Source organism: Anolis sagrei, chromosome 4, assembly GCF_037176765.1.
Source record: "Anolis sagrei isolate rAnoSag1 chromosome 4, rAnoSag1.mat, whole genome shotgun sequence".
Lineage (NCBI taxonomy): Eukaryota > Metazoa > Chordata > Lepidosauria > Squamata > Dactyloidae > Anolis > Anolis sagrei.
In genome coordinates, this window is record NC_090024.1 from 122,517,541 (window position 1) to 122,749,425 (window position 231,885).

At 42.7% G+C, this 231,885-nt stretch overlaps 2 protein-coding genes across 3 annotated transcripts; one reads left to right on the top strand and one right to left on the bottom strand.

Annotated features, from left to right (window-relative positions):
- Positions 1 to 3,631: 3,631 nt before the first annotated feature.
- Positions 3,632 to 95,448, bottom strand: SMG7 (SMG7 nonsense mediated mRNA decay factor). 2 transcript variants are annotated; one of them, XM_060774496.2, is made up of 23 exons: positions 95,040 to 95,448; positions 67,632 to 67,663; positions 66,738 to 66,855; positions 62,477 to 62,609; positions 61,789 to 61,960; positions 60,978 to 61,049; positions 55,705 to 55,855; positions 54,000 to 54,135; positions 52,173 to 52,335; positions 50,352 to 50,508; positions 43,496 to 43,566; positions 43,109 to 43,169; positions 40,669 to 40,788; positions 37,909 to 38,341; positions 30,595 to 30,739; positions 27,730 to 28,121; positions 25,249 to 25,623; positions 19,655 to 19,804; positions 14,075 to 14,155; positions 10,884 to 11,040; positions 9,859 to 10,029; positions 9,629 to 9,777; positions 3,632 to 5,840 (listed from the first exon to the last, which is right to left on the bottom strand). In XM_060774496.2, the coding sequence occupies exons 1-23, from the start codon at positions 95,066 to 95,068 to the stop codon at positions 5,727 to 5,729; spliced, it is 3,582 nt and encodes a 1,193-aa protein (XP_060630479.1). In that variant the 5' UTR covers positions 95,069 to 95,448; the 3' UTR covers positions 3,632 to 5,726. The 2 variants fall into 2 exon arrangements, with proteins under 2 accessions (XP_060630479.1, XP_060630480.1); XM_060774497.2 differs by lacking the exon at positions 19,655 to 19,804 and having other exon boundaries at positions 95,040 to 95,447.
- A 29,401-nt stretch (positions 95,449 to 124,849) lies between these two features.
- Positions 124,850 to 229,849, top strand: NMNAT2 (nicotinamide nucleotide adenylyltransferase 2). Its single transcript, XM_060774489.2, has 11 exons — positions 124,850 to 125,086; positions 177,205 to 177,293; positions 180,425 to 180,492; positions 193,973 to 194,051; positions 204,457 to 204,583; positions 210,579 to 210,659; positions 211,702 to 211,746; positions 215,851 to 215,927; positions 223,039 to 223,140; positions 225,612 to 225,679; positions 228,982 to 229,849. The coding sequence occupies exons 1-11, from the start codon at positions 125,002 to 125,004 to the stop codon at positions 229,082 to 229,084; spliced, it is 924 nt and encodes a 307-aa protein (XP_060630472.1). The 5' UTR covers positions 124,850 to 125,001; the 3' UTR covers positions 229,085 to 229,849.
- Positions 229,850 to 231,885: the final 2,036 nt, after the last annotated feature.

Consider the following 231,885-nt stretch of genomic DNA (forward strand, 5'->3'; position numbering starts at 1 on the left):
AGTAACATACGCTGAATTATTTTTGACTTCTCCAGTGTTTTATCCCATCTTCTGCTTTAATAATCAGAATTTACTCCTCATGCCTGCACAGCATCGTCTGTAGGGCGGAAAGAGTTCCCTCGCACCCCACACCACAACATCTTGAGACTATCCATGCATTAGAAAAGCTAGATTGTTCTCTATTTGTGGAGTATTCAATCTCCCCAAAAACTGAAGAAAAATGAGTTATACATAGCAGCACATTGCTAGGAGTAGAATATTATAAAAACGTATTAAATCACTTTAGTACAGGGTTTGGAAAATTGCATTTTATAACCAACTAGCTGTCCCCTGCCACGTGTGGCTGTGGCCCAGTCTGGTGATCTGGAAAATAAAGTAACGAGAAACTGTTGGTTTCTAATATATGTAATTTCTTTATGCTTGTGGGTACAGTATTTCTTGCTGTTTCTTTGTCAAGTGTTGATGTGGAGATTGTCTGGTTTGCCCACCATGTAACATGCAACATAACATTGCCCTTCTTTAAGGGTCCCTTTCAAATCTATGATACTATATCTCTGCATGTGTGAATCATAACTATGGCTAGATGGCTCTTTGTCATTAGGACTTTTATTACGTTTTCTTGCCCTGGTGAAGGGAGTTGGATTGGATGGCCCTTAGTATGTTGGTCCTGGGGGTTCTGTGGGGGAAGTTTGCCCCGATTCTGTCGTTCATGCGGTTCAGAATGCTCTTTGATTGTAGGTGCACTGTGAATCCCTACAACTCCCAATTTTCAAGGTCTATTTTCCCCAAACTGCACCAGTATTCACATTTGGGTAAATTGAGGATTCGTGCCAAGTTTGGTCCAGGTCCATCATTGTTTGAGTCCACAGTGCTCTCTGGATGTAGGTGAACTACAACGCCCAAACTCAATGCCCACCAAACCCTTACAGTATTTTCTGTTGGTCATGGGAGTTCTGTGTGCCAAGTTTGGTTCAATTCCATCGTTGGTGGAGTTCAGTTTAAAGAAACCATTTCTTAAGATTGTGCTTCAGTAACAAAATACGCTTGTGTACCTCATAGAAGTCAGTTGTATGTTTCAAAGACCTTAATAAACTTATTCTCTAGTTCACTGTTTAAACTGCCTCAGTCTTGATTAATTATATAAGATAAGTTCCAGTCATTTTCACCATCTTTACAATTCAGTCACTTGTAAGGAGTCAAATAGAAGGAGCTGGTGTATAAGAAGATTTACCTCAAGTATAACAACAAAACAATTTCTCAAACCCAAGTTTGAGTGGTGGCAGCAACCCTACCATTACACACTCACGTTTCCACAACACACTATGAAGTGCTTCGTGACAGGATTGTGTTAGTGTTCAGCCAGAACCTAAATAAGTAACCTGTACCCTGATCTTTCAAAGTGGTGGTCAGCTGTGAGATGTTTAACCGCTGAAGGAACATGTGTGGGTGTGTGTGTGTGTCTGAGGGGATCTGTTAGTGGAATATTAGTCCAGGATCCTCTTAAGTCTTTATAGTGACCGTGTGTGGCCATATTCTTATTACATTGGTGTGTCTTAAAACTATTACATGGGTGTCAAGAGCATTGCAGCGCACCCAAATACCTGGGAGTCACTCTGGACCGTGCTCTGACCTACAAGAAGCACTGCCTGAACATCAAACAAAAGGTGGGTACTAGAAACAATATCATACGAAAGCTGACTGGCACAACCTGGGGATCACAACCAGATACAGTGAAGACATCTGACCTTGTGCTGTGCTACTCTGCTGCTGAGTATGCATGCCCAGTGTGGAACACATCTCACCACACTAAAACAGTGGATGTGGCTCTGAATGAGACATGCTGCATTATCACGAGGTGTCTGCGCCCTACACCACTGGAGAAATTAAACTGCTTAGCCGGTATTGCACCACCTGACATCCACCGGGAAGTAGCAGCCAATAGTGAAAGGACCAAGGCAGAGACATCTCCAGCTCATCCCCTGTTTATCTGCCAGCACATCAATGACTTAAATCTAGAAATAGTTTTCTAAGATCTACAGAGACACTCTCTGGAACACCTCAGCAAGCGAGAGTCCAAAAGTGGCAGGCTCAAACCCAGCACTTCAACCAATGGCTGATACCAAAGGAGAGACTCCCTCCTGGGCACACAAAAGACTGGGAGACTTGGAAGGCACTGAACAGACTGCGCTCTGGCACCACGAGATGCAGAGTCAACCTTGAGAAATGGGGCTACAAAGTGGAATCCTTGACATGCGAATGTGGAGAAGAGCAAACCACTGACCACCTGCTGCAATGCAACCTGAGCCCTGCTACATGCACAATGGAGGACCTTCTTGCAGCAACACTGGAAGCACTCCAAGTGGCCAGATACTGGTCAAAGGACATTTAACCAACTACCAAACTCACAAGTTTTGTATTTGTCTGTTTGTTTGCTTTGTTCTGTTAGAAATGTAATATAATGGACTGGTTGCTCTGACACGACAAATACAATTAAAAAATGGGTGTCAGGGACAAGATCTGTGAAAGACCTATTCAGTAATTTCGTTATATTAGTGAAAGCAGGTGGGATCAGGTCTCAGTGGTGGCCGGGAGAGCTTTTGCACAATTAAAACTTGTGCGCCAGCTGCGCCCGTACCTTGGGAAGTCGGATCTGGCCACGGTGGTCCACGCTCTTGTTACATCCCGATTAGATTACTGCAACGCACTCTACGTGGGGTTGCCTTTGAAGACTGCTCGGAAACTCCAACTAGTCCAGCGAGAGGCAGCCAGATTGCTCACCGGGGCGTCATACAGGGAGCATACCACCCCCCTGTTGTGTCGGCTCCACTGGCTGCCAATCCAGTTCCGAGCACAATTCAAGGTGCTGGTTTTTACCTATAAAACCCTATACGGTTCCGGCCCAGTGTATCTGTCCGAACGGATCTCCCTCTACGTCCCACCCCGGAGCCTAAGATCTTCTGGGGAGGTCCTGCTCTCGACCCCGCCTCTATCACAGGTGAGATTGGCGGGGACGGGGAGCAGGGCCTTCTCGGTGGTGGCCCCCCGCCTATGGAATTCTCTCCCCGGGGAAATCAGATCTGCAACTACGCTCCTTTCTTTCAGGAAAAAACTAAAAACATGGATCTGGGACAAGGCATTTGGACAAGCCGGTAAATAAAGAAGAACTCCATTGATGGCTAGGAAATGACTAACGGATTGGCTATGTGGAACTCTGGAAACGGAACGCTGATTACAAGAATGACTTTTATATGACGTTTTTATATGATGTTTATACAATGTCTTAGGTACCAGTGCTGATGTTTTATTGTGATAATCGTTTTAATTACATTTTGTATATCGTTCTTTTATATTTGTGTATACTATGTATTATTATGTATAGGCATCGAATTCTGCCTTTTTTGTAAGCCGCCCTGAGTCCCCCTCCGGGGGTTGAGAAGGGCGGGGTAAAAGCACCAGTAATAAATAATAAATAAATAAAATTTACCCCCTGACTGAGTTAAAAGACCCTGAATGCCCACGTAAATTCCTTTATAAGGGGTCACGGCGTTAGGAAGGTTGAGAACCACTGGTGTGTTCAATAATTTCATTAATGGGTAGCACTGTGATTAAAGAAGATGTTACTACACAAGGCTGGCTGTAGAGAACATGGTTTAATTAAAGGCAAAAGCTGAGTTCAGCAGCTGCAGGTCTCGCACAGACAGACAAAAACACAAAAGAAGCTTACGACACAAACCAGTTTTCTCTGCTGGAGGTTCCTCTTCCCTTGAGGCTCCTGACACAGTGGGGTGGGGATATATGGGGGAAAGAAGGAACCTTGCCCCCAAAGATTCTTAAAAAGAAAACATTCCAAAACACCAGATTTCTCATGCAGAAATGGGAGCCTACGGGCTGGGACTCTGGCCCTGCTGAGAGTGAGATGGTGAACCTGGTCAGGTTGTCGAGGGTGCAAGAATCAGTGGCATTTCAAACACTGGAATGTTGCAGCTGCTTAGATGCACAGCTCAAATACACAAACCGGGAGAAGGGGGTGGGATGGAAGCAGAAGCACGGGAGGGGGGGGGGGGTCTCAGCTTAACGTTACAACCAGGGCAGGGACTTCATCCTTGAGAGTTTTCCTCCATTTCTTTCCAAGAGGGGAAGGGGTTATAGCAGCAACACTGCTAGCACGGGGAGGCATATGGGGTCCAATTCCTATCCTAGAGAGCGAGGGGACACTATGCATACAACTTCCCTTTATATCAAGTCTTTTTGGGGCTGCTCCCCAACTCCAGTGCCCCTTGCAGACCCTGGATGTGCTTTGCTCTGCAGCGTACAGATCCTGAACTGACGCACACACACGCACACCCCTACAACTGCAGCAGTTTGGAACATTTAGATTGTTTCCAGAGCTACCCAGAAACAAAAAAAAGAAATGCTGTCCTTTTGTCCTATGCAAGAAGAAGAAGAAGAGTTGTGGTCTTCTTCTGCTCAATAAATACTAAGCAGAACCCTTGACCCTCTTCTGTGCCCTCGCAGGAGCAAGTGGGACTGTTGGCTTCTGTGCATGGGTTCCACATCATATGTCCTTGGTTGCCTTGAACTTCCATTCCAGCACTGGAACCCTGTGCCTACAGGTCTGTGCGAGTTTGTGGAGTGGGCACACACCTAGGAGGGGAGGGGAGGCAAGGATTGCACACATCATCCTGGCTAGAGAAACTCCTTTGCCCCCCATTATCCTGCTAGAACTCTGTGGGATGCTGCATATGATGAACAGTACGACTAGCGACCAGCAAAGTGAGAGGAAGGAAGAAAAAGGGGGTGGAGGAAGGGGGAAAGACACAGAAAGCTTCTACCTACCTACATAAAGGAGTCAGGCTGTGAATGCACAAACCAGCTTGCCATTTTATGAGGCTGGTCACTACGCTATCATAAAATGTACAGGAATCTGAAACCATTTAACTTAAAACCCCACAGTAGTGGCTTGCGTGCTCCGCAGTGGCCACCACGCTTCAGAACTCGAAACACGAACCCATTCAGGGTTCTCCAGAGATCGCCTTCGAGGAAAAGGTGGAAGTGGTGCTAGAGGGCCCGGACTCTCCTTCATCAAAACTCCTGATCCAACCTGGAAGAGAAAAAAAACTCGCCCTCCCACCCAACCTACCATCACCCACCTCTGGCTGGACCAGCAACTGGAGGGGTCGCTACACACTGACTACAAAGCACATCTGTGTATGGAAGAATTCAGTGTGACCTTACTACTGAGAGAGTAACAATTAGAAATTTAGATGTTGAGGAATAAATTTCAACTACATTCTCAGTCAGCAAAGCTATCGGTAATAGATTCCTATTGGTTTCTCCAAAACTGAGGAGAAGGATCGAGAAGTTCTCAGTGGCTTCTCCCGTCTGCTCTTCATTCTCGGCTTTTTGTTTTCCCACGTGGCTGGGGACATGCACGATGGAGAAGGTGAGAGGCGGTGATGCCGGGTTACCGTGAGACAAACAACAGTCCCTCTCTGCCTCCAGAGGGCCCTGGAGGGGTGGGAGAGTTCCTGGTGTTGGTTTTCCATTGCACTGCAGACATTTTCGTGCACACTCAGTGGGTTGGTGGAGCACTTACGCCCTCCTGACGGCAAGGAACAGAAGAGAGGGCTGCCACGCACACAGGACTGAGTGAGACAGTCCTGCAAACCCAACATGCCATGATGTATGGAGCTTTCGGTTGCAAAGGTTGCCATCCTCTTTCATTCTCAGTGTGGTGGATTCATGGCACCTTGCCCGCGTTGCTGCTTCTGCTTCTGCTGCATCAACAGCTGCTCCAGGGCAGAAGGTCCAGGATGCATCATGGAACTGGACCAGATAGACTAAAAATAAGAACAGCAGCGTGTAAGGTGATGGTACAAACAGAAATAGAAAATCAATAGTGAGTCCTCTTCACCTCAAACATCTAAACAGCTAATAATAATAATAATAATAATAATAATAATAATAATAATAATAATTATAAATAATAATAATAATAATAATAATAATAATAATTATTATTATTTATACCCCGCTAACATCTCCCGAAGGACTCGGTGCGGCTTACAAGAGGCCGAGGCCCAACATAAGAAAAAACATCAGCATAACAAATACAACAATAAATAAACTCATAAAACAAGCAGTAAACATCAAAACAATAGCAATTAACATTAGACGATAACACCATGACACATTTAAAACTAAGGCCGGGCCAATGTAATAATTAATTTTTAAAAAAATGCTGGCCATGACAGGTGAAATGGATAGGTTTTTGGAGATAAGTGCAATGTGCAGACAATCTTAAATCTCTAATAGTTATTCTTATTGTCGTGTCAGGAGCAACCTGCGAAACTACAAGTCGCTTCTGGTGTGAGAGAATTGGCCGTCTGCAAGGATGTTGCCCAGGGGACACACAGATGATTTTGATGTTTTATCATCCTTGTGGGAGGCTTCTCTCATGTCCCCGTATGAGGAGCTGGATCTGACAGAGGGAGCTCATCCGCCTCTCCCCGGATTTGAACCTGTGACCGGGGGCTCTCTAATAAAGTGCAATTGGGACATGATGTTTGGAGTTTCCTATTCTGGGAAGGCACACTGGAACAACAACGTCTTGAAGCTCTTCCTAAAGACTGCCAACGTTGGGGCTTGTCTGATGTCCTTGGGGAGAGAGTTCCAGAGTAGGGGGGCCACCACGGAGAAGGCCCTGTCCCTCGTCCCCACCAATCGCACATGCGACGCAGGTGGGATCGTGAGCAGGGCCTCTCCAGATGAACGGAGGGATCGTGTGGGTTCATATACGGAGATGCGGTCATGCAGGTAGGCGGGTCTCAAACCGTTTAGGGCTTTGTAGGTGAGCACCTGCACCTTGAATTGGGACCGGAAAATGAATGGCAGCCAATGGAGCTCCTTAAACAGGAGGGTTGACCTCTCTCTGTAAGGAGCACCAGTTAACAACCTGGCCGCCCGTGAGATCATCTGAAATTTCCGGGCCGTTTTCAAGGGCAGCCCCACGTAGAGTGCATTGCAGTAATCCAGTCTAGAAGTGACTAAGGCATGGACCACCTTGGCCAGATCCGCCTTCCCCCCTCACTATTCTATTCTATAAAGTAAGAACCACACAATTAAACATAAAATAACACTTTCAAGCCAGGAACAGTTTTCCCCCTCAAATTTTGTTACACAGTGTTATGATTAAGACAGTGAATTGATGGGCACAGCCTGTGTACTTGGTCCTTCAGACTTCTCTTAGCTTAAGATCAATCTCCTTAAAACCAGTTGCCAGTCAAAGTAATCACATTTTAAAGCAAGTAAAATAATATCCTTAAAAGAGGAGGTCAGTGAATTTAAGTTATCTGTGCTACAAAAGCCTATGTCACAGTATTGAATGATTAGACCACATTATGGGATATTGAATTTAAACCTGTAGTTAGTCTCACCCAATATGTTTCCTCAACATGTCCACACTATGCAGTAGAGGGCTTTGCTATAACAACTAATAGCAAAATACAATTTATTTATTATTTATTTCTTGCACTTCTACCCCACTCTTCTCAACCCCTGAGGGGGGACTCAGGGCGGCTTACAAAAAGGCACAATTCGATGCCGGCACAACAATGAAGTAAAAAGTAAAACATATAAACAGTAATTAAAACAATTAAAACAATCCATTATACATCACAATCCCTAAAAACAATCTAGTGCTCAACGTTTACCAGCTCAGAGTCCGTAAATTCATATTCCACATTGTCCAATCCATCAATTCTAGCATCGCTTGTGCCTTATCTATCCGCCAGATTACCTGAAGGCCTGGTCCCAAATCCATGTTTTTAATTTCCTTCTAAAGGAGAGGAGGGATGTCGATGACCTAATGTCCCCAAGGAGTGAGTTCCACAGGTGAGGGGCCACCACCGAGAAGGCCCTGCTCCTCGTCCCCGCAAATCTCACTTGTGATAGAGGTGGGGCCGAGAGCAGTGCCTCCCCGGAAGATCTTAAACTCCGAGGTGGGATGTAGAAGGAGATGCGTTCGGACAGATACGCTGGGCCAGAACCGTATAGGGTTTTGTAGGTCAAAACCAGCACTTTGAATTGTGCTCGGAATTGGATCGGCAGCCAGTGGAGCTGACACAACAGGGGGGTGGTATGCTCCCTGTATGATGCTTCGGTGAGTGATCTGGCTGCCGCCCGCTGGAGTAATTGAAGTTTCCGAATAGTCTTCAAAGGCAATCCCACATAGAGTGTGTTGCAGTAATCTATTTGGGATGTAACGAGAGCGTGGACCACTGTGGCCAGATCAGACTTCCCAAGGTGTCAATAAAGCTATTCTATTCTATTCTATTTTCTATTCTATTCTATAAACCAGGGGTCTGCCACCTTTTTAAACAGAGGGCCAGGTCACAGTCCCTCAAACCGTTGAAGGGCTGGATTATAATTTGAAAAAAGCATGAATGAATTCCTATGCGTACTGCACATATCTTATTTGTAGTGCAAAAACCGCACTTAAAAACAATACAACAATTAAAATGAAGAATAATTTTAACAAATATAAACTTATTAGTATTTCAATGGGAAGTGTGGGACTGCTTTTGGCTGATGAGATAGGGTTGTTGTTGTTGTGTGCTTTCAAGTCATTTCAGACTTAGGTTGAGCCTGAGCAAGGGCCGGGTAAATGACCTTGGAGGGCCGTATCCGGCCCTTGGTCCTTAGTTTGAGGACCCCTTCTAGATCAGTGGTTTCCAAACTTTGGTCCTCTGTGTGCTTTGAACTTCAACTCCAAGAAACTCTGGACAGCTTGTCCCATGGTCAGAAATCCTGAAGACCAAAGGTGGATATCACTTTTCTAGAGCAGGGCTTCTTAAACATTTTCCATTCACAAACCCTTTCTTTTTATATGACCCCAGGTATATAGTTATATAAAATAGGTATAAAAATCAATTAATACTAAATCAGTATTTCCAAGGCTTGATAAACAGGCTGATTGTCCTTTTTGTGGAGTAAAGCTGAAGAATCTTTCGCAAGTCCACTGTAAAACACTGATTTGAGGGGCTTTCAGAAACTTTTTACTGTTCCCAAATCTTTCATGACCCCAGCAATGAGCTAAGGAGGTCAGGACGCAGAGTTCAACAACAGTGTTCTAGATCAGGGGTCCTCAAACTTTTTAAATAGGGCCAGGGCCTGTTGGAGGGCCGGATTATAATTTGAAAAAAGCACGAATGAATTCCCATGCACACTGCACATATCTTATTTGTAGTGAAAAAAACACTTAAATACAATACAATAATTTAAATGAAGAACAATTTTAACAAATATAAACTTATTAGTATTTCAATGGGAAGCGTGGGCCTGCTGTTGGCTGATGAGATCTGATTGTTGACGTTGTTGTGTGCTTCCAAGTAATTTCAGACTTAGGTTGACCCTGAGTGAATGCCGGGTAATTGACCTTGGAGGGCTGTGTCTGGCCCTCGGGCCTTAGTTTGAGGACCTCTGTTCTAGATGATTTATTTATTTTATTTATTTACTTTATTTACATACCGCTTTTCTCAGCCCTCAGGCTGATCAATGTCCAGCTACATCAATTTTCCATATGACATACTGATTGCTTTTTTCTCTTGTGCCCCAATACTCATCCTACCTTCAGGCTTTCCATAAGAACAGCTGATGAATCCTCTAAAGATGGACCATGAGCTGACCAGGTGCCACTGGGAGTGCTGGTCGGATGCCAGCTACTCTCTGAAGAGGAAGACGCTGCTGGGAGATAGTCCAACCCAAATCCTCCCATGGCTGAAAGAGAGAAAGGGCAACAAGTCAGTGATGCAAAAAACCATTTGAACAATACCTGGTGCAATTACCCCTTCTGCTCACCTGGCTTATCTGTCTTCCATCGATCTGCCACCCTTCGATCCCTGTTGTCAGGTGTCCCAATGGGTCCAAAATTGGAGAATGGAACAGAATTGTGGTTGTGAGTGGGAGGCGAGCTTGGCAAGCTGCTTGGGTTAGAGGAATGAGGAGACTGGCTAGCTGGTGTCGAATGATCTGGCAGGTAGAATTTTAGAGAACAAAAGTCAACAATCTATCTCCTTAATGTGTAAAAACAACAAACAAAAATCAAACAAAAAAGCAACAGAACAGCTAACCAAATCCAAGTGGCAAGGAAGGGCAGGGCAGGATAGTATATTTATGGGCTCTTTGAATTGACAATGATAGGCTGCTTCCTTGTAACTCAGTGCTTCTCAACCTGTAGGTCCTCAGGTGTTTTGGCCTACAAGTCCTAGAAATCTCAGGCAGTTTACCAGCTGTTAGGATTTCCGGGAGTTGAAGGCCAAAACATCTGGGGACCCAAAGGTTGACAACCACTGATGTAATTGGTAATGAACTCAAATAGTAATTTGTATGCTCAAACAAAAATGTTTCACATTTTGGGGACTTTACAGAATTAGTACTAAAACATGGTACTTATATAATGCACCCCCCCCCCCCAAATTAACTAATGCCATTCCACTAATGTTCTTTTTGAGGATGGTCACAAGTAAGAAGTTAGCATCTTTAGTCATTTAGTCACCGGGATTGTGGCGCAGCTGGCTGGGTGTCAGCTGCTTTAAGATCACTACTGACCAAAAGGTCATGAGTTCGAAGCCAGCCCGGGGCGGAGCGAGCTTCCGGCCAATTGTGTAGCTTGTTGTCGACCTTTACAACCCGAAAGACAGTTGCTTCTGTCAAGTAGGAAATTTAATGAAGTATTGAAGCAGCTCTAGAACATGGTGTTCATGTGCTACACAAGTAAATTCGGAGGATGCTCTGTGTTACCATAACAACCATGAACTATGGAACAATGTTTGCATGGCGCCAGTGTATAGGTGAGGTTATATCTAGTGTGGAACAAGTATTACCTGAGCTGGCTGGAAGAGATGGAGACCATGGAGTACCTTCAAAGAGAGAATAAAGCGAAGTCTCCTGGTGGCTCACTGAAGGAGTAACTTCTGTTTTTGTGCTGGCATTTAGGTTTTTTCCATAAACCTCATTGAACATGCTGTTTGGATATCTTTCCTGCAAGAGACAGAGAAGTTACACAGAGATGTTAGACCTAATAATAATAATAATTTATTTATTATTTACTTTATTTATATACCGCTTTTCTCAACCCTCAGGCGACTCAATTATTATTCTTATTCTTATTGTTATTATTATTTAAACTTTATTTATACCCCGCTCCATCTCCCCCAGGGGGACTCGGTGCGGGTTACATGAGGCCACGCCCATCAATACAATACAACAATATAACACAAAAACACAGTAGAACCAAGAAAAATACATAAAATGCAAAATCAAAATAATATATGACACAACAATATAAAATCAAGCATTAAAAACACAAAAGGCAGGGCCAGATTCAAGGATAATTTTTTTTTAAAAAAATTTAAAACACTGGGAGATAGGACAATGTATATTAGAAGGAGGAGGCTCCGGGAATGAGGAAGGATTTCATTGCACAAACCAGGTTTTCAAATTCCTCCTGAAGACTTTCAGTGTGGGGGCTTGGCTAATATCTCTGGGGAGTGAGTTCCAGAGCCGGGGGGCCACCGCAGAAAAGGCCCTCTCTCTCGTCCCCGCAAGTCGCACTTGCGATGCGGGCGGGAGCGAAAGGTGGGCCATTTTGGAAGATCGAAGGGATCGTGTGGGTTCGTAGATGGAAATACCGTCGCGCAGGTAGGAGGGTCCCTAACCGTTCAGGGCTTTGTAAGGCAAGACCTGCACCTTGAATTGGGCCCGGTAGATAAACGGCAGCCAGTGGAGCTCCTTAAACAGGAGAGTTGAACGCTCTCTGTAATTCGCTCCAGTTAATAGTCTGGCTGCCACCCTTTGGACCAATTGGAGTTTCCGGGCCATCTTCAAGGGCAGCCCCACGTAGAGAGCATTGTAATAGTCCAATCTAGAGGTAACTAAGGCGTGGACCACCGTGGCCAAATCTGACCTACTCCAACGCACCACTTCACTGGTGGCTGAAATCATTTTGCTTGTGTTGCATCTGTCAAGTAGGAAAATAAGGTACCACCTTAAAGTGTGGGGAGGCTAAATTAACTGATTTATGAGGCCATAAAGAAGACTCCAGTAAAGCATTTCAGCGGGAAAGCATGCGGGGAATGCGGAAGTGCTTCATCAGCGTCGTAGATGGACGATGAAAGTGACAGCTCCCCTGGCGGCCAGAAAAAGTTAAATAGCTTCTGTGTATGTCTGTATATGTTTGTACGTCAAAAATTGGCATTGAATGTTTGCCATATACGTGTACACTGTAATCTGCCCTGAGTCCCTGCGGGGTGAGAAGGGCGGAATATAAAAGCTGTAAATAAATAATAAATAATAATTGTGGTTTTTTTCGGGCTATATGGCCATGTTCTAGAGGCATTTCTCCTGACGTTTCGCCTGCATCTATGGCAAGCATCCTCTTGCCATATAGCCCGAAAAAACCCACAAGAACCTAGTGATTCCAGCCATGAAAGCCTTCGACAATACAATAATAATTGTGTCCATATACTCTCAGTAGCCGAAGTGAGAAACATTTCAGTTGGCAAGCAAATCCAAGTTTCAGCAATAGTGTCTAAATCCACACACATGCAGGGAAGTATAGGGAATGGGCTTCTATAAAAGCATGTAGCTCTTTTTTACGTATACTAGTTTCTTAAATGTTAATTCGCCTGTCAGAAGTTAAGACAGGAAGACAGCACATAAATTATAATCTCAATTAAATGAACTGATAAGTGCGTGCAGCACTGTGGCATTTGAAAGTTCCTCTTCACAAATACTAGAATTAGAACACACAGTTCAACATGCATTAACTAACCTTCTGAAGGTGAGGTGACACAAGCAACAGAAAAACCCAATGTGATCGGCAGATGAGACAAATATAAGCCAGAGTATATCATGTGAAGGACCAGATGCAGGGCTTTTTCTATTTCTGCCCCTGCCTTGTGGAATTCCTTGCTGCCCTACATGAGAGCCATGCGTGACTTAGGGCCTTTTACTCTCGCACTTAAGACCTGGCTTTTTACTAGAGCATTCGATCTCTGTTGATTTTTAATTTTCGTATGTATGTATTTTATCTTTTATAATTTAGCTGTAAATCGCCTAGAGCATTCTCGGATGGAGGGCGATTAATAAGTTATTAAATGATGATGATGATGATGATGAAGGCAGCGAAAACAAAAACTTCAGCTGTTTTGCACATAAAGATTTAATGTGTCACATATTTGAGCCTAGGACCATCTGCATTATGCAGATGCTGTTGATGCTGCTGCACCAAAAAGCAACTCACCACTCAGAATCACACCTCTAGACTGAAGCAAGTCAAGACATACACAAGTATGTCTTGACTTGCTTGGAGGCCCTGCTCTCGCTCCTGTCAACAGCACAGATGCGTCCGGTGGGGAGGAGAGACAGGGCCTTCTCGACTGTGGCCCCCGCCTATGGAACACACTCCCAAATGAGGTAAGATCCGCTCCCTCCCTCCTGGCTTTTAGAAAAAAAAACTAAAATCATGGTTTTGGGACCAGGCCTTTGGGCAGTAGAAGTAAATGCAGCATTTTGGAAAGACGATAACTGGAACGGTGATTCGACGGACGAGACTGTTTTATCGTTTTAATGATTGTTTTATTTCTCATGGATGTATTTTTTAATTTAATTTATGTCTAATTGAAGTTTATAATTGTAATTGTTTGTACTGGCATTGAATTTTTGCCATTACTTATGTGTAAACCGCTTTGAGTCCCCCTCGGGTTGAGAAAAGCGATATATAAATACTGTAAATAAATAAATAAATAAATTCCTTTTTTATAGACTTTCATGAGAAGTATGTGTCATAAAAAAGGAAGATATGACTGATGGTCCCATCCATCAGAAAAAGATTTAATATGCAATATAGTAATATATACTGATATTGTACTATGGTAGTAATATAATATATTGTATGAAAATATATATTGTAAGCCACTCTGAGTCCCCTTCGGGGTGAGAAGGGCGGCATATAAATGCCGCAAATAAATAAATAAATAAATAAATATTTAAAAGATGCCTTCAGTTAAATTACCTGATTAAGAGAGAAGCCCGTGAGGGACAGGAAAGACGGTGATTGAGACATCAGATCTGATGGTTTATCTAGCAGTGATTTCTTCAGCAAATCAGAGAAGGAAGGGAAAGATAGCATTAGACACTATAATTCATTAAAAATTGAGACGGCTCTTCTGTACTCCTAACTGTCACAAGAGTATTTAAAAAGTGTATATGAGTTGAAAATAAATGACCCTTCATTATAAAATACAGATATTAAGCTTGCAGAATTTACACATATCATTCGGTTCTTCTTCCCAGAAATGTGGCAACTTCTGAATATTGGCTGGGTGGGCAATGCAGAATTTCAAAATTCTGAACTATTCGTCAAACCATCACAAGGAAAAGGAGCAATCCACACACTGCTTAGAATTCAAGGCAGAAAAGAATCCAATAAATAAATAAACCCTCTCGGTGCAAGTCGTTTTACTGTCTTCCCAAATCTCAACTTGTATATCCATTTCATCTTCCTGGCAATCAAAGACATTAAATCAAATGCTGCTTGCAATATCTTATTTTTTTAAAAAGGAAACTAATTTCATCTCATTTTAATGACCATGACAGCAATAACAGTCACAATAACCAAAACAGATACCGTATATTCTGGTGTATAAGACTACTTTTTAATCGAAAAAAATCTTCTCAAAAGTCAGGGGTCGTCTTATACGTGGGGTTGTCTTATAGGCGGGAGTAGTCTTATACACGGGAGTAGTCTCATACACTGGGGACGTCTTATAGAGCGGGTGCTGAAACTTCCAATCGGTTTGGAGAATCTGTGGTTGCTGCATATTGTGGGGGAAGCTCAAAAATGGCAGTGGCCATGTCCCTGCCGTATGCAGCGACTGTATGAAAGCATTAAGGGTGACGCTGTACAAGTATGGTAGAAGAAAATCCACTCATCAGGATTCGTGGACTTAATGTGGTCCTGATGGTGAGGTGAAGGGGCGCCTCACCGGGAAGGTGTAAGTGAGGGGCGGAGCAAGCTGCAGGATTCCGGGGTGCCCGGGGTATGGAAAAAAGAGATAGAGTGGCTCTGGGCTCAGACAAATACACCTCTTTTACCTGTCTGGCCCGCCCTTGTATCCTCTTACCGTCCCTCCTCCTCTGCCTCTCAGATCTCACTCCTGAAGACTGCAGTGAAGTGGTGCAGATGCGCATGTGTGAGATCTGAGAGGCAGAGAAGGAGGTACAGTAATAGGAAAATTACCATATTGGGCCCAGACAAACACACCTCTTTTACCTGTCTGGCCCGCCCTTGTATCCTAATACCGTACCTCCTCCTCTGCCTCTCAGATCTCGCTCCTGAAGACTGCAGTGAAACGGTGCAGATGTGCATGTGTGAGATCTGAGAGGCAGAGAAGGAGGTACAGTAATAGGAAAATTACCATATTGAAAATAAAATCTGATGCTTTTTAAATTTTTATTTGGTGTGTGTTGGAAGAGGGGTAGTCTTATACGGCGAGTATATCCCAAACTCTATATTTTAACTGGAAAAGTTGGGGATCGTCTTATACCCCCAGTCGTCTTATATGCCGGAATATACGGTATTCATCTATACAATTTCACTTATAACTTTGCATTAATTGTCCCATCAACGAGGCAACAAAACAAACTTGGTTGGATCTAGACTTGCATAGAATAACAACTCTGTGAACCACTATAGCTGAAAGATTCTCTGCCAATTCCCCTTAGTCAGGTTTCCTTTATCTGTCCCAAAACCATTCTACTCAGAATCATATGTAAGCTAATGCTGGGGAAATTAAGAGGAAATGAAAAATCTGTGCCACAACCCTTTCCTCCAGCTGTGAGGCTCTGTGCTTCCAGTTTCCTTTGCAAACAAAAGGAGTTCATCTGTTTGCATTGGGTCAACTCTAGAGCTAATACATCACTGTAACCTCATGCTTTCTTTATATATACAACATGCTATATGCTGGATTTATTGAAAGCCAGAGGCATGCTTAAGTCCAACAAAGGAGATTCCATCTGAACATTAGGAAGAACTTCCTGACTGTGAAAGCTGTTCAGCAGTGGAACTCTCTGCCCCAGAGTGTGGTGGAGGCTCCTTCTTTGGAAGCTTTTAAACAGAGGCTGGATGGCCATCTGTTGGAGGTGCTTTGAATGAATTTTCCTTAGGCATGCTTAGTTAATTTAAATAAGGCAGCCAAAAGCTCTGAATTGTTGTTAAAGATATGTATGGCAGCCATAAGACTCAAAAGAAGTCTCTTCGGTTCCAAAAACACAGCAGCATCACATCACTGGTAACAAGGACTGGTGCAGAGCAGCTCATGGGATTTGGCCATCCTCTTAGAAGTACATTTCAAGCCATCTCCCAATGAGAGCTGTAATATTTAAATTCACAATTCCATAGACGTATTGACTTCTTGTTTCTGATAAATTACTGTACTACCTAGCTCATGTTAGCTTTTCCAACAACCTGTGATAAACCCTAGCCTCCAGGTTAAAGGTAAAGGTTGTCCCTTGACATTAAGTCCAGTCATGTCTGACTCTGGGGTGTGGTACTCATCTCCATTTCTAAGCCGAAGTGCCGGCGTTGTCCATAGACACCTCCAAGGTCATGTGGCCAACATGACTGCATGGAGCGCCGTTACCTTCCCACCTATTGATCTACTCACATTTGCATGTTTTCGAACTGCTAGGTTGGCAGAAGCTGGGGCTGACAGCGGAAGCTCACGCCGCTCCCCGGAATTGAACCTGCAACCTTTCGGTCAACAAGCTCAGCAGCTCAGCGCTTTAACCCACTGTGCCATACAATGCACAAATACCATACAGAGCACAATTTCAGTATCTGTTTTTCAGACACAGAACTTTCTCTTTTAGGTGGAGTCATCACACCAAAATGGAAGGCGCTGAAGAGACTGCGCTCTGGCACCACAAGATGCAGAGCCAACCTTCAGAAATGGGGCTACAAAGTGGAATCCTCGACATGCGAGTGTGAAGAGGAGCAAACCACTGACCACGTGCTGCAATGCAACCTGAGCCCTGCCACATGCACAATGGAGGACCTTCTTGCAGCAACACCAGAAGCACTCCAAGTGGCCAGATACTGGTCAAAGGACATTTAATCAACTACCAAACTCACAAATTTTGTATTTTGTCTGTTTGTTTGCTTTGTTCTGTTAGAAATGTAATATAATTTGACTGGTTGACCTGACACGACAAATAAAATCACACCAAAATGAATTCCTTTTTTGGAAGGCACATTTATCAATAACAAATCATTTGTCAAGTGGAGAAAAGCATATGCTTGAGTACCAGACAATGGGGACGGGAAAATTTGGGTTACCAGAGGCATCTGGTGGTTGGTAGCTGCAGAGAAGACTATGTGCATCCTTCATCTGATCCAGAAAGGCAGTTGTTGGGACAGGAAGAGGTGTTTTCACAAACATCTCAGGCATCCCCAGGGGACTGAGTGGATTATCTGTGCAGATGCTACAAGGTAATGCTCAAGCAACTTGTAGTTTACTCAACAAGGGGATCTAAAGATGGCATGTATGCAATCTGTATTGGATATTCTATGCCTATTAAAACAGCTTCATTGGCTGCCGATAAGTTGCCGAGCCAAATTCAAGGTGCAGGTCATGACCTATAAAGCCCTAAACGGTTCGGGCCCCACCTATCTCCGTGAACGCATCTCCTTCTATAAACTCTTAAGATCTTCCGGGGAGGCCCTCCTCTCGGTCCCACTACCGTCTCAAGCGCGGTTGGTGGGGATGAGAGAGAGGGCCTTCTCAGTGGTGGGCCCCCACTCTGGAACGCCCTTCCAAGGGAAATAAGACAGGCCCCATCCCTCCCCTCCTTTCGTAAGAGCTTGAAGCCCTGGTGGTTTCAACAAGCCTTTGAAAATGGCCAGTTCTAACTCAGCCCTATACATTGCCAAATACGGCCTTATTCTTCCTACCAATTACCCAGATCATTTCCTCTAATCGGCGCCGGAATGAACAGCCACAGACCCGTACCTAATATTATTGTTGCCTGCCATAGCATTGCACTTAATTCCCGGGCCCCCTAAAATTTTTGGGCTTGCACAAATCTTGGCCCGGCCTTGTAAATTTCTAAATTGCCTTGAACAGGCAGGATTACTTTTAATATTGGCACCCTACCTATCTGATGAGGCTCTGGCAACAGTCATCCATGCCATGGTCACGTCTAGGTTGGACTATTGCAATGCCTTGTATGTTGGCCTTCCGATGTCTACAACCCGAAAGCTCCGTATTGTTCAGAATGTGGCAGCCAGGCTACTCAGAAGAACACCCATGAAATGCCACCAGTGTTGCAGCATTTGTGTTGGCTTCCAACTGATTACTGTGGTCTATATAAGATGCTAGTTCTGACCTTTAAAGTTCTTTACGGCCAGGGTCCATCGTATCTTAGGGACCGTCTCTCATTCTCCCATCATCGGAGGTAGAAACGACCATCCCAACATGACTTACTCTATATACCGGGCCCTAGAGAATTGCACTTGGAAAGGACCAGACGCAGAGCTTTTTCTATTTCTGCCCCTGCCTTATGGAATTCCTTGCTGCCCTATATGAGAGCCATTTGTGAGTTAGGGCTTTTTACCCTAGCACTTAAGACCTGGCTTTTTACTAGAGCTTTTGATCTGTGTTAATTTTATCAATATCTGTATGTATGTATTTTTATCCTTTACAATTTAGCTAGTAAATCGCCTAGAGCATCTTGGATGGAGGGCGATTAATAAGTAATTAAATGATGATGATGAATATATGTGTGTTATGGCGGCAATTTTTATGCATATTTTGTTTTGTTAATCTTATGGTTATGTTGTTTTTACTTTGTATGCTCTGTGATTTTTACCTGGAAACTGCTCTGAGTCCCCTCGGGGAGATAGAGCGGTATATACATTTTTATTTTAATTTTATTATTTTTCTATACCTATGATGTGAGGTGTACAAGAATATCACTTCACATTATCAAAATTCACTAAGCATGTGCAAAACTAAAAATTCTGTTCTCTTTCCCGACCTTTGAACTTTTAAGAGGCTAGAGGACATAAAGCTTAAGTTCTCAGAAAGCAAGAAATAAGATTTTGGGTCACCTATGTTCTGACTTTGAGACTGTGCCCACATGGCAGAAATCTGTTCAGCTGCAACAGCACACCAACTCTATAGCTGTATTTTGCCAGCAGCTACATCCTCCTCACACTTACCATGCTGTGAACCATGAAAGGTAAAGATGACTCATTTGTGGAGGTGAGGGGGTATGGGGAACAACACATGTTAACGGAGGGGGGCATCATAATGGTAATCTTTCCAGAGCTTTTAAGGACTCAAGCATTGGGTCAGAAAACAACCTAGGATCAATGGAGTACTATAACCGCATTAAATCTATTTCTTTCCCTCTAGCAGAGCACCATTATCCTGACCCTATAAGCTCTTCCTCTATTGCAATTCCCCCCCAAAAAGGTTTAGCAAGGAACGTGGATTTAGCATATCCTATTGACCTTGCAGAAAAACAAATAAACAAAAAAAGATATGCCAAAATTAGAGTGAGAAGCAGCAGAATTAAGTCAAATACATACAAAGAGGCTTCGTCCAGGAAGAGAGGCGAGAGGCCCCAGCAGAGCTGGGTAAAGATCAGGAGGATTAGAGAAAATCAGCTCTTCCTCCTCCTCCAAGGCAGCCAGACTCTTTAACAGGTCCGGAGGAAGCAGAGGGGAGCTCTTGGGGTCCTAGTGACAGAAAGGAGCACAGTGAGATGCAGCAAGGAAAGAAGAGAAAGCAAGAAAACCAGTTGGTACAAGCAAGGAGGCTGCAGGAACAGCAGGGTGCTCAAAGAAGCAAAAGGAACGCAAGGCAGGCTAATTTGCAAGGGAAGAGAGTGCAAGGAGAGATATGCCAGCATGCAAAAGCGGCACACAAAGGTAAAGAAGCAGGGGGAAGAAATAAAAGCAAACGCGGGAAAGAGAAAAAGAGTGGAGTCAAACAAACTTAGCATGTTCTTTTGTACTCTAGGAACCATTCTTCCTCCCCATTAAGTTGGAATTTATTGAAGGCAAAAACTATCGATCTACACTTACAGATCTCTGCCACCCGTCATAATAAACAAGAGATAATGAATGCATTTTGTCATTCAATTGGTAAATAGCAGACAGAATCATGGCATGTGTCTATGTAGTCTTAAGATATTCCTACCATGACAATTCATTTAGTCTTATGATTATCGCTAGATGAATTACTAACATCATTTGCATGGAATCTGAACATTTTAAACATCATATAGACTTCCAACATTTTTCGAAATTGTGCAGAATGCTAGCTTGAACAGAATTGGACCTTTTGATCTGTTTAGATACCTCTCTTCCTTCTTCTTGACTCACCCACATCCTTGCTACTTTTTAAACTGCTACCCACTTCTTGTTGTTCATCCGTTCAGTTGTTTCCGACTCTTCGTGACCTCATGGACCAGCCCACGCCAGAGCTCCCTGTCGGCCGTCACCTCCCCCAGCTCTTTCAAGGTCAAACCAGTCACTTCAAGCATACCATCCAACCAGATTTTTCTCACTTCCTGTTGCTGTTCATTCATTCAGTCGTTTCTGACTCTTCGTGACTTCATGGAGCTGTCCACGTCAGAGCTCCCTGTCGGTTGTCACCACCCCCAGCTCCTTCAAGGTCAATCCAGTCACTTAAAGGATACCATCCATCCATCTTGCCCTTGGTTAGCCCCTCTTTCTTTTTCCTTCCATTTTCCCCACCATAATTGTCTTCTCTAAGCTTTCCTTTCTACTCATGATGTGGCCAAAGTACTTCATCTTTGCCTCTACTATCCTTCCCTCCAATGAGCAGTTGGGCTTTATTTCCTGAAGTATGGACTGGTTGGATCTTCTCGCAGTCCCAGGCACTCTCAGAACTTTCCTCCAGCATCACAGTTCAAAAGCATCTATCTTCCTTTGCTCAGCCTTCCCTATGGTCTAACTCTCACATTCATAGGTTACTAAGGGGAATACCATTACTTTAACTATGCGGATCTTTGTTGCCAGTGTGATGTGTCTACCCTTCACTATTTTATCAAGATTGGTCATTGCTCTCCTCTCAAGAAGTAAGTGTCTCCTGATTTCCTGGCTGCAGTCTGTGTCTGCAGTAATCTTTGCACCTAGAAATACAAAGTCTGTCACTGCCTCCACATTTTCTCCCTCTATTTTCCAGTTGTCAATCATTCTTGTTGCCATAATCTTGTTTGTTTTTTTTAAATGTTAAGCTGCAACTCAGTTTTTGCGCCTTCTTTTTTCACCTTGATTAGAAGGCTCCTCAGTTTCTTCTTGCTTTCGGCCATCAAAGTGGTGTCATTTGCATATCTAAGGTTGTTAATGTTTCTTCCAGCAACTTTTACCCCCGCCTTGCATTCATCAAGCCCCGCACGTCGCATGATGTGTTCCGCATACAAGTTTAATAGGTTGAGTGAGAGTATATAACCCTGCCGTACGCCTTTACCAATCTTGAACCAGTCTGTTGTTCCATGGTCAATTCTTACTGTTGCTACTTGGTCCTTATACAGATTCCTCAGGAGAGAGACAAGGTGATTTGGTATCCCCATACCACCAAGAACTTGCCACAATTTATTATGATCCACACAGTCAAAGCTTTAGAATAGTCAATAAAACAGAAATAGATGTTTTTTTCTGAAACTCCCTGCCTTTCTCCATTATCCAGTGGATATTGGCAATTTGGTCTCTCCTTCCTCTGCCTTTTCTAAACCCAGCTTGTGCATCTGGCAACTCTCGCTCCATGTATTGCTGGAGTCTTCCTTGCAGGATCTTGAGTATTACCTTACTGGAATGAGAAATAAGGGCCACTGTACGAAAGTTTGAGCATTCTTTAGCATTTCCCTTTTTTGGTATGGGGATATAAGTTGATTTTTTTCCAGTTTGATTGCCATTCTTGTGTTTTCCATATTTGCTGGCATATGGCATGCATCACCTTGACAACATCATCTTTCAAGATTTTACCCACTAGCTGGCAATATACTTTTATGCCTCTTTTACAGACTTGTCTGCAAAACCTGAAATAAGGTCCACACTAATGGTTGGTGAAGCTAACATAAAATACATACGATATTGTTTCACCTCCCTCCTCAAGAATAACCCAGAGAAACCAGATCTCTTTGGGCTCTAGAGCAGAAATCTTTTAAAACCTCCTAGCAGACACTTGTAGGCAAGTATCAAAGAAGAAAACAAAATATGATTGACAAAATAAATCTGTTTCCTTACAACTACTTACAGACAGTAACTGAATTTCTGGTTTGCTCTACAAGTACAAGAAACAGATTAAGTGCTATGCTGAACTACAAGTGGCAACTCACTTGGCAAGGCAATACCAGAGCAAAAGATCAGTAAAAAGACAAACAAGCAAGAAAGCTGTTTCTATCTCTTGCTATCAAGCGGGATCACTTATCTGGACTATTTTTACAGCCAGCTTCAGGCAGAATGGAGGGCCCAGTGTGCTGAGTGATGCAAATGATCTGAACTGAGCATTTATGAAGAACTTGATGTTAAATTGCTGTTGTTTTTAATGGGTGTGTGCTTTGATCTCTTCTATTGAGACCCCAAACAAGCACAAGCTGCTTCAGTATTAGGCCAAAGCCATTCCTCACTTCTTCTTTTTTTAACATTTTCTATAACAAGATCCAAGCTATATTCTTCCATCTCTGATCTGCAATGTAGAGGGGCAGATATATGGTAGAGAAGGTAGGTGCATCTGTCCTATCCAACCTCTTTCAATAGAAGCTTCACTCATCTCCTAAGAATCCTAGCAACCTTTTTCAGATATCTACTAAGCAACATTGAGTCACATCTTCCATCTGTGTGGGAGTTTTTCCTTTACCAGCACAGACAGACTGTATTCAACATCACACTTCAGGATTGTCTAACAACTTACTGACTTCTGCAGGCAAGCTGTGATAAAACTTGAGAGCCCCTCTATATTGATATAGAACATTATAGAAACAGAAATTAGGCTCAAAACAAAGCTTTATATCTTCCACAAAACAGTGATTTCTTTACTCTTGTTAAGATGACATACTATGCATTCTATTCTAGTCAAAGGGAGATAAGGATTGGGGAAGCAGGAGACTGTAACAAAGATTTAAAAGCCCATTGATGGCTTCACACATTAAACAGCAAAAAAGCAGTATTTGTAGATGATATGCTAATTTCTTCTTTAAAAACATATGCCATACATCTAAACATGCATGCACTCACATCCAGAATGTCTTTTCTGAAGACATTTTGGGAAACAAAAGAGGAGATTGCCATGGCTGCAGTTAGGGAATACAGGATGCAGTTGGGGTCTTATCAGCTGAGGGAATGCCCACTACCTAGACCAGGCAAACTTTGGCCCTCTAGGCATTTTGGACTTCAATCCTAGAAATTCCAGCCAGTTTACCAGTTGTTGAGAATTGTGGAAGTTGAAGTCTAAACACCTGGATGGCCAAAGTTTACCCATGCCTGATCTAGACCAAGTCTTCTTAAACTGTGGACCCTGACTCCAAATGGGGTCCCCTTAGCTCAATGTTGGGGTCACAATTTTTTTTCTGAACATCACCTAGTGGATGTTTTAGGGGTCCTCAAACTTTTTAAACAGAGTGCCAGGTCATAATCTCTCAAACTGTTGGAGGGCCAGATTATAATTTGAAAAAAAACAAAACATGAATTAATTCCTATGCACACTGCACATATCTTACTAGTAGTGCAAAAAACACTTAAAAACAATAAAATAATTAAAATAAAGGACAATTTTAACAAATATAAACTTACTAGTATTTCAATAGGAAATGTGGGCCTGCCTTCAGCTGATGAGATAGGATTGTTGTTGTTGTGTGCTTTCAAGTCATTTCAGACTTAAGTGGACCCTGAGTGAGATGACCTTGGAGGGCCGTATCTGGCCCTCGACCTTTGTTTGAGGACCCGTTTTAGACATTTACATGACTGTGTTGCGCAGTGTTTACAGTGGATTCTGCAGAAGTTCTGTTTAGCAAGCCATGAAAATGCTGATTTGTTATCAGTAAACATATGTTTTATACCGATTTTATATACTTATATATCTAGGGTTGAATAACCATTTATTGTGCCAAAAAGGGTTCCGAGAGGAAAAGTTTAAGAAGCTCTGAGCTAGAAAATGCAGGGGCTTTCCTGTCCACAACACCACCTCTTCAATTTGCAGTCACACAGACAAGTTGTGTTGCAGTTGCCTCAAATTATCAGAAAGGGGACGGGGGCTTGTAACGTTTGCTGGTTTGTTTTTGGCTCATTCTTAGCAGAAGCAATATTGCTAAAAGAAGCCAATCTCTTTGGGTTTTGATTTTTTTTTATTTAAAGGGATGTAGGTCTTTAGGATATACAGGGTGAGGCAGCATAACTTCCTTTTTTCAAAACTTAATAAAAACCCATTGTATGAATCAGAATTTTTTTATAATGTAGGTGCATACCTAAAGTTTTGTTTTACGTAGTTTTGAAGATCAAATTAGGTAGGTGACGTCCCCCATTCTCCATATATTGAGTAAACTGATTTCTGGCGTTTGCCATGACTCTTGCCAGCATTGCAGGAGTTATGTTGGCAATTTCTTCCTGGATGTTGGTCTTCAAATCTTGTAGGTTCACATAAACACAGGATTTTAAAAAACCCCATAGAAAAAAATCACAAGGGGCCAAATCTGGAGAGTGGGCTGGCCACTCCAAATTCACTCGAAAAGTAGGCCTCAATGGCAAAAGCATGCCCCTCACTGTTCCAACGCATGATGGCGACTGAACTGTGTCAGGACAAAACTTTATACTCCCACCTCTCAAACGAGACCACTAGTGCTCCACTATGTCTTCAACCGACTGAATGGCGCGCATTTAAAAAAAGGAAGTTATGCTGCCTCACCCTGTATATGTAGTACTACAGACCATTTAACTGTTTATAACAACGGCTTTTGGGTAGACCCACGAAGAGGGAAAAGTATGTACTTCTTATTCATGACGCTTGAGATAGGGTTGGAAAATGGATGACCCATGCACCAGGACTAATTTCCCCCCCTTCCTCCATGTCACCACAAACTGATCCATTTTAAGTGAGCTTTGGGGACAGAGGAGTCAATCTATCCTTTGCCTGAGGCTCACCAGCTAAAAAAACTATTTACCTCAAAACCCATCCGAGACACTGGATCCTGCTCTGGGCGGAAGACTCCTTGCTGACGTTTCCCTCTGCGGTCCATGTTTGCTTGTTGCTGTGCCATCAGAACACGGTTATCAGCCATGCCATAGGTGTCCCAGTAAAATTCCGGCACCTTAACCTCTGAGGGATTCTGGTTATATGGCTCCATGGGGAAAGGCTTCATTTTCTTCTCCAGAGGCTGCTGCTGTTGCAGGAGGGGGGGCTGCAATGACTGTTCAAACAGTTTGAGGGGATCCTGGCCCTGAAGATAGTAGGGCTGCTTCACAGGCATGATCTTCCCCAATGGGCCTTGGACCTGAGGAGGGTTCCAGAGCTGCTTGGAGGAGTCGGCCTGGGAATACTAAGAACAGAGACAGCAGTTGTTCAATACATCAAACTGGGAAACCCGAGAAAGTGGCTCATTCAGGTTTCCAACAATGAAGACAAGCACAGGAAAGAGGGCACACATATTTCCTGCCAAAATAGGCTATGGTTTTGTTCTTCTACATCAGAGCTGACCAAATGAGGGAACATTCCTTAGGCAGTCAAGAACAGAAAACGGTTCTGGCCCAACTTACCTGTCCAAACGAATCTCCCCTTATGAACCTTCGAGGACTTTAAGATTGTCTGGAGAGGCCCTGCTCTCGGTCCCGCCATCATCACAAGCATGGCTGGCGGGGATGAGAGACAGGGCCTTCTCAGTGGTGGCCCCTCGGCTATGGAACGCCCTTCCTAAGGAGATCAGATCGGTTTCTTCGCTTCTAGCATTTTGGAAGAACCTTAAGACATGGCTATTTGAGCAGGCATTTGTGAATACTAAATAACGGACATAAGAACGGAACAACTACATGACGGACTGGACATTGCTTTAATGAGTATTTATTGAATTATGTTTTATTATAGTGTTATGATTTTATTGATGTTGATGTTTTATATTGTAATTGTGTTCTTGGTGGCATTGAAAACCGCTTCGAGTAGCCGGAAGGCTGAGAGGGGTGGTATACAAATATACTAAATAAATAAATAAATAAAAGTACTATTTTGCTGTTCCTAAGATAAGAATGCATGCTGCATCCTGCATGTAGCAACTCATGTAAGAATATTTGGCCAAGATAACATATTCTGCTGTAGTCTTGTTGGAGCTTCCAATATATGACTTTCTTTCTGAATTCAAAGTTCTTAAGACCTTACAATCACAAGAAAATCAAGAAGAAATGTTTTAGACAGAAGAAGATGAATGGCAGGAACATTTGTTATGACACAATGTGAAAACCTACCCAAATTCCTATATGAATGCAAGTTGTAAACTAATAATAGGCTAACATGTGTATAGTGCTTTCAAGGACTCCAACTGCTTGGAGGTCCTCATACTTTTTAAACAGACGGCCAGGTCACAGTCCCTCAAACTGTTGGAGGGCCGGATTATAATTTGAAAAAAAATGAATGAATTCCTATGGACACTGCACATATTTGTAGTGCAAAAACACTTTAAAACAGTACAATATTAAAATGAAGAACGATTTTAACAAATATAAACTTATTAGTATTTCAATGGAGCTCCGGTGGTGCAGTGGGTTAAACCCCTGTGCCAGCAGGACTGAAGACCAACAGGTCGCAGGTTCGAATCCGGGGGGAGGTGGATTAGCTCCTTCTATCAGCTCCAGCTCCTCATGTGGGGACATGAGAGAAGCCTCCCACAAGGATGATAAAAACAAATTCATCCAGGCGTCCCCTGGGCAATGTCCTTGCAGACGGCCAATTCTCTCACATCAGAAGCAACTTGCAATTTCTCAAGTTGCTCCTAACACGACAAAAAAAAGTATTTCAATGGGAAGTGTGGGCCTGCTTTTGGCCAATGAGATAGGATTGTTGTTGTTGTTGTTGTGTTCTTTCAAAGTCGTTTCAGACTTAGGTTGACCCTGAGCGAGGGCCGGGTAAATGACCTTGGAGGGCCGTATTCGGCTCCCGGGCCTTAGTTTGAGGACCCCTGAAATAAATTGTCCAGCTATAATCTTTATTACCGTCAGCTAAAGAAAGTTAGTGACACTAAAAAGTTTGAAGAAACCTAACATAAAACAGGCTGGCTATTGCAGACTGAAAGAAGCTTCTGCTAAAGCGAAGGTGAATGTAAACATTTAAAACCACTATTGTCTCAAGGGACATACACTTGATTAATAGCAGGATATATCATAGTTATAAGATAAGGGGAGAGAAACTATGTTCCCACTTTGGCAATATTCCAATTAGTGTCTCCTCCAACCTACTAGTTTGCTCCTTTTGTCTATTTCTGACTGTAACTTTCCACTGTATTCTAGCACCCCTGCAGAAAAGCCAAAGTGGACCAAATCTGAGGAGAAAATCAATACTTCCTAGATCAGCGCTCCAATTAATGTCCATGGTATCCTAATCCAGACTTTGGACCTCCTATTACATCCTGTCCTTTGAAGGTACAGCCTCTGAAGCTTACCTGCTGGAATCCCGAGTGGTGCGGAGGGCTCTTCCCTAAAGTCGGCACAGCTTTTGTAGGGGACTGTTGTTGCTGCTGCTGCTGTGCCAGAGCCTGAACCTGCAACTGGCTTGCAGACTGTGCTGTTGCCTGAGCTGGTAACGATGCAAGGGACTGCTGAGAAGGGGATGGCGTCTGCTGAAGCCCCTGGTTCATAGGGCCTGGTCCTGAGGGCCGCTGCTGGCTATAAGGAATGTGGGATTGCTTCCCAGCTTGCACCTGGTTTCCTGCAGGTGAATGAGCTGCAGGCTGAAGAAAGGTTCCTGGGACAGAAACGCCACCTGGGAAGGTGTATCCTGAACTCATCGAGAAAGCAACAGGAGGGGGGATGACATAGGCAGGGGGTGGGAAGCCTACAGAAATAAACAAAAGAGTCCACGTTAAGACAGGTGATATACTTAAAAAGCCTTGTATATACAGCTCCCGCCTCTTCTCCAGGATTACTTTAGCCCCCTCTCCTAGTCTATTATTTAAAGCAGAAATGGGCAAGAGTGGTCCTCCAAATGTTTAAAAACTTCATTCCTTTAACTGTTTGCTGTTTTGGCTTTGGCTGATGTGAACTGGAGGCCAAAACATCTGGAGGATTTCAATTGCGTAACTTATGCTTTTAGGAATTTCAATCTGCAGAACAAAGAAGATCCCATATTCAAATGCAGGCTGTTTTTATACTTATTTTCTGGAGACAGGAAGAAAAATCTCTGTGCCTATACAAGCACATGTGCAAGCATGCAGCTCTACATAACCTGCTCCTATTTTTATCTCATTAAAGTCTTTTTATCCTACATGTGGCCCGCCCACTGCTATCGTGATTGTGTTTATTGGAATGTTATTTTGTTACTGTGTTTATACTTTTTCTTCTATGTAATTTTGATTATGTTGATTAAGTTGCTTGTTGTTTATGTTTTGGTTTTATTTTGCTGTAACGTGTTGTCCGGGCTTGGCCCCATGTAAGCCATTCCGAGTCCCCATTGGGGAGATGCTGGTGGGGTATAAATAAATATTATTATTTGTCAGGTTTTACAATGTATTGTAATGTAATATAGCTGAGTCATGCACTGCTAATAGGCTTCTATTGGAAATGCTGAGTCATGCATTAACTGTATATAGGGAATCATTTGGGGAATGTGTTCTGGCCTGGTCCAGGTGATTGTGAATGATGCAATCCTGGGTCTGAGTTAAGTTAATGAGTCGGGAACCAATCAGTGATTGCTATGTGTAATTGTATAGAATTGTATATAAGGAAGTCATGTAGAGTGTATACTCTCTCCTTGTGCTGTGATGCTGTTCGTCGAAGGCTCTATGTAATGGATTAAAAGAACCAGTCTGCTAAAACAAGATATAACTGTGTGCTGTGGTAAGTTTGTAATGTCATCTAGACTGGGGGGAAAACAATAGTAAAACTGACAATGGCCGGGCATGTGCTCAAGTGTCTGTAAAAGAGTTCCAGAGTGACTGCAGTTTGTGAGAGAAGTTGGCTGAAAATACTGTGCAGGAAGAAGCTACTGGAAAGCGCTGAAGTTGTGCAACTGATCTGCTGCTGAATTGTGAAATTAATCTCAACATTATTATTATTATTATTATTATTATTATTATTATTATTACTCCACTTTCCTCTTGGGGACAATTCTGGGACAGAGAGGTGTACCACATTCTAGCAGGTCTTTGGTGATTACTTCTGTCATTTCCATGGAATTTTTAAACATAATCTTGTTTGCATATTTCTATTTTGAACACCAAAAATTGGTCTCTGTACTTGGAAATGTGTACACTTTGTGGCAATAGAATTATTTCTCCATTACAGCACCGGGACTGTGGCGCAGCTGTCTGAGTGTCAGCTGCATTAAGATCTCTTCTAACCACAAGGTCATGAGTTTGAAGCAAGCCTGGGTCAGAGTGAGCTTCCGATTAATTGTGTAGCTTGTTGTTGACCTTTGCAACCCGAAAGACAGTTGCATCTGTCAAGTAGGAAAATTAGGTACCACCTATGTGTGGGGAGGCTAATTTAACAAAATTTACAAGGCCATAAAAAAGACTCCACAAAGCACTCCAGCAAAAGCATGAGGGGAATGCGAAAGTACTTCGTCAGTGTCGCAGATGGACGATCAAAGCTGAAAGCGGCAGCTCCCCTGGCAGCCAGAAAAGTTAAATAGCTTCTGACTGTTTGTCTATATCTGTTGTGTGTCTTTGACATTGAATGTTTGCCATATATGTGTACATTGTAATCTGCCCTGAGTCCTGTGGGGTGAGAAGGGCGGAATATAAATACTGTAAATAATAAATAAAAAAATAAAGGTATTATATGTGAGATGGGCTTCTTGTTCAGCACTTGCAAAAGAAATAGTTCTTCAGTTTTCATTCAGATATTTAAAAAGGGATCAAGTCTACACTTGCTGTCTTGATTTTTAGGCTTGTTTCTGGGGTCCTTTGGGTGCTGATTCAGAAAATTGCATTGGATATACTGCATCAGTTGTAGTTTCTTAGATATGGTTATTGTGGTTTTCTTTAGGTGAGCAGATAAAGACTGGTAGATGGCAAATATTCTGTATCTCAAAATCTAGAGCCGATAGGGGAAAAATAGTGCCATTTTTTGGAATCAGCAGGTCAAATACACCCAGAAACAGGGCAAACATTTGAGGCACCAAAATGTGCATTGACTAGTGTTCTGCACTGTACAAGAATGCCACTCAGGTTCCAGTTTCAGAAAAGGTGAACACTCCTTTATGAAGTCTATGTTGTCTTCCTTCACATGAAAGCAGAAGGCATTGTTGCACTGCGGTCATGTTTACTATAGCCAACTTTAATCGTAGGTCAGCACATGATTTTTACCTGGCCTGCTGGGAAGCGGAGGGAAAGCTCCTGGGTGGTGGATGGGGATGAACTGGGAGTTGCTCGCTTGGTTGGGAGACTGAGTCACTGGTGTTTTCCTGGCTTCAGACACTGGAGTCTTCCTCAGCTCTGTCTGGGATTTGACCTAGGAAGGCAAGCCATTCAAAGTATTAATACTTGGACACAGCATATTATTCGAGAACACAGAAATGCTGGATCCTCCAACAACCACCAAGCCATTGAAATCCACAAGAACGTGGACAATTTCAACAGAAAGAAGGAAACCATGAAAATGAACAAAATCTGGCTACCAGTATTAAAAAACTCTTAAAATTACAACAGCACAACAACAGAAAGTAAACAATCAGACACATCTAATCACCTCTCAACAAAAGATTGCTCCAGGCACTGCCAGGCAATCAAATGCTAATCAAGGTGGTCAGTTGAAACATTCACACCTAGCTCCAGCAGACAAGAGTCGTTTGTCTCACCCTGGTCATTCCACAGATATATAAACCCTTTTTCCTAGTTCCAGCAGACCTCACTACCTCTGAGGATGCTTGCCATAGATCCAGGCGAAACGTCAGGAGAAATGCCTCTAGAACATGGCCATATAGCCCGAAAAAACCTACAAAAACCCAGTGATTCCGGCCACGAAAGCCTTTGACAATATATTAATGCTAAGTTTATTGCTTAGCATACTTTACCACAGCTTCCTAATATGACAAGTTTGACGGCAAGTTGTATCCCATATCTTTACTATTAAGAGCTACCTCATCAGTAACAGAGGGACAGAACTTGGAAACTTCCATTATTAGAACAATTTACACATTTTTGAAAATTGTATAAAATATTGGGGAGAATATATTGCAAAGACTATATAACAATTTATTGTGTATATACATCATTTGAACCTTCCATTCTAATCACTGCCCCCTACATTTGTTGTTTTGAATAAATTAATCCTAGGAATTTAATCTTGCTTCATTTTCTGATCCTTTCCAACCATCACAGCAATAATAATAGGATCCATTGTCTAGAACAGGGGTCCTCAAACTTTTTAAACAGAGGGCCAGATCACAATCTCTCAAACTATTGGAGGGCTAGATTATAATTTGAGAAAAAAATGAATTAATTCGTATGCAAATAATATCTTATTTGTAGTGCAAAAAACATTTAAAAACAATAAAATAATTAAAATGAAGAACAATTTTAACAAATATAAACTTATTAGTATTTCAGTGGGAAGTGTGAGCCTGCTTTTGGCTGATGAGATAGGATTGTTGTTGTTGTTGTTGTTGTTGTTGTTGTTGTTGTTGTGTGCTTTCAGGTCGTTTAAGACTTAGGTTGACTCTGAGTGAGGGCAGGGTTGTATCCGGCCCCTGGGCCTTAGTTTGAGGACCCCTGGTCTAGAAGAATAGTTTGATGATTACGGAAGACAGATATCTACAAATGGCTGGCCAATACTACAAAATTCTCAACATTTTGCTCTGCAGATATTTTGGATTTTTACTACCAGAATCCCTGGGCATGGGTAATCCACAAGCTGAAGTCAAATCATGTCTGCAGCAGAATTGAGAACTGGAGCAGTGGGCAGAGATACATTTAAAATGATTAAAATAAGCTTTAAAAATCATGTGTTCTAGCATTGTATTGTCGAAGGCTTTCATGGCTGGAATCACTCAGTTCTTGTGGGTTTTTTCGGGCTATATGGCCATGTTCTAGAAGTGTTCTAGCATTTCTTACTATTTCTTACTATTGGCTATTTTTGATATCTAAAGGGCTGCATGATTTCCATCTCTATTTTAAAACTGAATAATCCTGAGATGCACATTCCTTTGGTATCATTGGTATTCATGCCAAGTTTTCAGAGAGTGTGTAGTGATAATCCTTAGGCAACCCAAGGTTCAAAGTGGCAGAATACATCAAAATTAAAGGATAGATCTCCGTCTGAAGCTTTTGGAAGTCTGTACAGGGTGGCAATGGCTCTGTCAACAAAACCTCTGGAGAAAATGGATATGCCAGTATAGGTGGAGAACCCCCCATCCCAGATGTTTGACATCAGCTCTCACAAGCCTCATCCAACATGGCTAAAAGGGATAATGTGGTTGGTGAGGGAAAGCGTTCTCGTATGTGATCTAGGGAAAAGCTAGTGTTCCCCAGTATTAGGTTCTTGTAGGTTTTTTCGGGCTATAGGGCCATGTTCTAGAGGCATTTCTCCTGACGTTTCGCCTGCATCTATGGCAAGCATCCTCACTACCTCTGAGGATGCTTGCCATAGATGCAGGCGAAACGTCAGGAGAAATGCCTCTAGAACATGGCCCTATAGCCTGAAAAAACCTACAAGAACCTAGTGATTCCAGCCATGAAAGCCTTTGACAATACATTCCCCAGTATTATTTCAGTTGCCCTCCCTCTTCTACATCAATTCTTGATTCAGGGCTTCTCTCTGCTTCCTCTCCCTCCTTCGTTCAGAAGGCAGCAGCCCACTCTTATTTTTTTAATTTTATTTATAAATTTATCATACAAAATGTATAAGCATACATTCTTCCCTCTTTTTACAACATCTTAGACAGAAGAGTACGTCATATTATATACCAGGGGTCCTCAAACTAAGGCCCGGGGCCCGGATATGGCCCTCCAAGGTCATTTACCCGGCCCTCACTTAGGGTCATCCTAAGTCTGAAATTAGTTTTGGTAATATCTTCATTTTAACTAATGCTGTCAGCCCACTCTTTAAAAGAAATCCTGCTCAAAGAGTTCAGAGACTCTGGAGAATAAATAACTACATGGGACTATCTAGCAAATCTCTGGAAACGACGCTTGCAGTTTCCTCTTAGAAGGGAAGATCTGGCACTCAGTGGCTCAAGATGGTACTGCATATCACAGATTTTAATTAAACTACCTAAAATGGTGAGGACCACTTTTCTAGAGTGAGGCAGTGCATTATAAGTAAATTGCTTATGATCAACATTGTTCAATGCAGTTCTTTGTGGATCTCTCTTTATCTCAGTCCAACGGGCAGCAGCCAGGATGTTAACCGGGGCTCCTTACAGAGAGATGTCAACTCTCCTGTTCAAGGAGCTCCACTGGCTGCCGTTTATTTTCCGAGCCCAATTTAAGGTGTAGGTGCTTACCTACAAAGCCCTGAACGGTTTGGGACCACCCTACCTGCGTGACCGCATCTCCGTCTACGAACCCACGCGCTCACTTCATTCATCTGGAGAGGCCCTGCTCGTGATCCCGCCCGCGTCGCAAGCGCGCTTGGTGGGGACTCGAGACAGGGCCTTCTCTGTGGTGGCCCCCCGACTCTGGAACGCCCTCCCAAGAGATCTTAGACAGGCCCCTACACTGGCAGTCTTCAGAAAGAACTTGAAGACCTGGCTTTTTCCGATGTGCCTTCTCAGATTAGGAACCTCCAATACCAAGTCCTAGAAGCACTTTAGTAGAACTAAGATTACTGCACACTGCACACTGCACTTACTTATAATCCTACATACTTCCTGCCACATCAGCACTTTTAATTTTGTACCCATTACTATGGCCCGGCCCAGTTTTATAGTGTCTCGATGTATTGTTTATTGTTTGTTGTTTATTCTGCTTAACTGTTTTTAATTTGCTTTAGGTATTGTATTGTTGTATTGTGTTTTGAGGCCTTGGCCTATGTAAGCCGCATCGAGTCCTTCGGGAGATGCTAACGGGGTACAAATAAAGTTATAATAATAATACTGACCTTTGCAGGCGCAATTATTGAGGTCAAGGGAGAGGGCCTTCTCGGTGGTGGCCCTCTCCCTCCATCGAGACTTTGGAACTCATTTCCCAAAGACATCAGGCATGCCCCATCTCTGGCAGTCTTTAGGAGCCTGAAAACATGGCTGTTCCAGTGGGCCTTCCCAGAATAAGGAAAATTCCCAGCAATATGTCCTCAGAATGCACTTTACTACTGGTTTAGGATTGACTGCACTTCCTCATCTCTCCTTTAAAACCCTATACCAGATATATCCTACTTTGTTCATGCCTAGCGTTTATTTTTTAATTTTTAAACTATTACATTTGGCCCAGCCAAACAGAGGATGCCCCCAGAATACCTTATTGAGCATGCACGACAGCAAGAAATGAGAAAAGGAGAACGCAAATAAGCTTGTCTCACCAGCTTATTTATTAACAAAGTAAAGATCAATCTTTAAAAAAGGGGAAGCTTGTGAAAAAAACAGTCATTCCCTGGATGAATTTTGAAAGGATGTTGATAGGTCTCTAAAATGCTGAAAACACTTATTTTTTATGCAAAGTGTACCTGACCCAGTTTTATTTTATATGTGTACAGGCAGCCTCCAAGTTACAAACAAGATAGGTTCTATGGGTTTGTTCTGAAGTTAAATTTGTCTGCAAGTCAGAACAGGTACATTTTAAGTGTAATTCCAGACAAAAATATACATACTTTAGCTTTGGACAGCTTGTTTTGCTGTCTGTGCCCCTGTTCAGAACATTTCACGTCACTTTCTGTTCCTGTGAGAAATGCATTTTGAAAAAAATTGACTTGTTGTGGAAACAAGGATTGGTGATAAAGCTTCAACTGGGCCACCTTTTCCCCATGAGAACTATTTCAGGAGTGTATTTCCCTTCCGAGGGCTAGATTTTTCTCACTTCCTGTTGTTGTTCGTTCGTTCAGTCGTTTCTGACTCTCTGTGACTTCATGGAGCAGTCCACGCCAGAGCTCCCTGTCGGTCGTCACCACCCCCAGCTCCTTCAAGGTCATTCCAGTCACTTCAAGGATACCATCCATCCATCTTGCCCTTGTTTGGCCCCTCTTTCTTTTTCCTTCCATTTTCCCCAGCATAATTGTCTTCTCTAAACTTTCCTTTCTTCTCATGATGTGGCCAAAGTACTTCATCTTGGCCTCTACTATCCTTCCCTCCAATGAGCAGTCAGGCTTTATTTCTTGAAGTATGGACTGGTTGGATCTTCTCGCTGTCCAAGGCACTCTCAGCACTTTCCTCCAACACCATAGTTCAAAAGCATCTATCTTTCTTTGCTCAGCCTTCCCTATGGTCAACTTCCTGTTGTCTCACCCCAATTCTTAACTATGAGTCATTTAGAAGGCTGATGTTTGTAATTCGTGGACTGCCTGTATATTGTTAGTTTTGAAAAAATTAGTTGCTGAAATATATTGAACCGCTCATCCTTTTTGTAGTGCATGAATTTAGTCCTATTCTTTTTGCCCGTTAAAAAGTGATCCCCAGAAGCATATCTATTTTGTAAAAAAAAGTATACTTAGTTTCCCATTGAAATCAGCTTGCCCAAGTCTTGCAAAACAAAGTATAAAAAATATATATAGACAGTATACTCCATTTTAATAACACACTGACCTACTTGTAATCTCCATACAGTTCACAAACTAACTAAGAAGTCAGTTCTTGTGGGTTTTTTCAGGCTATATGGCCATGTTCTGGAGGCATTTCTCCTGACGTTTCGCCTGCATCTATGGCAGGCATCCTCAGAGGTGAGGTCACCTCTGAGGATGCCTGCCATAGATGAAGGCAAAACGTCAGGAGAAATGCCTCTAGAATATGGCCATATAGCCCGAAAAAACCCACAAGAACTGAGTGATTCCGGCCATGAAAGCCTTCGACAGTACATTAACTAAGAAGTATTTGTGAGCTCCAGCCCTGCAAGTCAATTCACAAAGCAAGACAATCATGGCCCATATAAACATCCCACCAATGGCTAGAACCTGATCAAATTCACCACCCTGCTTGGAGATAATTAATTGCTGCTTCATATGAGCTGTCATGGGACTATTTACAAGCCTGCTTAATTTCCATGTGTCTACTTCTATCCCCATTTGAACAAGCTTCAATAGCCCAGTTTGGTGCTGAGGAGGGAGGGATATAGGTAAATTAATGACTAAGATGAAGGGTTAGAAGGCATGATCATCAAGTTTGCAGATGACACCAAATTGGGAGGGATAACCAATACTCCAGAGGACAGGAGCAGGATTCAAAATGATCTTCACTTTATTTCTTAGTCGCTCTCCACCAATGTGCTCCGAGCGACTTACAATTTAAAATAGCATTTACACAATATAAAAACATTCCACATAAATCTTGACAGGTTAGAGAGATGGGCCAAAACTCACAAAATGAAGTTCAACAGGGACAAATGCAGGATACTCCACTTTGGCAGGAAAAATGAAATGCAAAGATACAGAATGGGGGACAATGCCTGGCTCGAGAGCAGTACGTGTGAAAAAGATCTTGGAGTCCTCGTGGACAACAAGTTAAACATGAGCCAACAATGTAATGTGGCGGCAAAAAAAGCCAATGGGATTTTGGCCTGCATCAATAGGAGCAAAGTGTCTAGATCTAGGGAAGTCATGCTACCCCTCTATTCCGCTTTGGTTAGACCACACCTGGAATATTGTGTCCAATTCTGGGCACCACAATTGAAGAGAGATATTGACAAGCTGGAATGTGTCCAGAGGAGGGCGACTAAAATGATCAAGGGTCTGGAGAACAAGCCCTATGAGGAGCGGCTTAAGGAGCTGGGCATGTTTAGCCTAAAGAAGAGAAGGCTGTGAGAGACATGATTTATTTATTTTTGTCGTGTCAGGAGTGACTCCTGGTGTGAGAGAATTGGCTGTCTGCAAGGACGTTGCCCAGGGGATGCCTGGATGATTTGATGTTTTTATCATCCTTGTGGGAGGCTTCTCTCATGTCCCCGCATGAGGAGCTGGAGCTAATAGAGGGAGCTCATCCGCCTCTCCCGGGATTTGAACCTGCGACCTGTCGGTCTTCAGTCCTGCCGGCACCCACTGTGCCACCGGGGGCTCCTATCATTATTCTATCATTATAGGTAATAGGTAAGCACATTTACATTGAAGGAGGTTAGAATAATGGTTGAATCAGAGTTGGGCTGTCTTATCTTAAATTACAGTTTTGTGTAAATACTCAAAAACATTTAACCTACTGACGATTACCAGTAGCAGCTACATTTCTCACCCTTGGCTTATACTCGAGTAAATACGTTTTTTCCAGTTTTTTGTGGTAAAATTAGGTCCCTCGGCTTATATTCAGGTCGGCTTATACTCACGTATATACGGATAATTTGAGCTGTTATTCAGTAATAACTGGGGATCGAAACTGGGTAAAACTAAAGAGCACCACTATGATGAAAAAACATAATTGAGTCTCCGTATCCATGGATGCTCGGTCCACAGATCCAACAGCCATCTGAAGGCAACCATAAGGCTGATGAAGCCTTCAATGAAAGTAAGTTCGACACCCCTTTTTTAGATAATGTATTACAAAGCCTTACCTGCACTGCTACATTTTGCTTCCCTGCTTCCTGCATCTTTTCCATGCCACATTTCTTGATTTCATTCTTTCTCTTGTTGTTGTTGTCCTTCTTCCCATCATTTTTATTGGCTGTTATTCCTTTGTTATAGTCTCTCCTTTCCCTACCCACTTCCTTATTGAGATAGCTTCGGCTTGGCTCTCTGTTTACTTCTCGTGGTTTAATGTTCTCTTTGAATGTCACCATTGGCTTATCTCCGGAGTCACAGCTGTTGCTCAGGTTTCGACCTGTCGACAACACTGATTTAAGTCCTGGGCTTCCATCCACAAACTGTGGTTCTGACGCTTCGTGCAAAACATGACTCTGTTTGGCTTCACTATGTTCCTCAAGCAGCAATTCTGGGATCTCTGTCAAAAATAGGAGCTTCCCAATCTCGTTTTCACACTGGATGAGCCTTTATGAGAAAGACAAAAAGGAAATCATCTCATATTACTGATCAAATTATCAGGATCAATCAAAACCAGAAAGGAACATTCAGCTATTATTTAATGCAACCATACTATGCTTTATAGCTTTAAAATCAAATGATACATCAATGAAAATAAACCAGTCCTAGTCCTGAGTCTCACATTCCTAAAAAAAATAACACAAAGAGAAAAATGAAGCAGGGTGGGGACAAGATACAGGGAAATCAAACATGTAGGTCTGTGGTGGTCAGTGGGTTGTTGTATTTTTTTTCGGGCTATATGGCCATGTTCTAGAGGCATTCTCTTCTGACATTTCGCCTGCATCTATGGCAAGCATCCTCAGAGGTAGTGAGGTCTGTTGGAACTAGGAAAATGGGTATATATATCTGTGGAATGACCAGGGTGAGACAAAGAACTCTTGTCTGCTGGAGCTAGGTGTAATTGTTTCAACTGAGCACCTTGATTAGCATTTGATGGCCTTGCAGTGCCTGGGGCAATCTTTTGTTGAGAGGTGATTAGATGTCCCTGATTGTTTCCTCTCTGTTGTTTTGCTGTTGTAATTTTAGAGTTTTTTTTTAAATATTGGTAGCCAGATTTTGTTCATTTTCATGGTTTTTTACTCCTTTCTGTTGAAATTGTTCACATGCTTGTGTATTTCAATGGCTTCTCTGTGTAGTCTGACATGGTGGTTGTTGGAGTGCTCCAGCATTTCTGTGTTCTCAAATATTATGCTGTGTCCAGTTTGGTTCATCAGGTGCTCTGCTATGGCTGACTTCTCTGGTTGAAGTAGTCTGCAGTGCCTTTCATGTTCCTTGATTCGTGTTTGGGTAATGCTGCGTTTGGTGGTCCCTATGTAGACTTGTCCACAGCTGCATGGTATACGGTAGACTCCTGCAGAAGTGAGAGGATCCCTCTTGTCCTTTGCTGAATGTAGCATTTGTTGGATAGTTTGTATGTTGTGTTTCCTCATCAGCTTCCCCTTTGCGGTCAGTGGTTCCCTTGATGTATGGCAAGAACACTTTTCCTCTGGGTGGATCTTTGTCTTTACTCTCGTGGCTTGTTCTCAGTCTTGCAGCTCTTCTGATGTCTGAGGTGGAGTATCCACTGGCCTATAGAGCCCAGTTTAGGTGGCTTAGTTCATCTTGGAGGAGATGGGGTTCGCAGATTCTTTTTGCACGGTCTGCCAAGGCTTTAATTGTGCTTCTTTTTTTACTAGGGTGATGGTTGGAGTTTTTATGAAGATATCTATCTGTGAGTGTGGATTTTCTGTAAACAGTGTGACCCAACTGTTGATCTGGTTTGGGGATGACTAGGACATCTAGAAAAGGCAGTCTTCCTTCATTTTCTTTTTCCATGGTGAACTGGATGTTTGGGTGGATGCTGTTAAGATGGTCCAGGAACCTGTTTAGTTCTTCTTCTCTGTGGCTCCAAATGTTGAAAGTGTCATCCACATATCTGAACCATATAGTGGACTTTTTTTGTTGCTGTTTCCAGGGCTTGTTTTTCAAAGTGTTCCATGTAGAAATTAGCTATGACTGGGCTGAGAGGGCTCCCCATAGCTACTCCATCTTTCTGTGGTGGTCATTTCTGTGGATCTGAAAGTGAGGCCAAGCCAGAGATGACCACAGTGGAAACAATTTTTACCAAGAAAGGAGCACAGGCCACACTTCGCAGGTAGTAACTCTGTTTATTCATGTCTGCTTCCTTCACATACTTGAAAATGTTCAAATTAAGTTGCTGATACTAGCTTAAAAGAACCAATGTAAAGTATAGCCCTACTAAATCAATCAATACTGCCTTAAATGTTGAAAAAGCTGCCCACATCCTTTTAAAATCGTATTACTTTATTATAGAAATTTTAGTGATTGCCTAGTATAACTAGTACTCTCTCACATACTGACTTATACAGTGTTATATATAGCATTTAATCGCTTATCATAACATTTAGCATTGACCATGTTGCCCATACTGTACTCCATTTGATTTCCATGTTAAAAACAAAATATAAAATGTGTGTACACATTGAAGGTTTACCATATAGGCACAGTCTTCCTTTTGGACTAAACCAGAGAAATGTGCTGCCATGAACGATAATCTGAGCAAATGTTTTGTCAATTTGGTTTCCATCAGATTATAAATATATGTCACATCTGTGACAAATAAAAATGCTGCCTAACATATTTTATCACATTACTGCATAGAAGCTTTCCATTAAATGTCTCTAAAAATGTTCAACACCTGCTCAACACTGAATGACAAAAGGAAATATCATATGGAGAAGGGTAACGCATGAAACCAGCAGTCGTGCATATACCTGGGCTGGTTGTCGGCAATCCATTTGCCAGTGAAGATCAGGCGCTGTTGCCGTATACGTCGATGTTGCCCTTCTTTGTCCCCAGTAATTCCCTGATGGCCTTTGGAGAAATCTAAGTTCCTACACATTGAAATAAACAGAGACAGAGAGCTAAACAGAGATTGAGCTATAAATTAGACATATACATGAGGCAGTAGAAGTTCATACAGTTAATCTTTGTAAAAGCCTTTTTAGTATGTTTTTATATATACAAAATTAGAAAGCTATTTTAAGATGATTTTCCTGTAGTATTCTATATAAATAAAAATGTAATGTTCATTTGTGGGATTAACATAACTCAAAAACCACTGGACGAATTGACACCAAATTTGGACACAATATACCTACTAACCCAAGGACTGACCATCACTAAAAAAAATTGGGAGTTGTAGTTGCTGCGATTTATAATTAACCTACAATCAAAGAGCATTCTGAACTCCACCCATGATGGAATGGAACCAAACGTGGAACACAGAATTCCCACGACCAACAGAAAATTCTGGAAGGGTTTAGTAGGCATTGACCTTGAATTTGGGAGTTGTAGTACACATACATCCAGAGAGCACTGTGGACTCAAACAATGATGGATCTGGACCAAACTTGGCACGAATATTCCATATGTCCAACTAGGAACACAGATGGAACTTGGGGGAAATAGACCATGACGTTTGGGAGTTGTAGTTACTGGGATTTATAGTTCACCTACAATCAAAGAGCATTCTGAAACTCACGAACAATAGAATTGGGGCAAACTTCCCACACAGAACCTCTATGTCCAATACTTAACGCCATCCGGTCCAACTCCCTTCACCAGGGCAAGAAAACGTAATCAAATACTGTTTACCCACAAGCATAAAGAAATTACATATTAGAAACCAACACTTTCTCGTTACTTAGTTTTCCAGATCATCAGACTGGGCCAAAGCAACGCATGGCAGGGGAGAGCTAGTACACAGATAAATGTCCATACAATATACTAGCGGTACCTGCCACGCATTGCTGTGGCCAACCTTCCCTCTTTCACTCCTTCCTTCACTCCCTCTTTCCTTCCTTCCCGTCTTTTCTTCTCTTCTTTCTTCCTTCTCTATTACCTTCCTTCCCACTTTTTATTTCTCTTCTGCTCTCTTTTCTTCCTTCTCTCTTTCCTTCTTTCCTTTCCTCCCTCTTTCTCTACATCTTCCCCCCTTCCTTCGCTCCCTCTTTCCTTCCTTCTTTCCCTTTTTTCTTTCCTTCTCTCCTTCCTTCCTTCTCTAACTTTCCTTCCTTCCCCCTTTTTCTTTTCCTTCCTTCCTTTCTTTCCTTTCTTCCTTCTCTACCTCTTTCCTTCCTTTTCTTTTTGCCTCTATGCTTCCCTCTCCCTTTCCTTCTTTCTTTCCTTCCCTCCCTCTTTCTTTGTTTGTTTCTTTGTTTGTTTCTTTCTTTCTTTTCTCCCCTTCCCTCCTCTTTCTTCCTTTTTTCTGTATTGTCATTTAGCTTTTGGGGGCTTTTTAAGTCCCTTCTACTGTGTTTTTCTGTGTTTCTATGAGTGAATGACATACATTGGGTTGTTAGGTGTATCGTGTCCAAATTTGGTGTCAATTCCCCCAGTGGTTTTCGAGTTCTGTTAATCCCACAAACGAACATTACATTTTTATTTATATAGATTTGTATAGGAACAAAATACAAAACCATGTGCCTACTTTCAAACTATAAGCCAACTGGGGTATGGACTGTTCCTTACATTCATGTACACAGACAAAAAAAAACTATAGACTAAAACAATAGCACTGCAAGGAGCTTCCATTCCAATTTCCATGTAATTATGCTGCGAACAGTAGTGGAAGATAACATCCTGTCCTTGGGTTCTACCGAAGGACAGCCCAGGAGTGAGCCTCTGACTTCTCAAGGAGTCTGGAAAGTTTTGCATATATTCAAAAAAAGGATGTGTTTGGCATTGCACAACTGAACACAGAACAAGGTAGAGTGTCCGTAATTTCAGAGGCAAAGTACTATCTGAAAAAGCCTCCCCCACAAAAAAAAAACCTAAAAAAAGAGACTCCAAATGGCTCACAATAAAACTAATACGATACAATGTAAAACATAAAAATGTACAAACATTAACATAGAATTAAGCTAATAAAACAAAAATGTTGCCTAAGATATTTATCACATTACTGCATAGCAGCTTTCTTTTAAATATCTCTAAAATTTATATTTAAAAATATTAAAGTAGATATGAGGCTGAGAATATCTATGATTCTATAATTCAAACTACGATCATAAAAGTTTTAAGAGGAATGATAAAGAAAAAGAAAGTAACACAACAGAAGTATTGAAGGAGATGGCAAGACATAGTCTTTGTGATGACATCATTCAAAATCATCATGGACTAAATTAGTTGTTGAAACCAATAATCACTCACCTGAAGGAAGGTCTCAAAGCTAGGAATCCCTGCAACTCAAACTCCTCTGGAAGAGGTGTGGCTAGCAGGCAATCAAAGAAAGAGATGAATAACTGTGTAAGACTGGATTAATCAACAAATCTAATTCACTACCAAATGGGGATCTAATCAGAATTAAGCAATTTCTAATTCTATTAATTTATATCCCAGAATTATGCATATTGACAACTTATATCAATGGAACACATAGATTAAGATTTATGTCATAAATATAAGTTACATAAATGGATTTTAATGAAAAACAGCATAAAATATCATCTCAGTATAAAACTAAAATGGCAATGCACTTCTGCCAGTGATAATCTTCATTCACACACATCTTCCAAACGGGTAAGAAAGGAGTCTTACCATTAGGGCAGGAAAGGTCTTCCTCTTGGGGCTGGAAACTGTTCAGAAGAGAAATCAGCCAAGGCCAAATGCTGCAAGGCAATAAGAACTTTTACGTCTATGCAATAGTTTGCCAGACTATGTACCTGAACATCCTCCATTCTCTGTCTAAGTAATCTTCCAATTCCTCTTTCAAAACTATATATTAGCAATATGAGTGTTTGAAAAAGAGAGTATAGGACCCATGGTGCTGCACATCATTTCTTCTCAATAGAGTTTCTGTTTCCTTTTGTGCTTCAATTCATTGTGTGTTCCCAATGTTATATTTTGATAATTGAAATATTTAATTCTATTAAAGTATGTATATTTTGCCGTTTTTAATTATGTATTTTGAGAGCCATGAGCTGCTTTGAATCACAGAATCATAGAGCTGGAATAGACTGCATGGGCCACCTAGTGCAACCCCTGCCATGCAGGAAAAGCACAATCAAAGCACCCTGACAGATGGCCATCCAGCCTCTGTTTAAAGCCTCTAAGGAAGGAGCTTCCACCAGACTCTGAGGCAGAGAGTTCCACTGCTGAACAGCTCTTACAATCAGGAAGTTCTTCCTAATGTTGAGGTGGAATCTCCTTTCCTCTAATTTGCACTCATTGCTCTGGTTCTTAGACTCTAGGGCAGGAGAAAACAAGCCTGCTCCCTCTTCCTTTTGTCATTAAGTGTGCCTTCCCAGAATAAGGAAAACTCTAAGTAATATGCCCTCAAAATGCACTTTAGCACTGATTTAGGACTGACTGCGTTCCCTCATCTCTCTTTGAAAACCCTATACCAGTTATATCCTACCTTGTTCATGCCCAGCATTTTTTTTCATTTTATTTTTTAAATTTCAAACTATTACATTTGGCCTGGCCATAGGTTTTTAAATGCTCGTGTGTTACTATTTATTGTTTATTTTTGTTAATGTGATTTATATTAATTGTATTGTATTGATTATTTTTGTTATTGCTTTTGTTTACTGATGTACTGCGGGCTTGGACTCATGTAAGCCGCACCGAGTCCCTTGGGGGAGATGGTAGCGGGATATAAATAAAGTTTTATTAATTATTATTATTATTATTATTATTATTATTACTCTTTCACAAATTAAAACATGGCTATTAGAGAATCATAGAAATCCTAGAGTTGGAAGAAACCTCATGGGCCATCCAGTCCAACCCCCTGCCAAGAAGCAGGAATATTACATTCAAGTCACCCCTGTCAGATGGCCATCCAGCCTCTGTTTAAAAGCTTCCAAAGAAGGAGCCTCCACCACACTCCAGGGCAGAGAGTTCAACTGCTGAACAGCTCTCACAGTCAGGAAGTTCTTCCTCATGTTCAGATGGAATCTCCTCTCTTGTAGTTTGAAGCCATTGTTCTGCGTCCTAGTCTCCAAGGAAGCAGAAAATAAGCTTGCTCCCTCCTCCCTGTGGCTTCCTCTCACATATTTATACATGGCTATCATATCTCCTCTCAGCCTTCTCTTCTTCAGGCTAAACATGCCCAGCTCCTTAAGCCGCTCCTCATAGGGCTTGTTCTCCAGACTCTTGATCATTTTAGTTGCCCTCCTCTGGACACATTCCAGCTTGTCAATATCTCTCTTGAATTGTGGTGCCCAGAATTGGACACAATATTCCAGGTGTGGTCTAACCAAAGCGGAATAGAGGGGTAGCATGACTTCCCTAGATCTAGACACTATGCTCCTATTGATGCAGGCCAAAATCCCATTGGCTTTTTTGCTGCCACATCACATTGTTGGCTCATGTCTCCTCTCAACCTTCTCTTCTGCAGGCTAAACAAACCCAGTCCTAGAAGGAAATAGCGCAGCAGTAACAACAACAACAGTGCACTTATTATAGACTTATAGTAGCAGTCTACTACTACTTCTTGTTTCACCTAGGCTTTCTTTTGTACCAATATCTGCAGTGAGAATGACACATAGATGAATACTGTCTTTCTTTCTTTCTGAACTGAGGCAGCTAATTACATTCCCCAGAAAATCAGCCATGTCACTGTAGATAAATATAGGGTAGCCCAGAAGGAAGTCCAGGGGAATCCCTGGGAATTCTCAGCTCTGTCCAGTCATTTAGATTGTCAATGGTTTGGATATGCAGCATTTCATTTCCTGTTTGTTTGTTTTAATTAAAAGTAATTGGCATGTCTAGATCCTTTGTGGCAAAAGATCTCTTCCAGATGACAGAGGGTCCAGACTAAATGCAAAAAAAACACCATGGCAGCAACGTTCTTTTCCAATTTATACCACAACTATCATCCTTCTCTATTCTGCCCAAAAAAAGGGAAGGAAGAGAAGTACTGCATTGTTTTATGGATCTTATAACTGTGGGTGAAACAATTAAAAATGTGCTGCCTGCTATTTTGTTTCTATGTGTAAGAAGGGAAGTATAGGAACAACATCTGTTGACATCCTTATTTGACTCATAACAGGCAAGCGACATACTAAAAATTTATTAAAGGTGTTCCAATGTTGTCTAGAATCACATAAAGAACAGATTCTAACTCAAAATCTATTGCATAGACCACTGAAGTCATGAAGACTGTTGATGTAGGCAAATAACTTTATTACATTGTTCAGAAAGAAAGGGATTAGGTCAGCAGGCTGGAAGAATGCCTGCTATGAATTCCTGATACAGAAAACCATCATTTTTAAAGCTAGTTTGTGATAATTACATTAATGAGAAAGAAACCGATGTGGTACATGTGAAGAAAAGTGTTGCAAGATAGGTAAGTAGAAGGAACACTGCTTTTCAAGGCTGAATGGCATAGAAACCCAGCCTGAGGCAGACTCCTAAAGAGTTGGCAGCAATTTCTGCCAGACCATATGGCTTTAGGTCATGTAGCATCCTGAAACAGGAAGTGTCTTATTGATAGTAATCTCTATCTGCAAGTTGATAGTGTTCACACTGTTCAACAGCACTGAAAGCCATTTCAATTCTCAAATTAAGAGAAAATCTGGCTTTAGAAATTTACTTCTACATGTTGTAAAAGTCCAGATGAGAAGAACCTGTAGCAGTAGCTAATTTTTTGCACATTTTAATAGTCCATGGGTTAAATATTGACAAAAGTTCTACTGGACAGCCTAGAGATGCTGGAGAGGACATTTCGATAGGGTTGAGGCAGAGCATATAGTTGTGCTGGTTGGCTTAAAGATTCCTACAGAGATGTCCTCTCGGGTAAAAGAATAGTGAGTTTTTATCTCGCCCGAGTTTTTAATTAGTTTTTCTTTCAATCATTACATGTAGCCCGCCCATTGTCACTGTGTTTGTGCTTATTATAATGTTATATTGTTATGCATTCACATGTTTTATGTAAATATGATGTTGTTGTTTATTGTTTGCGTTTTAGGTTTGCGTTTTCGGTTTTACTCTGTTGTAATTTGTGGTTTGGGCTGGGCCTCATGTAAGCCGCTCCGAGCCCCCATCAGGGAGATGGTGGCGGAGTATAAATAAATTTATTATTATTATATTATTATTTTCAATTCCCACCCATGTGGACAGTGGAGCAATTGAAATGAGAACCACTCCTTCTGAAATACACAATAGCTCTGAATTATGGGGCTGCTCTTCCATTGAAACTCCCAGGGCATTTACCAATTTTTGCTAATGGCAGGGTAAAACCAGGGCCACTTCTACAGCAGCCATATAATGTAGATTCAAACTGCATTATATGGCAATGTAGATGGGGCCCACGTTAACTGGTTTTGCTCTGTATTACAACAGAAGTCCCCGGACAATGTCTGGATGTCCAAGAGCAACTTTGATTTTATACTTTGTTATGGGATTTGTTGTAATTTGATGTATGTTTGTAAGGCATTGAACGTTGCCACTATTTCTGTCTAAACCACTTTAAGTCCCCCCCAGGGGTGAGAAAAGCTGTATATAAATACAGTAAATAAATAAATAAAAATAATACTGAACAGTAATGCATATTCAAAAAAGAGGGGCATGTTTTCAAAATCATTACAGATTCTAGCTGATCACAGGACAATTGTGAAATTTGTGTCCAAAAGGTACCAAATTAAAAAAAACGTGGCAGCAGATTATTGGCCAGGAATAGCTTATGTACAGATCAAAATTATCAAAATGTATTGAGTATTGGCCTTGGAAAAATACATTTTATAGCAAAAGAATGCATATGCTCATCACATATTTTGATCCCTGTAAAATGTTTTCTGACGGATTTGGTACCTTCTGGAAGCAGATGCCACAGTTATAGAGAGCTGCAAAGTACAAGAGCACCAAACATTAGGAAATAAGCTCCCATTTTCATTTATACAGAAAATCACATGCCTCAGAACTTGTAGTCAGTAGCTAAAGGACTAATTCCATGGTATTCCCTTTAACATTTTATTTATCTTGACGACAAGAAAAAACACAACACTCTTTTTGCCAAGGGCTTTGGATGAACCTCTCATGCTGGTAAAGCCACACATAATTTTGGAACAAGTTATAATCTAGTCACCAAAGCCCAGTTTTAACTTCTAGCCATGAACCACACTAGTGCTTCAGTAAGCACAAGAAAAAGTAGAACACATAGAACTTAATTCTTATATTTTTTTATGTTTAACTGCAACCCAACTTTTGCACTTTCTTTTTTTCACCTTGATTAGAAGGCTCCTCAGCTCCTCCTCGCTTTCAGCCATCAAAGTTGTATCATCTGCATATCTAAGATTGTTAATGTTTCTTCCAGCAATTTTAACCCCAGCCTTGCATTTCTCAAGCCCCGCACATCGCATGATGTGTTCTGCATACAAGTTGAATAGGCTGGGTGAGAGTATACAACCCTGCCGTACGCCTTTCCCAATGGAAACCCATTAGGCATTTATTTTTGGTGAATTGTGCTTCACCACAATATAAAAGGCTTTAAAGCAGTGTTTCTCAAACTCTGCTTCTCCGGGTGATTTGGATTTTAGCTCACACAAATCCTATCATCTGGTAAACTGGCTGGGATTTCTGGGAGCTGAAGTCCAAAACACCTGGAGGAGCACAATTTGAGAAACACTGGCTTAAAGTATGCTGATCTTAGAATGTAAACCGCCTTCTAAACTGAAGGTACACACATTGTCCCAACCTTCTTGAAAAAGAGAAGGTCTGGAGAACAAATTTCAAGAAAGAGGCAAAGCAGAAGAGCTAATTATTTCAGTTGGGGATCAAGTGATAAACCACATTTAAATCCCAGAACTGCACCAGTCACTCATCTTTCAGAGAGATTCTAGTGGGGATATCCTGCTATGCCCCCAAAACATCAATTCAGTACCGAACAGTGAGAAAACACAAGACAGTGTGTATCATTTTCTGATCTGAGAGCAGCAGACTGGAAGCAACGAGAGACGAGGGTGGCCACACCAATGGCATGACTTTTGTCGTGGGTCTAACTTTAAAATAGGAAGAGCAGTTTTGATGGGCCCACCCCCACCCCCCACAATACTACATCCATGATATGCTACCAACATTCCATGGCAAGGTAGAGAAATGCTTTAACTAAAGCAGGCAAATCTTGTTTTTCACTATCAAATTGTAGCAGAACAGCTCATCTGCAAGGTAGCTACAAATATAATTGCTATTTACCTAGCATTTTGAAAAATACAATGCGATTCATGCTGATTCAGTAATCATTGCAAAATTGGAATTATAATACTGGGGTGCAGATAAGCAAAAGTGGTTTGCCACTTCCATAACTTTTATAGCACGATTTGAATGTGAACAAGATACTTCCTATGCATTGTACTGTATTAACGTTCATTCTGATGTCCGATGTTTACCACAAATAGAGAAGCATCCCGAGCTCTGAAGATCACCTGGGAAGGAATCCTACTGGAGCATTGCAGCACACCCAAATACCTGGGGGTCACTCTGGACCGTGCTCTGACCTACAAGAAGCACTGCCTGAACATCAAGCAAAAAGTGGGTGCTAGAAACAATATCATACGAAAGCTGACTGGCACAACCTGGGGATCACAACCAGATACAGTGAAGACATCTGCCCTTGCGCTGTGCTACTCTGCTGTTGAGTATGCATGCCCAGTGTGGAACACATCTCACCACACTAAAAAGGTACAGTGGATGTGGCTCTTAATGAGACATGCCGCAGTATTACAGGGTGTCTGCGCCCTACACCACTGGAGAAATTACACTACTTAGCCGGTATTGCACCACCTGACATCCACCGGGAAGTAGCAGCCAATAGTGAAAGGACCAAGGCAGAGACATCTCCAGTTCATCCCTTGTTTGGGTATCAGCCAGCACGTCAACGACTTAAATCCAGACATAGTTTTCTAAGATCTACAGAGACACTCGCTGAAACACCTCAGCAAGCGAGAGTCCAAAAGTGGCAGGCTCAAACCCAGAACCTCAACCAATGGCTGATACCAAATGAGAAACTCCCCCCTGGGCACACAGAGGACTGGGCGACTTGGAAGGAGCTGAACAGACTGCGTTCTGGCACCACAAGATGCAGAGCCAACCTTCAGAAATGGGGCTACAAAGTGGAATCCTCGACATGCGAGTGCGGAGAGGAGCAAACCACTGACCACTTGCTACAATGCAACTTGAGCCCTGCCACATCCACGATGGAGGACCTTCTTGCGGCAACACCAGAAGCATTCCAAGTGGCCAGATACTGGTCAAAGGACATTTAATCAACTACCAAACTCACACATTTTGTATTTTCTCTGCTTGTTTGCTTTGTTCTGTTAGAAATGTAATATAATTGACTGGCTGCCCTGACACGAGAAATAAATAAAAAAACCCACAAATTCTTAATTAGTAACTATATAAATTCAAGCAACTGATAAATAAGACAAAAATATGAAAATGCAAGACTCACTATTGTCTTTCATCAACAACAGTCTCCTGAAATACGCTGGGTCTAAGTTTAAGCCAATCCATTGAGACTTTGAGTGCAGGAAGGGGATACGAACCCCAAGACTCTTCCTGGTAATCATTCTGGAGTGGACACTTGCACAAGATTCCAAGAAAAGTCACTAGGAAAAACAGAAATATTACAGACTTTTATGAAGATCAGCTATTCTGAAATTTGGATATGAGAAAGAAGATGTTGGCAGCAGATGGCAAAGGTAAATAGCATCATATCTTCACTTATAAAACAAAAGGTTATTAGCCCTATCTAGTGTGTAGAAATCAAATTAAATGATGGGAGCATGGCTATCTGTATCGGCCTCATTCCTAATTCTCATCTTTCCATATGTTGGAAAGGGAAAGTTTACACTGAGTTTACTCTACTAATGTTCTCAATTAATTGTTTTCAGCAGCCTTCTGGTTACAAATGTTCTCTTCTCAATATGTGAAAGGGACTAAAGCAGTGCTTCTCAACCTGGGGATTGGGACCGCTGGGGGGGGGGGGTCACAAGGGGGTGTCAGAAGGGTCGCTGAAAACCATCATATAACATAGTATTTTCTGTTGGTCATGGAGGTTCTGTATGGGAAGCTTGGCCCAATTATATCGTTGGTAGGGGTCAGAATGCTCTTTGACTGTAGGTGAACTATAAATCCCAGCAACAACGACTCCCAAATGTTGAGGTCTTTTCCCCCCCAAACTCCACCAGTGTTCACAATTGGGCATATTGAGTACTCGAGCCAAGTTTGATCCAGACCTATTACTGTCTGAGTCCACAGTGCTTTCTGGATGTAGGTAAACTACAACTCCAAAACTCAAGGCCAATGCCCACCAGACCCTTCCAGTATTTTCTGTTGGTCATGGGAGTTCTGTGTGCCAAGTTTGGTTCAATTCCATCACTGGTGGAGTTCAGAATGCTCTTTTATTGTAGGTGAATTATAAATCCCAACCACTACAACTCTCAAATGACAAAATCAATCTGCCCCCTCCAACCCCACCAGAATTCAAATTTGGGCGCATTGGGTATTTGTGCCAAATTTGGCCCACTGAATCAAAATACATCCTGCATATTGGATATTTACATTACAATTCATAACAGTAGCAAAATAACAGTTATGAAGTAACAACAAAAATAATTTTATGGTTGGGGGTCACCACAACATGAGAAACTGGATTAAGGGATCGCAGCATAGGAAGGTTGAGAAACAATCGACTAAAGGACAGTAAAAGAGGGCTTGCTGTCCATGGGCTAGAACAGGGTGAGCAGACTTCAGGTTGTGATAGGAATGCACTAACCAACACTGGCTGTGTTGGTTAGGGCTCCTGGGGCTTGCAAGCCAACATCTAAAGTACTATATGATTTCTACCTTCATTTTAAAGTATATAATCCAAGCCTTTCCCACTTCATAACAGTACTAACAAACCCATGAGGAAGGGGCAGAGACTGGATTTTTTTTTTATTATTCACGCCACTATGAGAGGATGATCTCAGCAATAGTTAACATTTTCTTGGAGCAAGTTCTAGAAACAATAGAAAGCATTCTAGGTACAACTAATGTACAACTTCTTCCTCTTTCTCATGCAATGCTGAATATTTGAGCTGGAAAATTCTGTCGCTGTCAGTGCTGTCTCTTCATTCAAATTGGTTGAGAGAGCAGTCATCCTTCTTTTGCAGCATTCAAGAAATTTGCTAGGAGTCAACCTACAATATTTTGCCTACTACTGGTCTAGAATCTCATCTCACTGTTCAGCAAACCTAGCTATAAAGCCTGCAGCAGTTTCCATACTTACTGAAGAGTGCCAGCAACTGTGTCCAGCAGAGCTGTTCATCCTGACTGTAACTGTGCTGCTCAGTCTCATTGCTGAAGTCTCGTAAATGGTGTAGCTGAAATAGGTTGATGACGGTAATGTGGACGAGTTGCTGAGAATTAAAGGTTTTTTGGAACAGCAGCCTCTGCAATTAAAAAATAAATAAAAATGTACTGCAATTATATGTGTTTGGAACTTGGGGACTGCCTGTAGTAGTATTTGTGCGAGCTTCATTTTTAAAAATACAGAACCCTCTTTCCTATTTGGGTTTTTATGCTTTATGCTTCATTTAATATTTATTAGTTACATTTATTACATTGCCTTTATACACAATATTAGTGCGCAAGCAAAAAGGTATATTTTTGTGCAAGCAAAGATAGCCAGATTCCAAAAGGAATTAACAAGAGCAAATCAGATTGAAACAGCACTAGTAACAAAATTTCAACTCCCATCAGGTTTAATAAAATTTACAATAGGATACTGTTAGCAGAAGGAAATCTTAGGATGACTCTTACTGGTTTTCCCAGATAAGAAATTTTACAATGTAGGTTCCAACACAGAGAATACAGAGCAACCCTACTATCTATAGGTGATACATTCCTAAATGCACCACAGAAACAGGAAACTATGAACATTAGTGAACAAAGTTGAAATTAACTAGTATTACTAGAAGGTATCCTCCCTAGGAATTTGCTAAATGTTCCAGGTTGACTCGATGATGATGATGATGATGATAATAATAATAAACCTTTATTTATAACCCGCTACCATCTCCCGAAGGACTCAGTGCGGTGTACAAGAGGCCGAGACCCAATACATCAATAAACAACAACAACACATCAATAAATAACTCAAGCAATAGACATTGACAATGACAACACGACGCAATTAAAATCAGTTAGGGCCAGATGATGATGATGATGATGATGATGATAAACTTCATTTATAACCTCTGGTGGAGACATACTATAAAACTGTAGAATCTAGAAAATTTCTAGAGAGGAAGCATTTTGTGAGATGTGGGTAAGTGAAACTACAGATACTGGGCTCATGGGTATGGGAGTGGAACTACATTTTTCTCTATGTCACAATATTATTTCAATAAAAAGAGACGGAAGAAGGCATCTTCAATCTATATAAATAAAAATGTAATGTTCATTTGTGTGATTAATGTAACTCAAAAACCATTGGACGAATTGACACCAAATTTGTACACAATACACCTATCAGGCCAACGAATGACCATCACTCATAACAACATTGAAAAACCCAGCAGATAAGACTATAAAAGCAAAAAAAAAAATCACAACGCATGTGCAAAATCACATATATACACACATATATGCATATACACAAACACAAAACACATATACACAGAAAGGAGAAAGGAAAGAAGGAGAGAAGGAGGGAAAGGAGAGAAGGAAGGAAAGAAAGGTAGAGAAGGAAGGAGAGAAGGAAATAAAAAAGTGAAAGGAAGGAAGGAAAGAGAGGGGAGAAAGGAGAGAAGGAACAAAAGAAAGAGAGAAAGAAGGGAGGGAGGAAAGAGACAAGGAAGCGAGGAAAGAAACAGGTAGAGAAGGAAGAAAGAAGAAGGGAAAGAAAAAGAGGGAGTGAGGGAAGGAGAGAAAGAAAGAAGGAGAGAAAGAAGGAGGAAAGGTTGGCCACAGCAACTCGTGGCGGGTACAGCTAGTAGATATCAAGATGACATGGATGGTGTTGATGAACATAATAAGGATCTCCAAACGCACAGGGAACCAAATATAAATTCTCACACTAACTAATGTGAGCTCAGCAATTTGCAGAACTAACCTTGAACTGCTCCTCTAATTTCTCACGAAGAGGATTCAGTTTCTCCAAGTTCTTACTCAGAAACACATGGCCATGGAATTTTATAAATGCCTTAATAAAATCAGATACACCCCACTGAGTCTTCACCTCATCACGACTGTAATCAGAAGATAAAAATTGTATTTCAGTCTTTGTAAATACAGATAAGAAAAAGGGGAAAATATTTTCTTCACTGCTCGGGTTGCTTTACAGGAATTTATATGAACTTTTCTCATTACATGAAACAGAACAGATAGTTGTGGCTAGCAGCGCTTCCCAAGACAATTGCATTGGAGATAAAAGCAATAATAACGTTCAGCCCTTCTCAGATTAAAAGGATTGTATCATTCATAGCAAAGGCTTTAACATCAAGGCATACAACATCATAAAGAAAAAATACTGGCTAGTGCCAAAAATAGATGTGGGCTCCATGCAGCAGAAAGTGCATTGCATTAAAAATCCTTATGCATTTAAACAAATAAGAACATTTACATGGCACATACATTTGTTAAAAGACCAATAGGATTAGTGCTCATAATCTATTTTCTCCACTAAAATCATTTTCAGTAGCACTGAAATCATATAAAATTGGCTTAGGCTCAAGAAAGTTAGTCAGCCATTTTTGTGTGGATCATTTAAAGCAAAACTGATTAGAATGCAAACCCAAAGTTCTCTTATTCTGGTTACATGTCTTTATATGTAGATATATAATTAGTAAGCGACTGTGAAAGGACTATATACTGTACAAACATACACTAAGCACACTCCTAAAAATGATTGCCCAAAAATAAGTTACTGGTACATGGAAATCAACAATAATTTTCATGTCAATAGCGCATTTACAATCACAGACAAAAATGAACATTTTGATGTATGTCTAAATATAATGAGAAATCGGAGATGTGGGCGTGGGAAAGATCTGATCATTTGAGGGGCCACCAGCCCTTTAGATTTCTTGCATTCTAAAAGAAGTGAAATGTTTCTCCTAATGCTTCATTATCAGCACAAGATCTAATCTAAAATATGTTTCACCTTTTGCGTTTGGCCCTGTGCATCAAACTGAATTCCGCCCATGGGCCAAATTTGCATTAGGAGCCTATGTAAGAGGGGAAAGGAAATAAAAATCAATTACCTGCAACTCATGTTCATGTTGAGAATATATGTGTGTGTTTTGATTAAGTGTATTGTAGTTTTCAAAATTAGTGATTGTGTGCGTAGAAATGTGATGCTTTGTAATGCAATGTTCCGGAGATGTAATTCCTGTGTGGAAAGGGTTAACTGTATCATGAAGGGGGAGTCATAAATCTCAGTGCGGAAATTGCTGCGTTGCCTCGTACGTCATCACGTCACTGTGGAATATCAGGAGATGCCTGCTTCTAGATTACAACGAAAAGCCGAACCATGTAGCCGCTCGAGATGTTTTCTTGTTCTCCTTAGCTTCTAGTGTAAATATTATTTTTTAGTTTTGTGTTTAAATAAAGTAGGTTTTTAGACAAGAAGATGTGTTTCAGTGCCTTGTGTGTGCTGAGATCGTCGCCATTCCATTGACAGTTCATTCAGAAGCACTTATATAAAGAGACATATGTGTATACTGCAGCTTGGGGGGGGGGGGGGCAGAGCGGTAAGAGGGCCTCACATTGTAAATCTTACGAATGACCACACACAGCCGAGAAGGGATCTTCCTTACCTTTCCAGTGCTTTAGAAAGTGCTTTTTGTAGGTTAGTAGAAGCCGCTGGGAAAGGGAATTTCACAGCAATGCTTCTGCAGTAGTAGAAAATTGTGGTCAGGTGATCTCCTTTGGAAGATGCTAAAATGGCCAGCTGATTGTAAGGCTGACCTAAAAAAAGAATGGAAAAGAAAATAGTTTCTCAGGGAGCTCAGAAGTGGGGAATCAAGTGGTACTCAAAATGTTGCTAGATTGTAACTCCCCTCACCATTGGCAATCCTAGCTAGGGCTGAAGGCAATGCACCCCAAAAATATTGTACAATGTCACATTCCCCATGTTTGTTCTATAAGTACAATCCAGTTGTCTTGCTGTGTTTTAGTTAAAATTTATAGTTGCTTATCTATATTTTAAAAACTGGCATGTTACTTTAAATCTACTGTATTTCTTCAATCCTAAGGCACACTTTTTAATCTATACTAGCGGTCCCCTGCCACGCGTTGCTGTGGCCCAGTCTGGTGATCTGGAAAATAAAGTAATGAGAAAGTGTTGGTTTCTAATATATGTAATGTCTTTCTGCTTGTGTGCAAACAGTATTTCTTGCTGTTTCTTTGCCAGTGTTGATGTGGAGAGTGTCTGGTTTGCCTACTCGGGAACATGCAACATATCATTGTTCTTTTTTAGGCGTCCCTTTGATACTGCATCTGTCATATACATATATGTGTGATTGTGACTGGATGGATGGCCCTTTGTCAGGAGGGCTTTGATTATGTTTTCTTGCCCTGGTGGAGGGAGTTGGACTGGATCGTCTTAAGGCAGCATTTCTCAACCTGGGAAGTCAAGACCCCGGGGGGGGGGGGGGGGGTCACCAGGGAAGTGTCAGAAGGGTCACCAAAGACCACCAGAAAACACAGTATTTTCTTTTGGTCATGGGGTTCTGTGTGGGAAGTTTGCTCCAATTCTGTCCTTAGTGGGGTCCAGAATGCTCCTTGATTGTAGGTGAACTATAAATCCCAGTACCTACAACTCCCAAATGTCAAGGTCTATTTCCCTCAAACTCCACCTCTGTTTATATTTGGGCATATTGAGTATCCGTGCCAAGTTTGGTCCAGATCCATCATTGAGTCCACAGTGCTCTCTAGCTATATGTGAACTACAACTCCAAAACTCAAGGTCAATGCCCACCAAACCCTTCTAGTGTTTTCTGTTGGTCAGGGGAGTTCTGTGTGCCAAGTTTGGTTCAATTCCATCATTGAGCATGCCTGCCTGGCTGAGTCCTGCTGTTGCTGCTGAGGAAGCTTCCCGCAAGCTCTCCCTCTCTCCTCTTCCGCTTCCCCCTCCTCTTCTTACTTCCTAAATCTTTGAGGTGAGGCCACTTGCTGCTGCTGACGCATCCCACAAGCTCTCCTTCGCTCTACTTCTCCTCCTCTTCCCCCTCTTTCCTCCTTCCTAAATGTTACGAGCTCTCCCTCCCTACGCCTACGCTTCCCGGCCTAACCGTCTGCACCACAGGCCATGGTTCCCAGCGCGGAGAACCAGCTGGTCCCCAAAGAGGTGAGCGGGACCGAAAGGTGCTTGGAGGCGGAGGGGACAGGGTCGGGAGGGCGAGGGCCTGCTCACCTCTGGAGAGATGACTGGCCATGACCATCCAAATATGGTAGGAATTTATTTCACTACTGCAGTGATAGGTCTTGTCTCCAGGCTTGGGGGGGGGGGGGCTGCTAACAGGGGCTCATAGAAAAAGAGAAGAGAGTTTGGTATTCTTAAAAAAAAAAAAAGCCTGTAGATTTATTTGAGTGCAGTAGGAGAAAAGAAGGCCAGATGGAACTATCTGGAGAAACAGGGATTTCTAAAAGAGGGAAGAAATATATAGATGGTTTTTTATCAACAACTAAATTGCGTTTTATTATTTTACTAGCCGTCCCCTGCCACGCGTTACTGTAGCCCACATAGGGGTTCTGTGGCCCAATTCTATCTTTGGTGGGGTTCAGAATGCTCTGTGATTGTAGGTGAACTATAAATCCTAACAACTACAACTTCCAAATGTCAAGATTCTATTTTCCCCAAACTCCACCAGTGTTCACATTTGGGAATATTGAGTATCCTTGTAGAGTTTGCTCCAGATCTATCATTGTTTGAGTCCAAAGTGATCTCTGGATGTAGGTGAACAACAACTCCAAAACCAAGGACACTGCCCACCAAACCCTTCCAGTATTTTCTGCTGGTCATGGGAGAACTGTGTGCCAAGTTTAGTTCAATTCCATCGTTAGTGGGGTTCAGAATGCTCTTTGATTGTAGGTGAACTATAAGTCCCAGCAACTACAACTCCCAAATGACAAAATCGTAATTTTTGAGTGATGGTCACTTCTTGTGTTGTGAGACGTTTTGTTGCCAAATTTGGTGTGATTTCGTTCATTGGTTCTTTTGTTTTTAAGGTACTCATTACGCACAGAGCATTTATATATATATATATATATAGATAAACATCTCTAAAAATGTGGCATATCCCAGGTGTATCTGATGTATTTTTGTTGTTGGTGGTGGTGGTACTGAAATTAGGGTACGTTTTACAATTTTCAATGACAGTCATTCCCATGAAGACTCTCAAGGGAAGAAGAAGACTGAAGGCATGCTAATCCCAAACTATGAAGGACCTGAAAAGGAACCACCAGCCTGTTGAACATGGGGCAGACGGGAGTGGTACTGTATATTTTTCTATGTCGCTATATTCTTTCCAAAAAGAAAAAGAAAAAAGAGAGAGAGATGGAAGAAGGCATCTTCAATCAATATTAAGATGACTTGTCTGATGTGATGAACATAACAAGGATCTCATAATATAACTATTATTAGATTGCTCTTTTTGACACAAACATGGCTTCCATTTTTTCAAAATGCTCAGCACTACATTTAAGAAATCTAATTACAGGGAGAAAGAGAGAACGTAGACTGAAACAGTCTATGCTCTACAGAGGTTGAGACAATCGGGATATAAAAGTTTTAAATAAATAAATAAATAAATTTAAAGCATTAAACAAACATAACCTATCATCAACAGAGTTGGCTATTTTACAATTTATTGGAAAACAACAAAAAGACGTTTAAATAAAGTATCAGTAGGTACAGTGTGCCCTCACTGTTTCGTGGTTCACTTTTCATGGACTCGCTGTTTCACGGGTTTTTAAAAAATAAATATGAATTTATTGGGGGTGAGTCAGGGAAAGAGGAGGAGGAAAGGAGGTCGCCACCGAGATCAAGTGAAGCATGCTGCCGCCTCCTTCCTACTCTGGCAGCTCCTTGGGCTGCTGTTGCTGAAAATCTGCAATGTAGGGATGTCTGGGGCACCCTCCACTCCTCTTCCTCTGAGGCGAGGCTGCTGAGGAAAGGCCAGGCCTGGCCCGCAGGCAGGCAGGAAGGGAATGAGCATGCCTGCCTGGCTGAGTCCTGCTGTTGCTGCTGAGGAAGCTTCCCGCAAGCTCTCCCTCTCTCCTCTTCCGCTTCCCCCTCCTCTTCTTACTTCCTAAATCTTTGAGGTGAGGCCACTTGCTGCTGCTGACGCATCCCACAAGCTCTCCTTCGCTCTACTTCTCCTCCTCTTCCCCCTCTTTCCTCCTTCCTAAATGTTACGAGCTCTCCCTCCCTACGCCTACGCTTCCCGGCCTAACCGTCTGCACCACAGGCCATGGTTCCCAGCGCGGAGAACCAGCTGGTCCCCAAAGAGGTGAGCGGGACCGAAAGGTGCTTGGAGGCGGAGGGGACAGGGTCGGGAGGGCGAGGGCCTGCTCACCTCTGGAGAGATGACTGGCCATGACCATCCAAATATGGTAGGAATTTATTTCACTACTGCAGTGATAGGTCTTGTCTCCAGGCTTGGGGGGGGGGGGGCTGCTAACAGGGGCTCATAGAAAAAGAGAAGAGAGTTTGGTATTCTTAAAAAAAAAAAAAGCCTGTAGATTTATTTGAGTGCAGTAGGAGAAAAGAAGGCCAGATGGAACTATCTGGAGAAACAGGGATTTCTAAAAGAGGGAAGAAATATATAGATGGTTTTTTATCAACAACTAAATTGCGTTTTATTATTTTACTAGCCGTCCCCTGCCACGCGTTACTGTAGCCCACATAGGGGTTCTGTGGCCCAATTCTATCTTTGGTGGGGTTCAGAATGCTCTGTGATTGTAGGTGAACTATAAATCCTAACAACTACAACTTCCAAATGTCAAGATTCTATTTTCCCCAAACTCCACCAGTGTTCACATTTGGGAATATTGAGTATCCTTGTAGAGTTTGCTCCAGATCTATCATTGTTTGAGTCCAAAGTGATCTCTGGATGTAGGTGAACAACAACTCCAAAACCAAGGACACTGCCCACCAAACCCTTCCAGTATTTTCTGCTGGTCATGGGAGAACTGTGTGCCAAGTTTAGTTCAATTCCATCGTTAGTGGGGTTCAGAATGCTCTTTGATTGTAGGTGAACTATAAGTCCCAGCAACTACAACTCCCAAATGACAAAAGCATTTTTTTTGAGTGAAGGACATACATTGGGTTGTTAGGTGTCTGGTGTCCAAATTTAGTGTCAATTCCCCCAGTGGTTTTTTAGTTCTGTGAATATCACAAACGAACATTAAATTTTTATTTATATAGACTTAAGTCACCATGAGTGAGTCTTATAGATCTTAAACTGAAAGTCCTGAATCCAAGTGCAGTCCCTTTCACTCAGTGTTGGGCTCCCAAAAAAATCTGGCAACAGTAAAAGGTTTCTGAATGCCACCTATTTACACAAATCTGTTAGCAACAATATGCTGTCTATGGGGGTTGTTTTAGCAAGCATTATGTAGGTTACTGATGACGTGGAGACTAATTGTTTGAAAAAAACATGAACCAATTTCTATGTACACTACTCATATCTTATTTGTAGTGCAAAAACAACCCCTATGAAAGTACAATACAATATTCAAAATTAATATCAATTTTAACTAACAAAAACGTACCAGTATTTAAATGGTTGTTGTTATGTGTCTTCAATTCATTTCAGACCTAGGACGACCTTAAGGCTAAAGTTTAGAGAAGATGGTGGGTAAATGACCTTGGAGGGCCGCATCTGGCCTGTGGGCCTTAGTTTGGGGACACCTGGTCTTAATAATATAAAATCTTCAGCAATACTGTTCTTGTATAATCACTTTGGTTATACCCAAGGTTTTCAAGAGCTTAAAGCTGGAATCCTGAATATGTAAAGCCCACCGAGGTATTGGAATTTGTTACCAAAGATGTAATGAACTTGATCAAAAACTATCAAATGCTTACCATTAGAGGGGACAAGCTGAGCTGCATGTCTGTAGTAGGACTCAGCCTGGCTGGTCTGATTTCTGTAGCGAGCTGAAACAAGGATTAAAAATGTTAACATCATATGATCTCCTAGCCAACCTGTAAAATTATTTCTAAATTAACTACATTTTTGGGTTCTATAGAAAGTAACAGTACACAGAAAATCTTGCTATTGTAAACCTAGAGAGTTTGAGCTTCATAAAGAAAGCCTTTTAATGACACTCTAGAGCTTGACAGTTGACACAATCTATTCATGTTGCTTAATGAGAAGACCAGCTCCAGATCAATGGTCCAGAATTTCTATCAATCACAAGGGTTTAAAAAAAATTACTAACCTTATCTGGCACAAGGAGAGAAATATACACTGTACATGACTTCCTTATATACAATTCTATACAATTACACATAGCAATTTCTGATTGGTTCCCAACTCATTAACTTAACTCAGACCCAGGATTACATCATTCACAATCACCTGGACTAGGCCAGAACACATTCTCCAAATGATTCCCTATATACAGTTAATGCATGACGCAGCATTTCCAAAAGTCGCCTGAGGGCTGAGAAAAGCAGTATATAAATAAAGTAAATAAATATTGTCCATTGTCAAGAGACCATAAAAGTATTACCTTTCATGGCTTACTACTGTTCATAATGGCTAGTATATGACAATCTTCCCCACCCCCTTTAATGCCACATGTTATATACACACATAACTCATGCAAGTTATGATAAACAGAGCTTTTTCTACTACTACTACTACACTACTACTACGACGACTATTACTCACCAATGTCTCCAAGGTGGACAAGGCAATGCTGGCATATATACGAGCAGGAGCTAGATTGTGGCTTCACAATGGCGCTGGTGTGCGTCTGTTTATTGCTGATAATTCCCAGTTGGGAAGACTTTACACGACAGGGTAAATCTACATTAAACACCGTACACAGCTCCTGCAGTAGCTGCAATTAAAAATGACCAAATTTGATAGCTTTATCGGATAATACAGCCAGTTATCTAAGACTCATATTCTCAATGAAGCCCTGAAAGTACTGTTCAACTTTTAGAGTTCAACTACTTTCCCTGATTATTATAGTCACCTTCTCTCCACCACCTATCCTTTTAGCTTGTAAATCGCCTAGAGCATCTTGGATGGAGGGCGATTAATAAGTAATTAAATGATGATGATGATCATCATCATCATCATCCAACTGAAGAGCTTCTACAGATCAAAAGTTCATAAAAATGTAATGGGGGCACATTTAATAATTCTAGACTAATTTCATCTTTCCACACATAAAATTAAGGAAGGGGCTTTAGCTCAATTGTAGAGCCTATGCTGTTGGATTAAAGTCCCATGTTCCAAACAGAGCAGTTCTAGTTCAGAAAATCTCAGTTGGCAGAATTGAAATTAATTTGGTGTCAAATGAGCTATGTGATTTTCATGCTCCACAGTCATAATTTTGTCCCTATCTTACCTGTGTGTAGAAGCCACTAGCTGCTTCTAAGAACAAAGAGAGATTTGCTTGAACCTCACTCCGATTTGGATTTGATCGGTTTTTTGCTTGACCCTGTAGAGTTGTGATCTGATTCTTAAAGGCATGATTCCACCTAGAGAAAGAAAGTATTTTCACATAGTTATATGTGATATAAAACTAATTTGTTGAAGGACGCTGGACTCAGTAAAACTGAAAATTGTCTTTTAAAAAACAGAGTTAAGTATCACAAGTCTTCAGTCTTATGATTTTATGTGCAACTTTTAATTATTATTCTTTATATATTTAAAACATTTATTTTCCGCCCTTCTCACCCCGAAGGGACACAGGGCGGAGCGCAGCATATACACAGCAAACATTCAACACAGATCTACATACAATACATAAACATTAAAAAAACATTTATCAAAATATTAAAATACACCATTTAAAACCGTCCTAGTCATCCGTGTCAAGTCTAATTGGCCTGGTCATCTTTCCTATTGCCGCTTTATTGCCCTGTCCCGAAACCTTGATATTGTTTTTATTGCTTTTGTGGTGTTTTATATTGTTTATTGTTTTAATCTGTATTATGTTTTTATATGTACTGATTTGTTGGAAACCGCCTTGATTTGCCGATTGGCTGAGAAAGGCAGTATACAAAAACAGTAAATAAGTTTTTACCATCCTTCTAAAGGACAGGAGAGAGGGGGCCGACCTGATCTCACCAGGAAGGGAGTTCCATAGCCAGGGAGCAATCACCGAGAAGGCCCTGTCTCTCATCCCCACCAATTGTGCCTGTGACAATGGCGGGAAGGAAAGCAGGGCCTCCCCAGAGGATCTTAATCTCCACGATGGTTCATAGGGGGAGATGCGTTTGGACAGGTAATTTGGGCCGGGGCTGTTTAGGGCTTTATTGGCCAAAGCCGGCACTTTTAAGGGGGGGGGGAACACCCCTATACAATGGTATGTATGTGCTAATGAAATGACATGTTTCCCACTTTTTTCACTTACAATTTATTTTTAAAGTATTGAGAATGTCTCTCCTAGAATTCACCTAGTTAGTACTGAATGTTAATAGTACTAAGCAACACTGTTCACAATATAAATGCTTTGACTATTATAGAGATTATGTTGTGGGTTTAACTACACACAAATAGAGAAGGAGAGTGTGTGTGTGTCAGGGACCTTCCAGACAGAACCTATATCCCAGGATCTAATCCTAGGTTTTCTGTTAAACCCAGATTATCTGGCATATAATCCAGTTTAAAGAAGAAAACCTGGGCTCAGATCCTGGGATATAGGGTCTGTCTGGAAGGGCACTCAGTTACTGTTGAATTCCACCCATCTTGTTAAAGAACAAGAAGTCCAAGTTAGGCATCATACATATTGTATTACACATAAACATGCACTCGAGAGAGCGCATGTTGTCAATTAGAGATCCCTTAATGCTAGAACTAAATCTACCAGTTATCAATAACCACTGTAGACAAAGCCCAGGGTGAAAGGCATCCAGGATAATTGGGGATTTAGAACCTGATCCATCACTCTAAACTTGGTTTTTAAAGTGCCTCCAAGCAGATGTAACTGCTGATGACGTTTCTAAAGTGTCTACAGATGGGATTCAACATAGGGGAATGAACCCATAGTTCCATTTGCATCCCTCTGATAAGGATCTTAGCACAGGATATAAATACTTTCTGCAAAATACATTGCCAATTTCCCACCTTCTAGCTGTTCCACCCAGAAGGAGAATAATTATTTTGCTAGTACCCTAATACAATCCAGTGTTTGAAATACTTCCACATCAAATACATCACCTGAAAGCAGAAATCAGGAAAATGTGGTCTGTCAGAATTATCCATATTTACTGAAGTCTAATGACCCATCGAATCTAATGCGCATCTCAAATGTCAAAACTCTGAAACCCCAAAAAGTATTTGCTGCCGAATGTAATGTGCAGTGGCAAAAAGGGAACTCTTTGTAATATGCCAAAAAAAGTGCACATTACTGTTGTTATGTGCTTAGGATTCCTTCGTTATAAACATTTCTGTTAGAACAACAAAAACTTCAAAAAGTGGAAAGGAAAACCATTTTGCATGTCTTATGTTGCAGAATGAATCCACTTTAATTGCCTTGGTTCAATGCTATGGAATCTGGGGACTGTAGTCTGAAACTACTTGAAAGCACACAACAACAACAACAATCCTATCTCATCAGCCAAAAGCAGGCCCATACATCCCACTGAAATACTAATAAGCTTATATTTATTATACTTGTTCTTGATTTTAATTATTGTACTGTTTTAAAGTGTTTTTTTGCACGACAAATAAGATATGTGCAGTGTGCATAGGAATTCATTTATGGTTTTTTTTCAAATTGTAATCTGGCCCTCCAACAGTTTGAGGGACTGTGACCTGGCCCTCTGTTTAAAAAGTTTGTGGACCCCTGCACTAGGGGCACACAACCTCCTAGGGAGGGCATTCCAAAGCTGGGGGGCCACCACCAAGAAGGCCCTCTCTCTAGTCCCGTCCCCCCCACTAACCACACTTGTGACGGTGGAGGGACCACAAGGAGGGCCTCCCCGACAAATCTTAAGGTTCGAGCAGGAACATGGGGGGACATGGTCACAAAGATAGGCAGGGCCCGAGCCATTCAGGGCTTTGTAAGTTTTGAGCCTTTTCTGCCAAAGAATGCTGGAGCCTCGCCAAACTACAATCCCAGGATCGCGTAGCATTGAGCCTAGGCCATTTAATTAGAGATGATGTCCATCAAGAGGAGCTCCAAGTGCACCTCAAGCACCTTCCCCTTTTGCTGGAAATGTAATGTGCATCCCAATTTTGGCAAGGTCATTTAGACAACAAAGGTGAGCATTAGATTAAGAGTAAATACAGTAATTCATATCATAGACCAAGGTGTTCACTGTGACTTGGCCCTCTGTTTAAAAAGTTTGTGGACCCCTGCACTAGGGGCACACAACCTCCCTAGTGAGGATGCATTAAGAATGAAGACTTGAAGTATTACCTAAACTAAGATTTTACAGTCTCTCAGCAATAATAATAATAATTCCCTTAATAGTTTCAAATGCTCTTTTGTGCATCTCTTCCGGGTTAGCAATAATAATAATCATCATCATCATAATCATCGTCATCATCATCATCATCATCATCATTTATACCCCGCCACCATCTCCCCCAACGGGGGACTCAGAGCGGCTTACATGAGGCCAAACCTGAACAACAAATTACAATACGATACAAATTGCAGTAAAATAAACAACATAACAATAAAGTATAAAACATCAAAGCATATAAACAGTATACACAAACCATAGAAACCAAAACATAATGACAGAGAGTAAACGGCATGTACATAAAATGATTTAAAAACTCAGCAATACCCAGATCTAAAATATATATGTTTTCAAATTCAACAAAACCTAAAAGACATTTCTGATCCTAATGTTTTCCTCACTTCAGCTAGAATACTGGGATACTAGAGAGCAGTAACACTTAGAAAACATTCATAAATGAGTATGAAGACTGTGTGACAAGCAACCCTACAGAGCAGAATGACCACTTTTAGGACAACCCTGCCAGAATATCATACGGTAGAAATAACCTGTTGGAAGCTCTTACTCTTTTACAGCCCTATCTCCCACTGACTTAAAAAAGCTTCATATATAAGCATTCCATCTAAATAAAAAAAAAACTCTTTGACTTTAATCTTAGGCATTGGTGACATATTATTGCTGGCTAACTTTATTATGAAAAAGAAACAAAATAATTAAAAAACATAGGTCACAAACTACATTGCATGTCACAAAATTTAGTGTTCTTAAATCCTTTCAAATTAAACTTTCAGAACCTATAGATTTTCAAAACACACACATTTTAGAAAGTAAATGGCACTGGGTTCCGTCTCAAAACTTCGGCATGTAGCCGAAGGGGGGGGGGGGGGCTTGAGGGGCTTCAGCCCCCCCCCCCCCCCCCCAAATTCTCATGGTGGTTCGCGAAAAGGACTTACTGGTGCATTATTTAAACTGTTATGTTTATTCATATCATGATCTGATCACCATACTCAATATATCCCATATGCATGGGGGTATTGGGGTAATGATACAAAAGGTTTGCTAGGCTAAACCCTCTTTCACTCAGACTCAGCCCCCCCCCCCCGAAACTCCCCCCTGTAAAAAATTCACACCCCCCCCCCCCCGAAATGAAATCCTGGCCACGGGCCTGCGTGTCTTAATTAAATTACTTACAAATCTTGTTCCACTTTCTTATCCAATGCATACTCCAAATCCGTTACAAGCATTTTCTGGTATAAGTCCTGTAAAGCCTGTCGGGATGTCCAAGCTTCAGCTGGTCCCAGCTTCGAATCTGGGTAATGAGAAGAACAAGGATTCATTATGCAAGTCAATTTTATCCATTCCTTAACAAAAGAGTCAGTAAGATACTAAACTTTCATCATATCATCAGAAACGGCTATAGATAAAAACAGTACTGTACAAGGCCTGTATTCCCACAGAATCCCTGAAACAGTGGATAATAGCAACCACTATATTTTGACTGTACTAGGGCCAGAAGCATACTATGGAAATATGTTGCAGGACCTAGAGAGGCCCACAAATTTTGGCTGGGGTGGCGGGTGGGGATAATTTTTGGAGCCAGAGATGTGAAGCTGTAGATAGGGTTCATATTGTAGTCTCAAGTAGGAAATTCAGACTGACAAAAATATGGAAGAGTAATGTATCAATGTGTGGTCTGTCATCAGGATAATATATTACCCTTACTCCAAACTTTTGAGATACAATTCTGTGAGTTAGATTAGTACTTCTTTAGAGTGGAGGAGCTGGAGATGAAGATTCCAGGGGAAGGAAACTAGTAGTAGTGGGAAAAGAATTAGCTTGAAGAGTAATAACACTAGTACATGCACAGAAGTCTACAATTTTACTGGCCTACTGACTTAGCCAAAATTGTTCAGTGAATAACCCACTTGTCATCCAATCTAGATAGTACCCAGCCATCTCTACCACTTGATCATGGAGAAGAAGGATGGCTAGTCACTGCATTCATAAGTCGAGAGTGCCTCCTCATAAGCTACCTTAGCATGTGTTAAGAACAGACCATCTATGGTTCTGTCAGCTTTGAATTACCTGTCATATCAGCCTTCAGGACTTCTGCCTGCCTGTAGGTAGAAAACAGAAGAATTCACATTAGAACAATGAATAAAATGGTTACTGCTTTAACCTCTTGATTCTTATAGAATAAATGCAGTTTATTTGAATTTCAATCTGCAGGTGTATCTCAATTCTACGATAATTCTTAAGGAAAAGTCTCCACTAAATATTTTCTAAACCTTTTCAGGGGAATAAATTGATGGTTAAGCTCACACATACATAATAATTACCAAAGCGGGATGCCTTGAGTGACTTAACCACAGCACTCATCAACTATAAGCTAATTATGCAAAATCCAAAATATTCCTAAATCCAGTACTGTCCACATGGGTGGCTGAGATAGTAACACCTTGACTTTCTGACATTCAATGCATAAAAACTTTATTTCATGCACAAAATTATTTAAAATATTTTGTATAAAATACCTTTGATACGTGTGAAAAAAGGGATTTTTTCGACTTGGATCTTATATTCAAAATAACTCTATGCATATGTAAATATAGTCAGTATTCTACAGTCACTGGGATTAGAGCATTGGGCCCGCGTGAAAACAAAAAACCATAAATAAAGACACTGGGGTTTTTTTTTTCCATTTCAGAGAACATCTCTCTTAGAAATTCTCTGATTTTCCAGCATGATTCTATGGCTGAATTGCACTAGAAGCTGGCCTTAGAATTGCACTGGATGATCTAGAGATTCTTTAAAAAAAGGCGGACCTCTGTGCCAGAGAATTCAAGACTATTTGAATTGTGTGTGTGTGTGTGTGTAGAGAGAGAGAGAGAGAGAGAGTCATTTCTTCATTTCATAGAATCATAGAATCAAAGAGTTGGAAGAGACCTCATGGGCCATCCAGTCCAACCCCCTGCCAAGAAGCAGGAATACTGCATTCAAATCACCCCTGACAGATGGCCATCCAGCCTCTGTTTAAAAGTTTCCAAAGAAGGAGCCTCCACCACACTCCGGGGCAGAGAGTTCCACTGCTGAACGGCTCTCACAGTCAGGAAGTTCTTCCTCATGTTCAGATGGAATTTCCTTTCTTGTAGTTTGAAGCCATTGTTTCGCGTAACGAAATAACGGAAAGACCCAAAACATAAAATCTTTGCAACAATTTACTTCAAGGTTTCTCTCTGATAACCATTTACAATTAAGAACACTGAATAACCAAAACTGCTTCATTCATTTCCATTTCTCTCATGGCATAAATCAAAATACAACACCTCTATACCCCGAGCAAACACTGAACAAATAAATAAGTTTTAAAAAAAAACCCTCTCTACTGCTAATATGAAATGTTTTTCCTGTGTGCCTTCAAGTCATTTCCAATCCTAAAAAAAGGTAATGGTAGTCCCCTGACATTAAGTCCAGTCATGTCTGACTCTGGGGTGTGGTGCTCATCTCCATTTCTAAGCCGAAGAGCCAGCGTTGTCCGTAGACACCTCCAAAGTCATGTGGCCGGCATGACTGCATGGAGTGCCGTTACCTTCCCGCCGGAGCGGTACCTATTAATCTTCTCACATTTGCATGCTTTCGAACTGCTAGGTTGGCAGAAGCTAGGGCTGACAGCGGAAGCTCACGCCGCTCTCCGGAATTGAACCTGCGACCTTTCGATCAACAAGCTCAGCAGCTCAGTGCTTTAACCCACTGCGCCAACGGGGGCTCCAATCCTAAGGCAACCCTATTACAGGGTTTTCCTCGCAAGATTTGTCTTCCTCAGAGATTGAGTGTGACCTGCCTAAGGTTACCCAGTGATTTTCAATGCTCTAACCACTACAATACACTGGCTCTCGTACAATATGGTAGTCTTATAAATGGCACAACTCAGTTCATGATTAGAAAACCTTCAAATCCAGGGTAACTTTGAACCACCCTGAAACTGATATATGTTGTAAACACAGGGGGGGGGGGGGGAACCAAGATGTCATGAAAATAAAGGAAATATTAAGTATATTATCATCCATATAAAGGAGGAACACAATATTCACATCACTGAATAACTGCATACAAGGCAGTTGTTGTTCAAGCAGCACTCAATGCAATAGTCCCCATTCAGCAATTCTAGGCTTTCTGTGCTACATCTTCTGTTGACTTAACATTTTTCAAAGGAGCGGCTTACCAACAAGCACAGCAAGATGTCTTATTTCAGGTGATATGAAAAGCCAACTGCTATCTATTTCCTCTGTTGTGTATGGATTTGTATTAAGGAAGCACTTGTAGGAGTTTCTGCCTCAGGTGCCAAAATAACCATCATTTATTTGGGTTGTTGTAGGTTTTTTCAGGTTATATGGCCATGTTCTAGAAGCATTCTCTCCTGACGTTTTGCCTGCATCTATGCCAAGCATCCTCAGAGGTAGGATGCTTTCCATTACTCTAAAATTACAACAGCAAAACAACAGAGAGGAAACAATAAGGGACTGCTAATCACCTCTCAACAAAAGATTATTCCAGGCACTAACAAGCCATCAAATGCTAATCAAGGTGGTCAGTTGAAAACATTCACACCTAGCTCCAACAGACAAGAGTTCTTTGTCCCGCCCTGGTCATTCCACAGATATATAAACCCATTTTCCTAGTTCCAACAGACCTCATTACCTCTGAGGATGCCTGCCCATAGATGCAGGCGAAACGTCAGGAGATAATTCCTCTAGAACATGGAAATATAGCCCGAAAAAACCTACAACAACCCAGTGATTCCGGCCATGAAAGCCTTCGACAATACATCATTTATTTATTTGGAATATTCATATCCTGCCTTTCTCTGCAACACAGACCAAAGGTGGCTTACAAACACGATACAAAGATTAAAATCCTTCAGTCAGGAGAACAAAAGAGATAAAACCATGATAAATCAACAATCAATAAAATCCCACATTTCAGCTAAAACCAATACTTTTTTCCCATGTATCCCTCCTCCATAAAATCCCCAATTCCTGCTATGGCTCAATTAAAGACCTTTTTAAATAAGAAGGCCACATGACCTTGGAGGTGTCTACGGACAACGCTGGCTCTTCTGCTTAGAAATGGAGATGAGCACCACACCCCAGAGTCAGACATGACTGGACTTAATGTCAGGGGACAACCTTTACAACCTAAATAAGAAAGTCTTTACCTCCTTCCTAAAGCTGAGCAAAGATGGAGGAGCCCTAGTTCTTCAGGGAGGGAGTTCCAGAGGGCTGGGGCTGCACCCAAGAAGGAGCCTTCTCTAGTTATCCATAAACACATACTGGCGGAGGCTCGTGTATTGATTCAAATTTCCCTGCTAAATTCGTGCCCTGGTATGTATCAGAGTACATGGTGCTTCAGATAGGCTGGACTGAAGCTGTACAGGGCTATATAGGTAATTACCAGCACCTTGAATTGGGTCCGGAATAAGACAGGCAACCAATGGAAGTCCGGAATAAGACAGGCAACCAGGATAAGCGTAGTACGCTCACTGAAATTACCACCCGTTAGAAGTCTGGCTGCTGCTCTTTGAATGAACTACAATTTTTAAACACTCTTCAAGGGCAGACCTACGTAGAGCATGTTGCAATAGTCCAATCTGGACATAACTAATGCCTGCATCACTGAGGCCAGGTCCAGAGTCTCCAGAAACTGGTGAAGTTGGCACACAAGCTTTAGTTGTGTGAAGGCCAACCTAGTCACTGCTGTGACCTGGACTTCCAGTTTTAAAGCCGAGTTTAAACTGCGCAACTGACATTTCAGGGAGAGTGCAACTCCATCCAGCTTGGGTTGAAATGCCATTCCCAAATCCCTCCTCCGAGACACCAGTAGTACCTCCATCTTTTCTGGATTGATCTTCAAGTTGTTTACCCTCATCCAGTTCATCACCGTGAAGTCAATAGGAACTTTAGGAGGGTCTTCCCCAGGAGGAGGGACCCTGAGACCCCACCAAAGAGGGATTGCTACTTTGGCGAGCTAGGAGAAGCCTGATTTCAGAAATTTTTATTTCTTTAAAAATTCAAAAGAAACCTCACCAAAGTTGAAGAAGCGGTACCGAGGTGTTTTTATTAGCGATTCAGCTGAAAAGGATGCAATGTAGCAATCATTCGCCTACAGAGCATGTGGTTACAGAGATCAGAGGCATTTTATAGGAAATACAAGCTTAGAAGTTTCAAAATTCCCGCCCTCCGCCCTCCTCCCGGCTCGAAGGGGATTGGCTGACGCGATAAGAAGCTGGGAGGAGGCACGGCCGCCTTCCCTGCGCCACAGCCAATCACAGAGCTTCTCCGCTGTGCAGGAGCCTATCAGGATGCTCCTACCGCCTCAGCGCTCTGGCGAATCAGGAGAGGGGAGGCTGGACGAAGAAGAAAAAAATGGACTGATGAATGGATTATAGGATTTCATGCCTTGGGGTTCTTGAGTCTGAGAAACCGGCCTGCAAAAGATGCCCAGTCTATTATCTTTTGATGGGTCTATGATAAGCGTTGATTGCTTAGGAAGTACTGTGTATATAACCTTGTTATTCTGAGACAAGGCCTGTGTTATAGAAAGACCACTTTAAAAAGGGAAGCTGCCAGCAAAGAACTCAAGTGCTCAGCTTCAACATGATATAATTCATTACAGGATCAGCATGTCTGAACAACTCGAACAGCAATGTGATGTACACTTACTCAGGAGTAATTCAAAGGACTGAGATTGCAAATTACTAGGCCTATTAAAATGGAAATACTGCTACTCTCAAAGAGTTATATTTTAATTAGCACATTTAGTGAAAGGATGAAATATTTTGTAATAAACAATATCCTCCCACATACATTTAAGGACTTTCTTAAAATTACAGGCCACATATATTTTAGCTAGAGGAGTAAACATGGCAAGAGAACCTGGTATTGTTTTGCTTCATCAAATGTAATCTCTCTTTTGCATATAATTTTGCAAAGACAATATTCAAAACACAGCCAAAAATATCATGCTATGTTTGTCCACTTTCCCTAAAAATAGTCTTAACCTTGAAACACAAACACCTGCTATTCAAAGCTCCTGCCCAAGCCTTGCTTCCTGACAGCTGGTACCTTCACCCCCAACAGACTCTCTCCAATCCCTATTCTTTATTTTATCAGTTCCTCTCAAATTAACACTACTTGAAAAGTCTCTCTCAAAAGAATAAAACTAATGAGTTATCCATTGCCATTCTTTGATATTTAAGAAAGAATATTAAGAAAACAGAAGCGCCTTAGTGGTCAATGTGGAAACACGAGGTCTATAGTAATTTATGCTTTGAAATACTTCTATGCTTTTTTACTGCACCACTAAACTGAACAAGCATGCTAACTAAGTCAAAAGGATTTAGTATGTGATACAGGCATTAAAGACTGCCCAACATGTAAGAAACTTATATGTAGAAGGTCCCACATTCATTCCTGGGATCCCAAGTTAACAAGGGATCATAGACCAAGCTATACACAAGACCTTTGAATGAGACCTTGTAGAGCTGCATTCAGGTTTTGTTTTTGTTTTGTTTTTCATGTCAGGAGCAATTTGAGAAACTGCAAGTTGCTTCTGGTGTGAGAGAATTTACCTTCTGCGAGGATGTTGCCCAGGGGATGTCCAGATGTTTTGATGTTTTACTATCCTTGTGAGAGGCTTCTCTCATGTCTACATATGGGGAGGTAGAGCTGACAGAGAGAGCTCAACCCACTCTTCCCGGATTTGAACTGCTGACCTGACGGTCAGTGGTTCATGCTAGCACAAGGGTTTAACCCACTGCGTCACTGGGTATTCCTTGCATTCAGTTAAGAATAGATAAAACCTGCATACACAGACAATTAGTCTGCCCTCCTGTAAGGCAGTTTTGGATAATGCACTATGAAATAAATATATATTGTCCTTCTCCAAGGGTTCATGCAATACACATATGCAACAGTGACAACAGTTAAAGTAGTTGATGTTCAAAATGTACCACACCATATTTAAAGTATTCATTTAACATTTATATCTACACAACAGTGCACCTAAATAGGTTATCAACTGTTGTCATGCTAAAACAAATAATTATGCTTGAATTTGTAAAGATAATGTCTTATGACATTGTATTGTAACTGTTGCTCATATTTATATAATAGCTGTTGGAATCTGTCCTTGTGGTAAAATACATAAATCCCTCAAATCAATCAAGTGAAAATAAAATCTAAGTATGAATTGGTATACAGAGGGAACTACTTTTATGCATAGCTATTATGTGTTGTTGAAGGCTTTCATGGCCAGAATCATTGGGTTGTTATAGGTTCTTCAATCTGTATGGCCACGAATGCTTCTAGAACATGGCAATATAGCCCAAAGATCCTACAACAACCCACAGCTATTATGTTTGGATTCCAAATGTTTGGATAGTCATTTCCTGTGCAGAAGGGCAGAACATCCCTGATGTGGATTGGTCCACTTATCTGCAGGCTGAAACATGTAAAACCTTTTGGGGTTGTCCAGTAGTCTGCATTATCCTAGTATTCAGGCCAGTTCCATGCCACCTTGATGCTCTGGTGCCAAAGATCAGATTTCTTTATATAAAAAAGGAATTGATGCTTGTGTCGCAGTGACTGTGGTCTTCTTTTATTTAGGAATAAAAGTAACAATCTCATAGGCAGGACATTTTTTTTTCCTTGTGAAAGTGATGTAACATTGTAGATGCATTGGGTGGGAAGGCTGGTGCTCAAGACAGATCAAGTATGTGCCTGACAAAGACCCCCTCAGTCAAGGTGAACATGTCTAATTTGTATTATCTAATGATGGTGGATGGAGATTTCCAAATAGCTACCCTGCATAATTTTGCCAATGGAGCATTGGTTGTCAAGGCAGCTGAGATCACTGTGATCCTCAGTGTCAGGAAGCAGAATCCCTATGAACTTGTTGCAAGTGCTAATGCACTGTCGAGCCATCTACTCAGAGAAAATGAGGGCAACTCCTTCCTGGTGGAAAATGTGGTTGTAGGAATGAAGGGAGTCCATGCACTTCAGACTGATCATCTTCTTCAGGGTACACTTTGATGATGTGCTCTACATCCAGTGTGTACCAGATATTCTCCGGAGGCTTGGAAGGCCTGGGACAAAAGGATGACAACACAATCCCTTGCTCATGATGGACAGTTTACCTTCAGGATGAAGGCAGCTGTGAGTCCTAAAACCACTGCATCAGATCTGGTGATGTACGGCTCCTCTTGTGAAGACAGATCCCCAATTTCAAAACTCTATGTGCTGACATAATTGCTGTTAACAGGAGAGTATTCTAGGTGTCAAGCTTCAGTTTTCCTTCTCTGATGAGTTTGAATAGAGGTGATATGAAAACACTGAGGATGGTGTGGAAATGCAAAGGCAGAAATCTGTGGAGCATTGAAAGCATCATTCTGTGGGTGAGATGAAATCTTGATCCCTTCTTGTGATGAAAGGAAGGAAATTATTATGGCAATCTGTCACTTAATAGTGTCAGGTGTGAAACCTCTGTCCATCTCTCTTGAAGAAACTCAAGGGGCAGAGGAACAGACCCTGAACCAGGTTTTTCTCCCCATCTCACAAGGATTTGAATATTATAAAGGTATCTGTACACAAAAGATCTTATAGTATCTTTGAAATTAAGAAAAAGTTAGTAGCAATTCTTTTTCTCAGTCTCAAACATGGCTAAAAATCCCTTAACACATATCCTGTTTTCAATTACGTAAGTATAACACATTTTCTATGTATGGTTGTGAAAGCTGGACAGTGAAAAAAACCTGACAGGAAGACAATCAACTTGTTTGAAATGTGGTGCTGGAGAAGAGTTCTGACACCTTGGGCTGCTAAAGAAAACAAATTACTCACAACGTGTCATAGAGCAAATCAAGCCTGAACTTTCATTAGAAGCAAAGATGACTAAACTGAGGCTATTGTACTTTGGATTCATCATGAGATTATATGACTCACTTGAAAAGGCAATAATGCTTGGTAATTCAGAAGGCAATACTCAAAGAGGAAGGCTGTATTACAGGTTGTAGTGAATTGCTACTCTATGTTAAAGTTTTGGTGTATAGCTCTATGTTTACATATGGCAGATAGGGAAGAATAGGCACAGACAGGGTAGCAACAGCAGAGATAGGATTCATTTGCATATGTGAAGCCGATTGGTCACATGCAGATTAGTGTAGGCCCAGGATTTGAAAAGGCTGCTAAGCCAAAATGACAGTTGAGGAGAGCAGAGCTGAACATTCCAAAGGGGCGGAGCCAAGGTTCTGAAAGAGGTAGTTAGAGTGAGGGAGTTTGAAAATGACAGTTAGAAATCTGTGTGTGAAGAGGAGAGTTGGTTTTTGAGTGCCTGATAGAAATAAGCAGTTATGAAGATGTGTTAAAGACTTCTGATATAGAGAAGCAGTTAGTTAAATAGAGCTCAAGTTTTAAGAAACATAAAGAAGGCTAGTGTTGCCTTAGTTCAGAATATAATTCAGCCAAGAGTGTGTAAAGCAAGTAACATGTTTGTGAATGTGAAACATTGATAGTTTATTCAGAAAAGTTAAGCAAGTAAATGATACTGACTGTAAGCCTCAAGATTGCAACAAAACACAAATGTAACCACAAGCGTTGGAGCCAGAAGTTATAAATAAACTGTTACTTTGTTATACACAAGAGTGTTTCATTGCCTGTGATATAAAGTACAAAGGTTTAACAGCACACAGAACATCCCAGCCAATATAAAAAAAGAAACTGAATCAGTATAAGGCAGCAAAGAGGACTTTAATAAGGAAATAGTCTCTCTCCCTCGCCTCACAGGTATACCGATTCAATAAAGGAAGTCATGCCCCTGAATTTTCAAGACCTAATCATGGCAGTGGTGGGCATAGCTCTTAGAGGTCTCTCATTCAGTGTCATAAGTCAAGATTAACTTAATGGCAGACAGCAGCCAATATATTTTCTGCTGTACTCCTAGGTTAGGCACAATGCTATTAGTTATGAACAGAGAAAATGAATTACACAAAGTACTGAAATCCTGACAAGAAATTCTAGTAAACTTACTGTCTTTATAGAGCCTACATCAACTGTCCACACACCATAATGAATAACAAGTGACTTTCATTGTCTCTCGGTGATTCAACATTATCAGGAAGGTAAGTCAGAAGAAAAGTACATTGTTGATGTACTTCACAATCTCAAAGCATATAAAAAGCTATGAAAGTGCACATTTAAAGTCCAAGCCATCAACAATCGCATGCAAACATGACATGACCTTAGGCATGAAGCTCTAGATTGGAGTTGCAGCATATGTCAGAAATAGTATCAGGGTTTTTGCATTTACAATACCATGCAGACAAATACTTGAGCATGTCCTATTTTCCCCATGATATATTTCGAGAGACATTCCATAGATTTCAGAAATGAAAATCAAGCATGGATGGCAAACTTCGATTAATGGGGCAATAGCATGATCATATTTCTTTGAGCAGAAAAACACACAATGTCGAACTTATTTATTTATTTATTTATTTACTTCATTTGTATACCGCTCTCTCTCAGCCTGTAGGCGACTCAGAGCGGTTTACAACCAAATCAGTATACAAAGTGCACAACATTAGCATTTAAAACAGTAACCATGGCAACTACATCAATATAACAATACATTAATATAACATCAATACATCCATATAACTAATCCATCATGTCTCATCAGTAAAGTCATAATCCGATTTCCTTGTCCATTATTCCATGTTCCAATAATCAATCAATTAATTACACTGCTTAATTAAATGCCTGTTCAAAGAGCCAGGTCTTCACTCTTCTCCTGAATGCCAGTAGGGAGGGGGCCGATCTAATGTCTGCGGGAAGGGCGTTCCACAGCCGAGGGGCCACCACTGAGAAGGCCCTGTCTCTCGTCCCCGCCAGCCGTGCTTGTGAGGCTGGCGGGATCGAGAACAGGGCCTCCCCGGAAGATCTTAATGTCCTAACTGGTTCATAGGGGGTGATGCGTTCGGACAGATAGGTCGGGCCAGAACCGTTTAGGGCTTTAAAGGCTAAAGCCAGCACTTTGAATTGTGCCCGGTAGCAGATTGGCAGCCAGTGAAGCTGGCGCAACAGAGGAGTGGTGTGCTCCCTGAGTGCCGCTCCTGTTAACAGCCTGGCTGCCGATCGTTGGACCATTTGTAGCTTCCGAGCAGTCTTCAGAGGCAACCCCACGTAGAGAGCGTTGCAGTAGTCTATACGGGATGTAACCAGTGCGTGGACTACCGTGGCCAAGTCAGACTGAACTTGGCATTAAGAACCAAAGATGTCATTTCTCCATTACAAAAAAATAGTCAAGGAAAAAGCACTAGGTAGAGATACGCCACTTGTAATCTTTTTACTATTCAGTGTCTCTCCAGATGTATTCATCTGGTCAATAATAGGAAGTAGCTGGGGACAGATGCCAGCCGCTTATCTCCTGCAAATCAGTTGAAGGAGCTATGATTTGAAGACCTATGATTATCACTGAAAATATACATTATCTCTGTAGAGTCAGTAAGGCAATAGACTAGAAGGATCCAAGATATCATCCATAGCCAGGCCTGTAGCGAGGGGGTGGTTTTAAGGGTTCAAACTCCCCCCGAAATGTTTCAGATTTTTTTTAAAAACCTGGTTTACTCATGAATTTTAACTGGTTAACCAAATCCCCATGCTAAGTCTATGAGATGCAAAAAATTAAGAGTCCTTCCAGAACTGTAAGTACTATCTCAAGCAAATATTGACAATTTATTCACACTGTCATTACTTGCAGCAATAGCTGATGTAGTGAAGCAACCAAGTTGTGTGTGTGTGTGTTGAATGCTCTCATTAAGGAGGCCAGACTTGGTGGAGGTGATTGACAGGGGTGGAGCTGCAGGCTATGGAAGGTTGCTCTGCCCCCTTCTGTGCTCTTTGCTTCAGCGTGAGCTAGGAGGCAGGTTTCAACTCCACCCCACCCCCAAATTTTCAACCCTCCCCAAAATTTTCACCCCCCCCCCCAAATTGTCAACCCTCCCCGAATTTTTTTCTGGCTACGGCCCTGTCCATAGCTGAATGCAAATCTTTCGGTTTGCAGTAGGAATAGGGATCCCACTGAGACTTCCAGATATTCTTAGAGTCCTGTTCCCAGTATTTCTCCTCACTTGCCATGCCAATTAAGAGTTTACAGGAGATCAAGTCCATCAACAACTAGTGGACCACAGATAATTCAACCTGGATGTATAGGATGCACATTCAAAGTCTGATTTTAGATTCTGTCTCTGGAGACAGGACATCCACACAATGTTGCAAGTAATAGACCTGTGTAACAAAACAGCTGATTATAATGTATGTTTTGAATGTGTTTATTGATGTTGGGATATAACTGCAGGCCAGCTTATGTATCGCCTGAGCTGAGACATTGCCATAGCGATGGAACCAACTGTTAGAATGTATCCAAGTAAGGGAAGTCAAAGGGGTGGAGCTAACTGCCACTTGGCAGGAGTAGGCATTTTAAAAAGTGTGTTTCTTTTGGTGAGTCTTTGGTGAGGAAGCCAAAGAAGAAAGTGGTTCTGGTGTGTTGAGAAACCGAACCAAGGGATTTAAGTCTTCAGTCTGTGTGTTTACAGAGTCTATTGGATCTGTCGGAATTAGTAATTAGCTCGTGAGCTAAGGGGAAAAGAAACCCCAGTAGAAATCCATAACTTCAGTGAGGATAGCTGATGGGAGAAAAAGGCAAGTCAGTGCCTTGAAGTGTCAATAAAAAAAAGAAAGATACTTTGTAGAGAAATAAGTTTAAAACCAGTCTGGTGGAAGTAGAAGCCATTGTTGTTGTTCATTCGTTCAGTCGTCTCCGACTCTTCGTGACCTCATGGACCAGTGCACGCCAGAGCTCCCTGTCGGCCGTCACCACCCCCAGCTCCTTCAAGGTCAGTCTAGTCACTTCAAGGATGCCATCCATCCACCTTGCCCTTGGTCAGCCCCTCTTCCTTTTTCCTTCCACTTTCCCCAGCATAATTGTCTTCTCTAGGCTTTGCTGTCTCCTCATGATGTGGCCAAAGTACTTCAACTTTGTCTCTAGTATCCTTCCCTCCAGTGAGCAGCCGGGCTTTATTTCCTGGAGGATGGACTGGTTGGATCTTCTCGCAGTCCAAGGCACTCTCAGCACTTTCCTCCAACACCACAGCTCAAAAGTAGAAGCCATACTGAGAGTTATATTGGAAGCTGTTTATATTGGAAGCTGTTTAAAGTCAACTGTAGCAACATTTAAAGGAATGTTGTACAGCTGTGAATCCTTAAATGAACATTTCCTTGATCAGTTCTTTATAATTAAGACTCATGTCTATTTATTAAGAAGATTTACCTCAGAAGAAGGCGGTTGAAGATATTGGAAGAAAGGATTCTGGTTGGGATAATGAGTTACTCCTTTTTAAAAGTGCCTCAAGTAAAAACATTTTAAATGTCAAGCCTCAGCTACACGCACCACCACTACTTTAGTCTCCTCATTGCCCTGGTATATTTATGTGTGTGTGTGTGTGTCATTTGTCGTGTTTTACAACCTGCAACTAGATGTTCATTGTAATTATTAGTGCAAATTCACACATTAAATTATGACTTGCACATATTAACCACTAAGGTCAAATACATGACATGTAAATTCAGATGCTATGATCCCAAGTTTATACAAGCACTAATGAAGATAAAGGAATTTCTTACAGACTAAAATGAAAACAGGGGAAACAGATGAGGCATGCATCTACTGTAAGCTTTTTTCTGAAACATTAAATGGCATGTGATCTTCAGCATTAAAAAGGATGAACAGAAGAAGTAAAAAAGCAATGAATTTCCATGATATAAGAAAGGTTTCATCCTACAAATGCACTCAAAATTCTATAATGAATACCCTGAGAATAGATTTCATTTCTTAGTACAGTAACATGCCCCTCCAATCAATGAAACCCAGGTTTAGGCTTCCACTCAAACAAGGAAGGATGCGCTTGATTAGTTGCGACAATATTGCAATGGAACAAAAAAATGGAAAATTAACATGTTTCTGCCTCAGCTATAGACAAAACACACATTTTAAAAGACCTGTGTATTTTCATACATGTTTTTTTGTAATTAGTATTATGGCAGCTGCAGAATCTTATTAAGGAAAGTTGTGTAAAATTGCCTTTGAAAACCACTGGGACAGCAGGACTCAGCCATAGATCTTCTGCTGTGTGCAGCAAATCCCCTTTAATTAGGGCTACCTTGCTGAATGCCTGGGGACAGCCAACAACCTATGAAGCCTTGATTTCTCAGCACATATTTTCTAGAGCTTCTGTACTCTTTGACTACAATCCTTAAACTCATCAGGAAAGAAAGACATCTCTGTTACTCTCTGGAAGCACCAAGATACCCCTATTTTTCTACCCCCATAAAAACAGTGATTTGTTGCTCTGGAGACTAGGAAATGGAGCAATTGATTCAAATTGCAGGGGAAAAGATGTCACCTAAACATTAGGAAGAGCTGTGGAATATGCTGCTTTGGAGGTTGATGGAGTCTCCCTCTCTGGAAGTTTCCAAACAGAGAAACAGGGGTGTTTTGATTGTGTGTTCCTGGATGATAGAATAGGGTTTGACTGGATAGGTCTTTGGGGTCTCTCCCAACTCTAGGATTCCGTGATTCTATGACTGTATCATACAATCATCATCATCATCATCATCATCATCATCATCATCATCATCATATTTAATTACTTATTAATTGCCCTCCATCCGAGAATGCTCTAGGCAATTTACAGCTAAATTGTAAAAGATAAAATACATACAAACAAATTAAAAATTAACAGAAATCGAATGTTCTAGTAAAAAGCCAGGTCTTAAGTGCTAGAGTAAAAGGCCCTAAGTCACGCATGGCTCTCATATAGGGCGGCAAGGAATTCCACAAGGCAGGGGCAGAAATAGAAAAAGGCCTGCGTCTGGTGCTTTCTAAGTGCACTTCCCTAGGACCTGGTATATTGAGTAAATCGAGTTGGGCTGGTCATTGCGACCTCCGATGATGGGAGAAGGAGAGGAGGTCCCTAAGGTACGATGGACCCTGGCCGTAAAGGTCAGAACTAACATCTTATACAGGCCACAGTACTCAGTTGGAAGCCAATGTAAATGTTGCGGCACTGGTGTTATATGGCATTTCATGGGCGTTCTTGTGAGTAACCTGGCTGCCGCATTCTGAACACTACGGAGCTTTCAGGTCGTAGACATCGGAAGGCCCACATACAGGGCGTTGCAATAGTCCAGCCTAGACGTAACCGTGGCATGGATGACAGTTGCCAGAGCCTCATCAGATAGGTAAGGTGCCAGTTGCCTCGCTTGTTGTAGATGGAAAAAGACCTGTTTGCTGGCAGCAGCGACCTGAGCTTCCATTGTCAGCTGTGAATCCAGGATGACACCTAAGCTCTTAACAGTGGTCGATGGAGATAGGGCGGCACCATCGAAGGTGGGTAACGGATGAGTCAGACCTGCCGGGCGGCCATGCCAGATAATCTAAGTCTTCAATGGCACAGAAATTTCAGAAAATAATTTGCTGAGTGAGGAAGATATATCAAAATAGTTTCCTTTACGAACATTACAAAAATAACACCAGTTGCCACGCAATATGTAGCCAAAGACTATAAACCAGACTAAATGACTGAATGCTAGTCACAAGAATGTTTTTTAGAAAACAACAGACATAGCATACTTAAATGTTTGGACTAAGAAAAAGATCAAATCTATCTATTCTGCTTTTGCCCTTAATATGCTTTGGTAGCACATCTGCTATGAGTGATGAACATGAAGCTTAACAACAGAGAGGGTGAAAAGACAGAAAGAATAGAAATGTAAGGTACATGCAAATCTCAGAGAAGTTGGTGGACACACTACCACCAAATGGTAGACATAACTTTGGGTCACAAACTGACACAGAGAAATCTAGAAATTTCCTTGGAAGTCTACAATGGATTGGCTGGCTAATTCAGGAATGGCAGTCGAGCTTCTTCAAATGACAACTGGCCAAATACCCATCTAAACATTCTATATACACTCAAAGCACACAAAGCAGTAGTGAGGCCCAAAACGTGATGAATATTACAGCTGATTATTCCTTGCCCACGAATTACTTTTAATGTATGTTTGTGTGTGTGTATAATTATCTGCTAGAAAGAGATATGCCAACTCAACATACAAAAACCATTTCAAACTAACATCAAGAAACTAGATGTAGGAAATACAGAGACGTTTGTTCTACTTTCTCCTGGTGCTAGATTTGTCCATAGGAAAGTACTTTTTAAGTGACAAAGATTAGCAAAAACTAGCTGAAGTCAAATAAGAGTTTTAAGACAGAAATCTTCCACATGTCTGGCTATTAACCTCACCACAGTTTAGCAGGGCAAATAACTATACTTAAATGCTGGAAAACCTATATGTGCAAATTTAACCAGCCATTCTTATATGAAAACAGGGAACACACAAAAAAATAGCTTTGCTTTATAAGGTTTGTTGTTGTCATAGTTATGTGCCTGCAAGTCATTTCCAACTTACATATCAGGGGCTGAGAGTGACTTGCCCAAGGTCATCCAGTGGGTTTTCATGGCCAAGCATCTTCAAAGCATAGCCCAATGTTTCATATGAACTGGGGGGAAATGAAGCCTGTCTGAACTCCTAAAAGTTATGTTTTTGAAAAATGTGTTGTATATATAACATTTTGATTTCATTCATTAGGCTTCAAATATACATTTGAAATATACATTGGTGTCACAAGTGGATGGTGAAGCAACAGCTCCCCCAGTGGCCAGAATTCACGCATACCCTCTTGAAGCTGGAAAGTTAAATATCCTCTGTGTGTCTGTTTATATATATGTTGTGTGTCTATGGCATTGAATGTTTGCCATGTATATGTGCATTGTGATGTGTCCTGAGTCCCCTGTGGAGTGAGAAGGGCAGTATATAAATACTGCAAATAAATAAATAAATGAGTTAATACTGGATTTCACCCTGAAACAGGCTCAAATGAGGAAGTTGATGATGGGATAGATCCTCCCCACACTGGTGCCATTCAAATGCATTGGTGGGAACATGTAGTCCAGTGGTTCTTAACCTGTGGGTCCCCAGGTGTTTTGGTCTACAACTCCCAGAAATCCCAGCCAGTTTACCAGCGGTTAGGATTTCTGGGAGTTGAAGGCAAAAACATCTGGGGACCCACAGGTTGAGAACCACTGATGTAGTCCAATACATCTGGAGAATGCAATGTTGATTAGTTTAAGCTAGTTTATCTTCCTTCCTCACTCCCCAATTCATTTTTTCTATTCTCCATGGAAATGTTTTTAAATCATTTGGAGGAATGATATATATGGAAAAAGTTCAGGTTGTTTTGAAAATGCTAAGGAAGACCTTATAAAGTACTACTCTTGTTATCTGAGGAATCATCCAAATAAGCAGCTTCTTCGGAAACAGAGAAAATAAACCCATGCAACTACAAAAACAAAAATATAGATTTATTCAGTGAAAGCATTTTCAACAAGATCCCATAGAGATCTTATTGAGTACAGTACTGTACTGAGTCAGTCATGAGAACTGTTTAGAACCAGTCATCAGTCTGCTCTTCCTTACAGAATGTTCTGATAAGGCAACTAAGCAGCAGCAGCAGCCACCCCCCCACCTCCCGCATCTGTGCTGCTTCTCCTGCTGCCTTCCAGGATTCATTTAAAGGTCCTAAATAGGTCCTAAAAGGCCTTAGATTATCTCAACACAGCACATATTGCCTCTCATGCTCACTCAAAACTTCCAGGATCAATAAAAATTGCCATCTTGAGGCTGTCGTCTATGTACTAAACTTGGATTGTAAAGGCACGTAGAGAAGCAGTCGAAAGAGCATTTTCATAATTATTTTAATTTTTTACACCTGGCACTCCAAACCCATGAAATTCTGTATCCATAGCTCCCTTCCCCCCCCCCCCCCCCAGCAAATCTTAAATTGTCATTTTACATAAGGGGCATCATTTTACTACGTCACACTATATAATTGGACTTGAGAATCCATGGATTTTGGTATTTTGTCCTGGGACGAAACCTCAGTGGATACTAAAAGTTTACTGTACATACTACCCCCCCCCCCCCAGAACTGTTTTTTTTTTCTACAAATGATTTACAAAGTCCTAAACGGTTCGGGCCCCACCTATCTCCATGATCGCACCTCCTTCTATAAACCGGCACGAACTCCAAGATCTTAAGGGGAGGCCCTCCTCTCGGTCCCACCTCCGTCACAAGCACGGTTGGTGAGGAGGAGAGAGGACCTTCTCGGTGGTGGCCCCCCGCCTCTGGAACACCCTTCCAAGGGAAATAAGACAGGCCCCATCCCTCCCCTCCTTTCGTAAGAACTTGAAAACATGGTGGTTTCAACAAGCCTTTGACAATGACCAGTTCTAACTCAGTCTTACACATTGTTGAATACAGCCTTATTCTTCCTACCAATTACCCAGATCATTTCCTCTAATTGGCCTCGAAATGAACCCGTACCTAATATTATTGTTGCCTGCCATAGCATTGCACTTAATTTCCGGGGGCCCTAAAATTTTTGGGCTTGCACAACTCTTGGCCCGGCCTTGTAAATTTTTAAATTGCCTTGAACAGGCAGGATTAGTTTTAATATATGAGTGTTATGGCGACAATTTTTATGCTTATATTGTTTTGTTAATCTTATGGTTATGTTGTTTTACTTTGTATGTGATTTTTACCTGGGAACCGCTATCAGTCCCCTCGGGGAGACAGAGCAGTATATAAATAAAGTTATTATTATCATTATTATTATTATTAAGAAAATGATACAACAAACGTAATCAATGAAAACTGAATTAAAAGCATAGCCACTGAAAATAGCCAGTTAGACAAATCCTACCAAACTGAAGAAATACTCTTCAGGGCCAACACAAATTGTGGCAATTATTGCAAAGACGAACCACTGTCTACATTGCAGCAGAGGATTCCTCTGCTGCCAGTCAGGAGTGACTTGAGAAATTGCAAGTTGCTTCTGGTGTGAGAGAATTGGCGTCTGCAAGGACGATGCCCAGGGGACATCCAGATGTTCTGATGTTTTATCATCCTTGTGAGAGGCTTCTCTCATGTCCCCATATGGGAAGCTGGAGCTGATAGAGGAAGCTCATCCGTACTCTCCTCAGATTCGAACCTCCGACCTGTCAGTCTCCTGTCCTGCCAGCCCAAGGGGTTAACCCACTGTGCTACAAGGGACTCTGCTAGCAGCAGGTGCATATTTTACATGAAAGACCTCAGCAAAGTTTGATTTAAGTAAAATACAAGAAAAAGGAAAAAGAGCCTGTAACACCAGAGCAGAAAGGCGAGAGTCTGTTGAACTCTACAACTCCTGTTAACCACCAAAATAATGGACAATGGAGCAATGGTATGTATAAGGGATACGTACATGTATATGTATGCAGATGACGTCCAAATCTGTCACTCCTTCCCACCCGTTACTAAGGAGGCTGTTCAGACATTGAACCGGTGCTTGGCCACTTTGTCGGACTGGATGAGAGTTAACAAATTGAAATTGAATCCAGACAAGACAGAGGTCCTCCTAGTCAGTTGAAAGGCTGAACAGGGCATAGGGTTACAGCCTGTGTTGGATGGGGTTACACCCTGAAGATGCAGGTTCGCAGCTTGGGAGTGATCCTGGATTCAACACTGAGCCTGGAACCCCAGGTTTCAGCGGGGCCAGGGGAGCTTTTGCACAGTTAAAGCTTGTGCGTCAGCTGCGCCCGTATCTTGGGAAGTCAGATCTGGCAACAGTGGTCCACGCTCTTGTTACATCCCGAATAGATTACTGCAACGCACTCTATGTGGGGCTTCCTTTGAAGACTGTTTGGAAATTTCAACTAGTCCAATGGGCTGCAACCAGATTACTAACCGGAGCAACATACAGGGAGCACACCACCCCCTTGTTGTGTCAGCTCCACTGGCTGCCGATCCACTTGTGAATTAAATTCAAAGTTTTGACCTATAAAGCTCTATATGGTTCTGGCCCAGCTTACTTGTCTGAATGCATCTCCCACTATATCCTGCCTTGCAGTTTAAGGTCATCCGGGGAGACCCTGCTCTCGCTCCCACCACAAATACATATGGCAGGGATGTGAAACAGGGCCTTCTCGGCTGTAGCCCCCCGCCTGTGGATCTCGCTTCCCAATGAGGTAAGATCGGCTTCATCCCTCCTGTCTTTTAAGAAGAAATTAAAGTCGTGGTTCTGGGACAAGGCTTTTGGACAGCAGTTATAAATAGTATTTTGGATATCAAATTTGACTGGAATGGTGATACAATGGTTAATACTGTTTTTATTGGGTTGTTGTAGGTTTTTTCGGGCTATATGGCCATGGTCTAGAGGCATTCTCTCCTGACGTTTCGCCTGCATCTATGGCAAGCATCCTCATAGGTAGTGAGCATCCTCACTACCTCTGAGGATGCTTGCCATAGATGCAGGCGAAACATCAGGAGAGACTGCCTCTAGACCATGGCCATATAGCCCGAAAAAACCTACAACAACCCAGTGATTCTGGCCATGAAAGCCTTCGACAATACAGTTTTTATTGTTTTAATTAATGTTCTATTTATTATTTTAATTGTTATTGTATTGCTTTGTTATATTTAATGGCATCAAATTGTGCCAAATGTAAGCCGTCCTGAGTCCCCCTTCGGGGGTTGAGAAGGACGGGATAGAAATGCTGGAAATAAATAAATAAATATTCAGTTCAAGAACATCCAGAGGGCTATTACTTTACTCCAAGAGGTTAAAATCAGCATCTTTAACTGAAGTCAGAAGGAGAAAATGCAACTAATGAAAAAAGTCCATGTATTTCTATCTCCTGTCACTTAACAAGAGACATGCTGCAGTTCTGTGCACAAGCAGTACCTTCTGAACTAACTTCAAAGGCAGATTAACATAAAGAACAATCCAAGAGTCAAACAAATGTTTTTATGGATTCAATCTTGTTGTTCATCTTCATACTTCTGAAAGCACCTTCCAAATAGGGTATGGGTATTAATTAAGACAGGAGATTTAGTTAATGAGATATAGGTCTGGGCATCTCCTTGGAGTGATGAGACCCAGCTCCTAATTCTGGAAATAACATACACTGACCACTCAGGTCTAAAACGACAATGGTAAGAGAATCGTAGAAACAGAGTTGGAAGAGACTGCATGGGCTATCTGTTCCAACCCTTGCCATACAGGAACAGAACAATCAAAGAACCCCCAACAGATGGCCATCTAACCTCTATTTAAAAGTCTTCAGAGAAGGCAGCAAGTTCCGCTGCTGAACAGCTCTTACAGTCAGTAAGTTCTTCCTAATGTTCAGGTGGAATCTCCTTTCTTGTAATTTGAACCCATTGCTCTGAGTCCTAGTTTCCAGGGCAACAGAAGCAAGCCTGCTATCTCTTCTTATGACATTTATTTATTTATTTACTTCATTTATATACCACTTTTCTCAGCCCTCAGGCGACTCAAAGCGGTTAACAGCAGCAAAATTCAATGCTAAACATCATAAAACAATTAAGGGACAGTTAAAACAATAGCATCATCAACAATTAAACATCAATATAACAGATCATTAGCGTTTCATCAGTAGAATCAGAATCCAATCTCATCATCCGTTATTCCGTGTTCCTATATTCACATATTTATATATGGCTATAATGTCTCCTCTAAACATACATGCCTCATAGGGCATGGTCTACAGACCTTTGATCATTTTAGTCACCCTCTTCTGGACACCTTCCAGCTTCTCACTATCTCTCTTGAATTCTGGTGCCTAGAGTTGGACAGAGTATCCAGATGAGGTCTGACCAACGCAGAATAAGGGGTGCCATTACTTCCCTCAATCTAGACCAGTGGTTCTCAACCTGTGGCTGTTTCAGCCTACAATTCCCAGAAATCCCAGTCAGGTTACCACTTGTTAGGATTTCTGGGAGTTGAAGGCCAAAACATCTGGGGACTCACAGGTTGAGAACCACTGATCTAGACACTATACTCATTCAGATGCAGCCCAAAATCCCATTGGCTTTTTTACCTGCAGCATCACATTGTTGGCTCATGTTCAACTTGTTGTTCACAAAGACTCCCAAGATATTTTTCCCATGTACTGTTGCCGAGCCAGGTGTCACCCATTCTGTTCAAGTCCCACATTTGAAGCCTATAAGTGCCCATATATTTTTAGGACAAGGCAGCTAACAGACTGTGAATGCTTTATAATACGTTTTTCCAAAAAGAAAAACTCTGATTTTATAGAAGATATAGGCACTAAAAATGAAACCTGACAACAGAGATTCATCAAAGAGTCTAGCATTGTAAGGAAAAGAAATCTCAAGTTAAAAAGATGACATAAGAAGGAATATTCTAACTACATTATCATATTGGTAGGATAATCATTAAGAGCCCTCATGTAGAGGCTTTCATGCCAAACACAAGGAAATGAAGAAGCAGTCGTTTTGTAGGACTCAACCTTCATTAGTGGTCCTAAGAGCAAAATACATCATCTTTATACACTATCACAGTAGGGCAACATAATCTTTTTAAAGTATTCAACACCTAGCAATATCATAGATAAATTGAAATGTATTAGTAGTATCTGAAGTTTTTCTAACTACAGATGCAAACCCCTTTTTCTCTTTACTTATGGCTGAGTTGTTCAGCGACTTCAAGTTATATTTGAAGTCCAGTGTGCACAACTCAAGTGAATGGATGCCCCATCGTTATTACTTTCTCTACTACCCTGGTTTTATTTTTTAAAGAAGTTCTATCATTTATTTAAAACAAATTACTGAAAAAAATCAGTGCTAAAGCATCTTATGCAGAGATGCTTATGACACAAAATTCATTGCAATGATATATTTCATTTACACCCTGGGTTGAATGCTGATGCCATTTAACAACATGAAGCAGATCTACATAGCACAATAGTCAAACTCAGGAAGAAACACAAGTGGAAAATGTATCTATGAATGAAAAGTTGTCATGCTCAGCCTCATTGGCCAGTATACCTCTGAGTGATTAAAGGTCCTTCACTTCACTTCCTTAACAGCCAATTCTTCTCCACGATGTAGGCTTCCTATTTGCTCATCCAACCATCCTCTCCACCATCGACCATGAAATGAAATGACCCTTCCACAAATCCTGTCTCCTTTCAAATCAGCTGTAAATGTTTAAGATACCACTGAAGAACTACCCAGTCAATTTTAACTTGTAAATTTAAATCTGCATTTTATTAGTGAGTTTCAACTTGTATTTTAAATCTGTGTATCTTGTTAGATGCATTTCAATAGGCTTGTGTTTTATCTCTCTGTTTTAACCATGTTTTAGCCAGTTTCTAAAGTATTTTTAATACAGTGCTTCTGACAGAAAATAAACCATGTTGTGCCCCATCTCAAACAGCAAGGGGTAGTGGGTAGTAAATGTGTTGTTGTTGTTGTGATTCCAAGGGTCCCTGGATGAAGCAGATAATCTAGATCCATTACAGTATGGTTTCAGGCCTGGTTATGGGACAGAGGCAGCTCTGGTCGCCTTGGTAGATTTTTTTTGTCGTATCAGAAACTGCAAGTCGCTTCTGGTGTGAGAGAATTGGTCGTCTGCAAGGACGTTGCCCAGGGGACGCCCGGATGTTTTGATATTTTATCTTCCTTGTGGGAAGCTTCTCTTATGTCCCCACATGAGGAGCTGGAGCTGACAGAGGGAGCTCATCCGCGCTCTCCCCTGATTCGAACCTGTGACCTGTCGGTCTTCAGTCCTGCCGGCACAGGAGTTTAACCCACTGCGCCACCGGGGAACTTGATAGATTACTTTTGTAGAGAACTAGACACGGGAGTGTGTTCCTGTTGGTTCTTCTGGACCTTTCAGCGGCTCATCCATGGTGGGATGGGGGGAAGGGGGCGCTGGGAGTTTTAATTATATTTATCATATTTTAATCTATTTTCACACACTGTACTATTTAATTGTTTTTTTAAACTTTTGTACTGCACTTTTTTAATTTGCCTGAAGTGTGGGATTATTAGCCGCCTTAAGTTCCCATGGGGCAACAGGCAAGGTATATCTTCGATATTTATAATAAAAGTGAATGCATGTATATATGTGCGTGATGACATTTGCAGCTGATTTCCTACTGTCTCCCATTTCTAAAAACCACAACCTCCAGCACCAACAATAGATCTGGACCACACTTGGCACACAGAAACCCTATGACCAACAGAAAATACTGGAGGGGTTCACCCTGCATTCAGAGAGCTCTGAATGCAGTGTAGACTGATATGGACCACCCTTGAGTAACAGAACAGAACATACTGGAGGGATTTGAGAGGGATCGGCCTACACAGAATCATAGAATCCTTTAGTTCAGTGGTTCTCAACCTGGGGTCCCCAGATGTTTTTGGCCTTCAACTCCCAGAAATCCTAACAGCTGGTCAACTGGCTGGGATTTCTGGGAGTTGAGGGTCCCCCTCAATCTGGGGACCCCAGGTTGAGAAACACTGCTTTAGTTGAAAGAGATCTGGTGGGCCTTTCAGTCCAACCCCCCTGCCAAGAAGCAGGAAACTCACATTCAAAGCATGATGTAAATTGTAGTCCACTCACTTCTGTATAAATTTTCTTAATGGGTCCATTCATAAAATCCCAAAATGATCATCTTTTCTATTAAATAGTGTTACAAATTATGAAATATCAAACCTGGGCATTGCTGGGTAGCTCAGCTAGTAATAATAATTGTGATTGTTATTATTTCCTCAGCACATTCATTGAGCAGACTTTTCAGATGTCATAGCCTCGGGGTTCTGGGGGGGGGGGGGGGGGGAGGCACTTACATCCCTTATTGTTCTCCCGGACATGAGCACAGGTACAAAGCACAACGGCGAGATGGGTCCACTGCTCACCCCATGTTCCATGCAAGACTTCCCAGGCCCCTTCTAGACTGCTATATAAAATAATCATAATCATAATGTTGTTTTAGCCTGCCGCCTGAAGGACAGCAGGGAGGGGGCCTTCCTGGCTTCCCTGGGAAGAAGGAAGTTCCAGAGCTGAGGGGCAGCCACCAAGAAGGAAGGCCTGCTTTCTTGTTCCCACCAATTGAACTTGAGATGGAGGTGGGACCAAGAGAAGGTCTCTCCTGAAGATCTCAGGGCCTGGGCAGGTTCGTTACAAGGGGATGCAGTTGGCCAAATAGCCTGGACCTGAACCGTCTAGTGCTTTCAAGGTCATAACCAGCACTTTGAATTGTGCTCGGTTACAGGCTGACAGCCAATGGAGAGGCTGCAACAGGGCGGTTGTCCACTCCATGAAGTCAGCCCCAGTGAGAAACTGAGCTGCAGCTCTTTGGACCATCTGAAGTTTCCGAGCACTTTTCAGAGATAGCCCCATGTAGAGCACGTTGAATTAATCCAGGAGGAATGTAACTAAGGCATGGATCACTAAGGCCAGATCTTGGCTTCTAAAGAAAATCATTCTATTAGTATTATGTTTATTTATATCCCACTTTTTCTTTCCATATGGAGACTCAAAGTAGTTCACCATAAAAACATTGCAATACAACTTAAAATATACAAATATTAAAACAGTATTAAACATCATTAATAATAAAAGCAATTCAAGATAAAACCATAAAGCATATAAAACCACAGCATCCCCTGACTAGATATTAAACACCTTCGCCTTTAAATGTGGTGTTTGAATAAAAAGGTTTTAGCCTGCCCCTGGAAAGCCATCAGGGAGGGGGCCTTTCTGGCTTCCCTGAGAAGAAGGGAGTTCCAGAGTTGAGGGGCAGCCACTGAGAAAGCCCGCTTTCTTGTTCCCACCAACCGGGCTTGAGATAGAAGTGGGACCCAGAGAAGGGCCTCTCCTGAAGATCGTTGGGCACAGGCAGGTTCATGCAAGATGTGGTCAGCCAAATAGCCTGGGCCTGAACCGTCTAGGTCAGGGGTCCTCAAACTTTTTAAACAGAGGTCACAGTCCCTCAAACTGTTGGGAGGGCCGGATTATAATTTGAAAAAAAAAAATGAATTGATTCCTATGCACACTGCACATATCTTATTTGTAGTGCAAAAACCATTTAAAAACAATACAATAATTAAAATGAAGAACAATTTTAACAAATATAAATTTATTAGTATTTCAAGTGTGGGTCTGCTTTCAGCTGATGAGATAGGATTGTTGTTGCTACTGTTGTTATGTGCTTTCAAGTAATTACAGACTTAGGTTGACCCTAAGCGAGGGCTGGGTAAATGACCTTGGAGGGCCGTATCCGGCCCCCAGGCCTTAGTTTGAGGACCCCTGGTCTACACAGCTACTTACACACCTACCTACAGGTAGGTTTTTTGCACCTACCTCCAAAAAACCTCTACATACCTCCTGTCAAGTTCAGCACTTTTAAATTTTATCCATTACATTTGGCCTGGCCTTTAGGTTTTAAATGCGTCATGGTGTCATTGTTTTTAGTGTTTTATTTATTTATTATTTATTTATTTACTTTATTTCTATACCTCTTTTCTCAGCCCTCAGGCGACTCAAACCGGTGAACAACATCGGTACAAAATATCACAAAACAAGTATAGGGCAATTAAAAACAATTATCACATAAATCATTAACATCAGTATAACAATCATTAGCGCCTCAACGGTAAAATCAGAATCCAGTCTCGTCATCCATTATTCCGTATTCCTATGTTCAATTACACTGTTTAATCAAATGCTTGTTAGAACAGCCAGGTCTTCACTTTCCTCCGAAACGCCACCAGGGAGGGAGCCGATCTGATATCTGTAGGAAGGGCGTTCCACAGCCGAGGGGCCACCACTGAGAAGACCTTGTCTCTTGTCCCCACCAAGCGTGCCTGTGATGCAGGCGAGACAGAGAGCAGGGCCTCCCCAGATGATCTTAGTATCCTAGTCGGTTCATAGGAGGAGATGCGTTCGGACAGGTAAGTCGGGCCAGAACCGTTTAGGGCTTTATAGGCTAAAGCCAGCACTGGTAGCCAGTGGAGCTGGTGCAACAGATGAGTAGTATGCTCCCTGAGTGCCGCTCCTGTTAGCAACCTGGCTGCCGAGCGCTGGACCATTTGAAGCTTCCGAGCAGTCTTCAAAGGCAACCCCACGTAGAGAGCGTTGCAGTAGTCTATGCGGGATGTAACCAGAGCGTGGACTACCGTGGCCAAGTCAGATTTGTTTTTGCTTGATGTTTTATTATTTGCTTATGAGTTTTACTGTTACTGTTCAAGGAGCTCCACTGGCTGCCGTTTATTTTCCAAGCCCAATTCAAGGTGCAGGTGCTTACCTACAAAGCCCTAAACGGTTTGAGACCATCCTACCTGATTGACCGCATCTCCGTTTATGAACCCACGCGCTCGCTTCGTTCATCCGGAGAGGCCCTGCTCGCGATTCCGCCTGCATCGCAGGCGCGTCTGGTGGGGATGTGAGACAGGGCCTTTTCTGTGGTGGCCCCCCAACTCTGGAACACCCTCCCCAAAGATATTAGACAGGCCCCTACGTTGGCAGTCTTTAGAAAGAACTTGAAGACCTGGCTGTTCCAATGTGCCTTTCCAGAATAGGAAACTCCAACAAGTCCCAGAAGCACTTTAGTAGAAAGTAAGATTGCTGGCACACTGCACCTACCCTAAAATCCCATATACCACCTGTCACATCAGCACTCTTAATCTGTACCCATTACTCTGGCCCGGCCCAGTTTTATTGTGTCTTGGTGTACTGTTTATTGCTTTGTTGTTTTTAATATTGCTTTAATTGTTTTTGATTTGCTTTAAGTTGTGTATTGTTGTGTTATGTTTTGAGGCCTTGGCTTTTGTAAGCCGCATGGAGTCCTTCGGGAGATGCTAGCGGGGTACAAATAAAGTAATAATAATAATAATAATTGTATGTTGTTGCCTTGGCCTTTGTAAGCCGCATCAAGTCCTTCGGGAGATTTTGCGAGATATAAATAAAGTTAATAATAATAATAATAATCCCTGAGGCCCCTTCCACACAACCCACATTGAGCTGGATTGTATGGCAGTGTGGACTCAGATAATCCAGTTCAAAGCAGATATTGTGGCTTTATCTGCCTTGAAATGCTGGGTTATATGGCCGCGTGGAAAGGGCCTAGGTGGAAAGCGGCGTGCGGGTTCACCTGACGGGTGTGATGCCCCATCTGCACGCGGGTTTCCCCTTCTTTGGGCTTTTGAGCCGAGGCGGGAGAGCATCCCCCGCACACATTGGAGGAGCCCTGCCTCCACGCTGCTGCTTCTTCTTCCTCTTCCCCTCGCGTTGCCACCCCCTTCTTCATCACCACCTGGCAGCATCCCTCGCCGCCTAGGCCTTTCCTCTCCTTGGGCTTAAAGGAGGACACAAAGGGGGGCCATAACTCCAACAGAGAGGCCCCCTCCTCTCTCTCTCTCTCTCTCTCAGCCCACCCCGTTCCTTCCTCACCGGAGATACTGAGCGCAAAGCAAGCTCATCCTCCGCCGCCGCTGTGGCTCGCCGCCCGCCGTCCTCACTGGCCCAGCGCCGGAGCCTCACAGCTCGGGCCTCTCCGGTGCCCAGGAGCCCGTGCCGCCGCCCCAGCAGCCGCCGCCGCTCCCTCCGGCCGCCGCCATCTTCCCGCGTCGAGCCCAGGCTCTTCCTGAAGGAGGCGGAGGGAAGGAAGGAAGGAGGGAGGGAAGAGGGAAGACCGCTCTGCGCCTGCCTCAGGAACACAACTCTCGCGAGACCCGCTCCAGCCACTGCTACTCCTACCGCCGCCTCCTCTGGCTCACGGCGTCCGCGGCCAGAAGCCGGGCGAGCTTCCCCGTCCGCGACCGCCTCCCCACCATTCAGCGCTCACTTCCGGACGCGGCCCCAAGCCCGACGGGACACACTTCCGCCCTGGTGCCACCGCCAACCTCTTCCCTCGCCCGCTCGCGCCCTGAAAGCCCAGGTTCCTATTGGCTGCGCGGGTGTCCTAGCAACCGGTAGTGCGTGGGAGGGAGGAAGGAAAGGAAGGAAGGAAGGAATCGCGGTGTGAGTGGTCGCCACGGCAACCGCGGCCTCGGCTTGGTCCCCTCCTGCTCTCCCTTCCCTCGCCTCAGCTTGACCCACCGCAGCCTTGGCCTGACACCTGTGTAGGCCGCTCTCACCTGCAGCCAAAGGGCAAGCTTCCCAGGGCCAGATATTCCAGTTCAAAGCAGAAAATGTGGGGTTTTATTTAGCCTTAGGGCTCTTCCACACAGCCCTATATCCCAGAATATCAAGGCAGAAAAATCCCACAATATCTGCTTTGAAGGGAGTTATCTGAGTCCACATTCAGATGATGTGGGATTTTCTGCCCTATATTCTGGGTTATAGGGCTGTGGAAGGGCCCTGAGTGTGTTCACAGATAGCCCAGGGTCCTTGTTGTTGTTCATTCGTTCAGTCGTTTCCGACTCTTCATGACTTCATAGAATCACAGAATCCTAGAGTTGGAAGAGACCTCATGGACCATTCAGTCCAACCCCCTGCCAAGAAGCAGGAATGTTGCATTCAAATCACCCCTGACAGATGGCCATCCAGCCTCTGTTTAAAAGCTTCCAAAGAAGGAGCCTCCACCACACTCCGGGGCAGAGAGTTCCACTGCTGAACAGCTCTCACAGCTAAGAAGTTCTTCCTCATGTTTATTTTATGTATTTATTTATTATTCGAACTTATATGCGGCCACTCCCCTGGGGCTCAGAGAGGGCCATCCAGCCTCTGTTTAAAAACTTCCAAAGAAGGAACCTCCACCACACTCCGGGGCAGAGAGTTCCACTGCTGAACGGCTCTCACAGCTAAGAAGTTCTTCCTCATGTTTATTTTATGTATTTATTTGTTATTCGAACTTATATGCGGCCACTCCCCTGGGGCTCAGAGAGGGCCATCCAGCCTCTGTTTAAAAGCTTCCAAAGAAGGAACCTCCACCACACTCCGGGGCAGAGAGTTCCACTGCTGAACGGCTCTCACAGCTAAGAAGTTCTTCCTCATGTTTATTTTATGTATTTATTTGTTATTCGAACTTATATGCGGCCACTCCCCTGGGGCTCAGAGAGGGCCATCCAGCCTCTGTTTAAAAGCTTCCAAAGAAGGAGCCTCCACCACACTCCGGGGCAGAGAGTTCCACTGCTGAACGGCTCTCACAGCTAAGAGGTTCTTCCTCATGTTTATTTTATGTATTTATTTATTTTTCGAACTTATATGCGGCCACTCCCCTGGGGCTCAGAGTGGCTTACAAGAATGGCTAAAAATCTAACACAATTTAAAAACAATTTAAAACAATTTAAAAACAGCAATATCACAAATCAAAGGCCTGTCGAAACAGGTATGTCTTACATGCCCTGCGGAAAGCTGATAAGTCCCGCAAGGCACGGACTTCAGGTGGCAGAGTATTCCAGAGTGATGGTGCCACTGCTGTGAAGGCTCTGCGTCTGGTTGCTGTTAGACACAAGGTCTTGACACTGGGAATTTCCAACAGATCTTGGTCCTCAGAACGGAGGGATCTCTGGGGTTGGTAGGGGGTGAGGCGGTCCCTCAGGTACATCGGCCCCAGACCATGCAAGGCCTTAAAGGTGAGTACCATCACTTTGAAAGTGATCCGGTGCTCAATTGGTAACCAATGCAGCTGTAGTAAGATTGGTGTTATGTGGCATCTCGTCGGAATTCCCGCAAGAAGCCGAGCAGCTGCATTTTGTACCAACTTGAGCTTCCGGATCACCGACAGAGGAAGGCCAATGTAGAGGGTGTTACAGTAGTCCAGTCTTGAGATGACCGTAGCCTGGATCACCGTAGCTAGGTCGTCCCTGGACAGGTAGGGGGCCAGCCGTCTAGCCTGCCGCAGATGAAAAAGGGCGGTTCTGCTCACGGCGGAGACCTGGGCCTCCATCGTCAGCAGAGGGTCCAAAAGGACTCCCAGACTTTTTACCAATGGTGACGGGATTAGCGCCTCGCCATCGAGGGTAGGCAGCTGGACATCCCCAATGTCCGGTTGACCCAGCCATAGGATCTCCGTCTTTGCTTTGTTCAGATGGAATCTCCTCTCTTGTAGTTTGAAGCCATTGTTCCGCGTCCTAGTCTCCAGGGAAACAGAAACCAAGCTTGCTCCCTCCTCCCTGTGGCTTCCTCTCACATATTTATACATGGCTATCATATCCCCTCTCAGCCTTCTCTTCTTCAGGCTAAACATGCCCAGCTCCTTAAGCTGCTCCTCATAGGGCTTGTCCTCCAGACCCTTGATCATTTTAGTCGCCCTCTTCTGGACACATTCCAGCTTGTCAATATCTTTCTTCAATTGTGGTGCCCAGAATTGGACACAATATTCCAGGTGTGGTCTAACCAAAGCAGAATAGAGGGGTAGCATGACTTCCCTAGATCTAGACACTATGCTCCTATGGATGCAGGCCAAAATCCCATTGGCTTTTTTGCCGCCACATCACATTGTTGGCTCATGTTTAACTTGTTGTCCACAAGGACTCCAAGATCTTTTTCACACGTACTGCTCTCGAGCCATCATTGTCCCCCATTCTGTATCTTTGCATTTCGTTTTTTTCTGCCTAAATGGAGTATCTTGCATTTGTCCCTGTTGAACTTTATTTTGTTCATGGACCAGTCCACACCAGAGCTCCCTGTTGGTCGTAACCACCACCAGCTCCTTTAAGGTGAATCCAGTCACTTCAAGGATACCATCCATTCATCTTGCCCTTGGTCGGCCCCTCTTCCTTTTTCCTTCAATTTTCCCCAGCATCATTGTCTTCTCTAAGCTTTCCTTTCTTCTCATGATGTGGCCAAAGTACTTCATCTTTGCCTCTACTATCCTTCCCTCCAATGAGCAGTCGGGCTTTATTTCTTGAAGTATGGACTGGTTGGATCTTCTGGCAGTCCAAGGCACTCTCAGAACTTCCCTCCAACACCACAGTTCAAAAGCATCTATCTTCCTTCCCTCAGCCTTCCCTTTGGTCCAGCTCTCACATGTGTAGATGACTATGGGGAATACCATTGCTTCAACTATGCGGATCTTTGTTGCCAGTGTGATGTCTCTACTCTTCACTATTTTATCGAGATTGGTCATTGTTCTCCTCCCAAGAAGTAAGAGTCTTCTGATTTCCTGGCTACGGTCTGCGTCTTCAGTAATCTTTGCACCTAGAAATACAAAGTCTGTCACAGCCTCCACGTTTTCTCTCTCTATTTTCCAGTTGTCAATCAGTCCGGTTGCCATAATCTTGTTTTTTTTTATGCTTAACTGCAACCCAGCTTTTGCGCTTTCTTCTTTCACCTTGACTAAAAGGCCACACAGCCCTATATACCAGAATATCAAGGCAGAAAATCCCATAATATCTGATTTGAACTGGGTTATCTGAGTCCACACTCAGATAATGTGGGATTTTCTGCCTTGATATTCTGGGATGTAAGATCATCTGGAGAGGCCCTGCTCTCGGCCCTACCAACATAGCAAACATGATTGGTGGGGACAAGGGACAGGGCCTTCTCATTAGTGGCCCCCGCCTGTGGAACGCTCTTCCCAGAGACACTTATGACAATGATTTGACCCGGACTGGATTTTAGACTCTGATTTTAATAGGCATGTGTTAATCAATTATTTTGTTTATTGTTTTAATATTTTAATATATTGTTGATTGTTTTATTATGATGGTATTTGTGAGGCCGCCCTGAGTTCCCCTCTTAGGGGTGAGAAGGGTGGGGAATAAATGTAGGAAATAAATAAATGTAGGGCTGTGTGGTAGGGGCCCTGAGTGTGTTCACAGATAACCCAGGGTCCTTCCACACAGGCCTATATCCCAGAATATCAAGGCAGAAAATCCCACAATACCTGCTTTGAACTGGGTTATCAGAGTCCACACTTGATATCTGAGTCGCAGCCTTGATATTCTGGGATATAGGCCTGTGTGGAAGGGCCCGAGTGTGGACTCGGATAACCCCGTTCAAAGCAGATATTGTGGGATTTTCTGCCTTGATATTCTGGGATACAGAGCTGTGTAGAAGGACCCAGAGAGAGATTTATTTGCCCAAGGTAAACTTCAGTAAACTTTCATGGCTGAGCAGGCATTCAAACTCTTATCTCCAGAATTGTAATCAGATGCTCAAATCTGTACACCAGGCATCCTCTAACTGCGGCTTTCCAGCAGTTTGGTCCTTCACCTCCCAGAATTCCTGACAATTGAACAAGCTCATTGGGGCTTTTGGGAGTTGGAGACCCAAACAGCTGGAGGGCCGCAGTTTGAAGATGCCTGCCCAATACCATACTCGCTCTCTGTTTTGTATATTCTGTTTGTACTCTGATTTAATCAATATTCTTAGTACTTCTAGAGCACATCCTGGCATGGTTCTGGATTCATGCCATGTTAATGAAGTGCAGAAGGAGGCCAAAAAGCAGTCAATACATTTTCTTCTACAGTCAGGAAATATTTCCTGCTGCATCATGGTTTTGATATAAGGCAGCATCTTGGTATTAAGACATTTTCCCTGAGAATGATTTGACACCAAAAGAAAATCCATACATCACTTCCAAGCCCTTCATCACAAATGGGGATCATTTTGCATGCATGTATCTAATGTGGCCAAGTTCTTAGTGGGATGGGCATACCAAGCCACCTTGTCTCTCTCCTGAGGAATCTGTACAAGGACCAAGTAGCAACAGTCAGAACTGACCACGGAACAACAGACTGGTTCAAGATTGGGAAAGGCGTACGGCAAGGCTGCATACTCTCACCCAACCTTTTTAACTTGTATGCAGAACACATCATGCGATGTGCGGGCCTGGATGAATGCAAAGCTGGGGTGAAAATTGCTGGAAGAAACATTAACAACCTCAGATATGCAGATGACACCACTCTGATGGCCGAAAGCGAGGAGGAGCTGAGGAGCCTTCTAATCAAGGTGAAAGAAGAAAGCGCAAAAGCCGGGTTGCAGCTAAACGTCAAAAAAACCAAGATTATGGCAACAAGAATGATTGACAACTGGAAAATAGAGGGAGAAACCGTGGAGGCCGTGACAGACTTTGTATTTCTAGGTGCAAAGATTACTGCAGATGCAGACTGTAGCCAGGAAATCAGAAGACGCTTACTTCTTGGGAGGAGAGCAATGTCCAGTCTCGATAAAATAGTGAAGAGTAGAGACATCAGACTGGCAACAAAGATCCGCCTAGTCAAAGCCATGGTATTCCCTGTAGTCACCTACGGATGTGAGAGCTGGACCTTAGGGAAGGCTGAGCGAAGGAAGATAGATGCTTTTGAGCTGTGGTGTTGGAGGAAAGTGCTGAGAGTGCCTTGGACTGCGAGAAGATCCAACCAGTCCATCCTCCAGGAAATAAAGCCCGACTGCTCACTGGAGGGAAAGATACTAGAGACAAAGTTGAAGTACTTTGGCCACATCATGAGGAGACAGGAAAGCCTAGAGAAGACAATCATGCTGGGGAAAGTGGAAGGCAAAAGGAAGAGGGGCCGACCAAGGACAAGATGGATGGATGGCATCCTTGAAGTGACTGGACTGACCTTGAAGGAGCTGGGGGTGGTAACGGCCGACAGGGAGCTCTGGCGTAGGCTGGTCCATGAGGTCACGAAGAGTCGGAGACGACTAAACGAATGAACAACAACAACATCTAATGTGGCAAGCATTTTCATATAAATATCAAAGTTTATTTAAATGAAGTGTAGGTCCCCCAACAGAAATGATCTTCTGACATTCCTCTTGCAAGGACAAGAAAGATCCAACATAATCAGAGTAAGCCTTTTTATTCTGAAAGCTATCAAGAAAAGAGCACATTTCCTGAGAAAGAACCAGGAAAATAAGATTCCGATTGTAAATAGGTCAGCTGCTGTCCTCTCCTTTTTTTTCCTTGTATTTTATTCATGTTGTATTTTGAAATGGTCATATGACTAGTGAAATAAATAAATAATTATTAAATGAAGTGGGAAAATTTGGAACTAGATGTTTGTTACACGCCTGATTTCTGGGATGAGCAAGATTTATTCAGAAAAAATACCCTTTCCTTTCCTCAGTGGGTTTTCATTGGCTTGGATTTGTACCTGAGAGTCGTGATCCAATACTCAATCCAATACATCACACTGGCTCTCAGGGAGGAGTTTAGGACTACAGAAATCACATTGGCTCATCCAAAGTGACTGAGATGGGTCTTTAAAGACAGCCCCTACGTTGGCAGTCTTTAGGAAGAGCTTGAAGACCTGGCTATTCCGGTGTGCCTTTCCGGAATATGAAAACCCCAGCAACACGTCCCAAAAGCACTTCATTAGAGATTAAGATTGTCCGCACATTGCACCTATCCAAAAATACTTATATATCACTCAGCATACTCAGCACTTTTTAATCTGTGCCCATTACATTTGCCCGGCCTAGTTTTTGTATCACGGTGTGTTGTTGTATTGTTTACTGTTATTGCTTTAATGTTTTTGTTTTGCTTTTGGTTTATATGTAATTGTTATATTACCTCACCATCCAATTGCCATCTGTGTCTCTGCTGCCTTTTTCCAAATACCATTATTTTTTATTTTGTCTTATTGATGATTAGAGAGCTATTCTGGCAATAGGAGACAATGGTTAGATACGGGAGATTTAACAGCATCCCTTATAATGAACGGAGTTGCATCTGCAGGGCACCTGAAATTGAGGATATAGCACACATATTGTTTGATTGCAAATTGTATCAAAAGGTGAGAGACTTCCACCTTGGTCCATATATCAAACGGACAATGTATTGGGATTCTCACATCAGAACAACATATTTTATGTGTGGCCAAGACCCAAAAATAACATATAAAACAGCTCTGTACTTAAGCAAAACAATACGTCTGAGAACCACATATGTAGGGCTGATTGGGGTAAATTGTAGGGGTGATAATGAAATATGATGTATATACTCAGCTTGATCAGTTTATCAGTTTTATCATGTCTTATCATATGTATTTACTGTATTATTGTAAGTGTCTTATTTTAACTTTCTACGTGGAGTGTGATCAGGTCTTGTCAGGCCTTGTTCTGTTTCTTATTGTGATATGGCCTAAGGGCTAATCAATAAAATTACTACTTACTACTAATTGTTATATTGTTGTTTTATTGTGGCCTTGGCCTTTGTAAGTCGCATCAAGTCCTTTGGGAGATGCTAGCGGGGTACAAATAATAATAATAATAATAATAATAATAATAATAATAATAATTTAGTTTGGTTCCCAAAGCCTTGGTGTGTGGCCTTGGGCAAGTCACTCTGGCAGGCAGGCGGGCAGGCACATGTTAATCCAGATGGTGTTACAGAGAAAGACCACAGTGTTTCTCCACAGTTTCAGACAAATTGTTTCCCCAGGTGAACTGGGAGATGCTGGAAGTTGAACCTGGGACCTTCTGTTGTAAGGAGAACTTAGGGAATGATGCAGTTACACAGTATGTTTTTAACTATGCTTATACTAAGTGATGAATAGGAAAATTGTATTAATCAGTATTAAAAAACTACCAAAATACAGTTATTTTCTTACTGCTATTATAACTATGTAATAATCCTCTTTGCACTATATAATAAATGGATATAAACGTGATGGAACAATTAATGTCACATAGATTTTGTAAGAGTAGACAGCGATCTAATCAAACCATTATATTCAAAGAGAATAATCAGTGCTGCTTCATTATCCATGTGGGGGCCACAAGGGGGTGCTAGATAGAGAAGAGTAGTCCATTTTAGGCGGGAAGGGGGGTTTGAAGGATTAAAACCATTTTCCTATTATTCCCCCCACCCATGTCGCTAATGGAAACAACACTCGTTTATGAAATGGGAAGTGGGGAGAGGGAATAACCAGCAAAAATGGGGAAAATTGTTTTCTTTCTTCAACCCTCTCCACCACAAAATGGACTATCCATCTCTGTCTATCGCCCCCTTGTGGCCTCTGCCCAGGTAATAAAACTATACCGAATAATCATATGATGATAATATTATAAGACATTGTTTCAAAGCAGTTGCATTTCATTTCCCCCCTGTGGTTTCGCATCGAGAAAACCTATGAATAGCCTCGTAACATAACCTCCTGCTCCTATTTTATCTCATTATAGTTTGTTAACTGTTTTTATCCTGAATATGTGGCCTGCCCATTGTCATCACTACCGTGATTGTGTTTATTGGAATGTTCATTTTATGATTCTTTTCCCCTTTTAATGTCATTTTGATAATGTTATTGTTGTCTGTTGTTTATGCTTTGATTTTATTGCTGTAATATGTTGTCCAGGCTTGGCCCCATGAAAGCCGCTTCAAGTCCCCATTGGGGAGATGGTGGCGGGGCATAAATAAAGTTTATTATTATTCTATTTTTATTAACATGATACCAGTGTTGACAGTGGTGCAATAACTCACTAACACTACTGCAGCAAGAATCCATGTTTTGTTATGGGTATCCCTTGTGTACACTTCACATTCTTGTTCCCAAGTTATGACCATTCAACTTCCAATGAGTAGATAGAGATGAGTAGATGGAGAGGACCCCTAGCTCTATAGTCATTACTTCCCCCTTTGGGTTGTTGTCGGTTTTCCGGGCTTTATGGCCATGTTCTAGAGGCATTTTCTCCTGACGTTTCGCCTGCATCTATGGCAAGCATCCTCAGAGGTAGTGAGGTCTGTTGGAAGAAGGAAAATGGGTTTATTTATCTGTGGAAAGACCAGGGTGGGAGGCTTCGACAATACTTCCCCCTTTTATTGTGATATCATGAGATGTATTCAAATTTTCAATGTCGCCTGTATGAACTCCTGGGACAGGCAGCAACATGTTTAGTACTGCTTTGAGTCCCCCCAGGGGTGAGAAAGGCAGTATATAAATACTGTAAATAAATAAATAGGACTGCAACATACACAAACACTCCCCAAACACATACTATTTCCCTTCCTTTTTTCAAAATTCACTTCCCCAATAAAGTCTAACTGAATACATCCTCAGACTATGTATCCTAAAATATACTTTGCAACTAGGAGATAAGTTTCAATGAATATAGAAAACATAACTTAGTAGGATTGAACTGTTGATATGTTGATGTTATGTTTGCTTACAATTGTACCTGCACAGCGGCACAGACTTGAATCCATTTATTTTGGATGTAAACCATGGATGGAGGCCACTATAATCCAAATTTGCGTAAGATTCAGAGTTGCTTGTACACATGTACAAAACATATCCAATATGAAGTGGTCGGAAAACATGTGCCTTTTTTCAGATAATAGAGATTGATTGGCTCTTGAACTTTTTGAAATAGTATATCTTCATAAAATAGGCTGCAGTCTATACAGAGAACCACTCAACAGTGCCTGACAGTTAGATGCTTTGTACCAGAAGATTATCCGTCCCATCCCTGAATCCAATCAATTTAACACAGTTGGGGGATTTAGGTTAGTGCGTTCCACTGATTTGTCCTCTTCCTGCCTCCATTTCCTCAGCAGCAGTATATCTCATTTACAGAAGAGAGAGAGAAAATACCCTGCTTAGTTTTCAGAGAGAAAATGGCTGTTCTTGTTTTATGCTTGTTTTTCATAACAATCAAGATTGCAGTTTTAAAAAGGAATCTGAATCACTGTTAAGGTTAAAATGGAGGTCTTTGTGTTTAGCCCAGGAAAAGGAATAAGAAGAGGTGCACTGGACCAGACTAAAAGCCCATCTAGTCTAAGAGTAGTCAAATATTGGCAGCCCAAAAGTAGGACAAAGGGTCAAAAGCACCGTCCTATTCTTTCTCATCAGTAACATATATAGACAAGCATACAGCTTCTAATGTTGCAGAGCATATATCCATGTACACATACATCCACCTAATGATGTGTCAGCTCCACTGGCTGCCGGTTCAGTTCCGAGCACAATTCAAGGTGCTGGTTTTGACCTACAAAACCCTTTACGGTTCCGGTCCAGTGTATCTGTCCGAACGTATCTTCCTCTATGTCCCACCCCGGAAATTGAGATCATCTGGAGAGGCCCTGCTCTCGACCCCATCGCTATCACAAGTGAGGCTGGTGGGGACGAGGAGCAGGGCCTTCTCAGTGGTGGCTCCTCAACTGTGGAACTCACTCCCGGGGGAAATTAGGGCATCAACATCCCTCCTCTCCTTCAGGAGGAAGGTAAAGACGTGGTTGTGGGACCAGGCCTTTGGGCAATCTGACAACTAAATATGGACAACCAGATGGATAGGACTGAAAGGACTGACAATTGTGGAATTGGAATTTGAACTATGAGTTTTGAAACGCTGACCATCAATGAGGAGAAATGGTTTGTATTGGTTTTATTGCTTTTATTGGTTTTATGGTTGTTTTTGCCTTACAATAATTATTGTTTTCTGTTAATTGATGTTATTGCTAGAATTGCTGTTTTCTGTTAACTGATGTTATTTGTCTTATTGCTGTTATGTGATGCGGGCATCGAATTGTGCCTTGCTTTTGTAAGCCGCCCTGAGTCTCCTCCGGGGTGAGAAGGGCGGGGTAGAAGCAACCGAAATAAATAAATAAATAAATAAATAAATAAATAAATAAAATAGCACTACCTTTTTATTTACTTTGAATCTCCCACCATTCAACTTCTGTAGATGATTCTCGGTTCTAGTTTTATAAGAGGGAGAAGAAAATATCTCTGAGCCCTTCCACAAAAGATTCCCCCAGGCACTAACAAGTCACACCAAAAAACTGCCAGACAATAATAATAATAATAATAAACTTTATTTATACCCTGCCACCCTGCCACCATCTCCCCCAACAAGGACTCGTAGCGGCTTACATGGGGCCAAGCCCGAATTACAATACAAAAAAGTACAAGAGTCCTTTGTCCCGCCCTAGACATTCCACAGATATATAAACATAATGTTCCTAGTTCCAACAGACATCACAACCTCTGAGGATGCTTGCCACAGATGCAGGTGAAACGTCAGGAGAGAATGCTTCTAGAACATAGCCATATAGCCTGAAAAACCTACAACAACCTAGTGATTCCAGCCATAAAAGCCTTCGACAATAAAAAGAGTTGAATATTTCATTCAGATTATTTTGAATAGAAAATCGAGCTATAAATATCATAAACAGTCTCCAGGTGAAAAGATGTCATGCTTTTAGCAGTCACTTGAGTTCATTCATAGAAGAAAAAAGTCTGTTAAGAATCTGGGCTAAACATTCCAAGGAACACTGCTAGAACTTGAATATACGTTAGCTTTAATATTGCCCAGTGAGCTCATATTTTAATAAGACTCTTTGTGTGCTGTCGCGCACTGGGCCTGTAAAGAATTTCCTTTAGAACAGGACATGCAACCTTTGCCCAGCGGGAAGCCAGGGGGCTCAAAGAGAAGTTCTCGGAGGTTTTCCACCACAAATAGTCTTTAGATGGCTTGTGAAGTATAACAAAGTCCTTTATTAATGAACAAACAAACAGAAACTCCTCTTGTCTTCAGAAAGTTAAACAAATGATTCCAGGCTTTTGTGCAACTGGTAGCTTCCTAAACTTGCCCACAAAGGACAGGCAACTGTCTTCAATAACTTCTTCTTTACTTTAAAGGAAAGTCCCCTTTTTAACTTGTCCCAGGCTGACTGTAATCTAACCCTTACTGATGTGGGCTCCGCTACTGGGTCGAACTGCTTCTCAAACGCCGAGTGGACCTACTAGTAAAGGCTTAGATGTTCTCCAGCTGGAGTTCTTTGGTCTTTATGGCTGTTTCCCTGGAAATCTTTGGAGACTCTTAAGACTGTTTTCCCCCGGAAAGTCTTAAGGATTGAAGCTTTTGTACAGGGGAAGCTTGCACATGTCCTGTACATTAGCTTTCCTTGCTGAGACTAACTAAATTGCCCTGAGCAAGGGGCAGGACCAAAGCTTAACGATGATGGACAGGTGACTTGCCCTATGACTGCAACCAAAGGAAGCCACCTATCTGCAGAGTCCCTGAAACCTAGGACTGCAGGCCCATAGCCAGGATTTTGTTTCGGGGGGGGGGGGGCTGAGTTTGGTTCGGCGAATTAGGAGCCAAGGGACATGGCATTAGTCAGGACCAAAGTGTGACACAAAAATGAAACAAGAAATGCGGAGGCAGGATTAAGAAGCAACCCTGAGAGGTCAAGAGTGAAGGACACATCAGGAGAAATGAGTCAAGACTGAAGGACAAACCAAGCTAGTGCTCAGGAACACCTTGTGGTTCAAGGAAAGTTGAATCATAATCATAAAATGAACCCCTTTTATCAAACTTCCTGTCCCAGAGAACTTAGAATCATAGTATCATAGAGTTGGAAGAGAACTCATGGGCCATCCAGTCCTTACTTACTTAGGTGATCCCTCATTTTCCGAGGAGGAGTGTCTTCTAGTATTCTTGTGGGCCCGTATGTGGCTGTGGAGCCCTATTCTTGCTCTGCATCTTCTTCCGCAGTGAGGGCATTGGTTTCCAGGTGGAAGGCGGTCTCGGTCAGGGTTGGCTTGACGCGCCTTCCTCTTGGCACGCTTCTCCCTTTCGTCCTCCATTCGTGCCTCTTCAAATTCTGCAGCACTGCTGGTCACAGCTGACCTCCAGCTGGAATAGTCAAGGGCCAGGGCTTCCCAGTTCTCAGTGTCTATGCTGGAGTTTTTAAGGTTGGATTTAAATCTCTTTTCCTGCCCACCAACATTCCATTTTCCATTCTTGAGTTCGGAATAGAGCAACTGCTTTGGGAGACGGTGGTCGGGCATCCGGACAATGTGGCCAGTCCAGTGGAATGGATGGCGGAGGACCGTCGCTTCAATACTGGTGGTCTTTGCTTTTTCCAGCATGCTGACGTTTGTGTCCTTGTCTCCCCAAGAGATTTGCAGGATTTTCCGGAGGCAGCGCTGATGGAATCGTTCCAGGAGTTGCATGTGACATCTGTAGACAGTCCACATTTCACAGGCATATAGCAGGGTTGGGAGGACAATAGCTCTATAGACAAGCACCTTGGTATCCCTACGGATGTCCTGGTCCTCAAACACTCTCTGCTTCATTCGGAAAAATGCTGCGCTCGCAGAGCTCAGGCGGTGTTGTATTTTGGTGGAGAGGTGGCTGCCAAGGTAGCAGAAATGATCAACATTTTCTAATGTTACACCATTAAGCTTTATCACTGGCATTGGAGAGGGGTTGGCTGGTGTCTGCTGGAACAGCACCTTGGTTTTTTCGATGTTCAATGACAGGCCGAGCTTCTCGTATGCTTCTGCGAAGGTGTTTAGAGTGGCTTGTAGATCTTCTTCTGAATGCGCACAGATGACGTTGTCATCAGCATACTGGAGTTCTATAACAGATGTTGTTGTAACCTTGGTTTTGGCTTTCAGTCTGCTGAGGTTGAATAGCTTGTAGATCTTCAGATAGATGATTCCGATTCTGTCTGATAGATAATTTCCACTCCGGTGGGAAGCTTCCCATCAACAAGGTGAAGTATCATAGCGATGAAGATGGAGAATAAAATTGGGGCAATAACACATCCCTGTTTGACACCGGATTCCACTTTAAATGAGTCACTTTGGGAGCCATTGCTGTCCAAAACTGTTGCCATCCAACCCCCTGCCAAGAAGCAGGAAAATTGCATTCGAAAGCACCCCCAACAGATGGCCATCCAGCCTCTGTTTAAAACTTTACAGAGAAGGAGGAGCCTCCACCACACTCCGGGGCAGAGAGTTCCACTGCTGAATGGCTTTCACAGTTAGGAAGTTCTTCCTAATGTTCAGATGGAATCTCCTCTCTTGTAGTTTGAAGCCATTGTTCCTTGTCCTAATCTCCATGGAAGCAGTAAACAAGCTTGCTCCCTCCTCCCTATGACTTCCTCTCACATATTTATACATGGCTATCATATCTCCTCTCAGCCTTCTCTTCTTCAGGCTAAACATGCCCAGTTCTTTAAGCCGCTCCTTATAGGGCTTGTTCTCCAGACCCTTGATCATTTTAGTCGGCCTCCTCTGGACACATTGCAGCTTGTCAATATCTCTCTTCAATTGTGGTGCCCAGAATTGGACACAATATTCCACATGTGATCTGACCAAGGCAGAAGAGAGGGGTAAGAATGACTTGCCTGGATCTAGACACTAGACTCCTATTGATGCAGGCCAAAATCCCATTGGCTTTTTTGCCACTGCATCACATTTTTAGCTTAATAGAATTAAATAGAAAAGTGTTTTTGTATGGGGTGCGTGAAACAGCAGAAATCCATCCTGTTTTCATTCTGTTTTTGGGAAGATTCTGGAAGATTAGGAGGGGAGCTGTTTGGATTCATAATTTGTAATTCAGGATCTGGAGTTCCATTTCTGTTTTGAAATCTTCCCAAAAACAAACCAAAATTTGAAACAAAAATACAACAAAACCAAAATAGATTTCTGCCATTTTGCACACTTCTAAGTGCTTCCGAAAATTATTCATTCGGGCTTTCCTAAAACTTGTTGCAAATAAGGTGCTCTATGGCTTGAAAACTGACAACTTAGTTGACATTAATGAAATGTGTTGCCCATTTTACATTTAAGAAGTCCTGTAACCTGATGCAGAGAAATGATGGGATTTGGGTTTGGACAAACAATAATACCCTGAGACTAAAGCCCTGTCAGGTGTTACTAAAGTACTCCATATGCCAAGGAGAAAGCCTGCCAAATCAGGTTTGCTCTCTCCCCTCCTGGTGGTGACTTTCCACACACAAAATTGATGTGTCTGAATAGGACTAAAGGATCTAACGTCCCTACTAATACTGATTTGGAAAGATTTCTCAATACAGGGAGGGCTAAGGATTCTTAGCCCTGGGTTGTTGTAGGTTTTTTCGGGCTATATAGCCATGGTCTAGAGGCATTCTCTCCTGACGTTTCGCCTGCATTTATGGCAAGCATCCTCAGAGGTAGTGAGGGGTAGTGATTCTTAGCCCTGTTATATTATTGCACATTATTCAGTGCCTCAATATTTGCAGTTGCACCACATAAAGCCAAAGACTCCAACTTTGGGTCCTATAAGCCTCTAACACTCCAGTAAAGGATTGCTGCCTTGGCGAGGCACTGGAGCTTGAGCACCTCAATGATGCCAAGAGCGAAACCGTGAAGGGACACTCAAGACAGGACAGTCATGGCAGAGAGGTCAGACCAAGCGTGATCCCTGGGGAAGGTAATGGCAACCCACCCCAGTATTCTTGCCAAGAAAACTAAATGGATCAGAACAACCAGAGATGATATTATTATTATTATTATTATTATTATTATTATTATTATTATTATCTTTATTTGTACCCTGCTAACATCTCCCAAAGGACTCGGTGCAGCTTAAAAAGGCCAAGGCCCTCAATAAAACAACAGAATAACAAATACAACAATAAAAGCAAACCAATAAACATTAAAGCAATAACACTAAACATTACACAATAACATCATGACACATTTAAAAACTAAATGTAATGAATAAAATTAAAAGTGCTGGACATGATAGGTGAAATGTAAGGATTTTAGGGTAGGTGCGATGTGCAGGCAATCTTAACTCTCTGGTAAAGTGCGTTTGGGACATGATGCTTGGAGTTTCCTATTCTGGGAAGGCACACTGGAACAGCCAGGTCTTCAAGCTCTTCCTAAAGACTGCCAATATTGGGGCTTGTCTGATGTCCTTGTGGAGAGAGTTCCCGAGTCGGGGGGCTACCACAGAGAAGGTCCTGTCCCTCGTCCCCACCAAATGCGCTTGCGAAACAGGTGGAATCGTGAGCAGGGCCTCTCCAGGTTCATGTGGGTTCATATACGGAGATGCGATCATGCAGGTAGGCGGGTCCCAAACAGTTTAGGGCTTTGTAGGTGACCACCTGCACCTTGAATTGGGACTGGAAAATGAATGGGAGCCAATGGAGCTCCTTAAACAGTAGGGTTGACCTCTCTGTAAGGATCATCAGTTATGGGTTGTTGTAGGTTTTTTTGGGCTATATGGCCATGTTCTAGAGGCATTCTCTCCTGATGTTTTGCCTGCATCTATGGCAAGCATCCTCAGAGGTAGTGAGGTGAGGTACCTCACTACCTCTGAGGATGCTTGCCATAGATGCAGGCGAAACGTCAGCAGAGAATGCCTCTAGAACATGGCCATATAGCCCAAAAAAGGTAGTGAGGTGGGGTACCTCACTACCTCTGAGGATGCTTGCCATAGATGCAGGCGAAACGTCAGTAGAGAATGCCTCTAGAACATGGCCATATGTTCAGAACATCGCCTGCATCTATGCCAAGCATCCTCAGAGGTAGTGAGGTACCTCACCTGGAACAGCCAGGTCTTCAAGCTCCGAGGATGCTTGCCATAGATGCAGGCGAAACGTCAGGAGAGAATGCCTCTAGAACATGGCCATATGTTCAGAACATCGCCTGCATCTATGGCAAGCATCCTCAGAGGTAGTGAGGTACCTCACCTTACTACCTCTGAGGATGCTTGCCATAGATGCAGGCGAAACGTCAGGAGAGAATGCCTCTAGAACATGGCCATATAGCCCCCCCCAAAAAAAACAAAACCCCTACAACAACCCAGTGATTCTGGTCATGAAAGGCTTCGACAATGAACCAGAGATATGTTGGTATGCCACGAAGAGTTGGAAACGACTGAACGAATGAACAACAACAACTAACTCAAGAGTCCTCTGTAATGAAAATGTGCATGGACTTTAAAAAATAATGTTTTTATCCTCAACACTGTGTACCTGGGGGGAGAAGATCTATGATGCAACCCCGAAGCGGTAACAATATTGTCTTGCCTGGGTTAAATCTTTCACTGCTTTGCTCTCCTGCCATTCCAGGAAACTTTTGTCGCAGCTGGCATTTTATGGTGACATTGATCTGCTTGGCCCTTTAACTGAAGAAAAGCTTATCAAATAACAAGCTGAAAGTAAACCCCAAATTCAGTCTTTTGAGAAAGCAGAATGGATTTGGTTGATTCAGGATGAAAGCCATAAAGAGAAAATACATCAATAGCTCCATACAGACCTTTATTGGTCTCAGTGTCCAGGGAGAGGGGATGTGAAATTTTAAAAAAGGAAGACAAGAAGACAGTAGTGTTAAGAAAAGAGGAGGAAGAGGCGGCCTTGTATTACAAGCATGATGAGATCTATACTTAAATACCTTTCTAAGAATAGATACCGTATATACTCAAGTATAAGCCGACCCGAATATAAGCTGAGGCACCTAATTTTACCACAAAAAACCCGGGAAAATGGATTGACTCAAGTATAAGTCAATGGTGGGAAATGCAGCAGCTATTGGCAAATTTCAAAATAAAAATAGATACAAATATAATTTCTTTAATTGAAGGTAATGGCAACCCAGGAGCCCCCGGTGGCGCAGTGGGTTAAAGCACTGAGCTGCTGAGCTTGTTGATCGAAAGGTCGCAGGTTCGATTCCGGGGAGCGGCGTAAGCTTCCGCTGTCAGCCCTAGCTTCTGCCAACCTAGCAGTTCGAAAACATGCAAATGTGAGTAGATCAATAGGTACCACTCCGGTGGGAAGGTAACGGCACTCCATGCAGTCATGCCGGCCACATGATCTTGGAGGTGTCTACGGACAACGCTGGCTCTTCAGCTTAGAAATGGAGATGAGCACCACACCCCAGAGTCAGACATGACTGGACTTAATGTCAGGGGACTACCTAAAGGCAACCTACCCCAGTACTCTTGCCAAGAAAACTAAATGGATCAGAACAACCAGAGATATGGGTTGTTGTAGATTTTTTCGGGTTATATGTCCATGTTCTAGAGGCATTCTCTCCTGACATTTCCCCTGCATCTATGGCAAGCATCCTCAGAGGTAGTGAGGTACCTCACCTCACTACCTCTGAGGATGCTTGCCATAGATGCAGGCAAAACGTCAGGAGAGAATGCCTCTAGACCATGGCCATATAGCCCGAAAAAACCTACAACAACCCAGTGATTCCGGCCATGAAAGCCTTCGACAATAAGATGATTGCTTTTTAATTTAAAATTAATTTAATTTTAATTAAAACGGGAATATGTAAACAAACAAACTTTTGGAAAATATGGGGAAAATGTATTATGTATTTAATGAGGGAAAGGGGTATAAGCCAGCAAGAGAAACAATGGTATTTTGGAATGATGAAACAACATGAGTTGGTTGGTCCTGGTGAAGGGGGCACAAACTAAGGGTAAGGGGAAGAGGGGAAAAAACGGTATAATAATTATTATAAAGAAATACAATATGTATAACCGGATAAAAGGTGTGTGATAGAGTCATATGTAGCATAAGTTGTAATGGAAATTTAAAAATAATGATAAGAAATATGATTAAATATGTTTTTTATGTTTATTTACTGTTAGATTGTATATAATATGACATACTCTTTTGCCTAAGATACTGTAAAAAGAGAGAAGAATGTATGCTTATACATTTTGTTGGACAAATTTATAAATAAAATCTTTTTTTAAAAAAAGATAAGACTGCTCAACTCGGATTAAATCATTCTGACCTTCTTCAATGTAAATGGGCTTGTGTATCCTTCCAATAAAAATAAATAGATTAAAATAATAAAGGTAATAATAATAATAGAGTAATATAATGGAAATGTAATATTAACAAAAATAATAAATAGAGTAAAATAATAAATGCAATAATAACAACAATAAAAAAGTAAAATAATAAATGTAATAATAATAATGCATTTATTATGTATTTATAACAGAGTAAAATAATAAATAACCTTGACACCGAGGGGGACTTTTTCAGGCTAAAAAAGGTCTGAAAAACTAGGCTTATACTCGAGTATATACAGTACTTGCAAACCAATTCTTGGTTTAAAATTTTTAAAAAAGGGTGTTAAAGAAAGATCTGGATGGCAAATTATGTATGGCTGTGAATGAGAGAGAGATGGATACAGCAGATGCTTTTCAAGACAGAGATATATATTTATGTTAGGAAAATCGTGGCAATGGGAGGCTGCTGACTACAGCTTGGCATATGGAGGTTGCCTCTTGTCTTTTAGGCGTGCAAACGTGCTTTGTTTTTGGTCTTCACAAAACTGCCCTTTTATTTAAACACACTGATATCTATGTATGTCAGGGGTCCTCAAACTAAGGCCCGGGGGAGGGATACAGCCCTCCAAGGTCATTTACCCGGCCCTCACTCAGGGTCAACCTATGTCTGAAATGGCTTGAAAGCACACAACAACAACAACAGTCCTATCTCATCAGCCAAAAGCAGGCCCACACTTATTTATTTATTATTATTTATTTAGAGTATTTGTATACCGCTTTTCTCACCCCAAGGGGGACTCAAAGCGGTTTACACATAAGTAATGGCAAAATTCAATGCCAGTGCAAACAATTACAATTATATACTACAATTAGACATAAATCAAATTAAAACAATACATCCATAAGCAATAAAACTATCATTAAAACAATAAAACAGTCTCGTCCGTCGAATCGCCGTTCCAGTCATTGTCTTTCCGAAATGCTGCATACATTTACTTCTACTGCCCAAAGGCCTGGTCCCAAAACTGTGATGTTAATTTTTTTCTAAAAAGCCAGGAGGGAGGGAGCGGATCTTACCTCATTTGGGAGTGTGTTCCATAGGCGGGGGGCCACAGCCGAGAAGGCCCTGTCTCTCATCCCCACCAGGCGCATCTGTGCTGTTGACGGGAGCGAGAGCAGGGCCTCCCTGGATGATCTTAGATTACGAGGTGGGACATAGGGGTGGATATGTTCGGACAAGTAAACTGAGCCAGAACCGTATAGAGCTTTATAGGTCAAAACCAGCACTTTGAATTGGGCTCGGAGATGGACCGGCAGCCAGGGGCGCTGGCATAGCAGGGGATTTAATAAGTTTATATTTTAACAAATATAAACGTATTAGTATTTCCCATTGAAATTCTAATAAGTTTATATTTGTCAAAATTGTTCTTCATTTTAATTATTGTATTGTTTTTAAGGGTTTTTTTTGCACTATTATTTATTATTATTATTTATTTGCTTTATTAGGCGACTCAATGCGGTTTACACAATGTAAATTATCACAACAATAACAGTTAAAACACATCATACACAATAACAAAATACACAATTATTATCAATACATGATGCCTCGATAACAAAGCAAAATCCATTCTCGTAATCCTTGAGCCATTCCTATGTTCAATTATACCGTCTTCCTATGTTCACTTGCACTGATCAGCCAAACGCTTGCTCAAAGAGCCAGGTCTTAACCTTCTTCCGAAACGCCAGCAGCGAAGGGGCCTGTCTGATGTCAATGGGTAGGGCATTCCATAGCCGAGGGGCCACCACCGAGAAGGCCCTGTCTCTCGTCCCCGCCAACCGTGCCTGTGACGCAGGCGGGACCGAGAGCAGGGCCTCCCCGGAAGATCTTAGTGTCCACTACAAATAAGATATGTACAGTGTGCATAGAAATTCATTTTTTTTCTTCAAATTATAATCCAGCCCTTCAACAGTTTGAGGGACTGTAGCCTGGCCCTCTGTTTAAAAAGTTTGAGGATCCCTGATGTATGTGGTGACTATAATAAGTAACACAAGTACAAGGGGTATTTTTTAAGTAAGTTTATTTATTTATTTATTTGATGCACTTATTAACCGCCATTCTCAGCCCTTACGGGCGACTCATGGCGGTGTACAGTACACATAAAAAGACAGTTACAAAGGCCAGTATCAACAACATATAACTATACGACAAATACAAACTACATAAAAATCCGCTTCGTCTCTTAGTAGAATCATAGCCAGTCTCATCTTCCTTATACCATTCCAGTTCTCATTACCGTAATGTTGTTGCTTAGCACTTAATTAAATGCCCTCTCGAACAGCCAGGTCTTAAGGCTTTTTCGAAAGGACATGAGGGAGGGCGCCTGTCTGATGTGTGCTGGGAGAGTGTTCCACAGCCGGGGGGCCACCACCGAGAAGGCCCTCTCCCTCGTCCCCGCCAGCCGTGCCTGTGATGCAGGCGGGATCGAGAGAAGGGCCTCCCCAGACGATCTCAAGGTCCTCGTGGGCTCGTAGGCCAAGATGCGGTCAGAAAGGTATTTTGGGCCGGAACCGTTTAGGGCTTTGTAGGCCAAGACCAGCACCTTGAATTGGGTCCGGTAGCAAATCGGCAGCCAGTGGAGCTGGGACAACAAGGGCGTTGTGTGCTCCCTGCTACCCGCTCCAGTTAGTAACATGGCTGCCGCACGCTGGACCAGCTGAAGCTTCCGGGCCGTCTTCAAGGGCAGCCCCACGTAGAGAGCGTTGCAGTAATCCAGGCGGGATGTGACAAGAGCGTGTACCACCGTGGCCAAGTCAGACTTCCCGAGATACGGGCGCAGCTGGCGCACGAGCCTAAGCTGTGCAAATGCTCCCCTGGTCACCGCTGAAACCTGGGGGTCCAGGCTCAACGATGAGTCCAGGGTCACACCCAAGCTGCGAACCTGCGCCTTCAAGGGGAGTGCGACCCCGTCCAGCACAGGCTGTAACCCTATATCCCGTTCGGCCTTGCGACTGACCAGGAGTACCTCTGTCTTGTCTGGATTTAGTTTCAGTTTGTTCGCCCTCATCCAGACCGTTACAGCGGCCAGGCACCGGTTCAGGACCTCGACAGCCTCCTTAGTAGCAGGTGGGAAGGAGTGACAGAGTTGGACATCATCTGCGTACAGATGACACCGCACCCCGAAACTCCGGATGATCTCACCCAGCGGCTTCATGTAGATGTTAAACAGCATGGGGGACAGTATGGAACCCTGTGGCACCCCACAAGTCAACGGTTGTGGTGCGGAACAGGAGTCCCCCAATAACACCTTCTGGGTGCGGCCCTCCAGAAATGACCGGAGCCACTGCAAAGCAATGCCCCCAAGACCCATTTCCGCAAGGCGCCCCAGAAGGATACCGTGGTCGATGGTATCGAAGGCCGCTGAGAGGTCCAGGAGCACCAACAGGGACACACTCCCCCTGTCTAGCTCCCGGCGCAGATCATCCACTAAGGCGACCAAGACCGTCTCGGTACCATGCCCCGGTCTGAAACCAGACTGTGCCGGATCCAGATAATCCGTGTCTCTCAAGAATACCTGGAGTTGTGAGGCCACCACGCTTTCCATGACTTTGCCCAAAAAGGGGAGATTGGAAACAGGCCGAAAGTTGTCCAATTTAGTGGGGTCCAGTGATGGCTTCTTCAACAGCGGCTTTATAATAGCCTGTTTTAGGCTCGCTGGAATCTTGCCTTCCCGAAGGGAGGCATTCACCACCACTGTTACCCACTCGGCCAATCCCCCTCTGGCCTCTCTCAGAAGCCAGGATGGGCAGGGGTCTAGGATGGACGTGGTGGGCCTCATTCCTCCAAGTATCTTGTCCACATCTTCGGGTTTCACAAACTGAAAAGAATCCAACAAAATAGGACAAGCAGGTGCTCTCGTTACATCCACAGAGTCTGCATCTAACGCGGCGTCCAGCCCAGAACGGATCAAGGCGACTTTGTCTGCGAAGAACCGAGCAAATGCTTCACAGCGCGCGGCCGAATTGTCAGGGCTCCCACCTGCAGAGGCGGGAGTTAAAAGACCTCTGACAATCCGAAACAGCTCCGCCGGACGGTTCTTTGCAGACGCAATAGTGGCCGCAAAGAAAGTTTTCTTTGCGGTCTTTATTGCCGCGGCATATGCCCTAAGAAAGGACACAAACCGTGCTCGGTTTGACTCGCTCGGTTCCGAACGCCACACGCTCTCTAGTTCCCTCTTCCTTCGCTTCATAGCTGCCAGCTCCTCAGTAAACCAAGGGGCTGGTTTAGCTCGGCTACTTGAGAGGGAAGTTCCGGAGCAATCATGTCAATAGCCCTGGTCATCTCCCCATTCCAGAGAGCCACCAAGGCTTCGACATGGTCACCTACCGAGGTGGCGGGAAAATCCCCAAGAGCCATCAGGAAGCCATTCGGATCCATCAGTCTCCTGGGGCGGACCATCTTAATGGATCCTCCACCTTTGCAGAGGTTAGGGGGCGCAGTGAGCCTAAATCTGATCAGGAAGTGGTCGGTCCATGGCAACGGAGAGATGGACAACTCCTCCACACCGCCACCCTGTTCCCATCCCTGGCAGAAAACCAAATCCAATGTGTGTCCAGCACAGTGGGTGGGGCCAGATATTTGTTGGGACAGCCCCATGGTTGCCATGGCAGACATGAAGTCCTGAGCCGCGCCTGTGAGGGTCGTCTCGGCATGGACGTTGAAGTCTCCCAGCACAAGAAGCCGTTGAGACTTCAATGCCAGGCTCGAGACCACCCCCGCTAGCTCAGGTAGGGAGACTGTAGTGCAGCGAGGTGGACGGTACACTACTAGAATCCCTATACTGTCCCGGTCACCCACCCTCAGGTAGACGCTTTCGAAATTTGCGGTCTGCGGGATGGGGCACCTGGTCAGATGGATGGAATCCCTATAGACCACTGCGACCCCGCCTCCCCGCCCTCCGGATCTAGGTTGGTGCTGCACGGAGAAACCCGGAGGACAAAGCTGGGTCAGATTTACTCCTCCAGCTTCATCCAACCAGGTCTCCGTGATGGTCCATTTTGTTGTAAATACTAGTAGTTCGTGTGCATACCTCAACGAGCATGTGCGTCGTGTACCGGCATGCCTCGGGAACAACTGTGCTCAGGTCGCCCTTCTTTGATTACAGATGATTTGGTGGCTTCAGTTGAAGCGAGGATTCGTGAGAACAGGCGCTTCACAATAACAGGTCGCTGAAAACGAATTTCCTTACGTGTCGAGATCAGTGCTTTACAACACTGTTTCTGAACACCAAAAGTTTAGGAAACTGTGCTCCTGTTGGGTCCCAAAACTCCTAACAGAGGACCACAAAAACCAAAGATTTGAGTGTGCGATCAAATCAAATAGTCTGAAATCAAAGAAGGGCAACCGGAGCGGTCCTCATCATGGACGTTGTCACGGCCATCATTGAATTGTCGTACCCACTTACGCACTTTGCTTTCACTCAGAACAGTATCACCGTACACTTCACAAATCTGTCGATGAATTTCTGCAGCAGGCAGGTTCCTTGCTGACAAAAACCGTATCACTGAGCGAACCTCACATGCGGAGGGTGAGTTGATAGTCTTAAATATTTTTCAAGCACAGAACAGAACCGTAGAGGTTAGCTACAGAGCAGAAACTGAGCACAGTTTTTCCCGAGGCATGCCGGTACACGACGCATGCACTCGTTGCGGTATGCGCCCGAACTACTAATGTCTACAATAAAACAGACCATACTTTAAAAATACCCCTCGTAGCAGCCCTGCCCTGAAAAGCTTATGGTTGAAAGAAATGGGAAGAATCAGGGACAGTCAGGGATGTTTTTCCATTTGACCATAGATTCCTAGAATCCTAGATCATAGAGTTGGAAGAGACCTCATGGGCCATCCAGTCCAACCCCCCTGCCAAGAAACAGGAATACTGTATTCAAAGCACCCCTGACAGATGGCCATCTAGGCTCTGTTTAAAAGCTTCCAAAGGAGGAGCCTCCACCACACTCTGGGGCAGAGAGTTCCACTGCTGAACGGCTCTCACAGTCAGGAAATTCTTCCTAATGTTGAGATGGAATCTCCTTTCTTGTAGTTTGAAGACATTGTTCCGCGTCCTAGTCTCCAGGGCAGCAGAAAACAAGCTTGCTCCCTCCTCCCTGTGACTTCCTCTCACATATTTATACATGGCTATCATATCTCCTCTCAGCCTTCTCTTCTTCAGGCTAGACATGCCCAGCTCTTTAAGCCGCTCCTCATAGGGCTTGTTCTCCAGACCCCTGATCATTTTAGTCGCCCTCCTCTGGACACTTTCCAACCTAATTAAGATAATTTTACCATCTAAATTCAAAAATCCCCAAATGCTGGAAATAATAATAATAATAAAAAACAACCATAAATTTGAAAGCTATCACAAGATTGGAAACTGCCACGAATGAGAAAATGACAGATTTTTCAATGGAGAACTAGTGGAAATGTGTATGGGATCTTTGGTTGATGGAAAAACCTCTGGGCACCATAAAAAAAAAACAGCAGTGGGTTAAAACATGGTTCTGTTTGCGGAAGCAGCTTCCCCTTATGGGCTATGTTAATACACACTTGCAAAAGCATTCACCTCCTTCACAGCATAAGCCAATGTTAGAATTTAGGTTGGTTTGGTTTAATAGTGCCAATAGAAATTTCAGGGAATAGCTGTGTTTCCCCAGGTCTTCAGGTTGGGAGGGAAATATAAAGATGAGCAATGGGTTAATGGAGAAGGAGGAGAGAGTGTGATTTCCATGTCTAAAGTGGCTTTAAAGCTTAGGAACCCATCTCCATCCATTCCCAGCATAAGCCCTGGGAAAACCTGTCATGTATGATGTATGCTGTAGGAGAAGCCATAAGAGGGAAGAGCAGCAAAAAGTGTAATTGCTGGGTACCTTCGGCTGCCTCCATGGCAAGTTTTTCTGTCCCCTGATTTGAGTTGCCACATTTTGGCCAGGTTTTAGCGGTATTCTGGTTCCTTTGTGCTTGTTTCCATAAACAGGTGGATCAAAAGTGTTTCCTGCTTTCCACCCAACAATTAGAATCATCTATATAAATAAAAATGTAATGTTCATTTGTGGGATTAACAGAACTCAAAAACCACTGGAGGAATTGACACCAATTTTGGACACAAGACACCTAACAACCCAATGTATGTCCTTCACTCAAAAAAATTGATTTCATCATTTGAGAGTTGTAGTTGCTGGGATTTAGAGTTCACCTACAATCAAAGAGCATTCTGAACTCCACCAACGATGGAATTGAACCAAACTTGGCACACAGTACTCCCATGACCAACAGACAACACTAGAAGGGTTTGGTGAGCATTGACCTTGAGTTTGGGAGTTGTAGTTCACCTTCATCCAGAGATCACTGTGGACTCAAACAATGATGGATCTGGACCAAACTTGGCACAAGTACTCAATACGCCCAAATATGAACACAGATGGAGTTTGGGGAAAACAAACCTTGACATTTGTGAGCTGTAGTCACTGGGATTTATAGTTCACCTACAATCAAAGAGCATTCTGAACCTCACCAACAACAGAATTGGGGCAAACGTCCCACACAGAACCCCCATGACCAACAGAAAATAAGGCCATCCATCTGCAGGAGTCTACCGTGTACCATGCAGCTGTGGACAAGTCTACATAGGGACCACCAAACGCAGCGCCCAGACACGAATCAAGGAACATGAATGGCACTGCAGACTACTTCAACCAGAGAAGTCAGCCATAGCAGAGCACCTGATGAACCAACCTGGACACAGCATATTATTTGAGAACACAGAAGTGCTGGACCACTTGCACAACCACCATGTCAGACTACACAGAGAAGCCATTGAAATCCACAAGCATGTGGACAATTTCAACAGAAAGGAAGAAACCATGAAAATGAACAAAATCTGGCTACCAGTATTAAAAAAACTCAAAAATTACAGCAGCAAAACAACAGAGGGGAAACAAACAGGCACATCAAACCACTCTCAACAAAAGATTCCCCCCAGGCGCTACCAAGCCATTGAATGCAAATCAAGGTGATCAGCTGAAACATTCACAGCTAGCCCCAGCAAACAAATGTCCTTTGTCCCACCCTGGTCATTCCACAGATATATAAACCAATTTTTCCTACTTCCAACAGACCTCACTACCTCTGAGGATGCTTGCCATTGATGCAGGCGAAACGTCAGGAGAAAAATTGCCTCCAGAACATGGCCATATAGCCCGGAAAAACCTACAACAACCGAAAGCCATCCAGTCCAACTCCCTTGTGTCTTGTGTCCAAATTTGGTGTCAATTCCCCCAGTGGTTTTTGAGTTCTGATGGTAGCACGAACTAACATTACATTTTTATTTATATAGAAGATAGATGGGTGTTTCTTTCTTGCTATAGATAGGGATACAGACAGGGTTGGGGTTGCCATCTCTGCTGTACCTTTGTATCTGTGTTTATATATTTCTATAGTTGGGGATATAGAGAGAGATGGGGTGGATCCCAGGATGCAGGCAGGTGTAGCTCTGCTGGGACATCCTTCTGTACCCATCCTTGGTCAGCTGAGATTGCTATTTATTTATTTATTTATTTATTTATCGTGTCAGTGCAACCAGTCGATTATATTACATTTCTAACAGAACAAAGCAAAAAGAACAGACAAAATACAGAATTGTGAGTTTGGTAGTTGATTAAATGTCCTTTGACCAGTATCTGGCCACTTGGAGTGCTTCTGGTGTTGCTGCAAGAAGGTCCTCCATTGTGCATGTGGCAGGGCTCAGGGTGCATTGCAGCAGGTGGTCAGTGGTTTGTTCTTCTCCACACTCACATGCCGAGGATTCCACTTTGTTCCTGAAGGTTGGCTCTGCATCTCGTGGTGCCAGAGCGCAGTCTGTTCAGCGCCTTCCAAGTCGCCCAGTCTTCTGTGTGGCCAGTGGGGAGTCTCTCCTTTGGTATCAGCCATTGCTTGAGGTTCTGGGTTTGAGCCTGCCACTTTTGGACTCTTGCTTGCTGAGGCGTTCCAGCGAGTGTCTCTGTAGATCTTAGAAAACTATGTCTGGATTTAAGTCGTTGACGTGCTGGCTGATACCCAAACAGGTGATGAGCTGGAGATGTCATTGCCTTGGTCCTTTCACTATTGGCTGCCACTTCCCGGCGGATGTCAGGTGGTGCAATACCGGCTAAGCAGTGTAATTTCTCCAGTGGTGTAGGGCGCAGACACCCCGTGATAATGCGGCATGTCTCATTAAGAGCCACATCCACTGTTTTAGTGTGGTGAGATGTGTTCCACACTGGGCATACATACTCAGCAGCAGAATAGCACAGCGCAAGGGCAGATGTCTTCACTGTGTCTGGTTGTGTTCCCCAGGTTGTGCCAGTCAGCTTTCGTATGATATTGTTTCTAGCACCCACTTTTTGCTTGATGTTTGGGCAGTGCTTCTTCTAGGTGAGAGCACGGTCCAGAGTGACTCCCAGGTACTTGGGTGTGTTGCAATGCTCCAGTGGGATTCCTTCCCAGGTAATCCTCAGAGCTCGGGGTGCTTGTCTGTTCTTGAGATGAAAGGCACATGTCTGTGTTTTAGATGGTTTGGGGATTGCTGAGATTGCTGAAGCCTTGAGAAGAGGCGGGTAAGTAATGATGATGATGCCCACCCGGAGTCCCTGTTAGTGAGCAACCCAGAGGGTGCTCACCAATGCTTCCTCTTCATCTTGGAAAGAAGTGACGAGTGGAGTGCCGCAGGGTTCCGTCCTGGGCCCGGTCCTGTTCAACATCTTTATTAATGACTTAGATGACGGACTAGAAGGCATGATCATCAAGTTTGCAGACGACACCAAATTGGGAGGGATAGCTAATACTCCAGAGGACAGCAGCAGGATTCAAAATGATCTTAACAGATTAGAGAGATGAGCCAAAACTAACAAAATGAAGTTCAATGGGGACAAATGCAAGATACTCCACTTTGGCAGGAAAAACGAAATGCAAAGATACAGAATGGGGGACAATGCCTGGCTCGAGAGCAGTACGTGTGAAAAAATCTTGGAGTCCTCGTGGACAACAAGTTAAACATGAGCCAACAATGTGATGTGGTGGCAAAAAAAGCCAATGGGATTTTGGCGTGCATCAATAGGAGTCTAGTGACTAGATCCAGGGAAGTCATGCTACCGCTCTATTCTGCTCTGGTTAGACCACACCTGGAATATTGTGTCCAATTCTGGGCATCACAATTCAAGAGAGATATTGACAAGCTGGAATGTGTCCAGAGGAGGGCGACTAAAATGATCAAGGGTCTGGAGAACAAGCCCTATGAGGAGCGGCTTAAGGAGCTGGGCATGTTTAGCCTGAAGAAGAGAAGGCTGAGAGGAGATATGATAGCCATGTATAAATATGTGAGAGGAAGTCACAGGGAGGAGGGAGCAAGCTTGTTTTCTGCTTCCTTGGAGACTAGGACGTGGAACAATGGCTTCAAACTACAAGAGAGGAGATTCCATCTGAACATGAGGAAGAACTTCCTGACTGTGAGAGCCGTTCAGCAGTGGAACTCTCTGCCCCGGAGTGTGGTGGAGGCTCCTTCTTTGGAAGCTTTTAAGCAGAGGCTGGATGGCCATCTGTCAGGGGTGATTTGAATGCAATATTCCTGCTTCTTGGCAGAATGGGGTTGGATTGGATGGCCCATGAGGTCTCTTCCAACTCTTTGATTCTATGATTCTATGAATATAACCCTCCCCTCTGTTTTTCCCTTCCTGGCAATGAAGGCGTTAAAGAGGGGGGGGGGGGTGTTAGGGAGCCAGTGACGTCATTGGCGTCCTCGCCCCCTCCCTCCCTCTCTCCCTCCCTCTTTCTGCAGGCGCACCGAGAAACACACACAAAAAGAAGCAAGGCGCGCCGGAGAGCTTCCCAGAAAGCGCTCCGACAAAGACCCCCCCCCCCAAACCTATCGACACCCGCCTTTTCAGGGAAAGGAGCCATGACAGAGACCACCAAGACCCACGTCATCCTGCTGGCCTGCGGCAGCTTCAACCCAGTCACCAAGGGCCACATCCAGATGTTTGGTGAGTCCACCGCCCATAAGGATGGAAGGAGAGGAAAGGATGGGAAAGAAAGGATCGGAAAGGCCAAGGGATAGAAGAGAGGAGTGATTGATGGGGGCGTGGGGGGGGGGGGAGAGGAGAGGCCTGGATCGCTGCAGCAGGGAGGAAGGGTTTGGCGCGGAGCCATCGCGGGACAAGGAAAAGGGCAGAGAGAACCTCAAGAGGGAGGGGTGCTTGTGATGTTTCAGGCGGGGAGGGCTACCTTGGAGGAGGAAGAGGGATGAAAATGGCAGCAGAAGGAAGCTGCAGCAGAAGGGATGCCAGCCTGTGTAGTGGAGGGCATCTGGAAGAGGGTGGCAGCCTTCCCCTTGGGGAGAGGTTGGCCCATTGGCTACTGGAATCAGGAATGGCTTGCTTGGGCAATGGAGAGGCCCACCTTCATTATTACTGTACTAGCCATCCCCTGCCATGCGTTGCTGTGGTTATGGGGGTTCTGTGTGGGAGGTTTGGCCCAATTCTATCATTGGTGGAGTTCAGAATGCTCTGTGATTGTAAGTGAACTATAAATACCAGCAACTACAACTCCCAAATGTCAAGATTCTATTTTCCCCAAACTCCACCAGTGTTCTCATTTGGGCATATTGAGTATTCGTGTAGAGTTTGGTCCAGATCCATCAGTGTTTGAGTCCACAATGCTCAATTCTATCATTGGTGGGGTTCAGAATGCTCTTTGACTGTAGGTGAACTACAAATCCCAGCAACTACAACTCCCAAATGCCAAGATTCTATTTTCCCCAAACTGCACCAGTGTTCACATTTGGGCACATTGAGTATTCGTGTAGAGTTTGGTCCAGATCCATCAGTGTTTGAGTCCACAGTGCTCAATTCTATCATTGGTGGGGTTCAGAATGCTCTGTGATTGTACGTGAACTATAAATCCCAGCAACTACAACTCCCAAATGCCAAGATTCTATTTTCCCCAAACTCCACCAGTGTTCTCATTTGGGCATATTGAGTATTCGTGTAGAGTTTGGTCCAGATCCATCAGTATTTGAGTCCACAGTGCTCAATTCTATCATTGGTGGGGTTCAGAATGCTCTTTGACTGTAGGTGAACTACAAATCCCAGCAACTACAACTCCCAAATGCCAAGATTCTATTTTCCCCAAACTCCACCAGTGTTCACATTTGGACATATTGAGTATTTGTGTAGAGTTTGGTCCAGATCCATCAGTGTTTGAGTCCACAGTGGTCTCTGGATGTAGGGGAACTACAACTCCAAAACCAAAGGACACTGCCCATCAAACACCTCCAGTATTTTCTGTTGGTCAAGGGAGAACTGTGTGCAAGTTTGGTTCAATTCTATCCTTGGTGGGCTTCAGAATGCTCTTTGACTGTAGGTGAACTACAAATCCCAGCAACTACAACTCCCAAATGCCAAGATTCTATTTTCCCCAAACTCCACCAGTGTTCACATTTGGACATATTGAGTATTTGTGTAGAGTTTGGTCCAGATCCATCAGTATTTGAGTCCACAGTGCTCAATTCTATCATTGGTGGGGTTCAGAATGCTCTTTGACTGTAGGTGAACTACAAATCCCAGCAACTACAACTCCCAAATGCCAAGATTCTATTTTCCCCAAACTCCACCAGTGTTCACATTTGGACATATTGAGTATTTGTGTAGAGTTTGGTCCAGATCCATCAGTGTTTGAGTCCACAGTGATCTTTGGATGTAGGAAAACGACAACTCCAAAACCAAAGGACAGTGCCCACCAAACCCTTTCAGTATTTTCTGTTGGTCATGGGAGAACTGTGTGCAAGTTTGGTTCAATTCTATCATTGATGGGGTTCAAAATGCTTTTTAATTGTAGGTGAACTATAATTCCCAGCAACTACAACTCCCAAATGGAAAAAGCAATTTTTTTGAGTGAAGGGCATACATTTGGTTGTTAGGTGTCTTGTGTCCAAGTGGTTTTTGAGTTCTGTTAATATCACAAACGAACATTACATTTTTATTTATATAGATTGTCAAAGGCTTTCCTGGTCATTCCACAGACATATAAACCATTTTTCCTAGTTCCAACAGACCTCACTACCTCTGAGGATGCTTGCCATAGATGCAGGTGAAACGTCAGGAGGGAATGCCTTAAGACCATGGCCATATAGCCCAAAAAACCTACAACAAAGAATTATTTATTTATTTATTTATTTATCATGTCAGGAGCAACCAGACAGTTGTATTACATTTTTAACAAAACAAACAAACAAACAAACAAACAAACAAACAGACAAAACACAAAGTTTGCAAGCTTGGTAGTTGATTAAATGTCCTTTGACCAGTAGCTGACCACTTGGAGTGTCTCTGGTGTTACTATAAGAAAATGCGTGCAGCAGGGCTCAGGTTGCATTGCAGCAGGTGGTCAGTGGTTTGCTCTTCTCCACACTCGCATGTCGTGGATTCCACTTTGTAGCCCCATTTCTTAAGGTTGGTTCTGCATCTCGTGGTGCCAGAGCGCAGTCTGTTCAGCGCCTTCCAAGTCGCCCAGTCCTCTGTGTGCCCAGGAGGGAGTCTCTCATTTGGTATCAGCCATTGATTGAGGTTCTGGGTTTGAGCCTGCCACTTTTGGACTCTCGCTTGCTGAGGTGTTCCAGCGAGTGTCTCTGTAGATCTTAGAAAACTATTTCTTGATTTAAGTTGTCAACGTGTTGGCGGATACCCAAACAAGGGATGAGCTGGAGATGTCACTGCCTTGGTCCTTTCACTATTGGCTGCTACTTCCCAGTGGATGTCAGGTGGTGCTAGACAGTATAATTTTTTAGAGGAGGTGGTTGTACTGATTAGGATGTGTCTTACAATCATTGGCATCTTACAATTGAAAATATATATGGTAGTAACATCGTGATTCTACTAATAACTACCTGTGCACATGTATCTTTGGCGTCTGTAGGAAATGATCGTCCTGATGGCTGTTTGCATGCTTTCACTTGGCAGGAAGTGTTAGCGTGTTTGCTGTCCACAGCTGTAGGTGCTGAAATGGCTTTGTGGTTGACAATAGGAAATGAGTAGTCTCCTTCACTTCACAGCCTGTTTGTTGCTACAATTCATTTGCCTTTGTAACTTTTCTACTGTGCAGTTGTGGCAGATGCTTAAGTTAAGCATCTCATTCATTGAGAAATCCATGAGACAAAAATAGGAAAGACAAATTTTAAAAAAAGGAAATAAGAGGAAGGGGACCCAATTGCGTGACTACAAAAACAACAGAGACAGCAAAGATTCCTAGGGGAGAATGTCTTGCTGCTCTCCTTTATTTTCACTTTCTAAATACAGCCCAGCTGCTTGGAAAAACAATCCTGTTGGTAGGATTCCTTTGGTATCTTTGAACACAGCCAGAGACGAAATTCTGCACCCGTTTGCTAGATGGAGAAAGGCACAGAATGATAAATAATGCACAAGTTTTGCATGTTAAAAATTGATTTATGTTTGCTCCTGAGGGCCAGTCCGCATCTTTCCTTACAATAAAAGGCCTGGACATGTGTCTTCAGTCCTGGAAACAGCCTCTATTTCTCAAGGACTGTCTGCCAACAATAGCTTCAAACTACAAGAAAGGAGATTCCATCTGAACATTAGGAAGAACTTACTGACTGTGAGAGCTGTTCAGCAGTGGAACTCTCTGCCCTGGAGTGTGGTGGAGGCTCCTTCTTTGGAAGCTTTTAAACAGAGGCTGGATGGCCATCTGTTGGGAGTGCTTTGAATGCAATTTTCCTGCTTCTTGGCAGGGGGTTGGATTGGAACTTGTTTTCTTCTGCTCTGGAGACTAGGACACGGAACAATGGCTTCAAACTACAAGAAACTACAAGAAAGGAAATTCCATCTGAACATTAGGAAGAACTTCCTGACTGTGAGAGCTGTTCAGCAGTGGAACTCTCTGCCCTGGAGTGTGGTAGAGGCTCCTTCTTTGGAAGCTCTTAAACAGAGGCTGGATGGTCCTCTGTTGGGGGTGCTTTGAATGCAATTTTCCTGCTTCTTGGCAGGGGGTTGGAGGGATGGCCCATGAGGTCTCTTCCAACCCTATGATTCTATGATTCTATGATGCTACAGGACTGACTCAGATCTGGGGTTTTCTCTACTGCCTAGATCCCCAAAGTAAGTCCCGCAGGCTGGATGCGGACCTCCAATATTATTTACTAAACCCATGTCTTAAACATTAGGGTTGCACTAAGTCTGGAAAAACCTGAAGGCACACAACAACAACAATCCCAATTAACAACAAAAATTCCACAATCCCAACAAAAATTCCACAAACGCCAAAAGCAACAGCCGAAACCAGAACTGGATACATCACGGACCATCATCAACCTGACAGACAGACAACTCTCTGAAGACCAAGTATCCATACTAGCGAAAGGAGGAAACTTTGCTTTAACCGCCACCAGGATCCCAGTAGAAAACATCATTGTCAATGTTGAATCAGCAATTTATCGCCTCCCCGAGGAGGAAGCAGAAGAAGTACGAGCAGAAACAGCAAGGATCCTGAAAAAGGCAAAACTTCCCTCCAGTAACATCACTAGGAAGGAAAGACAAGCCATCAGAGAACTGAATTCAGATCCTGATACCCTCATTATGCCAGCAGACAAGGGGAATGCCACAGTAATCATGCATACAGAACAATACAAGGAGAAGATCAGAAAACTCCTGGACCCTACTATATACAAAAAACTGAAGCAAGACCCAACTGCCAAAATAACCAGGAAAACCAACACTCTGATTAAGAACTCCTCAATAAACTTTGACATATGACAACAGCTATGTAAATTGGAAGCCCATCCACCCAGGACTCCCAAAAATCCATAAGGACTCCACACCACTCAGACCCATCGTGAGTGCCATTGGATCCCCCACATAAGACCTAGCAAAATTTCTTGCTGCACAGTTACAAAGCCATATTGAGCTCACTACACACTACATCAAGGACTCAGCCCACTTCATAGAAAAAATCAGCAATCTCAAGCTAAATACCAACGACAAACTGATCAGCTTCGATGTGGTATCTCTATTTACCATGGTCCCGGTAGCAGACACCATGGCACTCATCAACCAGAGGTTCCCAGAAGACATCACAGCTCTGTTTCACCATTGCCTCACCACCAGTTACTTTCAGTGGGACAATGAATTCTACGAACAGAAAGATGGAGTAGCTATGGGGAGCCCTCTCAGCCCGGTCATAGCTAACTTCTACATGGAACACTTTGAAGAACAAGCCCTGGAGACAGCAACCAAAAAGCCCACGATATGGTTCAGATATATGGATGACACCTTCACCATTTGGAGCCATGGAGAAGAAGAACTCAACAGGTTCCTGGACCATCTTAACAGCATCCACCCAAAAATCCAGTTCACCATGGAAAAAGAAAATGAAGGAAGATGTCCTAGTCATCCGCAAACCAGGTCAACAATTGGGTCACACCGTCTACAGAAAACCCCCACACACAGATAGATATCTAGATAAAAACTCCAACCATCACCCAAGTCAAAAAAGAAGCACCATTAAAGCCTTGGCAGACCGTGCAAAAAGAATCTGCGAACCCCACCTCCTCCAAGATGAACTGAACCACCTCAACTGGGCTCTCCAGGCCAATGGAGACTCCACCTCAGACATCAAGACCAAGAACAAACCACGAGAGTAAAGATGAAGATCCACCCAGAGTAAAAGTGTTCCTGCCATACATCAAGGGAACCACTGACCGCATAGGGAAGCTGATGAGGAAACACAACATACAAACAATCTACAAACCCACCAAGAAAATCCAACAAATGCTACGTTCAGCAAAGGACAAGAGGGATCCTCTCACCTCTGCAGGAGTCTACCGTATACCATGCAGCTGTGGACAAGTCTACATAGGGACCACCAAACGCAGCATTGCCCAAACACAAATCAAGGAACATGAAAGGCACTGCAGACTACTTCAACCAGAGAAGTCAGCCATAGCAGAGCACCTGATGAGCCAGCCTGGACACAGCATATTATATGAGAACACAGAAATGCTGGACCACACCAACAACCACCATGTCAGACTACACAGAGAAGCCATTGAAATCCACAAGCATGTGGACAATTTCATCAGAAAGGAAGAGACCATGAAAATGAACAAAATCTGGCTACCAGTATTAAAAAACTCTAAAATTACAACAGCAAAACAACAGAGAGGAAACAACCAGGCACAGATTAACACCTCCCAGCAAGAGATTTTCCCAGGCTCAGGCAGGCCTTCAAATGCTAATGAAGGTGATCAGCTGAAACATTCACACCTAACTGCAGCAGGGAAGAGCTCCTTGCCCCACCCCAGCCATTCCACAGATATATAAACCCATTGTCCTAATTCCAACAGACCTCACTACCTCTGAGGATGCTTGCCATAGATGCAGGCGAAACGTCAGGAGAAATGCCTCTAGAACATGGCTCTATAGCCCGAAAAAACCCACAAGAACCTAATCCCAATTAACTTGACAAGCCATGTATAAATATGTGAGAGGAGGTCATGCTGCCCTGGAGACTAGGACGCAGAACAATGGCTTCAAACTACAGGGAAGGAAATTCTACTTGAACATTAGGAAGAACTTCCTGACAGTGAGGGCCGTTCAGCAGTGGAACAAGTCTACATAGGGACCACCAAACGCAGCATTGCCCAAACACAAATCAAGGAACATGAAAGGCACTGCAGACTACTTCAGCCAGAGAAGTCAGCCATAGCAGAGCACCTGATGAACCAACCTGGACACAGCAAATTATTTGAGAACACAGAAATGCTGGACCACTCTCACAACCACCATGTCAGACTATACAGAGAAGCCATTGAAATCCACAAGCATGTGGACAATTTCAACAGAAAGGAGGAAACCATGAAAATGAACAAAATCTGGCTACCAGTATAAAAAAACTCTTAAAAATACAACAGCAAAACAACAGAGGGAAAACAATCAGGGACATCTAATCACCTCTCAACAAAAGATTGCCCCAGGCACTACCAGGCCATCAAATGCTAATCAAGGTGGTCAGTTGAAACATTCACACCTAGCTCAAGCAGACAAGAGTTCTTTGCCCCACCCTGGTCATTCCACAGATATATAAACCCATTTTCCTAGTTCCAACAAACCTCACTACCTCTGAGGATGCTTGCCATAGATGCAGGCAAAATGTCAGGAGAGAATGCCTCTAGAACATGGCCATATAGCCTGAAAAAACCTACAACAATCTCTTTTGAATTGGGGGAGGAGGCAGCTATTCAGAAAACAAAGATACTCTTAATTTCATAATGAGTATCATATTTATTTATTTCTCATTCCTTGCCTAAACATCTCATTATACTTTGTTTTCTTTTCCCCTTTCTGATTTTGTTGCTTCTATTATAATCAGAACAGTGGTTGAAGAGTGCCCCCCAGATGTTGTTGGACTGGAATGTAGAATGTGTCCAGAGGAGGGCGACTAAAATGATCAAGGGTCTGGAGAACAAGCCCTATAAGGAGCAGCTTAAGGAGCTGGGCATGTTTAGCCTGAAGAAGAGAAGGCTGAGAGGAGATATGATAGCCATGTATAAATATGTGAGAGGAAGCCACAGGAAGGAGGGAGCAATCTTGTTTTCTGCTTCCTTGGAGACTAGGACACGAAACAACGGCTTCAAACTACAAGAGAGGAGATTCCATCTGAACATGAGGAAGAACTTCCTGACTGTGAGAGCCGTTCAGCAGTGGAACTCTCTGCCCCGGAGTGTGGTGGAGGCTCCTTCTTTGGAAGTTTTTAAACAGAGGCTGGATGGCCATCTGTCAGGGGTGCTTTGAATGCAATATTCTTGCTTCTTGGCAGGGGGTTGGACTGGATGGCCCATGAGGTCTCTTCCAACTCTTTGATTCTTTGATTATATGATTCTATGACTGCAGTTCCAAGCATTCCTCACTATTGGCTAGGCTGCGTCAGGCTCCTGGGAGTTTCAGTTCAAAAACATTGAGAGCCACGTGTTTTCAGCCCTGGTACAAATAGTTCGCTTTTTAGGGCGGATATGCCTTATTTTAAGTTGTTCATGTGATTATTCCCTGAAGAGCAAGGAAAACTGACAGTGCAGTATAAAAATACTGACAATGGAGGACAGAATATGCCTTAGAGTTGATTGCAATGCTCATTCTCATAGGCATGAAGATTTGAACTTCTGTTTGTCAAGTATCAGTAATATACTAAATTGTGCTTACAAACCAAGACCGTGACTTAGCTAAATATAGTGCCATATATATTAGTGGGAATAATACACCCACATCAAGGAGGTGCTACATTAAATAGCTCTTAGATGCATATATCATGAGATATTTATATTGTCTTGGTCTGCCATTGTTTTGTTGTCTTAAACTAGGTAGCTTTTTAGAATGAAGAGATGATGGAATACTTAATTTTCAATGTGAATGTCACGTTAGATTTGTGAGAATTAGATAATTCGAGATTGATTGGCCTATAGGGCTAGTGAGAAAACTAATAAAACCTCAATTTCAAAACAAACTAAGTAATTAAATGTATTGTCAAAGGCCTTCATGGCCAGAATCACTGGGTTGTTGTAGGTTTTTTCGGGCTGTATGGCCATGGTCTAGAGGCATTCTCTCCTGACGTTTCGCCTGCATCTATGGCAAGCATCCTCAGAGGTAGTGAGGTCTGTTGGAACTAGGAAAAAGGGTTTATATATCTGTGGAATGACCAGGGTGAGACAAAGGACTCTTGTCAGCTGGAGCTAGGTGTGAATGTTTCAACTGACCACCTTGATTATCATACAATGAGCTGACTGTGCCTGGAGCAAACTTTTGTTGAGAGGTAACTAGATGTCCCTGCCTGCTTCCTCTCTGTTGTTGTGCTGTTGCAATTTTAGAGTTTTTTAATACTGGTAGCCAGATTTTGTTTATTTCCATGGTTTCCTCCTTTCTGTTGAACACAACAACAGAGAGGAAGCAGGCAGGGACATCTAATTACCTCTCAACAAAAGTTTGCTCCAGGCACAGTCAGCCTATTGTATGCTAATCAAGGTGGTCAGTTGAAACATTCACACCTAGCTCCAACAGACAAGAGTCCTTTGTCTCACCCTGGTCATTCCATAGATATATAAACCCTTTTTCCTAGTTCCAACAGACCTCACTACCTCTGACGATGCTTGCCATAGATGCAGGTGAAACGTCAGGAGAGAATGCCTCTAGACCATGGCCATACAGCCCGAAAAAAACCTACAACAACCCAAACTAAGTTATTCTTCTGTCCTACATTCAATGCAAACATTTAAGTATCCGGCTATCTATCCATCTGGAAGCACTGCTGTTAATACTGAATACTGCTGTTTAGAGGATGCTGTGCCATAAATCTGCTGGCTCATGCTTTCCAATGTCATCCAGTTCTGACTTTTCTTTTTGCTTCTCCAAATCGAGTCAGGAATAAAAACGAAGCTTCATCCCATTTGTAACCCTTGCATGGCATATACTTCCTGCCAGGCCCATCTGAGATCTTTTCATTGCTTGGCGGTTGTAAATTTGAATAAAAATAGCACAGTTTTAATTTGAGAATTTCTTGAATTAAGCTTTCTCACATTTCCTCACTGAGTCTGGTCCACTTCCTACATTTCAGGATATAGGCCAAGATTAAGGATCTCCATTATGGTGCTGACTGGTGCCTTACAGATCAGGAAAATGCCAAAGGAAGTATGATGTTAATAAATCATTGACTTGGGTACAATTGGAGATGTTAACCAATCAGGGGAGAGATAATACTAAACTCAACAAAAACAACAACAATTTTCTTGATTAGCCAGTTGGCCTTATAAAAAACAGATGGTGCAGACACAACATACAACATACATCTAGTCTTCTTAAAATACAATACAAATATACAGGTAGCCATAGATACATATAATATTAAATTCGGATATGCTGTAGCAAACATATACATGCACCCTGATGAAAAGGGTCTGCTCTAGGTAAAGACTTATATGGCTCTCATTAGTGGTGTGTGTAGAGCTTTATCTATGCTGATGATCATGCCATTACTGCTCAAGCAGGGAGCTTTGAGATAGTTGAACAGAAGCTCTCCGAAGCTCTAGGTGCCCTTACTGCCTATTACAGGGAAAACCAGCTTATCCCTAATCCATCTAAAACACAGACATGTGCCTTTCACCTTAAGAATAGACAAGCATCCCGAGCTCTGAAGATCACCTGGGAAGGAATCCCACTGGATCATTGCAGCGCACCCAAATACCTAGGAGTCACTCTGGACCGTGCTCTGACCTACAAGAAGCACTGCCTGAACATCAAGCAAAAAGTGGATGCTAGAAACAATATCATACGAAAGCTGACTGGTACAACCTGGGGATCACAACCAGACACAGTGAAGACATCTGCCCTTGCACTATGCTACTCTGCTGCTGAGTATGCATGCCCAGTGTGGAACACATCTCACCACACTAAAACAGTGGATGTGGCTCTTAATGAGACATGTCGCATTATCACGGGGTGTCTACGCCCTACACCACTGGAGAAATTACACTGTTTAGCTGGTATTGCACCACCAGACATCCGCCGGGAAGTTGCAGCCAATAGTGAAAGGTGTGAATGTTTCAACTGATCGCCTTCATTAGCATTTGAAGGCCTGCCTGAGCCTGGGAAAATCTCTTGCTGGGAGGTGTTAATCTGTGCCTGGTTGTTTCCTCTCTGTTTTTTTTTTTTTTTGCTTGCTGTTGTAATTTTAGAGTTTTTCAATACTGGTAGCCAGATTTTGCTCATTTTCATGGTCTCTTCCTTTCTGTTGAAATTGTCCACATGCTTGTGGATTTCAATGGCCTCTCTGTGTAGTCTGACATGGTGGCCGTTGGTGTGGTCCAGCATTTCTGTGTTCTCAAATAATATGCTGTGTCCAGGCTGGTTCTTCAGGTGCTCTGCTATGGCTGACTTCTCTGGTTGAAGTAGTCTGCAGAGCCTTTCATGTTCCTTGATGCGTGTCTGGGCGCTGCGTTTGGTGGCAGCGTTTATTATTATTATTATTATTATTATTATTAAACTTTATTTGTACCCCGCTAGCATCTCCCGAAGGACTTGATGCTGCTTACAAAGGCCAAGGCCTCAACACACAATATAACAATACAAAACCCAAGGCAAATTAAAAACAATTAAATCTTAGATCTTCTGGGAGGCCCTCCTCTCGGTCCCACTACTGTCGCAAGCGCGGTTGATGGAGACAAGAGAGAGGGCCTTCTCAGTGGTGGCCCCCCACCTCTGGAACACCCTTCCAAGGGAAATAAGACAGGCTCCATCCCTCCCCTCCTTTCGTAAGAGCTTGAAGACCTGATGGTTTCAACAAGCCTTTGAAAATGACCAGTTCTAACTCAGCCCTACACATTGTCGAAAGCGGCCTTATTCTTCCTAAAAATTACCCAGTTTCTTTCCTCTAATCGGCCCCGGAATGAACAGCCACAGACCCGTACCTAATATTATTTTTGCCTACCATAGCATTGCACTTAATTCCCGGGCCCCCTAGAATTTTTGGGCTTGCACAAATCTTGGCCCAGCCTTTTAAATTTTTAATTGCCTTGAACAAGTAGGATTACTTTTAATATATGTGTGTTATGGCGACAATTTTTATGCTTATATTTTGTTTTGTTAATCTTATGGTTATGTAGTTTTTACTTTGTATGTTTTGTGATGTTACCTGGGAACCGCTCTGAGTCCCCTCGGGAAGATGGAGCGGTATATAAATAAAGTTATTATTGTATTGTCGAAGGCTTTCATGGCCGGAATCACTAGGTTCTTGTGGGTTTTTTCGGGCTATAGGGCCATGTTCTAGAGGCATTTCTCCTGACATTTCGCCTGCATCTATGGCAAGCATCCTCAGAGGTAGTGAGGTCTGTTGGAATTAGGACAATGGGTTTATATATCTGTGGAATGGCTGGAGATGCTTGCCATAGACACAGGCGAAACGTCAGGAGAAATGCCTCTAGAATATGGCCCTATAGCCCAAAAAACCCCACAAGAACCTAAAGTTGTTGTTGTTGTTGTTGTTATTATTATTATTATTATTATTATTATTATTATTATTATTCTGCTACTGCAGGAAAGACTAGAGATGAAATTAACTTGAAACAAATGATATTGCTCAGTCACAGGCTCCTTCTCAGGCTGTTGCACTCAGCATAGATTCATTAAGAAACATGGCAGTGAAAAATAATTTAAATGTGTATGATTCTGTAGAATTGACTTTTAGCTGCAGGACACTTAATTATAGATCACAGACTAGTTAAAAGGACTTTAAGGAGTCGTTTGCATTTCCATGTAAAACAATTAAATACTAGTCACTTGGTGCTGATTCACACACCCATATTCGTCATCAGTTTCTTTATTGGTTATTATTTAGTCCACTCTTAGGCTGAAGAGGTTCCCAAAATAGCTTGCCTATTGCAGTCAATAAAACAGCCCCTGTCATTTACAATGCAGCAAGTCGAAATGAAAATGGGTTAAGGAGTAAAGGTGATTGTGGCGCAGCTGGCTGAGTATCAGCTGCATTAAGATCACTCTGACCAAAAGGTCATGAGTTCGAAGCCAGCCCGGGTTGGAGTGGGTTTCCAACCAATTGTGTGTAGCCTGTTGTCGACCTTTGCAACCCGAAAGACAGTTGCATCTGTCAAGTAAGAAAATTAGGTACCACTTTAAAGTGTGGGGAGGCAAAATTAACTGATTTATGAGGCCATAAAGAAAACTCCAGCAAAGCATTCCAGCGGGGAAGCTTGCGGGGAATGCGGAAGTGCTTCATCAGCGTTGCAGATGGACGATGAAAGCGACAGCTCCCCTGGCGGCCAGAAAAAGTTAAATAGCCACTGTGTATGTCTGTATATGTTTGTATGTCAAAAATTGGCATTGAATATTTGCCATATATGTAATCCGCCCTGAGTCCCCTGAGGGGTGAGAAGGGCAGAATATAAAAGCTGTAAATAAATAAATAGATAATAAGGAAATGCAGAAATCTAGTCTTAATGCTACACCATCGTTCATATATTGGCTATTTGCGGAAAGTTCAGAGAGAAGATAAACAAGATGGAGCTGGCATCTCCCCAGACCTGATGTAACACCATGCCTCCTTTCTTTGTTGTAGACTGCTACAATCTTTATTTATTGATGTTCATTTTAAAATCAAATTCAAAATTTGTATGGAGAATGCGGTATAAATCTATATATTTATCAGTGTCAATCACCAGTGTTCAAGATGAGCTCGGTTTACATTCAGTAAAGTAATGATAATGGAGTGACATTCCAACTGTTATGTTAATACAAGGATTGAATGAAAAGTAATGGCTCCACTTTCATAACTCCTCAACAGATGGCAGTACTGGTATGCAGCAGATACTGGCTTGTTGAGTAGACTCTCCTCTACAGTTCCATTTTGGTGGGAAGCCTTAGCATTGAATGGTTGTGTTGTTAAAGTGTGAAGTATGGAACCCTGCACTGACAGTTGGTCAATGCAACTTAAGCAACGTGATAGCAGAAGGTGTCATCCCAAAGGAGATTAATCAGAGAATGCAAGCTGTTTATGGTGATTGTGTTGATGTGAGTACTGTGCATCATTGGGCAAGTTTCAGGCAGCAGCATCCTGGGTACCCATCATGCACAGATTTTCCGATAGCCAAGCAAAGCAATAATGTGACCCACACGCCCTTGTGAAATGCTGATTATGCTTGAAATTTCTCTCTAGTGATACAACGATTGTTCTGAATCAATCTGTCAAACTTTTGCATGTGAAACCCGGTGGTTGCTGCCACAGGACATCCAACTCTTTGTTTGTCACGCAAGTGAGATGTTCCCACCTCAACATTTTTAAATTTATTCACCCAGCAATGCACAGTACTCACATCAACACAATCACCATAAACAGCATTCACCTTCTGCTGTCAAGAATTCGGTGACTGCACATTGCTTAAGTCTCATTGACCGACCGTCTGCGCAAGGTTCCATATTTCGCACTTTAACAACACAGCCATTCAATGCTAAGACTTCCCGCCAAAATGGAACTATAGAGGAGAATCTACTGAACAACCCAGTACCAGCCGCATACCAGTACTGCCATCTGTTGACGTTCTGTCGCGCGCTGGGCCTGTAAAGAATTTCCTTTAGAACAGGATGTGCAACCTTTGCCCAGCGGGAAGCCCAAAGAGAAGTTCTCAGAGGTTTTCCACCACAAATGATCTTTAGATGGCTTGTGAAGTATAACAAAGTCCTTTATTAATGAACAATCAAACAGAAACTTCTCCTTTCTTCAGTAAAGATAAACAAATGATTCTAGGCTTTTATGCAACTGGTAGCTTCCTAATCTTGCCCATGAAGGACAGGCAACTGTCTTCAATAACTTCTTCTTTACTTTAAAGGAAAGTCCCCTGTTTAACTTCTCCCAGGCTGACTATAATCTAACCCTTACTGATGTGGGCTCCGTTACCAGGTCGAACTGCTTCTCGAACACCGAGTGGTCCTACCAGTAAAGGCTTAGATGTTCTCCAGCTGGAGTTCTTTGGTCTTTAGGGCTGTTTCCCTGGAAATCTTTGGAGACTCTTAAGACTGTTCTCCCCCGGAAGTTCTTGGATGCTCTTAAGACTGTTTCCCCCCGGAAAGTCTTAAGGGTTGAAGTTTTTGTACAAGGGAAGCTTGCACACGTCCTGTACATTAGCTTTCCTTGCTGAGACTAACTAAAAATGGCTCCCTTCCCTTCCCAATTGCCCTGAGCAAGGGGTGGGACCAAAACTTAACAATGATGGACAGAAAGCCTGGCCTATGACTGCAACCAAAGGAAGCCACCTATCTGCAGAGTCCCTGAAACCTAGGACTGCAAACAAACATTTAATACAAATCAAATAAAGTTGGAGCTCCTGGTACACCCGTACCAGCACAGTTGAGGAGGTAAGAAGGTGGAGGCATTACTTTTCATTCAACCCTCATATGTGTGATGGATATTTTTAGTTGTGTAATGATAGAAAGGAAGGACTGAACAAGCATGTCTGAATGAGCTCTTGATGGCTGCAGGTTCAGGTGATGATTAACATGGTTTTTTTGCTTTGTTGTTCTTGTGTTGCTGCTCTGATGCTGGATTTCTTGTTCTGTTTTTCTGTACTTCAATGATCCGATTAAAATTGAGTTTGACTTGTCATATGATGTATGATATCCACTACTATGAGGGCCTATTGGGGCAAAAGATAAGGTATACAGTACATTGAATCATACAAAGGCTCACACGGTCAGTGACTCCCTAAGATGCAAATGCTTTGACTTGAGAATTATTTTTGAGCCTCCAAGGAGAGGGCCAGGCCCGTAGCCAGGATTTTGATTCGGGGGGGGGGGCTGAGTTTGGTTCGGGGGGGGGCTGAGTCTGAGTGAATGAGGGTCTACCCCAGCAAACCTTTTGTATCCTTACCCCAATCCCCCCATGCATATGGGATATATTGAGCATGGTGATCAGATCACGATATGAATAAACATAACAGTTGAAATAATGTACCAGTAAGGCCTTTTCGCGGACCACCATGAAAATTTCGGAGGGGGGGGGCTGAAGCCCTTCAAGCCCCCCTCCCCCCGGCTACATGCCTGGAGAGGGCTGGGATAGTTGTGTAGCTTCCTGTCAATGAAACATGAACATTACAGAGTTATTTCACAGGGCCATCCATACAACTCATGTAGTGAAATCAGCCTAATCACTTATTGTGTATGGACTGGCAACATGCTACAATGCTTGTTGCTATGCATTGCAAAGAAGGTGTATCGTGGTGAGCAAGATTGCTCACCATTGCTGATGTTGAATCAGAGAAACCCTCAGTAAAATTCTAAGCAGTGCCAAGTTTCCTTTGACTCAAGCTTGATTCATGTTGATGAGAAAACGGTGCCTCCTACTCATTGTTGCATCTCTAGTGATGTAATTCTGATGCATCATCTACCAAACACCTCTCTCAGTAAAGATGCATTAAGTACAAATGAAGTAACTGATATCTTGCTGGAATTCATGACCTCCAAAATATGCAACCTGTGAGAGCAGCATCATTTATTTATTTATGGCATTTATATGCCGCCCTTCTCACCCCGAAGGGGACTCAGAGCGGCTTACAATATATATTTTCATACAATATATTATATTATTAGCATAGTACAATATCAGTATATATTACTATATTCCACTATACCATTATATTGTAATATAATTAGTAATATTACATGTAATGTAAATATATAATTATAATTATAATATTGAATTATTATTACTAGTATTAAATTGTATTACATTATAATATTATAAATATTATATGCATATACAATATACTATATTATATTATTAGTAAAGTATTAGTATATTCAAATGAGCAGTAGGACTAGTCCTGGTCTGAATATGACCCATCTAGCCATTTCCTCCAGACAAGAGTTGCCTGGGATTGTGTTCTTCTTTAATTGAGAACAAATCTATCTTTAAGTGATTTCTTTTTGCTTCACATAAAAGACAAAATGTAAATTAATCAATCTCCTCCTCCTTGTTCTCAAATTCCCACTTCCTGCTCCAAAATACAAAATATTAAGTCTTTCAAGCAGAATACATATTTTCTTTGTTCCATAAATAAGCAAATCCATCTGTTGGCCCTCAGCCTAAACATACAACAGATTTTATTTTTATTCTGTTTACTCGCCGTCATTTTTGGGGAAGATACTGTATATACACGAGTATAAGTCTAGTTTTTCATCCCTTTTTTAGGCTGAAAAAGTCCTGCTCAGCTTATACTTGAGTCAAGGTTATTTATTATTTTACTTTATTATTATTATTATTATTATTATTATTATTATTTCATTTATTATTTTATTCTATTTATTATTATTACATTTATCATTTCACTCTATTATTTATACATTGTGTTATGTGTTAAATGATTTGATACGGCCAATAGGCCAATCAATAAAACGTATCTATCTGTTATTTATACATGTATTATTTTACTGTATAATTGTTGTTAATGGAGCCCCCGGTGGCGCAGTGGGTTAAAGCACTGAGCTGTTGAGCTTGTTGATCGAAAGGTCGCAGGTTCGATTCCGGGGAGCAGCGTGAGCTTCCGCTGTCAGCCCTAGCTTCTGCCAACCTAGCAGTTTGAAAACATGCAAATGTGAGTAGATCAATAGGTACCGCTCCGGCGGGAAGGTAACGGCGCGCCATGCAGTCATGCCGGCCACATGACCTTGGAGGTGTCTACGGACAACGCTGGCTCTTCGGCTTAGAAATGGAGATGAGCACCACACCCCAGAGTCAGACATGACTGGACTTAATGTCAGGGGACTACCTATACCTTTTAATTGTTGTTATTCATTATTTTACTCTTCTTATTATTATTACATTTGTTATGTTGCTCTCTTTATTATTATTGGAAGGATACGTAAGCACATTTACATTGAAGAAGGTAAATAATTATTTAATCAGATTTGGACAGTCTTATCTTAACTTACCATTTTTGTAAATATTCCAAAATATATAACCTACTGATTCCTCAATTAATGTAATTAATAATAATAATAATAATAATAAACCTTTATTTATACCCCGCTAACATCTCCCGAAGGACTTGGTGCGGCTTACAAGAGGTCGAGGCCCAACACATCAAAAAAACAGCATAACAAATACAACAATAAATAAACTCATAAAACAAGCAATAAACATCAAAACAATAGCAATAAACATCAGACAATAACACCATGGCGCATTTAAAACTAAGGCCGGGCCAAATGTAATGATTAAGGTGAAATGGATAGGTTTTTGGAGATAGGTGCGGTGTGCAGACAATCTTAAATCTCTAATAAAGTGCATTTGGGACATGATGCTTGGAGTTTCCTATTCTGTGAAGGCACACTGGAACAACCACGTCTTCAAGCTCTTCCTAAAGACTGCCAATGTTGGGGCTTGTCTGATGTCCTTGGGGAGAGAGTTCCAGAGTTGGGGGGCCACCACAGAGAAGGCCCTGTTCCTCATCCCCACCAATCGTGGTTGCAACACAGGTGGGATTGTGAGCAGGGCCTCTCCAGATGATCAGAGAGATCGTGTGGGTTCATATACGGAGATACGGTCACGGAGATGCGGTATCTATTTTTATTTTGCAATTTACAAGTAGCTGCTGCATTTCCCACCCTCGGCTTATACTCAAGTCAATCGTTTTCTCAGTTTTTGTGGTAAAATTAGGTGCCTCAGCTTATAGTTGTGTCGGCTTATACTCGAGTATATACGGTAATTACATTCAGAAGCTTGCAGTATTTTAAATGATGAGCTGGTCCAGTGAAATAGAGCATTATACATTATACACCGAGATTGTGAAGCAGCTAGCTGAGTGTCAGCTGCATTAAGATCACTCTGACCAAAATGTCATGAGTTCAAAGCTAGCCCAGGTTGGAGTGGGTTTCCAACCAATTGTGTGTAACCTGTTGTCGACCTTTGCAACCCGAAAGACAGTTGCATCTGTCAAGTAGGAAAATAAGGTACCACCTTAAAGTGTGGGGAGGCAAAAGGGTTACACACTCCTCACCCTTCAAATCATACAACAGATTATTTATTTATTTATTTATTTACAGCCTTTATATTCCGCCCTTCTCACCTCACAGGGGACTCAGGGCGGATTATAGTATACACATATATGGCAAACATTCAATGCCAATTTTTGACATACAAACATATACAAACATACACAGAGGCTATTTAACTTTTTTCTGGCCAATGTCGCTTTCATCGTCCATCTGCGACGCTGATGAAGCACTTCCGCATTCCCCGCATGCTTCCCCACTGGAATGCTTTGCTGGAGTCTTCTTTATGGCCTCATAAATCAGTTAATTTAACCTCCCCACACTTTAAGGTGGTACCTTATTTTCCTACTTGATAGATGCAACTGTCTTTCGGGTTGCAAAGGTCGACAACAGGCTACACACAATTGGTTGGAAACCCACTCCAACCCGGGCTGGCTTCGAACTCATGACCTTTTTGGTCAGAGTGATCTTAATGCAGGTGACACTCAGCTAGCTGCTTCACAATCCTGGTGCTGAGGTTAGTTGGACTTCAGTGTATACAGAAATAGAGTCATACCCATGGTAACTTATGGTCAAAAGGAAACAAATCAGCTTCTCCAAAGGCTTCCTTTTCTCGTTGCCTGGAAACGGGTCTCTCACCATGGGGTACCATCTGCCTAGCACAGCTATTTACAAGCCTGCTGTGTCACATTTGCAAGCTAAGGCTATTGTGTTGTTATCCAATTGCTAAGGGCCATGACTGAAAAGAGGATGTCATGGCTTTTCGCCTTTATAAGACACTAGCTGTGCCCTGCCACGCGTTGCTGTGGCCTATAGTAAAACTTATCAAAGTTGAGGTAGATATCTGGACTATTATGAAAGAGAGGTACCTACTAGGCCTGGGTAACAACGGAAAAATTTGTTTCTAAAATCGATTTGTATTTGGGGGGGGGGGTTGTTTCGATATTTAAAATAATTACAAAATTTTCCTTTTAAAAAGTTCGATATTTACGAAATTTCGTAAATGGTAAAAAAATTAACGAATCGATTTCCAAAACAATAACGAATCGATTCGTTAATGGCGGACGCGACCGCGAAATACGCTAAAAAACCTCCAAAACCTTCTGAAGCTTCCCTCTCCCTCTGTTGTTGACTGTTGGTGTGATATTATAATTTTTTTTCACTAATTAAACCATAAAACTGGCCCAGACATGTGGAAATAATAACGAAACGACCTCAAAACAACAACGAAACGAATACAATATCGAAATACGAAGCATTTACAAAACGTTTTTGAAAATTCGTTTTTTTTAATAATTGCTCCAGAATGGTTCGTTATCGTTTTGTAATTGAAAAAATTAACGAATTATTAACGAATTACGAATTAACGAAAGGAAACCGCCCAGCCCTAGTACCTACCTATTCCTTCCCCCATTTCCTCCCCCTTTCTCTCCTTTCTTCCTTCTCTACCTCTTTCTTTCTTTCCTTCTTTCACTACTTGGTTTCATCCTTCTCTCTTTCCTTCATTCCCTCCCCCTTTCTTCCTTTGCCTTTCTTCCCTCCCTGTTTGCTTCCTTCTTTCTCTTTTTATTTCCTTTTATTTCACCACCATCATAACAATAACAATAATGTAATGCATTGCCTCTGGGACCTGACACCTCTCCCATTCCCCAGAGGAACAATAGCATAATAATCATAGAAATAACAACCTTTACCCGCCACGCGTTGCTGTAACCTACCTCCCCTCTTTCTCTCCTTCTTTCCCTCCTTCCTTCCTTCCCTCCCATCTTTCCTTCTCCTCTTCCTTCTCTATCTCTTTCCTTCTTTCCCCCTTTTTCTTTCTCTTCTGGTCTCTTTTCTTCTTTCTCTCTTTCCTTCTTTCCTTCCCTCCCTCTTTCTCTACATCTTCCCCCTTCCTTCACTCCCTCTTTCCTTCCTTCATTCCCTTTTTTCTTTCCTTCTCTCCTTCCTTCCTTCCCCCTTTTTCTTTCTCTTCTGGTCTCTTTTCTTCCTTCTCTCTTTCCTTCTTTCCTTCACTCCCTCTTTCTCTACATCTTCCCCCTTCCTTCACTCCCTCTTTCCTTCCTTCGTTCCCTTTTTTCTTTCCTTCTCTCCTTCCTTCCTTCCCCCTTTTTCTTTCTCTTCTGGTCTCTTTTCTTCCTTCTCTCTTTCCTTCTTTCCTTCACTCCCTCTTTCTCTACATCTTCCCCCTTCCTTCACTCCCTCTTTCCTTCCTTCATTCCCTTTTTTCTTCTCTCCTTCCTTCCCTCCCCCTTTTTCTTTCTCTTCTGGTCTCTTTTCTTCCTTCTCTCTTTCCTTCTTTCCTTCACTCCCTCATTCTCTACATCTTCGCCCTTCCTTCACTCCCTCTTTTCTTCCTTCTCCCTTTTTCTTTCTCTTCTGCTGTCTCTCTTTTCTTTCCTTCCATATTTCCTTTTCTTTCCTTTTCTTCTTCCTTCTTTCTCTAACTTTCCTTCCTTCCCCCTTTTTCTTTACCTCCCTTTCTCTTTCTTCCTTCTTTCCTTCCTTCCCGTCTTTCCTGGATTTTGACAGGGCGGGAAGGAGCGGGGTGGGGTTTGGAGGTGGTGTGAAGTAAAAGGAGGTAAGATTGGGGCGGGGGAGTAATGGAGCGTGGGGTTGCGTGTGTGTGTGCGGCGGTGGGGGAAGTGGGGTTGCTTGTGTGTATGCGGCAGCGGGGGGAGTGATGGAGCATGGGTTTGCGTGTGTGTGTGCGGCGGCGGGGGGAGTGATGGAGCGTGGGGTTGCGTGTGTGTGTGCGGCGGCGGGGGGAGTGATGGAGCGTGGGGTTGTGTGTGTGTGTGCGGCAGGGGGTGTGTATGTGCGGGAAGCGGCGCGGTGGGGCTTGGAGTGGGCATGGCTTCCGCAGGGGGAACGTTGGCCGGAAGGCCGTGTGCGCGCGCCAGGGAACTTGCGGCTGGGCGCCAATGCGCATGCTCAGTTTTGCCGTTTTGTGAGTGTGTTGTTGTGTTGTTTTTCATTTTGAGTAGATATGTTTGTACCTTGTGGGTTGTGTTATGGGCATGGGAATTTTGGTTAAGTTTTGTTGGGGGGTTTTTGAGTTTTGTGGCTCCGTTGGATGCCCCTAACAAATTTATATATATAGATTCCAGGCAAAATCTCACATTATAAACAATCGGGAAATCTTGATTTTGCACCTTGAAAATCCAAATTCTGCATGTCACCTTCAGGTAAATAATCAGAAATATATTTATTTGCTTGAATTATTTTTGTTTTCTTCTGAATGTGAAGTGACAATGAGCACCTCACCTATGTTTACCTCCAAAGAGGTAAATGTAGGAAAATAGGTGACCCCAATAAATAGATGGAAATATATATCATCGTGTCATCATGTTTTTTTTATGGAGCCCCCAGTGGCGCAGTGGGTTAAACCCCTGTGCTGGCAGCACTGAAGACCGACAGGTCACAGGTTTGAATCTGGGGAGAGGTGGATGAGCTCCCTCTATCAGCTCCAGCTCCTCATGCGGGGACATGAGAGAAGCCTTCCACAAGGATGATAAAAACATCAATAGGAGCATAGTGTCTAGATCTAGGGAAGTAATGCTACCCCTCTATTCTGCTTTGGTTAGACCACACCTGGAATATTGTGTCCAATTCTGGGCACCACAATTCAAGAGAGATGTTGAGAAGTTGGAATGTGTCCAGAGGAGAGCGACTAAAATGATAAAAGGTCTGGAGAACAAGCCCTATGAGGAGTGGCTTAAGGAGCTGGGCATGTTTAGCCTGAAGAAGAGAAGAATGAGAGGGGATATGATAGCCATGTATAAATATGTGAGAGGAAGCCACAGGGAGGAGGGAGCAAGCTTATTTTCTGCTTCCTTGGAGACTAGGATGCGGAACAATGGCTTCAAACTACAAGAGAGGAGATTCCGTCTGAACATGAGGAAGAACTTCCTGACTGTGAGAGCCGTTCAGCAGTGGAACTCTCTGCCCCGGAGTGTGGTGGAGGATCCTTCTTTGGAAGCTTTTAAACAGAGGCTGGATGGCCATCTGTCAGGGGTGATTTGAATGCAATATTCCTGCTTCTTGGCAAGGGGTTGGACTGGATGGCCCATGAGGTCTCTTCCAACTCTTTGATTCTATGATTCTATGATCAATTCATCCGGGTGTCCCCTGGGCAATGTCCTTGCAGACGGCCAATTCTCTCACACCAGAAGCGACTTGCAGTTTCTCAAGTTGCTCCTGACACGACAGGACACGACACGATGGGAAGGATATTAGAGGCAAAAATGAAGTACTTTGGCCACATAATGAGAAGACAGGAAAGCTTGGAGAAGATAATGATGCTGGGGGAAATGGAAGGAAAAAGGAAGAGGGGCTGACCAACAGCAAGATGGATGGATGGGATCCTTGAAGTGACTGGATTGACCTTGAAGGCCCTAGTGGGGTGGTGACGGCCAGAGATGGCCCTAGGTAATTTTCAACGGTAAGCAAACAGTATTTTGGTGCCCCCCCCCCCCACCAATCATTGATATATATTTTCTGTTGGTCATGGGAGTTCTGTGTGCCATATTTGGTTCAATTCCATCATTGGTGGAGTTCAGAATGCTCTTTGATTGTAGGTTAACGATACATCCCAGTAACTACACTTGCCGCACTTGCTCCCTTGCCTGGCCCGCTTTGGGTCCGAAGGCATGCCTGAAGACCCCGGCGTGTGCACCAAAAGTCACCTCTTCTCCTGACTTTCTCCTCAGCCATTGGGACCGAGAGAGAGAGAGAGAGAGAGAGAGAGGTGGAGATGCCCACCTTTCCTGAAGGTAGGCGCAAAAACAAAGGAGGGAGCGGAGGTGGGAGATACCTCCAGCCGGAGGGTCTCTCTCTCTCTCTCTCTCTTGGTCCCAATGGCTGAAGAGAAAGTAAGCAGAAGAGGCGACTTTTGGTGCGCACGCTGGAGTCTTCAGACACGCTTCCGGACCCGAAGCGGGCCAGGCGTGGCGGCTCCGCCCCTTGGACCACCCGCGGATTGGGGAGAGGAGAGGAGAGGAGGCGGGTGGAACGCCGGGGGATCGGGAAAGGGAGCCGTTCATGGGGAAGGGATCAAACGCGGAAAACGATTGAGTGCCGGCTCTGCTCGCGCACCTGGTGGCCGGGTGGAGCAGGAACGAGAGGGGCTAGGCGAGGCTCAAGGGCCCGGCCCCTTTGGAAAGAGGATTGCCCGGCAGCGAGGCAAGAAAGCCGAGGCTCCCCCCGGACTGCTAGGGCTGTTGTGAGCTGAGGGGGCGCTCCTCAAGTGGCAGTCGAGGGGCATTTACAGAGGCGCCTCTGCGCCCCTGGCAAAAAAAGTGTTCTGCGACCGCTTACTTCGCGTAATGGACGAGCTGCCCCTGGTGACGGCCGACAGGGAGCTCTGGCATGGGCTGGTCCATGAGGTCACAAAGAGTCGGAAGAGACTGAACAAATGAACAACAACATGAAAGCTTATGCCACAGTGTCTTTCCCCCAGTATCAAAAGTGCTACCAGATGCCTTTGTAGACTGATATTCCTGACTAATATGGCTATGTCTTTAAATTTACAAATATGTCAAATGAGATTTTCGAGAAGCTGAATTCTGTCATCCAGTATGCATGCTATTCTTGTAAAAAAATTACGTTTCCTGCCTCTGATCTGGGTCTAACTAAACACCCAATCACAAACAAGATATCAAGTGGTTGATGGGGTTGTGAGCACAATGAATTGCACAATTCAATTTTTCCTGCCACGGAAGATTGAAGAATGCAGCAGAATCCTAAGAAGCACAAAAATGAGTCTTTTCAAGCAGAAGTGTGCCTTGATTTGCCATTTTGCAGCACCCTAAAGAGAGGAACCTGTATGCTTCTGATTGAAGTTCCACTTCCTACTAATATAAGTAAAAGCTTTTCTAAGAATTTACTTTTTACCATTAAAAAACAGCTTTGAATGTCAAGCTTCTGCAGATTCTCTTGACAAAGCACAATCTTTGCCTCTATTTTTTTAAGATTTTGCTAAAGCAGTAGCAAACAGAAAAACCAATGGAGAGGTGCTGAATTCACTTAGAAAAATGGTTGAGCATTCTCATTACATGTCCTCTCATCCCCCAATTTAATACAATATTGGGGGGGGGGGGGTTAGATGAAAAGGAACAATTTAATGGAAGATGGTCATATGGAGATATTTTATTTGAATTGTACCACTTGGCTTTTTTGTATGATAGAATTAAACATCACTCGGGCACAATTATTTTGCTGCAAATATATGAAAATACTAGCAGTCCCCAGCTACGCGTTGCTGTGGCCCAGTCTGGTGATCTGGAAAATAAAGTAATGAGAAAGTGTCGGTTTCTAATCTATGTAATGTCTTTCTGCTTGTGGGTAAACAGTCTTTCTTGCTGTTTCTTTGTCAGTGTTGATGTGGAGATTGTCTGGTTTGCCTACTTTGGAACATGCAACATATAATTGTCCTTCTTTAGGGGTCCCTTTCAAATCTATATCTCTCTCTGTGTGAATCATATCTATCTATCTATCTATCTATCTATCTATCTATATCTATGAGTGGATTGCTCTTTGTCAGGAGGGCTTTGATTATGTTTTCTTGCCCTGGTGAAGGATGTTGGACTGGATGGCCATAAGTATTTTCTGTTAGTCATGGGGGGTTCTGTGTGAGAGGTTGAAGCCAATTCTATCGTTGGTGGGGTTCAGAATGCTTTTTGATTGTAAGTGAACTATAAATCCCAGGAACTACAAATCCCAAATGTCAAGATCTATTTCCCCTAAACTCTATCTGTGTTCATATTTGGGCATATGGAGTATTAGTGCCAAGTTTGGTCCAGATCCATCATTGTTTGAGTCCACAGTGCTCTCTGGATGTAGGTGAACTACAACTCCCAAACTCAAGGTCAATGCCCACCAAACCCTTCTAGTGTTTTCTATTGGTCATGGTTCCAAAATTGATTTAATTCAATAATTGGTGGAGTTCAGAATGCTCTTTGATTGGAGGTGTACTATAAATCCCAGCAACTACAACTCCCAAATGACAAAATCATTTTTTTGAGTGAAGCACATACATTGGGTTGTTAGGTATATTGTGTCCAAATTTGGTGTTAATTTGTCCAGTGGTTTTTGAGTTATGTTAATCCCACAAACGAACATGACATTTTTATTTATATACTAGCCGTCCCCTGGCACACATTGCTGTGGCCCACATGGGGGTTCTGTGTGGGAGGTTTGGCCCAATTCTATCATTGGTGGGGTTCGGAATGCTCTGTGACTGAACTGTAAACCCCAGCAACTACAACTCCCTAATGTCAAGATTCTATTTTCCCCAAACTCCAGCAGTGTTTACATTTGGGCATATTGAGTATCTGTGCCAAGTTTGGTCCATATCGATCATTGTTTGGGTCCATAGTGGTCTCTGGATGTAGGTGAATTACAACTCCCAAAGTCAAGGTCAATGCCCACCAAACCCTTCCAGTATTTTCTGTTGGTCTTGCGAGAACTGTGTGCCAAGTTTGGTTCAATTCCATTGTTGGTGTGGTTCAGAATGTTCTTTGATTGTAAGTGAACTATAAATCCCAGCAACTACAACTCCCAAATGACAAAATCAATTTTTTTAGTGAAGGACATGCATTGGGTTGTTAGGTATATTGTGTCCAAATTTGGTGCCAATTTATCCAGGGGTTTTTGAGTTCTGGGAATACCACAAACGAACATTACATTTTTATTTATATAGATAGATGAGGGATGGGAAAACAAACTGTTATGTATCAGGCTCATTCACAGTATTCAAGATCATGACCGTTCTGACCGTTAGGTTGCCAGTCATGGAAGCAATAAGTAACAGTGCCATTCTATTCTCAGAAGACTGGCTCACTGGGTTGAATGGGACTTATACTTTCAGGGATAATCAAACTACAAGAGAGGAGATTCCATCTGAACATGAGGAAGAACTTCCTGACTGTGAGAGCCATTCAGCAGTGGAACTCTCTGCCCCGGAGTGTGGTGGAGGCTCCTTCCTTGGAAGCTTTTAAGCAGAGGCTGGATGGCCATCTGTCAGGGGTGATTTGAATGCAATATTCCTGCTTCTTGGCAGGGGGTTGGACTGGATGGCCCATGAGGTCTCTTCCAACTCTTTGATTCTATGATTCTATGATTCTATGATTTGTGGGCTAAATTGCAGCTAAAAGATTTAATTGCTTGGTTGTTGTAGGTTTTTCCGGGCTATATGGCCATATTCTGGAGGCATTTTCTCATGACGTTTCGCCTGCATCTATGGCAAGCATCCTCAGAGGTAGTGAGGTCTGTTGGAAATAGGAAAATGGGTTTATATATCTGTGGAATGACCAGGGTGGGACAAAAGACTTTTGTCTGCTGGAGCTAGGTGTGAATGTTTCAACTGAAAATGCCTCCAGAACATGGCCATATAGCCCGGAAAAACCTACAACAACCCAGTGATTCCGGCCATGAAAGCCTTCGACAATACATTTAATTGCTTTATCAGCCTTTAGAATTTCACAGTATTCATTGTGAATACAGGTGGTCAGGGCAATGCATAGTAGGTTCTAGCCCAACTTACCTGTCTGAACGCATCTCCCCTTACGAACCGTTGAGGACTTTTAAGATCATCTGCGGAGGCCCTACTGTCGGTCCTGTCTTCGTCACAAGTACGTCTGGCAGGGACGAGAGAAAAGGCCTTCTCAGTGGTGGCCCCTCGGTTGTGGAATGCCCTCCCTAGGGAGATCAGATTGGCTTCTTCACTCCTAACAGTTTGGGAAAAACTCAAAACTGCCTCAAATTGCCAGAAGGCTGAGAGGAGCGGTATACAAATACAGTAAATAAATAAATAGTGACAGGCAACAGACTTGCCCTGCTGCCCGATGATTTGCCACGCCGCTCTATGGGTCCCTTCATTGTCCACTTCATCAAGGACCTCAATGCGATAATGTCCTCTGTGTTTGGAAATAGAGGAGTGAAGCAGTGTGGGATAAAGTCCTAAATAGAATGACTGCACCTATGTAAATGAAAACAAAGACTATTGCAGTCAATGAGATTTATTTCTGATTTGTAATTATAGACAGTTGTTGATAGATCGAAATTCTATTTACTTATGTTGGAATAAACTCAGCTGGACTTAGTGAGACATCTGAGTAGAAATGCATTGATTCAGGTCATTAATTAACATTTTTGAACGAGGTCCTGGCCTTTTAATATGAGCTGGCTTATTCTCTTTCCTTTTACCATCACTTCAATTTATTGTATGCATTTAATGCATGTAAGACACTAAATAGTGACAGGTTACAAGAGGCCATGAGGACTAGTACACTCTTAACACAGATTATGGTAGCAAATCAGACTAAAATCTGCTGCCCCGGATGTGTCTCTGCCAAATTCCACTGAGTAATTTGTTATCTGTGTCTAAAATCCGTTTTAGAAGCCATGTCACTCCCGGGTCAAATGGCAGTGAATGAATTCTCTCAATCCTCTGCTGAAATTCTTAAATACAATAATCTCAATATATTAAAAGCAATCAGTGGCTAACATCTGGTGTTCTAGGAGCCCTCGGAGGTGCAGTGGGTTAAACCCCTGTGCCAGCAGGACTGAAGACCGACAGGTTGCAGGTTCGAATCCGGGGAGAGCTCGGATGAGCTCCCTCTATCAGCTCCAGCTCCTCATGCGAGGACATGAGAGAAGCCTCCCACAAGGATGATAAAAACATCAAATCATCCGGGCATCCCCTGGGCAACGTCCTTGCAGATGGCCAATTCTCTCACACCAGAAGCGACTTGCAGTTTCTCAGGTCGCTCCTGACACAACAAAATAATAATAATAATAATAATAATAATAATAATAATAATAATCTGGTGTTCTCAAGAATTTTAGTAGCCTGCCATGAGGTTAACTTTCATTGTTGTAGTTATATCCTGATGTCCCTTGCATTCTGTCCATGATTTCAGTAGTGAGAAGTAACATCAAACCATTTCACCTGAAGCAATTTCTTTTATATTCTAGAGAGTTTTGGAAGTTTTCAAAAGTAACTTACCATATATTCTCGAATATAAGCCAACCTGAACAGCCTAGATGATCTACGGATGGAACAAATCAAGAACTTTGGTCCAAAAGCAAGGTGCTGGTTGCTGGAGCTGATGAACAACTGCACTGCATCCTGTCAGATCCCCAAAATCTGGAGGAAAGCAAGAGTCATCGCCATCTTGAAGCCAGGCAAAGACCGTAATGACCCAAAAAGCTACAGACCAATCTCTCTGCTGTGCCACCTCTACAAAGTTCTGGAGAGACGTATTTGCATAGAATTACAGAAAAAATAGACCCTTGTCTGATCTCACAGCAAGCTGGCTTCAGAAAAGGCAAAAGCTGCACATCGCCAGTGTTGAACCCGACTCAGCACATAGAAGATGGCTTTGAAAGGCAGCAGATCACAGGAGCTGTCTTCATAGACCTGTCAGCAGCCTATAATACTGTGAACCACCACCTCCTCCTGAGAAAAATGTATAATATCACAAAGAACTACCACCTCACCTGCCTCATAGGAAACCTGCTACAAAACAGGAGCTTTTTTGTTGAGTTCCAGGGCCAGAGAAGCAGATGGCGGAAACAGAAGAACGGCCTGCCCAAATGACATTCAATCAACTACCAAACTCACAAATTTTGTATTTTGTCTGTTTGTTTGCTTTGTTCTGTTAGAAATGTAATATAATTGATTGGTTGCCCTGACACGACAAATAAATAAATAAATACCATTTAAACAAAACCTATGAATACAAAGGAGATATACAGATCTCCCAAGGGATCATACCTCATAGTTTCTCAAACTCCCTTTAATGCAGGGATGGGGGAACATGTGCCTCTCCAGATGTTAGCCTACAATCCCTCCCTCTTTGTGGTTGAAGTGAGCTAGAGTCCAACAATATCAGAAAGATCTCAGCTTTCCGACACTAGTTTAAATGATGCTCCTGATCTGTAGCTCTAGGTAGGAACTTGGAAGTGCTAGGTACGGACTTGGGGATATCTGGGTTCTCATTCCCACTGGTCCATGGAACACATAGAGTGGTCTTGGACATTACTTTTTTTCTGCCTATCCTACTTCAGAGGGCTCTTGTGAAGAGGAGAGAGGAGAACTCTGTAGGCTACCTTGAGCAGATGAGAGGACAAGCAGGATATAGATCAGATCAAATAAATATGACAATTACAACTTGCTGTATAGTAAGACCTGCTTTCTACATTTTGCCCTTTCTCCTTTGGGATGGAAAATGCAAGGACCCCTTTGTCCTCTCGGGGAAGCCATTTGATCACCCTGGAAAAGAGTTGTCCTCATCTAGGCTTTCTTACCCAAGGCTATAATTTAACGGGCAGGAAGTGCTGACTCGCTAAATGGAGAGCAAAATCAGCATTAGTTCTGGAGAGGAATCAAAGCCCTGAAGCAAAGTGCACATTTGTATTTGCTCTGTGAAGTCTTTCCAAAAGCAATATTATGAAAACCATTTAACTTATACGTTGGGACAGCTGCATAGATGTGTCCTTAATTAGGAGTTTGGAAAAGTCACAGAAGGTGGCCTGTGCTTTTAACTGGACTATAGCCATTTTAAATGTTGGGCTTATTGTGATTGTGTGGTTGGATCCTCTGACAAAAAGACATTGAAAGGAAATGTTCAACAAAGACCCTTTGTCCTTATTATTCAAAACAATGTTTAGTCTTTGAAGCCTCCAAAATACTCATAATAAGGAAAGAATGTAATTACTTCTGTAATGCCTTCCACAATGCTATCTTACTAGAAGGATGGGACAACTCAGAAGTTGGCGGAAATATCAAGTTAAGACACAATTACAGCTGTTTAAGGAGCTCCACTGGCTGCCATTCATTTTCCGGTCCCAATTCAAGGTGCAGGTTCTTACCTACAAAGCCCTGAATGGTTTGGGACCCGCCTACCTGCGTGATCGCATCTCTGTGTACGAACCCACACTATCGCTTCGATCATCCGGAGAGGCCCTGCTCGCGCTCCCACCTGTATCGCAGGCACGATTGGTGGGGACGAGGGAGAGGGCCTTCTCGGTGGTGGCCCCTCGACTCTGGAACTCGCTTCCCAGGGACATCAGGCATGCCCCAACTCTGGCAGTCTTTAGGAGGAGCCTGAAAACGTGGTTGTACCTTCCCAGAATAAGGAAATACCCTCAGCAATATGTCCCTAAATGCACTTTATCACTGATTTAGGATTCTCTGCGTGCCCCATCTCTATCTAAAAACTCTATCCCAGTTATATCCTACCTTGTCCATGTCCAGCATTATTTTAAATTTTAAATTATTGCATTTGGCCCAGCAATAGGTTTTAAATCTTGTTGTTATTGTTACTGTCTATTGTTTACTTCTGTTTATGAGATTTATTTTAACTGTTGTATTGATTGTTTTCTTATTCCTTTTACTGTTGATGTACTTTGGGCTCGGCCTCATGTAAGCTGCATCGAGTCCCTTGGGGAGATGGTAGTGGGGTATAAATAAAGTTATTATTATTATTATTATTATTATTATTATTATTATTATTATTATTATTTATCCTATAGAACAGAATGACTGTTTTTCAGCACTGTTAATCCCACCAAAGTCCCATTAAGTGAATATAAAATATTAAATAAGCAGAGATTGGCTTGAAGTCACAATTCTGAAATGACAGACAGGCCTTATTTATTTATTTACAGTATTTATATTCCGCCCTTCTCACCCCACAGGGGACTCAGGGCGGATTACAATGTACACATATATGGCAAACATTCAATGCCAAGACACAACAGATATAGACAATCAGTCAGAGCTATTTAACTTTTTCTGGCCACCAGGGGAGCTGTCGCTTTCATCGTCCATCTGAGACACTGATGAAGTACTTCCGCATTCCCCGCATGCTTTGCTGGAGTGCTTTGCTGGATGAAGGGAGACAATGCATTCTGGAGTGGATTATGGAGTTTTAATGTCCTTAGGCTTATCGAGGCTGGGGATTGGTCTTCCAGAGAAGCCACTTTATTGTCCTGAGATGGGTCTGTGATAAGCATTGATGGCTTAATCCAAGTTTTCCTCTTACAATCAGATAGGGCACAAAGGGGAAACTTTTGTGAATGTCCTTAGTGAAAAGATTTGAAAGAAAAACGGCTTGGAGGAAAAGAGGACTTTCCTAAGGTCATATTCCCCCCATTGTTGTATCATTAAAAAATCTGCCAGACAGGAACCCTTAAGATGACCCAACTCCGAAGTCAAAAGGATTTCCTTGATTATGGTCCATGCAAAGAATGTCCAAAGATAAGGGTCTTTTCATGATTGCTGATTGCTTTTCCAGAGGCAGGGCAGCTTCCTTGTAGATTTCCCCCAAGGAGAGGGGAAGGGAGCAAAAGGGTCAAGGCAAGGTCAAATACATGAAGGGAAATTTAGAAACACAGGAGAAAATATGAAAATATAGAAGTAATAATACAGAGAGTAAACCCAACTACCTTCCCCCAGTGTCCATAGTTCATATTATTCATACAAAGGTCCATAAAGGGAAATATCCATGAGAGGGAAAGAAAGTCCCTTGTTTGTGAGATGGGGGACTATCAGGAGCCCAGGTGTGCCTCAGATGGAAAAATTCAAATACTTTCATGGCATGATTTTCAGTAATAAATTGGTTACCTTCTGCTGTAAACATATGAAAATAGGGAACAAAGCCTTGATTAAACGATACACATCAAACTGACCAAGGCTTAACCCTTATTATCCAGTCTGGTGTCCTTGCCCTTAGCAAACTATAAGTTACTATCTCTAATGGGGTGGGGGGGGGTCATGTTCAACTTGAATAGAAATAAGTTCTTCTGTCTTGGTGAGCTTTTTGCAAACTTCAAAAGCTACTAGAGCAAACAAACAACCAAAACTCAAATTATAGAAAGTGGGATTTTTAAAATGATATTTGTTTATGTAAAGATGTACCACCTTTTAGCATCTAAAATAGGGTTCAGAAGGTTTATTGATTATGGCTTGTCCAAAACAGGCTGTAATGGTTTGTGTGACTAAGCTGTGGCTGCTGAGACGTGATGGCTGCTGCGAAAAGACCTGCCACTGCAAATAAAATCAGCGAGCAGTGTTTTCTAAATAGGCAGCCAAGCATTTCTCTAATATCTCACCTCACCCCACTCGCTGCTGTCACCCTAAAGCCATGGGACAGCAAAGAGCACCAGGCTTGTCGCTCACAGTGAGAAATCTTTGGGCAGTTATGACAGCTCTGCAATTAAATGTCCCCAAACTGAGCTTTCCCTCTGGCCCCAAGGGCAACCATTGCAGAGAGATAGTTGCCATGATTTTAACAACAGTTTTGTGTTGCTGTAATGGAAGAAAAGATAGCTAAGAGGAGAGTCATCTCCTCAGATTCTAGGAGGAGATGACTCTCTAAAGTTGTGGTAGAATAAGGAGGGGTTTCTCTGCACCCCACTTCTGTCCCCTAGTACCCATAGTACCACCTAATTGAGCCCCTTTTCTTGTTCCTTTTGCTATGAAACAAAGAGTTGGAATAAAGAGTGGGGTGGGGGCTGATTTATAAGAGCTGTTGGACCTCATAATAATAATAATAATAATAATAATAATAATAATAATAATAATCTTTATTTATATACCACTCCATCTCCCTGAGGGGACTCAGAGCGGTTCCCAGGTATCACTGGAATGTAGACATCGAGGGCTATAACCTCTTTCACAGAAACCGAACAAAAGGGAGAGGAGGCAGAGTAGCCTTATATGTCAAAAACTGTTATGCTGCAGAAGAGATGCAAGACAGCAATCCGGGAAACCAGCTTGAAAGCATCTGGATAAGAATCAAGGGAATTGGGACTCAAAAAGATGTCGTTGTAGGCGTCTACTATAGACCTCCAAGCCAGGAGGAAGAACTAGATGAAGTCTTCTGCCAACAGTTGACCAAACAGGCACAGAAAAGAAATGTAGTAGTCATGGGCGATTTCAACTATCTCGATATTTGCTGGAAAACAAACTCGGCCAAGAGTACAAGGTCCAACAAATTACTTGCTTGCCTTGCAAACAATTTCATGGTCCAGAAGGTAGAAGAGGCAACAAGGGGGTTGGCTACTCTTGATCTCATCCTAACAAATGCGGAGGACTTGATCGATGCAGTTGAAGTGGTCGGATCTATAGGGGCAAGTGACCATTTGATGCACTTATTAACCACCATTCTCAGCCCATAAGGGCGACCATGTGCTCCTGAAATTGCTCCTGTACAAAAGAATGTGCTCCTGTACAAAGGAAGGCCGAAACTAAGACAAGTCAAACCCGCATTTTGGACTTTAGGAGAGCTGATTTCCAAAAAATGAAGGAAACACTGAGCAGCATTCCGTGGACACAGATACTAAAAGACAAGGGAGTTACGAATGGATGGGAATTTCTCAAGAGTGAAATACTCAAGGCGCAATTGCAAACAGTGCCAACAAAGAGAAAAAATAGGGCAAGTGCAAAGAAGCCAGAATGGATGTCCAAAGAACTTCTAACTGTGCTAAGGCACAAAAGAGACATGCACAAGAAGTGGAAAAAGGGAGAAATCACCAAAGAAGAATTCAAACAAATAGCCAACACCTGTAGGGAAAAGGTCCCCAAGGCTAAAGCACAAAATGAGCTCAGGCTTGCCAGGGACATTAAAAACAACAAAAAGGGCTTCTTTTCTTATGTCAGTAGAAAAAAGGAAAAACAAGGAGGCGATAGGGCCTCTATGAGGAGAAGATGGGGCAATGCTGACAGGGGATAGGGAAAAGGCAGAACTACTTAATGTCTTCTTTGCCTCGGTCTTCTCACAAAAAGAAAGTCATCTTCAACCTCAGCAAGATGGAGTGGATGAGGGATTAGAGGACATCCAACCCCAAATTGGGAAACAGGTCATCCAGGAATACCTGACCGCTCTAAATGAGTTCAAGTCCCCAGGGCCAGATCAACTACACCCCAGAGTATTGAAGGAACTAGCGGAAGTCATTTCGGAACCATTGGCAATAATCTTTGAGAGTTCTTGGAGAACGGGAGAAGTTCCAGCAGATTGGAGGAGGGCCAATGTGGTCCCAATCTTCAAGAAGGGAAAAAAGGATGACCCAAACAATTACTGTCTAGTCAGCCTCACGCTGATACCAGGCAAGATTTTGGAAAAGATTGTTAAGGAAGTGGTCTGCAAACACTTAGAAACAAATGCGGTCATTGCTAATAGTCAACATGGATTTATCAAAGACAAGTCATGCCAGACTAATCTGATCTCTTTTTTCGATAGAGTTACAAGCTGGGTAGATGTGGGGAATGCCGTGGATGTAGCGTACCTGGATTTCAGTAAGGCTTTCAACAAGGTCCCCCATGACCTTCTGGCAAGGAAACTAGTCCAATGTGGGCTAGGCAAAACTATGGTGAGGTGGATCTGTAATTGGTTAAATGGACAAACCCAGAGGGTGCTCACCAATGCTTCCTCTTCATCCTGGAAAGAAGTGACTGCCGCAGGGTTCTGTCCTGAGCCCGGTCCTGTTCAACATCTCTATTAATGACTTAGATGAAGGGCTAGAAGGCAGGATCATCAAGTTTACAGACAACACCAAATTGTGAGGAATAGCCAATACTCCAGAGGACAGGAGCAGGATTCAAAACGATCTTGACAGATTAGAGAGATGGGCCAAAACTAACAAATTGAAGTTCAACAGGGACAAATGCAAGATACTCCACTTAGGCAGAAAAAATGAAATGCAAAGATACAGAATGGGGGACAATGCCTGGCTCGAGAGCAGTACGTGTGAAAAAGATCTTGGAGTCTTGGATTCCAAAACATCTGGATGCTGGATTACATATTTATTTATTTATTTACTATATTTATCCCCACCCTTCTCACCCCATAGGGAACTCAAGGTGGCTTACATATATAGTCAGCAATTTGATGCCATATGAACATACATAGTAAAATAAACATATACATTAAAACAATAATTAAAACCTAATGTGCCACTTTTGCTTTAGATCATTCTCTTATTTATTTATTTTTCTTTCCGTTGTGAATATTATAGACCAAGGGTTCTCAAACTAAGGGCCGGGGGCCGGATATGGCGCTCCAAGTTCTTTTACCTGGTCCTCACTCAGGGTCAACCGAAGTTTTAAATGACTTGAAAGCACACAACAACAACAACAACCTTATCTAATCAGCCAAAAGCAGGTCCACTCTTCCCATTGAAATACTAATAAGTTTATATTTGTTCCGTCTCCCAGGAGCCTGACTTGCCTTACTTTATAGTTGCTTGAGGTTGCTTCCTCTTGCATTTTCTCCCAGGGCTGCTGCATCTTTGCAAGAGTCCTAAAAGCTAATAGTATCAGAGTCTGCAGGCCTCTTTGCAACTATTGGCTTAGAGAGCAGCTCCTTGAGTTTAGGCACCGCCTTTTCTCCCAGGGAAAGATCTCCATTTTAGATTCTCCCCTGCCTTTTCAGTTTGAGGATAGACTTCAGGCGTGCTGATGGCTAAGCAGTTAGCTCTGGGGAAACCATTGCAAAAAATACTCTTTAGATAAGTATTAAGCTAAACTGAGTAAGCTATATTGAGATAATATAGATAGTATATTGTGTTTTGAGCTGTTTTTGAGATATTATAGACAGATAAGCTTAGTTGAGAAGATTAAGCTATATAGTTATAGAGAGAGAGTCGTGACTGCTTTGTCTCCAGGACTGATCTTAAGTTATAGATAGGGAAAAAACCTGCCTTTTTCTAAACCACAACAGCTTTAGGTTAGGGTGTTAAGATTCCAGAATCTTATCTGTCATCTGGAGAAAGGGTTGCCTCTGTAACTATAGAAAAGAAAGAATATTTTTGTAACTTCATCTATTGATTGTTTGTTTGCAACTTTGATTATCTGTGATGAACCGTGTCAAGTCTTCAAGGACTTTGAATAAATAAATATTCTTTTTGATGTTTAAAACCAGTACCAGTCTCAGTTGCTTAGTATCTTAAGTTTTCAAGATAGACAACTGCAGTTTGCTCAGCTATAGAAGCACGTCGCAGTTTTATTTTTCATAGCATCTGGGCGAACGGCACAATATTTGTTAAAAGTGTTCTTCATTTTAACTATTGTATTGTTTTAAGTGGGTTTTTTTGCACTACAAATAACATATGTTCAGTGTGCATAGAAATTCATTCATGTTTTTTTTTTCCAAATTATAATTTGGCCCTTCAACATTTTGAGGGACTGTGACCTGACCCTGATCCCTGGTATAGACCTTTTCCTTAGTGCAGGGAGAGATGGGCAATAACTGCATCATCATCATCATCATCATCATCATCATCATCATCATCATCATCATCGTTCCTTGTGTGAAGATGACTCCACAGACCCACATACAACACCCCCCCCCCCCCCGGGCCGCTGCTGTTTCCAAATGCTCATTTAAGCTTTCAATTGCAAAGCAGAACGTGAGTTTCAGTCTGGCAAACCTGTCCACAAGAGCCTAAATGAGGTGGACAATAGGAGCATTTTAAAATTCATTCTCGTCTTGTTTCTAAGACAACCAGGGGAAATTCACAATGATGCATTATTCACTGGAATCATTTGGCATTTCTCACTGATTTTTAAAGCCAGCTCTGCCTTCCATCAAAATTAAATGCTACATACAAATCCAGATTCCAATACTTTCCCCAAATTTCCAGACAAGATCAAAGTAGTTGGGAGTAATTATTACCCTAACACAAGACTGTGAGGCCTCGGGATCATTATTAGAATCTCAGCAGCATTAAAATATTTCACTTGTTCATCTCATCCCAATGATCTCAGCCTTTCCTGTCTGACCACCTTTCCTCCATTCCTTTCTTCACTTTACCTAGAGATACCATCAGTGTTAGTGAAGAGACTCAAGAGTGCTTACATCTGGAGTTGGGATGGCTTAAAATGTTTTCATGCCTGAGGCATAGGACAAAATGGTACACACCTTCTCTATTTCATATACAATAGTAAGCTAGACTAGCCACTAAATTTTGCTTCAGGCCTGAGGTCAGGACAATGTTCTCCTACACAGTTGAGAGTAAGTATCCTCCAATGGTGAAAGAGCCAGGAGGCTCTGGAAGAATGGCTGAAGCTGGGGACCAGGGCCACTATCATCCTGCATCTCCTATCTGTGGCAACTGCCTGCCAACTGCGACCGTACGTCGTAAAGGCTGATCTGGCCGGGGTGGTCCATGCCTTGGTCACCTCTAGATTGGACTACTGTAATGCGCTCTACGTGGGGCTGCCCTTGAAAACGGCTCGGAAATTTCAGTTAGTCCAACGGGCGGTGGCCAGGATGTTAACTGGTGCTCCTTACAGAGGGAGGTCAACCCTCCTGGTTAAGGAGCTCCACTGGCTGTCGTTCATTTTCCGGTCCCAATTCAAGGTGCAGGTGCTCACCTACAAAGCCCTAAACGGTTTGGGACCTGCCTACCTGCGTGACCACATCTCCGTTTATTAACCCGCATGCTCCCTTCGTCCATCCGAAGAGACCCTGCTCATGATCCCACCTGCGTTGCAAGTGCGGTTGGTGGGGACGAGGGACAGGGCCTTCTCTGTGGTAACCCCCCGACTCTGGAACACCCTCCCCAAGGACATCAGACAAGCCCCTACATTGGCAGTCTTTAGGAAGAGCTTGAAGACCTGGCTATTCCGGTGTGCCTTTCCAGAATAGGATACTCCAGCAACATGTCCCAGAAGCACTTTATTAGAGATTAAGATTGTCCGCACATTGCATCTATCCAAAAATCCTTATATCTCACATAGCATACTCAGCACTTTTTAATCTGTACCCATTACATTTGGCCCGGCCTAATTTTTATTGTGTTACGGTGTACTGTTTTTATTGCTTATTGTTATTGCTTTAATATTTTGATTTGCTTTTGGTCTATGTGTATTTGTTATATTGTTGTTCTATCGAGGCCTTGGCCTTTGTAAGCTGCATCGAGTCCTTCGGGAGATGCTAGCGGGGTACAAATAAAGATAATAATAATAATAATAATAATAATAATAATAATATAATAATAATAATAATAATAATAATAATAATATAGTGAGGACTGTCAAGATAGGGTTAGCTTTGCACTAGAGATTTTTCTGTAAGTTGCCCAAAGACCATAGTGTGCAGTACCTTTTGGGAGGACCTATTTTGTTTTAGACCCCAAATAATGGATTGATTCCCATTCTGTCAACTTCTATTCTATGTTTTGTAGGACTGACTAGAATTTTAAAGTCTTTCTTTTATCAAAATCTGCTAATAAAAATATCTATTGTAGTCTTATTTTTGATGCTCTCCAGATAGCTATTGAAGAGGTCCCAATTTGTTATTTTTAAAGTATTCCCGGTATCCCTTTTCAGCAAAAAAGACAATTCATCCATATCTTTTATCTCTCTCATTTTATCTAACCACCCATCAATGGGCGGATTTAATTCTTGTTTCTATTCTCTCGCGAAAACAATTCTGGCGGCAGTCAGAATATATGTAAAGAGTTTGTCTTCTTCTTCATTTAACTGTAAATCTAAATCTGTGAATCCTAAAAGATAATATTCTGGTTTTTTTGAAAAGTTTCTCTTTAAAAAAAAATTGTGTCTCTTCGTGAATGTTTGACCAGTAAATTGATGCTGTTTTGCAAGACCACCACATATGGTAAAATGATCCAACTTGATCGTGACATTTCCAGCATTTATCAGATACTGTTTTGTACATTTTGGCTAATTGTTTCGGTGTAGTGTTCCATCTGTGGAACATTTTCAACCAATTCTCCTTTAGATCCATAGCATAAGTATATTTCAGTTTTTTGTTCCACATTTGTTCCCATTCTTTCATTTGAATTGGTCTTCTTAAATTCTGTGCTAATATTTCAATGGGAAGTGTAGGCCTGCTTTCGGTTGATGTGATAGTCAAATTAATTAAGATTGTTGTTCTTGTGTGCCTTCAAATTGTTTCCAACTTAGGGCAACCCTAAGTTGAAGGTTTAAGGCAGGGGCCGGGTAAATGACCTTGTATTTCATTCTGGTAAGGCTTTGGAGGGGTCCTTCCTGGTTCATATTTTGGTGGTTCGTCTGCCGAATCCTCAAAATTATCTGAAATTTGAATTGACCTCTGGAATTTTGCACACCCCTACTTGAGAAGTATAATAACTGCAGGTCCTCAGAGAATGAATGGTTGTAAGAATACTCATAATTAATTTGCTCACTTAACACATTTACTACTCAGAGGAAGTGCCATCGCTAGCAGGAGAAGGACACTGTATCTCAGAGGTTTGGAATCTGTCTCTTTAGAAGGTGATAAACTATTCCTTGGCTACACTGGGTAGGGTTGGTGGATTCATGGGTTATTCAGCTCCTCTATATCTATTTTTATCTCATTCCAGAGAATCCTGAGACAGGGATACTGATTATTTGACGTTTGTCTTTCTCAACTTTAACTAGTGTCATCTTGCAACTTGATTCTAAGGAAATCTGAGGCTGAAGTGCAGTAGGAGCCTATTATCGAAGAGTGTCAAAATGCCAGGAGTGATCTACTGCTTTTCTTTCAACAATGTGAATTAATTTCCATGGCAACTGCAGACCTATTCATAGATACTGGTTTTTGTGCTGAATGTCCATCCACAGTGAGCACCAGCTCTCTCTCTCTTTCTCTCTCTCTCTCTCATACACTTTAAAGGCAGTTCTGACAGCGTTGGTTGCATTAATAGATTTTAAGATGCAGGGTCCTTATTTCCAATCATTACCAGAAGTAGTGAAATTAGTTTGACTTTTATGTGACCTACTACATAGCAGTGGGTGACTCCTGTGTGCAGGAATTGTCCTTTGAAAGCACTCTTTCTTCCCTATCACTGCCTTATTATGGGGCAGAGGCAGAATTCAAGTCCAGTAGCACTGTCCTCCCTGCTGTCGACTTCAGGCTCCACATCTCTTGGGGGCAGAGGAGTATCCCCTAAGACAGTGTTTCTCAACCTGGGGGTCGGGACCCCTGGAGGGGTCGCCAGGAGGTGCCAGAGGGGTCACCAAAGACCATCAGAGTATCAAAGTATTTTCTGTTGGTCACAGGGATTCTGTGTGGGAGGTTTGGCCCAATTCTATCATTGGTGGGGTTCAGAATGCTTTTTGATTGTAGGTGAACTATAAATCCCAGAAACTACAACTCCCAAATGTCAAGGCCTATTTTCCCCACACTCCACCAGTGTTCACATTTAGCATACTGAGTATTCATGCCAAGTTTGGTCCAGATGCATCATTGTTTGAGTCCATAGTGCTCTCTGTAGGTGAACTACAACTCCCAAACTCAAGGTCAATGCCCACCAAACCCTTCCAGTGTTTTCTGTTGGTTGTGGGCATTCTGTGTGCCAAGTTTGGTTCAATTCCATCGTTGGTGGAGTTCAGAATACTCTTTGATTGTAGGTGAACCATAAATCCCATAAAACTACAACTCCCAAATTATGTTTCATAACAGGAGCAAAATTACAGTTATGAAGTAGCAAAAGAATGTTATGGTTGGGGGTCACCACAACATGAGGAACTGTATTAAGGGGTCGCGGCATTAGGAAGGTTGAGAAACACTGCCCTAAGAAAAGGAGATCGTAATTTCAGTCCCTGAGGCTCACGGGAATCTTCTGACTTTCAAATTAGCTGTGCCAGTTGACACCCATGACAAGGTTTCACCCATTTTTGACACCTCCCCTTTCTCCAGTCATTTTCTTATGATTGACAGAAGCTATCAATCTTTTTCATGGTACAGGATACCAAAAACTAAAAATGTTGGGCTAGTGAGGGAGCCCTGAGCAAATCTGCATAAAATGTAGCTAGCAGACCTCCATTCAGTATCAGAGAAGGTAAAATGAAATGGATGGGGTGAACATAACGATACAGAGGTGAGATTTCCATTGCAGTTTTGAAATTATATGTTGACATTTCACTCAGGTTCCCAGTGGGTTTCATGCCTGAAATGGAACTATATTCTGCATTGGCAAAAGTATATTCCCTAATAGGATTGCCAGATTGATAGATGGAGGCAGCTCCTTTGCCTCTAATGGTTATTGAGAAGAAGGTATTTCAGCTGATGTTGCTTATCATGCAACCAGGGCCGTAGCCAGAAAAAAAATTCGGGGAGGGTTGACAATTTTGAGGGGGGGGGGGTTCAAAATTTGGGGGGGGGGTTTGAAAATTTCGGGGGGGGGGAGGTTTGAAAATTGGGGGGGGGGTGAAACCTGCCTCCTAGCTCACGCTGAAGCAAAGAGCACAGCAGGGGGCAGAGCAACCTTCAATAGCCTGCAGCTCCACCCCTGTCAACCACCTCCACCAAGTCTGGCCTCCTTAATGAGAGCATTCAACACACACACACCCAACTTGGTTGCTTCACTACATCGGCTATTGCTGCAAGTAATGACAGTGTGAATAAATTGTCAATATTTGCTTGAGATAGTGCTTACAGTTCTGGAGGGACTCTTAATTTTTTGCATCTCATAGACTTAGCATGGGGATTTGGTTAACCAGTTAAAATTCATGAGTAAACCAGGTTTTTTTTAAAAAAATCTGAAACATTTCGGGGGGGATTGAACCCCTAAAACCACCCCGTCGCTACAGGCCTGATGCAACTACATAACAAGCAATACCTTGCTGAAATATATGCTTATGTATAATCGTGGATGGAACAGGAATTGTCTCCAGTGTTCAATCTGGTGAACCTGTTCCAAAATTCAAGGCAATATATCTGGTGAACCTGTTCCAAAATTCAAGGCAATATATCATTTCAGTATGAGAAGAGAGAGTGTGCTTTTGTGTCATGTTGCCAAGGCTCAGCCTTATTCAGGTAGAGATGAACCAAACTCCCAGTTTGTGTTAAACAATTTAATTAAAACAGCACTTACTTCCTGGCTGTTTTAACAGTCCAAAATATAAAACATAAAGATAACACTCAGCCACAGAATATAAAACAAAAATAGCAAACACTGTTGCAGGTTCAAGATAACTTCGTAGTCAAAAGGTCCAGCCGAAAGTTCAATAAAAAAGTCCAGGGATCAAGAGTCTATACCAGGGGTCCTCAAACTTTTTAAACAGAGGGCCAGGTCACAGTCCCTCAAACTGTTGGAGGGCCGGATTATAATGTGAAAAAAACATGAATGAATTCCTATGCACACTGCACATATCTTATTTGTAGTGCAAAAAGCACCTAAAAACAATACAATAATTAAAATGAAGAACAATTTCAACTAATATAAAATTATTAGTATTTCAATGGGAAGTGCGGGCCTGCTTTTGGCTGATGAGATAGGCTTGCTGTTATTGTTTGCGCTTTCAAGTAGTTTCAGACTTAGGTTGACCCTGAACGAGGGCCGGGTAATTGACCTTGGAGGGCTGCATCCGGCCCCCGGGCCTCAGTTTGAGGACCCCTGGTCTATACAGTAGTCAAAAGCCAGTCCAAAGATTCAAGGTTCCAAGATTCCAAAGGTTTCAGGAGACAGATCAGGACACTGAAAATCAACTAACCTGGGGGAAAATCAGCAGCATCTACCACCAAGATAAGACAAATACTTTTCTCCCAAAGATCAGTTCCAAGGCTCGCTCCTTATATCCAGAAACACCCAGCTGCAACCTATCCCTTGTATACCTCCACCCTTTCTTTCACCCATGAACTTTTACGTACAGATTACTCAACCCTTTAGAAGTAATACTTACATTAACCCTTCCATCACCAACCACCATCAACTGCAGAACATAATACATGACATTTTGCAAAGAAAAACTGGTGGGTGGACAGTGTGTTTACTTTTTCCCTCTTATATTCTTCTCTGCCAGTTCTTGTTTTTTTCCCCTCAGCTATATCTGTTGTCAAAGTCTAGTTGACAGGATTAAGGTAGGAGCAGAAATAATTTGAGAGGATGTTTGCTGGGGAGATTTGGATTGGGATGATTAAGCAGTTTCCGCCTGTCTTCCTTGTCAAGCCTCTGACCCACTGGTTTGGGAATTTCCTATTTCTCTAGTAAAGTGTACAATCGCACTGTTAGTTATTCTAAACAATAAAAAAGACGCATTCCTGGATCTTCTGAACAAGTTAAGAATGGAAGTTTTGTTGAACCGGGACCCTTTGCCAGCCTTGAGCCCCTGGGAAAGACCCTTGAAAGTTGGCCTTAAGATTTACTGTATAGCCTCAACACTGTTGTATTGTGAGCCATTAGGCATCGCAGTGGTCAGTCCCAGTAACAGGTGAATGAGTTATTCAGGCAAAGGAAAAACTGTAAGACTCAATTAGTGTTTTTTCTTGTATCCCATTTGCAACCATTTGAATACTAATACTTGCTGTGGGCATAGATTTTGAGCTTTGCCTGCTGGGTATTCTGACAAAAAAGAGGACGGGGTGCTTTGAATGGGATTTTCCTGCTTCTTGGGAGGGAGTTGGATTGGATGGCCCACAAGGTCGCTTCCAACTCAACGATTCTGTGATTGTATTAGGGACTAGCCGTCCCCTGCCACGCGTTGCTGTGGCCCAGTCTGGTGATCTGGATAATAAAGTAATGAGAAAGTGTTGGTTTCTAATATATTTAATGTCTTTATGCTTGTGGATAAACAGTATTTCTTGCTGTTCCTTTGTCAATGTTGATGTGGAGATTGTCTGGTTTGCCTACTCTGGAATAGGCAACATATAATTGTCCTTCTTTAGGGGTCCCTTTCAAATCTATGATACTATATCTCTCTGTGTGTGAATCATATCTATCTATCTATCTATTTATCTATCTATATCTATGGCTGGATGGCTCTTTGTCAGGAAGGCTTTGATTACGTTTTCTTGCCCTGGTGAAGGACGTTGGACTCAATGGCCTTCAGTATTTTCTGTTGGTCATGGGGGTTCTGTGTGGGAAGTTTGCCCACTTCTGTCATTGGTGAGGTTCAGAATGCTCTTTGATTGTAGGTGAACTATAAATCCCAGCAACTACAACTCCCAAATGTCAAGGTCTATTTCCCCCAAACTCCACCATATGGAATATTCGTGCCAAGTTTGGTCCAGATCCATCATTGTTTGAATCCAAAGTGCTCTCTGGATGTAAGTGAAATACAACTCCGAAACTCAAGGTCACGCATGTAGCCGAGGGGGGAGGGGGAGCGGGGCTTGGGGGGCTTCAGCCCCCCCCCCAAATTCTCATGGTGGTCCGCGAAAAGGCCTTACTGGTACATTATTTAAACTGTTATGTTTATTCATATCATGATCTGATCACCACGCTCCATATATCCCATATGCATGGGGGTATTGGGGTAATGATACAAAAGGTTTGCTAGGGTAGACCCTCTTTCACTCAGACTCAGACCCCCCCCCCCCCCCCGAATCAAACTATAGATGAAATATAAATCCCAGCAACTACTACTCTCAAATGACAAAATCAATTTTTGAGTGATGGTCGCTCCTTGGGTTAGTAGTTGTCTTGAGGCCAAATTTGACGGCAATTTGTCCAGTGGTTTTTGAGTTATGTTAATCCCACAAACAAACATATACATCCGTCCCGTCCCCCCCCCCCCCTTTGTGGGAAAGCTTGATTCCACAACCCCCGTTTTAATGAGCCCTCCTCCACAAATAACCTGCTTCTCCTTATCTCACTCGAGTTTTTAATCAGTTTTTAATTAGTTGTCTTTTAATCATTACATGTAGCCCACCCATTGTCATTGTGATTGTGTTTATTGTAATTTTATATCATTATGTATTCATATGTGCTGTGTAATTATGATGTTGTTGTTTATTGTTTGCATTTTCAGTTTTATTCTGCTGTAATTTGTTGTTTGGGCTTGGCCTCATGTAAGCCGCCCCGAGTCCCCAGCGGGGAGATGATGGCGGGGTATAAACTTTTATTATTATTATTATTATTATTATTATTATTATTAAACATTACATTTTTATTTATATAGATGGTAGAACACAACCTGTATGTTCTGTCACACGCTGGGCCTGTAAATAATTGTCTTTAAAACAGGATGTGCAACCTTTGCCCAACGGGAAGCCCAATGGGAAGCCTAAAGAAAAGTTCTTAGAGGTTTCCACCACAAACAGTCCACCACAAACAGATGGTTTGAGAAGTACAACGAAGTATTTTATTAATGAACAATCAAACAGAAACTTCTCCTTTCTTCAGTAAAGTTAAGCAAGTGATTCCAAGCTTTTAGGCAACTGGTGAATTCCTAATCTTGCCCACAAAGGACAGGCTACTGTCTTCAATAACTTCTTCTTTAAAGGAAAATCCCCTTTTTACCTTCTCCCAGGCTGACTGAAACTTAAACCTAACTGATGTGGGCACCACTACCGGGTTGAACTGCATCTCAAAGCACCGAGTGGACCTACCAGCAAGGCCTGTAGTCTCTTCAGCTGGAGTTCTGTGATCTTTAGGGCCGTTTCCCTGGAAAGTCTTTGGAGACTCTTTTCCTTCTGTTTCTGTTGGAATTTCTGTAACCCTGGAAATTCTTAAAGCTGTGGGGATGCTTCCCTAGAGTTCTTAAAGGTTGAAGCTTTTGTACAGGGGAAGCTTTACACACGTCCTGTACATTGGCTAACCTTGCTGAGACTAATTAAAAATGGCTCCCTTCCCAATTGCCCTGAGCAAGGGGCGGTACCAAACTTAATGATGATGGACAGGCGGCTTGCCCTATAACTGCAACCAAAGAAGCCACCTATCTGCAGAGTCCCTGAAACTTAAGACTGCAAACAAAATTGGAGCTCCTGGTACAGCTATACCAGAACAATGTACTTTTAAAAAGTTATAGGATACTTGCAGGAATTCTTTGGCAAACTCCAAACTTCTGTGTGCCGCTTTCAGATCACCTGTTGATTTTGAGGAACCCCAAGTTTCATAGAATTTTCTAAGCTTAGGAATATTCAGAGCTGGTTTGGACATATAGCTTACAGCACTTGTTATTTGTTGGTAGTCTCCCATCCAACTATTAACTGGGGCTAACTGTGCTTAGTTTCCAAGATCGGACAGGATCTGCGTATTTAGGATATTTACAGCTCTCATGTCTCTGGATATACTTCAACTGGGAGTTCACTGCCAGCTAGTATTAAGGACAGAGATTGAACCTTGTGTAAAGGTTTTGACACTGGAAGTCGCAAAGCCTGAGCATTGAGATCTGAGGCTGACAGTCTTTTCCAAAGTGGAGCTGTCTAGCATGCCTGGATGTGGAGTTTTAGCAAGGACAGGGAGGATAAAATTAAGGCATACTGACAGCCTGAACTCTCCAAACTTGAAAAGCTTGAGACTACTTAGCGTACAACCCCTTTGTTATATAAAAGCAGCATTTTTGTTTGATTGTCTTTCAAGCTCTATGTGTCAGAGAGTCTCTCATCAGAGAGGTACCATGCTAGGTGGGAGAGGGAGGGTGTTGCTTTGCCAGAGTTTGAAAGCCTCTGTCAATTTCCATTAGAATTGCATTCCAAATAGCTATGTGTGTAACTGTATAATAAAGCTGCTTATATCGTAAGTGGGTAGCTGAAGTACTCTGTATGTTGGACTGCAGCTCCCATGATAATTAAACAGACAGTCTATAAGCACTTGGAAATGAATGCTTTGGGTTGTTGTAGGTTTTTTGGGCTATATGGCCATGTTCTAGAAGCATTCTCTCCTGACATTTCGCCTACATCTATGGCAAGCATCCTCAGAGGTTGTGAGGCCTCACAACCTCTGAGGATGCTTGCCATACATGCAGGAGAAATGTTAGGAGAGAATGCTTCTAGAACATGGCCATATAGCCTGTTCTGGAACGGCTGTACCAGGAGCACCAACTTTATTTGCTTTGTATTAAATGTTTGTTTGCAGTCCTAGGTTTCAAGGACTCTGCAGATAGGTGGCTTCCTTTGGTTGCAGTCATAGGGCAAGTCACCTGTTCATCATCGTTAAGTTTTGGTTCCACTCCTTGCTCAGGGCTATTGGGAAGGGAGCCATTTTTAGTTAGTCTCAGCAAGGAAAGCTAATGTACAGGACGTGTGCGAGCTTCCCCTGTACAAAAGTTTCAACTCTTAAGACTTTCCGGGGGGAAACAGTCTTAAGAGCATCAAGACTTTCCGGGGGAGAAAAGTCTTAAGAGCCTCCAGAGATTCTAAAGATTTCCAGGGAAACAGCCCTAAAGACCAAAGTACTCCAGCTGGAGAACATCTAAGCCTTTACTGGTAGGTCCACTCAGCGTTCGAGAAGCAGTTCGACCCGGTAGCGGAGCCCACATCAGTGGTATGCACGCGAACTACTAGTGTCTACAACAAAACGGACCTTATTTAAAAAATACTCCTCGTATTATTTTGGGCTTGGTCTCATGTTAGCCGCCCCAAGTCCCCTTTGGGAAGATGGTGGTGGGTTATAAATAAAGTGTATTATTATTATTATTATTATTATTATTATTATTATTATTATGTAAATATGCAGGGATATGCAAGGTGTATTTACATTCACTGGACCAAATTTGGCACAAATACCCGATATGCCCAAATTTGAATACTGATGGGGTTGCTGGGGGGTTGGGTTGATTTTGTCAGTTGTTTTTGTCACCAAGACTGTGGTGTAGCTGGCAGGGAGTCAGCTGCATTAAGATCACTACTGACCAAAAGGTCATGGGTTTGAAGCCAGCCCAGATTGGAGTGAGCTTCCGACCAATTTGTTTAGCTTGTTGTCAACCTTTTCAACCCAAAACACTGACTATAAGAAAAGAGATTCCATCTGAACATTAGGAAGAACTTCCTGACTGCGAGAGCCATTCAGCAGTGGAAATGTCTGCCCCGGAATGTGATGGAGGCTCCTTCTTTGGAAGCTTTTAAACAGAGGTTGGATGGCCATCTGTCGGGCATGCTTTGAATGCAATTTTCCTGCTTCTTGGCAGGGGGTTGGGCTGGATGGCCAAAGTTATTGATTAAAATTTTAAAATGCTGAATATGACAGGTGAGATGGATAGGTTTTTGGAGATAGGTGCGGTGTGCAGACAATCTTAAATCTCTAGTAAAGTGCATTTGGGACGATGCTAGGAGTTTCCTATTCTGGGAAGGCACACTGGAACAACCACGTCTTCAAGCTCTTCCTAAAGACTGCCACTGTTAGGGTTTGTCTGATATCCTTGGGGAGAGAGTTCCAGAGTCAGGGGGCCACCATGGAGAAGGCCCTGTCCCTCGTCCCCACCAATCGCGCTTGCGACGCAGGTGGGATCGTGAGCAGGGCGTCTCCAGATGATATAAAAGCTCCAGGCCAGCTTCAGTGGATTAATGCAGCTTCAACTGATCCGCTCCTTTCCCTATCCTGATGTTAAAATTACCACTATCTACTTCTACCTCTCAAATGTTTGCAGATTATGGTGTAGCATCCAGGTTTGTCACATCCCGGCTGTGTGGCTGCTGGCCTGGATTCATTACGAAGCAAACTGTGTCAGTAGGATAAGGATTTGTGGGCGTTTTTTTAAAGAAAAAGCATTCCACAGTTCCTTCAGTGCCAGCAGACAATTAAATGCAAAACCGTGTCCCAGCGTCACAGTGCCAGATTTAGAAATACAAAATGAGGACAGGTTAATCTGCCACCCTTTAATTTGTATGTAATATTCATCTGCAATTTTTTTCCTTGTTGGAAGAAGTGCTGTACTGCTGATAAGTCCTGGAGGTTTCAGTGTTAGGTTTAATTGTAAGCCAGTTATAGACGGAGGACTATCAATTACGCTGTCGCAGAGGGAAAAATAGGCATGAGGGCCATGATTATGGACTCTGATGGGAGGCCAGGGCTATGGTGCACTAGTCATCTAGGACAAGTAGGAATCATACAGCATTGGAGATGTTCTTGGACTAAACATCCTAATGGGTTGTTGTAGGGGTTTTTTTGGGCTTTATGGCCATGGTCTAGAGGCATTCTCTCCTGACGTTTCGCCTGCATCTATGGCAAGCATCCTCAGAGGTAGTGAGGTCTGTTGGAACTAGGAAAAAGAGTTTATATATCTGTGGAATGACCAGGGTGAGACAAATGACTCTTGTCTGCTGGAGCTGGGTGTGAATGTTTCAACTGATCACCGTGACTAGCATATAATGGCCTGACAGTCCCTGGAGCAAACTTTTGTTGAGAGGTGATTAGATGCCCTTGTTTGTTTCCTCTCTGTTGTTGTGCTGTTGCAATTTTAGAGTTTTTTTTAATACTGGTAGCCAGACTTTGTTCATTTTCATGGTTTCCTCTTTTCTGTTGAAATTGTCCACATGCTTGTGTATTTCAATGGCTTCTCTGTGTAGTCTGACATGGTGGTTGTTGGAGTGGTCCAGCATTTCTGTGTTCTCAAATAATATGCTGTGTCCAAGTTGGTTCATCAGGTGCTCTGCTATGGCTGCATTCTCTGGTTGAAGTATGTGCAGTGCCTTTCATGTTCCTTGATTCGTGGTTGGCTTGATGTGCGTTCCTCTTGGCACATTTCTCTTTTTCACCCTCCATTCATGCCTTTTCGAATTCTACAGCACTGCTGGTCACAGCTGACCTCCAGCTGGGGGGCCAGGGATTCCCAGTTCTCAGTATCTATGCCAGAGTTTTTAAGGTTGGCTTTGAGCCCATCTTTAAATCTCTTTTTCTGTTCTCCATCATTTTGTTTTTCATTCTTGAGTTCAGAGTAGAGCAACTGCTTTGGGAGACGGTAGTCAGGCATCCAGACAACGTGGCTGGTCCAGCGGAGTTGATGGTGGAGGACCATCACTTCAGTGCTGGTGGTTTTTGCTTCTTCCAGCACTCTGACATTTGTCTGCTTGTCTTCCCAAGAGATTTGCAGGATTTTTCAGCGGCAGCGCTGATGAAATCATTCTAGGAGTTGCATGTAGATAGTCCACGTCTCACAGGCGTATAGCAGGGTTGGGAGGACAATAGCTTTATAAACAAGCACCTTGGTATCCCTACGGATGTTCCGGTCCTCAAACACTCCCTGCTTCATTGGGAAAAAAGTTGCAATTGCAGAGCTCAAGTGGTGTTGTATTTCAGTGTCAATGTTGACTTTAGTGGAGAGGTGGCTGCCAAGGTAGTGGAAATGGTCAACTTTTTCTAATGTTACACCATTAAGCTGTATTTCTGGCATTGGAGAGGGATTGGCTGGAGACCGCTGGAAGAACACTTTGGTTTTCTCGATGTTTAATGACAGGCCAAGCTTCTCGCATTGTTCTGTCGCGCGCTGGGCTTGAAATAAATTGCCTTTAATACAGGACATGTAACTTTAGCCCAGCAGGAAGCCAGGGGCCCCAAAGAGAAATTTGTCAGGATTTTCACCATAAACAGTCTCTAGAAGGCTTGTAAAATATAACAAAGTCTTTTATTGGTGAACAATCAACAGAAACTTCTTTTGTCTTCAAAAGGTTAAACAAATGCTTCCAGGCTTTGTGCAACTGGTGGCTTCTAACTGTTGCTTTTACTCTAAAGGAAAATCCCTTTCCGAACGTCTCCCAGGCTAACTGTGAACCTAAACCTAACTGATGTGGATCCACTACCGGGCTGAACTGCGTCTCAAAACCGAGTGGACCTACCAGTAGGCCTGTAGTCACTTCAGCTGGAGTTCTTAGATATTCAAAGCTGTTATTCCCTCCGAAATTCCTCAGGGCTGTAAGGCTGTTTCCCTGGGAGTCTTCGGGAATCTTTAGATGCTCTTAAGACTGTTTTCCCCTGGGAAGTCTTACGGGTTGAAGCCTTTGTACAGGAGAAGTCTGTACATGTCCTGTACATTGACTTTCCTTGCTGAGACTGACTGAAAATGGCTCCCTTCCCTTCTCAATTGTCCTGAACAGGGGGCGGAACCAAACTTAACGATGATGGACAGGGGGCCTGCCCTATAACTGCAAACTTTAACAAGAAGCCACCCTTCTGCAGAATCCCAAGCCTTGGGCTGCAAACAACACTTAATACAAGGCAAATAAAGTGGGAGCTTCTGGTACAGCTGTACCAGCACACGCATGCTTCTGCAAAGGTGTTTAGAGTGGCTTGTAGTTCTTCTGAATGTGCACAGATGACATTGCCATCAGCATACTGGAGTTCTATAACAGATGTTGATGTAACATTGGTTTTGGCTTTCAGTCTGCTGAGGTTAAATAGCTTGCTATCTGTCCGAGAGATGATTTCCACTCCGGTAGGAGGTTTCCCGTCAACAAGATGAAGTATCATATTGATGAAGATGGAAAATAAAGTTGGGGCAATAACACATCCCTGTTTACACCTGATTCCACCTTAAATGGGTCACTTTGGGAGCCATTGCTGTCCAAGACTGTTGCCATCATGTCATCATGGAGGAGCCGCAGGATGTTCACAAATTTGTTAGGGCACCCGATATTTTGGAGGATGGTCCAGAGAGTACTGTGTCGAATGCCTTTTCAAGGTCAATGCAGCTAATGACTATAAGAACTCCCATGTAACTTTAAGACCGGATCCCTGAGTTTGCTCTTTTTCTTCTTCTTAACCAAGGATCTGTGCGAGGGCCGTTGCTTTTTTATTTCACTTTAATGAATGATCTATTGTCCTAATTGTGATACTCATTCTAACATATCTGTGCTTGGTTTTGCCATCATTTTCAAGTTTAAAAATTTACTTGTTTTCCCTCTTTCTTTTCTCCCTTTCACTAGAAAGAGCCCGTGACTATCTGCACAAGACAGGAAGGTTCATTGTCATTGGTGGAATTGTCTCACCTGTACATGACTCCTATGGGAAACAGGTGAGTATGGGAAGCAAGTGGATATAAACCTTTCCCTTTTTCCAGACTGACGTTTCTAGCTGAAGGGGCATTGTGGGCGTTGTTGAGACCCTTTCCATTGTCCATCTTAATAACTCATGTCAGGTGCTATTAGGAAGCTAGATTTTTATGTGTTGAGTGGGATTTTAGAGGCTTATCCGGACACAGGACGCCTCTAGTCAGCAAACAATTCAAAGGGAACAAGGGCCAGGCTACTTCCATGTAGTGCCCCACTCACATGCTAATGGGTGGATCCCAACACATACAAATATAGCTTGCTAAGTGCACCCTTTACGCTTCTTCAACAGACAGTGGTTCCTTCCTCCCACTCTGGACATCCACAGGTGTGTGTGCACACATACACATGCACACTCCACTTGACCGCACAACATCACAATTTTTTTCTTTGCTAAAGCTATCAAACACATCCTTCCCTATATGTTCTCTTAAAGCAGTGGTTCTCAACCTTCCTAATGCAGTGACCCCTTAATACAATCCCTCATGTTGTGGTGACCCCCAACCATAATATTGTTTTCGTTGCTACTTCATAACAGTCATTTTACTACTGTTATAAATCATAATGTAAATATCTGATATGCAGGATGCATTTTCATTCACTGGACCAAACTGGGCACAAATACCCAATACACCCAAATGTGAATGTTAGTGGGGTTGGGGGAGGACTGATTTTGTAATTTGGGAGTTGTAGTTGCTGGGATTTATAGTTAACTTATAATCAAAGAGCATTCTGAACTCCACCAGCGATGGATTTGAACCAAACTTGGTTCCCATGACCAATGGAAAACCCTGGAAGGGTTTGATGGGCACTGACCTTGAGTTTGGGAGTTGTAGTTCACCTATATCCAGAGAGCACTACGGACTCATGCAATGGTGGATCTGGACCAAACTTGGCACAAATACTCAATATGCCCAAATGTGAACACTGATGGAGTCTGGGGAAAATAAATCTTGACATTTGGGAGTTGTAGTTGCTGGGATTTATAGTTCATTACAATCAAAGAACATTCTGAACTCCACCAACGATAGAATTGGCTCAAACTTCCCACATGGAATTCCCATGACCATCAGAAAATACTGTATTTTCTTATGGTCTTTGGTGACCCCCTCTGACACCCCCTCGTGACCCCCTCAGGGGTCCCGACCCCCAGGTTGAGAAACACTGTCTTAAAGCCTCCAGACTGAAGACATTCATCTCCGCCTTTACAAAATCTGCCAGTGTTTAATATCCTTTAAAATAAATTATTATTACTATTACTGTTACTATTACTATTATTATTATTATTACTTTACTGACAGAAAACACAGTATGTCACAGCAAACGAGATCTATATGCTGAATTTAGTATCACAAAATTACAATTCGAACACTTCCCAAACATCTAGGACTGTGTGATGTATTTTTGGATGATGCGCCCAGATCCAAGTAAGATGGCCTTTTGCAGTTGACAGATCATGGTTTTGTCAATGTTTATTGTTTCCAATTGCCAGATGAGATCTTTTGGTTTGGTACCCAGTGTGCCGATGACCACTGGGACCACCTGTACTGGTTTATGCCAGAACCTTTGCAGTTCGATTATCATCATCACAATCATCATCATCATCATTATTGTTATTATATTTCTTACCTGCCTCTTCTCACTGTTCGATGTGGGTTACAACATTGCTAAAACACACAATTTAACAACACTCAATAGAATACTCATATTAAAACATGTTTCCATACAATACATATTAAAATATATAAAACAAAAGTTAGTCATAGAGTGGAAGTATAAAAATTGTCATTAAAACTGTTACACATTATTATTATTATTATTATTATTATTATTATTATTATTAATTATTTTACTGACACAAAATACAGTATGTCACAGCAAATGAGATCTATATGCTGGATTTTGTATCACACAATCACGAGTCGAACACTTCCCAAGTGTCTAGGACTGTGTGATGTATTTTCGAATGATGCGTGCAGATCCAAGTAAGGTGGCCTTTTGCAGTTGACAGATTGTGATTTTGTCAATGTTTGTTGTTTCCAAACACTGTCTGAGATCTTTTGGCACGGCACCCAGTGTGCCGATTAACACTGGGACCACCTGTACTGGTTTATGCCAGAGCCTTTGCAGTTGATTTTGAGGTCTTGATAACAGCTGAGTTTTTCCTGTTGTTTTTCGTCAATTTGGCTATTGTTGTTGTTGTTGTTATTTATATCTCGCTTTTTCTCTCCACAAGAAGACTCAAAGAGACCTACATGAGAAAGCTGACCATCTCATTCTGTAATATATATTTCTGTGTTTCCCATTTATCCCAAAAACATGTCCGTGTCCTTGAAATTTATCTCTGCTTTTCCTACCATCTCATTACAATATTTTTTTAATTCAAAAGCCACTGACCTTTAGACGATGCTTTTTGTTCTGCCAGTAAGTGGTTTTTGAGTTCCTGGCTGAGGCATTTCTGCAGCTTCAATTTGAAGTGAGTGTGCAGAGCTATAAGCAATGTGAGTGTGCAGAGCTATAAGCCCCTGTAGAAGATCTGAAGACCATCTACAAGTTAAAATCATAGGATCATAGAATCATAGAATCATAGAGTTGGAAGAGACCTCATGGGCCATCCAGTCCAACCCCCTGCCAAGAAGCAGGAATATTGCATTCAAATCCCCCTTGACAGATGGCCATCCAGCCTCTGTTTAAAAGCTTCCAAAGAAGGAACCTCCACCACACTCTGGGGCAGAGAGTTCCACTGCTGAGCGGCTGAACATTAGGAAGAACTTCCTGCCTGTGAGAGCTGTTCAGTATTGGAACTCTCTGCCCCGGAGTGTGGTGGAGGCTCCTTCTTTGGAGGCTTTTAAACAGAGGCTGGATGGCCATCTGTCAGGGGTGCTTTGAATGCAAATTTCCTGCTTCTTGGCAGGGGATTGGACTGGATGGCCCATGAGGTCTCTTCCAACTCTATGATTCTATGATGAATTAAGATGGAATTTAATTTGAACCCAGGTCTATCAGATCGCTGAAGTTATAGCAGTAGATTTACTTTTAGGGATGCCTGCTACTGCAGAATCTCTCTTCATCATGGTGTTTATCTTCTCATTTACAGGGTTTGGTTTCCAGCCGACATCGCCTGACAATGTGCCAGCTGGCTGTTCAGTCCTCCGACTGGATAAGGTATAACAGTGCATCACACTGACCATGTTCTTTTCACAATGGCTATTAAAAGCTTGTGCCCCCCCCCCCCAATGTCGCACTTGTCAGAGAAGACACAGCATGTTTTCAGTTGCAGTCTAGGCAGAATTGTGTAACTACTCTGACACAACTATGCCAACAGCTCTGAGTTTCTGTTCCCAAATGCCTAGTAGGGAGAAGATGCTGAAGGAAATGAGGATCATACATATGTAAAAGCTAGGGAATCTTTCAATCTGATGGAAGGGCTGGTTCCAAGGAAGAGGACTGATTAGGGACCTAATCATACACTGCCTTTCCCCCCCTTTCTGCACCCTTTAAAGTCATTTCAAAGACTTTATTTATTTGTCGTGTCAGAGCAACCAGTCCACTATATTACATTTCTAACAGAACAAAGCAAACAAACAGAAAAAAATACACAACTTGTGAGTTTAGTAGTTGGTTAAATGTCCTTTGACCAGTATCTGGCCACTTGGAGTGCTTCTGGTGTTGCTGCAAGAAGGTCCTCCATTGTGCATGTGGCAGGGCTCAGGTTGCATTGCAGCAGGTGGTCAGTGGTTTGCTCTTCTCCACACTCGCATGTCGAGGATTCTACTTTGTAGCCTCATTTCTGAAGGTTGGCTCTGCATCTCGTGGTGCCAGAGCGCAGTCTGTTCAATGCCTTCCAAGTCGCCCAGTCTTCTGTGTGCCCAGGAGGGAGTCTCTCATTTGGTATCAGCCATTGGTTGAGGTTCTGGGTTTGAGCCTGCCACTTTTGGACTCTCGCTTGCTGAGGTGTTCCAGCGAGTGTCTCTGTAGATCTTAGAAAACTATGTCTAGATTTAAGTCGTTGGCGTGCTGGCTGATACCCAAACAGGGGATGAGCTGGAGATGTCTCTGCCTTGGTCCTTTCACTATTGGCTGCTACTTCCCGGCGGATGTCAGGTGGTGCAATACCGGCTAGACAGTGTAATTTCTCCAGTGGTGTAGGGCGCAGACACCCCGTGATAATGCGGCATGTCTCATTAAGAGCTATATCCACTGTTTTAGTATGGTGAGATGTGTTCCACACTGGGCATGCATACTCAGCAGCAGAGTAGCACAGTGCAAGGGCAGATGTCTTCACTGTAACTGGTTGTGATCCCCAGGTTGTGCCAGTCAGCTTTCGTATGATATTGTTTCTAGCACCCACTTTTTGCTTGACGTTCAGGCAGTGCTTCTTGTAAGTAAGAGCATGGTCCAGAGTGACTCCCAGGTATTTGGGTGCGCAGCAATGCTCCAGTGGGATTCCTTCCCAGGTGATCTTCAGAGCTCGGGATGCTTCTCTGTTCTTGAGATGAAAGGCACATGTCTGTGTTTTAGATGGCTTGGGGATCAGCTGGTTTTCCCTGTAATAGGCAGTAAGAGCACCTAGAGCTTCAGAAAGCTTCCGTTCTACCATCTCAAAGCTCCCTGCTTGAGCAGTAATGGCACAATCATCAGCATAGATGAAACTCTCTGTCCCTTCTGGTAGTGGCTGGTCATTTGTGTACATGTTGAACATGGATGGAGCAAGCACGCTCCCCTGAGGCAGGCCATTCTTCTGTTTCCACCATCTGCTTCTCTGGCCCTTCAAAGATGAAGTCCCACATAGCTGATAAAATGACATAAGAGCATCTCCGCCTATTGCCCGTGGGACTCCGTCTTTAAAATGTCTTTAAATTGTATCGAAACAGAGGTTTTTGTAGTCAGGAAGCAATTGACTCCAGGGCTCCCCATTCGCATAGAAAGGGCTAAAGGCACTTATTTTAAGGTGTGATGGGAAATGTCGGATTTCTCCATTTTAGGTTGTTTTAGTGACATGAAAGTGTGGGCTGTCTTTTAAGCAGTCTTGAAATGTCCCTTGATGCTCCTTTTGTTGCCATAGAGCAGTGGTTCTCAACCTGTGGGTCCCCAGGTGTTTAGTCAGGAGAAAACTAACCCTCTTTCATGGGGTCACCAGGCAGTTTCTCCTTCATATATTTACTTGTACTGGTGTCTTTTGTTAATAGTGTTTTTGGAAGATTTCCCTACTTGAAGACATTCTTAATTGAAAAATGTTCCTTGTATGGATCCCTCCCCCCATAATTGAAGCACCGGGACTGTGGCGCAGCTGGCTGGGAGTCAGCTGCATTAAGATCACTACTGACCAAAAGGTCATGATTTCAAAGCCATCCTGGGTCGAAGGGAGCTTCCGACCAATTTGTGTAGCTTGTTGTCGACCTTTTCAGCCCGAAAGACAGTTGCATCTGTCAAGTAGGAAATTTAGGTACCATTTATGTAGGGAGGCTTGTTTTTGCAACCCAGCTTTTGCACTTTCTTCTTTCACCTTGATTAGAAGGCTCCTCAGTTCCTCCTCACTTTCTGCCATCAAGGTGGTATCATCTGCATATCTAAGGTTGTTAATGTTTCTTCCAGCAATTTTAACCCCAGCCTTGCATTCATCAAGCCTTGCATTCATCAAGTTTAGTGTTTATGTAGAATTTATTTTCCACTTTTTAATTTTTGATATGTGATATTCTCAAATTAATTTTTCAAGTTGATGTTCCAGGCTTTGCTTTCCGTTCGATGCCATCTTTTGAGAGCCCTGGATAGCAGTTAGTTTACCTGGAGAAGTTTATTGATCAGACATTCTCAGTGAAGTACCCTCCAGATATGGTGGTTTACAAATCCACCAAGAAGCCCCCGGTGGCGCAGTGGGTTAAACCCCTGTGCCGGCAGGACTGAAGACCAACAGGTCACAGGTTTGAATCCGGGGAGAGGCGGATGAGCTCCCTCTATCAGCTCCAGCTCCTCGTGCGGGGACAAGAGAGAAGCCTCCCACAAGGATGATAAAAAACATCAAATCATCCAGGCGTCCCCTGGGCAACGTCCTTGCAGACGGCCAATTCTCTCACACCAGGAGTCACTCCTGACACGACCAAAAAAAGACAAATCCACCATATCTAGTGAATGCCTGTTCTGATTGGTTATGATAGATGAGGCTTGCTAGCTGACAGTGATGAATGGGGATATGTAGTTCACCAAAAAACATGTGAATTGTAACAGGTTGAAGGAAAGCTGATCTTGAAGACAGTTCACATGAACACAGATACATCTCATTTTAAGGGTTAACCAGACCTTGTAATCAGGATCGTGAATTCATGCCACACAAGTAAAAAGATGCAACTCAATTTTATGCGACACTACGGCAGCAACAAGCAAATCACCCAGGAGATCTTAGGACAGTTAATCAGTCATAAGACCGCCCAGTTACCATGAATCTGTCCAGGAGGCCCAACTGCAATAAATCTGCCTACAAAAAAGAATGGACTCCAAATAACAATGAATTACTGTACACTCTTCCTCCTTTCCATAAAGGGAGAATGACAGCCACTCTGGTCTTCGGATAGACATTTCCTGCTCAATCCTGAGGAAAGTCTTGCTAATGGGAACAGGCAGACTATTGGAGACTCGGTTCACCTAGAATTCCTTATTGAAATTCTTGTCATCTTGCCTTAAATCAACCTAACTGGAATTAATTATTTGAGATTAGTTCCCCATAAAGTGATGTCCCTTTGCTAGCATTTCTTTTATTAAAGGCCTGATATGCTATGTGGAGGTCCCACATCAGCTCTGCCAAGTGTTTCTCCTGAGTTAGGTTGCAGCATGGGTGGTAGAAGGTATCCCTGACCTGCTACCGATCAGAGATAAGCCATTTTTCTTGCCCCAACTTGGAGAGAGACTCCTTCTCAGGGTGCATCCACACTGTTAAAGTAATGCTGTTTGATACCACTTTAACAGTCATGGCTCAATGCTATGGAATCATGGGAATTGTCATAGCCTTCTTTGCTAGTGCCTCACCAAACTACAATTCCTGGGACTCCATAGCATGGATTGAAAACATGGATGTGGGACCAGGTCTTCGGGTGATTATCCTGATAAGGATAATGACAATGATGACAATTTGCTATGGAAATGGACTATGGACAAGCTTGATGGAGTCTCCGATCTCAGAACTCGGCTAGATAAGGCCATAAGGCTGTTATATTTATGTGACGGTGCGAGTGGCGCCACCTATGTGTAGAACTGTTAGTTGCAAGATTTAAACTGTTGTATCATGCTTAATCCTGCCTTTTTACCTTGCTTATGTATAGTTGGATTGATTGGTTATTTATAGCTGTCAATCAATGTTGTTTGCACCAGTTGAATTGCTTTCTCAGCTCAATTGTTTGGCTCCACCTCTTCCTGGAGGAGGGGAGTGCTTCCCTTTTTTATTCTGCCATCAGTTTCTATCAGATGGACGTGAGCAAGAGACTTGGCTCTAAAAGGCCCTGATTAAATTACCTCTCAGCACCAATTCTGAGGTTTTTACCCTTGAGACTTATGCTTCATGTTCAGACCAACCTGAACGACGTTGGGAAGTCTCAAGCGCCTTCAGACCAGTTCATTTGGCACCAGAAAAAGACAATGTGTCTTCAAACATAGGCCATATGGACTGGGGTTATGGATTGCTCTGGCATGTACAGCCATTGAGAAAGAGGGATCTGGAAAAGCTTCTCAGCTTCAAACCTTCTTGGACTCAAAACAACCAGAGACTGTAATGTACATTTTCCTTCACCCCTTTGAAACTTCCAGCTTATTGCCTTAAAGAGATAACTCTTTATGAACAATAAAACTTATTTTGAGTTATCTACAGTGTTTTGGGTCTTTGAGAGTTCCAGTTTCCTAAAGGAGGGCAAGAAGCAATCCCCTGGGGAAAGATGTAATGTCCATACCTCTTTCACTAAGAGCTATAGCCCCCAGGCGTGACGGTACAATTTAAGAATATTTTAACTGAATTGATTTTAAATGTATGCAATTATTGGTTTTACTAGCCGCCCCCTGCCACACATTGCTGTGGCCCTCATGGGGGTTCTGTGTGGGAGGTGTGGCCAAATTCTATCATTTGTGGGGTTCATTCAGAATGCTCTGTGATTGTAGGTGAACTATAAATCCCAGCAACTACAACTCCCAAATGTCAAAATTCTATTTTCCCCAAACTCCACCAGTGTTCACATTTGGGCATATTGAGTATTCGTGTAGAGTTTGGTCCAGATCCATCAGTGTTTGAGTCCATAGTGATCTCTGGATGTAGGTGAACTACAACTCCAAAATCAAAGGACACTGCCACCAAACCCTTCCAGTATATTCTCTTGATCATGGGAGAACTGTGTTCCAAGTTTGGTTCAATTCCATTGTTGGTGGGGTTCAGAATTCTCTTTGATTGTAGGGGAATTATAAATCCCAGCAACTACAACTTCCAAATGACAAAAATCATTTTTTTTTTAGTGAAGGACATACATTGGGTTGTTATGTGTCTTGTGTCCAAATTTGATGTCAATTCGTCCAGTGGTTTTTGAGTTCTGTTAATCCCACAAACAAACATCTACGTTAGATCCCTTGCTAGTTTGGCTCGGAGTTTCGGCCTGGACTGCTACCAATATGCAGACGATACCCAACTCCTTCTGCGCCTGGAGCAACGTCAATTCCAGACAATTTCACCCTATGTCTGGAAGCTCTGTCAAACTGGCTACGTGCTAGCAGACTGAAGGTGAACCCGGCAAAGATTGAGATTCTCTGGCATGGCCGCCCGGCAGGTCTGACTCCTCCATTACCCACCTTCAATGGTGCCGCCCTATCTCCATCGACCACTGTTAAGAGCTTAGGTGTCATCCTGGATTCACAGCTGACAATGGAAGCTCAGGTCGCTGCTGCCAGCAAACAGGCCTTTTTCCATCTATGACAAGCGAGGCAACTAGCACCCTACCTATCTGATGAGGCTCTGGCAACTGTCATCCATGCCACGGTCACATCTAGGCTGGACTATTGCAACGCCCTGTATGTGGGCCTTCCGATGTCTACGACCCGAAAGCTTCGTATTGTTCAGAATGCGGCAGCCAGGTTACTCACAAGAACGCCCATGAAATGCCATATAACACCAGTGCTGCAACATTTACATTGGCTTCAAACTGAGTACCATGGCCTGTATAAGATGCTAGTTCTGACCTTTAAAACTCTTTACAGCCAGGGTCCATTGTACCTTAGGGACCGCCTCTCCTTCTCCCATCATCGGAGGTCGCAACGACCAGCCAAACGCAACTTACTCTATATACTGGGTCCTAGAGAAATGCACTTGGAAAGGACCAGATGCAGGGCTTTTTCTATTTCTGCCCCTGCCTTGTGGAATTCCTTGCCGCCCTACATGAGAGCCATGCGTGACTTAGGGCCTTTTACTCTTGCACTTAAGACCTGGCTTTTTATTAGAGCATTCGATCCCTGTTAATTTTTAATTTTTGTATGTATGTATTTTATCTTTTATAATTTAGCTGTAAATCACCTAGAGCATTCTCGGATGGAGGGCAATTAATAAGTTATTAAATGATGATGATGATGATGAAACATTACATTTTTATTTATATAGATTTTATTATTTATTTATTTATTTATTTATTATTTGCACTTGTTAACCGCCACTCTCAGCCCGAGGGCGACACTTGGAGGCATTGAATTGTGCCGGCTGGAAGCTGTCCTGAGTTTCCCCCCACCCTTCCAGGAGTTGAGAAAAGCAGGGTAGAAATATTTGAAATAAGTAATAAATAATAATTCATTTCACAGTGTTGAGAGGTCTTCCATCTGTAGCAAAGGAAAGCTCATGTATCTGTTTTTCAACAGATGAAAATATCTTCCTGCTTACCACTTAGTGAGGCATTCTTAATGTTGTAGAAGGAAAACTCCTTGCTTTGCTTGTATCTGCATGCATCAGTTGGAGCCAGATCTGTTATTATTAATATTAATAACTAGAATACCCCTTTGTGTGCTGTCATTTCATTCTATGCTTAATATTTCCTTAGACTGACATATTGTTGGTAGGAAACCTGTTTGCATCATAGCCACCCACAGAGACACTCCAACTGACTGTCAGTTTTGCTCATCTACTTGTTTCCCGTAAATGAATAAAATGTGTTAATAGGAGTCATTTTGTTCACACAATTGAATAACATGCCCAGCTTAGAGGTAGGCAGAGCTGCAAATTCAAGCCTTGGGTCATCCCTTATTCTTCTTTACTTCTACAGTTAGGTGAACAAGATGCTTATTTATTTATTTATAGTGTCATCAGCAACCATACCATTGTATTACATTTCTAACAGAACGAAACAAACAAACAGATAAAAGAAACACAGATTTTGCAAACTTGGTAGTTGGTTAAATGTCCTTTGACCAGTATCTGGCCACTTGGAGTGCCTCTGGTGTTGCCGCAAGGAGGTCCTCCATTGTGCATGTAGCACGGCTCAGGTTGCATTGCAGCAGGTGGTCAGTGGCAGGGCTGTAGCCAGAAAAAAAAATTTGGGGAAGGTTGACAATTTGGGGGGGGGGGGTTTGAAAATTTGGGGGGGGGAGTGAAAATTTTGGGGAGGGTTGAAAAATTTTTGGGGGGGTGGGGTTGAAACCTGCCTCCTAGCTCACGCTGAAGCAAAGAGCACAGCAGGGGGCAGAGCAACCTTCAATAGCCTGCAGCTCCGCCCCGGTCAACCACCTCCACCAAGTCTGGCCTCCTTAATGAGAGCATTCAACACACACACACCGAAACTTGGTTGCTTCACTACATCGGCTATTGCTGCAAGTAATGACAGTGTGAATAAATTGTCAATATTTGCTTGAGATAGTGCTTACAGTTCTGGGGGGACTCTTAATTTTTTGCATCTCATAGACTTAGCATGGGGATTTCGTTAACCAGTTAAAATTCATGAGTAAACCAGGTTTTTTAAAAAAAACTGAAACATTTGGGGGGGGGGGTTGAACCCCTAAAACCACCCCCTTGCTACAGGCCTGGTCAGTGGTTTGCTCTTCTCCGCACTCGCATGTCGTGGATTCCCCTTTGTAGCCCCATTTCTTAAGATTGACTCTGCTTCTCGTGGTGCCAGAGCGCAGTCTGTTCAGTGCCTTCCAAGTCACCCAGTCTTCTGTGTGCCCAGGAGGGAGTCTCTCATCTGGTATCACCCACAGATTGAGGTGCTGGGTTTGAGCCTGCCACTTTTGGACTCTTGCTTGCTGAGGTGTTCCAGCGAGTGTCTCTGTAGATCTTAGAAAACTATTTCTTGATTTAAGTCATTGATGTGCTGGCTGATACCCAAACAAGGGATGAGCTGGAGATGTCACTGCCTTGGTCCTTTCACTATTGGCTGCTACTTCCCGGCGGATGTCAGGTGGTGCAATGTAATTTCTCCAGTGGTGTAGGGCGCAGACACCCCGTGATAATGCGGCATGTCTCATTAAGAGCCACATCCACTGTTTTAGAGTGGTGAAATGTGTTCCACACTGGGCATGCGTACTCAACAGCAGAGTAGCATAGCGCAAGGGCAGATGTCTTCACTATGTCTGCTTGTGATCCCCAGGTTGTGCCAGTCAGCTTTCATATGATATTGTTTCTAACACCCACTTTTTGCTTGATGTTCAGACAGTGCTTCTGAACGGGGCACAGTCAGGGCACGGTCCAGAGTGACTCCCAGGTATTTGGGTGTGCTGCAATGCTCCAGTGGGATCCCTTCCCAGGTAATCCTCAGAGCTCGGAATGCTTGTCTGTTCTTAAGGTGAAAGGCACATGTCTGTGTTTTAGATATTAGGGATCAGTTGGTTTTCCCTGTAATAGGCACTAAGAGCACCTAGAGCTTCGGAGAGCTTCTGTTCAACCATCTCAAAACTCCCTGCAACAAGATGCTTGCAGGGAAAGATTATATTTAATTGAAGGCATAAATTGCACTTGTTCTGGTAATTTGTTGTTGTTAAAACTTAATTTTTTTAATCTCCATTTTTGCAACGGGTAGGAATATATGAAACGTCTTCTTTTAGACAATACATTCTCTTCTTCTACTCTCGGCGCCTTAAGGCGGTTTACAGGCAGCAAGTCAATACACATAATATGAAAATGCACATAAAACATTAAATACAATGTAAAACCACAACAGAAACAATGAGCAACAGCCTGGAGACAGGTGTTTTTAAAGTCTCCTCCTCAGTCCCCTTTCTCCTCTTATCTGGTTTTGGGGGAGGGGGAGAAGCAACAGGATGTCCTCCTTCTCCTCCTGAGGTGGCAGGTAGATGTAGTAAGTAACAGCCAGGAGACAGGTGTTCTCAAAGTTTCCTCAGTCCCCTTTCTCCTCTTAGCTGTTTGGGGGGGGGGGGGAGAAGCAGCAAGATTTCCTCCTTCTCCTTCTGAGGTGGCAGGAAGATGTAGTAAGCGACAACCAGGAGACAGGTGTTCTCAAAGTCTCCTCCTCGGTCCCCTTTCTCTTCTTAGCTGGCTGGGGTGGGGTGGGGGGGGGGAGGGAGAAGCAGCAGGATTTCCTCCTTCTCCTCCTGAGGTGGCAGGCAGATGTAGTAAGCAAGAGCCAGGAGACAGGTGTTCTCAAAGTCTCCTCCTCAGTCCCCTTTCTCCTCTTAGGTGGCTTTCTGGGGGGGGGGGGGGGGAAAGCAGCAAGATTTCCTCTTTCTCCTCCTGAGGTGGCAGCTAGATGTAGTAAGCAACAGCGAGGAGACAGGTGTTCTCAAAGTCTCCTCCTCAGTCCCCTTTCTCCTCTTCGCTGGTTGGGAGGAGAGGGGGAGAGAAGCAGCAGGATTTCCTCCTTCTCCTCCTAAGGTAGCAGGCAGATGTAGTAAGCAACAGCGAGGAGTCAGATGTTCTCAAAGTCTCCTCCTCAGTCCCCTTTCTCCTCTTAGCTGGCTGGGGGGGTGAGGGGAGAAGCAGCAAGATTTCCTCCTTCTCCTCCTGAGGTGGCAGGCAGATGTAGTAAGCAACAGCGAGGAGACAGGTGTTCTCAAAGTCTCCTCCTCAGTCCTCAGACTTGGAAGGCGCTGAACAGGCTGTGCTCTGGCACCACGAGATGCAGAACCAACCTTAAGAAATGGGGCTACAAAGTGGAATCCACGACATGTGAGTGTGGAGAAGAGCAAACTACAGACCACCTGCTGCAATGCAACCTGAGCCCTGCGACATGCACAATGGAGGACCTTCTTGCGGCAACACCAGAGGCACTCCAAGTGGCCAGATACTGGTCAAAGGACATTTAATCAACTACCAAGCTTGCAAACTTTGTGCTTTGTTTGTTTGTTAAAAAATGCAATACAACTTTTTGGTTTGCTCCTGACACGATAAATAAATTGTTATCCCTGCCTGCTTTATTATTCAGCTTTTCATACTTTTATCTATATTATTGATACAATTACAGTGGGCCCCTGGCATCCACTGGGGTTTGGTTCCGGGACACCCCTGGATATAAAAATCCATTGATGTTCAAATCTCAATGGCACTATGTAATAATTCTTACCCCATAGGCCGAAGGAGAAGCCTGGAATGTCAGTAAGCAGGACTCCATTTTGAGAGTGTCAGCAAAGGAAGCAGACATCTTGGGAGTGTAAGAGAAGAAGAGGGGGGGAGCTGAAGCTCACTTTTGATTGGTTAGGACAGATGGGAGGAGTTTAACCCTGAGAGGAAAAAGTGTGAGCTTCAGAGAAAGAGAGGAGATTGATTTTTGGGTTCGAAGAAGAGAGACTGGTTTTGGGAACTGAGGAGAGAGGAGAGGTAGATTTTTGAGCTTAGATTTTTCTGTCGGAGGGCATTTGTGACTGGCTATTCTACATTATTGGCCAGGTAGACGCCTGGGTGCTTGTGTGGGTTTTTACACAAGTGGGTTTGCTCTCTGGGGTTAGGGTAGTTTAGCTTACAAAGGACTCAGCTTAGAGTGTAGCTAATTGCTCTAGGGGCAACCTGGTTAGGTTAGTCTGTGGAACTCACTGCTATTGTGTTAATTGTAGCGTGAGGAGTTTTACTCGTATCTAAGTCAAAGAACTTGTTTTAAGTAACCATCAAGATTATTGTACCTCAGTAACCAATTAAGCTTGTGTACCTCATTGAAGAAGATAGTTGATTGTTTGTTTATTTTATATCAATAAACATTTTCTCTAGTTCAACTTTTAAAGAAGCCTCAGTAGTGATTCATTCCTGTGGGAATAATTCTAGCTGTTTTAACATCCTTACATCACAGTCATATAAAGGAGCTAAAGGAGAGCTGGTGGGCAGGAATAAGATTACCTCAGGGAACGATTATTTAATATTCCCAAATTATATTGGGTGGTGGCAGCAACTCTACCAGAGTATACATGTGCTGTCACACGCTAGGCCTGTGCATAAGACTGTAGATAGGACATAAATTCCGTGTGCCCAACGGGACGCTGGGGCTGCCTCAGATTAAAGGCCCTTGGATTTCCTTAAAACAGAGTCTTTAGATTGCTTAAAGGTTCAACAATGTTCTTTATTAATGAAAACGAACAGGTACTTTAAAGCTTTCTTAACAGTCTATTGGCTCTCTCAATCTTGTCCACAGGGAACAGGCACTATCTTCATGACTGGTATTTTAACTAATGGGGAAATCCTTAACTTCTAATCTGGGCAGTCTTTCTTTGCCTCTGTTGTCATGGAGCCCCTACACCCGGTACCAACTGCGTCTGGCTTCCGCGAGTGACCCTTACCAAGCAGAGCTTTGTAGACTTCCAGGGAAAAAGGAGTTCAGGTTTCAGTGATGGCTGATGGAAGTCCCTCAGCAAAGGAGCTGTAAGGCTGTATAATCCTCGGCCAAGCTGTGGGCTGTATAACCCTGGCCAAGCTGTAGACTGTATATCTCCCCGGCCAAGCTGTAGAAGACGAAGCTTTCTACAGGAGCTCTTGGTATTATGTCCTGCATGGAAAGCTTCTCTGTGTGGACTGAGCCAAAATGGCTCCTATTCCCTCCAAAACTCAAAAAGGGGCGGGACCAGGGAATCTAACGACAATTGACAGGTGGTTTGCCCAATAATTGCAGCCAAAAGAAGCCATCTATCTGCAGAGCCTGGAACTTAGGACTACAACAAACATTCAATGCAAAGCAAACAAAATTGGAGCTCCTGGTACAGCTGTACTGCACAATACATGTTACCTCATGTACATATAAATGCTCCGTGCCAGAATCATATTCCAACATATTGGTGTCCAGTTGGGGGATTAGTAGTTAAGATCTTTTACAGTGGTGTCAGCAGGTGGGATATATTAGAAGAATATAATCCCCGGGATTCTGATTTTGTTATAGTGGTGGCATTCGTGACTATGATCCTCTAAACTGATGACCAGCAGCAGGCCTGTAGCGAGGGGGTGGTTTTAGGGGTTCAAACCCCCCCTCCCGAAATGTTTCAGATTTTTTTTACAAAAAACCTGGTTTACTCATGAATTTTAACTGGTTAACCAAATCCCCATGCTAAGTCTATGAGATGCAAAAAATTAAGAGTCCCTCCAGAACTGCAAGCACTATCTCAGGCAAATATTGACAATTTATTCACACTGTCATTACTTGCAGCAATAGCCGATGTAGTGAAGCAACCAAGTTGAGGGTGTGTGTGTCGAATGCTCTCATTAAGGAGGCCAGACTTGGTGGAGGTGGTTGACAGGGGTGGAGCTGCAGGCTATTGAAGGTTGCTCTGCCCCCTGCTCTGCTCTTGGCTTCAGCGTGAGCTAGGAGGCAGGTTTCAACCCCCCCCCCCCACCAAATTTTCAACCCTCCCCAAAATTTTCAACTCCCCCCCCAAAAAAATTGTCAACCCTCCCCGAAATTTTTTTCTGGCTACGGCCCTGACCAGCGGCGTGGTTTATTCATGAGATAGGATCCCTGATTCTTTTATATTGGTGGCAATTGTGGGATATATTAAGAAAATATAATCCCTAGGATCCTGATTGTGTTATACACTGCAAAATGGTTTCCCTTATACGGAATGGCAAAATCACAATTTTCTTTTTGGATTTTTTAAAAAAAAAAATTAGCCCAGGGATGGTTGACTCTATGGGTTCTGAATCAGTGGATATGGAAGACTGACTACTTTAACTGTGGCAAGTAATATCTTTTGCAGGGAGAAAGAGAAGACAAAATAGAAAAAGAAAAAGGAATGTAGAGTAAAACTATCAAGAAAGAGTGCCACCACTTTGGGGATGTGAAGGGAGAGAAGGGGAAATAGAGGAAAAAGAAGATGTGGGAAGGAAGAGAAAAGACATTAGAGATATTAATAGCATCCCTTGTTGTAGGCTGGCAATAAGGGTGACTGTTCTTGGATCGGTGGTTGACAGGTTCTAGTACGAAGTAAAGAGGATGGAATCTATGTATAGATAGTTACAGATAGGTGTACACATGAAAGTTAATTTATTGGAAGCCAGGGCCATAAAAGCAAAAGCAAGGCATGATTTCTGGTACAGTCATTAATTACCAGAAACATTTATAGTAGGGAACATTTATTATTAAATACTCAGCAATAAATCTAGTTATAAATAATCCTGTACAAAAGATCAAGGAACGTGTATAGACACACACACACCTCCGACAAATGTAGTTTCTGGTGATCAAATGTCTTTTTCTCTTTTTCTTTCTCACCAAAGGGTGGACCCCTGGGAATGTTACCAAGATACTTGGCAGACCACCTGCAGTGTACTGGAACACCACCGGGACTTAATGAAAGTAAGTAGATCAATTAGATTGATGATGGAAGTGGGAACGAGTCCTGTTTGGGAAGTTTTAAAAAAACATATGCAAGATATTTTCAATATACGAGGGGTATTTTTTAAGTAAGGTCCGTTTAAACATAAGTACACAACGAAAGTTTATTTCAAAAAAGTAAATTTATTTTCAGAAAGTACATATTTCACTCTATTTTTTGACATAGTTGCCAAGTTTGTTCAAACATTTATCATACCTCTGAACCAATTTTAAAATACCCTCTTCATAAAAACTTGCAGCCTGCTCCGATAACCAAGAGTTCACTGTAATCAAAGAAGGGCAACCGGAGCGGTCCTCATCATGGACGTTGTCACGGCCATCTTTGAATTGTCGTACCCACTTACGCACTTTGCTTTCACTCATAACAATATCACCGTACACTTCACAAATCTGTCGATGAATTTCTGCAGCAGGCAGGTTCCTTGCTGACAAAAACCGTATCACTGAGCGAACCTCACATGCAGCGGGTGAGTTGATAGTCTTAAACATTTTTAAAGCACAGAACAGAACCGTACAGGTTAGCTACAGAGCGGAAACTGAGCACAGTTGTTCCCGAGGCATGCCTGTACACGACGCACACGCTCGTTGCGGTATGCGCGCGAACTACTAGTGTCTACAACAAAACGGACCTTACTTTAAAAATACCCCTCGTAAATGTGGGTGCACTGTCTTGAATATTTATATGGGTCGAGATTACAATCGACATTTGAAGGAGGTTTTATCTGATAGAATCAAAATGTAATGAAATTACATTTGCTGCTGTAAGGAATATGACACTGTAAGCTGCTTGGAGTCTCCTTATGGAGAGAAAAAGCGGAGTATAAATAAATATAATAATTGGGTTGCTGTGAGTTTTCCAGACTGTATGGCCATGTTCCAGAAGCAATCTCTCCTATCGTTTCGCTTACATCTATGCCAGGCATCCTTTCAACATAATTTATTTATTTACGTTATTTATATGCTGCCTTTCTCACCTCGAAGGTGACTCAGAGCGGCTTACAAGATATATATTTATTTATTATTTCATTATTTCATTTACTTATACCCCGCCCTTCTCACCCCGGGGGGGACTCAGGGCGGCTTACAGGGAAGGCACAATTAGATGCCCAAATCACACAACAAACAATACAAAATATAACAATTCAACAATTAAAATAAAACATCAATACCTAATAAAATCATAAAACAATCTCATGTCAGAGTCCATATATCAGAGTCCATATATCCATTCCTTTCCATTGTCCTTGTCTATCGACAGGTCCTTTAGTTAGTTGTCAGCATGACCAAAAGCTTGGTCCCACACCCAGGTCTTTAGTTTTTTCCTAAACGCTAGAAGGGAAGTCGCCGATCTGATCTCCCCGGGGAGTGAGTTCCACAGGTGGGGGGCCACCACTGAGAAGGCCCTGCTCCTCGTCCCCGCCAGCCTCACTTGTGACACTGGCGGGGTCGAGAGCAGGGCCTCCTCAGAAGATCTTAAACTTCGAGGTGGGATGTAGAGGGAGATCCGTTCGGACAAATACACTGGGCCGGAACCGTATAGGGTTTTGTAGGTCAAAACCAGCACTTTGAATTGTGCTCGGAATTGGATCGGCAGCCAGTGGAGCTGACGCAACAGGGGGGTGGTGTGCTCCCTGTATGCCGCTCCGGTGAGCAATCTGGCTGCTTCTCGCTGGACTAGTTGAAGTTTCCGAGCAGTCTTCAAAGGCAACCCCACGTAGAGTATATACATACAATATATTATATTATTAGCATAGTACAATTCAGTATTAAATATTAGTATATTGTATGATACCATTATATTGTAATATTATTAGTAATATTACATGTAATATAAATATATAATTATAATATCATATTATTATTGGAGCCCCCGGTGTCACAGTGGTTTAAAGCCCTGTGCCGGCAGGACAGGTCGCAGGTTTGAATCCGGGGACAGGCGGATGAGCTCCTGAGTGTTCATTGCCTAAATAAACCATGTGGAATTCACAGGGTTACGATAAACAGACGTCTAAATTGAAGGAACACAAACACACACAATATGTATGTGAACATTGAACCAGTGCAGACTGTTTTGTTTTAGTATTCTGAGAAATCAGGGTTCAAATCTCTGCTTGAATGATCTTGGACAGGTCATTCTATCTTAGCCTCAGAGGAAGGCAATGGCAAATCCACTCTGAACAAACCTTGCCAAATAATAATAATAATAATAATAATAATAATAATAATAATACTTATTATTGTCATAAATAACAAGTATTGTCATAAATAATAATAATAATAATACTGCCACCATCTCCCCAAGGGGACTCGGGGCGGCTTACATGAGGCCAAGCCCAACAACACATCAGTAAAAACAAAATAGCAAGCAAATAAAACAGTACAATTAACATAACTCACATATAAACAATAACACAGAGAATTTAAAACCTTATGGCCGGGTCAGATGTAATAATTTTTTTTTTTAAATAAACACTGGACGTGAACAGAGGTAGGATGTATCTAAGCAAGAGGGTTTTAAAAGATAATGTAGGGAGACCAACCCAACGGACAACTGCAGAGAATTAATCAGAGCAGGGCTGTGCAGTCACACCTAGGCACTGAGTCTGTAACAACATTAAGGGGTGCTATTTCCTACAACTATAGGGCAATGCAAATCAAACTCCTGGGAGACGGAACAAGGGCATTGCTTCCTTATTCAGGGAAGGCACACTGGAACAGCCACGTTTTCAGGCTCCTCCTGAAGACTGCAAGTGTGGGGGCTTGTCTGATCTCCTTGGGGAGTTCCAGAGTCGGGGGGCCACCACAGAGAAGGCCTTCCCCCTTGTCCCCACCAATCGTGCCGTGACAGTTTCTCTTTAGAATTACTGTACATTGGAAATAATTTAAAAGCATGAAATGTACGTGAAATTCTCAGGGCAATTAAAAGCACAACATCAAAGTTGAAGGTCATTATTGTGGAACTCAGAGGCAGCCCTAGGTAATTTTCAACGGTAAGCAAACAGTATTTTGCCCCCCCCCCCCAACCAATCACTGATATACAGGGTTAGTCAAAATGAATAGGCCATATATATATATATATATACATATATATATATGGCCTATTCATTTTGACTAACCCTGTATATTATCTGTTCATCATGGGAGTTCTGTGTGCCATATTTGGTTCAATTCCATCATTGGTGGAGTTCACCTACATATGCTCTTTGATTGTAGGTGAACTATACATCCCAGTAACTACAACTCGCATATGTCAAGGTCTATTTTCCCCCAAAAGCGCCTCAAGAGCGCCCCTGGGCAAAATCAACTATACTGCAAATGCTTACTTTGCGTAATGGGTTGAACCGCCCCTGGGGGGAACTACTCTTTACTACGGAAATTGCAGGTTCATAAGTCCCACTGTGCAGTGTTATAACATTGTTTTCTTTTATTATTTTTGTGTTGGCCTGATTCAGTTAAGACGTAACAACTACCAGCTAGTTGCTGAAGGCATTTTGAATTTGAAATGTTTAAACATAAGGTTGAAAGCAATAATAAAGGAACTATTTGAAATGTCTGCATTGCAGTAAAATAAGAGATGAATTGATTAGCATGTCTTTTTTCTTCTTCAAAATTGTCACCTGGGTTTCTTTGAGGAGAACACCATATTACCAGAAAGAGGCAGTTGTTAGTGCGTCTGAAAAACAAAGACATCTTTCTTGTCCAAAACTCACTGAGATGTTTCATATTCATTGTGTGGAATATCATAACAGCAGTAAACATGCATAGAAACAGCACATTAATACTGTTTAATCAGAAATAAATGCCCGCCAGATAAATGTGCAACTTAATTGCCCCAGAGTTGCTCATTATACTTCTTTCATTTTTAATTTCAGCAATTAAGATCTACTGTTCTTTGCATTGTTTACTCTGAATTAAAAATTTCTGAAGCTACCGTTGTCACAATAGATTAAAGCCCTCATTTCATTTTAGTGTTTGTGACAACAGTAAAGATGGAAGTAAACAACATAGAATCATAGAATCATAGAATCAAAGAGTTGGAAGAGACCTCATGGGCCATCCAGTCCAACTCCCTGCCAAGAAGCAGGAATATTGCATTCAAATCACCCCTGACAGATGGCCACCCAGCCCCTGTTTAAAAGCTTCCAAAGAAGGAGCCTCCACCACACTCCGGGGCAGAGAGTTCCACTGCTGAACGGCTCTCACACTCAGGAAGTTCTTGATGTTGTTATTATTGTTATTGTTTTATACTGTTTTAACGTTTTAACTTGTTTTATGATATTATGTGTACTGTTTTGTTGCAAACCGCCTTGAGTCGCCGATTGGCTGAGAAAGGCGGTATAGAAATACAGTAAATAAATAATAAAAATAAATAAGTCTTCTTACATACAGGAATATTTATTCTTACACACAGGAGTAACAATTTGAAAGATTTTCTCCCTCCTCAGTGACATTAAGGCCCCTTCCACACTGCCATATAATCCCATTTATCAATTCAAATAATCCACATTATCTAGTTTGAAGTGGATTATATGAGTCTATGCTGTCATACAATCCAGTTCAAAGCAGGTAATATGGATTTTATATGACAGTATAGAAGGGGCCTAAGAAAATCTTTGCTAATTTTTTAGATATTTTCCCAACCTGCTTATCTTCCAAGAACAGATAGGATCTTAAGATACCATTAAAGGTACAGGAACCCAGTCCTGTGTTTCATAGAATCGTAGAATCATAGAGTTGGAAGAGACCTCATGAGTCATCCAGTCCAACCCCCTGCCTAGAAGCAGGAATATTGCATTCAAAGCACCCCTGACAGATGGCCACCCAATCTCTGTTTAAAAGCTTCCAAAGGAGCCTCCACCACACAGAGAGTTCCACTGCTGAACGGCTCTCACAATCAGGAAGTCCTTCCTAATGTTCAGATGGAATCTCCTTTCTTGTAGTTTGAAGCCATTGTTCCACATCTTATTTACTTATTAATGTATTTATTTAGGGCTTTTATATCCTGTCCTATCTCAACCTCCGCAGAGGGACTCTAACAAATCGGCACCTAGTCTCCAGGGCGTAGAAAACAAGCTTGCTCCCTCCTCCCTATGACTTCCTCTCACATATTTATACATGGCTATCATGTCTCCTCTCAGCCTTCTCTTCTTCAGGCTAAACATGCCCAGCTCCTTAAGCTGCTCCTGATAGGGCTCGTTCTCCAGACCCTTGATCATTTTAGTCGCCCACCTCTGGACACATTCTGGCTTGTCAATATCTCTCTTCAATTGTGGTGCCCAGAATTGGACACAATATTCCAGGTGTGGTCTAACCAAGGCAGAATAGAGGAGTAGCATGACTTCCCTGGATCATTCTAGACAATATGCTCCTATTGAGGCAGGCCAAAATCCCATTGACTTTTTTTTTGCCGCTGCATCACATTGTTGGCTCATGTTTAACTTGTTGTCCACAAGGACTCCAAGATCTTTTTCACACGTACTGCTCTCGACAGGCCCGTAGCCAGGATTTCATTTCGCGGGGGGGGGGGGGGGTAAATTTTTTTCAGGAGGGGTTCGGGGGGGCTGAGTTTCGGGGGGGGGGAGCTGAGTCTGAGTGAAAGAGGATCTAGCCTAGCAAACCTTTTGTATCATTACCCCAATACCCCCATGCATATGGGATATATTGAGTATGGTGATCAGATCATGATATGAATAAACATAACAGTTTAAATAATGCACCAGTAAGGCCTTTTCGCGAACCACCATGAGAATTTCGGGGGGGGGGCTGAAGCCCCCCGAGGCCCCCCCGGCTACATGCCTGGCTCTCGAGCCACGCGTCCCCCATTCTGTATCTTTGCATTTCATTTTTTTCTGCCATATAATCCAGTTCAAAGCAGGTAATATGCATTTTATATGGCAGTATAGAAGGGGCCTAGGAAAATATTTGCTAATTTTTGAGATATTTTCCCACCTTTCCTATCTCCCAAGAACAGATAGGATTAAGATACCATTAAAGGGACAGGAGGCCAGTCTTGTATTTCACCTCACAATCTTACACATTATAGACTTTTGATTATAATGTATTATAATGTAATGCAATATACTACTTCTACTACTAATAATAAGATATTATTATTTTATATTTATAGTACATGTAATATTATTAATAATATTACAATATAATAGTATAGTACAGTGTTTCTCAACCTGGGGGTCACGACCCCTGAGGGGGTCGTGGGGGGGGGGTGTCAAAGGGGTTGCAAAAGACCATCAGAAAACATAGTTTTTTTCTGGTGGTCATTGGGATTCTGTGTGGGAAGTTTGACCCAATTCTATTGTTGGTCGAGTTCAGAAGGCTCTTTGATTGTAGGTGAACTATAAATCCCAGCAACTACAACTCCCAAATGTCAAGGTCTATTTTCCCCAGACTCCACCAGTGTACACAATTGGGCATATGGAATATTCGTGCCAAGTTTGGTCCAGATCCGTCATTGTTTGAGTTCACAGTGCTCTCTGGATGTAGGTGAACTACAACTCCCAAACTCAAGGTCAATGCCCACAAACCCTTCCAGTGTTTCCTGTTGGTCATGGGAGTTCTTTGTGCCAAGTTCGGCTTAAATCCATCGCTGGTGGAGTTCAGAATGCTTTTTGATTATAGGTGAACTATAAATCCCAGCAACTACAACTCCCAAATTACAAAATCAATCCTCCCCCCCCCCCCAACCCCACTAGCATTTGGGCATATTGGGTATTTGTGCTCAATTTAGTCCAGTGAATGAAAATAAATCCTGCGTATCGGATATTTACATTACGATTTACAACCGTACTAAAATGACAGGTATCAAGTAGCAACGAAAACAATATTATGATTGGGGGTCACCACAACATATGGAACGACATTAAGGGGTCCCGGCATTAGCAAGGTTGAGAACCACTGGTATAGTACAATATAGTAATATTTAATATTGATATTGTACTACAGGGGTCCACAAACTTTTTAAACAGAGGGCCAGGTGACAGTCCCTCAAACTGTTGGAGGGTCGGATTATAATTTGAAAAAAACATGAGTGAATTCATATGCACACTGCACATATATTATTTGTAGTGCAAAAAAGCAATACAATAATTAAATGAAGAACAATTTTAAGAAATATAGACCTATTAGTATTTCAATGGAAAGTATGGACCTGCTTTTGGCTGATGAGATAGGATTGTTGTTGTTATTGTGTACTTTCAAGTCATTTCAGACTTAGGTTGACCCTGAGCAAGGGCCGGGTAAATGACCTCGGAGGGCCGTATTCGGCCTCCGGGCCTTAGTTTGAGGATCCCTGTTGTACTATGATAATAATATAATATATTGTATGTGGAGCCCCCGGTGGTGCAGTGGGTTAAAGCACTGAGCTGCTGAGCTTGTTGATCAAAAGGCCGCAGGTTCGATTCTGGGGAGCGGCGTGAGCTTCCACTGTCAGCCCTAGCTTCTGCCAACCTAGCAGTTTGAAAACATGCAAATGTGAGTAGATCAATAGGTACCGCTCCGGCGGGAAGGTAACGGCGCTCGATGCAGTCATGCCGGCCACATGACCTTGGAGGTGTCTACGGACAACGCTGGCTCTTCGGCTTAGAAATGGAGATGAGCACCACACCCCAGAGTCAGACATGACTGGACTTAATGTCAGGGGATTACCTTTACCTATTGTATGTATATATATCTTGTAAGCCACTCCGAGTCCCCTTCGGGGTGAGAAGGGTGGCATATAAATATCGTAAATGAATAAATAAATAAATCCATTTAACTATCATGAAATCCTACTAAACTAGCTTAAATCCCTGTATTGGTTTGTCCAATCTGCAAGATGAAATTGTTTCTGCAAGATGAAATTGAAGGGAAGTTTGCTTAGAGAGATACGGTATGGTTGTAAAACTGGATAGCACCGTAGTAATTGCACATGATGCTGAAGTGTAGCATGAATCTTCGCATACTGACTCAGGGTTAACTTTGTGTGGCATGTTTTTCAATGTATCTGCTACTGCCAATTAATTCAAAGCAACAGTTTTGTGTATGCAATGAGAATGCACAGCATCTTTCTTTTTTTCAAAGAAGGGAAAGAAAGAAGTGAGCACCCCCTGGCGACTAAGAGAACAATTTGTAATGCTTGTGTCTAAATATGTTCCTAGCAGCAAGGTTGGGCTGACATCATTTCTGAGCTATATTGGTTGTAACCATCATGACCTTCTTTATTTTCCTTCTCCTTCCCTTTCTTTAATTATGTTAGAAATTCTAAGCCACTCTCATTCAAGAAAAGATCTAGAGTGGTGTATGGCTTTAAAAAAAATGCATATTCTTCCATCAGCAACAAAGGTATCTTGGAATAATGCTGCGAGGGTTGAATGAAAAGTAATGCCTCCACCTTCGTAATTCCTCCACAGATGGCAGTACTGGTATGCGGCAGGTACTGGCTTGTTCAGTAGACTCTCCTCTACAGTTCCATTTTGGTGGGAAGCCTTAGCATTGAACAGTTGTGTTGTTAAAGTGCGAAGTATGGAACCCTGCGCAGACGGTCGGTCAATGCGACTTAAACAACGTGCAGTCATTGAATTCTTCTTTTTTTTAGTATTTTATAAATTTTATTAAAGTTTTCAAATAACAATAAAAAGAGGGGGGTCATTACTAAGATATAGGAAAGTAGGAAATTTTTGATAGTATAAGGAAAGTGCAAAAGGTGAGTAAGATTGGGTAAGGAAGAGGTAGCGAAGTGTGGATGGGGGGGAGGGGGGATGAATTCTTGACAGCAGAAGGTGTCACCCCAAAAGAGATTCATCAGAGAATGCAAGCTGTTTATGGTGATTGTGTTGATGTAAGTACTGTGCGTCATTGAGCGAGAAAGTTTAAAGAAGCTGAGGTGGGAACATCTGACTTGCGTGACAAGCAAAGAGTTGGACGTCCTGTGACAGCAACCACCGAGTTTCACAAGCACAAGGTTGACTGATTGATTCAGGACTATCGTCGTATCACTCAGAGAGAAATTTCAAACATAATCAGCATTTCACAAAAACGTGTGGGTCACATTATTACTTTACTTGGCTATCGGAAGATCTGTGCACAATGGGTTTCGGAAACAAAGTGTTGATTTCTTCCGTGATAGCTTCAGGAAACTTGTTCATCATTGGCAGAAATGTATCCAATTGTCTGGTGATTATGTGAAAAGTGAATAGTGGTAGTTAAAGAGCACATCCTAAGGATTATTTCTGTGTTTGATTTATTAAAATATTCCCAGCCAAACCCAAGTAACGAAGGTGGAGGCATTACTTTTCACTCAACCCTCGTAAGTGATCCTGAGTATATATACTTGGTTAAAATCTTAAAAACTATCATTTCCAAAATAATTTTCAAAAACCCAGGACTAGATTGTCAACTTTCTGACTCTTCCTCAGCAAATCCTGAGATCCAAATCCCCTTCTTGTTCAGTGCAGCCCATCCTTGCTTTGTATATGGATATTTCATTGAACCCAGAGCATGCTTGCCATAGATGCAGGCAAAACGTCAGGAGAGAATGCTTCTAGAACATGGCCATATAGCCCCAAAAACCTACAACCCATTATTATTATTATTGTCATTGCAACATCGACAATCCATACTTTGTCTTTTAACACGATTGTGAGGTCAGGAGTATTGTGCTCCAAAACTCTGTCTGAATCCAGAAGTCCCAGAGTAGCTTGACGTGTTCATTCTCTGTAACTTTTTCCGGCTTGTGATCCCACCAGTTCTTTGTTGCAGGCAGATGGTATTTGTGGCACAAGTTCCAATGAATCATCTGAGCAACAGTGTTGTGCCTCTGCTTGTAGTCTGTCTGTGCAATCTTCTTGTAGCAGCTGAGGATGTGATCTATTGTTTCATCTGCTTCCTTGCAGAGTAATGATTAAAAATAATAATAATAATTATTATTAATTATTATTATTAATTCTATTATTATTATTAATATTATTATTTCAAAGGCTGGGTAGCCATCTGTTGGGGCTGCTTTGATTCTGCTTTACCTGAATGGCAGAAACAGGTTGGACTGGATGGCCCCTGGGTCTTCCACTGAAATACTGTTAAATTTATGTTGATCTAAAAGTTTGCCCAAGCCTGATATATGATATATAAAATAATATATAAATATTATGGGGCTCCATGAGAAACTTTTGTTTCAAAAATGGCTCTGTGGTTGAAAAGGTTTGAGAACCCCTGATCTAAACACATATAAGTTTGTGAAATTCCTGCAACTGTCTTCCAGGTAAACATGGTTAGAAAAATAGGGAAAGATATATTATGATTGGTGAACTCAAATTCATTTCCCCAATGGTTTTGAATGCTGTAAATCCCAACTAACAGTTGCTGTTTCTCCTAGCGGGTTACTGGCTGTATCCTCTCCAATGTGAACACACCATCCCTGACTCCGGTGATTGGACAGCCACAGAATGAAACCCCACAGCCCATCTATCAGAACAACAACCTCGCAAACAAGCCCACTGCAGGTAGGTCCCCACGGGAAGCAACAAACTCTGTCCAGGCTTCCTTAGAGGAGGCTGCAGAAACCTTCGGGGCTATAGATTTTCAAGCAGAGGCTACAGATGAGAGGAAAAAGGTAAACAAGACCATCTCATGTTGCCCATGTAGAGTGAAGAGCCAGCCTCAGGCGGCTGAATCTGATTATCAAGAAAAGGCAACATGTCATTTAGTTTATTATTGCTGTAACTTTATTACCAGGGAAGGAAAGATGCGATTGTGAGATTTTTGCCTCCTAGGTCAGATTCATACTGCTAGCTTGGGTTCCTATGTTACCCAGGACACGAGAAAGGGACAATTTGCTGCTTTGCTTCAGGCCGCAAAATATCTGAGGCCAGATCTGCTCATAAACGTTTTCAGATTGGAGCCAAATAATTGCTTTTCTCAGTTTTTCTCTGAATAGTACATTGAGATATCTGTTGTCTTCTCCAGTGCCTTCTTTTCTTCTCTCCTGCCTTTGCCATCCAAGTGGTGTTAGGGATCCACCAATTCAGGATCTCTGCATTGGGCCCGGTCGCAGGAGGCAGAAAAACAAACACCCAGTCTCGGGTGTACAAGAGCAAAGCTTATTTCTGTCATGATCATGACCAGATGGGCTAGCCATACCAAACATGCAGGTCTTGGTACTTTCAAGAGGCTGCTGCGCCCAGTGTCAAATCAAATCAAAACATTTATTTCGGTCATTGACCAGCACAGGAAATAGTGTCACGTTTCCATACAAACCTGGCATGTTTGGTACATTAAAAATATAAATACAACTACTAAAAACACAATATGGGTGAGGGAGCAGAAGGGGAAACGGTAAAAACATACAATGCCCAGATCCATCACCAAATTGTAGATTCAGGGAAGACGATTACTGGACACACAGTTGACTTTGGAACTAGTCATTCCCTGGCGGATTTTGTATGCTGCTGCACAAAACTTTGCGACATTGTAGGTTGTAGCTGAATTAGTATCCGCAAGTAGCAGGGAGGTATAAAATTGTCCTGAATGGCCTGGGTGCTTGTCTATCAAGGGTAAGATAAGCCTGGCACAGGTATCCCTGTAGAACGGACACTGAAGGAGCACATGTTCTATTGTTTCCACATGACCCGAGTCACAGGGGCAGAGTCTCTCTGGCAGGGGAGACACCTTGATCACGAAGGAGGTTTTCCCAGGGCGAGGCTCATCCATTGCACTCCGGGTGTGCTGACCCCTGCGATTTCCCCAAATGCGCCCAGTGTCTCTCAGACATACATTATATAGACAAGACCCTTTGGCGTTGCAGCAAAAGTTATCCAATTACAAACTAGCACCTAGGCTTAATCCCTTATTTAGCACATTGACTAACTAACTTCTCTAATTCCTTATTTGGCACATTGACTAACTGACTTCTTGTAAATCACATGATTTTTTGACAATGGAAAGTACAAATACCTCTTTCCCCCATATATGGCTTTTTAGCCTTCTGCCCGAACTGTCCTCTGAAAGTTGTTGATTGCACATGTTTCTTAGATGCTAACCACAAATGTTCCAGACAATACAGTCCCTTAGTGGAAGCTCATTTCTAAATACAGAGGGGATACATTTTTAACTTTGATTTCTCTAGGTTCATGATTATTGCTCTATCAGTGGGAGATGCAGTGGCATAAGAAGGGCATCAGAAAATGTATTGTCGAAGGCTTTCGTGGCTGGAATCACTGGGTTGTTGTAGGTTTTTTCGAGCTATATGGCCATGGTCTAGAGGCATTCTCTCCTGATGTTTCACCTGCATCTATGGCAAGCATCCTCAGAGGTAGTGAGGCCTGTTGGAACTAGGAAAAGGTGTTTATATATCTGTGGAATGACCAGGGTGAGACAAAGGACTCTTGTCTGCTGGAGCTAGGTGTGAATGTTTCAACTGATCACCTTGATTAGCATATAATGGCCTGACAGTGCCTAGAGCAATCTTTTGTTGAGAGGTGATTAGATGTCCTTGTTTGTTTCCTCTCTGTTGTTGTGCTGTTGTAATTTTAGAGGTTTTTTTAATACTGCTGGCCAGATTTTGTTCATTTTCATGGTTTCCTCCTTTCTGTTAAAATTGTCCACATGTACACAAGCATAAATAAACCATTTTTCCTAGTTCCAACAGACCTCACTACCTCTGAGGATGCTTGCCATAGATGCAGGCGAAATGTCAGGAGAGAATGCCTCTAGACCATGGCCGAAATAACCTTCAACAACCCATCAGAAAATTATTAAAAATAGGCATTATGTTTTCGCTTCTGACTTAGCAATCGACTGAAAGGTTCAGAGAGGCTGTCTACATGGCAGGAATTAAGAAAGATGAATATTGTGTAGATAGCTGGAACAGGTTCAAATAAGCCTATGGTGTCAAGTCAAAACAACTGAATTATTGAAAGGAGAGGCATTTTGAGATGACCAGGTGAATGAGGAGCAAAACTGGAAGTGAAGGGTATGTTTCCTTTTGAGATTGTAAGAGCACTGTAGAATTAGAGCAAGAGTCCATCTAGTAAATCTTGCTGGTGAATGTGAGTTTTGTATATAAATTGTTTTTGGTTATTTTTCCAAGCATACTTCATACTTTCTGGCAGAAATGGAACAGCCTCTCTCATTTAGGCTGTTGTCTGAAAACAATATTCTTACTAGAAATGCCTTGGGCAAATTATGTTGTGGAGAGGGTAAGCAAAGGCTCTAGTCTTGTGCTAGGATCAAGCTCTATGTTACATATAAAAGTATGTGGTAGGACCCCAACTGAGAGGTTGGAAAGAGTGCCAAAGGAAAGAACTTCTTCCCTTTTTTGCACTAACCTTTTTCTCCTGCTTCAAAACCAACACTAACACCCTGCTGCTTTCCTCCCTTCAGGGTTCATGCACATAACTTATGCATATACACATCTAAAAGGATAGAAACATCTGAAGGCAGTTTTATATAGGAAAAGTTTTGGCAGAAAAAGAGTTATGTACGCCCTCACACATAAAATCTTAAGGCTGTTTTTCATTTAAAAGAAAAAAATGCTGGTTATTAATATTTGTATGTAACTTGCAATGTGCCCTTTATAACATTATACCACCCTAAATTGCTCCGACTTTCTGGCCGTCTTCATATGCTGGTGTAATGGAGTCCCACAGAAATCTTCCCATGACACACAGCCACTTCCAGCGGCTGTGTATGGAAATCTGTCTCACCAGCATGTGAAGATGATCAGAGGAGTCCATTTCCAAAAGTCGCATTTCCCTGACTTCTGATTCAAGAGAGTGGCAGGAAACAGTGGAAAGCCGGAAGAGGATGAGGAAAAGTCATGGGATGGCTGGCCATCCCCAAAGATGGATGTTGCCAGGGTAGGGCACATCCCCACTCATAATAATAATAATAATAATAATAATAATAATAATAATAATACACTTTATTTATAACCCGCCACCATCTCCGCAAAGAGGACTTGGGGCAGCTAACATTTATTTATTTATTTATTTATTTGTTTACAGCTTTTATATTCCGCCCTTCTCACCCCACAGGGGACTCAGGGTAGATTACAGTGTACACATATATGGTAAACATTCAATGCCAATTTTTGACGTACAAACATATACAGACATAGACAGAGGCTATTTAACTTTTTCTGGCCGCCCGGGAAGCTGTCGCTTTCATTGTCCATCTGTGACGCTGATGAAGCACTTCCGCATTCCCCGCATGCTTCCCCGCTGGAATGCTTTTGCTGGAGTCTTCTTTATGGCCTCATAAATCAGTTAATTTAGCCTCCCCACACTTTTAAGATGGTACCTTATTTTCCTACTTGACAGATGTAACTGTATTTCGGGTTGCAAAGGTCGACAACAGGCTACACACAATTGGTTGGAAACCCACTCCAACCGAGGCTGGCTTCGAACTCATGACCTTTTTGGTCAGAGTGATCTTAATGCAGCGGACACTCAGCCAGCTGCGCCACAATCCGAAGCCCAAAATAATACAACATAATAAACACACAATAACAAAATACATCATAAAAATATGAAATAACAAAATCAACAATATAAAATAATATTAAGGATGCTTTCCTCCACTTTCCTCTGCTCCGCCCCCCCCCCCCCCCGCTCCATTCCCTCCTGCCCATGGAATAAGGTCCTTAGACTGATCATCCGGTTGCTATATATAGACCCTTAAGAGCTGGAAAGAGAGCACAAGAGCCATTCTGTCTAACCATGTGCCATTCAGGAATACACATCTAAAGCACCCCTGAAAGATGGCCATCCAATCTCTGATTAAAAATTAGGGTAGGAAAAAGCACCATTCTTTCAGGTAATTTGTTCCACTATCAATAGGTGTTTTTGTCAGGATGTTCTTCCTAAAGCTATTGTGGACTCTCTTTTCTTCCAATATGAATCAATGCTGTATGTCTTAAACTCCAGAGGTGTGGAGTTGTCACATCCATTTGACCTCAGCTATTTAAATATGGTTGTAATCTGAGGTTTTAGTCTTCCCTTCTTCAGGTTAAATCCCCACTTTCCAAAGCTGTTCCTTAAGGTTTGTTTCTAAGCCCTTTACCATCTTGGTTGCCATCTTCTAGGCATGTTTCGGCTTGTCAATATCCTTCTTGAATTGTTATTCCAAGAACCCAAATTTACAGATGGGATCTGACCAAAGCAGAATGAAGTGTTATTATTAGGTGGTTCTCAAAGTGTGTTCCGTGGAGCCCTTGGGGCTCTGTGAAGTATACGGAGGGGCTCTGTGGTTCTCTCCCTCTCCAAACTTTTCCTTCTCTTTCCTGCTCCTCCCACTCCTCCCATCTCCCACCTCCCTCACCACCTTTTCAACGTGCTGCCAAAAGCCTTTTTCACTTGTTCATTTTGCCACTAAAAGCCTTTTTTCCTCACCCCCCTTGCCCCAAAAACCCTTTCTCCCCTCACTTCCCTTACCCCCAAAAGCCATTTTTCCTTGCCTGTCTTGCCACCCAGATACCTTTCTCTTCTCCTTCCTTGCTTCCAAAACCCTATTTCCCTCCCACCGTTCAGGGAGTCCTTTGATTGTGGTTTACCTGCCTGACAGAAGGGGGTTCGGCTGGATGGCCCCTGGGGCCTTCCACAGAAATACTTTAAGTTTATGATTGTCAAAAAGTTTGCTCATGCCTTATATACATTTAAAGCTGTGGTTCAACCTGTGGGTCCCCAGATGTTTTGACCTTCAACTCCCAGAAATCCTAACACCGGGTAAACTGGCTGGGAGTTCTGGGAGTTGTAGGCCAAAACACCTGGGGACCCACAGGTTAACTACTGATTTAAAGTAATATAACATACAAAACCAATACTTATTATGGTCCACAGACCCATCAGTAAAACCAAAACTATAATATATAATATATAAACATATATTGGGGCTCCACGAGAAACGTTTGCTTCAGAAAGGGCTCCGTGGCAGAAAATGTTTGATTGAGAACCCCTGGTCCTAACACAATTGTGAAATTGCTGCAACTGTCTTCCGGGTAAACATGGCTAGGATGGACTATACTTTTGTACACCTACTCATGCTAGATCTCAGAGTGAAGTTTGCAATTCTAATGATTTTCACTTAAATTTGGTGATATAGAATCATAGAATCATAGAATCAAAGAGTTGGAAGAGACCTCATGGGCCATCCAGTCCAACCCCCTGCCAAGAAGCAGGAATATCGCATTCAAATCACCCCTGACAGATGGCCATCCAGCCTCTGTTTAAAATCTTCCAAAGAAGGAGCCTCCACCACATTCCGGGGCAGAGAGTTCCACTGCTGAACGGCTCTCACAGTCAGGAAGTTCTTCCTAATGTTCAGATGGAATCTCCTCTCTTGTAGTTTGAATTTTAATTTCTTTGATGTAGTTCAGGGAAACAAAACTGTAATGACAAATACTACCATCAGTATGTGAAATAAAGCCATTTCCAAAATACTTTACAAGCATAAAACTGCTCTTTATTTATTTATTTGTTTGTTTGTTTATTTATTTACTAGTGAAGCTGTTGGGGAAAGTGGGTGAGAGCCTGAGCAGGATTTGCTGTGTTCGTCCCCCAATGGAGCGTTTCACCTTTGTGGGTAAGTTAAAGAAATGTATCTTATCACTAGTAGTTAAAAATCATGATCTATGAGTGGAAAAAAAATCAGTCATTGAAATTGTCCTGGAGTCAATGACCAGAATCCTGTTGGTTAATCACATCTAGAGTAGACCCACCAAATTACTTATTGAATGGCAATTCAACAGATACGTAAATCTTGTTGGTTCTATGGGTCATTTCTAGTTGAGAGCAGCAGTTGGATTCCTCCCAACGTTTCACAGATGATCATGCAATATTGGAATATGGTCAAAATTACAAATGTTGTGAATGGAAGAGAGACACAAAAGCTAAAAGAACCTGAAGTCCGATTCAGAACTACAACCACTGCACCACAATGGTTGTCAACAGATGTGTTGCCATGTGTGTTACGTAGTACCAATTGTTATCATTGCCTTGAGCAGTGCTATTCAAAGTGTGGTCCCTGGACCAGTACCCATCCACAAACTATCAGTTACAGATCCTTAGAGAGTTTCCAGGAAAGAAACAATTATTTGTATCTAGGGGATACAAATATGGTATCAGTCTCCACCACACTGAATGAAAAGGAATTCCCATTCTCGTACCTTAGATAGCACAAGTAGCACTGGTTTGGAACATTAATCTTAATTTCATTATTTTAACATTGTATTAAGAGCCCCCGGTGGCACAATGGGTTAAACCCTTGTGCTGGCAAGACTGCTGACTAAAAGGTCGGTGGTTCGAATCTGAGAAGTGGGGTGAGCTCCCATCTGTCAGCTCCAGCTTCTCATGCGGGGACATGAGAGAAGCCTCTCACAGGATGGTAAAACATCCAGGCATTTCCTGGGCAACATATTTGCAGATGGCTAGTTCTCTCACACCAGAAGCAACTTGCAGTTTCTCAAGTTGCTCCTGACACAGAAAAAAAAAACATGTTTTAAGGACAGTTGTATGAATAAATGATTATTTACTTGTGATTTGCACTCAGAGCAGTGTTTTAATGGATAGACCTTGTGAAATCTAAGTTCCTCCTTGTTCTTTTTCTCTCTCTTCCTCCCACCCAGATGAGAATGCAAATTTGGGGACAGTGATGAGATATGAAGAAATTGGTAAGTCAAGATCAAAGTTTTTAAAAACCCCATATTTACTAAATGTGACAGAGGAAAGGGGTTCCTTCCAAAACCATTAGTGTCAGGAACCAAAGGTGACAATTATCCTAGGGCACCAAATGGCATGTGATATGGATGTTTTGTGACAGGTTCCCTGTCTCCTCCTTGTACAGGAGGTGGCTGTAGGGAGATCAGATTTATATAGGGGAAAGTAATCATTTATCAACTTTCTGTGGTCACAACCCCACCACTGTTGTTAGCCACAACAAGGAAAATATATGGAATGAATAATGCTCAGTCAAACTGAATCAAAGCCGCTTTTTCTCGTGTTGCCAGACTAAAAACTGGAAGCAGCTCCTGACCCTTTAACTGATGTGAAGAAAGGTGAATTTCAACAGATGTTGTTTGCCATGCAATCCAGACTAAAAGCAATACCGGTTAAAATTATTTTTTCTATACTGCCATAGAAGGACAGAAGCCATCTCCAGTTTTCACTCTAACAACCCTATGTGTGTGAGTGAATTCACATCAGATTAGAGCAAATAAGGAAAGGGTTTTTTTTTTCCATTGTAAGGGCCAGATTGCCAACACAGAAGCTTTAAGGTGGTTGATGTCATATACTAGGATTTAATATATCCAGATAAATATGGCCATTCCATTTAATATATCCAGATGAATATGGATCAATCCTGATAAGACAGAGGTCCTCCAGGTCAGTCGTCCATCTGGTGGCAACCTGTGCTGGACGGGGTTGCACTCCCCCTGAAATCACAGGTCCGCAGTTTGGGGGTCCTCCTGGACTCAATGTTGATGCTTGATGCTCAGGTGTCGGCAGTGGCCAGGAGGGCCTTTGCACAATTAAAACTCATGCACCAACTGCGACCTTACCTCGTGAAGACTGACTTGATCATGGTGGCCCATGCCTTAATTACCTCTAGACTGGACTACTGCAATGCACTCTACGTGGGGCTACCCTTGAAGACAGCCCGGAAACTACAACTTGTCCAACGTTCGGTTGCCAGATTAATAACTGGGGCAAGTTACAGGAAGCGGTCTGCCCCCCTGTTTAAGGAGCTTCACTGGCTGCTGTTTATTTTCCAGTCCCAATTCAAGGTGCAGGTTATCACCTATAAAGCCCTAAACGGTTTGGGACCCACCTATTTTCATGACCATATCTCCCGCCATGAACCAGCCCGGGCCCTTTGATCTTTGGGGGAGGCCCTCCTTTCGCCTCACAGTCTCATCTTGTGGGTACAAGGGAGAGAGCCTTCTCCGCTGTAGCACCCCGACTCTGGAACTCATTACCCGGAGAGATTAGGATAGCCCCCACCTTAGAAACCTTTAAAAAGAACCTTAAAACCTGGCTTTTTTCCTGCATATGAGTAGGCACACAACCTCACACTATTGCTCCCCTCAACATTTTCTGTCATTGGAGCACACGTCCCGTTCCCCCCCCCCCCCTTCCCCCCGGTCGAAAAGTTTGGTTCTACAACCCTGTTCTATGAGCCCTCCTTGGCAAATAACCTACTCCTTTTTTTTATCTCACCCTGAGTTTTTAACATTTTATCCTGCACATACAGGCTGCCCATTGTCATTGTGATTGTATATATATTGTTTTCTTAGATTGTTCACCGTATTATATGTTATTAATGTAATTATTATGCTGTTGCTTTTGTTTTTATTTTATCTTGTTGTAATTTGTTTTTCGCGCTTGGCCTCATGTAAGCCGCCCCGAGTCCCCGTTGGGCGAGATGGTGGAGTGGGATAAATAAAGATTATTATTATTATTATTATTATTATTATTATTGTTATACACCATTGACACAAACATACAGGTACACACAGGTGACTCTGATTTTCCCTGGTTTTCTGATCAATATGTGATCAGATCCTGGGATATAGAGGCAGTGTGGAAGGGGCCTAAGAGTTGCACAAACATTTTGTGTTCCTTGAAGGATAGCATTATAATTCTCAACACTTACGGTGCCACATAATGCATGCCAACAATAAGATTGCAGTGATTTCAAAGAGGGATGAAGAACATATGGCCTTCTGTTTCTTGTTGGACAATCTCCCAGCATTCTTCCCCATTACCTCACAACCTCTGAGGATGCTTGCCATAGATGCAGGTGAAACGTCAGGAGAAAAAATTGCCTCCAGAACATGGCCATATAACCCGGAAAAACGTACAACAACCCATTCTTCCCCATTAGCTATAATGCCTAAGGCAGCTGGTAACTGCAGATTAGCATATGTTTCTAAGCCCTGGTTTGACAAATGGCTCCAAAAGAATGCAGAATTCCTAGCTGCTCCTTCATTGAAATGAATCTGAAGTTACTTCCAGTTTATTTTTCACTAGTTTTCTACTAGTTTGTGGGGATGGGGTTGTGAAGGGCCAATTCTGCCACTGAGATGTCTTTTGATGTATTTGGGTGATAGCTTTGATTGATTTGGAGGAATTTTCTGCCATGAATTTTAAAATCTGCCCCATATAATGGCCTCGAAGTGGCTTGGGGAGATACACTTTGCCCACCCCGCTTATATAATAATATATAATAATAATAAACTTTATTTATACCCCGCCACCATCTCTCCGATGGGGACTCGGAGCAGCTTACATGAGGCCAAGCCCAAACAACAAATACAATAAAGAAAACCGAAAACGCAAACCGAAACGCGCACAATAACAACATCATAATTACACAAAACATGTGAATACACAACAATATAAAATTACAATAAGCACAAACACAATGACAGTGGGCAGGCTACATGCAATGACCAAAAGAAGAACCAATCAAAAACTAATCAAAACTCAGGCGAGATAAAATAAAAGCAGGCTATCTATGGAGGAGGGCTCATTTAGCGGGGGTTGTGGAATCAGGCTTTCCCAAGGAGCGGGGGGAGGGGGGGATGTGTACTCCAATGACAGAACGTTGAGGCTGAGCAACAAAGTGAGATTGTATACCTACCAACGGCGCAGTGGAAGAGCCAGGTTTTAAGGTTCTTTTTAAAGGTTTCTAGCGTTGGGGTTTTCCTAATTTCTCCAGGCAATGAGTTTAAGAGTCGGAGAGCTACAGAGGAAAAAGCTCTCTCCCTTGTACTCACCAGGTGAACTTGTGAAACTGGCAGGGGTGAGAGAAGGGCCTTCCCAGAAGATCGGATGGTACATGGAGGGAGATACGGTCACGAAGGTAGGCGGGTCCCAAACCATTTAGGGCTTTATAGGTGATAACCTGCAGCTTGAATTGGGACTGGAAAATAAATGGCAGCCAGTGGAGCTCCTTAAACAGGGGGGTTGACCACTCCCTGTAAATCGCCCCAGTTATTAATCTGGCTGCTGAACGTTGGACAAGTTGTAGTTTCCGGGCCGTTTTCAAGGGTAGCCCCATGTAGAGTGCATTACAGTAGTCCAGTCTAGAAGTAACTAAGACATGGACCACCATGGTCAAGTCAGACTTCACGAGGTAAGGTTGCAGTTAGCGCTCATTGTGCGAAGGCCCTCCCGGCCACCACCGACACCTGCGCATCAAGCGTCAGCGCTGAGTCCAGGAGGACCCCCAAACTGCGGACCTGTGATTTCAGGGGGAGTGCAACCCCATCCAGCACAGGTTGCCACCCAATACCCTGGTCACCCAAATACCCTGGTCAATTTGAATCTGAGGAGAAAAGTAATCTTTGTTTGAGCTGTTGTGTGTTGCTTTTTTAAAAAAAGAGTTCTTCATATATTTTGGTTTTTCAGAACCGAAATGACTCCTAGAAGTCATCATTTTGAGCACACATCCTGTCCTGACAGGCACATTAACAGACATCCTGCCTGCAGCAAGCAGTACATGTAATCTGCTTACACAGTCCATTTGAGAATTGCTACAACACTATAAGAATTGTCTCAATCATTCCAGAGGCTACTTACAATAGCAGCACAATCATGCAAAGCACACAGAATGAAGATGCTCCTGAGAGGCAACCAAGCCTGAAAACAATATGAGAAACAGTTCTCTGTCAAAAACTCGCTGTCCTGCAGGTCTTGAGAAAGAGATTAGTACAGGCCTATTATTTGAGAACAATGTCTGTATCTCAGTGCCTCTTTCTTCTCTCCTGCAGAGCTCCGAATCCTGCTGCTGTGTGGCAGTGACTTGCTAGAATCCTTTTGCATCCCAGGCCTGTGGAATGAAGCTGACGTGAGTAGTTACAAGGAGATGGTCAAAGTTGTGGCCTGCTGTTGTTTCTTCCTTTGCTCTCTTTCTCTTGCCCTTGCTTTGTGATGATTCATTCACTCCATCTTCTGACATCCCAGCAGCCACTGATATTCTCATCATTTAGTTTCCATGTAGTTTATAATGTAACAACGAAATCACATAGTGGTATGTCTGCTTCCAGTCTCCTTTCACCTTTGCATGAAGCCTCCATTTTCAATGTATTGTCAACGGTTTCAGTCCAACTTACCTATCCGAACGTATCTCTCCTTACAAACCATCCAGAATGCTAAGATCTTCTGAGGAGGCCCTGCTCTCGCTCCCATCTTCCTCACAGATGTGTTTGGCGGGGACGAGAGACAGGGCCTTCTCAGTGGTGGCCCCTCGACTGTGGAACGCCCTGCCTATAGAGATAAGATTGGCCCCCTCCCTCCTGTCCTTTTCGAAGAATGCTGAAAACTTGGCTTTTCGAACAGGGCTTTCCAGATATGGCATAGATGTATGATATTATGGACAACTGACAACGCAACCAGACCATGATTTGATATGGAGACGATTTGACAGTGTTATTAAATGATGTGTACAATTTTTATGTTTTATATTGCTGTTAGTATTATAAAGATGTTGAGATTAACTTCACAATTCAGCAGCAGATCAGTTGCACAACTTCAGGCTTTCCAGTAGCTTCTTCCTGCACAGTATTTTCAGTCAACTGCTCCCACAGCCTGCAGTCACTCTGGAAACTTTTACATACACTTGAGCACATGCCCGGCCATTGTCAGTTTTACCATTGTCTTTCCCCCAGTCTAGATGACATTACAAACTTACCACAGCATACAGTTATATCTTGTCTTAGCAGACAGGTTCTTTTAATTACATATAGCCTTCGATGAACAACATCACAGCACAAGGAGAAATATACACTGTACATGACTTCCTTATATACAATTCTATACAATTACACATAGCAATCTCTGATTGGTTCCCAGCCCATTAACTTAACTCAGACCCAGGATTACATCATTCACAATCACCTGGACTAGGCCAGAACACATTCCCCAAATGATTCCCTATATACAGTTAATGCATGACTCAGCATTTCCAATAGAAGCCCATTAGCAGTGCATGACTCAGCTATATTACATTACAATACATTGTAAAACTTGACAAAAGTATTTATGACTGTTTTAATTTCTTAATTTTGCTGTAACTGCACCGGCATCAAATTGTTGCCTATTGTTAAGCGCTCCGAGTCGCCCTTGGGCTGAGAGGGGCAGTATATTAATGTAGTAAACAAACAATCAAATAAATAAATAAATAAAGGCTTTCTTGGTCAGAATCACTGGGTTGTTGTAGGTTTTTTGGGCTGTATGGCCATGTTCTAGAAGCATTCACTCCTGACATTTTGCCTGCATCTGTGGTAGATATCTTCGGAGGTTGTGAGGTTTCACAACCTCTGAGGATGCCTGCCACAGATGCAGGTGAAACGTCAGGAGAGAATGCTTCTAGAACATGGCCAGACTGCCTGAAAAAACCTACAACAACCCTTCATTTTCCATTCTAATAAAGTTAGAGGGACCTGAGGCAAATTGTGGTGCCCAGAACTGGACACAGTATTCCAGATGAAGTATGATCATGCAGAATATAGTGGTACTGTTTCTTCCCTTGATCTAGACCAGGGGTCCTCAAACTAAAGCCCGAGGGCCGGATATGGCCCTCCAAGGTCATTTACCAGACCCTCACTCAGGGTCAACTGAAGTCTGAAACGACTTGAAAGCACACAACAACAACAATCCTATCTCATTAGCCAAAACCAGGCACACACTTCCAGCAGACAAGAGTTCTTTGTCCCACCCTGGTCATTCCACAGATATATGAACCCATTTTACTAGTTCCAACAGACCTCACTACCTCTGAGGATGCTTGCCATAGATGCAGGCGAAATGTCAGGAGAGAATGCCGCTAGAACATGGCCATATAGCCCGAAAAAACGTACAACCTTGTTTAAGTGTTTTTTCCACTACAAATAAGATATGTGCAGTATTCATGCCCCCAGCGGCCTTCAAGAACAGCTCTGCTTAGCCATGCCCACCTCATCCCTCTGCATTGCCATTCGCCGTCAGGGAAGGGAAACTGCGAGATTTTAAAACTAACACTGTTTGTTTAGGCTTTCTGACTTTGCCAAAGTTACTTAATGGTTCTGGAGGGCACCTTCCATTAACGAAGTGATTCGGATTTCTGATATTTCCGATCTTTTTTTCAAGAAAATTTCAGAAATCGTTTCAAAATTGAATCGCCAGCTTCCCCTACATCCAAAACGAGTATTGAAACATTTTTTTTTTGGATCAAACAAGCCTAATAGCCATATGTGAGCAGAAGTCATAGGGAGGAGGGAGCAAGTTTGTTTACTGCTTCCCTGGAGAGTAGGACACGGAACAATGGCTTCAAACTGGCTGGGCCCGGTCCTGTTCAACATCTTTATTAATGACTTAGATGAAGGGCTAGAAGGCATGATCATCAAGTTTGCAGACGACACCAAATTGGGAGGGATAGCCAATACTCCAGAGGACAAGAGCAGGATTCAAAACGATCTGAACAGATTAGAGAGATGGGCCAAAACTAACAAAATGAAGTTCAACAGGGACAAATGCAAGATACTCCACTTTGGCAGGAAAAACAAAATGCAAAGATACAGAATGGGGGATGCCTGGCTTGAGAGCAGTACGTGTGAAAAAGATCTTGGAGTCCTCGTGGACAACAAGTTAAATATGAGCCAACAATGTGATGTGGTGGCAAAAAAAGCCAATGGGATTTTGGCCTGCATCAATAGGAGCATAGTGTCTAGCTCTAGAGAAGTCATGCTACCCCTCTATTCCACTTTGGTTAGACCACACCTGGAATATTGTGTCCAATTCTGGGCACCACAATTCAAGAGAGATATTGACAAGCTGGAATGTGTCCAGAGGAGGGCGACTAAAATGATCAAGGGTCTGGAGAACAAGCCCTATGAGGAGCGGCTTCAAGAGCTGGGCATGTTTAGCCTGAAGAAGAGAAGGCTGAGAGGAGATATGATAGCCATGTATAAATATGTGAGAGGAAGCCACAGGGAGGAGGGAGCAAGCTTGTTTTCTGCTTCCCTAGAAACTAGGACGCGGAACAATGGCTTCAAACTACAAGAGAGGAGATTCCATCTGAACATGAGGAAGAACTTCCTGACTGTGAGAGCCGTTCAGCAGTGGAACTCTCTGCCCCGGAGTGTGGTGGAGGCTCCTTCTTTGGAAGCTTTTAAACAGAGGCTGGATGGCCATCTGTCAGGGGTGATTTGAATGCAATATTCCTGCTTCTTGGCAGGGGGTTGGACTGGATGGCCCATGAGGTCTCTTCCAACTCTATGATTCTATGATTCTATGATCTGTCTGGGGTGCTTTGAATGCATTTTTCTTGCTTTTTGGCAGGGGATTGGACTGGCCCATGAGGTCTCTTCCAACTCTATGATTCTATGATTCTCTTCTATGATTTGATCTTCTTTATGTGCCAGTCCCTTGAAGCTATTCCTTCTGCCTGTGTCTTTCTGCCTTCTGTCGGTTTCTAAACAGAAACTTGGGAGGTAGCATGGCTTGGCTAATGAACTGGAAATCCTTCCAGCAGTCAAGGTACACATACAGCTCAGCACAGTGGAAGGCAGTAGGAAAGAGAAAACCTATATTATGATGGATTGGGTCAGTAAAGGAAGCCGTGGCTCTGGGTTTGCAAGGCCTGAACAGAGTTCTTAATGAACAGGACTCACTGAGGTCTCTCTTTTACAGTGTTGCTTTATGTCCAAACCAAATTGACAGAAAATTACAGCAACCAATCGTACATCACTTTTTGTGTCAGGGTAACTGTCATGACTTCCTCCCAAGTGTGTTGGGAACTGATTTCCAAAACTGCCCTCATGGTTGTTCAGTTCCCAGGGCATCTTAGAGAAATGAAACAATAGCTCCGCCAGTAAATAAATATGCCCTGACATGCTTTAAAGCACTTTCTGGAAAGATGACTGAGCTGAGTGTTCAATTTAGAAGACAAATGGATTCAAGTGCACTTAAGCATGTGAAATCAGTCTTCACTGGGCATAAGTAACTCAGAAGCTTATGCACACTCGAAAGAATACAAACAAAGTATTCCTTCCTGTATGTCGAAGGCTTTCATGGCCGGAATCACTGGGTTGTTGTAGGTTTTTTCGGGCTATATGGCCATGTTCTAGAGGCATTCTCTCCTGATGTTTCGCCTGCATCTATGGCAAGCACCCTCAGAGGTAGTGAGGTCTGTTGGAACTAGGAAAATGGGTTTATATATCTGTGGAATGACCAGGGTGAGACAAAGAACTCTTGTCTGCTGGACCTAGGTGTGAATGTTTCAACTGACCACCTTGATTAGCATTTGATGGCCTGGCAGTTGTTTGGTGTGGCTTGTTAGTGCCTGGGGCAATCTTTTGTTGAGAGGTGATTAGCTGTCCCTGATTGTTTCCTCTCTGTTGTTTTGCTGTTGTAATTTTAGAGTTTTTTAAATACTGGTAGCCAGATTTTGATCATTTTCATGGTTTCCTCCTTTCTGTTGAAATTGCCCACATGCTTGTGGATTTCAATGGCTTCTGTTGAGATTAACATCACAACTCAGCAGCAGACCATTTGCACAACTTCAGCGCTTTCCAGTAGCTTCTTCCTGCACAGTATTTTCAGTCAACTGCTCCCACAAACTGCAGTCACTCTGGAACCTTTTACAGACACTTGTGCACATGCCCGGCCATTGCCAGTTTTACTATTGTCCTTCCCCCAGTCTAGATGATATTACAAACTTACCACAGTATACAGTTATATCTTGTCTTAGCAGACAGGTTCTTTAATTACATATAGCCTTCGACGAACAACATCACAGCACAAGGAGAAATATACACTGTATATGACTTCCTTATATACAATTCTATACACATAGCAATCTCTGATTGGTTCCTAACTCATTGACGTAACTCAGACCCAGGATTACATCATTCACAATCACCTGGACTAGGCCAGAACACATTCCCCAAATGAAGTCCTATATACAGTTAATGCATGACTCAGCATTTCAAATAGAAGCCCATTAGCAGTGCATAACCCAGCTATATTACAATACAGTACCTTGTAAAACCTGACAGCTTTTCTGTGTAGTCTGACATGGTGGTTGTTAGAGTGGTCCAGCATTTCTGTGTTCTCAGATAATATACTGTGTCCAGGTTGGTTCATCAGGTAATCTGCTATGGCTGACTTCTCTGGTTGAAGTAGTCTGCAGTGCCTTTCATCTTCCTTGATTCGTGTTTGGGCAATGCTGCGTTTTGTGGTCCCTATGTAGACTTGTCCACAGCTGCTTGGTATACGGTAGACTCCTGCAGAAGTGAGAGGATCCCTCTTGTCCTTTGCTGAACGTAGCATTTGTTGGATTTTCTTGGTGGGTCTGTAGATCGTTTGTAGGTTGTGTTTCCTCATCAGCTTCCCTATGCGGTCAGTGGTTCCCTTGATGTATGGTATGATGAAAATATATGTAGATATATCACGCTGCTTGTCACCACTTTAATGAAGTATACATAATATAGTATAATATATCCCCACAACTGAACACCACTGTAAAGGATTATATATAATATCACACCACTAGACACCAGTATGAAATATAACACAACCGGTGACGCGAGGCTGGAGGCTTGTTAGTATTATGTCTGGGCAGGATGGATCTTCCCCTTTTCTTTTCTTCAATTCTCCCACCCTTGTGCCTCCAATATAGTAGTGAGACTATAATTGTTATGTGTTCTGCTTGTCTTAAACCTTCTTTTAAATTAAAGCTGCCACCAACCAAGTTGTTTTAGGATTTTTAAAATGAGTATTTGAGGTAAACTTTTCCCACTCCTGCCAACACTGCTTTTCCCCTGGCTCCCAAAGTAACTGTTTGTTAAGAGGCTTTTCTGTAGTATCAAAATGTTAAAAACGCTGGGACTATCTCAAAGGCTTGATGATAGAATGATGCACAGTAGAGATCTTTTGAAAGTTAAATAGAACAAGATTTATTTATAAAAACAGACAACTACTTCTGAGAGGTAAAATAAGCGTGACTTGTTACAAAAGTACTTCAGCTTGTTGGTTACTTCAATAAGTTTCTTCACTTAGTTACAGACAGAGCTAACCAAATAAATCCAAATGTTGGCAACAACAACCCTCACTCTACTTCAGAGACATAGTAATGAGTTCTGACTAACCTATCCTAGGTAGTCCCTGGGTTATTAACAAACTCTACCCTAGAGTTTCTCCTGCTAACTAACCCAGCCTGGAGAGACAATATCCTGTGCTAACACTCTCAAGAAATCAGATTGCTGTCTGACCTTTTTCCTGTCAGTACACATCACTGTCTAACACAGACACTCTCTCCCTAAAAACCCAGTTTCAAAAACTCTTCTTCACACACCAGCTCCCAGTTCTCAACTCCCACAGAAGCGGAGATCTTTTCCCTCCTAAGACTTGGCTCCTCCCAACTGCTCTAGCCAATCTTAGGAGACTCTAAACTCCTCCCCTCTTCCATCTATCCTCACTCAAGATGGCTGCCTCCCTGGCATACACTCCCAAAATGGAGGATTGCCATACTGTTAACCAGGCTTCCTTTCAGGCCTACAAGGTAAGATTCACTACATATGGCAAGAGGAAAATGAACTAAATCTGGCTACCAGTATTAAAAAACTCTAAAATTACAACAGCAAAACAACAGAGAGGAAATAATCAGGGACATCTAATCAATTCTTAACAAAAGATTGCCCCAGGCACTAACAAGCCACAACAAACAACTGCCAGGCCATTCAATGCTAATCAAGGTGGTCAGTCGAAACATTCACACCTAGCTCTAACAGACAAGAATTCTTTGTCCCACCCTGGTCATTCCACAGATATATAAACCCTTTTTTCTAGTTCCAACAGACCTCACTACCTCTGAGGATGCTTGCCATAGATGCAGGCAAAACATCAGGAGAGAATGCCTCTAGAACATGGTCATATATTCCTTCCTGGTCCTAAAGTGTGTTCTTTTTATCTTGTAACAGATGGAGGTAATAGTTGGGGACTTTGGCATTGTTGTTGTACCACGAGATGGTGCTGACACAGACAGGATCATGAACCACTCCTCAATACTTCGCAAGTACAAAGTAAGTCCTACATCTACACTTCGCTTCCTGCCTTCACTAAGGTCATTTCACTTAACCTTTTCCCCACTTTAGGTATATTTTGTGTCAGATGACTGTTTAAGGCAGTGTCGGGCAATTGTAGCAATGCTGATTTTGTGTGTTGGAGTGGGGAGATACAACTCCCTTCAGCCTCATCAGCATAGTGTATGGATAGGATTGTGGATGCTTCAGACCAAAGTGTAAGTAGAACTATAATTGCCAAAACTTGTTTTAAGCAAGGTGAGACATTAGAACCTTACCTCTATGAGGAAATGGAGACAACTTGGTCATGTTATTTCATGTACAGTTCCATTGACTGTCAAATAACAGGCATATTGTCATTTCATATGTAACAAGAAATTTTTGCACTGCAAAGCCTTCTCTCCTGCCTTTTCTACTGTAGCATGAATAAGTAACAAAGCAAATGTTGCCTGTTAACGATGGTACGAGGATTGAATGATCATTAAGATCATTAGGCAAACAACATGTGATATGTATTTATAATATAATTCAATATTTAATAATGGGGATTGATTGTGATGCTATTCTACCTTTGTCGAAAACAATTTAAAAAAAGAGGATGAATGAAAAGTAATGCCTCCACCTTCGTAACTCCTCAACAGGTGGCAGTACAGGTATGCAGCTTGTTCAGTAGACTCTCCTCTACAGTTTCATTTTGGGGGGGAAGCCTTAGCATTGAATGGTTGTGTTAAAGTGCAAAGTATAGAACCCTGCGCAGACTGTCAGTCAATGCAACTTAAGCACCGTTCAGTTATTTAATTCTTGACAGCAGAAGGTGTCACCCCAAAGGAGATTAATCAGAGAATGCAAGCTGTTTATGGTGGTTGGTTGTGTTGATGTGAGTACTGTGTGTTGTTGGGCGATTAAGTTTAAAGAAGTTGAGGTGGGAACATCTGTCTTGCATGACAAACAAAGAGTTGGACGCCTTGTGACAGCAACCACTGAGTTTCACAAGCAAAAGGTTGACAGATTGATTCAGGACGATCGTCGTATCACTCAGAGAGAAATTTCAAGCATAATCGGCATTTCACAAGAACGTGTGGGTCACATTGCTTTGCTTGGCTATCGGCAGATCTGTGCACAATGGGTACCCAGGATGCTGACGCCTGAAATGAAAGCGCACAGACTTCTTCCGTGACGGCTTCAGAACACTTGTTCATCATTGGCAGAAATGTATCTAGACCCTTGCCCATCTTGGCTAATTAAATCGGCCAGGGAGGGGTTGGTTGATTGGTTTGTGTTCACTGGAGCAGGGGGTTTTTCCATCTCAACTGAAACAAGCTGTGGTTCGTCCACTCCTTAAAAAGGTCTCCCTTGACTCCACGGTGCTAAACAACTTCAGACCAATCTCCAACCTCCCTTTCTTGGGCAAGGTGCTGGAGCGGGTGGTCGCCTCCCAGCTCCAGGGCTTTCTAGATGACAACAACTACCTAGATCAGTCACAGTCTGGTTTCAGGCCTGGCCACGGCACTGAGATGGCCTTGGTCACCTTGGTGGATGACCTCCGTAGAGAGCTGGACAGGGGGAGTGTGACCTTGTTGGTTCTCTTGGACATCTCAGTGGCTTTCGATACCATCGATCATGGTATCCTTCTGGGACGACTCTCTGGGATGGGTCTCGAGGGCACGGTTCTGTTGTGGCTTCAGTCCTTCCTGGAGGGTTGATCCCAGATGGTGAAGCTGGGAGATGCCTGCTCGGACCCCTGGCCTTTGACCTGTGGGGTCCCGCAAGGCTCTATTCTGTCTCCCATGCTTTTTAACATCTACATGAAACCGCTGGAAGATGTCATCCGGAGTTTGACACACAACTCTATTACTCATTTCCACCCAACTCCAAGGAGGCCCCTCGAGTGCTGGACTATCTGGATGAGGACGAACAAGCTGAAGATCAATCCCAACAAGACAGAGGTCCTCCTGGTCAATCGTAAACCGGATCGGGGTATAGGGTGGCAACCTGTGCTGGAAGGGGTTACACTCCCCCTGAAGTCACAGGTCCACAGTTTGGAAGTCCTCTTGGTTTAATCACTAACACTTGAGGCTCAGGCGTCGGCGGTGTCCGGGAGGGCTTTTGTGCAACTAAGACTTGTGCGCCAGCTGCGACCATACCTCACAAAGGTTGATCTGGCCGGGGTGGTCCATGCCTTGGTCACCTCTAGATTGGATTACTGTAATGCACTCTATGTGGGGCTGCCCTTGAAAACGGCTCAGAAATTCCAACTGGTTCAACGGGCGGCAGCCAGGATGTTAACTGGTGCTCCTTACATGGCCTCTGTGTGTCTGTCTATATCTGTTGTGTGTCTATGGCATTGAATGTTTGCCATGTATATGTACATTGTAATCTGCCCTGAGTCCCCTGCAGGGTGAGAAGGACGGAATATAAATTATGCAAATAAATAAATAAATACCCATGTTCTGTCAATGGTCTTTCCACAGAACAATATTCTGGTCGTGAAGGACGATGTGAATCACCCCATGGCTATTGTCAGTTCCACCAAAAGCAGGTAGGTGAAGTGAGGGCACTTGGAGTGCCTCTAATGTTGCTGCAAGAAGGTCCTCCATTGTGCATGTAGCAGGGCTCAGGTTGCATTGCAGCAGGTGGTCAGTGGTTTGCTCTTCTCCACACTCGCATGTCATGGATTCCACTTTGTAGCCCCATTTCTGAAGGTTGGCTCTGCATCTCGTGGTGCCAGAGTGCAGTCTGTTCAGCGCCTTCCAAGTCACCCAGTCCTCTGTGTGCCCAGAGGGGAGTCTCTCATTGGGTATCAGCCATTGATTGAGGCTCTGGGTTTGAGCCTACCACTTTGGGGCTCTCGCTTGCTGAGGTGTTCCAGCGAGTGTCTCTGTAGATCTTAAAAAACTATTTCTTGATTTAAGTCGTTGGCATGCTGGCTGATGCCCAAACAAGGGATGAGCTGGAGATGTCAATGCCTTGGTCCTTTCACTATTGGCTGCAACTTCCCGGCGGATGTCAGGTGGTGCAATACCGGCTAAACAGTGTAATTTCTCCAGTGGTGTAGGGCGCAGACACCCCTTGATAATGTGGCATGTCTCATTAAGAGCCACATCCACTGTTTTAGCATGGTGAGATGTGTTCCACACTGGGCATGCATACTCAGCAGCAGAGTAGCATAGCGCAAGGGCAGATGTCTTCATTGTGTCTGGTTGTGATCCCTAGGTTGTGCCAGTCAGCTTTCGTATGATATTGTTTCTAGCACCCACCTTTTGCTTGATATTCAGGCAGTGCTTCTTGTAGGTCAGGGCACGGTCCAGAGTGACTCCCAGGTATTTGGATGCGCTGCAATGCTCCAGTGGGATTCCTTCCCAGGTAATCCTTAGAGCTTGGGATGCTTCTCTGTTCTTAAGGTGAAAAGCACATGTCTGTGTTTTCGATGGATTAGGGATAAGCTGGTTTTTTTCTGTAACAGGCAGTAAGAGCACCTAGAGCAGCGTTTCTCAACCTGGGGGTCAGGACCCCTGGGGATGTCTCCAGGGGGTATCAGAGGGCTCACCAAAGATCATCAGAAAACACAGTATTTTCTGTTAGTCAAAGGGGTTCTGTGTGGGAAGTTTGACCCAATTCTATCTTGGTGAGGTTCAGAATTGCCTTTGATTGTAGGTGAACTATAAATCCCAGAAACGACAACTCCCAAATTTCAAGGTCTATTTTCCCCAAACTCCACCAGTGTACACAATTTGGCATATTGAGTATTTTTGCCAAGTTTGGTCCAGATCTATCATTGTTTGAGTCCACAGTGCTCTCTGGATATACAACTCCCAAAACTCAAGGTCAGTGCCCACCAAGCCCTTCTAGTATTTTCTGTTGGTCATGGGAGTTCTGTATGCCAATTTTGGTTCAATTCCATTGTTGGTGGAGTTCAGAATGCTCTTTGATTGTAGGCAAACTATTAATCCCAGAAACTACAACTCCCAAATGACAAAATCTACCCCCCCCCCCTCAACCGCACCAGTATTAAAATTTGGGCATATCAGGTATTTGTGCCAAATTTTGTCCAGTGAATGAAAAGACATATGGCATATCAGATATTTATTATTGTTCATAACATTAACAGTACAGTAATGAAGTTGAAACAAAAATAATTTTATGGTTGGGGGTCACCATAACACGAGGAACTGTATTAAGGGGTCGCGGCATTAGGAAGGTTGAGAAACCTTGATCTAGAGCTTCGGATAGCTTCTGTTCAGCCATCTCAAAGCTCCCTGCTTGGGCAGTAATGGCACGATCATCAGCATAGATGAAACTCTCTGACCCTTCTGGCAGTGGCTGGTCATTTGTGTAGATTTTGAACATGGATGGAGCAAGCACATTCCCCTGAGGCAGGCCGTTCTTCTGTTTCAGCCATCTGCTTCTCTGGCCCTGGAACTCAACAAAAAAGCTCCTGTTTTGTAGCAGGTTTCGTATGAGGCGGGTGAGATGGTAGTCCTTTGTGATATTATACATTTTTTTCAGGAAGAGGCGGTGGTTTACAGTATCATAAGCCGTTGTCAGGTGTATAAATAAATGGTGGGGTATAAATAAATAAATAAATAAATAAATAAATAAATAAATATAATTATTATTATTATTACTAGCTTTCCCCTGCCACGCGTTGCTGTGGCCCAGTCTGGTGATCAGGAAAATAAAGTAATGAGAAAGTGTTGGTTTCTAATATATGTAATTCTAATATATGTAATGAACTCCAACTCCAAAACTCAAGGTCAATGTCCACCAAACCCTTCCAGTGTGTTCTGTTGGTCATGGAAGTCCTGTATGCCATGTTTGGTTCAATTCCATCATTGATGGAGTTCAGAATGCTCTTTGATTGTCGGTGAACTATAAATATAAATCTATATATATTATTTGTAATGACTATAAATCCCAGTCACTACAAATCCCACATGTCAAGGTCTATTTCCTCCAAACTCCATACAGGAAGTCCTGTATGCCATGTTTGGTTCAATTCTATCATTGGTGGAGTTCAGAATGCTCTTTGATTGTCGGTGAACTATAAATCCCAGTCACTACAAATCCCAAATGTCAAGGTCTATTTCCTCCAAACTCCATCTGTGTTCATATTTGGGCATATGGAATATTTGTGTCAAGTTTGGTCCAGATCCGTCATTGTTTGAATCCACAGTGATCTCTGGATGTAGGTGAACTCCAACTCCCAAACTCAAGATCAATGTCCACCAAACCCTTCCAGTATGTTCTGTTGGTCATGGAAGTCCTGTATGCCATGTTTGGTTCAATTCCATCATTGGTGGAGTTCAGAATGTTCTTTGATTGTCGGTGAACTATAAATCCCAGTCACTACAAACCCCAAATGTCAAGGTCTATTTCCTCCAAACTCCATCTGTGTTCATATTTGGGCATATGGAATATTTGTGTCAAATTTGGTCCAGATCCATCATTGTTTGAGTCCACAGCGCTTTCTGGATGTGGGTGAACTAAAATTCCCAAACTCAAGGTCAATGTCCACCAAACCCTTCCAGTTTTTTCTGTTGGTCATGGGAGAACTGTGTGCCAAGTGTGGCCCAATTCCATCATTGGTGGAGTTCAGAATGCTCTTTGATTGTAGGTAAACTATAAATCCCAGCAACGACAATTCCCAAATGTCAAGATCAATTTTTTGGAGTGGAGGACACACATTGGGTTGTTAGGTGTTTTGTGTCCAAATTTGGTGTCAATTCCCCCAGTGGTTTTTGAGTTCTGATGGTATCACAAACTTATATAGATTGACTGCAATTTCTTCCAACTCCTAAGAAATTGACACTTTTCCTCCCTTTCTGCTTGTTTCCTCTGCAGACTGGCTCTTCAGCATGGCGATGGGCATGTTGTGGATTACCTGTCTCAACCAGTCATCGATTACATCCTCAAGAGTCAGCTGTACCTGAATGCCTCTGGATAAAGCTCCTCCGGCATTGCAAAGGAGTCCAATCGCTCAACTTTCTTACGGTTATTCATCACAGTTCTCTTCCTCACTCTCTCTTTTCTTTTTCTTTTTCACTGCCTCTTGCGTGCATCTGCCTCTTTCACTCTGATGTCCCCACCTCACCCCTTCCCACTCAAGTGCAGGGAAGTGCTGCATACAACCAGGCAACTGAGTGCATCTACACCATCAAGCTGTCCTTTTCCCCACAGTGAAGAGGGAGAACAGCATTGAGTATCAGATGCCATGTGCTTAAAAGAGAGAGGCTGCAGTGCCCACCTTCCCAGCATGCTTTCAGGGAAAGGACAGTCTGCCTTCATAGCATCCTTTGGGACCCAGGAAGGTTATTCGTTTTGTCTTCTCTCTCCTGTTGTGTGTCAGCTAAATTAATCTCAGTGCGTTTTTGTTTTTTTTAGTTTTAAGTGCTTTTATTTGATCTTTTTTAATTATTGTGATCCATGAAAATTACGGTGCAGTTGGCAGGAGATTCTAACCCACTTGGGAGAAAGCCCAGGCTTTTTAGGTCATCCATGGAAGAATTCAGCCTTTTATCACAATGTCTCTTTGACTACACACTGTATTTAGTGTCCCTTGTTTAGGTGAAAACTCTTCATTTTTTCTGGACACTTAGTCCAGTTCTACATTTCCATATAAAATCCAGATTATCTGCTTTGAACTGGATTATAGGGCAGTATAGACTCAGATAATCCAGTTCAAAGCGGATTAAGTGGATTATCTGCATTGATCATGGGCACCAGTCTCTGTTACTGGGGGAAATGCTGAATCATAGAATCATAGAGTTGGAAGGGACCTCGTGGGCCATCCAGTCCAACCCCCTGCCAAGAAGCAGGAATATTGCATTCAAATCACCCCTGACAGATGGCCATCCAGCCTCTGTTTAAAAACTTCCAAAGAAGGAGCCTCCACCACACTCTGGGGCAGAGAGTTCCACTGCTGAACAGCTCTCACAGTCAGGAAGTTCTTCCTCATGTTCAGATGGAATCTCCTTTCTTGTAGTTTGAAGCCATTGTTCCGTGTCCTAGTCTCCAAGGAAGCAGAAAACAAGCTAGCTCCCTCCTCCCTGTGGCTTCCTCTCACATATTTATACATGGCTATCATATCTCCTCTCAGCCTTCTCTTCTTCAGGCTAAACATACCCAGCTCTTTAAGCCGCTCCTCATAGGGCTTGTTCTCCAGACCCTTGATCATTTTAGTCGCCTTCCTCTGGACACATTCCAGTTTGTCAATATCTCTCTTCAGTTGTAGTGCCCAGATCTGGACACAATATTCCAGATGTAGTCTAACCAAGGCAGAATAGAGGGGTTGCATGACTTCCCTGGATCTAGACACTAGACTCCTATGGATCCAGGCCAAAATCCCATTGGCTTTTTTTTGCCGCCGCATCACATTGTTGGCTCAGGTTTAACTTGTTGTCCAGGAGGACTCCAAGAACATTTTCACACGTACTTCTCTCGAGCCAGGCATTGTCCCCCATTCTATATTTTTGCATTTCATTTTTTTTGCCTAGTTTCTTGCATTTGTCACTGTTGAACTTCATTTCATTTCCCAGATCAGACAGCAGAGAAGCTTAGCTCTAAACCACTCATGAAATTGCAATTGACTTTCACATTAGTAGGACATAGGACTTCCTCCCTCTGTTCATTGTGCCAGCAGGTGTGACATAACTGTTGTAGTTCACGAAGGTACAAAACTTACTGGGATAATGTTCATAGTGAGCATGAGCCAGGCAGTGATAATTGCCCAATATGTCACTACCCACTTTAAAATGATGCCTCTTTGAAAAGATGGAAGACTAGCCCTAAGAGCAACTGCACCTGTGAAGAAAGCACTATTCCTCTAAAACGTCAGAGAAACAACACTTGGAAACACAATAGGGATAGGAGTAGACAATCATGTTATGTGGTTCCCCTCCCTGCCCACCTCGCTCCCCATTATTTATTTATTTAATTTATTTACTTCATTTGTATACCGCCTTTCTCAGCCAGAGGCGACTCAAGGCGGTTCACAGTCGGCACCGATTCGATACCATAACAAACAAAAATACAGTTAAAACGATTATAAAAAGAAATCAACATTTAAAATGTAATATAAAAAGCAAATATATCTGTAAAAACAGGATCCTCGATGTCTTCTTACTAAAATAATTGTCCAGTTGAACCGTCAGTCATTCCATATATTCATTTACATCTAATTATGCTCCAGTAGAAAAAGCCTGCTCGAAGAGCCAGGTCTTAACCATTTTGCAGAATGTTGAAGGGAGGGAGCCGATCCTATATCCCTGGGGAGGGCGTTCCACAGCCAAGGGGCCACCACTGAGAAGGCCCTGTCTCTCGTCCCCGCCAAACACATCTGCTAGGAAGGCAGGATCGAGAGCAGGGCCTCACCAGGTGATCTTAAAGTCCTAGATCAGTGGTTCTCAACCTGTGGGTCTCCAGATGTTTTGGCCTTCAACTCCCAGAAATCCTAACAGCTGATAAACTGGCTGGGATTTCTGGGAGTTGTAGGCCAAAACACCTGGAGACCCACAGGTTGGGAATCACTGTCCTAGATGGTTCATAAGGAGATATACGTTCGGATAGGTAAGCCGGACCAGAACCGTTTAGGGCAGTGTTTCTCAACCTGGGGGCCGGGACCCCTGCGGGGGTCGCCAGGAAGTGTCAGAGGGGTCGCCAAAGACCATCAGAAAACATAGTATTTTCTGTTGGTCATGGGGGTTCTGTGTGGGAAATTTGGTCCAACTTAATTGTTGGTGGGGTTCA

Coding starts and splice junctions, on each gene's coding strand:
- SMG7 (XM_060774496.2), bottom strand. CDS start 95,068: ATGAGCTTGCTTTGCGCTCAGTATCTCCG. Junction 30,740..37,908: donor AGCAAAATGTAGCAGTGCAG/GTAAGGCTTTGT, acceptor TTGCCTTCCTAG/GTCAAATCCCAGACAGAGCT. Junction 28,122..30,594: donor TCCGCTTCCCAGCAGGCCAG/GTAAAAATCATG, acceptor TTATTTCTGTAG/GCTTCCCACCCCCTGCCTAT.
- NMNAT2 (XM_060774489.2), top strand. CDS start 125,002: ATGACAGAGACCACCAAGACCCACGTCATCCTGCTGGCCTGCGGCAGC. Junction 194,052..204,456: donor ACCACCGGGACTTAATGAAA/GTAAGTAGATCA, acceptor TGTTTCTCCTAG/CGGGTTACTGGCTGTATCCT. Junction 211,747..215,850: donor GATGAGATATGAAGAAATTG/GTAAGTCAAGAT, acceptor TCTCTCCTGCAG/AGCTCCGAATCCTGCTGCTG.